Genomic DNA, 261,418 nt, shown 5'->3' with positions numbered 1-261,418 from the left:
CCAGCAAACTGCGACATTACCAGCTGTGGCAATTGGCGAGTCCAACAAGTTTGTAGGATTTGAATATCATAAATTGATAAATTATATTAAAAATAAATAGATTTGTGTTCCGCACTAGTTACAATGTTCAGGAAGGGCCACAAAATTCAGCTCGCACAAGCCTCGGGCTCATTCTGCAAGTGACATGTAGAACCAGGCTGTAATACTTTTAACATTTTTTCCCCCTGATTAACCAATAAACTGATAAAGAGGTGAAAAATACAGTCTGTTTTCTTACACTGGATTTCTGTGGTCTGCTTGCATAATAGTATAAAGAAGAAGGCAGCTGCTACGACTACTTTTATATTAATACCTAAAACGTTAATTGCTTTCACAGTTTGTACATGGCATAAAGGTCCCCGTGTGTGCTGTCTTTCAGACAGATCTACTTGTTTTCTTTCCAGCCAGGTGTCTTTGACGTCTCCGTGGAAGAAAAAGTGTGTCACCCAAAATATTTAACTCTCAAATAATAAAATTAAGATAATTTAAAGTATCATTTACAAGCGGTGCCAAGCTGACAGCCCTTCTCCAGTAGCCTTTTTGTTCAAGCAGACAAAATAAGAGAAAACTGCAATGCAAGTGTCCCCACAGTAGCGTTTTGTTTTGTGAGGCTTCAGCACTTTTTTCAGCATGTTGACCATGCATCGTAGATCTGAGGGAGAGTCCCCAGCTCACCTCAAGAACATGATGCCTCTGCAGGAAAAGCTTTTTCAGTTGGCTGTTGGGGACAGCGGGTGATTTTAGGTTACAGTGGCATTTCCAGAGGTGGTACCTGGAGCCCCTCTGTCCTGCCTCTGCAGCTGGTCTGTACAGGGACATAACCTGGGCAGAGAGGAGAGGCTCGGTTCCCCACTTTGCACAGTTCCTACCTTGAAGCTTCCACCCCAAAGTCCTTCCTCTCACTGCCCGTTATTATCCTGCAATGGTGCGGTGCCACAGTCCCTCTGCGGTGGGGAAGGAAGGAGAAGGCCCCCATCACGGCTCAGAGGAGGGAGAGGGGCTGCAAGAGCCCATGTCGTCAGTGGCGAGGGGCTCTGGCTGCAGGCAGCATTGACATCTAGATTAGAGTAAGACTTGATCTTCTGCTTCAGGTGATGAGTGTCTGGAGCAGAGGTCCTGTTCTCTTCCCCCACAGACACCATACCACAGAATCCTTGGAACCAGTGGTGGAAGAAATTCTATTTTCTCTTGATGCTGCAGTGAATGCTGACAGTGTGTGCAGTAACAACTTCTTTATTAACCAACTTTGTAAAGGTTGTAGGGCTCTTGAAATCCATAACTCCAAAACCTGGAGTATTATTTCCACTTTCTGTATTGGAAGCAGTTTTAATTTTATCAAATATAAATAGCATGAAGTATAGCTTTTGCAACTCACAAATGTAATGGGTCCAAAGATGATTTTGCAGGTGGATTTACACAATAAAGACAAAATCAATTTGCATTTTTTTAATGTCAGAATAAATGATGCCTTTTTCTTGTGCTCTCCCAGTTTTGTTTGTTATTTTAGTCAGTAACAAAACGTTTCCCTCCTGGCTAGTGAAACATTCTTACTTTAACCAAGAAGGGTAGAATATAAACTCCACATTTTCAATCCTAAATCCTAAATCCTAAATTTATTTTCTAATAGTTCTACAACATTTGGCAAAAACATAATACTATCTGTCACTTGAGTTGTTTCTTTAGGTTTTCAGCTTAAAGTTTCCTGTAGCATATTATCCCCAAGAGCACAGCAAAAATGTACATTTCTTGTTCTATGATACATAGATTTTCCTTTTGTCACTGCTTAGAATGCAATGGCACTACTTTTCATTAAGGACTGTACTTAAACATTTAGTATTGCAACTAAACTTTTTAATGTTGCAACTAAACTTTTCTTTTTCAGATGCTCATATTACAATTCTTTACATATTTTCTGGGCAAAGAATTCAATTTCATTCACTGCTTATTAAAATAAGTCTCCTGTTATGTTTTGGACTAAAAGGTCGAGGATTGCTTTTGGGAAGATCAGATTTATTAAAAGAAAGTGATCTCATACGATGTAAGATGAAGGACTTTGGAAAGGAGAAATCTATAGCCAGGCTCAAAATGCATCTTAGCTAATGCTGGAGTTAAGTAAAAATTAAAATCTAGGACGATTTTCAATGGAAAATGCCTCTCACTCTAATGAACAGACAATGCACAACAGACAGGCACAAACCTGCAGCCACATCTGTAGACTCTGGCACAGGCTGCCTGGGGCAGTGGTGGTGGCACCAAGCTGCCAGAGCTCCAGGAGCATTTGGACAGCGCTCTCAGACACAGGGTCTGTTTTTTGGGTGGTCCTGTGTGGAGCCAGGACTTGGGCTTGATGGTCCTTATGGGTCCCTTCTGACTTGGGATATTCTATGATTCTATGACTCTGGCTAGCTTCTGGCACCGTAAAAGCCAAAATTGCCATGTGCCACGTCTGTCGGGTGCCATGGCACCTGTCTGCCTCGGAGGCTCCTGCACTGATGCAGGGCTGAGGCTCAGCCTCACCTCGCCCTCCCTCCAGGCTCCTGGAGCTACCAGGAGGAGGCCACCGGCCAGCCCCGGGGCTCTTTTGAGTCCTGACCTGGTGCCCAGGCTGCCTCGTGTCTGCTGTCCAGTTCCAGGGCTGAAGTGGGTTTTATTCACAGCAAACATGAGCAGTTTTCCTGCAAATAGATGTGCCCTGTAGTGTGCAGTCTCAAGCATCTTCTCAGCCAGAAAAAAGGATTTTGCTCAAGATACACACATACCTAAGAACCCCTATTGCACATATACAGTGACCAAAAAACAAAACAAAACAAACAACAACAACAACAAACCCCAACAAAATAACAACAATAAAAAAAAAAACAGTCATTTAAGGGTAAAACATTACAGTGAAAGGGGTGGGGGTGCCTGTGTGTGTGCAGGGTGATCCAAGTGATTTGCCAGCAGCACAGGAGAGCACTGCAGAAGGCCAGGTCCGGGTTTTCCCAGCTATCGCCTCACAGACTCAATTCTCCACCTGTGTTACCAGCAAATTACACAACGGGACCACATGCAAATTACAAAATGCAAGACTAATGGATTTTCCCATGAGCACCATGGTTTTTTCCGCTTACTAACACCTTCCAAATGCTGGGCCAGAAACCCCTCAGTCAGCTTTCTCTTCAGGCATTAGCCACCTGCATGATTAACATCCAGTATAACGAAGCTCATCAGCATAGGACATTGAAAAATGTCTGTTTTGTTCCCTTAACGTGCCATATGTATTTTTTTTTCCTCCCTTCTCCTGATATTTATTCAAGTATACGAGGATTATTTCTGAATTATTCATCATACAATATCTGATTAGACTGTGGCTGTGCTGGCTCCCACTGCTTAATGAATGAGCCATTAGCCTTTTGCAGATGGTGCTATCAACAGCTATTTGAATGCTGTATGTTCACCTGCATTTACCCAGCCCTGCGAGGAAAAGGCTGGAGCTTAACACAGGGCAAGAGAGAGCGTTACTGTAGCAGTAGTAAAGTGTCAGGTACAGCACTCCCCCGCTCGCCCTCCTTGCTGTTGCCCTGCTAACAGCACGCTCAGGGGACCTGGCCGCTGTCCTGTGGGTCTGGGCAGGCTTAGCAGCGCTGGGTGTGTTCACCCCTGTGTCTAAGCCCTGCAGACGGCAACGCCACCACGGCTATGGCTGTTTCCAGCCTGCTCTCTACTGTCTTTGTGGACGAGGATGCCACCAGCTGCTTAGCCTGGCTGTGGTTGCTGATTTTGAGCAGCTTGTTATGTTCTTCCTACAACTGAAGCAAAAATAAAAGCAAAAATAAAGGAGGCTTGCTGATTTGCAGCCTGCACAGCCTGTGAGCCTTTCAAGCAACCCCAAACTCTCACTGCTGGTGCCTGCTATCTCCTGCTGGAGGAAGGACATCTGATTCATCTCCACCAAAGCCTACAGAAGATGAGTCAAGGTTATACAAATTCCATTTAGCTTGTATAATAACACTACTTGCTGTGCTGAAGACATCCTTTTCTGTTGCCATAAAGATCTCCACTGAACAAAACCCTAGCCACACAGCAACGAGCAGTCTATCACCCAGACTGGGGCTGCAGTGCTTGTGCAGCCTGTTTGTTGGTGTTCGGGGGGTCTCAGCCCTGGGGCAGCGTGCAGCAGAGGGAACAGGGCTGATGAGGAAACAGAACAGAAACACGTTGTCAGAAAAATGTCTTGGGCTTATCAGGATGTGTGAAAAGCCTTCCAAGAGCAGTGATGATGGACACCCAAACCCTATGATGAGTGAAATAAAAAGCAGAAATTTTTGAGAAACTGTTTAATTTACCACCCGTGGCACAAGGTTGGAAAATCATCCCTCCCTAGGAAAGATAGTTACTATTATCACCATTTCCATTTCCCTAATGTTCCAACTCTTGCTACCTCTTCTGTGAGTCTGCTACCTGACAGTACTGAGTAACTTGCACACATGGCAGCTGAGCTGACTCCTGTGCCAGATCTCATGGGAAACACATTGTGAGCAAGCGTAACCCTGGCAATTGCAATGACACCTGCTTTGTCCTGAGTTACGGACACCAGGAGGTTACAAGGAAGACTTACAGCCTCTCTGTAGGGTCACCCTCACACCACTGGTGAGCTCACTGTGGGAAATAATCCATGCGTCTGCACTGTGCACTGCTTAGTGTTTCTGTCACAGTGTGAGGTGGGAGATGAAGAATGCTCGTGGAGTGCCACAGGGCAATGCCAAGCCCGGTGTGTGTGCAAACAAACAGCAAAATATACACAGCTGAGAGGCAGCACCTCTGTACCGCCATCTGACTGCTTGCTCACTCGGGTGGCCTCTGGCCAGGGCACTTCCCTTGCCCTCGGTGCTTCCTTGGATGGTGCCAGCGCCCTGGGACCCCTCTGGCCTGTGGCACGGTGCAGGTGCCTGGTGCTGGTGACTGGGGACCGGGTCTCAAATCACCTTTGCAATCAGGCTTGAAAATAACCTGATAAGGGCAAGCACGTGCCAGCTGAGGGGATCAAAGAAAAAGAAACACCAAGGAAGCACACAGAAATGTGCTCATCAGGTTTCAGAATGTTCTTATTCACTTACGGGATAGAAAAGACATTTCTCCAATGGCATCCCAACTTCCCAACATGTCAGAGGAAGCCACACAATAGGTAACAGAGAAAAAAAGAAGCAGAGCACCATATGAGCACACTAAGGACACGCTGAGCCTGTGGCTGCCCAGAGGCAGGGGGCCAGACTCAGGACTGCACCGCTTCTGTGTTGTGCCTGAGCCAGCGTGGGGAAAACAGCAGCGACCTCGCAGCCATGGCACGAGCGGAGCTGAGTGGTGCTGAGCACGTGGGTGCTCAAGGAGAGAGCTGGGGCTGGCTGTGGGCGTCAAGCAGCCCAGCACCCTGGAAGGATGCGGCTGTTCTTGCATCCCTCATGAGCCTGGGGCCATGGGCACGGCATGGTCGTATTCCTGCCCCTCTGAGCTCCTCGTGGGTGCTCCCCAGCCCTGCCCAAGCCTGCCAGTGCACGCGTGATGCTGAGCTCATGCAAGCTCAGGCCATCAGCATCCCCGTGCGCAGGGACACACAGTGCACTGCGACATCCCGGCAGTGCTGCACAGCTGCCTGGGCTGCACGCTGACAACACGGGTGTGCAAGCTGCACACACACATAGGCACACACATGTATGTATGCACACTTATGTAGCGTGTCTCACGCTGCATGCTCACTAATAGGAACCTAAAATCTTAGGTTTGCTAGCTCTTACCACTACACTGTACATACCCATCTCAAGTTCCTGAGCCTTCTTCCAAGGAGTTTGCTGGAGCAGAAGGATGGGCCAGGGAGCAACCCTGTCCCAAAACACAGTCCTGTTGAGGGTTTTAGAAGTCCATCATTTAGTCAGAGCTAAATGGTCAGCTATGATTGAAAACAAGGCAAATTTGGTTTTGTAAAAATTTCCAAGGAAAATGAAAAGTCTGTAGCCATCATCTGGAGGGACATTAAGGAAGGTTGCAGGTTTGTACAATTAAACAACAGGAAACCAAGAGTATTAATAGCTCTTTGGCTTTCTTCCACCACCAAGAGTCCAAGGTCTGCTGCACACATTCCTCTAGCTCAAGCAACACCTGCTGTCTTAGCAGTTAACTCGTTGCTGGGCTTTGGCATTACCCACATGTGCACGCACTGTCCTAGGTAACTTTGCCTGTGTTAGCACGGTGAGAGGGAGGGAGGTTGTTCTCTGCCGGAAACGCCTGCTTCCTGCCTGAGTGGCGTGCAGTCCTACAGCAGTCTTAAAAATACCCAACAACCTAAATCACCAAAAATATTGTAAAACACATCTGGGGTAGGGAAACACTTCTGCTTTCATAACATGTCACCTCATAGCATGCCACACCACTAATTTATGTGCCCAGCACTGGAAATGCCCCTCTCTCATTTGACATAAACGGGGCAGAAGAGGCAGAGGGATCAAGGCCCACAGAAGAGGGAGGGGATGAGCCAGAGGACCCCAAACATAGACCCAGCCCGGAGGTTTTGGTACCCAGGGCAGCCCGTACTCATCACTTTATCAGCCTTCTTTGAGATGGATCAGCAGTCCCTGGTGGCTCTCCCTTCTTTGTGCGGAGTGGCAGGTGGTGAGGCCATTTCAGTTTGTTTCACACAAAAGAAACAAATGCAGGGCAGTTATCTCGCTGGAAGGGGTCCCCAGGTGACAGCACGTTCCCGTGGGATGGCGAGGGGGCCGGCTGCGTGCCCCCAGCCCAGCTGCCTCCCACTCGAATGAGCGTTTTTCCATGCAGCAGGACGGCCGAGCGTTATCCGTCGGTGAGGCATCCCTTGCTGTCACTGGTGACAATACTCGGTCTGACTGCACCTGCTGTGGCCCCGATTAGATTGTGTTTAATGTCAGGCTGTTTGGGGAGATTATGAGCAGTTTGTGGGCATCGGCTCCTCCAGCACGTGCACGCATTGTCTGCGGGCCTAATCCACCGCTTCAGACCTGGAGTATCTCGCCTCTTTGTCCGTTCTCTCAGAAACTGCTGCCTCAGAAGTTACGCTCCCACGCAGCCGCTGCTGCCACCAGCACCTGCCCACAGCCCAGGGCTTCGTTGTGCCTGGGGGAGCTGCTGCTGTCCCAGCATTGCCTCCTCGTCCCCCTCCGAGGTCCTGGTCCCACAGCAGGACCTCCTTTACACAGCTTCTGAGTGTAATCGACGTTTGCAGAAACGCTCCGTGCACAGCACAGCCTCACTAGCCCCACACTGGAAGTTTTGCATCCTCTCTCAGAGGAAGGAGCCCGCAGCCTGCCCGGCGGAGGGAGGCCAGGCCGGCTCAGCAGCAGAACGTTGACACCTGGTGGCTACCGCAGCCAACTGCTCAGGTGGCCACCGGGGGCCGGGGGGCCGCTCCCGGGCTGTGCCACGGGAACTTGAGCAATGCAACAAAATAATTACAGAAAATATCAAAGCTTTACTGGCATTAACCATGTGTTATCCTGCATGCTCATGTGCGAGAGAGGGACAGCAGAAACAGCTTCTGTCAGTGAGTCTTCATGGAGCTGTCCTCAGCCTCTGCACGCTGTGTTCAACAAGTTTGTGTGCAGGTTGGAGCCTCAGGCACCAAGAAACCCACACCTAGGAGTGAATAGCTAATGACTAAAATATCACTGTAGGCTTCCTTCATGACAAAAAGTATCATTTGTTCTTTTTGAGCTACTGTGCTACATTTTCCATGAATAATCTTACCTTAGGAAAAGGTAAACCAAACAGTCTCACAGGCAACAAACTGCATTAGCTAACTGAAGTCCTGAACCTGAGCCCAACTGCACAGCCTGGCCAAGGTCATGCCATTCAAGAATTTCATTTGCTTTCAGAACAGGGTGGGTGCAATGGTCCCTGGGAGGACAAAACACATGGATCATACTAGCACATTAAAAGCAAAGAAAAGAGAGTTATATGACTCCTTTGTCCTGTTAGGAATCCACGTGTATCCTCATCCACCTAGGGACAATGTGAAATTTCAGGATCTGTTTGTAGAAAATCCCTCTGACATGAGAAAGGATTTGAACTTGTTCTCTCATTTGTACCACACCTTCCTCCTCCTTCAAAGGCTCCAAGACAAACTTAACTTACTTCGTCAACAGGCACCCAGGCTGAAGGCTGTTGAATTCCAAAGACAGACAGAGAATGACCAGCATTAGAAATAGACCAGGTGAAAGGCATTGCTAATGAAGGGATTAGAGCTCAAATGGGGAGGTAGAGCACGAGCTTCCCAGGATCCCATCACCCTAGATGAGTCCTGCACCTCTGTGTTCAGGTTACATGTGCACAGGAATGCCCGTGTCACGAGACACCCTTGTGGGCCTCCTGGATGCCATCTGCAGGGCCTCAGGGGGAAGAGAAGATGTCCTTCGATGTCCCTGGCAAAATGGCCCGCAAGAGCTGGTGCCAGGTCAGAGCAACCCCTCCAGAAAAGGGGATGAGCCTCGCAGCCAAACGCCTGGCAGTGGATGAGATCTCTGTCACGTTGCACAGAGCAATGACTTTGAGTCTGGCTGATCCTTCAGGGGCAGCATGAAGCCAAAAAGTAACTTATTGAAATCATACTGAAAATTAAACAGCCAAATAAAAAATTGCTATGAAAACACAGACTGTGAGATGGTCTATTGAGTTCCTACCCCGAAGGTTCAACTCTCTGTCAGGCTTGCAGCACTTACCCTCACAGTAAAGCGGGGACAAAAACCATCTATGAGAGGCTTTGGAAGCAGGGGCCGTCCGGGAGAGCATGGCTGGGGACCACGCTGGGGGTTTACCCAAGCCAGGTGCTGCCTGCGCCCACAGGCGCCGACCCTCCAGCCCCACAGCAGCGGGAAGAGGCAGGGCTGGTGGCAGGGTTTGCTATGAACCTCTTGTCATTTTGGAAGAGAAAATAAACTCACCACCCTGCCCTTACCCTTTTGTCCACTAAAGATTAGTAGAAATTTTTCTGTTAGCAAGTTACTGACTTGTGATAATAATAGAAGGGTAAACAGCAAAACCTGATTTAAACTCTGCTTAGGCTGTCGCACTGACAAGACAAATGCAAATGCCTCGATATAATCTTTGCAAGCAGAGAAATTGGTTTGACCCATTCTGAAAGCCTCTCTCTGCCATCCTTTTATGGGAACAATACAAACAATTACACAGGCCTGGTATGCAAGAAATAGCTTGGTTTCAGATAAGGGAAAAATTTACATTTTGCACTACATGAATACAAATAATAATCCATGTAGCAAAGACAACTGCTCAGCAGCATCGCTCTGCTCACTACATTTTTTATTGCTTCTCTTCTTAGAGTTGTCCAAAAATGTCCATCTTACATAATTAAAATAAATTCCAACTTGTGATATATCAAAATTCTAATTATACCTTTTAAACCTTATAAATACCATAGCTTGGACATCTTTAGATCTAGGAGGCAGATGGAGTTTAACAGGAAATATTACATCAACAGATGCCACTACCTAGTTATCTTTGTTCAGTCTAGGAATAAATTGAAGGGTAAGGCATGGAAACATGTTTTCTTATAGGGCCACCATCTGCTAATTTGAGAAGTTGCTATCACTGATGACTCAGTATCATTTGTGTTTATAAAAGTATTACTGATATAATTCTCAAGATAGCTATTATTAAATATTAACTTTATCATAACAATTGACTAACACCAAGATGACTGCTGTAAGAAAGTATTGTAATAAGAAAAACTGATGAGTCTAAAAGGAAAATAACTTTGAGCAGAATTGAGAAAGGGCACTTATTTCTCATGGGGATCTTCAGAAAACAAACTTTTTTTTTTCCTTTTTTTTTTTTTTTTTCCTTTTCTGTCATATTCTGTTAGGAAAGGAAAATTTAGAACTTCCAGCCTGAGCTTCCAGGAAGGAACCCAAACACATATTTGATTTTGAGCTGGCAGACGGATAATGAAGTAGCTTTAAATCATCATCTTTGCTTTCCATTGCACTCTGTGTGCACCAAGTACATGCACCAGTCTTTCTGTCTTCAGGAATTCAGTTCAAAGAACAAAAGGAAAGAAAAAGAGATGCTCTGATAGTCTCAAGCTTTTTTTTAATTTTATTTTTATTATTTTTTTATTATTTTGTCAAAAAAACTTTTGAGTGTGGAATGTTGCTAAAGCTGACAGTGCTCTGCAAAGTTTTAGCTTCAGTGAATCTGTATTTTAGGGAGTCAGAGAAAGGGCTGACTGGAAAAAACAAACAAACAAACCAACCCTCCAACTCAGCATATAATGCTTGTATTTGGGAAACCAAGCATTGAATATTAACTTATTTTCAGCTTTAAAACATCCATTGAGGGTTGGACCCGATGATCTTTCGAGGTTCCTTCCAACCACTACAGTCCTGTGATTTCAAAATAAACATTAGTTTTTTCTTGGCAGACTCGTTTGTGATAACTTAAGCAGCCACCTCCTCAGATCTCTTCTTTGGACGGATGATGGTGTGTAGAAGTCTGCTGATGTCATGATGTACCTGGTAGAATTATTTCAGTACAGAGCAGAGTCTAAATAAGTGAATGTGACATTTCCTTCTGATTTCATTGCCAAGGGCGACAGGTGTGGCAGGACACAGCCCTGGCCTCACGTTGGGCAGGTGAGCTCCTGACAGGACTCTGCCCGCACCAGCAGCCGTAGGCACGTGTCTGCTCACCTGCCACAGAGCACGGGGCTGCAGTGGTTAACCAGTTGTGAATTCAGTCCAGTAACAGATTGTATGCTTGCAGGGACACAGCACTATGTGTTCTATGAAAAGAGAGGGCCTGTTGCAACCACACACAACAAAAGCGGCTCCTGCCTTGGAGGGCTCCAACGTTACACAGGCCACTTGGTCCTGGCACCCCGAGGCCCTGGCTGGCATTCTGAGACAGCACCGCATCCACAGACCTCTGCTCCATGGCACTTAGCAGAGCTAGAAAGAGAATTCTTGCTTTTGGTGTACAATTAGAATATCAGAATAATTTCACAACTGAAATTATTCCCCTGTGACACAAACTTTATTGCATGATCCAAATCTGGGGACCAAAATCTGCTCGAACAGTTTTGCAACACAGCGAAGCCAAGAGCGCTATCTTAAGGTAACACGTAGCAGTGTTTTATTTATCTACCACGCATGTTATCTGCATCTATTTGCATTTTAAGTTGTAGGAATATTTAGATGCCAATTACTCTTAAGAACGGTGTGATATTAAATTATATGTTCCCATAGATATACATATATACCTATAACTTTGGAATCAGCAAAGTAACTAGTTTCAACTTCAGTAAGAGTCTGAATCTGTCTGATTTACTGGTATGGTTTAGGGAAGTGTTTTAATGGCAATAACTTTCTCACATGAGAGCTAAAATGAAAAGGCTGTGTGCTAAGTAGAAATTGCACTCTGTATCTTACAAGTATTTTTTTTTTTTTTCCTCAACCCACAGAGTGACTGGCTTCACAAAGAGCTGCAAAGTTGAAGGGAAGCCAAAAAAGCAGAAATTCAGCTGAGAAACATCAGTCAAAAGCTAGAGGCCAAGTTTAGAAGACCACCAGGGAAAGGAAACTCACAGATCCAGACAAATCGCATAGCTTAATTTACTGTAGATTTTCTGCTGCTAAAGATCTGAGCTGAATATATTGAAATCAGAAGCCCCAAACACCTGATTATCTATTGTCTTCATGTGAAGCAGTGTTATGGTTGAGAGAAGATCTAAGGAATATGGTCCAAATGAGCTGTGACACCTGCCAGCCACCACGTGCTCCCCTTACACAGGGCTGAGGGACTGAAGGAAGACCAAAAGCACAACAAATGTCTTCAGCCCAAGCTTACGCAGCCAAGTCCCATGGGAAAATTAGAGTTCTGAATCACGTTCGCTGTCATTCATTGTGAAAATAAACGGCAACACAGAGTTCAATAAACACTAAACATTAAACAAACTGGGAAGTTTTGTAACTATTCAATAGTCACAGAGCAGTGTAGATAAAAAGCTTCTCCTCCAGATGAGCCCTAGAGCAGGGGCTGTGCTGCCAAGCACCCACGCTTACACCAGGACAGAGGATGACGTACGCACTCCCAGGCAGGAATCTGAATGTAGTTCCTGCAGTGCGAGCCCAGTGCGTTGTGTTCACAGAGTCTTGGATGGAGAAATAATTTCAAAAGGAACTTGAAAACTCGCAGGGTAACCAGATCCACTGGGGCTTCTCAAGAGGAACTGTGCTGGTTCTTGCTAAAACCAATGAATGCAGGCAGCAGTGACAGGCATGATTGCACAGATTTGGGTCCTGTAAAAGGATATCGACTCCAAATCACTTTGACTCATTGAGTGCAAGGGTTCATGACTCAATTAGCTCCATGCACTTGAATGAGCACTTATTTCACTCACGTTCTTCCATAATTTATGCATTTCTGCTGGCATTTTTCTCCCACTTTGACAAAAGCTAGAGCCTTGCAAGCGTGTGAGTTACAGCACTTGTAATTTTTGTGCTTCTGATGTCCTGTAGCACATGACAGCATTACGGAGGAGAACGCATTTACACAGGAGAACCACTGAGTACCTGTTTCCCCACCATTCCTGCAGGCCTCCTTTGGAGAGGCACAGTGTGGCCACCTGCTGCAGCTCGCTGATAAGGCCGCTGCTTTTCAACAGCATTAGTAGCATTCATACCTTTAACATCATTCATCGGTTTGATTCCTTCCGAGCAGTTTGTGTCAATAAGTAAAGTTTGGTTTAAAATATTTAGGAGACTATAAAAAGGATTTCTTTTCAATTCGCCAGTTCAGCACAGATTTCTTGTGGTTTCGGTATTGCTCTGTCAGAACAAGCAGTGCTTCAAAAAGAGGTAGTAAATAACTTTGTAATTCAACCATTGTTTATTTATTTATTTACTTATTGCCAGTTCCCATGCCTGACAATCTTCCAGTACAGCACTGTGGCAGTTTTTCTTTTCCTTCAGGTATTTGACAAAGCCAATGTTGCAGCTCTGCATTCCCAAAAGAAGGAATTCTCTTTACCTTACCCCTGCACAATAACGGTTTTGCCCAGGAGGGGCACTGTCACACAACCTTTATGCAGGTTACTTGTATCACAGGAGTTCCTAAGAGATATATATATATTTTTTTTTCTAGAGAGTATCACTGACAAAAGCATTTGCAAGCAGCACTCTCATTGCCAAGACATTAACAGCACGTGGTTGAATGTGGCCCAGATTCCACTTCAAAAATGTACTCGACTCCAGATGCATTGATCCGCTTTGTTGTGTGTGTGATACATACCGCACAGAGATGAACACAAGTACACACGAGCATTTATTTTGTGGTGGGACAACAGGAGGGACCAGGCTGCCATCAGCAAGCCCAGGAGCTGCGCTGGGCCATGCACACACCTGAACTGGGAACACGTGTTGAACAGCCACGGTTCTCAACCCAAGCTGTACAGATCCATACCTACTTGTAAGGACTCTGCAGAAGGTCTGCCAGAAATCCTGCACTCTATACGACACCTTACCTCCCTGCAAGACTTTAGGTGAACGTAATTGTGTAAGAGCTTGTTTGGCTGACAGTGTACATCAGGGCACACGGCAGACATACAAGAAATACTGATTCACATTTCCTAGATATACTGGCAAAAAGACAGTTTCATCTTCCTGTAAGTGTCAGAAACACACTGTGGCAACAATCACAGAAGAACAACGTGCACTGTAACACTAAGTTGTACCACAGATGTACAGTGCAATGACCATGCATTTTTAACAACACCCTCTCAGAGTATGGCAAAGATTATGCCACAGCAAAATCCAGTGCTACGGATTTAGAAACAGAGCAAGCAAATTGCCTGCTCCCATACATCTCATCAGAGGAAAGTGTGTTTTAACACCAGAGGGGGATGCTGCATTACAACCAGAATCATGCCAGAGGACAGCATGACAGAAATTAGCAGGGGGGCTTCCACTGCAGCGTGCAGTCAGTCCTACCTCTGTTTTAAACCCACTCCACCTTTAGCCAGCAAATTACCAATGTGATTGCAATGTAGTGTACAAACAGATGCAGTACTGTACCTGTTAGGACAGGTAAACTGCTTGCCATAAAGCGCAGCTATTTTCTGATTAAAATGAGGCCATTATTTCCATTACAACCAGAGCTGATAATCTAATGGATGTTCCAAATAAAATGATTTCTTCTTTGCAGCTGCAGTGTTGAAACAGCCTGTAGTGTATGCAGAGTCTGCATATCACTAAGACAGGCATAAAGCAAAACCCACAAACCTTTGAGAATCTGCAAGTCGACATCTTATGGTTACTTTGCACTTCCTTGAAAGACAGCAATGGTTCTGAGAGGACAAAAAGCACAAAACATATTTGGCACTTTTTATGACATTCTCAAAACAGTTCTTAAAAATTACTGGACCAATCTCCCAGTCAGCCCTGCAAGGCAGGTACTGTGGATACTGCTGGCATTAAACAGGAGGGAAGGGAAAGGAGAACAGCAAAGACATTAAGATAAGAAATGAACAGAGAAGAATCCTGCAATCAGTTTAAATATCTAGAGTGCTGAAAAATAGCACGTTTAGAGAGGAATTCACCTGAGCAGTGTTAGCCCCCTAGAGGTTAGGCATCTCTAGGCTGCCTGGTCATAATAGGAGGCGCCTGCCTCTGCAGGACAAGGTGTGCTGCCCTACAGCACACACCCAATATGCATCTATTACAGGATGGCAGGACAGAATACAAGAAACTAGAGCTGCCTAACATTTGGAGAGGTGAAATAAGTCCTAACCATCAAGCTACATGATTAGAGAGCCTACGAACCATATCTGAGCTGTTTTAACCTCTGTTCTTCTGTATAGCGAAATTGCTTGCACAACAGGTTGAAGACTTTTCATTCTAATTTCAATTGACTCCAAAAAATGAAAGCAGAGTGCTGGAAAAATGGATTTCTATCTAAAAAAAAAAAAAAGATGAGGAAGTCCTAGTCATTTCCTCCTGCACTTGCAGTAGCACTTTGAGTGATGAAAATATGTGCGGAGGCTGGTTGATGTGGGAACACACAGCCCACGTGCACCACGTGCTCATGCTCATCGTGCATGCCAGCAGAAATGATGGGAGACAGCATTTCTAATTAGCTTTTAAAATAAGCCTGCTATGACTAAATTGCAGCAGTGGTACCTTAGAAATTTAGTAACTGCTTAATTTCCATAACATTAAGGTGTTCTTATTACTCCATTCCTAGATAATTGCAATTACTAAACTAAAAGATGAGCAAACCAAAAAAAAAAAAAAGAAAAAAAAAAGGAAAAGAAGACACCTCCAAACCCTCCTCCCACACCCTAAAACCTCTAATTCATAGCAAACACCTTGTATATCAAAAGGTAACATGCCATAAAGTGAACAGATCTTACTCTGAATTAAAATTCTGTGCAAGGAGGGAGTAATAATGAAAAGTATTATACTTATGGAAGTCAGGAACATACGTCAAGATGAACACAGCCCTGATGATTAATGGATGACAGAGTGGCCAAAGCCACTAATTAGCTGACACAGAACGGGGGAAAAGAGTTGATGCATGAACAAAAGCAACATCTACAGAGACAGAGAAACTGCCTTGAAAACTGCTGGTGAGGAGCTACATGGTGCAGACGATCTTCTGTGGCCAATGGGACAATTTAAGGACACACAAGGTACAAAGTTGTTTTACTGAGGTGGTAACTTGCAGAGCTTTATGTAGATATAGAAGGCAAATTCACTCACACCATTTATGTGGAAGGTCAAGACAGTCTCCATTTCAATATGAAGAGTGCCTTGATTAGACTACAACAGGCAGTGCCTACAGCAGTTCAAAAGGTGGCCTTGTTCCAACACCTCCTGCCATTAAAGCAGTTGCCTTTTGAGAGGAATAACTGTGAGAAATAACTGGCAAAGAGGACATGAAAAATTCCATTAGGTCAACACTCTATGTGATGTAAACTGAAGATAACATTTTACCCACTGTATTCAGCTATTTTCTTCCCCCAGTCCCAACATCAGGTATGAAGTTAACTGGTTGCCCTGGGCTCTGGTGTCAAGTGGTGCAATCCAGGAACACCAGCTGACGACCTCTGCCACCAGAAGGCTTCAGATCTCAGCTGTGCCAAAATGAGATCCCAGCATTACTTCAGTCAGTACTTCTGACCAGGGGCAACCTGAGTTCCCAAGGGTATTCTGCTCATCTGGTGCCGTCACGGTGCAACCACTGCTCTGGCAGTCTCACTGCGTGCGATAAATGGGTAAGAGTACCCTAGGAGAGGTTTATGTGGAAGCATAAAACCCTTCCTACTAAACCTATCAGCAGCACCACGATTTCAGAGTGCTATTCAGAAACACTTTAGAGGAGAAATCTTCCATCCTACAGACCTCATACAAAGTGGAGAAAACAGGCTGACAGAGAAAGATGCTCGTACAGGTCGGTACAAAATATCTTACTGCCTGTGTGGTACGGATCTCCTCTGGCAATTTGCCACCACACAGAAACACACGAGAGGCTGCTTAACCAAGGGCAGTGGCAGCTGGTGCAGCGTTACGTCCCAGCTCTGCCTTCTGGGCTCACAGACGAGCACAGCCAGCATAGTAAGCAAAGGCCAAGGACGTGAAACTCAGAATGCCAGACCAAATGAATCCTAAGCCGTCACTGCTGGAGAGCTCTTTATAAGCCTCTCATGTTCCCCTACTTCCATCACTTGCTAAAAACAGGATCACTCTCTGAAGTTCAGTGGTGCATTAACAATAACTTCTTGCATTCATATTGGCCTCTCAGTGCAGAGTGGGGAGGGAACAGAAAAAGAGCATTGGCCTTTCTGAAGGTGTGAACTTCTCCTTTGCCAGACAAGCCTGAGCTTATTTAGACTGCCTTCAAGCCTGCCTTCCAAACCTATTCAACTCTGAAAAAGAGAAACCAACATCAGTAAGTCACACAAAAATCTATAGATAAAGCAGCTGGCAAATTAACACAGCCTAGCAGAAAATTCAAGATAAAAATAAGTACTATCCTCACAAAATCACCCTTCAGGAAAAAAAGCAAGGCAGTTAGCTCAGACAGGGCATCACAACCAGAGACAGCTTTAACAAATGCCTAGGTAGGTTTAGTAATCTATTTTAATCCTACTGACTTCACTGAGATTTAAACATTGGCTCATTTATGCATGCTTAACTTTTAAAGTGCTTTGCTGGATAGGGGCCAAAAGGAAACACATGCCTCTTACAGCTCATCCGTAAGCAGTGGAATGTTTCACCCTTAACACCAACGATCAGAACAGTTAAAGCAGGTCCAAAAGGCAGCAACACCTCGAGAAAATGCATTTCCATCACCACCCCCTTTTGAAGTAGGACTCAGACAATAAAGACCTTCCCCACAGACCCTACTGTCGCAGGTCCTTCGTCAGACGACGTGCAGAGGTCTCCTCCCAACCTCTACAGTCCCATGACCTTTTCTTTTCCACGTTCAAACACAGTTACATTTCGAGCATCTCAGGTATTGATCTCCAAAGGTTGGAGCTGGCCCACTGCCAGCTTTAAGCCGTGCCCCGAGACAGCTCCTCGTGCCCAGCACTGCTGCTCCTGGGAGCCCATCCCAGGTCACCAAGGTCAGAGCACACCTGCAAATGAGCACACAAATACAGCCAGCGAGTCCTTTGCCTTCTAGACAGCTTTTAAGGTTTCAAAACAACTTTATCTGCATTTCTCATGAAAATGGACAAAATACTGCTGAAACTAGCTGGGATGTCTCTGTGAGGTGATGGAAAAACATCACCTCATCTTAACCAGCAGGCAGGTTGAGACAGCAGAAGCTAGAAAGCATAGAAAAGTGCAAAAAAAAAAATCCTCTACTACTAAGTGCATAGTTTGAGAAACCTGTACAGGACCAGGGTGCAGGTGTGCTCAACCTGAATTGAAGCTCACAAATCAGATTTGCCCTTCTCGTTAAGAAACAAACTTTTTCTACAAAATGCATTTTTAATGGAGTTTTGTTGACTTTTTTTTGTTGTTGTTTTTAAATTGGAAGAAGTAGGACAATACAGCATCTACATATGCACAGATACATCTTGTGGACAACAGTTTATTTCAAGAATAAGAAATAAAATAAGTTTTCATAGTAATTAGAAAATTGTGACAACACATTGACTAAATATTACAGTACCGGAACATTTCTCAAGCTATACTTTCAATTTATACGTCATTTACACAGGATAATTAACACACAGGTACATCTCAATCCTCAGTAAATAGGTCACTATTTAATACCCTCCAAAAGAGATATCAGAAACTCAAGCTCATTTGCAGATTACCTCAAGCATGGCTGTCATTTTGGAAATAACTACATTAATTTCCACATATATATATCCACTTTTCAGTGCAAATTAATTTGAAGATCAGCAGATCTAGTTAACAATGCTGTTAATAGCCCAAGCAGAGCCCTCCCTGAGCATCCAGCCAACACGCCAGAGGATTGCAGCAGAAGGTGCCGTTCTCAACTGAAGATTTAAGCTGGTTTGTCCATCACATCAGTAGAACAAAATTTTCAACTTTTTTTGCTACCTACTTAATTTTTCTAAAGTAAAGTATTATTTCATGATGAGGGTCCTAATTAAAGCAATGCTGCTTATCAGTGTTATCAAGGCAGGAGAGATTACTGCCTGTATCTGAAACCTCTCTTTAACAGAGGTTTTCTCTCTGTAACCTCACACCCTCATATTTTCATGATTTCAAAGTATCAAGTCTTTTAAAAAACTAAACAAACAAACAAACACGTCAAAACCTTTTAAAAAACAACAACAAAAAACTTTTAAAAACATCAATTTTCTCACAGTCTTCCCCAAATACACATAGGCAGGTAACAGATTTCTAAGTATTCTAAAACAAAACATTAGAAAAAAAGTGTCTTTTTGATTAAACTATTCAACCTGAACAAGCAAAAACAGTTCACTAAGCAAAACTGTCCTTTCCTGGACACAGACCAAAAGAATCTGTGTTATCTAAAAAGATAACAGCTAGTCCAGACAAGTTCCATCTGTTCCCTTTGGTCAACGACGTAGTAAAGCACCATATGGAAGTAGCTCATTTGCCTCTTAGTACAGGATCACCTGCCTTCCGAAGGTGCCTATACCTCTGCATTGCATAGGAAAATTACAGGTTTTAAAAGCTCAAGGCCCTGGAAGCCTAGCTTGCTTTTGGCATCTAGCCCATGGAGAGATTAACTCCACCTTTAAGCTCCAAAGCAAATGCACACACATAGAGGCTGCAGGGAAACAGGCAAGATCTCGGGCCCTGACTTGAAGGCATTGGCTCTCACCTTCTGCTTTACACGTTTTATGTTTGTGTATGCTGGAGTCGTTATCTTGGGCTTTCATAGTTATTGGTTAGACTTTTCCTTTAACCTTTTTATTTGAAAGAACATGAATTCATTTGGCTCAGAAAACATTTGAGTAGTTCTTTGGTTGTTTGTTCTTTTAAAATCACCACAAGAAAAACACCGGCTGATATCCAGAAACACCATCCCGCTACTTCAGCCTGAAGAACCTCAAAATTTTCACTCATCTTGCCCGTTCCCTTTCAGCCTTCAGTATATTTTACTGCAGGACTACCTATGCAATACTTTGTTTGCAACAAACAGGTACTTTTCTCCCTGACATTTCCATTTAGTGTTCCAGAACAGAAAAGACCACCTTTCCAGCAACTAGCTCAGTAAAAATCTTGTGTGTGATATGAGACAAAAATTATCTTGAGAACAATCCACCACAGTAAGAACCTGATTTTGCATCCTCTGGTTATTTGTAAGCTAGTATTCTCTCTCTGAAAGCAATGTTAGTTTATTAGGTCAATTCCTCTTCTCATCCTTACCTTTTGCTTTCCTTGCACAGTTCAGCATCTGTCAGTTTCTGCCAAACACTGGCAGAAGCGTACATGCAAAATGCAGTAAATGCTGATTATTAGCTAGATCCAAAGGACAGGAATGTCAGTGATTGATCTTAATATATACATGAGGAAGAAAAGAAACTGGAGTCTTCAAGGAGACATTCTTAACACTGCATATTAAAACACCACATCTTCACTTCTGTAAAAGCTCCCCCTTCGTTCAGTTCATTTACTTCATGTGTCACCTTATATACTCAACAGCAGGTTGTTACAACATACTAACACATAAAACTTCACTGTAATGCAGTATGTAAAAAGAAATCCCTGGATCCTAGACAACTGAAAGGTGGAAGAGAGAAAAATATTATTTATCATTTGGGGGGGAATGGATTTTTAAAAATCACATTAAATGATAGAGAACATGGAAATTCATTTTCCTACTTAAGTCTATCAACATTTTTCCCACTAACAGCTAGGCATGGGTTGTTTCTTTTCTTTTTTTTTTTTTTTTTGTATAGGATGAGCAGCTCCTCTCTAAAAAACAGAGTATTTATGAAGCATATGTTTACAGTAAATCTTGTAACTCCAGAAGGTACTGGAGGAGAAGCAGCTGGGAAGTTCCAAGGCCCTACTATCAAGAGAAACTCTGACATGATAACCAGGATTATATGTATTCTGCATCTGAAACAGTAAGTTTCCTGCCAGAGATGTATGGTTGCCTGTGTTCATTAGTTGCCTGACAGCCATATCATGGAATATGATACTTGAGTTTGTGTTTTTGCATGTATCAAGCTTCTAACGGTAGGACAAAAAAAAACAACATGCCTTTTCATTCCTAAATCTATCAGTCCAGTTTTGTTTCCTTAGATCTGAGAAGTTTTCCCTGAGAGCAGTATGAACCAACACACATCATATCCTCATTCCCAATACCACCTCTAGACTCTCCGGTCCCTTTGACTCAAAGTCCCCAAAATCCAGAAGATGGATAGGCAGCGTGGAAAGTCTCCTATCCAAAGATGATATCTGGTCTGTTCTGAAGACATCACAGCTACTGCTGCTTAGAGAACCTAAGGCTGTCAGAAAGGAGGAATTCCAGTTCAACAGTATCATCTGTAGTCTCTACTGGCACATTACATTTTTGTGCAGGGGATTGGTAATTCTGTACTTCATGTCTTGAAGCTAATATTCTTGAAGTCCCATTGCAAGAACATGCCTCCGGTTGTCTAACGCTGTCTGAGCAAGTACGGTTTCCATGGTAAACGCCTGGGCAGGAGTTTGGTTGGCAGTGACTAGGGAAGTAGTAGTTAGTTGCCACTGGACTTGATTCTACTTGATTGTGAAAAGGATTATTAGTCACACAACAGGTCTGGAGGCAGTTATTTTTGAATCCATGATGGAGGCCTAATTTAGCAATAAGGGGCTTCCCAACATTAACTTCCTTTCTTTCATCCATTGTATCTTCTATTCCTGGATATTCATAGTGCAAACAAACCGTGAAGATCAAGTGTTCCTACAAAACAGAATGGGGGGGGAAGGTTATACTTCTCTAAATAAGCCAAATAGGAAAAATTTCAAGAAGCATAATCTACTAATGGAGGAGGAGACCAATCTATTTTAGGAGCCAAAGCCACGTATGAGTCAAGTCTTAACCACGTTAGTTACATGCATGCTGCTTGAAAGATGGAGGTTCTCGACTGATGTGTTAATATTCTTAAGAACTCTGTGGGACTGCAAAAAGCAATCTACTCATCATAAAGTTTTTTCTGCAAACTCATATTTCATGCTAATTCAAGGTTCAGTTTCCCTCTACTGGTTAAAATGTAGGTAAACCACATCAGATGTCCCTGTACATGACATGCAGACAGGATTTCTCAATTATGTTGCAGGCTGGATGCCCAAGATATGCTGCAGGCCAGAAAGTTTTATTTTCTGTTGTTGCAGGTAACACGACAACAAAAAACCTCCCCTGTTGCCCACTCCTCCGAACATTTTAGAGAACAGAGTAAAATTAAACTTTGTCCCCTTTACTGGCTAAGGACACCTCAGAACTTTACTGAAGACCTCCTGATCTGCTTAATACTTGTCCACCTGACAGTCTTTATTTCTAGAAGCATTTTTATTACAACACCTGCCAGAAGCATTTAAGAAAAGATACCTAGCCATGTCCAGATAAGATGTTCATAAATAAAAGATACAAAAGATAAACTTAACAGTGCCACAGCATGCTGAAGTGAGAACCTTTCAAAAGCCTCATCCAAGAACACAACTTGGAATAGAAATATGTAACATTTTTATCTCCTTCTCATAACTGTAAGATGCAGCTATGTTTCAGGTCACACTCTTACTGTACTACAAGGCACAGGAACATTTCCACAATGTGCACAAGATGATGATCATAAAAATAATCATCTTGTCAAAGTTCAGCACAATCCTAGAAAATACAAAGTGCCTTGCACAATGGCATTGGGATTGCACATGCATTGATTCTCTGGCTTTTATTTTACAGTGGAGGAACTAGTTATAGTCACTAAGTGTTGCTGTTAGTCATTCTCCCTTCTAAGTAGCTAGGATTTAAATCTGGTATGTTGCGTATGTCTCCAGAACCTGTTACCTACCATGCAAACAATACACAGCCAACCCAATAGAACTGCAAAGCAACATGATTAATCTATGCTATCTGAACAAACTTGCGAGGAACAATTTATATTAACCCTTAGTTTTTGGAGTGAACTTAGCCTGGTGTAGAGGCAGTGTTTGGGAAGGTCCTTTGATACTAAATAGCTTCCAGTTTCCTCAGGAGTTCCTTTATTGGCCTCTTTAGGATCCACATCCAGGTCCTATTGCAAGAAAGAAATGATAACTCATCTAAAGGTACAGAACTTGTAGTTCATAGAACAGTTAGGAGCATTTATTTTTATGAAGTCAACATTTGCTTCTTCTTAAAAGGAAAGAACACCCATCTTGGATTACTTGCAAAAGCTGCTGAAGCCACTATTAGTCACAGGCAGAAGAGGTTATTTATTTAGGTTACCCTCTTCTGCTGGTGATTCCTTTGAAATCAGCTGAAGTACAGTACCGTAACAGCAATTCTGTGGGCTACAGACACATCTTTATTATGCACATTAACTGAAATGTTTTCTTCACCAAGCATCAAAAGTGTTCTGTTTATTAAACACCAGAAAAGGTTTCCTGCACCTAAGGAACTTTCAGTTTTACTCTTATCCTTCACCTTACTGCACTGAGCTGAGTAACATCAATGGAACCAGAAAGATCACCCAGCTGTAAAGAAAACACTAAATTCTAAGAAACCTTGTATTGCAAGGTAGATGTGCCGTAGGCCCAAAAAGAAGCTATTGACATTTAACTCACTCAATTAAATGTAACTACCTAATGTTATAATGACAATAAAAAGGTGACTTTGAAAAAGATGACCACATATAAAAATATATAAAAATGTGTTGCTGTATATGTACAGAGACAGTCATGTAAGCACCTGGTTTCAATATTTTAGATTCACTTTATTACAAAAGGTGCAGCTTGACATGGACAGACCTGACAATTTTCAGCTTCAGAGGAGGGAGATCACACCAAGACACCTACAGAAAGCACTTACAAGTGCGAAGTCTGTAACGTAGGCTCTGCAAACTACTATTTCAGGTGGCTTCTTTACTATTCGCGTGTAGATTATCATGACATTGGAAAACTCGGCTGCAAACCCCAACTGAATCTGAACACCACATTTGAATTCGAGATACATACTTTCTGGAAGCTCTGCAAGTAAACAACACATCATTACATTCTAAATAGAAATATGTATTTTCTATTATTACTCTTTGGGAATATTAAAGAACTTTAGAAGATACAGACCTTTTCCTTGTGTACTCCCTCTACCTATTGCTTACATAGTCACGCAGAAGCAACTCTTAGAAGCTAACCTGGCAGCAATATTGTTTACTAGATGCAGTATCAGAAGGTAACTGACTAACATTGCCATAGAGCTGACTTTTCAACTTCTTTCCAATCTTTCAATTCCAAGCTTTCTTTCCAAACACCATGCAACTAGCAAGGCAACATCTAATGCTACATACATAGAATACTGACCCAAGAATATGTTTATGTATCTGTAATCAAATCAGTAAGGTTAATACAGTATCCTATATTCAGGAGACACAGAGATAGCTTTATAATAAACTTTGAATGTGACAGCACGAAAAACTTCAGGTTCACAACACAAAAAATTCTAACATCTGAACACACTAATGAAAATCAAGATATGAACTTGAATTTCTTCAATTTCTATTCAGAATTATGGCTTATGGACTAGAGATTATAAAGAATGTACATCCTCTTATTTTCGAGGGAACTATTTTAGTTCTAGTGATGTAACATCCTAATACGACATTCCCACCATTCAAGTAGTATCACCTAAAGGTAGATCATACCATACCATGAGCTTTAGCCCACTGTAGGTTCCGTGCCATAGACTCTGCAGAAGATATGGTTTGTTGAATGGGATCAGTTAATGCCCTTTTCTCAGACAAACTGCTGCGGATCTCCAAAGCTTGTTTGCCTTTGGTAAGGTGACACTTGCCCATATCTAAAAACAAGATGCATAGTTTCTCTCAAGATCATTGCTGCTGAAATTCTAAATAAATTGACTATACAATGTAGCAGTGGCATAGCTGCTATGGTTATGACATTATGAACACTTTGATACCAACTTGTAGTTTCAGAAGTATTCCTTTCAGTTATTTAGTCATAAGATGTTGTGGATTAGCCCTGGTAGATGGCCAAGCACCACACAACTGCTTGCTTACTCCCTCCCTCACCCACTTCCAGTGGGACAAGGGAGAAGGAAAAGAAGCACAAAAGCAAGAAAGCTTGAGATAAAAAATAAAACATGTTTGATAAGGGAAGGAGAAGTGGAAAGAGGAAAAAAAAAAAAAAAAAAAAGAAGCGATACAAAGGCACTCACTTACCACCACCCCTGTGTAGACCAATGCCCAGCCAGTTCCCAAGCAAAAGATAGCTAACTTTCCTAAACCTCTTCCTCCCTCTTATTGCTAAGCGTCACTGCATATGGTATGGAATATCTCTTTGGTTAGCTCAGGTCATCTGCCCAGTTGTGTCCGCTCCCCACCTCTTGCACACCCCTGAACCTATTCACTGCAGAGCAGAGTCAGGAACAGAGAAGGCCTTGATGCTGTGCAAACACTGTTCCTCATTTACATACAGCACTTTTAATGTGAGTATCACCAGTGTACCACTGCACTCACTAATACCCAGCATCTGGTAATACTCACAGCAGTTGTCTCATTGCCTGACGTGATTTTTCCTCATGCTACCAGATGCACACACACAAGCTGACTGAAACAACCAGTGCAGACACACTTCTTCTGAGCAGCTGGAACTCTCAAGCAGTGGGAACACTATGTACTGCGTTTGTATTTTGTTTAGTGCAGTCCTCAGATCTTTTAGAGGTTGCCAGTTCTATTTCTTAACACAGGACTTATCTGCCTTCTATATTATCTCCCTCCTCACCCTCCTGTTTACTTGCTGGGAGAAGGACTTCCACTCCAAATTCCAACAGAAGCTGCCATCATGCTCTCCTCTGTGAAATCAGTCTTTGCACTCTAAGCTCAAGCATAAGATAATGTCACACATCAGGATATTTACAGCATGGGACATTAATCTGAAAGCACAGACTAAGCAGTAAGAGACACAACATCTGGAGAAGCACAGGGAAAACGGATGCAGGCAGAGCTAAAGTAGTGTAACATTTGCCATGAGAAGAATGACAGTTAAGCAAATAAGTTTTTAGTAAGAATTGACTAGTGTAGTAAGCTGCAATTCACCTTCTGCAACCTCATCAAGCAGTACAGTAATCTTTTTGTCTTCTAACAGACGCTCCTTCAAGAACTTCATGAAAATTCCATTGGCCAGCCCTGACTGCTGAATCTCAAAAGCTTCTGCTCCCTGGCACCTACAAGATAACCAGTGACAAGGGGAAAACAAAACAAAACACAACACACTGCAACAGCTGTGTGACTAAGATCGACATGAAGGCAAAAGGAATAACATTTGGGAGTGGGAGAAAGAAGCCCTTATACAGCAGGTTTATGGTCAACCTGCTCTTCATTTGCAAGCAACTCATCCTGGGAAGATTTCACTTACAACCAAGCCATAGACCAGAGGCAATATTAGCTGTTTATGTGAGAGGCTTGAAATGCTCATGGAAGACTTCACTAAAGCTCTTGACTATTTCTGTTCAATAGGTATTTCACACCATTTGAAAACTAATAGCAAGAGGTTATACAGATATCTGCAAAGTAACCTCTTCAAGTAGCTTCATTTGCAGGTGTAACTATGTGTTACACCTAGATGAAGCAAAAAAAGCAGGAACAGTCTATATGCCACTCTTCTAAAAACTGATTAATTTGTCTTATATATACGTATACATTTTTTAATATAAATTTAACTTGCATTTGCAGAGGAGACATAACTGCAGAGGGTACAGTAAGTAGGTTAAAGTTAATCAGTCCCTCAACAGTACGTGACTTCCTATACAAGTGCACAGACTGGTAAGCACCATTAGGAACACACAAGACAAAACTCCCACTTCCCCATCAGCACAAACATTATAGGCTTGAGGGTAAAATTTGCTTTTTCATTCTGTGTGCTTTTAAAATCTCTAATAAATAGTATTCAGATAATTAGAGAATTCCTACAAGTAGCCATTAAAAATAATCAGAAAAATTGTCCAGTAGTTTCTGATTTGCTGAATGCAGTTCTCTCACTGGCACTCCCTTACACCTGAATAGGAACATTAAATACCAGGAATACGTATGGATATCCATGATCAGTAGACCATGGAATCATTCAAAGAATGAAGTCAAAAAGGTAGTCTGAGGATACAGATACCAATACAAGTTATCAGTCCCTTAACAGAACAGTTGGTATTTTCTGTAAAAGATTAGCTACACAATCTCAGTGATATCTTCTGGCTTCAAAATATCTGCAGCACAGCAGGAGAAAAGTTTCCTTACGTGGCGTATCCAAAAACAATGTTGGCTGTAACCTTCAGAGCATCTAAGATAAGGATAGTATCATCATATTCATTTCTGCAATAAGAGGAAACAAAATAATATTTTGAGAAATAATAATAGTAACCAACTCCATAGTTGTTCAAAATACCAAACCAGCATAGTTTAGAAACATTATTTTTCTCCCACAGTTCTAGTCACTCCTTCTAGACAAAAGCAGCACCATCAACACTCTCCATGGAGAGAATTCAAAGAGTCAGTCAAACATCACGTTAACTATACGAGGGAATGATATATTAAGCAATACAGTGCTAGTTTGGCTAAAATCTCTGCAAAAACGTCTTGTAACTAGCCACTTCAGGTTATAACATAAACTATATTAATTCTGTCTTTCAAAACATGGTGGTGTCCGCACAGTTAACATGAGGCTTATGTAGCTAATCGCACAGCAGATTGTGAAGCTGAATTGGGTCACTGCCATTTCATTAGCAGTGAAGTTTAAAAGCTCCACAAACATTAAAGCACTAGCAATTTTCCGTTATGAAACATTCCATAGCGACCAAATTCAGAGGTGCTGACTGAAGAGCTAATTTCAAGTGCAAGTTTAATAGGGCATAGTATTCTCTGAACATGTCAAGAAAACAGTACTTTGTTTAGAAAAAATTGATGAGCCAGTTGATTTTTAATTTCTAAATAAAGATACAACATCCCCAGCATAAAAGCAGTCCACCAAATTCATGCCTCTTAAGAGTTCTAAAATAAGTAGTTCACTTGAGCCCTTCTGTCAAATTAACATGCCTTTGATCATATGGATTCTCCTTCCTTCCTGTAATGATAAAGATGGTTAATGATGCAAGGGGAGAAGGGTCATTCTTCTTCTTTAAGATGCCTAATTTCACTTTTATCTAGTCACACTGATGCTTTATAATTTTTAAACCACCACCAAAAAAAAAAAAGGGAAGAAAAAGATGTAATTTAAATCAAGAGGCAAGCATCTGCACATGGAAATGGAAAGTCTAGTCCCCAGCTTCATATATCCATCCAAGGCCAAAGACAAAATAAGCCTATGAATAAATTCTATTGACTTTAAAAAAAAAAGCTCAGGTGCACACCACAGATTTTCAGAACCAGGAACGTTTGAGAACAGTGTATACTCAGCCCAGATTAAAGATTTCTCTTAAGCTTGAAGTCCAGCTTTCCCTCAAGATCCTTTGCTATTTTCCCAAAGCAAATGTTCAGTTTCATTCATTCATTTTAAAAGTAAGCTGCATTTTAATCTCTTACTGCAGTGAATAAACTGAACTTCACAGCTGGTTCCTGAAACTACTATCATTATACTCTCTCCCCATCTATCACAAACCAGAAACACCCCTCAAACGTTTAACAACACTTCTCAGTATTCATGAACTATTAGATTAAACTATACCTTTTCCGACACATATCCAACAGGAATACGTTGAGCCCCGTCTCTTTTTCCTGCATTAATTTGAGGATGTTTTGTACACACAGACAGTTTGCAGATCGGTAGGGATTTGGAGCATCAATAGGAACCATGAAACTGTTTCCATAGTTTTCATAGCCATGGCCAGCATAGTACAACAAACCTGAGAGATCAAACAGATTTAACTGAAAACACAGCTCAAGAGTACACTGCAACATTCCCATCAATTTTAACATGTTAAAAAACTTCATGCACACTATGCGTCTGAGGGACATTAAGATCCTTCAAGATACTCCAAGTAGGTTTTTTGGTATCACTATGCCTTTGTTAAAACAGGAAGGAAGAGGAGGAGATAAAAAAAAAAAAAAAAAAGTAACATCAATTTCACAATGTGCAGAGAAGTTAAAAAAAAAAAAACACAGCAATTTTCAACTCATGAAACAGAATCGATTAGATATTTATATCAATCACACAAATAAAGATAGCTAAATACTCTTAAAGTGTTTTAAGTAGAGTTATGACCTCTAACAGAAATAATCTGTTATCTACTATATATAACTCACAGACATAAGCAAGGAACTGCGCCAACTGTAAAACAGCTTCTCCACATGTGCAACTACAAAGCTTTGTGTAGCTAAGAGTCAGTGCAGATTTTACAGACGGAAAAGATAACCCTGAACAGTTTGGTTGGACTTTTTTTTTTTTGTAGAAGAAAAAAACTGCCACCTTTAAAACTATTCTCTTTTCTTTTTAAGCTTACTATTATCATTGGCAAGTCTTAAAATTAGTTTAACAAGAAAGAAAGAAAGAAATATATGTTTTACACTATGACAGATTTTTTATTTTTTTTTAATATTTATAGGGAAAGAAGTATTACTCCATGGTTATACTTGATAGGATTCCAGAGCACATCTGTATTACCAAATTACCAACAGCTCTTTTATTTGATGACATTTATATCTCTTCACAGTTGCATGAACCCATAACTCCTGTTATACAAAGAAATTATTTCCTAGACACAGCAAATTATCCTCCAATCATCTTCACGTGTCAATACATAAGGCTACAGTAGTTTTGAAGATTTAAAAATCTTCAAAAAGCACACAACAATTTTATATAAAGAAAATAAACCATGTAATTAAAAAAGCTTTTTGTAATTCTGAAGCAGGAACTACAATCTATAAATTAGATTTAATCCATATATGAATTAAAACATGAAACATTAAGGTCACATCAGTTTGCAGTAAAATTAGGCTATCTTGGAATTAATGACTTCTGCCAAAACATGCCAGAAGCTTGTATTGTTCAATGAAATTTTCCTGTTGTCTGTTTCCAGTGCTGTTTTTGTTTATCAACAAGTTTCATTTTTTAAGAGGAGTTTTTATTTATCTATACAAAGCAGTCCATGGGTCAGATATTCAATTAGTACATAGCACTGCAACTAAATCAAAGTCAGCGCAGACATGACAATTTTTGCTAACTGTAGACATGGTCTTGTTATGCCTTTATTCTTACTAAAAGCAGCTGTGAAATTTGTATCACAATAGAACTTGAATATTTACTAAAAACGAGCCTCACCTTAACATACTAAAAGATCAATATTCAAGTCAGCTTGCGTAGGTAGGCATGCCACATGCTCTCCCTTTTCATTACTGATAGCTACAGCAACTGAAAATACTTCTCTTGCACAGCCCTGCACGTCCTGTAAAGGAATACCACGATATAACTATATCCCTTCAAACTAAGCCTTGCGTTTTCTTTTACTTTTAAGCTCTCAAGTCATTAGCACCTATGCCAAGACCTTGCTAACTGCTCCATTCAATCAGCAGTGCTCAATTTCTTTTTATGGGAAACTTGCATAGGCAAGATAAGCAGCAAGCAAGTGCATACAAGGTAAACTCCAGGACTTAAGGCTTCACTTCAAGAGCTTAATGGCTATTCACCTGCCAGCATCTTGGAAAATGACCTTTTAATTAACTCAAACTGTTATAAATGTCTAAAGGGCACAGAATTTTAAATGTGTCATTAAAACATTAGTTTCAAACAAGTTAAAAATGAAGCGCCACCATCAATGATCTCGTGTCACACCTTAAGTGAAAGGGACTCCTATATTTCTTTTCCACAGAGTTTGGATCTGGACCTAAATTGAGGATATATTTGAGATTATATATCTGAGCATGTGTTAGTTAAGTAATTGGACTGACTGAAAGAAACAAGTGTCTTAAATTTAAGAACATATCAGTAAACCTTGCAAAAACTGAAGATAAACCATGTTAAATCAAGAAAAAAATGCAGAAAAAACACAAAGCTAACATCTTTGAAATACTTCGATTTAAGTTTTTCAAGCCCAAATTAATCAGTTGGGGCTATGTTAAAACAGAATATTTACTTATGTTCCCATTGCTTCCTCTTTGGATTGTTTTGCTTCCTAACAATGAAGTTAATAACTTGCTTTCTTTAATTAAAAAAACAGTTAGAAAGGAACAGCGGATATGGACCAGTGGAATATATTATAGATGAAGCAATAAAATCCCAACAGTACAATTCCCCGCACCTAAAAGTTACCTTTTTCCAACATGTCCCACAGATTACGTTCAATGAGGGCAAATCAAAGTCCGCTGTGGGATGGCTTCCTGACAACAGGACTTGCCATCCCTTTGAATGCAGACGGTAAGTAACAACATACACATGCACCTGTCCTACGAAACAAGGAAATAATTGCTAAAGGACTATGGAAACCCAGCACCAGATCTGCCCAACTCAATCGATGGCACGTGGACTTGGCTCACCTCATGGGAGCAGTGGCCAAGACGCCTGCACCAGACAGCACCAACCCAGTCACCGCTCTAGCTGCTGACCTCCAGCTTTCCTCAGCTTTTTGCCTGCTGCCGGTGGAGTTTGTGCTGCAGCAGTCACAGCTCCATTCTCACAGGACCCTATGCTAAGAATACCATGTTGTCTTTACAATACCAGAGAGAGAAAAAAATTGATGCCAACTTGAAGTTTTTACTCTATGTGACTGCAAGCACCCTGAGGGCTGTTTCCTTCACATCAGCTCGGCGAGGCTCCTGTAGCACACTCTGAATGGCAGCTGCAAATAAGCACCCGTCAGCCAGCAAAAAAGCTCAGGAGCAAAGACAAGCACCCAGAGCTACAAAATACCTGGATAACGCACCACAGATTCGTGCCATTTCCATTCTCAGCTTTGGGACAGCTGTCCTCAACACCATCTGTGCAGGAGGAATTTTTTGTTGTTATAGAGCACTCGGAACACGAAGTCAAGCAAGCAGAAGTGCCTTGACCTTCATCCTACTGAAACAAACTGAATATAGAGACACATGCCGTCTTTTTGCAGTAGAAAAAGTATTGGAAAGGGCAGGAACCCAATGTATCAGAGCCTTTTCCCAATGAATAGGAATATTTCAGAAATAACTACGTTTCTTTTTTTTTATTATTTTTATTTTTCCCTTGAGGGGATAAATGCAGCATGTTTTTTTTTTTTTTTTTTTTTTTTGCTAAGTACCTTCAACAGTTAATCTGTTGAGCTCAAGATCAGAAATAAACCTCTGCATACCCAGAGTAAGCAAACATGTTTGGAGGGCCTCATTAGACACTTTGGCGCAACAATTTTAAGTAGGCTCAAGTTCCTCACAGACGTCAGCGTTTAAGTGATATCAGCAGCTTTTTTTTTTTTTTTTTTTAAAGAAAAAAGCCAAACTATTTTTAGTCTTTAAAATATATAGGTTCATGCTTTTGTCCTTCATAGGATAGAATACTAATTGCACATTACATTTAATACAACATAAACTAAGGCATTAGAGGAGACCATCATCATCATGTTGTTTACTAGTCTTGCTCTTAAGGAACAATATCTGAAATGCCAGTTTCCTGGCACTAAGCAGCAATTACCCAATGTCATACTAGGCATCACGAGTATGTGTAACAAGGACTGAGCAGGAGTATCTGCTATGCTTCTGTTTGGAGCTATGCCCACTAAAAATGCAATAAATCATCATCTATTTGTGCCCTGACAGCATCTTTTCTATGCTTTAAGACATTAGTAGACACTATCCAGAAAGAACAAAGCGATCACAACGTAGTTATTGTCAAACACTACTGAAAGTACACTCTGCTTTTCTTTCAGAAATATCAACTTGCTGGGAAAATATAACTGCCAAAACATGGCTTATAAGAGCTTTCATATGTTGCTGGTGAGAAACTTGTTAATGCCTTTCAGTACTTTATTTTCTAAATTCTTGTCAACAATTACAGAAAAAAAAAAGAAGGTGCAAGAATCTAAAAGCTCACTCAAATGCATGAGCCCCTCTGTCCCCCAGGGTACAAAACCAAAAACAGCTACCAGAAAGTCTACTAAACTTTACTGCCATAATTAGTCCCCATATCATACGAGTTTTGGCTCCGATGTAAATGCCCAAATGTCAGATCATCCAGTTCTGCACAGAGCATCAGGTAACACACCATTTAAAAAGTCATACTAAGAAATAACTTGACCTTGTGTTACAAAAAAGAATTGAACAATGTTTTCTTGTCTGGATATTACTATAAAAATTCTGCAATTTAAACAGTACAATTGGATGAGCTTTCTGATCTCTGTTCTAAAGGATTTCTACAGTTATTTATGCAAACAGCATTTAGAAAAAATGACAAAGATAGGGAGATTCAGCAGCACACTCCTCAGAGCCCACCAAAACAATTTTTTTTTTTTTTCCCAATTCAAGTTGTGTCATTCTAGGCCTTTTCCACCTAAGGCATCAAGGTTTTTTGCTGAGTGGATCAATTCCATCATGTCCCAGCCAGCACAGCCACTGGTTCCAACCTTGTGCTTTCTCTCTCAAAGTTTATTCATAAATTCTTTGTCTTGCCTAATCATCTAAGAATCAGTGCATACCAGCACAACATGTATCAGACTTGATTGGTTAGTCTTCATCCAAGAAGAAAGCAACTGCTACACAATATGTAGAGGACAGCTTAAAATTCTTATTAATATTATGTTACAGGTATCTTATAAATAAATGTGACTCCAATTAACAAGAACATAGGGGAAAAAAAGAGAGATGTGTTAAACACACACCTTTCAGTATGCTTAATTTTTACTCCTGTAACTTAAACCAATATTGATAAGATGTTGCAGAACAATTATTAAAGTGATGGTGCAATTTAGAGGGCTGTTGCCTGGTTAAGCAGTGTAACTGCATGTTAAGTTTCCCACATAACGTGCACAGAAAACACTCTGCATTCAGACTATCCACAAAGATGTGAAACAATAGCTGTATCTGAGTTTGGAGTAGAAATACAGGTTTGGAGAACTTTTTCACTCCCTCTTTAAGACTTTATGAAAAAGTCTGTGCTTGCCAGGCCAGTATCATGACAACTGAAAGAAACCTGCAATCCAAAAAATAAGGATTTCTACTTAACCTGAAAACTTGGCAGAAAGAACAAAACATGATTTCCCCCCCGACTCCCAACACACCTGGTATCAGAGTGCAGCTTACTGTCTGTCAAGGCAGAGAAAAGCACATCTCTTCCTCTGTTCTTTAAAGATCTGGTGAGCAAGGACTAAGAGAGCACAGCAGCCCCTCCCAAAGAGCTCCAGAAGGATGGAAGTCCAGAAGTAAAGAGCAGTCTGTAGACAGCCAGTAGAAAGACAGAGTATGAACAGAAAGGTCCCAGTCCCATGAGCAAGCTCAGAACATACTGCATGCTGTACTGCTGGCTGTTCCCCACTTCCTCAGCAGAAATGCAAACTAGGAGCCTGAACACACCAAGGGGCTGGTCAACCTTAACCAACAGTAACTTGTAGGCACAGGAAAGGGGGAAGGAGGACAGAGAAGGTGTTTAAGAAGAAGGTATTTAAAAGATCTCTTTGGAGCAGCACGGACTGCTGTTCAGGACTACACGTAGTCTTGCATATTGCAGTTACACATTTTTGACTACTCTGCTACAAGCTCTTAGCTGTAACACAATAAAACGGAAGACACAACACTTGCTCTTGCTTATAAGATTAGCAGAAATGCGTATTTTCTGCAGAGTACATTGTCAAACACACTACACAGATGCAGCAGCTGTTGGCAGACAAACACACTGATAGTATCGAACACAGAAGTACACTGCAGTTTTAGGTGTGGTTAAAGAAAAAAGTTCAAAGATTTTATCTGTTCCAATAATAAAGTAACAGTAATGTTTTTAAACTAAAGTCTAAGGATGCTGGTGGGTGTGTTTAACTTTTCCCACTCTACATACATACTATTTGCAATGAAGTTTGTTTTACTGTCACATACAGGGAACTGGTAGAGGTAGATACAAGATGTTTGTGGGTTTCACGTCATGAAACTGACCTACTTCAGAACGGATCCCACTTGTTCTTACCATATACTCCTCTGTCAAGGAGAAGCAAAAATTCATCCACAGCATTTCGCATCTCAGACTCAGTAAGATCCAGCAAAGAAACAACTTTGAAATCCATCTGTCTTAGCAAGTTGGTCAATTCATAGACATCCACCATTGGAGCCTTGAGTCGGGGGTGATTCCAGTAGTTCATATTTCCAATTAAGAGAGCTACTTTGTCTGTTGCTGCAAAGACAAAGGAAAAACAAAACAGCAGCACATTTGTTGTATTCCCTAGATTCAATACCTAAAATTTAATTTATTCCAAAGCAACAATAGTATCCAACCTCACTTCAGGCACAATACTTGCAAGTCATTCTGTATCAGCGATACAGCTAACTCAATTCTCATTCAAAGAACAAACATTTCAGCATGTTCTGACAGTCAACATATTTGAACCATGAGGCATTTAAGACTGGATAATTTATCAAGAAGTGAGTCACTAAGGCTATATGTCATTTCTTTAACTTTTCCTGAAAGCACCATTACTGAATTCCTCCATACAGAAGGAAATTTAATAAACATGGAAATTCTTACGCCAAGTTGCTAAAGGTATGGCCGGTTATATTCCACCTCTCCCACCCCTCAGGCCAGCATTATGACAACTGAAAGGAACCTGCAGATTCACAAAATCTTGTGCTTCTTAAGAATAAAACAAAGCAAACAAAAAACCACCACACACAAAAGACCACTTTCATATCCCCAATTCCTACGTTCACATCTTGCTAAAACATAGTATGTTTGAAGTAGAAGCTTTTACTTAAATAACAGAAAACTTTATTTAGGTCAGAAGTAAAAAGTCATTTTTTTCTGTTTGTTAAGGTTTCTTTGGTTGCTAAACAAAAGGTCCCGTTTCTCTGGGCCTCTTCTTCTGTTGCTGTAGTTAAAAACTGAGAGAAGATGAATTTACAAAACTGGGAGGGAAGTCTAACGATGTTCTTATATCCTGAGATATATTCATGCTGATTTTAACACAGCTGTATTTCTGTCCCGAGTAAACAGAGCAGCTATGAAACTAAAGAAAAAAAATTGACATTGACAGAAGTGCTGGTAGGTAGTCTCATTTTTATCCAAAAATTGTACACCAAGGTACAGAAAGGCATTTATTCAAAGTAAGGCACTTCTCCTCTGGCTTATTTGTTACTTCTCCTCTCCAAAAGGAATTATTGTCCTACTGCTCTGGTTGCAAATAGGATCATATGACTGCCCCAAATCTGCTTCAGAGTCAGTAACCCCACTAACCAGGAGACAGCCTTTGTCTACAGCCTCAGCATCTAACGTTTCAATTCCTGTAGCAAGATTCCCAACTCGCTTTTAACATTCTTACAGCTGAAAAACCTTCAAGGTCTTGAACAGCATGGACTATTTTAATGGCAGAGAAAGATGTATAGTGACAGTAGAAGACTGATGTTGAAAAATACTTTTAAAAGCGTGAGTTTGCTATACAATTTAGAAAAGATGAGCCAGAACTGCACTTACATTCCCCCTCATGCTGATGAGCCTGAGAGAAGTAAGATTTTGACATAGTCTGGCAACCCTTCCACCTGGTTTGGCACTGACGAAGTCAACTCACCTGACCACAGTCAAATCTATGATGCAACGTGAAGAGTGTGATTAAAAAAACCCCACCAACTGTTCTTCAAAACACATATCCTATCCACCTACCTCAGCAAGCTGCAGCTCAGGATCAATGCCTCCAAGCACTGTGCACAGTTGAAGCTGAGTTTGCAGGCACAACATACTCTCTTAGCAGACAACACCAATCCCTTTACTCACTTCACCCTAATGCCATGATCTCCAACCACAGAAGTATTCAAAATAATGGTGTAACACACCTGTTAAGGTCACAGCCAGAGGAATTTGTAACCATAAACTGAAACAGGTGAGAAGTCATAGACACTCCACCAAGTCACTGAAAATCTGGTGCCTTCATCACAGCATACTGCTTAAAGGGCAACCAAACATTATAAAGGGCTACAGAAATGCAGGCGTCTTCCTCCCTGCAGCTATTTCACAAGTTATTTCATAAGCAATGACAGAAGAAGCAAAATTCAGAAGCAACATTACCTCCTAGGTAAGAAATAAAAGTGTTCATTACAACCACAAAACTACTCACCAAAAGGTCTGTCATTTGATTGTTCCTGTAGGTCTGCAAGAAATCAATTACAAGAACAGATGATCAGTAAGTACAATCATAGTTGTCAGCATCAGAAAATGATCTGCATGTTCCATACAGCAACAGTCTACTAGTAAGGCTTTAATAACTTAATTTCTTCACTGGTTTTAAGAAAATAAAAATGCTTTTTTGTTGCTGTTATTTACCTGATTTCTTTGACCTATAGCAAACATACCCCAGTAGGATATGAATAGCTAGTCCTATTTATTAAGAAATATTAGAAACTTGTGGTATTATTTTAAATTTTACAAACTGTATGTCAGCATTTTCAGTAATGTCTGAAAGAGTTCATATTCTCCAAATGAAATGCAGATATATAAGACGGAGATAGTAGCAGAGATGACAATTGGATACGTGCAAAATCTTTTATTTCGTACTTCACAGAGGAATGGTAAAGCCAATGCCCTGCAAAGCCTAACTCTGGATAAATGTCACAACAACACTACTGAACTATCTTTCAGTGACTAAGCCTTAGCAGAAGTAAACGTATCTTTGATGTCTAACCCAGGAAATTATGACTTCTGTGATTTGATATTTTAGGAACACTATCAGAGACAATCCCTGATAGGGTATTATTTCAGAATTTGTTTCTATAATAAATATCAAACAGGCTTCAAGTCACATGAGCTCACTCCAACATTGAGTTGGTCTATTTCATAAATCCATCTATCATTGGTGACAGCCAGACATCTTATACTTCATTCACTGTAATCGTCTGAAAAAGCAGCAACAGAGTAAAACTTACAGCCCAACAAAGCCACAGACAAGAAAACAAAACACAATTTCTTCTGTATTTACATAAGTACATATGCAGTATAAAAGAGCAGCTTTGTGTGATTTTGAAAAGATAACAGCAACTCTATGGTTCATTGCATATCTACAAGTTTGTTTATTGGGACCAGAAAGTGGTACTGCCCCTACCTGTCACTAATAAATCCCCGGTTATAAACACATCCAAATAATGTAAACTAAATATTGTAACCGAGCTAGGCTTCAGTGAATTGTAACATGAAATGAAGATGTGAAATCAAAGCTTTTCAAAACATAACACTTACCTGTTTTTTGAAGATCACTTAGATCTTCTGTGAAGAAATGCACCAATTCATAGTTTAAACAAGATGCGAAAATACATATGCTATTAATACATATATAATTAATATATCTATGTCATGCCATTATTAATTAAAGTCAAAAACTAGAAGACAAGCTATCTTTCTAAAATATTTTTGGCTTTGTATTTCTGTAAATCTAACTTTCTTATGTTTATTGCACATGCACAGAAGAGAAAATCATGCATCAAAATACTAGAATCATAGAAGCATACTAAGGCATACTAGACACGGTATTACAATACAGCTGAAAACAGAGGTAGAAACATACTACGTCTCAGGCCCACATGCATGCAAGCAGCTTGAATGAATAAGGAACAAGACGTCAGAATATGCCATGCGAAAAATAGATGTTTTAAGGACTGCTTAAAAAGCAACATGCTGAGCAAGAAGTCTTACTTTGTAAGGCCATGTACATTTAGAAAGATATAATTTTCAGATATATTTTTCAAACACTCTAAATTATCACAGGTTTCACCTATCTATTCTCAGAATACTGGAAACTATGGAAAAGAAAAATCATTTACACGAAGCACCAGAGGTCTCTTGGAACAGGCCTGCTCCACGCAGCAGAGCACTAGGCAGATCTTTCAAGCCCCAAGAGCAGGCTCACATATCCACATGGGAAACTCTAGTTAACTAAAGTGAAACTCGCACGTGTTTTAATGTAGCTTAGTGGCAGAACAAACTTAAAATCACACAATGGTTTGGGTTGGAAGGGACCTTAAAGATCATCTAATTCCATCCCCCCTGCCTCAGGTAGGGACCCCTCCCACTAGATGGGGTTGCACAAAGCTCCATCCAACCCGGCCTTCAAACTTGCATCCAAGCAAACTGTAATTTGAGTGCAGACCCCAGCAGTTAATACAGTGATTATCTTCTTCTTCAAAGGCTTGTTGAATTACAGACAAGTAGTAGGCTTCTGCACAGCGCTCCATCATGTAATGTAGACACCTCTCCAAGCCAGAAAGGATGTTAAGGCTCAAAGAGATGTCACAGAAGCTATGCTGTGGAAGTGGCCGACCCTGAAATTTGTGTTACTCATACGTTCTAGTACACAACACCCTCACAATGTCAAACCTTTAACAAAGGAGCTAAAGGGGAACATCAGCTCCAGTTAAAGATTGAACAAGAAACATTGCACAGCAGCTTAATTCCAAGAAAAAGAGTAAAGAGATGTTTATAGTGCCTTGCAAAACAAATGTATTTGTTTCCTTCAGTGCTGGTAGGTCAACTTGGGGCAGGGCAGGGGGGCTTCTGTAAGCAGCCTTACATCTTTATGTACAATACCCCACTATGTAAATTTTACAGGCTTTAAGAGTCTCAGTAGTTAATGGATGGCATCAACACAAAGGTCACTATACAACTTTCCCCGTGGTAGCAGTTTAAAGGAGAAAGGAAATCAACCATTAGGCTGCTGGCAACACATCTTGCCGACACAGACCTGACAGTGGAACTAGCTCTATTCAGCTCTTTAAGGTTATCCAGGTCCCTAAACATACCAAGTTTTTCTTGCTAGGATGTTGCTTCCTGGAGCCCAACTAAAGAGATCTCAACACCTTTTGTGTTTTAAAAGAAATTGTAAGTGCAGGGCACAAAAACAGTACAAAAATGAATATTGCAGAAGAAATCTTGCTTTCCCTCCTCCCCCACCCCCCAAGCTTTAGATCATGCTATCAAGGCAAAGAAGAGAGAAGCACGTGCAGAAGGAATGTTACATCAAGCATCAGTGTTTTAAAGCACACTGAAGCTCTTAACCCACACATGCTTTTCAACAATGCACTTAGTAATACATCATCCCAATAATTAATCTTTAAAAGTTGATTGACAACTAAAGAGTTACTTTACCTTCTGTGCACTCCACTGCCATAGATTTCCTTCCTTGTGTTTTAAGCGGGGGGAAATTGGAAGACAATTGCTCTCAGTTATGAGAGTTTGCACATAAAATGGAAGAAAAAAGTCACTTCCAAGCTTCTCTGTAATCTGGCTCATTTTACAGCAGTAAAAATCTTTCAGCACTGACTGTGATACTGTATAGTAATTATTACTAAAATTCAGCAGTACTAGAATGTTCTTAGGATAGGAAAGAACTTTTCATATGAATTATGCAATAGTAGTCCCAGATAAATCTAGAAGCTATATAAACAGATCTTCTCTTCTTTAGTTTACTGCAAATACATGCACACGCCCTAAACAGTGTTATATCCATTTATTCCACTTGCTGTGAATAATCTCACCTGCCCCAATTGCTAAAGAGCTCAGCGTAACACAGTTCAAATCACTAACAAGATGTTAATGAAATCAAGGTTTAAACTGTTGTCAGAAACAAAAATATAAAGAAAACAGCTCACCATCTGTTGACAAGCTACATTCATACTAGCAATGCCAAAAAGCGGTAACATTTCTACGCTAGCTACCTTAAAAACCCAAAGCACTTTATAACTTACAGAACTTTAAAACTGCCTTTGCTGTCAGTAAGCAACACTATTTTAACAAAGAGATACACTAAAAATATAGAAGATTATGTGCTTGGCTTAATACTAGAAGTCTGAAAAGCAAATTCTGGTGATAGCGAAGAAATTGGTAAATCAACTGACCTCTATCAAACTGAAAAACTCCTTACCTACAACAACTTCTATCTTCTTGCTGTCTTGGTCTTCCTGGTCATTGAACACGTGACACCAATATGTTCCCCCATGCTCCATGTCCACACAAGTTACCTATGTGAGCACAATCATAGTCATCTTGCCAGGCCCCAGGCCCCCAGATAAAACAGTAAAAATTAAAAGCAAAACCTAAACAAATCCGCAATTTTCTGATACCCTCATTCTACAGAAAGCTGAACAGCATGCATTCTAGAAATGCTTTCAGGAATTGAAGAAAGAGTGCAAATCCACCTAACAGGCCTGAGATACTATAAGCATTAACTCTAGCAGCTCTTACAAATCACAGAGCTTTGCAGTCTGGGATAGAAATACAAGGTTTCACTTTTACTGGTACTTAATCTTTGTTATGTAAATAAATCTCTCTAATTCAAAATACAATGTAGCTGTCCACCCCATGACCACCACCTGAAACACCTTCAGGATTACAATTCTGCACCCTGGAGCCTCAGAGCCATATTGGCATTTGAGTAACAAAACAGGATGGCTACTTAGAAACTGTATTTGCATAAAAGGTTATCAAGGCTATGAAGAAGTTATTTTCTTCAAGGAAGCTTTATGTGATAAGCTAAAGGTGATTACATATTAACCCCCCAAGAGCACTCTGCAGTAACTTACCATGTAGACATTTTTGCTCCCATTTGCCAAGGGAAATCCATTCCTGAACCACTGATATTGAGGAATTGGGTTTCCAACAGCTCTGCATTCTAATACCAAAGCATCTCCCACTGTCAAGTTTTGTGGCTGAGGCTGAATACAAATGCATATCTTCTTATCAGGCAAACTAATTAAGCTCCCTTCAAAAAACAAAGGAAACAATGAAAGGAAAGAAACTTTTCCATCTGTCAGTGTGCTTGTCTTGTTTGCTTGTAGTGCAGTTAACCCCTCACTCCATTTCCACAGAATCTAGGTTTTCTTATGTGTCCAGGCTTTAAGCATACAAGTGCTATGAGCTTCTGTATAAGGTAGGACTTTTTTCTAGTGGCCAGGAAAGCACTGAAACTCATTAGGTTCTTCTTTACCCAGTATCTTTACTGGCAGACTGGCAGCAAACAGATAGGCGGTGGACAAAAATTCCTGATTATCAGACCAGAACCCATAGGACAAACATGCATAAAAGACTGCGTGTGTAAACACACTAACAGGTTACAGGGCTCAGGTTAAAAAAAAAAATAAATTGATTTTTCTGGTACGAGAATCCTTTAGGAATTCAAAGGATTCCAAGACACTGTTTTCCATCTATTCTTATCCGCTATTCATAAAATCATAGAATGGCTTGGGTTGGAAGGGGCCTTAAAGTTCACCCAGTTCCAACACCCCTGCCATTTCTTCCTAATGTCTAATCTAAATCTATCCTCTATTAGTTTAAGACCATTCCCATTTATCCTAACATTATCTACCCAGTAGAGTCCCTCTCTCTCCTTTTTATAAGACTCCTCGAAAGGCCCCTATTGTGGAACTTTGTTTCTTTTCTGCTTTTATAGCCAGTACAAGAGCACAATAATTGAGTATCATCTTTTAATCATCCTTCTCTCATGTCTGCGCAAGACAGTGACGGAGACCTGAGTTTCTCTAACAAACAGGAAGGCAGACTTTCAGAAGACCACATTTGTCCAATAAATGCTCACTCGAATGCAAAAAAAAAGACTTCAGCTTCAAGGTACAATCCACATGGAGATGTCCCGCTATAAAAAGCTTCTGCCACTCACTGTGAGATGCACCCTGGAGATCGCAAACTTCCAGTCGTGCCCACTGACTGAACGCAAACGAAGATTCACTGTTCACTCGACAGATGTAGAAGCCAGCATCGTTTACTTTCACTGGATTCAAAACCAGTTCTGGAGAATTACCATAGGGAACCTGAATCACACACGAACCAAGAAATACTTTGATTTAGTTTCATTTAAGCTAAACTAGGATCAAACATTAGAATATTTATTCATCAACTCCTCAGTATTAGAATATTTATTAACAGCAGCCTCAACTTCCGTACTTGTTTAAAAATTTTGAATGAGAAAATCTTGCTCTACACGCTTGGTAGCTTAGAGAGGGACTTTCTTCTAGGCATTATTCATGTGCGCCTATTTAAGAGGATTCTGAGCTTTTAAGCTGGTTAAATAACCCTTCCTGATATTATTTATTTTGTAGGAAGATAATCAGGACAAGAAATATGGGCATTACTGCTGCCGTTCACACTCCAGAGATACTGGCTCACATACACTCTGGTATTTTACCCAAGTCTGTGACACACTTGTGTTCAGGCCTTCAATTGCTCAGTCTTTGGAACCAGCTTCCATCTGTCTAAAGCCAATGGTGACTGACTTTTATTCCACTGCATCAGTTTCTCCTCAGGGTGTGAAATTTCTTGGTAGGGTCATTAGAGCATTTATTCAACTTTTATTTTTATTAGTAGGTGAAGCAAACATCTCCCCTTATAATTAAGGGTGACAGCCTTCAAAAATTTTTGGAGAGAAATTCCCATCTAACACCAGGAATATCATAAACTAGTTTATGTAGTCATTACCTATTCTTTTCACCAATTTTTATATACATACACACACACACATATTTATTTATTTATTTTCCCTATTACCTCTTTTTCCTGTTTGAACCACTGGTAATGTACAAATGGGTGTCCTGTTGCCCAGCAACACAGCTTGACAATCTGGCCAGAGAGCACTGCTTGAGAGTCTGGCTGTATAACAATCTTTATACCTTTAAAAAAGAATTTAGACATAGAAAAGTGATTGCATTTTGCTCACACCAAATGATTTCTTTGAGTTGTTAAACTTCAGACATGAGACAAGGCACAGCCTGAGGGAGCGTTCAAAATAGCAAAACCTTGTTTAACTACAACATACTGAGTTCTTCAGGTATTGCTCATGCAACTTAATAGCCAACGTTAGTTTCTTTAATGGCTTCTGCTCCTGTAGAGCACAGGGCTGGGGCTTTCTTTTTACTAGGCTGCAAGGTAAAATTTTCCACTTCAGATTTTAACTGCCAGGAAATAGTGTGAGTGAAATTCTGACACCAGTCTGATATGATCCAGTTGTTTTCTTAACTTAGGCCATTCCAGAGATCTAATTACAGTACAACCCCCAAAGCAGATCCACTGTTACAACCAAGGTCACGGGAAGAAGAGGGGAAAAAAAAAGTTATTTGCAGAACAGAAGGTTTAACCTCAAGGTGCTGACAAAGAATATACGCACCTCTGGCCAAAGTGTTCAGCAATGTTGAGTTGATAAGGCAAAAAGATCACTAGATTGAAGTGCCATTTGCTATGGATTGCAAATGCACGTAACAAACCCAGTGAGACCACAAGCAACAGTACATGCTAACGACTAGATGCTACAACACTGGTCACAGAAAAAGTACAGAAACAGTGAACGGCACAGAGGTACTTCATTACCTTTTCATTATTCTCTGAAATTAACAATCAGATACAAAATAGGTATTCATATTTAATATTTCATTTTGATTAGAGTCAGTCTATTTCCTTGTATTGGGAGAAAGCAGGTTCCTTATTACTATTTAAAAGGAACACACTTTGCAGAAGCTGAAAGCGCAGTTTGGTACAGAAGCAGCATCCTAGACTGGGTGGGGAATAATTTTAGAGAGCAATATAAACTAAACAGAAGCAAAAATAGCTGCAAAGAGATTGCAAACATCCCAGTACAAGGCTCAAGATTATAATTTGCTCCAAGCCTTCTTACTACACTCTATCAGGAGTTTTCTTTTTGTCTGCTTCCCCTCCCAACTCTCCGCTTGTGTTCAACAGCTTAGTCACACATGGGGACTTTTTCCTAACAGAGAATGCTTGAGGAAAGAAACTGTAATGATTTGATCAACAGGCTGAAACTTGAGCAGAAACACATGTGGTTAGACTGAAACAGAGATTCTGTGTAATATGGAAATCACAGGGTCTTTGTCTAGCAGGGAAGCAGGCTACGTTAGCTTCCTCCATACAGAATCTTATTCTAAAATAGTTGAGCGCACAGGGGTCTACTCCAAACTAGCTACAGGACTTGAAAGCTCCTTGTCTATCTTTCCGTAAAAGATTTTCCCTCTAGAGCTTAGCTCCAGAGATGGATACTTCAGTTTTTCATTTAATACTTCCTCTGCTGTTTTTCTGAGTTAAAGGAAGCATTTTAAGTCGTTCACAATCACCTAATATTAAACAATATTATCACAATAACCTCATATTAAACAAGACAAGTAGGATGTTTACAATGTCAATTTAAAGGGCTTTGCACTTTCCAAAGACTTCCATTTCTATTTTTTTAATCTCTCCTGATTTGCATCACTAACATCTCTTAAGAAAGTAGCTGAGAAAAGCAAGTCATCTGAAAGATCAGTATCTTGCACTCCTTAGAGTTGTTACAAACAAGTTCTAAGAAAACTGATTCATAATTTCTTCAGTTTCGGTTATTTTCCTGTCATTCACTCAGCATTATATAGCTACTTCCTGCAAGCATCACAGAATTTAATGTGTTAAAAAACAAAACATCTGGCTTAATTTTCTGACTGATTACAAAGATACACCAACACTTCTTTGTTCATTCAACGAACCATGGTGCTCCTAGTACAGTAAAAATCAGCCGCCTTAACTAGATGAAATGGCTGCAAAGCATTGCTATTACTAGTTAACCTGAAAAATTCCACTGTTGTCTTAATAGTAGTTCTAAGTCCATTGCTTCTGTTCTCATGCTATCCAAAGAAAAGAAGAACAACTATCAGTATGGCAAAGAGCTTGCTAGTCTCATTCCCAATCCCCACTTTCATGAGGGGCTTTTGTAACTTCCTAGTAGACCGAATTTTACCACATCCTGAAGGACTGTACTTGTACTCTACAAGAAGCATTTGGTCTACATGGTCTTACCCATGCATGCCCTTGCATTGTCCACACTTCTGCAATTTTTGAGAAGCAGCAAACTGAATGCGTTAGCAGAAAATAATCTAGTTCCCTGCTAGGTTAGCCTCTCTGCCCAATTAGCTAGTTGGAATGGATCCAATACACAACAGAACTGGTGCTAATTGAACAATTCCCTTTCAATCAGGGTAAGCTATGAACTGAAGTTCTCAAAACCTGTAGCCTAAACAGATGGCTGGCAACGCTAGTTGCCTTTCTAACTCAACCACTGCAGTTCTATAAGCATCTCCCAAAGCCCCAGTTTAATACAAGTTAGCAGAGCAAATGATAGCACCTGTCACATCGATGCAGCCAAGTCCAAGCTTACAAGACTGCATTAAGCCTGCTTACCTACTTAGCCTACTTTTAATCTCACAATCATATAAATGATACCAGTTACTAGAATTCAACAAAAAACAATGTTTTTATTTATTATAGAAAACAAATACTTCAGTGTTTCCAGTGGAAAATGCCTAGTTTCACTGAAAGCACGAACCAGAACTGACCTGAATAGCTGAGGCACTGGAGAGCCTCTGTATGCTCCAGGGCCTGCAGGAACTCCACCAGTTCCACCACTGTGCAACCCCTATCACCCAGCAGCTTCAGGAGACTCCAGCTTGGACTTCCTTCTGGCTCCAGGACTTTGAGGGAACATTGTTCTAAATCGAGAGGGCTACAAAATAATAAGACAAAGACATGGCTTAGACCTTCTTAATACTCTTTCTCAAAGAGGACCTAGATTAAGAAAAATCAGTTTGAGACCAAAACAAACAAACAAGATGGGAAAATCGTAGCTGATCTGGGCTTTTTTGGAGTATTTCCTTCAGGTTTCAGGAGTCCAGAGGTTATATAGCAGCACTTCCACAGACAGAAATTAGTAAGTTGTATGCTGTAAAACAAGAGATGTTTGTACCTAATAATTCTAACCAAACATATTGAGAAATCTTCCATTTTTTTTTTTTTTATTTTCTAAGTCTCAGCAGAAAAACAAGTACAGCACCTTTCGTTTTCATGTGCCTAATTCAGAAGCGGTAAAAACTGAGTCAGACTCTAACTTGAAAGCCCAGGAAGACTTCAATCTGCAGAGTAGCTGTTAAAACAGGCAACCGCGGCAGCTTCGCTACTGCACGCACGGCTGCAGCCACAGCTGACAGCTCCAATAAATTTATGGCCAGCTAGAAACTTTCCCGCTTTTAAACTTCAGTTTTATGACTTCACGTGCTTTTGTTCTCAGCAGACTGGAACAACACAGATAATGGAATGAGGAATTATGGAAAGGGAACACAAGTTTATGTATTACCGCTAAAAAGCCTCGTCCCCTTTTCCTTCATTAACTCACAGTGCCACACAGAGCTGGAGGCAGGACGCCCTCCCTGACCAAGAACCTCGTTGCATTTCGCTGGGTAACACGGGCACAGACACGCAGCACCGGGCCTCGAGGGCGTCGTGCTGCTGCTCCCGGGGTGTTTCCCTGTACCAATGCTCGCCCCAGGGAAAGGAAACGTCCTCGCAGCGCCCCTTCAGCGCGGCGCTTGTGGCGCCTTTCCGCTATTTCCCCCTCGAGGCTCTCCCCTCTGTACGAGACCCGGGAAGGCGCAGAGCGAGCAGGAAGCGCCGCGCCGAACGTGACCCGGGCAGGAAGCGCCGCTCAACGCCCCCAGACAGCGGAGCCGCCCCGCAGCCAGCAGCGGCCGCGCACCTGCGGCGGGGGCGCGGGGCCCTCGGTGCTGGCTGCTGCCGGGGCTCGGGGCCCGCCGCCCGCCGCCGCCCTGCCCCGGGAGGCTCGTCCATGCACCGGGCAGCAGGGCGAGCCCCGCCCGCTTCGCCCCCTCGCCAGCGGCCCCGGCCCCTGCCCCGTGCCCGCGCCCGGCTCCCCGCAGCGGGCAGCGCCCTCACCTCAGGCGGACCCTGCCGCGGCTCCCCGCTCGCTGCGCCAGGTCCCGCCAGCCCTTGCCGGGCGCCGCCCGGTCCAGCAGCTCGCTGAGCCGCCGCAGCACCGGCTCGGCCAGGCGGCTGAGGGGAAGGGAGCCCGGCGGGCTGCGCGGCGGCTCCGACATCGCCCCGCTGCTGCCTCCGCCGGGGCGGTGCTCCCGCCCGGAAGGACGCGCCCAACGCAGCCGCACGGCCCGGCCCGGCCCGGCCCCCGCCGCCGCCGGCGTCCCGGTACCGCCCGGCCCCGTCCCGGTACCGCCCGGCCCCGCCGCAGCCCCCCGCAGGGCGCCGCCTGCCCCGGGCGCGGTTCGCTGCCGGCGGCCCGCGGGGAGCGGTGGGGCGTTGGCGCCCCGCCGTGAGGCAGAGCGATGCCGCGGCCAAAAACCACCGCGTGCAGCCGGGAGGGCTGGGGTCGGCCGGGGAGCAGCTCCCCTGTGGAGGGAGCGCGGCCGGGCAGGGCGCTGGGGCGAGCCGAAGCGGGGAGCTGGCAGCAGGCAGAGGGCGTTGGGCCCGGCCGCAGCGCTCCCCGCCTCACGCTCCGGCCCCGGGAGCCGGGTCCCGGCGGGGGCAGGAGCTGCCGCTGAGGGGAGGCCCCCGAGTCCCTGCTCCAGCGCCGTGAGGCGAGCGCGGGCACGGTGTGAGGTGAATTCGCATCTAACCGGAGCTACAGGTTGCTCAAAGTGGGCTGAAAGTGTCTTAGAAATTACTCCTACTACCATTTTTAATCAGTGACCGAGCACTCAGGTGTGACCGCCCATACTCCGCAGTGTTTCCTTGCGTAGCTGCAAGCCTGCCCCGATGTCCCTGTGCGCAAACTGGAGGCCGGTGGCTGCAGTAGCGCAATGTGGAGACCAAATCCATCAGCTGTGCGTGTAGCTGGTTGTCTCGTGCCTGGCACTAGTCAGAGCTGCACAGAGACGCACACCTGCCTGCAGAGCTGCTAACAGCACAGCATCTCCCCTTGGTTTCTGTGGGGTCCAGCACCTCTGAAAAACAAGCTATTTATTTAGACCTGAATTTGCATGGAGTGCCTTCTTCACGCACTGTTAATCAAGAATGTATTCCTCCCAAGTTATGTGCGAAACCAATCTGCATGGCAGCATGGATACAGGTAAGAGTGCATTTGGCTTCCTGAGGACATTCGTGTACCCACAGCTGTGTACGATACCAGGCTGGTGTCTTTCACCCGCCTTGGGCTGTGGACGATGCTTGTTGGGACGCCCCACGGTGTCAAACAGTCAAATTAGAGCACGTTGAAAATGGCTTCAGATCCTGGTCTCTCAGTTCTTTGGGGTTTATTTTGGCTATTAAGCTATTGTATGAATCATAGATATCCCTGCTGCTCTGTTTGTTGCTAAACACTTGGTTTTTTTAGCCTGTGGCCTAGGTCTCGGGAACATTGGGTATCTGAAGTATTTAGCACCTCAGTATCTGATAACGAGCATTTTAGCTGCACTTTCTGCAAAACAGTCAAGAAAAAAACATGGCGCTAAACCGGCTTTTCAGCCTTTTCTGAGCTCCTTGAGCTGAGGGCATTTTGTGTAATTCAGACAAGTTCCCTGTGTGAGAATTGGCTTCTTGGGTAGCAGGCAGAGGAATACTTTTTCAGGATACATTTAGATGTGTGTTTGATAATCATTGCCTTTGAGAAATGCGAATTGTTAGGTGATTTTTTGTGTGTAGCGATTGTTAAAAGTTCACTGTTCACCTTTGGCTTCCTCAGTCTACTTGTTAAGGAGAGTTGCGCAGATTTTTTTGCATTTTTAACTTCAAGCAAGTCAGAAATTCCAGCCGTGCCTAGCAAAGCAGTTAAGCACACTAAAGCATGTGCTTTAAAAGTGAGCCCAGTGCCTTATTATGAAAACCTAAGGCCAACACTTCCTCTCTCTTAAGGCCACGAGGAAATGCCCGTGGACTTCTATGGAAGTAGGATCTACCCTCTCATCACTGCCAGCTCTCTCACTCTCGCCCTCTCTGGCTGAGGTTTTCCTAGGAAGAGCCATCTGCTGCGTGTAATGAAATAGTCTCTCTTGGAAGACAAACTGCTGTGATCAGACTCACTATACTAAGGTCACACTAGCAAAACAACACTGAAGAGCTTCTCAGCTTTGAAGCAAAATGCATAAACTAAATGTCTTCTCTCTTGTAATGCAGAGTCAAACCGCAGGCCTGGTCCACAACTAGAACTTAAAGAGTGAGCACAGAAGGGTAAGTGCACATGTTTATGGTTTGAGAGGTCAAATTGTTTACAGTTTTAAAATGACTCGGCTACTTATTTCTCCTATGTTCAAATAGGAAAAGAAATATTGTAGAAAATAGAAAAGTGATCGTTAAAGATAAATAAATGAAGAAGAGCCAGTTACTTTATTCTTAGTGTATGACATGAATATAGTGATTTATACTGTTTATGTAACAGTATCATTTGTTATTTGCTTATTGTAAAGCAACTCTTGATAGATTCTAGATATTTAGATTCTGATAAATATTTCTGAAATTACAGTCTGGTAATATCTACTGAGTTTGAGCAAGAGAAACAAAATTGCAAAAGCCGCACAAAAGCGAACTTTATTCTGTAAGGAATGTGTAAATGACATTAGGTGTCCTGAAATATACATTTGATTCTTTCCAAAGGTTTATTACATGGCCTAGTACTCCTGAGTTTAAAATTTCCTCCGTTTCTCCAAAAAATCTGGTCACTTACTAGCATGATAGATGGTTATTGGTCACGAATTGCTCATGCGACACTGTCAGATGCTTGACAAATGTTAAAAATAGATTAAGACAGATCAGTGTTAAGAGTTGTGCTGTGATTGCTTATTTTAATTAGTCTATATTAAGCTCTTCGTTAGAGATACGCAGAACGGTCACTTACTCTTCTTTGGTTTAGCCAATGGATTATACATGTAGCTGTGGCATCTCCTTTATACTGTGTTGCTGTTTACAATAGGTAGTGCACTAGTGTAAGAAATTTTCAAATCACCTCCTATGTGAGAAGTTTAAGAAGCACGGCATGTTTGCCAAGGTCACATTTTCCAGACATCTGCTTTTTGCACAGCCCAAACTTCACTGCTGTTTTTCTTATCCAAACCTTGTTAATGCAACAGATATACAATAATTGGATTAGATAATACAGTGTTTTGCTGGTTTGGTTTCTGACATTATAGGCATTTTGACAACTTTGCCGCTCTAAATGTTTGATTTGATCACAGTGTCTTGAAGTATTTGTAAAAGAATAACATGATTATAGTTATTATTTATATTCTAGCATTAGAGATTCTGGTTAGAACTGAGTCAGAATTTCATCACTGCGAGATACAGAAATGCACAGAAAGCGCAGTCATTGTGGATCATTTTGTGCACGGGTTCTCACTACTCTTACCCCATCAAATATTAGACTGCAGTAAGCAAAGTGCTGTATAAATATTTAACCATACTAATGTGAGTAGAGTTAGCAGAGTTATAACTGAATTTTAGAATTTCAGGTTTTGTTGACTCAGAGATTTTAACTTTTTAAAAGTAACAACATTGAAGACTGAATGCGTGATCACAACGTTTTTGGAAAGGAACACAACTTTTTCTCGAAGTGTTTCTACTGCTGTCTGGAACAATCACTTTGGAAAGCTTGTGTAGACAAGGAGTAGAGGAAAGCGGATCAGAAATTTCAGGTGGAATTTGATTCAATCAGTACTGATGGATGCACTGAAAAATTGCCTCACAGAAACAGGCAAACATTGATGAAACTTTTAAAAGAAAAGTTTATTACAAGATTTGACTTATGTTAAAGGAAAAGTTTTTAAAGAGCACGTGAAAATTAGCATTTAAGCAGGGTAAACCATGCATGGCAACCTTTTTGGAAAAGAAGGTTATATCTTTCTAATCATAAATACAAATATCTTCTATGAATTTCCATTCAGGGAATATAACAACTCATTTGAAAGATTTAAATAGGAATTTGTGTCTGTGTTTATAGCAGCTATTTTGTTGAACGGGGAAAGTCTGTTTTGTTTCATTTTGTCTTGTAAGCAGAAATGTGCTAAATTTGGAGAACACAAAGTGTGCATGGAATTTTGGGTAGTACAGGAATGTTGTAGTTGTGCAAACTGTATGCAGGCTCTGTGCAAGATTGTTAAGACGTATTTGAGAAATATTTCCGGGGAGAAGGTGAAGTCAGTTAGCATTAACCTTGGAACATGGCTGCAATTAAGCAGCAGACTTGGATTTCACAGATGACTGGGTGGCAGGTTGTGTACCGTACGCACGGTGCTATAGTAGTGGAAAGGGCTTGTAAGGTTATTTGAGTTATTTGCATACGAGATCTTTGTGTCTCTGCAAACCAAGAGTCACAGTGATAAAATTGCAAGCAATCCAAGAATCAGGGTCGTAAAAACTCAAGTTTTGTTAGCAGTGATATCTAATTTTACTCTGCTTTTGCTACTGCAAGTTAATTGCTATTGCAAGCTATTGCAGTGACCATTCAAGTTACTCTTGTGGTTCTTAACCCTGGAAGTAATTGTTCAAGACCAGGGTGGACGAGGCTCTGGCAGCCTGATTTAGGGGGTGGCAGATCCGAGTGCTGGGAAGATGTGCCTAGTCCCACGGTATGGTACTGCCCATCCTAGGTTTTTCTTGGGATTATGTTTTTAATGGAGGTTCCTTACCACTTTTATTCTTGTTTCTGTTCTGTTTTTGCTGCTGTCTCACGCTTTAATCAATATAATATTTCTAAAATCCTGCTGCCCACACCATCTAGATTTCTGATTGGACCTGCATAGTACACAACTGTTCCTATTCATCAGAAAGGAAGGTTTCGTGGATGTTAGTGTTTTGGTTTGGAGTTTTGTCGTGTTCATCTTACCTGAGGTCTGGTTATGTCAGCCACCTTTCTTTGTGGCTAAGCTACCCGTCAGCATCTCTAAAAGGGGATGTATGCGTCGGTTTATAGTGCGCCCCAGCAGGAGGAGGAGGAGCTGTTGATACATCTAAAGTTCATCTGGATAGTCTAGGGGATTGTATTTGTTTTTTCAAAAGAGCAAGTACAGTTCCCAAATTTTAGCCTATAGAGTAGAGCTAATACTAGGAAACTCTGCTGGCATTTGGAGAATTTGTTGTTTCAAACCAAGTGTCTCAGGATGAATGGTGAAGCAGATAAAAAATGTTCCACTGACTTTCTAAACACGGTCTATCAGATACGGAAGTGTTAACAGAGCAGGCAAGCAGACTGTGTTAGCCATGTACCTATATCCTCCTCATATACACATACGTACATAGGAGAAAGATTATGCTTCCTGTTTATTCAAGTCTCTCTCCAAGCTCATTTGAAGTGGTGTAGTTCTGTTTTCCCACCACAGTGATGACATTTAGCACAGCTGTCTCTTTCTAGCTGTAAGCTCCTACCAAAACAGCCAAACAAAACCAAAAATCAACAGTGAGAACAAAGTGAAGAGCTTAATTCTGATGTTGGAGAAGCTCCCTCTGCTTCATGGAGACAGATTCTAGTTCATAACTAGTTCCCATATGTCCTGTCACTCCTGGTTTTAAAGCATACTTCTTTTATCAGGTCTATCTGATTTAAATTAGTCTTTGTTACATAAAGAGAAATAAGAACATCCAACAGTCTGTGGGGGCTGATGTGCTCCAGTCTCCATGCTCTGCAGGAGGTTTTGAACCAGAACCTACAATGGAACTAACTTCACCAGGAAAATCCTTTATCTGTGGTCAGTTTGGCATGCTTTTATCATTATACCCCAGTTTCTGTAAAACATGCAAATCTGAATGGCTTCTTTGAAGCCAGGAGAATTTCATGCAGGGCAGAGGTTAAGTATCTGCTTTGGGACCTTGGCCTGAAACCAAGTTTCTCAGAAGAGTGACTGTAGAATGACCTGCTGCCTGCCTGCCTTTTTTTTGTTTTTTATTTGATAGTAAACTGCTGACGTATGTACTGGCAATTTGCATCTACTCTACTAGTTATTAGGAAAATAACTGTAATTCAAATACAATTAAGTACATATACAAAAAAGGCTGCAAACCTTTGGGTCAACCCTTTGAACCAAGTGGTGTGATTACCATCAAGATGAAACCGATTTACTCAGTTTTGCAGATTGAACTTTTCTCCCAGAGACAGACCGTGCGATAAGTCATATTTTCATTTGAGAGAGAATATAAATGTAGTTAGCTAAATGTAATATAATTACACTTGGATATACCCAAATAAATATAATTATAGAAATAATGCTCAGTTATGGTTCAGCTCTGCAATGGCGTTGTGCGCTGCCTAAGTACATCTTTATTATATACAATATAAAAGAACTTTGTCCATGACATTTTATGTAATGTTCATGTGTTGCTTAATTCTGCATGCAAATTCATTTCATCAAATTTTAGTAGAAACTGTATGAAATGATTTTTTTTCGCACATTGTGACAGTCACCATTTTTTGTCTGTTATTTGTGTCCTCAGGAGAAAGATCTTTATAGAGTTTTAGGTGGTAAGCTGAGAATCATTGAAGAGTTTTGTTTTGGAACTCTGATACCAATTTCTGATACACGCAGGGAGAAATCACATTGTGCCTTGATTCCTTGTCCGTAAAACTGAAAACCCCAAACTTCTCTCTTCAATTTGTATGTGGTTCTCTCCTACTTTTGCAGGAGTGATCCAAGTGTGACCGCATTGTTTTGCACCAGGAGGTGCTGGTTCATTGCAATTTCTGAAAGAAACACTTGCAGACTGTGTGAAGCATCGCTTAGAATGCCACCTGCAGGGGTGCCTGTAAAAAGAGAGCAGTAGAGAGAATCTCACGTCCCTTCAGAAGCTGGGTTCCCTACACTGCATGGCAGGGCGTGGGCCTCCGGTCAGGGTGCAGTGTGCCACACAGTCCCCATCTGGAACGGTTACGCTACGTGGGGCGTTCGTGCTTCTGTGGTGTGTGCCTAAAGCACAGCAACTCCATTCATTGCTGAGATGGCCACACAGAACTGAAGAAAAAAGGGTAGTGACAGAGTGAACGAGAAGTGGGAAGCTGGGAATTTCAGAGGTTTGTTGAGAAGCTGTGCAGAAGTCCTCCCTTGAAAGCTGCACAGGAAGTCTGTAAGAGCACAAATCTGCGCTGAACTGCACTGCCTGCATTGCTGGACGGATTCTGATGTGTGAGAAAGAGAGCACTTCGCCTGTCAGCAAGCAGTGTGCAAGCACCACAGCAGGACTTCAGAAATTTATGAGCTCTGGCTTGAAAAGCATGTCGTTTACAAAAACAGAAATAGATAAGCCTCTTTCGATTCATCTTTTGATTTTAGTGCACTTATGGTTCATGTTTTCAAGGTTTGTCCTTTATAGTGGTGGACAGTGGGTTAGTGATTCATTTTTCTGGAAAATGAAAACTATGGTGTTCATATTTTTGGCCAATGCACAGAACCTTCAAAAATATGTTTGTGATTTTTGATTCAGAGAATTAAGGGGGGAAGACTAATGGTTTAGTCGTGTAAACTTAGACATGGTCTAAGGAAGTTACAAGCACAGATTATTTATGGAACTATCCATTTCTCTTGAGTTTTCAGGTGTTGCAGACCTGGTGTCAGCTTGGTATAGGGAAGCCAAAATACTGGCAGCAGGATCTCTTAACGTGAGACACAGGAGGGTTATCAGTTGTGTTCCTGCATGTGTTGAGCTCAGATAACGTCTGTGTGGGCCGGTGCAGGTTCTTCTCTGCCACCCTGGTGTGCTGGTGTGGGCGTAAAGCCAGGCACGGGCAGAACACGCGCGGCAGGCGGGGGCATTGGTGCTCTCACGTGGAGGTTTTCAGCGTGCCCAGGCAGCGCTCCGGTTGTCAAAGCATGCTTACACCTATTACATCTACAATATCTAGGCCTGGGTGAGGTGCTCCTTGTGCCAGGCAGCATGTGAATGCACAGCGTGGTCCCCAACCCAAAAAGCTGTCGCCTTGATGATAAGAGAAGAGACAATAGGTGGGTGTGGGTGGATGGGTCTGCCCAACAAGGGCAGCAGCAAGTGCATCTGAACGATAGGAGGGTCAAGTTTGGGGGTGGGCTGAGCAGGGCTGTGCAGGGAACAGAGATTACGGGATGAACAGGTAGAAAATAAGCAGAAAAAACTTTAGAGAGGTTTTAAAGGGATTTTTTTTTTTTCCCATTGGCTTTGGAGGAAATGAACAGGAAGACAGAAAGTCCCTCCTAAAACGCACAAGCTTTCTGTAGGAATATCTTCCGCGAGTGTAAAACTGCTTACAGAGGAAGATTACAATTTTTGTTATAACTAAATAAAGTAGAAAAATATGATGCAAGAGAGGAAATTAGCTGCCATTTAGAGAGGAAATTAACTGCCATTTTTTAAGTTTAACCAGATTTATATATTTTTGTCAGTTAAAAAAAACATGCCAACATTAGGATTAAGACCACAGTTTCTTATAAAATCAATAGAAGCAACTTTGGGTCCAAAATAACCTCCCAAAATGGCTGTATTTAAAAAATTAAAGATAATTTCATCTTTTTCATCGTTCCTTTCATCTTAAAATGTAATTTTCCAAAAATATTTTAGTTGCATTGTTAGAGCTTTCCACCAATCTACATTTGCCCTAACTCATACCTGGGCACAGTTCTTGAGCTGCCGTGCTCATGCCGCTGCTTCCTCGTCCCTTGCCCTCGGTTCCCGGGGCACTAAGCTCAGGCAGCGTTGTGACTCTGGTGAAGAGGAGCCCACCAAACACGTCTTTCCTAGGTCCCAGCTGTTGGAGCTGTCAGGGAGAGGCAGGTTCTCTGTGCTGGCTTCGCCCCTTTGTTGTCTGTGTCCTTTTTATGGGAGATTGCGAGTGGCCGTAGGGCGCTACGTAAGGCACGGTATGTGTGCAGTGCAGACGGGCCTGTGATGGATTGTCATGATCTCCAGTTCATCTTTCCTCGGTGAATTTCTGTATATATTTTCTGTTATATTTTATAAGTTTTCCTGAGGAGCCAGGAGGGTAATGTAGTACCAATCTTTTCCCTGTTTCTATCTAAATTCAGTAGTTGACATTATGGTTATATCTCACATCTTCTATTTTCTCTCCAAAATTTAAAAAAATAATCATGTTTCCATCTTATGTGGAAAAACATAATTTATGGCGATTTTCCTCATGCAACATTATTTTGCTCTAATTTCCATTGCTGGATCTGACTAAACGCACAGCAATCTAATCTAATTTTCACATCAAGAAATCTGACAGCTCTTTTCCCCTTGATGTCAAAATGCAGCTGAACTAAGAAAATGATAACTGTGTAGTACAACTGCTTTGGTAAAGAGTATTCATGAGTTGGTCTGCATGAAAAATTGTTGCCAAGGCTCTTTTCAGCTGGGAAAATTACCACACTTTTAAAATAACTTATACCCTCCAAAAAGAGGAAAGAGGCATCTGGTCTTCTGAAAAGCAAAGATGAAAGCAGGTTTGAAAGAAAGCAACAGGGAACATTAGGCAAATGCGTATTTCAGAGGCGATGCGTGAATGCTGGGGGTTAATTCCATGGCGCTGTAATCAAATGGATGAGGGAAAAATTAATCTCTGCTGCTCCATTTTTTCCTGTTAAATATTTATATTTCTTAGAGCTGAAATGGAAAGCAAAACGTGATCATCGATCTGAAAGGCTGAAGATAATGGGATCTGATGCCTTTTTTCTCCAGGCTCTTGTTGCACACGCGGTCCAGATTGATGTTCAAAGCCCTGCATGAAGCACAAGTGTAGAGTATTGGCCCAGGGCCCAGTCAACAGGTGTCCACATTATCTAAAACCAGCACAATATGCATGATTTGTCCTCTTCTTGTCCTCTGTGGCAGGGAAGCCCTTGTTACTATGGATTTTGAACTAGACTTCTCAGGCTCTGAGGTGGCAGTGTGAGGAAGCCTGCCCTCCGGCTTCCTGCCCCCTTCCTCCTGCGTGCAGCAGCGCACCTTTCCCCCACCAGCTCTCAAGCTCAGAGCATCGCTGGCCAAGGCACTGTGACCAGGCTGACCTGCACGGCTTTCGGGTGGTTTTGTCACCGTCTGTGCCTTCTGGCAACTCCCTGGCTACACTTCCAAGCTGACAATACACCTTTGTGGCACATCAGGCTTGCTCTTCAGGCCATTCTCTCCTGTTGGTCTTTGCTTCCTTGCATACTGGACCTTTGCCAGTTTATTCCAAGGCTAAATTGCCAAACATGTTCCTTTTCTGCTACCTCCTTCCGCTCCTCCTTCTGCAACCAGTATTCAGGCTGTACCAGGAGGCATGTACACGTGTGTGTATGGCACACACATGTGGTATACTGGCAGAGGGTGCTGCTCTGCTCCTCTCACCTGCCATTGTTCCTCCACACTCCTTTGTGTGTGTGGGGACCAACTGTTCATCACACAACCTAATGTTGCCCCTTCTGCTATCTTTCCCTTCAACCTTTTTCTTGTCCAGCCTTTCCCCTCCCAGGTAAGCCTGTGAAAAAGGTGTCCGTGACAGGGAATGCATGAAGGAAATGAAAATATACCCAGCTGCTTTGTGCTGTTTGCATGAGGGGCAGATTCCAAGCAAGCCTTGCAAGCACCTCTCTGTTGGGCCATCGAGCTCTAATCTAGCTCCCCACATGTTTTCTTACTGACTGTGATTAGTGTCAGCAGCGAGCTGTGACACAAAGCTGGGTGCTGACAGGTCCAGTGGCTGCTCTGCCTGTGGCCCTGCAGGGAGCAGATGGCGCCTCAGAGCGCTTGAAAGGGCATCAGGAAGGGCCACAGCCAGCTCAGGAGGTCTCGCAGCCAGGACAGAGTTTACCGAGAAGGGTCCCCATGGGAGAAGCAGAGGAGGAAAGAGAGAATGAACATCATCAGATTAGCAGGCTGGCAAGAAAGGTTTTCCTGCTGTTCTTTGTGTCACACCAGTTCTATGAATTATTTTTCAGTGTTTAGTTTGGCTTCCTTTGTGAGATTGAGTACTTTTCTGTGATGAGGGAATCCATGGACTGTGGAAAAGATCATGGGTTAGCAGGGATACTCTAGTGAAGAATCAGCCAGAGTGATTTTTTTTAATGTCCCTGTGATGCCAATGTGACTATCAGAATGCTTGGTAGCTGTAGAAGTCGTGTACATGTAACTACTTGCATTGGTCTGTATATTTCTGTTAGCAGTTAGAAACGCCTAAGTGACGTGCACTAAAGCATGTTTTGTGCTGCTGCTGGGTGTATTTGCAGACATGCTTAGGAATTTGTCTTCCTAACACGAATCACTTTGGACAGCTACAGTGTGTTCCCCTGAAGTGGTTCTGCATAGATAACTGGATTATAGTTCCTGCTGTTAATGTTTGATCTTGATTTTTAGATCGTTATGTTTCCTTTTTTGGAAATGCTTGAAACTGTGTGGTGGTTTACCATCTGTTAGAAAATATGTATACCCATTTTCAAAATCATGTTAAACTTCAGATTTATTTTATTTGCAGGTGCACACAGCAAGATGCTGCACTTCACTGGACGATATCTGGAAACTGGCAGCTAGAATGACCTGCTACTCAACCCTTGTTGAGAGGGAATCTCACACAAAAATTGAAACTTCCCCAGAATCGGTTGCTGACCTAAATGACAGTGGGAAGCTTCAGAGTAAAATGAGGAACATATTTTACAATACAAGTGTTACTCTTAAGAGGGTGACCCCATGTTAATTTCAACAAATTCCAACTCACCAAGAGTCAGTGTTTTATTGCATGAGAAGCCCAAAAGTATCATTCCCATGTGAGAAATCCCGCAGACGCTTGCCTAACATGGAAGACAACATGGATGCAAAAAATGTATTTGAAACACAGGAAAATATATGCTGCCTTAGGGGTGCATCAGAGAATGGTGATGACCTAATTAATTTTAACAGTATGGTCTGCGTCGCTGCTGGAGAAGCAGAGAAATACTGCATCAGTCAGGTGCATTCCCACCCTACAGATCTAATCACTGATCACACAGACAATTGTTGCCTTAAAGTGGAAGACTCGATTTCTTGTCCACCTCCAGCTGAAGTCCAGACACATGGAAAGACTGGGTTCAGTAGACCTCTAACCATGAATGCAGTGTTGAGTGAGCAGGCAGATACTCCCATAGTAAATCAGAATTATTTTACAAAACATGATTCTGAAAATTCTGGAGGCATTTTGGAGGCTTGTGCAAGTGTAAGTGATGACTTTTCTGATGATGTCCTAGAGTATTTTGAATGTTCAGATGTGCTGACAGCACATGAAAATGAAATCTGGGAAAAGAAATTAGAGTTTTTATTAGAAAGCGGTGATGAAGATGATTTAAAACTGAGTAAGGATTGTGATGGGTGTGCTTACTTCCTCAGTGAGATGCCGTGTCTGTTCCGAGTGTCAGATAACACTACGCCTATGGATACTACCATTGGCTTCTGTGGTCATCACTCAAAATTCAAAGGAGTAAATGTAAGGAGAGACCCCTCTACATACAGCCAGTCAACTTTGCAGGCAGAGATGACTCTAGCTGTTGGACAACACCGAGATAAAACTACCAGTGTGAAAGACGAAGAGAAGGGTAAAGTGCCTGTTGCATCTGCTGTCATTGAAAATGAGTGTCTCCGAACTGAAGAAGAAAATAATGGAATTGGCCAGACAGATTTCTCAACCAGCAAACCTCAGAATGTGGATAATGTACATGCAAAGGCGGACTCCTCTACTGGTGGCATAGGTACTGCTTTGACAAATCAGGCTTCAGAGACAATGACAGAAAACAAGGTGGACGAGAACTTGCTAGGTGAAAACTCATTGCTGCTAGAGGAGGGGAGAAGAAATTCGTCAGAGGAAAATGCAAGGCATGCTGTCTCTACCTTAACAGAAACTCTAACAAGAAACCTTTTAAAGTTGCTAAACCCTATAGAGCTCTGCAGATATGTTGGTAATATAGGGCAATCTTTTCAGGCTGCTACAGAGGTGAGGGAATCCAGTGCTTTGTTTCCCAGTCAGGAAGGAGTCTTTTCAGCACAAATGTGTGAGGAGACAGAAAGCTTGCAAATGCAGGCTGGTTTGTGTCGTACAGAAGAGGCGGATAAAGACTGTCATTGGGAACAGAAAAAGACTCGGGGCCCGTCTGAGCAAAATCAGGTGCCAGATGACAACGTCTCACCCAGGGTAAGTAAAGTGCTTATCATTTAACAGAAAGAGTGGTTTGACTGATTTTGTTCCTGTTTGTCACAAAATAATGCAAATTTAAATTACTTTGAAAGACACTATTCATGCACTTCTGAATGACAGCTACGTCTGGGAAGGAAATCTGGTTTTGAAAAAGGCCCAAATAAACCATAAGCTGTTCTAATTATAGAGTGAGACTGATAATAGTAAGAGGCACTAATGGGACTCTGGACAGCTGGATAGAGAAATCTGATATTTAGGCTATTGCATAGGTCTTATCAAAGCAATGTTTCTTTCAACTCAGAAGTTTTCTCACATCCCTGTTGTGAGCAGAGAACATTTTGATTTACTTTCTTTTCAGTTTATACTCAAAGAACAAAATTGTGTACAGTTACGGAGCTGGAAATTTAAAACAAGTAAACAGAGCTTTGCTCTGAATTCTATCAAGGGGGGAGAATTTAATCCAGAGAATTATTGTTACAGAAGAGTATGGACCTTTTCTTTTTAAAAGTAAATCAATGAAAGATTTAGGTATTCTGTGGAAATGTAAAGAGCAATTACAAATCAAAAACCCAAGCTGATACTCTCCAAGTACTTAAATATTTTATGCTGTTGGGTAGGAAATTGACCAGGGAAATCAGTACAGATGTGCTGACTGATATGATGCCCCACCAGTTTTCATAACCAGGAGAATTGGATCATACTTTTTATTTCACATAGTAAAGTCTGAAGATATATATTTATGAGTATTAAATCATGAATAATCTTATTATCACCCACTTCGCTGATTTTAAAGTGCATAGCCAAGTGCACAGAAAAACAGTTATGACAAATAAGCACAAGCTTTTTTTCACATGCTCTACTTCATCTGTATTCTTTAAGCAAAGATCTCTCCCAGTTCTGAATCACAGATTGACTTTAATCTGACCGCTGGGGTGTCTTAAGCAATGAAAAATCACTGATTTCTTCTGCCTGAAAAGCATCCATAAGTTTCTCTGTTTTTATGGTACATAAAATTCCAATCACAGTTTAGCAGCACTTAATGTTCTTATGATGGAGAATAGCCCCTTATTGGAATTAACCTACTGAGATTTTCTTGACAGTGTGTGTTGCCATGGTTTGCATGAGGCATTTTTTTCATTTTTTTCAACTTGCGGTATAACCATTTAAATCCCAGAACCCTACTAGCACAGAGCAGCTGTTATGTTACTGTAAGTGCTGTGGCCAGGTTTCAGATTGGCGAGTTCAGATTAGACTCCTGCTACCTGCAGCCAAGAGGTATTAGTTCTTTGAGCATCCATGACCAAAACTCTGTATTAGTTAAAAATTAAGTAGGAAAGAAATATCAGCGTACAGAAAAGGGCTAGAGATGAGCAGAAGCCAAACCCTGTGTTTTAGACAGTCCTTGGGTACAGGATAACTCTGTCAAGTGGTTAGCATACTCTTGTTCTGAGTATTACATTTATACCATGTGCCACAGATCCAACAGGCGAGTCTGGCAGGCTAGACCTGTAATTTGTACAAGTTTAAATACAGAACTATGATTTCTTCTTTCTGTCAGGGTAGGGTGATAGCTACAAACCAGAAACCTCAGATGTTGACAAATACTTTAAAAAAACAAACAACAACAATAACAACAAAAACTTTCATTTCAATTTAGGTCTACAGTTCAGGCCTGTGTCAAGCAGCAGTCCCATTTTTTAATTCTATCACTTTTTTTTTTTTTTTTTTGTAGAATCAAGGTGCCAGTCTTAAAATCTCTATCCAGAATTGTGATAGAGAATGTATGGAGCCTGAAATAGCAAAGGAAGGCATCCTCATAACCTGCCAGAATGCAAAAAACATCCATTCAGCTTCAGAATGTACTGAAAAGCCACTACAAGCAAAAAATGGAAGTTTACAAACCTATTCTCAACACTGTGCTCCTTGTGATAAGAGAGAAAGTTGTCACCAGCAAGTCTTCTGGGAACAAGGGAAGGATATTAGTAGTAATGGCAACAAATCAAAGAAAGACATTTCACCTTTTCCCTTATGGGACGCAGACTCTGTTCCTGATAAACAAGAAAGTTTATGTGCTGTTCTCTCTTCTGCAAAGCTGTGTGATGAGCCAAAGGAGGGAGGGCGAAGGTATGGTTTTGATTCGCATGATGGCAATGACAGAGATACTCTCTGCAGTGTATCATGTGATGAGTCTCTGTTTGAAGCTAATCCCAAGTCAGTTCTGGAATCTGGAGAACCTGGGTGCAAAGGAGATGCCGATTTATCTGCAGTGCATGACAAGCTCTGGAAACTTCTTCAAGAAGATGACTCAGACTATCAAATCCCATTTGAAAACTGGGGAATCACAAGTTTGGAGGTAAGGCTGACAGATACCAAAGTCACAGAACCGAACTCTGTGCAAGAGACCTGTTCTGATCATCCTTTGCCCTCAAATTTCATAGAACAGCAGGAACCTATTACACAGCCACCTACTAGACAAAGAACAGAGAAAGAAGACTGCAGTGTCTCTAACGTCCTACTGAAAACAGATGAAGCGTGTAACAGTGCATCCATAGAAAACTTTTCTCTTACACGAGTGGTAGAAGCAGATGGTTTATGTATAAGTTCTAGCACTGAAAATAAAACAGAAACACCATCCACTTGTATTTCAGAAAATAGTATATTAAATACAGAGGAGTGCTTCGAGCAGAAGCCAAATCAAACATTAATTGTCAATAATGGAGCTGTTCAAATGACTGTTTCTCGGGAAGGAAAGCTTACCGTTAATAACACTTTCCAAACATGTGATACAGATTCTCAAAGATTAAAAAATGCTCAGAGTAGTAACTTAGCATGTGATAAACAAAACCCAGCTTACATGTCAGATAAGTCACGTTGGACAACTGGACAATTACCTCATACTGAGCGGAACATATCCTTGATAAATGAGAATATGACTGAGACCACAGATGAAGATGCTGGTAAAGACTGTCATTTTAAAGACTGTTACCTAGAAAGAAAAAAACTGGCATATTTCCCTGAGGAGAAAGTTATTTTCCCCAGTAACTCCTCTGTTGAAAATAACCATCAGTTTACACATGAAAAACACTCTTCTGTTAACACCATACATAGAAGTTATGAAAATAATTTACCAGAAAAAAGAAATCACTCAGAGTTGAATGCACAAAATGGCACTAATTGTAGCAGTTATCATCCTTCAAAAAATTATGACTCTCAAGATTTTCAAGTTGCTTCTAATACACAGAAATATAGTTACCCAATGAAATTGCCTAATTTCATTAAGACTACTGAAACCATAACATGTAAGAATCTACCCCAAAATGTGCACCAAATGACAGAATTAGAAAAACAAGAAGTGATGTTCACTGCCTCTTCTGAGAATCCCCTTTTAACAGATTTCTTTGTAAAAGTGCCCAAATATGAACCAAGTAAACCAGGAGAAGAACAGAGAGCCATTTTCATAGGTGATGAACAAAGGGCTGAAGCATCCTGTGACTCTGGAGTTAGGCATGTTTCAGAGAGTCAGCCTGCAGTTTCCCCTCATAACGTGTCTGAACAACATTTATTTTTTGCTGACAACACCTTTAAGTTTGACGAAGAGTTAAAAACAGGTTATTTGAAAAGTCCCACGTATGCCTCTGGGAATGTAACGTCAGTGTCAGTAAGTACCCTGCTGCCTAGAAAGGTTCAGAATGAGTACTGCACAGTAGCGAAGGAAGATTGTAGAGACATCGGTAATCAGATGGATCTCCAGCAACAGAGTGTAAGAGAAACATCACCATTCATACCTGTAAGGCAGTCAGAGGGCTCTCTTAACAGTGTAGCAGCAGTGGGGTGTTCTGGCACAGGAAGTCGCGTACAAACAGAATGCACACAAACCGCTGTCAAAGGAGATGAAAAATTGACTGAGTTGGAAGCTTTCTGCGAAGCATTGCAGGATCACATCCATAGGGTACCAGAAGAAAATAAGGAGGAAGCAATCTTGCGTGGAAATAAACAAGAGATTCAAAGAACTACTGAATACAACCTGGATGCTGCTAAAATGAAGTCTCCTTTGCACGCTTTAATTAGCTCCAAGGCTCAGAGGCGGATTAGGAATAGTATCGCTAAGCAGTCCTCTCCTGACTTGATCACTTCCAGCAAGCCGGCTGAGGTTGATTGTTCAATTAAGTCTACTGAGCATGATAAAGACGAAGGAGTCATGACTTCAGAGACTGCACTAAGTGCTTTAGTTAACCTGCCAGCAGTTGATTCGGGGGACAGCTGCTCTCTTCAAAGGCAGCCACCCTACAGCAGGACTCAGCCACACTCCTTAGCATTGGCCACATATGATCCGTTCTCAGTCAGTGCGGAAAGGCCAGAAAATCAAGAAGGGTCAAAGTCCTGCCAGACATCACCAACTGTTGCTGAGTCTGAGCCCATCAAATGTAAACACACAGCAAAGAGTGAGAACTTAGCTACTGGAGCAAAGAAGAAATTACCACCAGCAACACTGTCGAAAAAACCCCGACTGGAGGAGAGAGGAAATGTCAGCAAGGATCCTAGCTGTGTTAGAAGTGAGGCAAACGTGATTCATAAAGAAAATAGAAAAGAGCAAAGGAAACTAATTTTGAAAAAGGATAGCAAAGGTAAGAGAAAACTGATTGTCATTTCTGTCCTTTCCCATCCTTCTGACTCCAGTAGGAAGTTCAAATTCGTTAAACCCACTGCAAGCCTCCCTCAGTTGAAATCTTAGCAGTCAAAAGTGTCCTGCCCTCACTGATGTTATTTACAGTTCTGTAACTTAATAACTATTGCTATCCTCATGCCACAGAGCTGGTACCTCCCTAGCATCCTTTTCCCTGCTGACAAATATATTTATTATTTTTTATCCTTTTTGAAAAGCCTACTTTTCACTTGTCTCTTCAAGTCAGTTTTCAGGGCTGTGTAGCAGGATGGTAGCACCTAACTGCACACAACACAGTGGCGGCAAGCCCAGTCCTAGCATGTCATTTCGTTCCTGCAGGGCGGTGTTCCCAGTTATGCTCCCACACTGCAGCTCCCAAATTCAATTACTCTCTCTTGGTTACCAAATGGTTTTACTGCTAGCAAAGTATTATTGTTACTTGTAGGGTGCCACTGATAAACAGAATGTTTTGCAGTCCTGCCTGATGACTGATGGCTGGTTCTGTATCCCTTTTCACCACGATTGGTCAGAAATGACACTGATGAAATTAGCATTATTAAACTGACATAAGAAGCACATAATTCAGATGAGAATTGGGTTGCTTGTCAGAGTCTCCAGGAGATTGCTAACGGATAAAATGCAGACAGGAGTAGTAGCAGCATAACAGCTCGACAGATGAGGTGTTTGTGGTTTCCATGGATACTTTGCAAGGGCCAAGGTCTTATCTTTGCCTTCTGACATTGTCTTTTATGTTCACATCATGAAATAATTTTAAAGATAAGAGCAAGACTGAATAGTGACTAATGGTAGGCTAAACAGCTCTGAAGCTCTTCAGAGATTCAAACTATAGTGAAGTCTGGTCAGAGTTCAGTTTTCCAATCACATAGAAAGAAAAAAAAACAACTTTATTCAAAAATGTGTCCTTTGCAAGCATGTTTGTCTACAAGAAATGACTGTGAAAGGGAATAATGGGAGACGAGCTATACTGAGCAAGAAAAAGGACTGGACATGGTGAGAATTTGCTGTAGGTGTCTGCTATACACCTGCAGGCCCACCAACGATAACTGAGAGCAGAGCTGAAGTGGCAATTACCAGAGAACCAAATGTGTGGGAGAAGGAGAGACACATTTCTTCAAAGTAGAACAAGCAAACTGCAACTACTGAGAAAAAACAGACCTTTTCCATGTATCTGAGCCTATACTTGAAAAATGTTGTCCATATTCAGGCTGAATTTTGTTCTCCTGCTTCTGTTCTGCTGCATTCTAGACTGAAGGGAATGTGTGTTTGTATTTTAGAGTGTTTGCATGGGCCTTTTCCCGACATTACGGGGAGGTTGCCGTGGTTAGCCCAGTATGCACTCAGAGTGTGCTCCTGTGTGTTTTTTTACCTCCAGGAGAAAGGGCTTTGTGGGTGAGGCAGGAAAACTGGAGCCTTTAGTTCTATTTCCAGTACTGTCGCATACCCGGTGCTGTTTTAGCCCTGATTCAGCAGGATTCTTAGGCCTAAGGACTTAAGTGGCTGCAAGTCAAACATAGCAACGAATTCCAGGTGCCTGACCCTTTGGGTCGGATTTAGCATTCCTTAGGCGTTAGGTGGGGAAAGTTAGACTGCTGGCAGGGGACCAGCGAGGAGATGTGTCATGCCAGCTCACTCAGAAGGGACTGGAGCGAGCCAACAAACAGCTTTAGCAGAGAGCCGGGTTATCAGGACCTTCCTGGACTGGGCAGGGTGCTTTATTTCTGGAACCTGAATAATTCTGCGATTTTCTCTGCACAGCGGTCAGCGTTTAGTAAAAGAACCATGTCCTGGGTCTGGAAAAGTAGGGACTTGCTTTAGAAGCAGGAAATTGATTCTTTGAAGTAAAGGCCACTGCCGTTACCAAATGCCATGTCATTGCTAGAGCAAATATCTAACCAGAGTGTGGGTTCTCCCTCCAGCTGTGTTTTAAAAGAAATGAAGCCATCCCTGCATCTTGAAAAACACCTGGTCCTGGCCGTGTGCATTAGGTGTGCTCGGAGCCTGGGCATCTCCCGGGACTTGGAGTCATTTCTCTCAAAGGCTGTGATTAGCTAAAAAAATGCACCACATACAAGGATTCAGTTGATATAAACTCTGATCATGTAACCATATGGTACGCTGTACCATTTTGGTGTCTCATTTTTAGCTTCAAAGCCAGCTGATTCTTCAGTCAGAGAGAATGTGTTCATAGTAAGAAACAATGTTATTCTGATGTATTTTCAGACTAGAAATTCCCTTTGGTCCTGTTCCATAAATTCAGAATGTCTTTGCATTGAAAACATTTCCATTGGCTGGGTGGGGCATTGAATCAGTCTTAAAACCTCCGTATTTTAAAACCTTGGTTTCTGCGTCAGAAAAAAAAGTAATATTTATCAGTAATGTCAGATTCATGTGAACAATATCTGCAAAATGTTCTGGGATTCCTTTAAACTGCCACAACACTGTAATTATCTTCTAATCCTAAACTGTGGCTCTTCTGTTTCAAGCTCCCAAGCTGCTGAAGAAAATCCAAGCAGAGTTGTTCCCTGACTGCTCTGGAAATGTTAAGCTGTGCTGCCAGTTTGGAGACATTCATGGGGACTCCACCATTACATGGACTAAAGACTCCAAGTTACTAGCTCGACTGCAGAGAAAGTGAGTAAATGTTTCTGATGGGCTGCTAATTTCTGAATAGCGGTTGAGAAAATACTAAATGTGCCAGTAATTCACTCTTTAATGTAACAACATTAGTATGATAGGTGCAAAAAATAAGTTAAAATAGGGTAATTAAGAAGTATTTTTCACACAGAGCATTAATATTTGTTACAGTTTGCATTCCATCACCTGCAATTCCTCTCAGCCCATTCATAACCAGTCTCATCCAACTTCCAAGTACAGTAAAAGATCATCTGAAGTTTCAACCTCAACACCCAGGCCAAATGATATAAACACGCCTGGTTAATATGTGGCGGGCTATCTGTCCTTGTGTGGTGGTAGTGAATTGCTGAAACAACTAACATGCAATGTAGAGCTTGATGTGATCACTCCTTTGAACTTTATATTCCGTATCAAATGGAGCTTGAAGCTGGTTGGACTAAAAGATGGAGTTGCATTTAAGGAAAAATGATCTCTTCCCTCTGCCCAGCCAGTTAACCTGACTCTGAGTGACTAGAGGCAGGGCAATGAGAAGACTGGAAAACAAAAGCTTCCTACAGCCTCTATCAGGGTCTTGTCCAGCTTCTCCTAAAACAACATCTTTATGGAACAAGTTATTTTCTTCCATTACAGTAATAACCTTCTTATAAAATAGCTCTTAAAATTTGTTTATAGTGCTTCAAAAATTAAGTTAACGGTTTCCAAAACAAAACAAAACAAAAATGTTTCTATCAGAAGGCACAATTTTGCAAAAATCAAAAATATTTATAGGAAGGCATCTGCCAAGATGCTATTTTAAGTTGAGAGGAAACATTGAATGAATTGGATAGACTACTCGTATTATTCTAATTCTTGTTTTAACTACACTGATTTTGATTATTGCATTACCATATTGGTAATGGATATTACCACAATTGTTTTATTGTTATATAATATTATCTGCTAAGTAATGTTGCAGTGTTTCAATAAGGAAACTGCATCGAAAACAAATTAATTGTTTTTGTAGTGACAAGTAAAGTATGTGGTAACAAAATATTTGAATTTTCACTTCATGGGATAACATGCCATTGCTAAGTGTTTTCAGATATTCCCATGCAGAGTTTTTTCAAATATTTTAAGTATCAATGAGAAGACACCCTTTATAACTTCTTGGAGATATACCCTATCTTACCATTACCATCACACTTTACATATTTGCCATGGCATGAATGGGAAATTTAGAATGCCTTTTGGTGTGATTCAATTCGTTTTATCTGGATTAAGCTGAAGTACTTTTCTCTCAGAATATAGTATGATCAGCTATTGTGAAACACTTAATAGGGTGAATGGTTCTAAATGGGGTGAAATGAAATATTTTCTCTACTTGCAGCATATTTGAATCGGTCTTGGCAATGACAGGCAGAAATTCCAGGAACAGATACATGGAAATATCTTTTAGAGGTATTAATGTGGAAAATTAATATATTCTGTTCCAGTGCCCAGGATGACTCTCCTGTCTCTTTGGCGATAGCTAAAGCCAGTGACAAAGACCAAGGAATGTATTATTGCTGCTTGAATAATATATATGGAAAGGTAACTGCGGAGTTTAATCTGACTTCTGAAGGTAAATCCTAGTTTATAATTTGAATTAATAACAACAATGGCAGTTCTCATTCATTCTTCTTGAAAATCTCTTTGTTTCCTTGTAGTCCTGGAACATCTTTCAAGTTTTCAGAATTTTGAAGGTAAGTACACACGTCTAGTTAATTGTGTGCTTAAATCTTTGTTCCTTCTTATTTTCAAATAGAACGAAAGATGGAAAAATATAACCAAAATAATTAGCAGTATTTTCACCCAAGATGTGTACCTTCTGATTTGGTGGTACAAACTGTTTTCAAATCTTTTTACCACCCAGGTAAACTGGGTCTACAGTTGCTTAACATTATCAGAAAGTTACTAAGAAGCTGCACTGTCTTTGTGAATTTGACCCAAGATATGATAGTGTGAGCTGTAAGGAGCACTTCTGAACCCTCTTAATAAGAAAATGAGCAGATATACATAAACAGTTATAACGAACTGTGTTTGATTAGGAAATGGCTAGGCTGTAGTAGTGCAATCAGTTTCAGTTGAGTCACCTAATTTGTACTAAATCATAATCCTTGTTTTTATCTCTTGTCCATTTATAGGATCATAACATAATTCAGGTTGGAAGGGACCCCAGAGGGTCATCTTCTGCTCAAAGCAGGGTTAACTGTGGGGTGAGACCAAGTGGCTTAAGGCTTTATACAACAAGATCTTGAAAACATCTAGGGATGGAGACTGCACGGTATCTCTGTGCCACTGCTTGACTGTTCTTGTGAAAAAGTTTCTTCTTATATCCAGACTGAACATCTCTTGTTTCAATTTACATCAGTTGTCTGTCATCCTCTCACTGTGCACCATTGTGCAGAGCTTCATGCCATCTTCTTGATAAACTTCATAGTTTTATGCACCAGCTGCTGTTAGGTTCCCTGAAGCCTTCTCTTTTCCAGGCTGAGCAAGCCCCATTCCCTCAGACTCTCTTCATATGCCAGGTGCTCCAGGCCCCTCATCATCTTGGTGGCCCACTGCTGAAAGTGGTTCAGTTGTTTGAATGTCTTTACTGTACTGGGGGCCCCAAACTAGATGCAGTGTTCCAGCTGTGGTCTAAGGAGGGCTGAGTAGAGGAGGATAATCACTTCTCTTGATCTGCTGGCTGTCTTACTGTTGACACAGCCCTGGTGCAATTGGCCTTTGCTGCCAGGGTGCACTAGCAGCTCATATTCATTTCTGTCCGTAAGACTCCCAGCAGTGCCCTTTCAGCAGACCTGTTCCCCAGCCAGGCTGTGCTGTTGCAAGAGGCTTTTCCTTCCCAGGTGCAGGACTTTCCATTTGCCCTAGTGGAATTTCATGAGGTTCCTGTTGGCCCAATCCTCCAGCCTATGCGGGTTCCCCTGAGCGACAGCCCTGCGCTAGAGCATGTTGTCTGTTCCCCCAGTTTGATGTCACCTGCAATTTTATGAGCAAACACTCCATTGCTTCTTCCAGGTCATTGGCAAAGATGTTAAAAGAGGACAAGGTGAAGATTGGACCCCTGTGGTACTCCGCTTGTTACATTAACCACTGCTTCCTGAGCCTGATGATCTCACCAGTTTTCTACTCATATGCATATTCACTTGTCTAAACTGGATACAAGAATATCGTGAGACAGCTTCAAAAGCCTTGCTAAAGTCAAGTTAAATGACAGCCACTCCTCTTCACATCTCAACAGATCCAGTTATTTTATAACAGAAGGTCTGGCAGGTTTTAACCCTTACCTTCCTCCTTCTCCTTCGTGGTTCATAAATATGTTCCAAGACAATTCACTCTGTGTTTTTTTCCAGGAACTGAAGTGAGGCCACCCAGCCTCACTTCCAGTTCTCTACATTGTTCTTTTGGCCTTTTTTGAGGATGAGTGCAATGCTTGCTTTCCTCCAGTCACTAGGGTCCTCTCCTGACATCCATGACTTTTCAAATATTCAGAGGGTGGTCTTGAAAGGACATCAGCCTGTTCTGTCAACACGTGTATGCAGCCTGCCTGGTCTAATCCCTGACGTGATCCTCACACACTGGTGGTAGTTCTTCTCTTCCTTGAACACTTTCACTAAGCAGAGAGCTCTGAGAGGCCTTACTGAGAATTCCAGCTGTATTTATGTCTCTGAATTACCCGTCCCATTCAGTAATACACCTTCAATTTACTTTTTCTGCCTTTTGTTACGGATGTAGCAGTTGCAGCTCTTTCCATTGCCCTTGATTATTCCTCAGAAGTGTCAACTACAGGTGCTGTTGAATGCGACACTGGCAACTCAAGGGCTAGCAGAAACAGTTTTGCAATACACTTTTTCAAAGACAGTCCCATGGCCCTGCAATGAAGGCCATGCATTCACAACAGCTGGCGCTGCATATTTAATACCCTGCATTTATCACTGTGTGCTCAACACACAGTTGGATGCAGCATTTCAGCAGCTGCTGCATTTTCAGCTAGTTCTGAACGCACAGGCCTTTTTCTCTGTCTACAAGAGGTGCATTACGTTTACACAAAATCTGTGTTTCAGGGGAGACAAAACAATTTAAGGAATATTTTGTTTGTTTGAGATACTCATGTCCTTAGTGATTTCCAAATCACACAACAAAGTCATCACAGTATAAATTCTAGTATGAGTTCAAAGAGGCCATACAGTTTGATTTCCACCAATACTGCTTGTTTTTGGGGAGTGGTGTGAATGCAGCTATTTACAACTCATGCTTGAATTCTCATGAGGATTAAGTACATTTACAAAGGTACAGGGCATGCACTGTGCAAATTGGAAAGTCTGTGCCTGATACTATCCAGGTGAAATTTCATTAAAGAACTGAGGAATACTCAAAATTCAGATGTGTGATTGGGTTTTTAATTTCTTTAAATCATAGAGAAGCTGAGCTCTGGGCTTCAGCTGTAGTACCTCACCCCTTTTAGATCTCAATCTGAAACGCAGTAACCAGAACACCTCAAACATTTCACTGGACTACAGAGTACAAGAGACATTTTGACAGTTACTCTGTCAGAAACTGTGGGAATCCCTCAAGCTGTTGAATCAACACTGTGTTTTTGCTACTTATTTTTCCTTTTTGTAGTCAACACTGCTATATCATCAAAGATAAAATCCACTTGAATTCTTGGGAGTTTCATTGGTGAAATACCTTCATGTAGGGTAGAATGCTTTGTGCAGGGGGGTGGAGTACACAATGACAGACTACTGATTTGAACTTGACTGACTGACTTCCCACTAATTTGATTCACTAGCACTTCGCACACAGTAAACAGTGAAGCAGCATTGCATCACAGTACACAGAGACAGAGACACACAGTGCACAGAAAGTTGCTTTGGCAGAAAAAACTTGCTAGTTGTGTTTGAACACATGGTCTTTGCAAGTCACCTGCTGTGTAACTTTACTCCAAGAGCCAGACAGGCATTAAGATTTGGAATGCTTTCCCCATATGTTATCTTGTGTTTGATCACACTTGGCATATGTCTTGCTGTGCTGCAGCTAAAGATAGACAGTGCATCACAAATTGGTTTATTTGAACCAATATCTGAACACACTGTATTAGTCAGGTTGTTCATTCAATCAATTGATTCTTGTTCTTGAAGAATAAAATTAAAAACAGATGTTCTCACATAGCAGTACTGTGTAACTTCTGATTTACAGAGAATTGTAGGTGGAGTTAAGGAGCTTTCTGATTTATGTTCTCTGTGGTACTGTTGAAGTCTATGGTTAGGAATAAAACAAGTATTACTGTACCAATTTCTCTTGAATATAAAGATCACTCAATTACTCTCTGAATGACATTGATGGGGTCATCTGTAGAAATTTTAGAAATAGAAAGAATAGAAATCTTATTCAATATCATGTAAGAAATAAAAATCCTGTTTTCTTCTGCCTTTGCTAATGAACCCATTTTTAATTTGGTGCTTGGTGTGCCAGATTGTAAATAAATAAATAGTTCAGCATGCTAGTCTTCAGCACTGGAGCTTCTGTAGAGAATGTGGTTAGTACTAGGAGAGGCAAGTTTTCATTATGGTCATACCAGAGAATGTCTGAGACCTCTTTCAGCTGAATGCCTGTATGAACAGGTTGACAGAATCTCTTCCTGAAAAGGTTCTAAGCTGAAAGTTAAAACAAGCTCTGGTTGTATCAGCAAAAGCCCCCCTCCCCCCCCCCCCAACTTCTTCTGGCTTTCCTGAAAAGAAAAGGAAGGCTAGCTTCAGGAGAATGTGATGTGCCTGGAACACAGTGGGCACAGAACTGTGTTCTACTTTTAAATTCATGTCTACATACACTGCTGCACATTAACTTTATAACTTTATTATGGTCTCTGTCTTCCCAAAACAGCAGAGTTGGACGGATCTCAGTATCCTCTCAATGCCTCTTTAGTTCTCAGCCAGCTTGACTTACTTCACATTCATTTGAAGCTCCAGTTTACAACTACCCTTACAATTTTTAAATATTTGTTATATTTTCCTCTAAGTTTTGTGATACTTTCTGTATTCTTGCCTTATGAAACTGAGCTGCCGCCTTTCTCTGTGTTAGCTTTGGACAATAGAGGCAACAAACTATGTTTAGAGGAGGGATGTTCCAGCCTCATATTAGCACAAGTGAGGACACGAGTTCTGCTTCCATAGAGCCTACTCTTTAATCCTCTATGGAGAGATACATTCATCCTCCCCTGTCCATCCCTTTCCCTGTGACTGCAGAAAGATGTGTTGAACAAAGTGGCATTGTGTTTTAGGTGTGGAAGAAATTGAATTCATGCAGCTCATGTTCAGAGAAGATTTCATCAGTGACAGTTATTTTGGTGGGAACCTGCATGGAATAATAGCTACAGAAGAATTTCACTTTGGTGAAGGCATGCATCGGAAAGCTTTCCGGAGTAAAGTAATGCAAGGCCTTGTACCAGTGTTCAGCCCTGGCCATCCCTGCGTTCTCAAAGTGCACAATGCTATCACGTATGGGACCAAGAGTAAGGATGATCTAGTTCAGAAGAACTACAAACTAGCACTGCAGGTAAGATTCCTCAGTCCTTTGCAAGCAAGAATTGTGGGGAAAAGCTGTCTTGGAAATATTCAAACAGCTGACCTATTAAGTGTTTTGAATAATATTCCATATGGATATCTCTTTGTAATATAGGAATGCTATGTCCAAAATACTGCAAGAGAGTATGCGAAGATATATGCAGCTGAAGCTGAACCTTTGGAAGGCTTTGGAGAAGTACCAGAGTGAGTACCACACATACACACACGTCTACGTGTGCCACACAGTCCTGTGCCTCACTTGCCCACCAATTGCTGGGGTTGATTTCTAAAGAAGAAAGAGGAGTCCTGTGAACATTTGGAATCATGACTCAGTAAATAATACTGTGTATCCAGGTGGCATGAGAGATTCCCGTTCCTTTAGAAAAAAGATAAGGAGTAGAGACAGTAAGTAGCAGAGATCTAGGAGTAAAAGGCCTGTTTATATTATAAATTTAGAGGAAATTAGAGTCATGTTGGTGGAGAATATAATGCTATTAATATCATCTAGTAAGAGCAGTAGGAAATAAGTCAGACCTTCCAACTTTCCCTTAAAAATGAAACCTTGAGAGAAATCATGATCACTCTGTAGCTGGTATGAAGTTACTTTTTTGGCAAGTTTCCTACGTAAAAGGATGCATGTCATGGAGTCATAGAATGGACGGGGTTGGAAGGGACCTCTAAAGATCATTTATCTCCAATCCCCCTGCTGAGGGCAGGGACACCTCCCACTAGATCAATTTGCCCAAAGCCCCATCCAACCTGGCCTTGAATTCTTCTGGGGATGGGGCACCCACAGCTGCTCTGGGCAAACTTTGCCAGTGCCTCACCACCCACATATTAAAAAATGTCTTCCTCATATCTAATCTAAATCTACCCTCTTCTAGTTAAGCCAGCAAAGCTCAAATCTGATTCTAGATTTTCCCACAGAATGGTCTATTTCATATCTGAAATTTTCCATTTCACAAATATGTGTACAGAATTATCTCTGCCCCTGAAGCTGGGAGATGACGCCTTGCAGATTTGGCAATAGAACTTTTTCAAAGGATTTGCTGTTCCAGTGTCAAACTACTGTGTAGAGTTGAAACTGCAATGGATGGTTGACATTCCATCTGCTTTGTTTCAAGGATAAGACCTACGTGCTTGACAGCAGGCTAGATCTGTATCTCCTTTTAGATGATACAAGGTCTGCTAAGCTGCAGTGATTTACTGAAGAAAAAAATAGAGTTGTGTTCTCAGCAGTGTCCATAAAAAATCAAGTCAATTGCCTTGAGGATCCTATCCACAGACAGTTAAATAAAACATTTTAATGCCCTGACTCAAGCTGCAAAATACGAAGCCTTTGCTAACCAGATACAGTGTGCAGTTTTCTTATTGCAAATTATTTTCCTGTCTTTACTAAGTAGGATAATTGATATCCATGCTATTCACAGTGGCAGCCATTTTACGCAGAACTGAAAGGGAAGAGGAAGGCTGGACCAACTCCATTTGGATGCTTTGTGTGCAGTGTGCATGCTCGGCATTGCTGTTTTATTTTCTTTGCAGCTCTTAGATAAAACTGTCAGTGTGATGTTGCTGGGTTTGTGAGGGAAAAAAGCAAAAAAATTAAGCTGTTACGTAAGCATTATAAAGGTAGCTATATTCTTAGAACTGTTTCGTAGCGTTTTTCAGTGAGTATTTTTGTAATTATACAATAAAGTTTGAGCAAAAACCTTGTGGCTGTGACTGCTTCTACACAAAGGTTTCTCAAAAAAATGTAATTTCAGCAGTACTAAAAATGCAACCTCTGGAAAGGTTCCTTAAAGCAACCTTTACAGCGTTAGAAATAGTATTGGAGATGGCAGTGAAATCTTTAAGTGAAAATGTTTGTGCAGGTCAGCCTCTTTTCTGGAAACATATTGTTCCTGGTAAAATTTCTTTTTTAGAGATTTCTCTAGGTGTGGGATATAACCATCTAATTTTAATACAAGAGAGAGAGCATGCACCCTACAAAAACGAACTCTGGTGTAAATAGCAAGCACACAGAAGGTTAGATCTGGTTGCTTTATTCTAAGTAATTGGCTGGAAGACAGCAGCTAGCAGAGAAAAGAGATGATGTGAGCATACATGTTTTGGTTTGCTTTTTGATTTCAAAATTTCGGGGCTTGATTACTTTCTTCTAGCCTGTCCTTGTCAGAGCAAACTTTTATTTAAAGGAGCATTTTATAAGGGAAATAGAGCAAGGGAAAAGTCATCTGCATTCTCCAGAGTTGGCTTTAAAGCTACAGCCTTAGCCTATCTATGAACATTTGACTATAAAACTGAGAAAAGGATAGAGAGAGCACTGCCGTATAATGAGCAGCAGGCTGGCAGCTAGATACTTATAAAGAGATAGGAAGGAGAGAGAAAGGGATTCTGTGGTCTTAATATTGCTTATGATACATGCACAGTGGAGTTCTGCTAACACTTCTATTAACCCCTGACCCATTTCTTTTCCTTTAGTCTGGCTTTAATAAAGCAAGCTGCTAGAAACCTGTTTCACGTAAAACTGGTCACAGTCATCCCCCCATCTGTTCTGAGATAATGGCAGGAACACGTGTCAGCTAGTTGATAAAGTATGTTCATAAAGTAGTTGATAAAGTGACGAACTCCAGCTGAATGGCTTTCCAAAATTACCTCACAGCAGTATTAAATTCCACTCTAATATACACTGATGATGCTTTTTTGCATACTTCTAAGGTTTTAATTTTGGAGATTTATACTGTAATATTAGAATGTTGCCTAGTAAAAATGCTGAGTTATCCCAGTGTAAGCACAAGCAGAAGTAGTCTATCTGTGAGGTAAGGTACCACACTGCTTCTCCAGATAGCATTAGCTCTGGCAACCAAGAAGTTCATGTTGCCAGTGAAGCAAATACTTCCTTCCAACCTATTGTCTTTCTCACCTTATATTCAGTCTTTCTCTCTGGGAAGACCCTGAAACTCCAAGCAACATTTTATTTGATTTTATTATTTTATTTGATTTATTTGATATTTTGTTATGATGCATCTTTAGATATAAATGGACCTAGCTTGGATTTCTTTGTCTTTCTGGCTAAACTAGGTCTCCTGGTTTGGTTGACTTGGTTGCTGTTCATTTACTCTCTGAGATCACTGGCTAATTTGTCTATTTCTTACTCTTTCCTTGCCAGAGCTCAGCGTGTTTTATTATTTTTCACCCTTTCATTTCAGGATTATCCCTATTTTTCTTGTTCATCGCCCCGCTAATAACATCCCCTATGCAACAGTGGAGGAGGAGCTGATTGGGGAATTTGTGAAATACTCTGTCAGGGATGGCAAGGAAGTCAATTTCCTGAGGAGAGACTCAGAGGCTGGCCAGAAGTGCTGCACCTTCCAGCACTGGGTGTATGAGAAAACCAATGGGAGCTTGCTTGTCACTGACCTGCAAGGTGAGTTGTCTGAGGGGGAACAGTAAAATGGCTGTGCTCATCGTCAGATCCCATAGCTTCAGGGCTTCCAGGGACTTACTTCTGAGCAATGTTATTCTTGGTACTCTGTGGCTCATTGACAATGCTGAAAGTGCTCCTCCTGTATCCTCGTAATGGGCAGTCTCCAGCTGGGGACAGTACCCTGGCCCACAGCTGATAATATGGTTAGGGCATCTTTGCACGTAGGTGTGCATACTGTGAATTGGTTTTGCTTAGGAGATTTTAGACTACACTACAGGGTTGCCTTATGCAGGATGTATGCAGAAGCAGTATTCCTGTGTTCATGTGGTTCATCTTGTGTCCTATCTGACAAATCTGCTTTCTGCTACTCAGGGTGTATTTATGGCTTGAGACTGTTGGTTTGGGAACTCTGGATCATGTTTCATGGAGCTGTGTATACATGCCATCACTCTCTCCATGAATAGATGTCTGATACTCTTAAATCCCATGTCTTGTTAATCCCATACATGATATATTGTTTACCCTGCACCCTGGAAGCTCCAGAAGTTTGTGTCTCTCAGCCTTTTGGTTTGGCCTTCTTGGATGGTCTTACCAGGAATTCAGGAGCCTTCCAAGTGCGCTAGAGAGCAGTCCGCAGTGTAGGGCTAAACTGTTAATGTATATCTCAACCATTCTGTGATTCTGTGATGAAAAAGTTGTGCCATAACCTCCCACAGCCCTTGTCATCCTACATTGTGCCTTACTGAAGAAGTAGTGTGCCACTCTGATTCCCTCTCCATCAGCATGTTGCTGTTTGAGCCATTTAGCAGCAAGAAGTTGGGAGCAATGCTCAATCTGAATCTGTTATGCAAACAAGAATGTCTCATAACTGGAATTTTCAGTGAATGTTTATGTAATGGCTGCCACAGTAATGATACAGAGCTGTGTGTGGACTCAGGCATCACAGCAATACAACTACATAACAATAACTCTACAAGATTAGTTTCATGAAAACCATCCCTCAAGATTAAAAACAAACTGCTATACAAAACTTTTTGTAATTCTTGAAATTGCAGTTTAAGCTACTATAGTGCCAGAGGAGGCAGACGAATTATTAAATGGGGACATCAGATGTATTTTCACTGAAATCTTTTTCAGTATAATTTAGGCACTGAGACTTACTCTTTGCAAGTGCCTTTGGCAAAGCAAACAGAGAAGTAATACAAGTGTAGATTTTTCAGACAGTTCAAATAGCATGTGCTCTTTTTATAAAGAATCTCATGCAGGTCAGAGTGAAAAATATGAGAGAGAGAAAGGATATTTACTTTTCTAGCCTCTTTTGAGTGCACTGTATTTATGTGTGTGTGTTACCCTAGGGAACAGAAAGAAATGCACGAGTTCCCTACTGTGGTAGCAGCAGCAAACACATAGTGACCTATGCAGTAGTATGACATTTAACTATTCAGCAGAGAAAGGGAATTTTTAACTAGCTTATATCGTTGTAAGAAAATAGTTTGGAAAAGGGAAAAATAAATCTTACACTCTTAATGGGAGAGTTGTCCTTCCACATGTCTTCTCAGTAAATCAGAACATTCAATATGAGTCATCTGGTTTATTATCTCACCTCCCAGATGTTAATGAAATGCCTTGTTGGTTAAAGATTTTCAGTTTTTAATAACATCCTACTCGTTCGCTTTTTCTTATACTTAAATACTTATCAGCTGCTCCACATTTGGGTCCTGGCTGGGTTTGAAGAAGCAGATTCCTTCCAAAAAAGAATGGTGAAGAAGAAGTACACTCCTCACATACACCAAATGCAGTCCTTATGCTCCTATGGGTGTGACTCCCTCTCCCTGCTCATATGCTGGGCCTGTACCCAACACAATATGCATACGTGTACTTGGAACAGAGAAAGGCAGATGCTGGCTAGAGAAATAGAGAAATACTTCCCGTATTGTTTAACATGAGAAAGCAGGAATCAGCAACATCGAAACGAGGCCCCTAAAATAATTAAAAGGGAAAAGAAAGAACAACAGCCTAGCCTGAGGGAAGGAAAATGACAGAAATGGTATCTGAACCTGTACAATGACTGTTTACAATGATTGTTGCCACAAAAGGACAACGTACCTGCTGCTGCTGAAGAGAAACAACCTTCCTCTATGATCATCCTGTCATTTGAATATTGGGCTGCATTTTTCAGTTGAGATTTGTGAGAGTGTTCTCCTAGGAAAATGGTCTTGAGACCATTGTTTTTCTGTACAGACAAAATGCATACTACAGAACTGTTTTTTGCCTATAAAGAAGTCAACAAAGGGACAGGATGAAAAAAAAAAAAGTTTTGGAAATACTGAAGTAGAAAAGGATTTGAGCTTTCTCATCCAAAAAGTAAAAACAAGGTTGACTGACCAGGTTGATTAGCAAAGCAAATACAAAATTCTTACTGATAAACATTGTGGTGCAAGTTTGCAAAGCACCAAAAACATAAACCTGCAAGTGAATATAGGCAGGTGCATAAGCGAAGACTTTAAATCTTTCTTAAAATGCAGTCATGAAAGTGTATCCCTCCTGCCAGTGACTATCCAGACAGGAAATAAGTTATGCTCTCTTTGTAACTTTGCTATCTGTAAATGACTGTAATGAGTTTGACTTCTAGTGATACAGAACACAAACATCTTGGTTCTAACTGGGGTACATTAAAATGTTCAAAAAATAGTGACAAATTGTTAAAATGAAAAAAAAAAAAGAATCAGTAAATAATACTTAAGGCTTCTATATATGGCTGTTTTGAATCTGAAAATATTGCAGAAATTCTACTGTAACACAAACTCTCTGTTTCCTTGATGTCTTGTAGGTGTAGGAATGAAGTTAACTGATGTTGGCATAGCAACACTGGCCAAAGGGTGAGTGAAAAATTGCTTCTCTACAGCTCGGTTTTGCTTTATGCATCAAACTCACAGTGTAAATATTTTGCGGGAGGTCCATTGGAAATTTATTCTTGCTTTAACTTTGCAAGAAAGCAATATGCATCAGACTCTTTTAAACTCCTCTTTTTGTTCATGTTTACGGGCACCCTTCTATAAGGGAAACACATTTGTTTTGTTTAAAGGGATGGATCTACACTGTAGATTGGGCTTTGCTTTTGCTTTATGCCTGCGTTAAAATAGGCTTCTTCACAGGGCTTCTCAAGAATGAAATCAAGGTCTCAGGTAACTTACAAACAGGCTACTTAGTATGTCAGCTGAAGGAAGGTAGGGCTGAAAAAGCAGGGCCAACACTGGCTCCAGCCTGGGGTACAGTAAAAGACCTGTTGTTGTCTGTGCTGTCCAGAGCTTCTGACCACAGGAAATATTTCTGATTCCAGCATGTTGGAGCCAGAGCTCGAGCTGAGCTTGCACTCTCTAGCACCTGCCCCAGCCAATACAAATAGAAGTGCTTATACATACCTAGCCCTACTACAAGATCCTGCTGCCAGTAGCTCAGATGACCCTTTTCCCTTTCTCTGTTCCACTGGAAGAAGAGAGAAAATCTGCCACTGTGGGATCTAGAGGAGTTGCCCTTTTTGCAAGGACTACGTGGGGGAACAAAGCTAAAATCCCTTTTGCAGCTAGCAAAAGTGTCAATGCTTTAGAATATGTATTTCCAAAATGAGCTTTTACAGAGGTTCTGCTTTCAACTTAGAACCCTGTGAGTTAGTTTTTCTGCCTGTGGCGAAACAGAAGAGAATATCCTGAGTTGCAAGGGACCCAAAAGGATTGTCGAGTCCATAGTAGGCAGTGACCATTAACTTTTCTTGAGCTTGTGTTCTTGTCAGATACATGGGTGGAAGGAAGATGTCTATTCAGATTTGTATAGACCGCTTACCTGATATAAAGAGGAAGTGTGTTAAGAGATTTTCTGGTATGTCTTGCCCTTCTCTCTCAAAGGCAATAATTCTGAGCTATAACAAAAGATCTTTTCGTAATACTTAAGGAGGTCCATTTCCTAGTAGTTTGTAATAGCTTTGGATCTTTTGGGAAGATTTAAGCATAGGTATAAAGATGTAGGCCATTAATGTTCTAACTTTCTTTCACTTCTCTTAAGTTTCTGTTAATTAAAGCTTCTGATCATGTCACAGATAAACAGAGCCACTGACAGAAATACGCAGTGAAGGCAGCCATCCGAATCAGCTGTCTGCTGGAAAGGGAAAGGGGCAGGGGGCAGCAAAATAGCCATGGTCCTACTGTAGTCCACTTTATCTGTACTATTGCTTGAAATTCTGGCCAGTGGCAGCTCTTTCCAGTACAGAGGGAAGAATCTAGGTGCAGCATTTACCACTGTAGGGAAAGATGGTCACCACTGTCTATCCCAGCTCTCGTATTGCAACAAGAGCACCATGACTGTTCCCCAAGCTTGCTCGCCCCACGGGTTTGCCTGTTTCCCAGATCTCCCTCTTGGGAGAAACAAAGATAAAGAGTATGAAAAGCACACTGGTTAATATTTTTTTATTCAGAGGCTCACCTCTTACCTTAAACATACTATATTGTTTTCCCCGGTAGTATCACATTGCAATGAGATCCAGAGATTTAATGCATACTGTAGTGATGTACTTTGTGTTACCAATTTGAAGTTATCCTGGAACATGCAGTGATTCAACCCTTTAGTCATTATGGCTACATAATTTTTCACCAGAAAAAGGTACTCCTTCCAGTATGGTTTTCTGTAAGCACATGCTTTCTCCAATGACTATATGTTATTCTTCCCTCCATGCACACACACTTGGCTGTGTTGTATTGTCACCATTCTGTTTCCTGGCATCCTACACAGCTTTCTGGGTAAATGCATGTGACAGGTGCTTTAATTCTTATTCTTCCTTGAGAAACTGATAGAAGAAAACAGATTTGATCACATGTACTCAGTCCTTATACTGAAACGGAACTTGTTTATATATGCATGGTACAGGAGAAAATCCCTCACAAAGTCTTATATTATTAAAAATTTGACCACAGAATATTCTGGGAAAATTCTTAATGCTTGCAGGCTGGCATCCCTTCAAAACTTACGTGGGTTTACTCTTTTAGCTGAAGGTCCAAAGTGAAATCAGTTGAAATATCATTTGAAATGAAATTGCATCATCCTGTTGTAAAACAAAGAAGTCATACAAATTTTATTTGGGCAACACTGTTCTCTGGAATCAGGAGATTTATAGAAGGACTTCAGCTGATGTCATCCAGTTCACTATGGGCAATTACTCATATAAAAACACATATTGGCCTAAGGAAGGGGAAGGTGAAGTGAGAAAACAAATTTACAATGCAAGCTGTAGTAAGGATCATCTCAGTCATATACAAGGGAATTCCCTTCATGTATAACCTCTTAAAAATATTGTCACTTAGTTTGACATATAGCTAATGATATTGCTACAAGACAAAAAATAATTTCTGGTTCTGTATCTTTCTTTCATGCTTCTTTCCCAGAAAGGACACTGCTGCATTAATAATCTGCCATTTGATTTTTAATTCAGTGAACCTGGATGGGAAAAACAAGTACAGGGAATTCATCTGTAGTACAGGTTATTGCTACCTTTGGTATTGTACGACCATGCTAGTGAGAGATTTTACATCTTATATGTCGGGGTGAACATACATAGTCATACTTAACCAGAACTTATAGTGCAATTCTGTTCTGTTTTTAACAGTATTGTTAGAGAAGACACAAAGCTGACTTCTAGTTACTATTGCCTATACAAATCCCCAGCAACCACTCCTTGCAGAGGTTATGACCTCACCAATCACAGTTAGGTCCTCCAGTTCTCTAAGCATAGACTGATTACATCAAGGCAAAACAAAAATATTCTTGGGAAATGCTTCTGTGATCCTTGGTGAACATAAACAAAATTGTATTGTTTCTTCTTGGGATGGAAATTAAATACAATTCTAATTTCACTCTAAAATTAAACCCATGATCCAGGGAAAAAAGAAACTGAAAAAAAATCGCCCCCCTTCCCGCCTCTGTGCTCATAGTGTAATCAAGCTGACAAATAATCTAATGCCATGATACAAACTGTTATTGATGGCTTTGCAAAAACAAATATGGCAACTGTCATGAATTATTCATGGTCATTATTTTTCCCCCAGTGCTTCTTGTAAACCAAGCATAATAAACAGCATATATTAAATTTTCATACCTATATTCAGCATTGCTCATTGCCATTAATTTTTTATTTTTATTTTTTTGGTTCAGACTCATATTCCAGGTCTGAACAAACATTTCAGAATGAGTATTTATGTATTCTTGGTCTTTTATCTTTCTCTTCTTTCATGTGGAGAGATGGTTGTTTTCAACAATTAACATCTTTCAACACAATTATGATCTTTTATCCTTTCTGTGGCTGTTTTACCAGTGAATAGGAAAGCAAAAGAACTGACAAGCAAAATGTAGTTTATCCAGTGCAGTGAAGTAGCCACAATACAGTTTCTGTCAATAAAAGGTGAAGCCTAACTAGAATCAGGAAAGCCTGGAAAGTATTTTTTTTTTGAAGTAGCCACTGGGGTGCACCAGAGTCAGGAAATGCTCCTTTAGATATGATATTTAGTACATTCGTTGAACACATACAAGAATAGTACAACCTGGTGACTGGATTTTAAGTGTGGGCAGTGAACCACTTTAGCAGCTGTGCAAATTGTCCAGGTATTTATCCAAAAATGGTGAACAAAAAGATGAAGGAAACAGAAAGAGAGTGACCCACAGACATGGTGATTAACAGGAGTGCTGTTTGCCAGAAGTGGATCTGAAAATCTGTCTGATTTCAAGACTGTGATGGATTTGGCTTGACCCAACATGGCAATGACAGGCACTGGGGAGTTTAAGCCTGGGGACAAATTCAGCACTCACCCTTCACATTTAAGGAGAATTTGGTCTGGGCTGGACCCCAGCTGCCAGCTTTGAGAGCTGGAATTCTGTCTGTGTTTTGCTCACCAGTCATCCAGTCAGTGAATTAAGAGAGAAAGTTGTGTAAAACAGAAGACCTATTTCTCATGGCTTGAAATAGTCAGTGGGCTGGTGTTACTGAATGCAGAACACGTGACAGCAATATGGACCATGCAATTTAGAAGACATTCGCTAATGCAGACCTTCTCCCTATTACACATACCAGAAGCTATAGCAGCACGGAATGGTTTGAATTAAGCTCACAAGTCCTGCCAAATTACAACAGGGCTGTGTTCATTATGCCTGTACAGAAAAATGATGCAGTCTGGAAGCATCCAGGGAGGGCTGTGTGGAATCGGTGACTAACAAGCAGCAAACAGCTGAGAGATCTCAGATGCAAAGCTTTGGTCTCACATCTCTAGATTAGTTTCCTATGGCGCACTGTAAGAACTGGAGCTGTGTGCATGTTGCAGAGCCAAGCTAGGCTCAGTCATGCCTCTCAGCTTCCAAAATGGACAAAGAATGTTACCTAGACCCCGTCTGTAGCCCCAAGATCAAATGCAAATCTGTTATTCGAAGAGAAGGGAAATGAAGATGACTATTTAGGAGTAACGCTAGTGAAATTATGTTTTTAATATAAATGTTGTCCCTTGTTCACAAGATATTTATGTTCTTACCTTCTTTACCAAAAATATTGGTAATATTTGTTGAATTCTGAAGCTGAAGTTAGAGAATTCAGTTGTTCATTTAAAGCATCTCTTATAGTATTGTATGAGCAAAAGCTACTGATACTGCTCTTTGTCTAGACATTCCTTCAAAGACATAGAGGAAGTGACAAATACTAAATACAGATGGGAAAGCAATTTGGACAGACCTTTATTTCATGAGAAAAGTGGGATAATTTTGCTCAACTTTTTCATGCCAAGATTATTTCCGCAAATAAATGAACATTGTCAGAATTTTATAGCTCTTGAGCTTTCTGTGAGGGAGAAAACCCCATGAAGAGATTTCCTTTAGCTGCAGTAAAATGTCCACCAAAGAAAATCAAATGAGAACAAGACAGTGTGTGGTGCAACCACAAATTAAAATAACCATTATCCACTGCAGAGAAACTTCTTACTGAACTGCTAGCCCTGAAGATTCTTTATCATTAATATTTCTGCCAGCTCAGCAGAAAACACCTACACAACCTGCAGGAGAAATGAAGGCTCTTAATCAGTCTTGCAGCAGAAATGGAGAACTTCAGATACCAGAGTAAGCAGATGCTACCCAAAGGCTGCACAGAGTTCCTTATTTGCTCAGATAGGTAATTGGCAGCTGCATCTGTGTTACACATGCTGCTGCAGCACCCAGCAGTGACACACCATGACTGTGCAAGGTGTTGTAACAACAGCTGCTTGAATTATTTGTTGCCACTGGCACTTACTGGAAAGATCCAATGGTTTGTTGAATATTCATGGTAAATTAATCAGAATATTTCAGTCTAAGTTATTGCCATTTGCTGGCAGTGTATTGTTCTGCTCTGAGTAGTTTCTGGAGTCACCATCAATGCTTGATAAGATTCTCTTCCTGAGCACAGTCAGGTTTGTCTGGGAAAATTATGTTCTGCTGATGGCTGTAGTAAAGGAGCTCCAGTATAAGGTCAGAAGTCTGTTACTTCCCCAGAGAAGCAAGAGAACACTTCCTTCTCTTACTGAGCCTCTGGTATAGTCATAGAATGGTTTGGGCTGGAAGGGACCTCAAAGACCAGCTAGGTCCAAGCCCCCTGCCATGGGCAGGGACACCTCCCACTAGATCAGCTTGCTCAAAGCCTCTTCCAGCCTGGCCTTGGGCACTTCCACAGATGGGGCATCAGGCAGCACTTCTGTGCTGGGCAGATGTGGAGACAGATATCATTCCCCCCTTGTTTTGTAAGGAATTTCGTTATATTTTCATCATTGGCACCATTCTTTTTTAGGAGAAAATTTGGCAAAACATGTTGCAATAAAGATGTTTATCCATCTAAGAGTTTGAATGTCTCAGAGCAATGGTATTTTCTTTAACACTGTGCAATCTGCATGAGAAAATAAGTTCTCTGGAATGCTGTGCAGGGATCATATGGTGTTAATTTCAGTGCTAAATCTTTTTGTTTGTTTTGTGCAGTGATAACTCACAATATACATCTGAGGACTTTGTATGTCCAGTGAACCAAGAGAATAGGGTAGAAGACGAGCTTATTAAGATTACCAGACAAGAAGAGCACCCTAGTGTTTCTTCTCCCCTTTCTGCCTTGTCAGTCTGGCCAAAAATGACTCCTTCCAAAAGCAGGTGCAGGTTTTAAAAAGCTGCTGCGCCCATTGAAATGCTGATGCAGCTTAAAAAGCAGGTACCAGAGGGAAAGACAGCAACCAGAAGAGGGAAGTATGTGCTCTGTCTTCTCCCTGGCTTTTCTAGCCTGCTGAAGAAGGGAGAGGTAGCAATGGGAGATAGTTGGTGGCTTGAGAACTGTGAAGGCTGGATGAGGCTGCTTTCTTGAGGAATCCTCCTTACATCCTTCTTCCCCAAGAGGCTTGGCTCCGGGAGATCTTGTAGTCAAATCCTGAGCGAGGGAAGAGCATAGCAGAGAAGTTATTTACATGCTTGGATGAAAACAGCCTCCAGTTCTGACAACACCTCCTGCTGCAACCTTGTCTCTTCCTGGTAGTCAAAAAACACTGTTTATAGAGAATGATGTATGATGGATTTCATTTGTATATTGCCAAGGAAAAGTTAGCCAGCAGACAATTATGTTACCAATGAAATAAAATGAAAAAGAATAGCCAGGCTGCAGAGCTAAGCCCTTTCAGCCCTTTTCTGTCTTCTGTCACTGCTTATTACCTGGTTTCTTTCACATCTTAATGGCTCACTTTGCATATCTGTGAGTTAGTGCTTCTCAAAACAGCATGGGTGGAAGAGACTTGCTTAATATTGTCAAGTTGCTTTTGAGTCAACAGTCATACTCTGCCTCCCCTGTGCTGAAAATTAATCTTGAAATCCCATTTGGCTTTGTTTTTTTCTTTGTTGCTACAGATACAAAGGTTTTAAAGGCAACTGCTCCATTTCCTTCATTGAGCAGTTCAGAGCCCTCCACCAGTGCAATAAGTACTGTGAGATGCTGGGGCTGAAATCTCTCCGATCCACTCATCAAAAACAGAGGAAACCAACATCCACGAAAAGCAAAACTCTACCAAACTCACCGACTATTAAGAAAACAGTGCCCAAGAAAGCAAGAGAACCTAGAGACTTCATATCTTCGGAGCATTAAGTAGCACTGTCCCATCTTGTGAAAACTTCTCTTGAGGATATGTAATAGTGATAGGCACCAAGGCTCTGATGGAAGGATAATGTTGGTCTTTTACTAATGACGTTATTTTGAAGTCATCCTGATGCTGATGCCAGCAACAAAAAAAGGAGCTGATTCTATGGCGTAGATACCTGAGATTTAACAATAGGGCAAGGTTTTGAAGATAAATTAAGCCATCTGCCTGGATTGTCTTACAACCCTTCTATGTATTGGTATCTGTATGCTTTGAGTCATGGCCTCTGAGTGCACCATGGGTTGCTGGAGAACATCTTCTTTTCCGTGTGTCTCTGCCTGTGAGACTGTGGGTTCAGCTGCAGTGTAAACATCAAAATATTTAAGATGCCACTTAGTAAAAGTTTTGCACAGTATTGTTGTTCAGGCTGCTCTGGAAAAGTTGTTTTCTCTCCCAGATCTTTGCATGTTGTAGTACTGCTATATTCCTATTCTGATAATATTTTTCCCTACTTACATGTCTTTCAATACAAGACAGAGTTATTCTCGATTGGACATTTGTGCCTTCTGTCCTACATAAAGATGGCTAGGATCTTTAAGTTTCTCACAAAGTGATGTCATCATCTTAAAAATGGACAATGTGTGATTCTCCATAGAATTCCTTGCTTCCCAGGAAAACTTCTTTGACTCTACAGTTAACCCTGTGGCACAGTCCTTTTGCACTTGCACCAAACCTATTGTAAGGTAGAGGTTTGAAGTCTGCATGTTGCCAAACAGCTAGCATCTGAAATAAGCCATTACAGATGGAGAGTATTTCAATACCTTGAAACATTTTCAACTCAAATAATACAAGGGCTTTTATGTGAGAGTTGTTTCTGAAGGAACATGAAAGGTACCTTGAGCCAGCGTGTGACTACTAAGGAGTCACAATATATCCAGAATCAGTACAGCTATCAGAATGTATCAGAAATCAGTACAGCTGTATTACAGAGCTAAACCTTATGCAGCTGAACAGGATTTGTGTAGTATCACAGCTAGTGCTGCTGCACTGTGTTCCCAGAACCTAGGGCACTGCTGGGTGTGACACTACAAAAATGGTTTTGGAGGAGTTACCTTGGCTCTAGCATGATTGATGCTGGACCAGGGTTAACAAAGTCTTTGTGTTCATTGGGTGTTTACATGTTCTCACTTGTGTTCTTGGCCTTACCTCTCAGCTTTAGCTGTCCCTCAATAAAGGTAATAAAGTCTCCTTCATATGGTACTGACCTAGCTCGGGTCTGAACCTCCACCTTCCTTTTCTACCTTTGAAGCACCTTGCTCCTCAAGCTTCATGTTTTCTGTGCTCCTCTGTCCACCATCTCACTCCCGCTTCTCCTTCATATTTTCTTTGCTCCTTCCATTGACTTTGCTCCTTCCCTTTCCTTGTCACTGTGCCTGATGTTTATTTTGGATTGGAAGGGGGAAAAAAAGCAACTCATCATAAATGGCTGTCAGCCCATCTGGGGTGATCTGTGCTTCTGGAATGCAGGATCTGGGGAACTGCAAGCTGAAACGACACTGGTAAGATCCAGAAGGCAAAAGGTGACAATGTCTGCACTGTGTTTGTCTCTAGCCTTGGCACTCTGTAGAACCTGTACCATCAGGACTATTCCTGAACAGAAGAGCTGTTTGTGCAGTCATTCCTGTGTATGGCTAATAATAAAGTATACTCCATGCACACAGGTGTGGGCCATCCCTGGTTTAAACTTCTCATTTTTGCCTAGTGTGTAACCACTTTGAAGCTACAAAACAACAGGCTTTGTATCTAGCTGTGTATTTTTTACTGCCTCAGAAACTCAGTTTTGAAGATGGGACTGAACTGCTGACAAGATCACCCTAGTTAAACTAGGCTACAAAGGAAATTTTTACACATTTTTATACATTCTGGAGTATATATTTTTATTTAAAAAAGTAAATGTTAACATCCTTGAAATAACTAGAAATGTACTGGACAAAACACTAAATAATACTCTGTGTGGAAGAGCTCAGGAGATAATGTCCATCTCTTAGTTCCTATGATTTAAATCACAAGAACTTTGACTTTTAAATTACCCTCACTTCTTCATTTTTTTCTTACAGTCTTCCTTCTCCCTGTAGGCAGTACGCTTTGTACATGTATTCTTCCCTACGCAAGAGTGTTCCTGCACTGGTTAGTCTGGAGGCCACAGGATTATTCTCCATTCAGATAACTTTTATTGCTCTATCAGGTACCTGTGCAGAGGGGCAGTGCAGGTTTCCAGAACAGATGAAAACAAAAGAAAAAGGAGACTACAAAGAGCAGTTAGGATATATATAAGGTGTAGGAAAACTGCTCTGTGTTTCTCTGTGAAGTCCAGAGGTTGTTATTATCATTTGAGGTGCTGAGAATTCTTTTTACAAAAGTCTGGACTAGAACTGAATTTTACTATACAATATTGTAGTTATTCTGTTAGTTTTCAGCAGTATGCATTGCTAATGACTATTGCACCGCAATAACTCCTGGAAGAAAACAAGGTTTAGAGAATAAAATTAAGTAACCTACTGAGCATATTCTGTTGGGAAAAACTGTAATGAAATTGGTTGCAAATGGAAATGCTGTATAATATATGAAGGATAAATATATCTTCCAACAGCACGCTACACATCACTTAAATACAGCCATAGGAAGCTTCCTATTCATTACGTATGCCTGGTTACTTAACAATCGAAATTTGGCACATGCTGATGAACCATGAACATGCTGAATTATGGTTACCACTCTTTGCAAATCAGAAAACAATATCCTGTGAACCTAAATCTTGGATTATTTAATGGAATTTAGGCCCCCTGTTACATTGTTTGTTCCTGGCTTTCATTAATCCCTTTGAAAGTTCCCACAGTTGATTCTTATTCTTCACAAAAGCTTTCAGGAGAACTTCTATGTGGAAATTATGTCCCTTCCCGAAACAGCAGGTTCAGAACATAAAATGGCGGACTTGAGCGTAGTGCTGAAATTGTATATACAGTTGTGATATGGAAGGGAACAAAGCTGCAAGCATTTGAAACGTGAATAATTGTTGTTTCCAGTTGGGTGTAATAGCTTTTTATCAACATTTTGAAAGGTGTTCTGTTTGAAAAGTGTTACAAGCATCTCAGTCAATTAATGTTCGAAACCTGTATGTTTGAATGGCGTGCCAAAATAAGAGCCAGGGTTTGACTACATCAGGTAACTGGCTTCAGTACTCTATTGTCATGGTCAATCCAACAGGCAAATGAAAATCCCAAGCCAGCCTTGTTTTGCAGAGGTAGAGTAATTACAGCTGCATCGACTGCAATGAAATCCACTTTGCCAACACTGGTGTTATGATCCCTTCAGAATTCTATGATTCTGTGATTCAGATGATTCTTGTGTGCTTTACAATGCGAATCTGGAAATGTACACTTATGTATTTCCCACGTATTATTGTGGGTTTACTTGTAAAAGGAGTCATCCTGACATGTAGAAAGCTTATTTATTCCACAGCACAGTAGGAGAATGTATTGCTACAGTTCATATACTTTTCTGAATTGATGTCTGATCTACCAGTAGCTATTTAGTGTGATAATGGCGTTTGATAGATTGGACACAAACACCATTGTCACACTCCACAGCTCTCCTAGTAGACTGTTAGTCCATGGAAGAAGTAATATGTACACATGCAGACTTCAGCATGGAGACTTCAAAGATCTGCAAAACACAGAGAAAAGACCATCAGTATGCATACTTAATGTGGCACATCAGGGTTCTCACCAAGGAAGTGGGAGATGATAGGATACAGCATTTTTGTCTCAGCTAGCTGTAGACATCTGAAAGCTAAGTAGCTTTAAATGTGCCTTTATAGGCAAAGGAAACTGACAGGCACTTTTAGAAAGTCATCAGTGCTGTCCTAAGAGACAAATTTATGGAGAGAGGGATGAAGCATTCTCTGCAGGGTCTTGCACCTTTCTCTTATTGATGGAGATAACTCAGAATAAGTGCTTGACTTCTATGGATGTACGTTAGATCAGAGTCATGATGCTAAAGACTATATTTGTTTTCCATATACTTGTTTTTGATAGTGTTTTAGAACCAGCCTACTTAGACAGCAAGTTGGTCTTCTCTTCCAACTGTTTCATTCAGTGCAAGATCTTCTGTGACACTTCACATCCAACAGTGAATTAAGCGGTGTAACTAAGGTACACGATTATTGTTTCTTCTTCACGTTTTTTTTGTGTTTGTTGTTGTTTGACAAGACAGAGTACATTTCTGTGTTTAACCTGCAAGTCGAGTAACTTTTCTGCACATCCTCAGCAAGTATTAAAAAAAATGAAACTAAAAGATTCTATTCATGAGGAGTGGTCTAAGAGCATACAAAAAGTTACTGGGTATCATCTTCTGCACGGTGATTTCTTAAACCATGGGTATTCAGTTGGATGTTATGATCACATCTGAATACTGCAAAGCAGCAGAGAAAATAGAGAAGGAGCCCAGAGAAGGGAGGACATTAGAATTAGAAACCATTAGGTATCCTGTGCAGATAGAAGGTAGCTTTGTGAAAGTGCAAGCCAGCTAGTGAACGTTCATTATTAGCAATAACAAAATAAATTACTAATTGATAACACTAATGAAGCCTACTAACTTCAAGAAAAAGGAGAACTATGGAATGTAAGTCCTATACTCCCCTAGAATTGGATTAAAAAAAAAAACTCTTTCAGGGAGAGCAGAGTACATTAAATATTAATTTTCAGTTTTTTAAGAATTTGGTAAGATTTTATATGTGCTTAGTTCAGCAATGGTTTCTTGTGGCTACTGAAGGCTTGAACTTTTTAACTCAGAAAAAATGCTGTATGGACTGGCTGGAAGCACCCTTCTGATGTGTTCCTGAGAGGGGAAGGAGTTGTCTTTTTGTGTCAGGAGAACAGAACATATTAGTATAATACTTTTAAAACATCCATCTAATTTTTTATGCTTAGTAAATGAATTCACATTTTTATGTATTTGGGATCATTTTCTGCCAATATATAAGAAAGCTACACCTTCTTATAGTCTTCTGGATCCGATAGCATTTTAGCAATAGAAAACGTTAAGCAAGTTAAATCATTCAATGGGTAGACTTCTCAGATCCTCAAAACTCCTCCCATGGGTTTAGCCTTCCTGTCAGTCTCGGTTTTTTAATGTTTCCTAATTCACTCCCCTGATGATGTGTCATTCTCACACAGTAACAGCCTTAGCACCTGTGCTTTATTCCCAGTCTGCTGTCAGCACTCCCATCGTACGTTCCAGCTGAGAAACAAAAGGGAGAGGCATAAATCTCTTATCATCAGCTGTTTGTAAAATATGTTTGACAGAACTGAGGCATATCAGCTGAACGTGGTACAGCTATGGAGGGAAATCACAGTTCTGTACTTGTTCAGACCAAGTGGTCATTACTTTAAGTATCAGCTTTAAGGAGAGGCATTCCCTAGCTCAAATCAGGGCATGCTGCAGTTTGTGAGAAGCAGAGGTCTGTGTGCCCCAAAATAAGAGCCTGTGTATGGGCGACTGCCACTAGGTCAGCTGAAGCATTGGAGGTAGAGGGGAGTAGGACATGGCTCTCTGCAGGAAAAGCTCCCGCACAGAAATCTGCTCTCCAGGTGACACACGGATTGAGGGGCACTACAAAAATAGCAGCCCTGGCTTGAGAAAGTGGAATGAACTGCAACAGAAAATGTTTAAGGATAAGGGCCTAGGCTTCCAAATATTGATTTTTATACGTAGATCATCAGGTAGGGAAATCCAGCTCACTGTAGTCCACAGCAATCAAAAGTTACAGTGTCAGCAGAGGAGAGACACTAACTCACACACTAGCTGGCTGCCTACATATATTGAATAAAACTGAACCACCAGCATACTTTGCACAGTGTAACAAAAGTATTTTTTGCAATCCTTACCTTTTGATGCAACTTTATCTCTTTTTTGGAAACTTCTTTGTAAATGTCATGTAGTTCAACTTGTGTTGATCGGTTGGTGCAGACTCATTGGAGCTCTGAACCAGTAAAACTACCGATTTACAAGTACGTGTAATCAAACCTCAGAGTAAGTGTGACTTGGCAGCATGAGCTGAGTTCTGAGCAGCCCTTGGCTGGTAAATAGCAGAGAAATGAACTGCCACTAGCTGCTTACCTTGTCAGATTGTTTTGTGTTTTGAACATGATTATTACAAATGCTCCATCATTCCCACCTTTGTCAAAGAAGCAAGCCTATAAATGCTTGGGCAGGGCCAAAACTTTTCCAAATATTTTTTATCTTTGATTGACTTTGTGTTTTGAGTCTGCATGTGCTGTGGGGAAATGCATATGCAGAGTGGTTGGACAGATTTGCAGATCCACAGACAGGTCAGGCCACTGTGAAATCACGGCTATGAAGGAGTCACCTCCAAAAGAAGGAAAGGATATGCAGCAGATCCTGTGCATCAAAATGGCACTGAGTTTTTTGAATTAATGACGGGACACACAGTCACACCCAGAACACATTATGTCTAGTCAGGATGTGGCTTGCTGAGGTCCAGAGACTATTTTTAATAAATGTGTCTATGCTTTAGCTGGTGATAATTAGAAATTAATGCCAAATAGACACACATACTTTACATTGTTTTCTAACTCATACCATAACCATATAAGTGGTTTCCCCCTTTCCCCATGCACATTTTACTTGGCATTATATCTGCATCAGAGAAGAAAGGTTACACAAGATCCTACTCTAAGTTCGCTAAGGTAAAGTTGGACAGTCACTGACATATACAGTGCCAAGAGCAGCAGCAGGGAACTGGCAGATGAGCCTTTAGGCTTTCTTGTGAAATGTTTATGTCAGTAGATAGCCAGATAACTACAAGCAGGCAGTTTTATAGTTCCACAACTACATGGAAGCTGCCAGCAATTCAACAGGAGTATTTCCATGGACAAAAGGTAATGAAAGAAAGAAATGGCCACCAGCTAAAAGTACTGCAACTCAGAACAACAGATTAGCACAGGGAGAAAGCAAAAAATAATCAGCACAGAAAAAGAAAAACCTACTTTTTGCTTTTCTTCTGCTAGATGTTCATATAAAGAATACTACTAGAATATTCCAGTTGAGAAGATCATTGTGAAGAACAAAAGAATTTTTAAAGAAGTATCTGAATATGGGTCACAAAAATTGTCCTTTTTATATATTCAGACTTGGAAGCATTCCTGTAACCCTGGTGAAGCCTAGGCGTGCTTACTACCAACTTAATTTTTTTCCTAAAGCTACCTAATCTCTTTAATAGAAAGTGCAGGCTGAGATCACCATGTACAAGACATTAATCCTGTTAAATTACACAAGCCACAGGCATTTGCAGACATCTTGATATGCTGAAGTGTTTATTATTCAAAACTCATTTACACTATTTACTTTTTGTTAGTACATGTTAGCATTTCATTTTCTTTACATGAAGCAAGCACAGGAAAGCACTTACCATCTCACACGACTAGCAAACGATCCCATGGTGTGTCGTTAGGATGTGTCAGAACTGAGATTCTGTTGTATGACATTTTGATGACTATCACTGTATTCTGATCATTGCAGATCTTGGTTTTCTTTTACGAGTCACAGCAGTGGTCAGCTGTTGAAAGCCTCTGTTTCCAGTGGACACCTTTGCCTTGCCCTTTATGGGATCCTGAGGTTTTAAAGTAAACAATTCATTCTCTTTCTGATAAGACATATTAAAATATTGATCTGGGGGTGGGAGATGGCCCTCACTGCACAGAGCCAGAGTCATCTTCAGTCAAACAGATTGAAGAACAGGGGAAAAAAATCCTTGAAAGCTCCATTTTCTCTCCCTTTAGAGATGGCATATGTGGGCAGGGAAAAATGAAAAATGCTTTTTTTTTTTTTCAGCTGCTTGTTCTCCTTAACCCCAGGATGAAGTGTTTACTAGGTCTTCATATTAATTACTTACTTGTAGCAAGAGTGAATTCATCAGTCTAATCTTAATGTTCACTGCCGGACTTTACCAATCTTTTTATTTTGATTTACTGACTTTTTGTGCAGGAATTTTCATAACTCTGCAAGAGTCCATTGCATTTGTAATTAGTTTCATTTTCCAACTCACCTATGAGATTGAGGAAAAGTCTGACTTCAGTTAAACCTATCTGAACACTAATGACAAAAATGCTGCCTAATCACAGTGTAGTTCCAGTCTCAGATACACTAATAATATAATAATGGCTACAGACATGAATAAAAGAGAAAGGTGCGTAACTGTGCTTTTTGTGCAATAAAGAAGCTATATTTAGAGCAGTCAAGAATAGTTTTTTTGCCTTATGAAAAAACTGCAGCATCATTATTAGGGATATAATGACATATTTTTCTCAACTTAGTTGTAAAAGCAATGTCACTGTACCATTTCCAGTTTTGTTAAAGTTTTTAATTAACACAAAGTACAAATGATAAGTGCTAACAGGTGACATGTAGTAGGGAAGTGGAGAATGAAATGAGACAGAAAAAGAAAAAAGCACATGCCTGAGTGTTGACTTTAATACTCTGCTCTATATGATAGAGTATTGAAGAAAGTTATTGAAATTAAGAATTTTGTAAGAACACAATCCTAGTCACTTACTCGTAGGTTAGAAGCACCTGTAATCTGTGCTGTCTAACTTCAGGTGTTCTATGAGAAGGGAAACCATGGCCACCTGCCAAGCTCAGCTGGCTGTGCAGCTACTTGCATGTACTGATACCATCTCATTTTCTATCCTTAAAAAGACATGAACTTGAGACAACTGGGAAAATTCTGGAGTGTATCACAGTCATCTGATCGCTTAATATCAACCAAAACAGGATATATTAAAGTCTTTAGAAGCATTCCCACTAACTTCCAAAAGATCAGGATATGATCTACAGCATTTGTATGTATGTATATTCTTTGTGTATGCAGACATCTTGTGCAGTGAGACCTGACTGTGACATGATTATTACTACTAACAGACTTGCGTTAAAATTAGGCAAAATATACCCCCATTTACAACTGTTGTCTTTTTTAAGGGTCACAGTGATTAGAGCTTTTTGATGGTGCTCTCAGCCTTTGTGTTACCTTCTGCCTTTGGTCTGTTCAGGAAACCTGCTGACACAGGGACTGCTTTTCATTTGGTACTGATAATGCTTGTTTTCAGTGAGAAGTGTCTTAACCAGGATATGTACATGCACACAGCATAAAGAAGATGGAATTAATAGTAGAAGCAGCAGCATTAGTAGTAGGTCATAGTCTGCTAATAGTACTAGAACAAGTCTAGGGAGAAAAATGTACTGAAAAATTACCTGTACAATTATACCAGAGTTCTGGGTGCAAACAACACATGCTGCTCTGAAAATATGAAGATACACCTACAGCAGGTATCTGGCAATAAACTTATAAATAAAAAGAGGACAAAACATCTCAAAAATAAAACAAAATGTCTTCCTGTTCTCCAAAAATAATAGAGAAAAACTAAAATGTGCTACATTTCTGTGCACAAAAGAAACACCACTTACCCAGTGTTTTGGGGGATGTGTTTCTGTATAAAAGCTCTTTTCTTCAAAATGGCAATCTGCAATTGTAAATGAAGTACACATGAAGCCACATATGAGAGTCTGAAACAGCATTGCAACATTCATTACTTTTGCAGACTGGTTTTGGTCCAATTCTGTGAAATTAAATGCCAAATTATTTGGAAATTCTGGAGAAAAAAAAAAAAGAAAAAAGAAAAAAAAAGAACTGGTTTGTTTAAATGTCAGCACAGGTGACACAAGGACAAATAATGCAATACACACTGCACATTCATCCAAGAGCCAAATTCTTCTCTTGAAAAAATGTAGGTATGACCCCAAGCAAAATTATCTAACTTCGAAGTTCATCCTAACTTTGAAGTTGGCACTGCTTAGAGCACAGAAGTACTCCCTGTGACCTCCAAAGGTCCTTTCCAACCTGAAGAATTCTGTGATTGTCTGACTCCATCTTATGTGCTTTGCTCCTGTTTACTAAGGGGTCACTGTACAAACACTGAAATTTGGTCCATGGAAGAATTCTTTCCTATCATTTTTCTTATATGTAATATGGAGGATATGAAGTGTGAAATAGATATCTGAGGAATGAAGTGCTTTCCATGTGAAAAGAATGAAGGAACAACTGCAAAATTGTGGGAATGATAACTTACCACAGAAATAAAAACTGGATTTTCCATGTGGGGAATTTTTCACAATGGGATGAAGGAGATGGGCAACTGGACCCTCAGCTGAGATTCTGGTCTGAAAAATGTGATGCCTAAAGATGTAGAGATTTAAAGGGAAATTACTGAGGCACCAGTCCAAGGAGATTCCCATCCTGCAGTCCTGTGGAATAGATATTTAAACATTTTATTTTACTTTGCTTACTTAGATTACCAGCCTCAGAATTTAACAGTTATACTGATGGTGTATACTGAGAATTTGAGCTATACATTTATGGCTTTACTCTGCCTCTATCTTTAATGAGCATACAGTGAATGCCTTTAGAATTAAACTGAGCTGGAGTTGGCTGTTTTATCTATGGAAAATTTTACAATTCCCCAGCTGTGGGCATGGTTTAAAACTTTCAGACTAATCTTGGTCAAAGTTTTAGGCCACATCATTTTATGGAAAAAAATGACATGAAACTAATGCTGTATATGAATTTGTCCCTTTGCTATAACATACTAATTTCTGTAGAGCTATTCAGATTTTTGTCAGTTTAGTGTATGACCATTACATTTGTGAGAGGAAATTGCTACAGGAATTACTGGGCTAGAAGTGGGCAAAATTGGTATTTGTTTATCATTTTATTACAAATTCCTACAATATCCCAGAGGCAACAACCTTCATGAACATTAAAGGAAGCACATTTTCCTGGCACTAATACTGCAATATAATAGGCAAAGGTAAGGCATATATAGCGCTAGGACAACTTAAATTACAGCAGTGAAAATGTTGTGACCCTTGTTAGTCAACTGCAAGGGGTTAAAGATTACCTATGCTGGTCATTCTGACTACTAGATAGGGAAAGATTAACTTAAAGCATTATAAAGTAGAGCAAAGGTATTTAACCTGGAAAACATGATCTCTCCTGATTACTTCTGGGGCTCAGTAAACGAAATTGATTTGAATTTCCCAATCATCAAACTCATTACATCAGTTCTAGATCATCCTGGCATTCCTCACGACAATTCACCATCTGACAGATCAGACACAAAGAATTCAGGTTGAGGATTATCTTCAGATTAAGTAAATTAGTACAAAGTCCAACTAACAATGTACCATCCATGAAATTTGTGTGTTCCCCCAGCAAAACAGCTGTGGATAGAATTTAAGTAATTTGTTGTAAGCAGATGGCTAACACAGAAAACCTGTGTTCATTTACCTAACCCTAGGAGCAACTCCTCACCCACCAAGAATACTGCTCCCTCAGAAAATGTTGTTACTTGCTTCTTAGCTTTAAGTCTTTTGCTGAGGTCAGTGATATTGCTTCCATTCATCTGAGAAATTAATTACCAATCAATTAATTACCATTCAGACAATCAGATACTATCAAAGACACAGAACTTAATTTTTCCTGCCAACCACTTCTGCAACCTATGCATTTCAGGCAAAGCATTAGCCCTATAAATCGTGAATCTCAGCAGATCAAATTATTTAGTAATGGACATTTACAAAGAATGTGAGATAAGTTTTTTGTAACCTATCTTTCTTCCTAGATGCTACCAGGAGGTCTGCAGACCTCCCCTCTATATACAGCCAGCTGCAAGCACTGAGTGGTAATGGCCCCAAAATTGCCCTGCCCCTGCCTTATACAAACTGGTACTCTGAATTTGGGTCAGTGAGTATCGGTTCACTGTGCTGCTGTATGATTTATTTTGGTCTGCCAGTCATTAAACACATAAAACTTAGTAGAACAAGTGTTTCTGTGATCAGAGAGATCTGTACCACCAATTCTCTCTTGCCCACAATTTCAACTCTTTCCGTACTGCGGTACATACTGACATGTTCCACACATGGGGTCCAGAAAGTGTAATCTTTGATCAGTAAGCATGGGCTAATCATTTCAAGACTACAGCTCTAAGTCATTTTGGAGTCTGAATCCCTCTGAATCCCAGTAGTGTTATTGCCTTCAGAATTTGCCACAATAAGTCAAATCTTTGCTCGGTAGTGGCCAATGCCACCTACGTCAGAAAAGAGAAGAAAACAAAAGTTAGCGCTTGTTCCACAGAGGAAAAGGTCTTAACATCTTACTAACTTTTGCTCGTGTGTGTTCAGTGTCGTTGTATCTGTGTGATACTTTTACACCCAGCAGAGGAATGATTCGGATTTTTACCTGCAGGCTTTACCCCCCACTCACACGCCTGAGAGGGAAAATAGCGTGGGCGCGACCCTCGCAGGCAGCGGAACCTTCCGGAAGGCGCCCTCCCGACACAGGGCCTGCGCTGGGGGCAGTTGGCGGCTGTGTTCTGCAGGGAGGAGATGCACGTTTTCTGCCTGTGTTTTCTGCTCCCTTCGGAGCCATCTCACTGCAGCTGTCTTTGGCCTGCTTGGACCTGCTTGCAGAGGACACGGTGAGTGTTGGTGGCCTGCGAGGCAGCGCTCTGCAGCCCGGCGGGGCTGTGGCTTGGTGGCCCGGGCAGCTGAGCCCAGAACGTCCCTTTCTGGAGGGAACGGTCTGACCACCCACGGGAGGGAAAAGCACCCTGCAGGTGAATTCAGCTCCGGTTGTCTGCACCAGAGCAGATAATGAAAATGTTGTAGAGTAGGCTGGAAAGGGTGCCTGGCACTGATTGCTTGCTATAATCGGTTCTAATTAATCATTGTTTTAACTTTTCTGTGAGTGGTGAAGTTCATTCTGGATATGAGTGGTCACCATGTGCTTTGCCTCTGTTTCCCACTGTACTTCAGGTGAAGCATTTCAGCCAGTACAGCTCAGCATAGGCTTGGCCTGCTTTTTATTATTTTTGTCTTTTGATAAAAATTGCAGGCTCGGAAATTGGTTGAAAAATCATGACACTGTTTTCATAATTCTGTGTTGAAAATTTAACCCATCCTTTTGCTACCAGTTTGAACTTGTTCTGGCCACATGGTGACTGGAAAAAGAACTCTCTAGAATTGACCTATATAGCAGGAGTGCATTGAGCCAAGAAGTAGCCAAGTTAAGGGTACATAAATGCAGCTTAGCAGGGCTTTTTCCCCTCTTTGTTATTCCTCGACGTCTGTTATAATAAGCAAAAATAACGTGGCTGTAATATCAATGTTTTGGAGACAAAAAGCGGGGACAAAATCAAAAAATGTTAGTTGTTATATGACATTGGAGACATTTCACTTGCTAAATGTAATCTTTACATAGATCTCATGTTTAGTCTCCTCAGGTAGTAGTGTTCCTTAGTTGACTTACTCACTGTCCTATGCAGCATGAAGTTGAATTTCATGTGGCTATTCTAGTCCTGGATGCCATAGCTCTGCTGAACTGAGATACTTGTCACAAAACCTCGATTTCAAGGCCACAGAAAAACAATCTGCTGTTTCTTTTTCTAGTCTGTCTGAGTAGTCATGTTTCTGCCACAAAGGGTGTGTGTAAGGGAAGGGGATAAGCATCGAGCACAGCTGTCCCTCTTTGCTCAGATTAATGCAGGTGGCTAGAGTCAGGCATCATAATTTCTCTTCATGTGTTGCAAGACATTTCTACGGGGAAAAGAGAACAAGGACTAAAGCAGGAAGAAAAAGAAAGCAGCTGCTTCTATGAAAATAGATCTTTTTCAAAAAGAAAATTTTGATATATTGGTAATTGGAGAACGCTATGGAAGGGATATTGTTTCGGGAAGCAGAAGCTGGTTTTCAGTTTGAAGCCTGAATGGCATCCTTTAACCTGGCCAGTGAGATCTATGCAGTTTGCGTGTTGTGGATAACTTCGCATGTAGAAACAACAGGTGAGTAAAATATGGATTTTGAGCTCAAATTAAAATGAAGTATTGGCAATTCTGGGCAACATTGCAGCATCGTTTAACAAAAATATTGGAAGAGGAATTGTTAATGTGCTGGCTGCTGAAGTAGGGTTTAGGAGTTCTACTGTTGTTGAGACAAAGAGAAATGAGTAAGTCTTCAGTAAAAGTGTGTGCGATGGTGGCTTGGAGACTTTTCTAGAGACTTCTGAATCCTTGGATTCAAAGCAGATAGGTCATCAGAACAGTCTCTGTTAAATTGTAACAGATTACCTATGCACTGGGTATTAAATTTACTGGATAGTAATGGCACTAGAATTATTGCAACTGCTCATCTGGACTGACTTGGCTGGAGTAAGTTTCCAATTGACAATTAAAGCAGGAAAGATTTGTTCTAAGATTCTAATCATCTTTGTAATATGGTCACTCTGAAGTGTTAATATTCAGCAATTAAAACTTCAGGAGTCATTGTTCCCTTGGCATATATCAGATTCTACTTTTTTTTTTTTTTTTTTTTTTTTTTAAGAATGTGTATCCATAGATTGTAGAAAGACAGCTGGATTTGAAGTTAATCACCAGTAAACTTGTGTTTCCCCCCTCCCCTCTCAATCTCTATGCCTGACAATTGACTTAAAATTTCCAAGGGTGGATAAATAAGGTTTGTGGTTAATAGAATAAGAAGTGATCCTATGTTCAGATGGTCTGGGTAGGTGTGATAACCTGGGTCTATGCTACATGTGCAGTTTCTGTGTTGTGTATTGGAGAAAGGAGACTGTTCAGGACAGAGTAACACAAACTTTTTCACATTGGCTTCTGGAAATGCTCTGTATTTGCGGTCTTCTAACTGAGCAGCATGGCACAGAGTTCCCAAAAACACTTGTCTGAGGTGTAATTCCAAAATCAATGTTGATCAATGAGGCTTAGCTATTCATGTCCCAGCAATGTGTTGGGTAAAGTGCTTGACTTCCAAAAGTGAAGCTACGTAATTTCCAAAGACATACATGAATGAAATGCTGGAAAACTTACTGATATGTATGTAAGTATGCTGGTAACTGATCTATTCTGGGTTTAACAAGGGCAGATTCCACTGGTATCAGGTTCCCAAGAAATGATAACACTTTCCTACCCCATGGACCATGCTTAACCAATGTTCACCTCAGGGACTTGTTACCCTGCAACAGATGGTAGCACACATAAATGCTTCTTGGTATCTTACAGAAATCTGGTGTAGCATACCATAACTTTGGAGTCTAAGAAACCACCTTTTTAAAAATCGTTTTTTTAATATTCAATGTTAACAGGCATGCTTTTGATGGTGTTTGAGAACATGCTATCCTGTACCTTGTCAGGAAATGTTTGCTATAAGAAAGGAAATGTGCAGTATTGTGGTCCTTCCTCATGTATATTCATATACTCTGTTGGCCTGCGTGCAAATGTAGGCTTGTTTTTGAAAGGAAGAACTCAGTGTAAAATGGGAAGAGTTTCTTACTGCCTCCTTGATCCTAGATAGGGTGGTAAATGGCTGAGTGTATGAGCTTTTAAAGACACCTGGCAGTTTTGGTGTTAATAGGACTTAAGTGCAAATAGTGGGAATTGGCTGCCTCTAACCGCATAGCAATTCAGATGTCCAGAACTTTAAATTTATTGCCATGGCCGCAGCAGTTTCTCAGGTTATACAGCGTTGTGCTCAGAATGCATTTGAAAGGCAAATTAATTTGAAACATCTTCCTTTTTTCTGTGCTTCTCTCCTTACTATCTCATTGCTTTGTTATTAGTGTTAGAAAAGGAAATGAATTTGACCAGCAAACTAGTTCCTAAAACACCAATGTGGAGGAGTGGGGAGGAAAATTGCAAGTTCAGTTTGCAACAGATGGCCATTTGAAATATTTATATCTTGAAACAAAAATATTTTTATTTGGAAGTGCAACTGAGATGTTTCAGTAATTTTTTTGGAAACAGGATTAGCCTGCAATAGTGCGTATAGGGACTATACTTCAGAGCCCCATAATGCAATATGACATTCGTCTTTTGGAGAATCACTGATAACTTCTTGTTGTTTCTCAGAAAACAAACAAACAAATAAAAAAAAAACCCCACACATATCTAAGCTACAATTTTTTTTAAAGTCATGCAAACTTATTGAAATATGTGTTTAGTCTCAGAGGAGTTGTCTTGAGATGAAGAAGTTTGAATTTTCTGGCCTTTATTTTTAAAAGCTTAAAAGTTTCTACTGAAAATAAAATAAAACATCACTTTCCACGTTTGTTGTTTTTCTGTTGTATTGGAAATCAATTCAACATGTTCAATTGCTGTTTTAGTAATATAAGTAGATTAAACTCTTTTCCTACGTAGAAGATAGGCTTGAGTTTATATAAAGAATAAGTAGAAAATAGTTATTTTCTTGTTGAAGTGAAGGTTCTTAAACTATGCAATTTGTAGTCATTTCAACACTTTACTTTCATGGCTTATTCAGGGATTCAGAAATTATATATTTTTAACCGGTAAGCAGAATATATTCTTAAATTTTTGTTTGCTGGATAAATTCTGTATGAAATGAAATTGGAACTCACCTGATGTTCCTAGAATACTCTTCAAAACTTGTTTTTCTTCTGCGGAAATTTATTATGACTGGAAGAAAACAAAACAAGAAACCCACCACATATGCAAAGCTTAGTCTTTATCCCCAGTGGAGAGTGGGTTATTTTCTGCTGACTTTAGCTGATGTTTTTCCAGCTTACTTTCAAACAATATCCTACTGCAGCTATCTTTGAAACTGCATGCTGAGTATGGCAGTGTACAAAGGTGGCATTTGTATCCACTCTGCCAAAACAACAGGCTCTATGTGCTGCTCTGGGGTCAGAATAGACCCTTTCTGTGGAGTTTGTTAAAGATTACTCAGTCTGAAATGTATCAAGAGCAAGTCTTCTCTTTGATTTGATTGTTACTGTGGGTATTATTTCTCCAGGACTTGTCAGCTCTGGTCTTCTGTTTACGCTTGTGATAGGACTTAATTTTTCATGGTGGTATTTGGCAGTGTCTGTTTGCTAGAAAAATTATTGCAGCTTCAACACCTGTGAGTAGTTCCAATCACTAGATCACTAGTAGTGCTCTCTCCTGTTACAGCTGTTAGGCTGCTCAGTTTTGTGAGCACAGTGCTGTTCTTGGAGTGAAAGAGCTTGTAACTGCAGTGCTTTGACTCTCCTGGCAGCCTGATGGCATGCTAAATTGAGGTATGCTTTAATAAGACATGATCACTGATGCAGGGAGAACGTGTATTTTAACATTGTGAAATATGCCTTCTGGTGGGGAAAATGTGCATGCATTTCCAGTGTCACTGGTGATTTAAGCTACGATATTCTCATTGATAGCTTGTTTGAGCCATTTCACATACATGAACTTGAGAATGTTAAATATTAATCATTCTTATCAGCCCTCTGTAAGCAGTAAGTCAGAGCCCTGTTTTAACTTCAGGTAAATGAACAAACGAACTGGGGCGATTCGTGAAACTAAGTGATATATGTAGCAAGATTAAGTTTGTTTCACAACTCCTAAATGCTGGTGGAACATAAAGTTCCATTTTAATTTAGGATTGGTGAGTAACTCAGCCAGACACAAGTAAAAGGTCTGTGTGCAAGCTACCTCGGTTGTGTATTACAATAGATTTTAAGTGAAAGTAAGGGAAAAAATGGGATGGACTGTGTTAATGTGATCTCAAGAATACAAGCTGTGTCCAGAACTGCACTGAAAAACCTGAGCAGGATTAGTTATCTGTCTTCTAACTGTGTCTGGTTTCTTCCTAAAGAAGCAATGAGAAAATAGCGTTGTTCCCTGAGATGATAAGACTGCTGAGGAGTAGCTGCAACAGTAAGATCCTAAGATCCTGATTTAATTCAGGTAGCGAGGGATGACAGGAGGTCTCTGGTCCAACCTCCTGCTCAAAGCAGGGTTAGCTGTAGGGTCAGACCAAGCTGGTCAGGGCTTTATCCAATTGGGTCTTGAAATCCTCCCCAGGGAGAGACTGCACAGCTTCTCAGCTTGGCCAGATGTGATCTGGTGCATCAGCTGTGGAAGTACCAGGTACTGAGCAAGGTAACAGCAGCTGAAACAGCTGCTCTTTGGCCCGAAGCTTCCCATGGGAAATCTTAACACAGCTGCCTGTTTTTGGACCTACAAACAGAATATAAGTTCTTTCTTTCAAGTGTTTGTATGCTAAAACATTTCAGAGGTGCTGTGTTGTTGGAACAACAACCTACTGAAATCAGGGGAGCTTCCTACGGAGCGGGACAGGTGCAGACAGCTCTGTTCTGGAAGTCTGCAGGAAGCAGCGGGTGAAGGGGCTGGGTGTGCAGCACGTGCTCGTCCACATGCTTATCGCTGGGGCTGGTAGCACTGCCCGATGCGCTCTCACTCGGAGGGTGGTGAGGCACAGGAACAGGCTGCCCAGGGCGGTTGTGGATGCCCCATCCCTGCAGGCAGTCAGGGCCAGGCTGGATGCGGCTGTGGGCATCCTGCTCTAGTGGCTGGCAACCCTGCCCGGAGCAGGGGGGTTGGAACTAGGTGATCTTGAAGGGCCTTTTCAACCCAGGCCGTGCTATGATCCTGCTGCCTGCTGATTGAATGGAAACAGAACGTCTGAAGTGCTGTGTGGAACAGTGAAAATGAGGGTTTCTTCCATACGGATTTTATAGTTCCAATAAAAGCAAACAAGAGCTTGATGAGGGAGCACAAGGAAACAGTGGGAATTTCATTCTTTAAATGTGCTAGTAGCTGATCTGCCATAGCATGTAGTGGGGTTTTAGTGCTTTTTAGTGAGGGTTTTTTTTTTTTTTTTTTTCCTTCTCTATGTGTGTGGTGGTTGTTGTTGGTGGCTTTTTTTTGTTTGCTTGTTTTTGGGGCAGCTGATGCTGCTGGATCAGGGACCTGTGCAGGGAGCTGCAGGCAGTCATCATGGCCTCGGTTGTGACAGGCACTGGTGAATGTCTGGGGGAAAGCCCTGGGGTAGCGCTGCTGGCAGAATTCCTGCTGGCTGCCGTGGGGCCAGAATTCCCCCCACTGCATAGAATCACCCGCTTGGGCTGGAAGGGACCTTAACGAAGAAAAGGGCAGGGACAGTTCTCACCAGATCAGGTGGCTCGACGCCCTGTCTGACCTGGCCTCAAACAGTTCCAGGGATGGGACATCTGTTCTGCCACAATTGTTTTCTGCCACAACAGACAGTTATTGTATGGTTTAAAGGATTTTACTGGAAAGTGTGAAGATGAGGGACTCTCTCTGTTAGAAGGAGCATGTGGTACAGTATCTGTCGGTGTCCACAGGTTCGTGAGAACTGCCTGAAGCACCTCAGTTCAACACAGAGAGGTTTTTACAAACACATTTTTTTCCTGAAGCATATCATTTGGCAAAATACTTTGGCTCAAGTGGAAATTGCAAACCTAAATAAGTTTCTATTTCATCTCTAACTGCATTTTTATTTAATTCTTGAAAGCTGACATGAATGTTGTGATTGAATTAAAATATGTTGCTTTTCAAGTGTTATTTAGAATTACTATGCTTCTGTTTTTATTTCATTGGCATGAAGGTGTGTTTTTCTTCAAATCCAGCTTTCGGATATGGTTGTGAACATGAGGGGAACAGAGAATATTGAGCACAGACCAGGGGAAGGTACTATGCATTGTTTGAGTTCTCTAGTCCAGCACCTATTGATAGAATACTAATTGGAAAGGATGAATATTGGATTATGTCCTTAGTTTTTAATGCAAATTGGTATTTCTGTTTCTTTAATTCAGCTATTTTTTAGAACAAATTTTTCCACGTGTTTCATGTATAACCCTTGTAACAAGTTTATTTGATTGATCTACTAAAACCAGTGATGTGAAAATCCAGGTTTCAAGACTTGAGGGTGGGCATAGGTTTATTTATTTTTTATTTATAGTCTTGCTAGCTATAGCTTCTGGGAAATCTTCACTTGGGTGATGGTGCCCTAACTCAGGGTAGAGCAAAAGATTATCAGAGAAACCTAGATTTGCTGATTCTTTCTTTCACAACCAAATAACCTGATTCTTCTCTTTTGTTACATAAACACCATTGTATGCTTTATGAATGCTCAGAATACTTGGAGATAAAACATTGTCTCATCCTTGCACTTGATCTACTTTAGATCTATGAGTCTTGGTGCCTGACTTGCTGACTATTGAGCTAAACTTTTTTTTTGGTGGTGTCTATTAATAGCTTTTGGGAACACAAAAGATATGTAAACTGCATTGAAATGGTTTCTGAGCAATATACTTACAGGCAAGGGTGTTTTGTTAGCCATAGCAGCTGCTTAGTAGTTGCTGTAATAAGCTGAAACCTCAAAGGGGGATGATACACGTGGAACTCAAGGTAGCTCCATGTCTGCTTGAACTTCTGCTGAGAGGTTGTCCTTGTCCAGGTATATTATTCCAGCAAATTAGGAATCCATTTTCTGGGTATTGTATTCTTGCACATGCCAAGTCGCATCTGATTTTGTGATTATCCCAACAAAGCTGGTGGGGGTTCCTGAGGATCTTTTTGTGGAAAAATCAGACCTGTGATTTTTGCATTTCATTGATCGTGCTGATTACTTACTTGTTACAGTTTTAGACGGACTAGAAACAGTGGGGAGGAAGGCGATCCACTTTGCTTCTAGGAACATGTGTACATGTGTAGTCTGAGATGTCTGACAATATAATAAATTACAGAAGTTTGGCGGTGAGGGATAAGCTGATGCTGGGAAGGAGTTGGAATGCTTTCTGCTCTTGTAAAGAAGAAAACCATGCACCTCAAATGTAAGAGATGCCACGGCATGTAGGGAAGGGAAGGTTGCTTGATACTTTTTTTTTTTTTTTTTTTTTGGATTTGCAAGACATTTAACAAACTTTTAGAAAACTGAGGCTGACATGAGACACAGGGGAAAGTCTTCATATAACAAAATGTCAACCTATAGGAGAGGAAACAAAATGGGGAGTGGAAACAGTTGTCGTCAGTTCAGTCTCTGGAGTTCCTCAAAGGTACACAGGAAGCTTTCAGTAGATTCCAGGATATCATTGCAGGATGCAACAGGATTTTACTGATTGCCCGGTTTGAGGTTCTTGGGTGTTTTTAGCCCCACCAATAGAGATCAGTAACCAGGACAAACAAGCTACTCAGCGGATGACCAGGTGGGCTGACTGACTGGTCATTGGACTCTTGTCCTTTGGTGTATGGACAGATCGGCTCAAACAAAGATATTTAAACAGATGCTTATGGCACAGATAAGAGGTGGTATGGATATATATGTGTATATACACTGGCCTTAGAAGAAAAAAAAAGGCATTTTTTTTCTTACTGACAATCCAACACGAAAACATGACGACAGTTACTTTAGCAGAATAATTTGAAGTTTCTGTGGCAGTCAAATGAGCCTTAGTTTTCTCTGTTAAATGTCACTCATGCTGATGTTGTTGCTAGATAGTGTTAAGATTGAACATGCTTTGGATTTTCCAAGGTAACTCTCATTTGTGCTTGCAGTAGGCATAAAGACCTCCGAATACTGTATTTGCTTCCCTTCTAAGTGCAGCTTGATGTGAAGTACTGCTTATTCTAGCAATCCTGAGTGTTTTTTTTGTGTGTGTGTGTGTGTGTTTTAAAGCTCCTTATGTAGCCTCATTTCTTTTCCTGGGAGACAGATGTGTGCACTTGTACCAGAAATACTTGTGTAAAAGTTGCTGTAGATTGAACTAGCACTGGATACAAAATGTAAGAAACTGTCACTTCCTCAACTGCAATGAATATATCACAAATACCCTCTGAAGTGCTTTTAATTGCTTCCATCTATTCTTTTTCTTTCCGCTGAGGTTAGATATTAGTGATAAACTTTGTTTTGGTACTGTGAACAAAGGGGCAGGAGCAGGGATGCAGTATCTTCAGACTTTCAATGTGGGCTAAAAGAAGCTCAGGAGTGGTTGTGGCACTGTTTCTTCATCCCTTCCTCGTCGTGTAGAGCCAAGTGAGAGCTGTGGAAGTGTAAGGTAACGTTAAGAAAACACGTTTTTTGGAATGAAATTGGAGGGAATGTTCCTATCAGTATTGCTCAGAGCAAAGTCTGGCTCTGTGCTTACAACTGCAGGGGATGGAAAGTCATGTTTTTATCACCAGAAGTCAGAAAATACTAAGCTAGATTTGCTGATGCTGTTGGAAGACTGTTTTTGCCACATAACAGATTTTTTCTTTCTGGGGTTCTTTACGCCAGTTCTGGTTGTTCTTTATGCCAGTACACTGCCAAACTGCAGCTAGCAGCAGCTACTGTACAGCACCTCTGCACCTCTTGTAGTGCATGTGCTTCTGCTACATAGAGACTGAAAATGCAAGAGAGCACTTGTCAAATCCAGGTCTGAGGAACGGTTTGATTTGTGTTGGGCTGCTTCCCTGTAATGGAGCAGTACCTGCCTCTTTCTTGGACTAATCCTCACCGAATACTGAGTGACTGGCAAACACTTCTCATTGCTCGTTAGGGATGGTACAGTTGTTAACAGATAAAAGGCAGAAAGGAGCAAAAGGAAGATGTTTCCCAACTCACAGTCAAATAGTCAAGTCTGTTATAAAAGAAGAAAAAAACCCATGATTTGGACTGTGTGATTTTTTTTTTTTTTTTTTTTAAACATGGAGGCACAGTTGAGAAATACGGTCTGAGATGTGTATGTTGTAACAAGTCGTTGAGATAACAAAATGTTACTGTGATTTCTATTTAAATCATTATTAAATAATCGCAGGGAACTATCTGCATGTTTGAGTAGGAATCAGAGCTGTTTAAAACTTGGTAATATTCTTAACAGCTGTTTTTCATGGAAATAAAGCACTGGGACATAAGAAGTGACTGAGATGGTAGAAGCCAGAAAATGTTGTTAGTGGTCAGGTAACACTCAGTTCTATGCTCCAGATGGACTGCAGAGGAAAGAGAGCACTAGGTTAGCACCAACTATTAGTCCCTAGTTGCTTCAGAATGTTTTTTTAAATTTTTCTTTGTGTAAAGAAACCCTTAAACCTAAGGGTGCGTTCTGCATTAGCATACCGAAATAGTGAGAAGTACAGCAGAGAGGCACCTGTCCACTGCATGCAACTAATATTTGCCAGGTATTGATCTAGTGTCCAGCACTGTTATTCTTTAACTTTAGCCCAAGGTTCAAAGTTTTGCCTTTTGTTTAAAAACTGATTTCAAAGGGAGGTCATGTACTCTAGCTAATCCAGACGTGATAGATATCTGTGGAATAGAAATAGTTTACTGCAATCTGGAGAAAAGCTCGGAAGCCTGTACAGAACCCCCTATGGCACTGAGACATGTATGTTTCCACCCGTGCTGCAGCACATAGCCTGAAAAAGTGACAAAATGGGGCAAGTAATTAGTGCAAATTTGCAGAACAAGCAGAAGCCCCAGGTTTTTCCCACTGTTTATGCACACGCACAGAAAAAGTGAAATTGTGGTTATAACTTCTGCAGTTGTATCTGTACTAGCTTCGTCTGGTAAGATTAGGTAGTACAATATTGCTGGAAACCGGAGTACAACTGTTACGGTGGTACCTGGTCTACGTGCAATGTTACTGTGTCTTTGCTGACACTGGGTTGCTTGCACTAGCTTGAGGCAATGGTGATTGCCCACATGCCTGTATAAATGGGCATTACAGCTGAATTTCTCGTAACTCTGAGTGCATTCAGCACTCCATGAGGTCAAGCTCACTGTATTCAGGTTCAAAGGAGATTTTCAAATTTATCAGGTTCAAGCTGGACAAAAATTAAATTTAAACTTGCATGGTTAACCTGATTGTTCTCTGTTAGTATACATCCTTGCCCATTTGATAGTCACAGTCTTGTTTTGGGGATCTAACTCAGAAACCAGTTTTGGTTTCCACAAAGCCAGTGGCAGTGCAGATGCTCCTCTGCATGCTGGTCAAGGGCAACTGGGTTGCAGAGCAGCCATCGAGAGAGCCTTCTCCCGCACTGTGCTTAGGAAAATGAGGTACGTTTGTCACTTACAGCCACTGTGTGTTACGCAGTAACTTCTTTGCAAGGTCCTCAGCTTACTGTTTGGTTGTAAAGTAGTCTATCAAGGCACAACATTGAATGTCCTGCAGATCAAACACAGGTCTGTCTCCTGTTCAGGTCTTGTAGCTCATGGAGCGAGCATACTGCGTACCCCAATGGATCTGGACTTAGCTAGTGGAAAATCCAGCTGCTAGAAAGGTGGCTGTCATCTTCCTCTTCGCTTTCATAGTGCAACTTGCTGGAAATCGTAGATGTTTGAACCAGCTTCCAAATTATTTAGCAAAGCATTGTGCAAGTGATAAGAATACTTAGAAATTTGAAGATATATATAATAACTAGAGGCACAGAATTTTAACGTGGTCGCATTGTTATACACTACTGCTAGAGAATTGTCAAAGAGGAAAATGCTCTGAAACTTAATGTAAAAAGCATTGATAGTGTATTTGTAGTGTTAAGGTACAATGTACAGAGTAGAAGTGAGTAGATACAGAGCAGTATATTTTTGATGATTATATCTTAATTTTATATTCCACTGCACTTCAAACTAAAGTCTAATCAGTCAAGCTAGTGAAACCCAGAGCAAATAGCAGAAAGTAAGTTGGGTGAAAATAGCAGGTGCATTTAAGCAAGAATAAGTTTAATTTGGTCAAGGCTCTGTAATCAAAGGGGAAAATAGCCAAGAGTAATTGTCAAGAGATTATTTATCATTGTGATCCTTGTATCAGAGAGGTTTGATACAGGGGCATTTCCTGTTGGGTTACCATAGTGAACCCTGGGTTTCTTTCTCATGATATTATTATGTATGAATATAAATGATAGTGGGTTTATGTAGAGACAATCCTGGAATGAAAGAAAAGCATCAAATTCAGCTCAATTTAAAACACTCAAGATTGCTGAAACAGTAAAGAGGCTAGCTTTGAGAAGAGAGCACAGGACAGATTTTTAAAAAGAAATTTCTGCCTTTTGTGACTGCCAGAATGTTTTGAATGCCCAAATACTCATTAAATACAACTCTTAACTGCAAGTCTTAGACAGCAACTGTAACTTCCACGTTGAGAATTGCTCCGTTATGTTATCCCTACCTAATTAATGTTTCCATAGCCATAATGTATTTCTGGGCCTTAACACAGGGTCTGTCCCTCCAGCCATGCTGCAGAGCAGATGAAGTGGCCGAGCATAGTAAGATGGAGTTAATGCCATTGTGGCAGTGGGTGCCTGGTGCTGTCATCTGGCACTCACATGCCCTCTTTTTCCTCTAGTTTCCCTGGAAGCTGAGGTGTGCTGTTTAATTCCACATGCACAGTTGTTTCTATCAGACGGCCTACGTTTGCACCCGTAGGTAGCTCTAAATGTTACCAGAAGTTATGTGCCAGCCTGCGGAGGTGATGGATTTTGCTCAGATTGTCACCAGTGACATAAATATGACCATGCTTCTTGTTGCTTCTCTTCCCTCGGCTGGATCCAGAACTAGGGCTGGCTTCCACTCGAGGGAACCACCTCCAGAGGCTGTTTGCATCCATGTTTTCTTGCCATAAATGTTTTCTAAACCACAAAAAAAGAACCATTTCTGCTGTGGTAGGTCCTTGAGCTGTATGTTACTCGTGTTTTGAAAGTAAATTAGCTGGAAGCACTGCTGTTTGTCCTGCATTTCTATTGTTTGGGCAGGCTGTTAACAAAGTCTAACTTGATCTGGTAGGATTGTTTTTATTATGACAGAAAGTGTTGTTGGTTTGTATTTGTTAAAGGAATTAAGTTTGCTAGTTCAGGAATTTGCTGTTAGGATAGGCAGTGTCAGGGTAGCAAAGCAGCAGGTGTCAGGGCTAGATATGAGCGTGTCCTCGCTGCTGATACAGCGACTGCAGCGTCTCCTAGGGGTGGCTGTGGCGCATTGGTCGTACGTGGGCACGGCTTTCAGGTGCTAATGCAGTAACATGCTGTTGTGCTTTGCTTGTTTTTAAAGAATAGTAAAACCTTGCTAGAAGTATGGAAATGCCATAGACTAAGGATTTGCACAGACATCGTCAGCCACTGAGAAAGCTCCACCACAGAATGGTCTGGGGGGAACAGCTGGGGTCTCAAAAGAGCAGGGCAGAGCGGGAGAATCCCCTCCCTTGTCCTGCTGGCCGTGCTGTTTCGGATGCAGCCCAGGATATGGTTGGCTTTCTGGGCTGCAAGCACACGTTGCTGGCTCATGCTGAGTTTTTCATCAACCAACACCCCCAGGTCCTTCTCATCGGAAGGCTTCCACAGATGAATTTTCATTTCCAATTAGAAACAAATGGAGTCTTGTTATCTCGTTTTTTTAAACCTCCTGGATGTAACTGTGCCAAAACATTAACACAAGTAGGTATCGCTGGAAAAGATGTGTATGTTGTGGTGGTCTTTGTTCGGTTATTTTTAAATCTTTGTTGTAAAGAGCCCCGGTTAGTCCTGTGTTTCAGCATTACGTGTAGGTCTTCAGTGCTAAGGTGTGTGCTCCTGCTACAGCTGAGTTGGGAGGATGCGCTGTTAGTCGATGGCATGCACTTTGAAACATGCCACCTGGCTGCTCTAGCCCAGGAAGAAGTGGAGGCTGGAACAAAGGGGAGGAGATGGGGAAATCTTTGAGAAACCACTGCCCAAGGGAGGAGAAGACAGACGGGCACAAGCAGTGTTTATACAAAGTGAATTAGTTGCTGCTCTAGGATCAGGAACATGTTGTGCACAGTCCAAGTTATGAAACCAGAGAATTAGTGTAAAGCAATTTGCACTCTTAGCATGAAGGAGTCAGTAATCAACGCCGTCAGCCTGTAAGCAGAAGCTTGTCTGTTTTGGCTTTGGCTTTCTGAACTGCATTGTTGGCACAGCTCAGAGATTACTGCATTAATTATTAAAGCGGACTAAGTCATGCTACGATTGTGAGTTGAGATGGTGTATCCAATACCACACATGTGCATATGCAAGGAATAGCTCAGCTACAAAACTTAATAGGCTGAATCATCTAGGGGTTTGGTGTCTTTTCAGTAGTCATATGGCGACACTGGTGAGCTCTGAGTAACTTGATTCGTTACAGGCATTGCCATCTGTTGGCAAGATGACCACGATTTCTGATGACATGGTGTTTCTGGGTCATATTGAGATTTACTTGTTTGCCTAGTCACCTTGCTTGCCCTCATTCCTCTCCCAGTTCCTGGACACTTGCTGAAGCCGATGGGGTGGTTGTAGTGGTGGTGGTTTGTTGTTTAGCAAATGGCATCCAAGGGTAGCTGCATGAAAATGCTCATGACGCTTGAGGTGCATTAGGCACATCACATCTGTATCTCTTGTAGGCTGTTCTTAATGCATAGAAATCCGTGAGTGTTAATTTATGTTCTGGTTCTGTATTTAAGACTAATAGACACCTTAGTGCAGCCACATCTCTCTCGAGTTCTGATAGCAGAAAGACAAGCAAGCTGAGGAGGAAAATTCTGTATACCTAAGGTGAACTGTTAAGTCAAACCATGCCTTGGTTACAAACAAGACGGTCACCCTGAGTAGCAAAAAAGGCAACGTGGGTTCCATCGCTGTTGGCGAGGGCACTGAAATGTGAAGACTTGCATTGTAAAACTCAGCTTCTGTCAGTCTGTGAGGTTGTTCGTCTGTACTGTGTTTTACAGATATTATAGTGGGGTGCAGAAAGTTCTGTTGTAAGCATATGAATATGCAGCAGAAATAATAGCATCTGTGTTTTTATTTTGTATGTGGCTTAAACAGGAAAAGCTTGCAGGCATGCTGCTTGCCTGGTCTCTGCAGAATTAGATAATTTGAGAACAGACTTCTTGGTTGTGGTGTTTCGATGGAGGGTTTCTGTTCCTGTAACATAAATGGTGACGCAACAGAGGGGATACCAATAAAAAGTTGGGAAAGATGCCAGTTTTGTATTTAGTCTTTAAAGAACACTACATAATCACTGGCTTGTACTAGTTGTTCAAATCCTTATAGATAGAGAAATTCCCTTGGATGGTGCCTTCTGAAGGTGGTTGTGTGCCAGTGACTGACCACTAGCCACTGTAAACATTTCTCAGTCTCACCTTACACACCTGAAAACCCTATATGCATCTGTTTCGTGGGAACATTGAGGATCACAGAAAAATTTGGGAACCACTTTTACAGAAGCTGAAATAAATGGATGGTGCTTTTAACCATTCAGGAATTAAATCAGGTACAGATGTGACTACAGATAGGCTCCCTGAACCATCTCCCAGGGTGAGAATGTCTTCCAGCAGGCAATTTTTTAAAATAAAACAAAGCTTCAATTAGACAAAAATATATTTGAAGTATAAAATGTTGTAACTTCCATAGTTCTTTATTAAATATTTAATTAAGTTGCATCATTTCATTACAACAACTTCATTTTGTCACATTGAGCTTCTGCTGTCAGGAAAAACAAACTACAATTTCATTCATTTCTTTTCAGAAAATAAATGGAAAAAATGTTTTTCTTTTTTTTTTTTTGTCCTTAAACAAAACCTTTCTCCACAGTGTATCAAATCCAACCACAGTTTAAAGCTGTATTAATTATGAAAATTAGCATTATTTATAAGTAGCATTTTAAAATCAATTTTATGTAGTCTGGTGTTATTTTGAATAGCCTTCTAGTGTGAGGCAATTCTTACAAAAATATTAAACAGTGTGAATTTAATCTGGAATGTTTGACGCTTTCTGCATGTTTGGAGATATAAATTATCTCAGTTTTAAGTCTGAATTTTAGGTTCACATATGTGGAACATAGCAACATCATTTTCTGGAGTTTTGCATTTGGGTTTTGAGAATCATAACCCGTTCACTTCTATGTGGTTGCGCTACCGCTGTAGCGGAGAGGGTGTTCACGAGCTGCTTTCAATTCAACCGAACAGATTAAAGTACAAAAACGCAACGCATATGTACTGTTGTATGTGGCTACATACTGTGCATATTTTTACATACATATATACAAAATTGTTAAGAAAAAAAGAGCAAAGTAGGTGAAAATTGTACGGAAAAGGGGGGAACCAAGAACATGTAAGAGGCAGCTCATGTGGACGAACAGAACGTGCGAGGTGTGTACATAAACAGACGTATGAGTAACTACAGCTTGCATTGATGACAGTGTTATGTATCTAAGGAGGTTCTATGTGCAGTAGGACAGACCTGCTAGGTATGTAACATTAATATGGTTAGATTCCAGTTCTGTAAGTTTCCTGTGCATTGTAACTATGCATTACTTCTTAGTGCAACATCATAAGAGATGCCTGAAGACTGCAGGCTTTTCTTTGTTGTAGTTTTAGATACAAAAGGAAAAGCTTTTTTATACAAAAGAAGGAAATTAATGTTCATTTAAGAAAGATGTCCAATGTGGTAGTCTACCTCTTTTCTACTACACATATTGATGATTAGCCCTTGCCCTCAGATAGGTATGATGACTTCTTTTAACTCTGACAAACGCAGTCCAACTATCCAGCTTTCCCTCGCTAGCTTTCCCAATTCCTGGCCCACTGGTGGCACGTGCAGTGCTCCAGCCAAGCACCTAGAGGGGCTGGGCACACGCAGTGAGTGCTGCCCTTCTGGGCTGCAGTGCAGGGCTAGTGCTCGTGGCAGCGTTTATCTGCACGTGTGCTCCTTGCACTCAGAAATCAGCGAGGGGTCTGAGTGAGAGAGATGGAAATGAGATGATAAAAGCTCCCACTCCAAGTTTTATCTATCTTAGGACTGAAAAACAGAAAGCAACTTCCAGCACTGAGGTCTTGAAGCTGGAGTTACTGTGATAGTACAGTGTATGTTAAGTACAGTCTTTCAAGGCTCAAAACTATAAGCCTTGATGAGAAGAGGAGGTGACAGCTACAGACCCTATACTCTAGATAGTGACCAAATTGACTTTGGGCTAAACTGAATACTGTGTTAAGAAAGGCACAAAACTATGGTAGTTACTTTGTGTTTTAGATGTGTTTTACTTCAAATTGTAACCAACCGACATTTCGCTACCTTTTTTCCTAGAAAGATTCCTTCAAATGCTACTTCAGGAGCTCCAGAAGGATTGCTAGGTGGCTAGAGTGTCAGAAGATAAAAGCTCAAATCCTGCTCAGGACCTCAGAAAGAGTGGTAAGTCCTTATGTTAAAGGGTTGGGGGCAATTTCTTCTGCAGCTGCTGCCTTGTACAGCTCATGCCAGTTACTTAGCCTCATGTAGTCTGTTGCAAAACTAGAGATAATTTCCTGGGTTTTGTCCTAGTATAGAAGATCTTAGCTTTTTGACTGATGTGAAGGGCATATCTGGCCTTTGGGTTAGCCATCAAGATAGCCATTGATAACCAAATCTGAGTTGTGTGGCTATAGTACGTTTCAGTAGGGGTTATATCTCTTAACTTCCCTGATACATGAAAACCAGGCGAAGTCAAGAGTGGCATTCTTATAACCTGTCAATAACAGCAGTTGCTGTAGCTAACAGGGAGGCTTCTGCTGTCCAACACAAAAGCTTTATGCAGCAAGGGACCGGGCTGAGCAATTCCCTTCAGATTTTCTAACAAGTAGTTATGCTCATTAGTGAATGCCAAATCTGGATTACTCGGGCATCCCAACAAGAAAAGGACAGGGTTGTTACTGCAGTGACAGAAGCTGCATTATATAAAGCTGCTTCTGTACAGGCAAAACGTGGTGGTGTGTGGTAATAGCACAGCTAACTTGGACACCCAAAAGTAATGAGCTGGCTTACTGTTAAGTTCACCTGGACTAGGTAACTATTGTTTGGAAGGACTTTTAAGTATTAGAAAACCTCTCATAGAAGATGACCTCCAACCATACAAAATCCTCCAGGTAAACACAGAAAGAAAAATGATTTTGGAGTGTGACATTTCCCTTAAGGGCATCTGTGTTATAACTAGTAGTGCTTAGCATATAGAAGATCACTTTACCCCATTCTCTCAATCTTCCCCACAGTAAATGATCAGTATAGTGTTTCTCTGTCTACTCAGATGCAGTACGTTTCTGTCTCATTCAAGGTTTTCTGCTCATTAAAATGTAACAAGTCAGAAAGGAATGTCAGAAAACATTTAATACAAAATTAATCTTGTGTTCAATAATAATAAAAAATCACGCATCTATTAGCTTTTCAAAATTTTTGCTAGTATGTACAGATTTGCTGAATGTTAATTACTGTTGTCTTCTTTCCAGTAGCCTTTTTAGCCAAAGTGTTAACATGCTGAAGTTTCTGGACTGTGGCTACTTATTGTCAGCGCTGGACTGTACTTGCCAGTGGGAGCTGTGAAGCAGGTAAGGCCACCACTGTTGGCAACAAGGTGAAGATTTGTTTTTTACATTGTGGTATCTTGTCTCATAAAGCATTAGATGGGCTCTTGGGGAAAAATCCTATGAGTAGTAAGTATGTGGACTAAACTTAGAAAACTGAAGATCATCAAATTGATGAAGCCATCCCTTCAAACCTACTGTAGTAATACTGTAACCATTTAACTACAGTGGATCAAATACAAATCTTTCACTTTTAATCCATCACACAAGAGATGCAACTCAGACATTATAGTTTAAGCATGCAACATGTCATAGGTAACAAAACTGATTAGATAGATAGTGTATATTAAATAAATCTTTGTGATTAAGTAAAAAATAAATCACAAAAACAATTGCTGAGGAACATGTCTGCAGGCTCAGCTCTATATCTGTTTTTTTCTTTTATACATCAGCAGCAGCCAGATTCACAATTGATAGATATTGCACCAGAAAGACATGTGCAGTGAGAAGGAATATAATCACATTAATGTTTATGATAAAAAACAGATATGACTTCCATGTGTTACATAAAGTGCCTTTAGAGTTGGTGCAGTTAGAAACAAACAAAAAAAATTGTTATTTAGATATCATTAGCAAATGCTTACAAACAGGAGACAAAACAGATCTGTTTTCCGTAGTGCCAAATCACATAGTGCCAGGTTTCTTTCAAAATGCCTCCATTGCAAACAGTAAAGAGGAAAAAATAATAAAAGAATCACTATACAAAGATAATGACAGGGTTAAGCATATTTTCCTAAAATGATTAATGCCAACCCTACCCCAAAATGTTTTATAGTACATGTAAATATTATCAAGGAATAATGAGGCAATTTTTTCATTGAACATGAGATTTGGCATGCTATGTTATGATTCTCTCTTGACTCATAACTATTCTATTATTTATACAAAAATGCAACATTGAATCCATACATTTTCTGGATACGGAAAAATATTTATATGCTCAATGAAAACAGTTACTCTTGATGTAGCCAATATAGAGAAAATTCCCAACATAGCTTTCTCCTATTTTCTTAATGGTTTGGGAACACAAGGCTCAACATGTGCTTTGAAAAAAGGACACTGGCATCAAGTCTTGTATGAAATTAAGAAAAATGCTCATTTTTTTCCAAGTACATGATATTTAATTGTAATGAAATATAATCTGAAAATGTCTAAATGAATTAAAAAGTAAACATGAGTTGTAATACTATACCTGTAAAATGATTAATTCCATTCATTGTCATTAGAAATTATGTAAAATATTTATTAAGGGCTTTGCCTACAGAGGCACAACATAAATAGAGTAAGTCCTGCTGAAATGTAATCAGAGTACAAGTTAACCAGTTGGTAATCTGCTGTGGAAACATCAAAAAGCCATCCACAGGTTATAGTTCAAAATTCTGGATTTAGGCAACTGCACTGTCGAAGGGTTTGCTCCATGAACCAACGTTGTGCAACTGTTCTGCCATAGTCACTCAAGAGTCCGTTAGGCAAATGCAAAAGTGCAGCAGAACTTGCTTGAATGGGGGGAAAAAAGTGTTTGTTTTAATCCACTCCTTCAAATCCTTGAGCATTTTCAACTGCCATAAGTAGCTTCTCTCGCAAATCTTCAAAAGATTCATAAAGAGGTAAGTCAAGGCGATTAAAGCTGAAATTCAGAAGGAAAAAAAAATCCATTGAAAAACATACGAGATTTTGAAGAAATAGAAAAGGCCACATAACTTGGGGGCCTTAGTAATGGACCATATGTTTTTGACCAAACACACACAATCTCTGCAGTATCCTCTGCAAATATAACTGATGCTTGGTGTTCCCTGATTATAGCATCTGAAGACAATTGTGCCTGTACTGTGGTGAGTTTTCAGAAATAACTACATTTCTTCTTTCCAGAACTGAAAATGGGAAGTTGTTAATGCCCTCCCTATCTTCCCCCATAAAAAAAGATTAAAAAATGATAATTGTTAGATTGAAAATATTTCAGCTTTTGTCAACCTGTCAAAAGTCTGTTTTCCTAGGGATTAGCAAAGATGTTCTGAAAAATAATATTAAAAACTCCAAAGAAGCTCCTTAAAAAGTCATGTACAATTTAACAGGTAATTGAGATGAGAGTTGATTTTTTGGAATGTATTTTTTCTTAATAATATTTTTTATTCTATAACTCTCTCTTAACTGAAAGAGTGCCATGTTCTAAACACTAGCTTTTCTATGCAGCACAAGTAAATTTACCTTAGAAAGCCTATGGGGAAAAGCTAGCTCTTCTAACATGCATTTTAGTGCAAAAGCAGTTATCAGAAGAAATGTCCAGAGTTGCAAGGGTTACTTAGAGTAAATTAAAATACCATTTAAAAATTGTTATCAAAAAGGCTAAGCTGTAATGAGTTTCTTGTGGATTCCTTTACCTACATTTATTGCAGAACACCTACAGCTACTTTATTAACAGAGGCTTTTATCTTTCATGTGTGCACGTGAAGGCTAAACCAAGCATTCTTCAGAGACTGTCAGAAGCAATGGCAAGCTACTGAAGTTGAACCTTGCTACTTCCTGGAACACATTCTGCAACTGTGTCAGCAGATAAGTACTAACTTTTCTTTGCCTTTTAATAAATACATGCACACACACACGGTATTGTCCCAAGCTAAAATGTATTTGAAATAGGCACAGACATCACTCTCTCCCCTTTCCTGGCCCTATAACAATACAGAAAAGCAATAATTTTATGCTTTTATGACTTACCATGTGTGAGCTCTGGGCAGTTTATCAGGAGTTCCCCATTGCTCTATTGTAAACAGCTGAGGACCATTTGAACCTGGATGAAAATGAAAAATAGGAAATTTTAAATTACTGGACATTACAGAAACTACCTAAATGCTATTTTAAAAATTATATGTTTGCACAAATTAAGTTTTCCTTAAGGCTAAGTTTTCAACTGGTATAGAATACCTGGTACAAATTCCCTCAATCAAAATTACATTAAAGTAAATAGGAATGCAGATACTTATTTGCAAATAAATAGTTAGCTTAAGTTTACCTTGCTACCTTTGCATAGAGTATGTATAATGCCAATGAAATAAGCTCAAATATTAACACTGGAAAAAAATAGCATTCTTGGATAAACTTGCAGTCTCCTCTTCTTCATGTGCTGTGAATATTATTGTTGTTGATAGCTGAACTCTTCTTTGGGGAGTTGATTCATTCCTTAGCAAGGAGAATGTCTACACAACGCCCACTGTGCACAAAAACTTTTACTTCTCAAGGTGCCCCCCAAGTACTCCAGGGCTGGTGGAATCTAGAAGAAATCTTATGTGGGAGTAAAGGTTGACTATACCTATATTTCATTAATGCCCAGGCTTTCCTGTGGAAGTTCAGAAGCGGTCTGTATAGTCATTCTAAAGGTGAGCATAATGGGTGGGCAGCTGAAAGGAAGCTTACCATAAAGTTCAGCAAATCCATTCATAGGCACGCGTGACGTCCCAGTAACAAACTGCAGTAATCGAATCCGTTTTTCAGCATCCATCAGTAAAACAGCCTATTGAGAAAGAAGGAGTCATTTTCACAGCTGTACATGTTGCTGTTAAGCAAAAACCAACCCAAACCTGAGTACATTATCTATTTGTATTAGACTGTAATAAACAGACATGTAACTTTGAAGGGGGGCATAGAGGTAGCAGGCCATTTCTCTGGTTAAACCAGAGGCATCCTTTTCCAACTGTCCTCAGGCCACAACAAAGAGACGATACCCTGGCAGCAGCTGGAAGCTACAACTGCTGTTCACCTTTGAGGTGACTTGCTTTTTCATACCATCTATGACCTGTACCTGCCTGGTGGCATGTGATAATTTATAAATATACCTAGCAGGGAGAATAGAGAAACAGAGATGGCAGAAAAACCTTAAACATCAGGCAGAGGAATGCAGTTTCAAAGAAGAATCAGTGTTGCACTACGACAGGATCTCTTAGGACCATAACACTGTTTGGGTTAGTGAAACATCACTATATCATAATGATTGTTGGTACAATTACATAGTCTTACATCATCATGACAATGATTTTAAAAAGGCAGAAACAAACAAACTGCAACACAGTAAGGTAGCTTTGACTTTTAGGAATAGCCACAGAAGTGAAATGTGATAAGAGTATTACCTTCCAGAACCACTGGATAACAGGATGATTTGGGCAGTAACCATTTTTGTAGATTGTGTGTTGCCTCCAGTCATTAACATCAACATCGCCAAGGCCACACATCAGTAACTGTATACAGAAGTAATCATTAGGGTGTTAACTGAAGATGGTATTAGTATTATCCTGTGCACTTTAACAGAAAAACAAGATTAAGCTCTCCCTCTGTTATTTGACCTCTTAAACAGCTAAGTGGTGCAAATATAAATGCAGACATAAAGGAGAGCTGAGCTCCTCTTCAAGAGAGTTCTCAAAGAATATCTCACTTTCCTGAAGAAACACTGTACAATATGAAGCACATGTGCTTCACGTGACAGCATCTTTTATAGTATTTTGCTCAAAATATGACGGGTATAAGCATAACAACATTAACTCAGTAAGTTACTTGCATGCTTTACATATCAACATACTCAACCACCTCATTGAGTAAATAATATTTTTGTACTTTATCAATAGGTTTATTTTTTTTAGGGAAAAAGTTCTCATTTCCCACTATAAGTAAAGCATCTTTGTCTCCTAATTCACTGAAGATCTAGTGACTTCAGGATATAACATATCTTTTGCAATGAGATTGATCTGGTTTATTGTCTCTGGACATCAGTTACACAAACTCACCTCTAGTTCATTTTCATCAAAAATTTTAATCAGGTCAATAGGAAGAAGTTCTGTGAATCCCTAAGAGAAAGCAAAATAAGGGTGATATTTGCACAATATGTAACACTAAGTTTTTTATCTACGGGTCTTGGCTTCAGGGAAAGCCACTAGTTAATTAAATGACAGACAACAAAGAAGGATTTTGAAAATGAAATACATGGTTCCTGAGTATTAATGAATCTCTAATTTAAAAATTAATCACTAGATTATTTCAAACTCAAGTAATTTAAACTTGAAAGAGAATAATCTTATAAAAGGAGAACTGTGAAACCATTATATGTAAGCATTCCAGAACTTGTGCAGTCATGCAAAGCTTCTCACTCCCTTAATGAGATACAGATATATGAGAAGTCTACATAAAAATATATATGTATTATGTGGGTAGAACGGAAAAAAAGTACTTTACCTCCAAAAAAGCATTCATTTGTTTTTGAACTCTGTTGACAAACCTCCACTGGATGACCAGACTATAGTAGTTAAATAAAAACATGAACACATTCATTAGAAGACTTTAGACTTAATTAGCAACCTTAACAGTTTCCGTTTCTCTTCAAGCATCTCCCAACAATACTTTGATGCTAAGGAAACTAAATTAGACAGACATCCTATTTGCATTCTTTTCTCCAGAATTAGTTTGCTGTTCAGATCTGCCTTTACTCTTGTTTTGTATTCTGTGACAGCAGTTCATCAGGAAAAACAAAATTCCAGGGTAGAAACTCACTCCCATTAGGAGCTCTGCGAAGCTGACATAGTTAACCCTAGGCACTTCGGTGTAGTCAACGCACAGAAGCAGGCCAAATTCATATGCCTGCTTTAACATGATAATTACTATATCCAAGAAGTGCCATTTTTTTCACAATTTCATCAATTGTGAAGGGTGAAGTTTCAGCTTAGAGTAATTGGTGAGTAATTTAGATGTAGATGTCTGCAATAATAATAATTCAGAGAAATGCCATCTCTTCTTGAATATTCCTCATGCCTACACATCATCAAGAAGATACTGTTTCCTGTTACATCATAGACTACCTTGATTAGTTAAATCATACAACAATAAAGGTTAAAATCTAAACTTTCTAAGGATCAAGTGTAAACAAACTATGTTAACAAAAGGATTTTCTTTTAGAAGGGATGTCTGATGATTTACTGCACTACAATAATTACACTAGGGTGAATTTCAAACCAGTACTACTGTGTATTGTTACACTCCAGATAAATTCCATAAATATATACTTACTCAATGTATTCCCTTTTGTTTTCATTTGTTACCATGATTTCTGACCCATTTGGCTTCAGGTCAACTTGATACGTCTATATTTTAAAGAAGAAAAAAAAAAACACAACAACAAAAGATGACATTATTTCAGGACACATTTCTCATGAAATCCACTGCCCTTGAGCTACATTTTACAAGTAGTACTAGAAAACTATTATACTGTAATAGCTAATGAGCCATCATAGTATTTCACATCTAAAGATGGAATCATTATGAACAAATTATTCTATGATCACTCTTAAGAATGAATTATTTTCAAAATTCTAGTCCTGAACAGCAGGTTCATTTGGGTAAAGAAAACACATACTTCATTTTCATAAGGATAGAAAAATGTCTTCTAACTCTTCAAAATGTTTGAAAAAAAAATACCATTTAAAATCCAGAGAGAAATTCTTCTGTTAAAAGGACAAATAAGCAAAGTAGAAAAATGCATTACAGAAATGTTTAAACGCAGATTTGTTGAGAATGGTGAGCACAACCATCATATGAGCATAAGATGGAAACAAACAGATTCATTACAGTTCACAAGAAACTACAAGACCAAATAATACATTCAATTTTTGGTGAAAGTAATTTATCAGCAGAAATTCAACAGAATTAATGCAGACTTAGGTTCCATGAAAGCCAGAAGTTGCTAACTTTTTTTACCAGTTAATGCTTACACAAAAGAGCTACCAAACCATGTGCTCAGTAGTGCAGCTATGGGGAAGGATATTTCTGAATGCAGATCCCGGTGTTTACATACATTGTAGGCACAAGATTTCATTTTTTAAAAAGAATGGGCACTTGGGAGCATTTTTCATTAAAGGAAAAGAGAGAAGGAAAGTCAAATATTCTGGCTATTGTCGGGAACTTCCCCAACAACCCCACACATACTATGAAAACATGGAAAAATGTTATATTCAAGACAAAAGAAATCATAAATGCCATTACTTAATCTGCAACCCCTGATACATAGAAACAACATGCAGAGAGATATAATAAGGTAAGCTAAGAAACAAATCTATGAGCCTCAACCTGCAGCTATTTATAAAAGCAGTTTGTAAAGTTTCCCCAAAAGCATAAACACTTATGTACATTTTTTTTTTAAAATTAATGCGTCACTCGTCATGCACTTCACTGATTATCATTCTACTATTTATTTTGTCTTTTGAGAACATCTTCACCTATACCTATAGGCCCCAAACAGTCCTAAGCTGAGACAATTTTCCAATAAAGATTCTGTAACACCTTTATTACTCCTTATTTCAGTCCCGATTAGGTCCACAAGCACGTGATGCTGGCTTTTGGCAATAACCAGTAGGATGGATGTACAGACTTTTGGGTTAATCTTTACATACCTGTCCGAAGTTTTCCTCATCTATGCAAAACATGAGATCCAGCTCTGTAGGGTCATTTTCCAGGATCCACTTCAAAGAGTTGTAGTATTCACTATCCTACAGGAGATTGAAATTAAGCAAAGTTGGAATATATAAACATTAAATATGCAATTTAATTTTAAAATAAACAAATAAAAACATCTAAAATTAGAACTCCAAAGGGGTTGGAAGGATGGGAACCTTTTTATTTGTATAGCTACTATAAAGCAGCGTAAAGATGAATTACCTTATTCATTTGCATTTTTTAGATGCTATATTTTTAGGTATGTGTAACTCTCCTTAATTGACTTGTAACTTTATTATACAATACAATAGATTGACTGTACTAATTGGCTAGAGAATGTCTTCTAGATAAAGCTGTTCTTCTCAACACTATTTATGTACTGCTTCATTACATCAACAATATATTATACAATTACTGATTATATTGTTGTTATTAAAACCTCTTGAAATTTGCTGAATAAAAAATCCCCTCTAAATTCCTGAACAGGTTGTATCTTTATTATGTAGAAAACATTAAGAAGACAAGAAGGGTATCATCCTACTAACTTCAAGGAAACCTTTTACATTTAGCTATTGTATACATCTGAAGTGTACTGTATTTCAGTACTGGTGCAGTGGACACGTCTCGATTGGGCATCTACACAATCCTGTTTGCTGTGCTCCTTCATTTAAAAATGCAAAGTTAGAGATTACTAACACATAAAGCAGTTATTTTTTCTCCCAGGAAGAAATGAACACAAAAGTACTCGATTGCAATTCATGTTGAAGAAGTGGAAGTAGACGAAGTGCAGAGAACAAAACCAAAGCCTACATGTATACCAGGGCATAAGTACTGCTGCATTCATTGTCTCTTTGCGGGAAAACCGTTGATCATTTGGCAACCCCTTCTTCCGCTACTGTGGACAACTTCCCACGCTACCAGGTCAGAACTATGTCCTTTCATCCACCTCATCCTGCTCCACAGTATGAAAAGAAGGGAAAAAAGAAGGGAAAAACAGGGACTCTTGCTAGTGTTGCTCACAACAGGGAGACAGCTGACTCAGTGGAAAATGCAAAAACACAACTGCGAATCATTCTGTATTGCGTCTCTTACTGGCCTATTCATGCCTCTTCTCCCTCAATCCTAACTGCTCTAAATGCACTGGTCCTGAAACTGCTGATGTGGCAGGGAAAATTTGTTTTATTAAAAAAATAAGTACATACCATTCTCAAGTTCTTAAAACCATAACCTCGTGTTTTCCACCATGCACTTTACTGGAACTATTAGTTCTTATAATGTTTCCCAGACGAAAAAAAAAAATCAAATAATTACTAATGCTGATAAGTTTCAAATGTTATCTTACCACTGATTCCATGTCTTTTAGAGTTATTGGTTTCCCCAACATCATCTTGTAAAAAGGTCTGATGAAGAAGCCTAAAACAGAGGGAAAAGCGTTACCTCTGCTATTCTGCATTTTCACCTTACATAAAGATATGACTGCTAAAGGATGAAACACCATGCTATTTCTCACTGTGTCTGTGGGAAAGAAATATCCTGCAAGGAACAGTGCTGTAACTGTTCAAGTTAACACAGCAGACCCATTTTTTATTTAGATTTGGCAAGCCCAATTTTTCAATTACAAGAATTATGCCAATGTTAGTTACATGGTAGAGACCCTGAAGATAGAGAATTGCGCTCAAGATACTCTAATCCACTTAAAATCGCCATTCTTCTCTCAAAGGAGATACTAGAAAAACAGGACCATGAGCTTCATCTGTTGTTGGGCTGCACTGTCTTTAAATAACATATAGGCAGTTTATAATGGTTGCTTGCTTGGATATTCTGGGATTCCAAAGTTGAGCAAAAAAATTATTTACTCATTCAATCAATCGTTTTATTTACTCGTTCAATCAACGAGAAATAATTTTATAGAAAAATTCATGCTGCAATTGACAAGCAACTGCTTTGGCTTCAGCTGGTTTGCATGTAAGTTGCTGATACAAACTTAGTGATTTTTCTTCAGGATAGAGATTATTTGAAAATGGAGATTCTCTAGGGTTAACAGGAGTGGACAGAGGAACAAAACTTTATATGAAACATATTTGTTGAGCAAGACACTATCATTTTACCAAAACCACCATTCAAAACAGGAATGCAATTTCCAAAGCTTCCAGTTCCATTACTTTAATCTCTTAGACTTTGTTTCAAGATATACTACATTCTAAAGCATATGAATTATTGAAGTGATTCATTTCATTAAAAAAAAAATCCAGTAAGAGTAGCTTAGCAATACAGTATAGTAACTCACCATCTAATAGCTTCCCATGATATACTGCCAGACCAGCAACCCGTCCAATAAATGTAAAATATGAAAGATGATCTTCATTACAAAGACCTGAATTAGGATTAATCTGAAGTGTATAGTTGTCCCTATTTTGGGGAAAGAAAAAAGCAGATTGAAACCATCGGTGCGTTATCAGTACTATTCTCATCCTAAATCCAAAACACAGATTGTTCAGAATATTTTCTTTGAATAAACCAGGTTCAACCGCTAAGATACGAACAGTGCGCAAAGTCCAAGCTGGTAACTTCCAGTTTCCCAAGACATTTCTATTTCAAACTTTCTAGTACACTAATAGATTCCTAAAAATCCCAACTAAATCCTATTTTATATTCTGATTATCTAAATAAAATCAATGGGACTTAAAACTATAAAATGTTGTATTAACGAGTTAATGAATAACCATGAGTGGTAATGTTTAATTTTCAGATGTGTATGTATTTCCCAGAATTAATTAAATACTACTCCCAGAAACATCAGCTATAAACAGGCTGTCTCTAGTAAAGTTTTATTTGTCTTTGCCGTTGATAGGAAGTCTCACTCTAGAGTGAATGCTTACAATTTAAAATATACCTTTCCATCAAATTGAACCTCGAATGAAAATAATGTTGTTTTTAAAGTGATTGTAGTGATATTTTTATCACATAAGCAGTAGTAATATTTCAAAACAAACGTTTATCCAGTGAATTCTACTAACACAAAGGCATTCTGAACTAGTCAATATTCTGAAAGCTATATTTTCCTCCAAAAACAAAACGTGTATTTTCTGAGAAACAAATGCAACAAAACCCTCATTATACAGCCTTTGTTCATCTACTTTACTATTTATTCAATGCTCATTAAAGAAAGGAGCATGTTTGATATTGGCATGAAAACATAAAAACTGCTGCTCGCAATTAAGAAATCCATCCTTACTGTGGCTAAGTGCACAATGTGGAATTACATAAGTAGACCAAAACAGATGTAATTTAAGCAAGAGACTTGCTCTCTCGTTTACTAATGCAACACTCAGGGGGTTTAAAATTGGACAAAAATACATTTAAATTCACGCAAAGCCAGTGCTGTATGACTACTGAAATGTAAATGAGAAGCTGTTTTATGAACTAATTACAAAGAACACTAATTCCGGAAGGCAGGTGCTTTACAATGCACTGGGAGGACATTAAAACGTCTTGTCTAGCATCAATCCTCTTACTATTGCTAGCCTCAAAAATGGAATCTACTATTGTTGCAAGCAAGGCAACATCAAATACTATTTTAGCAATAAGAATGTTTTATGAGATTTCAACAACAAATTTAAAGTTTCTTGGAAAAGGAAATGATAAATGATAATGCAGAACAGAGAGATGTGACTGATAGGAGTACAAATTCATGTATCATGAAGGATGATCTAACTACTCTCCAATGTAACTTTCCATTTTACTCAAAATCTAACATATATTGCTTACGAATGAGAATATTATAATGGATACTTACGTTGCTGAATATTCAAAAAGACCATAATAAGGGTTGAACATCTCCTTGGACAAGAGAAAAAACCATTCTCTGGCCACGCCTCCATAGTCAAGTCCTTTTTCTGACTCAAATTCAATCCAGAGCCTGGCTTTTAGTACATCAGGTCTCTTCACAGACATGATTCTTCTGTAGGACTCCTCAAAAATATTATTTCTGTGTAGCTTCATCTCAAATCTATTTGGTATATCGGCCTGTGTGAAAGGAGATCAATTAGTCTCAATAAATAGTCTTCAGGGAAATTACTGATCGTACGCTTAAAACTAAAGGACAGATTAGACATCTGAGTGTACCAAGTTTCCTTTATTCTTGTTTTCCAATGCTCTCTAAGTCCACAGGTTGATACATTATGGTGAACTGGGTAAGTTCCACTAGTGGGGTTCAGAGATTTCTATGATATTTGATAAAATAATGAAAACAACAAGAAAAGCAACAACAACAACAAAAGTAAGAATTGTTGATATTACCACGCTCTATTTAAAGGTCATTTTAGCTTAACATGTTAAAAAACACACAAGCTTTATGCAACCCTTTCACTCAAATATCTGTAAAGGCCAGAACTGTTTCACCGTTAAGAACACCAACAGTACTACACATAAAACAGTATTGAATTACCAAGATGTAAGCAGAACAGGGCTGCCAAAATATTTAAGAATTTCTGTCCGAAAAAAGAGAACACTAACACCCATTATGAAAGCCCAGGGAGACAAATTCAGAAAAGACAGAAGAGAATTGTGTAAAGTATTTGAAGAAGCAGAAGATGAACAGATAAATATGACCCTTACAGTCAGGTACAGTTTTCCTGATAAAATTGACTTGAAACAAGCATTTCAGGAGGTTTGCTTTTTCCTGACAATTAAAGTACTTATTGTGTACAGTCACAAGTCAAGCTCAAGGTGCAAATTCAAGGAACTATAACAATCCCATAAAGACATTGGTGAGTCCCTCTTCATATTAGAGTTGATGCTGCCAAGGCTGTTTGCTGTCAATTACAAGTCAATATCACATGCATGCTAATAACTTGCATTCTCTTAAGTTAAAGAAGTTATTTTTACAGAACATGAATGTGAGAAGCTTGTGCCAGATGCAGTAATACTGTGGGCTCTGCTCTGCCAGTTTGTTCCAGCTCTGTCTTTCCAAACCTACTGTTGAAGACAAAGGGAAATACCAATCCTCTAGCCTATTTTCAATCTAAAGTCTCTTAAACTAACATAAAAATTAGACTCAGTTAGAATGGAAAACAGTGAATCACCGCTTGTTATCTCATCACTCTGACTTTCCATTCATATTAGAAAGTGCAAATCTTAAAGATCTGTAAATGCTGTTGTTGAGAAATCCATCGATCAAATTCAAACTTTTCTTCATTTTCTGGGTTTCTACTTAACTCTTTTAAGGAACAAGACAAACAAGAAAAAACAACAAATTTGTTATAGCATGAAACACCATTCTGTATCTACCCCTGGGATATTTAATTTTTTCTCCCCAGACATAACATAACTGGCTTCAACACAAAGCAGCATGGCTATTATACTCACGGGTTTCTTTAACTTCTTCCGGAAATAGTCATATTTCTGTTTGAACTCCCTAGAATATGGAACTGCCTATCAGAGAGAGAATCATAAACACAGATTATTCCAGGTATTTAACAAATTGATATTCCAATATTATTTAAACAAATGAAAACTAAATTTGAAGACTACCTAGATACGTATGCCATAGGTTCATGTAAAAAAAACCCCAACAGTATGCATGAAATACAGAACCCAAAATCTTCCCGTTTCTCAGTGTGTAAGTTCAGTTAAAAGGTATCAAAACGTTTAGCCATTTTTTTAAACAAGTACTTACCCTCATTTTTTTTCTTATTTTAGGAGCAGAAAAAACAAAAACATTTTTTAACACAGAGAAAAAGAGATTAGAATGCAGTGCTGCCAACTATGCTTTTCACTAGGAAATGATAAGCATGCCACATTATATTTTTTAAAATTACTTTTTGCAGAATCATAGAATGGCCTGGGTTGGAAGGGACCTCAAAGATGATCTAGTTCCAACCCCCCTGCCACGGGCAGGGATGCCGCCCACTCGATCATGTTGCTTAGGGCCTCATCTAACCTGGTCGTGAAACTGTTGTTACCAAAGAATATGGATTTATGGATTTAAAAATTACATTTTCTATTCCTTGAAAGATGAATCACAAACTGCAAAGCTCTGGTTCAAGTTCAGATCTTAGGGAAGAGTGGGTTTTCATGAGAGGGCTGGTCTTGAAGTAAACTCATGTATGTGAGAGCGTAAGACAGAAATATTTCTATATAATCTTTCTCTTGTGAAAGATAAGACATGAAAAGTTAAAAAAAAAACACACATATTAAATCATTTTACTCTGATGATAATATGACTTTACCACAGCCATTAAAGAATCTTTTGACATGTTATCATTGTTTGAACACAATGTGAAATGCAATTTACGTACTTCTTTGTTTTTGTCATAGCACCAAAAATACTGTTAAAGGCACTAAGATGAATGCTTAATGGGTATATGACTGCAAAACGGATCTAATCTTGCTTTTTCTTAAAAATAAAATAATACTGTTGTTTCCTTAATTTGGTCAGGATTGACCCTGATTATCTTGAAACAAATATCCCCCAAACAGACTCTCTCATCTATGCTCATGGTTTCTGGGAACGTAAGTAGAAGAATTTGTGTAACATTGCATACTAGTATCTCAAGCATTATGTGCATGTTAAATGGGTACATCAGTACAACAGCAATTACGTTCAAACACGTGACTATTATCAACCTTGTTCATAAACACAAGGAACTGGAATTAAACACTAGCAACTAGGATTACAACATCCAGTAGTTCATCTGCTGTGGCCTGTCTGAGATCCTTGAGCATTTACGCCAAATTAAAAAGTATTATTGGCAGATTTCTACCTGGAAACATCTTTAGGTTGGAAATCCAATCACTTGAAATACCACAAAGTAGCCTAAAGCAGCATAAAAAGGTCAAAGAACCATTCCATATATTTAATGTTTTAAAAAACTGTTACTGAATTAAACACATTCGTTTTTTCTAAAGTTGTTTTTCTGAAAGCTTAGTTCATATGCAGGATTTTTTATGACTCTTAAATTTGATAGGCCTGATTATTGTCTTTATTGCATTCAGAATCCACAAAGTAGTCACATCTTTTCCATATCGAGTGGTAACAGCTTTTTATTTTCCAGAAATGCAAAATGAACAGCTCAGTGTCTCAGCTCAATAGAATTGTCTTGATGGTAATGACACAGGTAATGGTAAATATGAACAGTTCTCCTATATACGTTCCTAAAACCTTACAATCTAGAATTCAGCACGGAGTATTTGGTCTGAAACTGACAAAATCTTCCAACCAAAGAATCAGAGCAGACACCCCTCATGCCCAGCTTAATAAAAAATATACTATTTGAACACAATGGAGCAATAAAGATGGTCCACAGAGGGGCATCAGTTTGGGGGAACCTTGTCAGGGTGGCGCATGACAGCAACTTCCCCTGCCCTTGGAGTCTTACAAAAGCAGATACTTTAGCCTCCCGTGTCCCTCAGGAAAAGGCAGAGGTTGGTCCCTTGGTTGTTCAACAAACAGTCTGAGCTCATCTGGAGAACAGGCATGACCTGTTGCTTAACAGTACCTGAGTCACAGCATTTCATGCAAAAAGAACCATAGCAGTACTTACTGGACCCGTAATCGCTGGGTTCTGCAGTCTGGGGTCTTCCCACTGGGTAATTTTGTTATCTGTAAATAAAAGAAGAAATTATATCATTACTTCTCGATTATCACACCATGAATTTATGGTGTTGTTTTTTTTTTTGTTTTGTTTTCCCTACAGATGTTTTCCCTACCATTTCCACAACTTAGTATTTCAGGGTTAGAAAAGACTGCATTCACGCATCTCCATCAAAACCCCACCACACCGTTTAGTTAAAACACTCATACAAAAATGCAAAACTACAACATAATCCAGTGTAACTACACTGGTTTTATTTCAACACCCATAGTAGTAAACATGTTCTATTCAAACATGGTCTTGGATTCAACACATATTAGGAATACACAGATTTCATGCCTGAAAGGTAAAGGAACCCAAAAACTTTGTCAAATGACAAACTAAGTTTACTTATTTCAAATTCTGCAAGGTTTAATAATTTTAAAACAGTCTGAATTTAAATTTGGAGGGGAAGGAATAACGACTATTTTTGGGAAAAAAAGTCCTAGACACTTATTTTAATGAAAAGGTTATAGGATTGGTAAAGGGAGGAAAAATTACACAGTTACGGTATAAGAAATTGTTCAGTTTTGGCAAGGCAGATTTTGGCAACAAGGCAACAGAATTCAGTTCTTTTCATCTACAGTTTTTAAGAGCACCAGCAGCGTTATATGGTTATACAGTGAGTTATACAGGACCACGGTGAAACTCTCCCTGCCTCCAGACAACTGTTTCTCACAAGATTCTGAACACAACAGAATCACAACAAAATGATGATGTTGCAACAATAAGACAATGCTCCAAAAACCAAACTAAATGCCATCTCCAATGGCAAGGTTCAAATCATCTATTTCCTACACTGGAATAGTAATAATAATACACCTGTTAGTTACATGCACTGCTTTGATTTATGAACTGCATATTAAAAGGGTAGTCAAGATTTTAAGTTTTGTAATTACTGTATGTTTGGGAATGAAACCACTAAATTTCAAGAAAATTGTTTTTAAGGACACAATGGGTAAAAGCAAACAACCAATCCCACTTATTTTAAAACAGGAATTTTCCATGGTTCTACAGTTGGAAAAAAAAACAAAAACAAAAAACATCAGTTTTGAGCATCCCAAATTAATTTTAACATGGACTAGATTTTGAAAGCTGACATTCATTAAATGTTACTAAAGAAAATTCAAAAAGATGACAAGCACATTTCAAGAAATTTTGATCAGTTAATTTAATATTAAATTACTCTTTTATTTTCCTTTACATGTTAAGTCTATTTAGTGCTCATGGCAATTATGGAGGAAATTTGTTAGACTCACAGCTCCATGTACTTCACAGCCTGCCCTAAAAGCGTGACTCCTAAGCTGGCCCTTGTCATCTCGTTTCAACCTGTGCAGTCAAATTGCGTTCTATAATGTTTGCCAGTTCATTTCTTATACCTTCTTGAAACTGACAGCTGCAAATTATAGTGGTAATTTTCTATGAAATCAGACAGAACTGGAAATGACTTAGAGAGTTTGTCAGTTCTCTCTTACTACCGTGGCATATGTTTAAGAGCATATGCTGTTACTGGTAAGTCTTTGTCTAAGTTGTTTTTCAGAATATTACAGTGATAGAGACTTCATATCATAAACACTATTCCAGGGCTTAAATGCCCTTAAATAATATCCATTCCTCTGTCAGTGAACCACTGGTAACTGTTCTGAATATGGTTGGAAAGCCTTTGTGTTTTTCTTTAGGATACCTTCTGACAGGTTGATCGTAATTTCCTATAAGGCTCCTAGGAAATGCAGAAGTTTAAACATGCTATGTGAATAGAGAATATTACTTTGTTTATGGATGGCAAGTAATGTTGACTCAGCTGGCTAAGGCCAATTGCAGAGAACTAGAGACCATATATATATATGTATAAAGATAAATATACATATAAAGGAATTTACTATTGGACAAATTAGGACTGTGTACACTTAAAATCTGAAAAGTATCATGTTTTCACATTAGCATGTTACAAGTACTACCTAAATTATTTTATCTGTATTTTGATAGGACAAAAGTATTAAATAATTATGCATAAGAATTACAAAATATATCTGGAGAACCAAGACATTAATAGTAGCTGAATCAGTTCATACTTTCAACATTCTTATTGTATTCTAACAGTGAAATTGAGTACACTGGTTGCATCTTAACTAATCACTTCAGTTAAGAATGACTAAAATGATGGCCAGTTTGTCACAGTAATGGGCTACTGAGACTTGCGTGTTTAGAGGGAGCACAGTTATCATACGCATGGCTGATTTCAGTGTATGTTCTCAAGTTCTCATCAAACAATTACGAGCCAGCAGGCTCTGTCATAAACCTATCATTATGGTCAAATGTCATTGTACTTCCTTACCAAAACTGTGGAAACAAATGCTACTATTGAGATTGTTCAAGCCAAATGACTGAACACCAAATGCTGATTGCAGTCATTTACTCAATACTGAGCACGATGTTATCACAATGGAGCTGCAACATGTCCACTGTAATATCACTGGCATCACCTCTGCTTCTAGAGTCCCCTGGCAATTGTAGTAGTTTGGTACCACAATGAGACAAAAAGGATTTTTGCTGGAAGCAAGTAGCATCATCAGGGGAAAAAAAAACAACAAACTTTTCTAAAGTTTGCTATCTAAAAAGGTGAAAGAAAAATTAAATCAACAGAGGGAATAGAAAGAGATTTCAGGTGCAAATAAATGTATTTTTATCTAAAAATTAAACTAGTTTGGAAAATATATTTATTCGACACTCCATTTACTTTTAGAGACAAAATAAATAAACCTTTTCAAAGCTAGGAAGATTCAACAATTATACAGAAATGTTTAAAATAACAGTTCTATTCTGTGACTGTTCAGTGGCAGCAGTTTACCATAATTTGCCAGATTTAAGTTTCCAAATAACTCTTGGCAGAAACAATAACAGAAGATACAAAGAATAATTCTATAATAATATTTGAAAAAGGCTAATCTTGTTGTTGATGAGTGTACTATTTCTGTTTTTTATTTACAAGTATGTATGCGATTTTGAAATAGGTATTACTTTTGGAGACAGTGATTTAGAAATAGGGATTTAATAATGTACTATATATATACAACTACAGATTTGCACATCATTTATTGTTACTGATACTGAAAGAAAAACAAACTATAAGGCATATTTGGCAGTATTAAGATTTTAATTCTGGAAGTTTTATGTAGCAAATATACCCTCTTCCAATTGTTTTGTGAATTATCTATTTCTGTGAAGCTTATACAGTCTGTAGTAATACCTCATTAGAAAGTTCAGATTAAGTCTTTAAAAAAAGGGGGTGAGGGAATAAAACCCTTTCTGGGCTGCTTTATTTTCAAACAATGACAAAAACTAACACAGTAGTTCTGAGATGCTGTAATAAGACAAATCTACAATGAAACATCACTTACACTAGAACTTCACTAACAAAACTGAATAGATATTAATGGGCTGGGTGCAATATAACATGCTATAAATAGGAAATAAGATCAGAATCAGCACTGCCACAAGACCTTCTCAAGGGAGAGGAAAGAGTATTATCAGTGCTAATTTCTCCACTGCCTATATATGGAGTTGTGGCTATATGATTTTTTCTCATCTTATTTTCTATTCCTAGTGTGTATTTTAATTTATTAAAGTGCAAAAAAGCCATGGGATCATCAACAACAACAACAAAGAATCCAAAATATCAACAAGAACAAAAGAAACCACAAAGAAGAAATGTTAATGCTTCACAAGTCAGAGAGGGACAAAGCTTGATGAGCCAATTAAAAGCAAGCTTTCAGTGAATATACAGTACCGTATGAGGGCACTAAGTCTCTGGTATCAATGTCTCCACATATCAACACCTGGCTTCCTAAATGAAGAGTAAAATTATAAAGCTTTCACTTCAATATTTATTACCTCCCTTTGTCTAATTGCTGTAGTACCTGAGTGCTTACTTACTATGATCTATGTAAAATGTTCTTCCGTCCAAATGTATTCTTTCCTCCCAGCCAGGCTGGAATTGGGAAAAAAAAAAAGAGAAAATACATGAAATAATACCACTCTCAAACAGCACAAAGCAATACATTATCCATGCCTGCTTAAATTGTCTGAAAGGTGCTTGCCAAGTAGAACACACAAAACCAGATGCATTGTGCCAAGGACAAAAACCTAGCAAGATTCAAAGAACTGGCTGTTTACCCAGGTGACTGCATCTAATACAGTAAATATTTTTTTAAGCTTTGAAGTGGAAACATCTTGCATCAGGGTTTATACCTGTTTCCTACTATGAGGAAATGATCACAGTGAATAGATTATCCATAATCTGTTAGATTTGAGAATTTCTGGTTCTACTTCTGAAACACCTGTGGGTTACTCACTGTAGTTATATAAATCCTAATAGCATGGGATAAGAACGTCTAATCTAGTCCTCAATTCTTGCCTTTTTTTCCATTCTCTTTTTCACATTTTCCATACAATTATTGTATAGAAAGGAGAACAAATTGCACAGTGCTAGCACATGCAAGAATGTCCAATCTAGTACTCACTTCATCTGTCTGCCATACACTAGCTTCAGCCTTCTATACAATATAGAAAATAAATGATTTCATTTCAATATGTTTTAAGTAACTCCTTCTAAATTCTGCAGCCATTACGCTGGGAGGATACTCTTTATCAGGGAGTGTAGCAATAGGATGAGAAGTAATCATTTCAAACTAAAAGAGGGTAGATTCAGATTAGACGTTGGGAAGAAGTTCTTAACTATGAGGGTGGTGAGGCAGTGGAACAGGTTGCCCAGAGGAGCTGTGGATGCTTCATCCCTGGAGGTGTTCAAGGCCAGGTTGGATGGGGCTTTGAGAGACCTGGTCTGGTGGGAGGCTTCCCTACTCATTGCAGGGGGGTTGGAAGTGGGTGGTCTTTCAAGTCTCTTCCAACTCAAAGCGTTCAATGATTCTGTGATTTTTACCTCAGTCAAAAATGGCTTGTTTAATTGAGTTTAAATCTGTGACTAGTTATACACTTCCACTGATGTATGTCAGGCTACCCTGACTTCATTGCACATTTTACCTCTTGCAATTAAAAGGCTAAGTTTTTCCTGTTCAGCACCTCCTTATCTAAGGAGCATGTCCTTGGACATTAATGCATGCTCAATGTATCTGAAAAATTACAAAGGAACAACTGCTTCCACAGCTGTTTTCTTCAAGAAAAATCACATTACTTCTGTGTTGTAATCAGAACATTCAACATAATAAATACATTCAACTGAACATAGCTTTTGATGTAATCAGTGTTTTGAGATACTGGGCCTGAAAAGTTGCCTAGCTTGATTTAAATACAAGGCAAAACTTTTTGCCAATCAAGACCAGGGCAGGGAGATTTCAGGATGTTTAAGAGGTGGATGTCTGATCATAGGCAGTAACAGGCTATTGTCCCCAGATTAAAGGCAGAATTTGTTACCAGTTGCCCAAAAGCAGCACTCATTCTGGTCTGCTGACAGAGCAGTTCTTCTAAGTAAACTGCAACTCATTTCAATGAAAATCAGTAGGATCAAAGACACATTATTCAATTTGTTTAAGATAATATAACCAGCCGCGTCCTATACAGTGGGACAGTCACCTTTTCTAATGGCACAGCTGTCTGCAAAGTCCATAATACATGCTGAGACTACTGGTGACAACTAGTAGCTGAGTTGTAAATAAAATTTCAATGACCGTTTCTCAAAAGCATATTTAATATATATAAGGCAATGGGATGAACCACCACTATGCTGTAAAAATTTGCACTTTATAAAAAGTTTCAGATTTCATGCATTATCCTCTGACATTAAGAACACAGCTGTTTAAAAACAAAGCAAAACTCTGTATTTGACATGCATGTAAATCAGTATTACATATCAGTCACAAATATGACAAAACTTTCGAGGTTAGTACCATGGTTTTCCCTACAGAATACGGGAGTTTCATTCAAAAACAAAATTTATTTAGATTTCTGAATGCCAGTATACACTGGTACAATAACAAAGTTCACTTTGAACTATCTGTTTCTTTTTTTCTAAAGCAACTGTTAATTACCTAAAATCACACAGATGGAGGTAAAACCAAGGTAAGTTTCTTCAAAGCTCCAAGCTTTAGATAAGCAAATAAATGTTCAATCACTTCAGAATACTATGGACTGGCTTCAAAAAGCCTGACTGATTCACAGATAACAACAAAGTTTTTGGTGCTATCCGTAAACATTGCTTTAATAAGTCCATAAAAGCAATGAGATCAACATATGTGTCTATATACAATATATGACTACAGTAATAGATCAGTTTTTATAAGATAGCAGGTATATACTCAAATACATACACATTGTCACTTACAGGAAGGGGGCCCAAATCATTAGGGTTCAAAGAAGCTTTTGATCTCAAATGCACTGGAAATTTCAGTCGTGGATCTTCCTGTAACAGATATATGGAACTGTAAATCCAACAGATCAAGTTGTGACAGATAAAAGTGACAACACATTTAGCATTTGCATGTATCACATATTTTATTAAGATTCAAATTTTTTAATTTGAATTTTTTAAATATTAAGAGGTAGTTAGGGTAAGTCCTTAACTCCATTAAGTGTGTTATTTGCAGAGATATGGTTAAAAATTAAAGCCCTCTTCCTACGAACGCATGCATTCCCCTAAGTGGTATTTAGATTCATATGCACATTTTTGGCTCTTAAAACTTAATGAGAAATAAGCCTATTATAAAAAGGCTGGGAAATTATGCAAATGAGCTTCTTACATTTTGATTAATGCACAGATACGACACTTATGAATGAATGAGGTAAAAAGGGGCAAGCAAAATACGTCACGAAAGACTGATATGCAATAGTTTGTCAAGTATAAAAAGGTCAAATACAAAATGCAAAACACTATTGCATTGTGCATGATATGTAAATCCTCCAAAATCTATTTTCAGTGGATATGTACGAGTAAGTTTCCTTTCTCTGAAATGAGCACCACTACAAGCATGACATGAAATTGGATACTTAAAAACTATTGCTACTGTACATCATTGCATGGAGGACTCAAGTCAGATCCCCACATCAGTTTTATGAAATATTAGGCTAACAAATCCCATGGAACTTGAACCTTAAAGACAAGACAAATGCCAGACAAAGAAAAAGACTGGTCAAGATGAAAACATTTAAAAGATGGCAAACAATTTAAAATTCATTACCTAGAATTCTCCTTACCCATGTAGTAGTTTTAGTATTATGATCAATGAAGAAGGGCCTGCCGTTGGGTGCTATTCGCATCTCCCAGCCAGGAGGAAGGAAGCTTTGTGCAACTTTGTGTTGTGGTTTAGGAGAGTTGTAGGGCGAGGGCTGTGGAGACTGGGGATTGGAAAGGGTGTCCTTCACTGCTCTGCGCACAGGGGAGTCCTTCATACCCTGAAGAAAATGAAAGATAAAAAGATTTGCAAAATATCACTTAATACAGGAAACTGAGTAAAACGTATTTCACAGCACAATTTTTTTTCATTCCAGATGTAATTCATTCTAGAATTAAGTGCTGGAATTGATTTCCTAGAACTTAGCTAAATTCCTCTTAATTAGCTACTTCTAACTTACTATGCTTTTTGTTTTAAAGGACACAATGTTTTATCACTTCTCTTGGCAATGATAATGTCCGCAGTATTTACATTTGTTTGTATCTTTTACTGAAGCTGTCCTGTACATGTCAATGTTTCATTTTACAGAGAAAAAAATTGCAAACATTGCCTTGTGTTTCCCGGTGCAATGTATCTCATTTTTAAACAGGAAAGTATCCTAAATTTAAGGTGACATTATCCACTTTTTAATGGATCTCTCCATTAAAATTTCAGACAAAACATTTAAACATGACCTTAAAACAAGTTCCTAAAATAAATGGAGGTTTACTCTCCTTATATCATTTTGAAATTACAGATTTTCAACATTTTGACCAGGTCAGAAAGAGACAGAATTAGGAATGAGATGGTGAGAAAGAACAAATAAAGTGCTACACTTTCAGTTCAAAGAAGAAATTTTTAAGAACTTGCTCTCCTCAACACTGCCACGTTTAATAGATTTGTGAGGTTTAACCATACGTTCAGAAGTAAAAAACACACCATCTTTGATTGCTTAGCCATGTAAGTTCTACTTCTGATATGTTGCAATGAACAACATATAACAGTATTCTAAATTATTTGTAAAGACTCATACATTGAATACCCTTTTGAAAGGCAAGGAATACAAAATTGAATCAGTATCTTAATTACAAAATTATCCAAACTAAATTGCATGTATTATTTTCAAAGGTAACACCATCAAAATAAATGTTGACTCAAAAAAATGTTTCTGATCTTATACAACTGTAGCACTTGAGAGGAGTCATAGCAGCCCATGTTTCAGAAATGCACAGAATTAGTTTTAGCTGACCAACTCAAATTATCATATGTAAGACAGACTATTCATTCATATCATTCAATAATAATAGAAGTTAAGTAATACCATTGTATAATACAAAGATCCAGATGGAAAACTGCAAGAAAACAGCAACATATTATGATAAAATTAACAATAGGGGAAAATCGCTATTAGTAACTAAAAAGGAAAGTTATAAAGACACAGAGAGAGAAATCACACAGAAGTGATATTCGTTGATAAGTCTGTTTCTCACCTCAAGTGGAGCAGATAAAGTTACTGTGGGTGAACTAAGGCTGCGAGGCCGTCTGATCTGAGGTTCGCTTAAGTGGTTGTTGCTGCTTGCTGCTGACCCAACCATGCCATCTTCAGCAAGCTAGTTCAGATGGAAAACTGAGTTAGTTAGTTGTCAGGATCATGGTTCACCCAGAGTTAGGACATTTAAAATATAGTATCAATATTTATTATTATTATTATTATTAAATACTGAGTATGCTATTTTAAAGAGCAAGTACATTATTTAATTTTAATTCCATTGGAAAGGCAAACAATATACAGTATTATTAATCAAGCAACCAAACTTCCAATTTCAATCCTAAGAATGCGTTTGCCTCTATTTATTAGTACTATGTAACTCTCTGTAAATTCCTTCCATTGTAGCCATCGACTTAATCTGTACCTTAATAAAGTTAAGAAAAGTAACAAAAAAAAATCCCAGGCATTGCAATTTTTTTTTATGATTATCCTGAGTTGTCATGACAATGCATAGATTTTTATTTATTTTTTAAAGTTCTGAAGAGAGTCTTCAACTGAAATTATACTCAATACATGCTAAGCGTTTGCTATCTAAATTGAGCAATATAACAGATTCTCATACCTGCATAATGGGACGTGTCCATGTTGTGGTTCGATTGTTATGATTGACATAATAAGTACGGCCCTTTGCATCCTTTCTTTCTTCCCAGCCTGAAGGTAAGCCTGGTGTAGTATGTACATAGGCCACTGAAGGCTGTTCAAGCAAGAAATAACCGTATTGTTACTCAGTAACAACAACAACAAAAATGTCTGCTCTTTAAAGCGAACTTTTTAACTTACACCATTCTAAAAAAACAACAAATGAAAAAACATGACCTCAGATTTAATGTAGTATAAGCTCTTCTTCATGCCCCTTTGACACAAATCATCTTTTCTCACAATAGATCTTTTGATTCACTTTTGCAAAAGTATAAGAAGTATCTTGTTCTAAAGCCAGCTAAGCTTATATGCCCTCAAACATTTTAATTTGTACATTATACATATTGACGAAAAGGAACTTTGCATTTTAATGATTCCTCCTTAGAAAGGTTGTATTTTTCTCCTGTATTAGTGTGGATAAGTAAGAATTGAAGTGACCACGCTGTCTAGTCAAATCTCTCAAGTTCTGATCTTGTCTCTATCACAGGCTGTCCTGAGTTGGTTGCAGCAAACTACTATACCTATAAAAACTAAAGTCCAAATATTTTGTTAGGTACAAATGTTGCATTCAGGGTCAGGTGTCCTGAAGACTCAGGATATACCCTAAAATAGAGTCCAAATTTTAGAGTGAGATGTTGCTTTCTGTAATTAAAACGTTGCACCACAAATACATAGTTTTAAAGAAAACATACATATAATGGTGCCAAAGGCACCAATTGTTATAAAACAAGTTGCGTAAAAAGTTAAAGCCAAAAACTTTTTTACAAAAGGTAAAGCAGCTGAGGAGGCAAATGTTAGAACAAATCACCATTGCAGAAGAGGTCTTAAAAACACTGAGCTCTCTCAAAGGAAAAAAAAAAGACGTTGGAATATGAGTCAGTGCATGCTATTAAGAGATGGAAGATGTTTAAAAAAAGACTCTTCAAAATTTTTTGACATGATCTTAAAATAAAACCAAGGGAAGAATCAGCCTTTGAGATTACCAAATACCTCCACATAGGTTAGAAAACAACTGCTAGACTTTCTAGTTTTAGAAAGGGGTCTTCCTGATAAAGTGACAACTGTGCTGATGCCCATTATTTTGATGGAAAAATAACTGAGTATTTTTGACATAAACATTTCTAGTCCTTGTAATTAAACTAAAAATCCAACACATGATGAGGTAGTGTTACTCCTACCTTACCGTTCTACTGCCCTGAACATTTAAAGAAACATTGAGATCAGTCTCCTGAAAATTCAGGATACGTTTTTGCTCTTGCTCTTATCTGACATGACTATCTATAATATTGGATACTTTAAAAACAATAATAATAAAAAAATACTGTGATGGGTAGCTTGTTAACATTCATTTTTATTCTATGTCTTTATACATTTGATATTTAATTCATTTTAAACCTGAAGTAGTCACTATCAAATTATATATGGCAGTATTGTTAAAGAAATACATGGAAAGTGGTGAGCTAGAAAATTGTAACAAAGTGAAATTGCAAAGCAAATTGCTTTAACTCAGAGTTTGATGCACTAGAAGATATGTGTTTTTTAGCCATGAAACAGTAAAAGGAAGATGAATAAATGGTTAAAAGGACTGAAATTAAAAGTCATAAGAAATACCACAAATACATTTTTAATTGTTGAATTTATATTCATTTAAAAGAAAAAATTTTGCCAGATTTAAAAAATATATATATACAAAAATCACTAACAACTGCACTACTAGAATAGATGCAACATCAACCTGTAAAACTGACAGCTAAGTATGATTCCAGGTTTCAGTTCAATACAAAAACACAAAATGGGTAAGGTTGGAAGGGACCTCTGGAGGTCATACGATCCAACTCCTCTGCTTAAGCATGGACACTTCAAGCAAGTTGCTCAGAACCAAGTCCAGGCAGCCTCTGAAGATCTACAGTACTTAATATCTATTCATGAATATCTTAAATTCTGTAAGAGTTTCACTGTTTTTTTCCTTATTTTACTTAGATTTGTAAATGTATGCATTCTGCAACTTCTTTTCTTTTCTTAAACTATCATCCATGTTTCGAGTTACTATGAAAACTTATAAGACCATAGGATGCATTAAGACACAACTAACTTTACATGGATAGCTACCTCTGTCTCTCTAGGTTTTTAGGTTTATTCACCATGCTAATCACAAAGTAGCCAAAGAAATTACTCTTTCAATGTCCTAATAAACAGTGGCTTCTGCTGTATGATCTTTCTATTTAAAATATTAATACAGTGGAAAACTACTACCTAGAGATCAAAGAAGCGAATGGCACTGCACAGAAGGATTTGGTAACTCTTCAGGCTTCTAATGGCTCCTGTTGAAACTCAGGATACATTCTTTTTCTACAGTCTACATTCTTTGCTCCAGTAAAGTAATTTACTGTAATTCTTGTTCTTGCTTCTGATTCTTAAGACCTCTTCCCAAGACTTTTGCTAAGTTAATCAATATATTTGCTTTTTAACAGAAGAGCATAATAGACACAATGAGCTGGAGAACTGTCTAGATAATCAAGAATGGAAATTAGAAAAGATAATGGATGGATCAGAAAGCTGATGGAGCACATCAGGAAATAGGAAGCAAAGGAAAACAGATGAGAAAACAAAGTAATACTCATTGAAACGAACTATGAGACTGATTTATTAATTTCCTGAGTAGTCAAGTGCTGGAAATACTGCTGTTTTTCCACTTAGTTCAAAGAGCTGACAGGAGACTGACTACCCTTCCCAAGACTGTTCTAACAGTTTCAAAGCTAGTAATTAACGAGTGATCAACAAGGTAACAGGTATTGGTCTGAATACAGTCCACAGATCATGTTTTAGTTTAAAATTATTTAATTAAGGTAACTGATAGCCTGGGTTCTAACATTAAACATTCTATGTGCTGTATGATGGCATGCTGCAAATGATCAACTTTGACTTACTAGAATACAGAAATACTAGAAAGATGCGCTAGCTGTACCACCTGATCTTCCCTTTCTCTTTAACACTCTATCAAAAATAAATCCAGCTGTCAGCAGTCTTTCCCCTTACTAGTCATTGTGGGTTAATGAAACCAGAATGCAATCTGCAAAACAGAAAGTTTGCCCTTCAAACTCCTTTCCATACATTAGATACCAATGTAAAAGATATTCTACATGGTAGAATGGCAACTTAGGAGATTTATCAAGACCGTTTTACCCAAAACAAGAGTGCTTTTTAACAGGTGCCTTCAATAAACAACATGGGGAGACTGCCTCTGAAGTTAAAGCCAAAATGTCATGAGAACAGAGATGCTGGGATATATGATGCATTACCTAATGTTTTGCTCAGCCTATTTTTACAATGCACCTTTCACAGAGGAATGTGGTAAGGAGACAAAAAACAAACAAACAAACATTAAAAAGTAAATCCATGGTGCTTTTATAACCCTAGTTATATTTACCCAAACCTGCAATTTATCTACAAACATCAACATCTACTTCATTGCAGACACTCAAGAAACAAATTTACTCATCCTCTGTCACTGACCTAAATAAAAAGTCCTCTATGCAGATGGAACATTTTTACATTGTTAAAAAAAATACATTTAGATTACTGATATCTTATGAGCTATCTAAATGCTTAGACTCGGACCCACAAGTGGACAAAATCAAGTACTTGAAGCTAGTTTGCCTGAATATGCCCTTTAATAGCCACCTCAGGCCCCAGAGTTTGCTTTGACAATTCAAATCAACAGACTCTTTCCTATCTCCATCACCCTCCGAGAAAGACCAGAGGCCATGCCTGAAATCTGGGACACAAGGCTATCTGGGACACACAGGCTTGATGGTAATAACTCACACAAAATAACACTAATTGAGAACAATCATGCTGGTTATGCCCAATAGTAAGTTGCAACAAATTTACATAAAAAAATATGATATAATCATATTAATTGGGAGTCAGTGTAGTTTGAACTTAGCTATTAGCAGAAAATACTAATATTTTGTTCTAAAACATATAATTAACACAAGATCATCTGTCAAAAGAAGACTCTTTACATTACAATTCAATATAGCGTACATTTTAACTAATGATGAGCTAGTCAAGCAGATTCTGCAAGGACACTAAAAAAATCTGCTGTTTGCAGGAACAAAATAAAAGTATGCTCCTTTGATTCTGAAATTCAAAAAACAGTAAATACATACAGTATTGCAGAATGATACATCAACGCCCAAATTAAGGTCTGACATTACTATATAGAAACAGGAAACATGCCAAGTCTGAATTACATATCTTTCCCTGAAGCAAATTATCTAGGAATGCAAATGTTCATGAAAGCCAAGTATTACAGTCACTATAAAATGATTTCTATGAAACAAATTTGCTTCAGATCAACATTTTAAAATATCAGCAAAGTCCAATATAAACTGAATCTGTTTTCCTTTTATTATGTGGAAAAATTATTTCAGAAAAACATTTCAATAATTTTATTGGATGAGCAAAATAAAAATTCAGACTTGGACTGAAGAATGAATACTGGAAAATGAAAACTGGCAGTAAATAAGACCATTAAGAGCTGTAATGATATACCATTGTACCTCCACCGTTCTCACATTAAGATCAACTTTAAGAATAAAAATGAATTAGTCTAATGGAGAGTAAGGAAACGAAGCAAGTTAAAAACAAAGCTACATATATATTGATTTGATGTCTCTAATCAATTATTTCAACATCAGCTTTTAAAGAATTAGGTATTGTCTCTCATTTTTTAGAAATTTCTGGTATTTTCTTAGTGCACTCTGTTAATACTCTGGCATCTATTCATAATAGACAAGTATTGAATTAGAGTGAAATTGCAGTATTATTTGAGAAAATCTGAAACAAAAAATATATATAACTATTGATTCAGGCTGTATTTAACACATTGCATCTCTGTGAAAAAATGTTCATTACGGTACAAGACCTAAATCTACCCACATTTTATTTACAGATAGTGTTTGATAAAGAGTATTATTACCGTTGGTTCCTCACCACCTGTGACAGTTGAAGAACGAGCTCTCCTAGATGGGCCACTCTGCTGTTAAATGATAATTAATGTTACACATAAGTATACTTTGTGATGAAGGTCACAGATTACTCTTACATCTTTAGGAAAAAGGAATCATCCATACTCCCATATTTATTAAAAGAGAGCAAGTAGATTGAAATAATGTTTCAGATAATAGCGAAAAAATGAACCCATCAATCACTGGTAACCAAGTCAGAATCTCATACCAAAAGAACTAATTTCAAGTATCCAATTCTGTTTTTTCAATATTTCTATCAATAATTAGACCACTTAGTTTAAGTTTAACATGATTAATTTTCGTCTTTCTTATTTGAGATACAAATTTTATATGTTACACCCAAAAATATGGTATTTAAAAAGAAAATAGTACATCTGGTCATCAGTGAGTGCACAGAAAAACTCAGGCTGATAATATGAAACTGGCGTTTCACATTTTCAGTAAAAATTAATGCAGTCAATTCAAGAACAGCACTTTACTTAGAAATAAATTATAGATTCAGTTGCTAGAAGATAAATTATCATTAGTTCAGTAAAGATTAAGGTCAGGAAACATCCTTCTTATAGAGCAATGATTTCAGTTCTGCTGTTTTGAACATCTGCTAGAGAAATGAGTGTTCTACAATAGTAAACTGAAAGATACATCATGACAAGGCCCAATCTGACTACACCAATTAAAGAAATCCAGACTCCATAGGGCAATAGTAAATTAAGAAGTAGACCACCTCTGGAACAGACTTCATTAGGAATCAACTTCTAGAAAGGAGAGAAGACAGATAAGAAGGAATTATACTGGAAACCACACCATTGCTGGTCCGGAGGAGAAAGTAGAGAGGTGGATAATACTTCAGAAACGCTTCTTTGAATAATAGCTATGACATGCAAATATAAGCAGCAAATGTAGATATACTAAAAATCTTTGAGAACACATGAAAAATTAAAGAGAAAAATACTGTGGTTACTCTAAGTGTCTGCCCAATAGCAACAGGAAAAAAACAACAACAAAGGAGTGACGTCAGCTTTAAAAATGAACATACTAATAACGCTCTACTTACTCAATATTTCCACAGCAAATTTGTGTAATCTTTTTTATGTGTGGATTCATATGTAATATATTCCTAATAAAAATTGTAAAAAAAAAAAAAAAAAAAAAAAAAAAAAAAATCCTGGAACATGTAACTCCAGAAAAAATAAAATGTTTAAAGTATTATATTGTTTTGAAATAATTGGAGCAGTTTTATTCACACGCATAATTTGCACAATCCTAGTTTAAGTTGTTTCTCTACAGCTTACCACCTTTGCTAACCTCATACTTCTGTTGTAGTATAAAATAGGTAGAACTATGAATTAGAGGGAAGGTGTGCATAGTTATAGAGTGAAGGAGAATCTTACTCTTTTCAAAACTATCTTTGCTTTTTTTTTTTTTTTTTCCTGTTTGAAGGACTTGCTTAAACAAAATTGCAGAAGCTGATGCTTAAATCACTTGGATGAAAAAATTCCAACACGCAATTCTATTCAGTTCTATTGTACAAGGACTATCACTAAAAGGCTTGTTTTAACTACAGCTAGGCAAACACTAAGCCTGTTAAATGTTATACGTATTTCTATATTCCAAGTAAAAACAATTTACAGGACACATTTTTTTTTTCCTCTTTTTCAGACACTTTTTTCCCTCTCTTATGGCCTTTCTCATTTTACTTTCTAATTGTGATGATATTAATTTGGTTTTCATTATGATTTGGGATGGTCATTTGTCCATATTGGTAACTGAACTAGATCTGACTAGAACTCATCTAGGAAAAGATACTATTTACAATCAGATAATGTTGAAACAAGAAGAAAGAAATAAAACTTATTTTTTGCTTACCAAAGATAATTGAGACTGTTCAGCGACTGTATCTGTTACGCTGCAAGATCTTAATCTTGAAGAAGGATCTCTTTGCTGAAGAAAAGAAAAAAAGATGTCTGTAAGTTAAGATGTCTTAAAACATGGGGGTTTGTTTTTCTCACATTGAATTACTATGAATAGTAGCCCAAAGTCTTAAAGTCTTCCTCTTCCCAAAGAGGGAAAGAAAGCGAAAGGGGAAGGGAGAAAAAGCAAAACAAGCTCATGAAGCGTTTTACCAGAACTGCCTACTTTCAATTGTAATCCTTTGTTAGTGTTATAACAGCTGATCCAGTAAACTATGAAGGGTTTGTAAAATCCTAATGTAAGAAGAGACACCCTTTAACATAAAGATGTACAGCAAACTTTTGAAAAAATATCATATAATAACGTGGACAATGATTGAAACAGCATTAGCAGTCTTTCCTTTTTCCTTTGTAAATGCCTAGTCTGATACTCTCTAGTATTATTTGATGTATTTTGCTTCACTAAAGAAACAGGATAGAAACACTAAAGCTAAACACTAAAGAAACACTAAGGATAACAGAAGCAGGCTCTTAAATTAAGCTCATACAGAAAAAAATATTGAACCTAAATTGAGAAAATCTCTTCTTCAAGGCAGTTTGTTCCATGATGTAACTAAGATGCTGTTTTGAAGATACTTTTACCGGTGTGCTCAGTTTTTCCTAAGACCATCAATTACTACTCATCCATATAAATGAGTCAGATTACTTTGAACTAACAAAAGATTACAGTAATAGAGATGTATTCAGAAAGAACAGCGTGTCACGTACAATCAAAGAACTCAGTTGTTCCCCATTAGAATCAGGAGTGACCTGAAGTCTTCTGCTCAGTTCCTCAGAAAGCTCCTGAGGACTGGTACGGGATACTGGTGATGCAGGAGGTGGTGGCAATGACAAGCTTAAGGAATCTCCACTTGCGCTTGCCTCCTCTGAAATGGTTTCCCAAGGCTGACAAAAGAAAAGGAACTAAGTTAAGTGTTTGTAAAGACAGACCAAGTGTCTCCTTTGCCTTCCAGATGACTACCTGATTGTGACAAACACAGGTGTGATAATCAGCCTTAATATTTAATTAAATAAACCAATCCATAGAACATACATACAAACATCTTCAGTATAAAGGGAAAAGATTTTCTTCTTGTCTTCAATGTGGTGATGAAACAATGCTTTATGATTCAATACAGATGCAAATGAAAAGATGTATAAAAATCAGCTATCACTAAATAAAATCTATTAGAAATTTTTGTTCAAAATTTAACTAATTCTGCACTCTTACTAAAAACCTGTAAGAAACGACTCTCAATTTTAATTTAGAATAAAATGCATAATAATACTCATAACTACCTGCAAGTAAAATATTAATGGATGATGAGCACAGTAAGAGCTTCCACAATCTTTTTATTGCTCTGAAGAGCATTCAGTGAATCAAAACTTTCACAAAGAATTTTGCCTGTGATTCTCATAATAAAATATTCCTCAAGGTTGAATGGGATTATAAGCTTTGCACAAAAAGCTCACCTAGGTGTACAAATATTTATGAAACTTCATTTAGTTAGTCTAGCTGTAAATTAAACAAACATGCTGATTACTAAGATCTCAGAGTTTCAAACAGAACAAAGCACTTAGGGTAGAAAAAACAGCTTCACTTTCTTCTAAATCAAGATGCTAAAGAACACTGAAGCAAACATCTATTCTGTTCAGCACATTTCACTTCTTTTTACGACTCATTTCATTGTTATTCAAAGCAGAATATTGAAAGTGTTTTTATCAACTTATATACAACAAGCAATGCTTGGCATTATAAATGATTGTCCTTGCACTTACATGGTATTTATAGTGCATACACTACCAGTCACCCACAAACGCATATGGCCTTGAAAGTATAGCTCTGTCTAGGATTTTTGCTGTGTCACTAATATTTAATTCAGGCAATTTCCATAAAATATTATGCATGTTGTATATTAATTAGCTTACAAAGGAGAAACACTCTGGCTTGAAGTTTAGTTAAATTCTTAAAAGCAAGACCTTTATGTACCTCAGGAATGTCTCCGCTCTCCATAGGTTCTGGTTCCAAATCCTCACTAATGTGTCTCCGAGAGCGAAACCGTCTATGGGCTGCTTCTTGGTTTATTTGTCTGATGTTGTTATCTGAATCAGATCCCACATCACTGGATAGTGGGGAAAAGAAAGAAGGAAGGGGAAAAGTACAAGAAAACAATGAATATTAAACTAAAACACCTACTTCTTCATCCATTGCTTCCAAAACCTCATTAATGCTTTTGATTATAGTATAAAATCCATTACTCTTGCATATGTCTGGCTTCATAAATAGGAAACAGTTTAATCCTTTAGTTTAAATAAAATAAAACTGGAAGCACTTCACAAATGTCATGTGATACTGGAAATTAACATTCTTTGCACATCAAAGTTGGCACAACAGAAAAATTAAGTCCCCACTCTAACATACTAACCCATTATTTCTCATTGTGACCCAGGATAACCAGACTCAAAATACAAATGCATGTGACCTTGAAAGTATAGTAGCAGACACTGAGGCCTCCACTTTATATACACATCTGATGATGCTTTCTAGCCATGACTAATTGGTTATCTGTCAGTTAAAAAGTTGTGAAGCCATGTACTCCTTGTTTCATTTAACATAATCAGAACACAAGGAGGTCCTAAATTAAATAATTTATAAAATTAAATTTTTATAGATGCTTACGGACTGTTACCAACCAGAACAGTGGTAGTTGATGAAAAAGTAAAAGCTGCGTAGTAAATAGCTCAGCATTTACAAAAATATTTCAAAACCTTCAGAATGAAATTTAATTAAATTCTAAGATAAACACATCAGACAAAAAGAACAAACAGTGCCATAAATACAGACAACACACATTTGCGTAATTTAACTATGAATATGAACATTCAAGAAGGAACAAACATCACTTATTAGAAGCAATAGTGTAAGAATAGTAGCTACTCTAAAATAATGCAAGATGTTTGAATAATGCATGATTTCAGTATAACTCTTAACATTTTTGATTAAAACATACTATTTAAAATGTAAACTTGCTACACTACTGTAACTCTAATTATAAGCAATGTGTAATGAAAGTTTGAACAGGAGCTGCACATTAGCACAAGCGTACATAAGCAAAGTCTACACACTGAATAGTAAAGAGGATCTCTTCAAAATCAATCAGTTTAACTTAATCAAAACTTAATAGACTTGAAATGCTTGTGTGTTGTTTTTTGTTTGTTTGTTTGTTTGTTTTTAATACCCTTTCAACAGTCCCTGCAGAGGAATTTATTCCTTTTAAATTACTTACTGAAAAATTCCTCATCTATCTCCCAATATATGAAGGTACATATTAATTTCTCTTCCACCTTCAGATTCCCTAGATTTTCCCAGAATACTTACGTGTATATCTGGTTTGCTTGGTGTGGGGAAGTCTCTTTATATTCTTTAAAAAAGATGTTTCATTTTTAACTGAAGCTCTGCAAACTTTGGCTCTCAATTTACCAGAATACCTGAAAATTTTCTCATAGTTTCAGATAGGTAGCAGTTAGCACCAGAATCAAAATTAGTTTGTTACTCAAAAGAAAAGCATGCCTTTACAAACAGCTTTGTAAAAAATGTGCTTAAACTTTTTCCAACCTGGAATTCAAATCCAAAACAATAATGTTTGTTGGAAAAAAATCACTATCCTGACAGATAATTTTTCACTCACCCGTAAAACATTTATCTACACTGCCACTTACATTAAACTTGGTCGATGCCACTGAGTAGTTCTGTTGTTATGGTTGACATAGTAAGTCCGCCCCAGGTTGTCAACCTTTTCTTCCCATCCAGGAGGCAGTGGAGGAGGTGGTAACTCCTCCTGACGCTGAGATGCAGAGTCATTGGAATCAACCACGTCCCATCCATGCTTAGGAATTAAAATAAAAAAAAAAGATTATAAACTTTGAGTTAAAGAGAAGTTGTATTACTGTTGCTTACATTACTGCATGGGTGCAGATTCAGATTTTTTTTCCAAAGAGAAGTTAAAAATTACTTAAATCTCAACCATACACACATAAACTCCATGGTTATAGTGCGCACTACATTTCTATGATTAAAAAAACAACAACAACAACCACTAAAATTCTACCAGTTTATTAAAACAGGGATTCCTAAACTTATTTGGGCAGGCACTCTGCCTGGTGGTGGCCAGGTGCAGATTTTCAGTCATGAAGCCAAACGGAACCAACTGCTAACTTTTGAACTCAAGCTGTGACCTTTTCTTCATGAAGCATAATCCTTCATTTTTCCTTTCTCTTTCCCAGCTGCTATTTTCTTAAAGCATATGGGAACTTCTATTCACCACATCTATTCTATCCTTTTGTCAAATTCAGCTGCAGCTTGCCAAATGGTCTAAAAGTTATTGACAGCAGCAAAAAAGCTATGCAAAAGCAGGACACCATACAGATGTGCAGATCATTCAACCATACCTCTTTTGGGAAAATAAACAAACCTAAAATCAATATTATTTCTAAACATATTCAATAACTTCACTTACACCACCACCACCACCCTATATTTTACTCCTGTTTCATAAGCATATCCCAAAAGACTTTAATATGTAAATCTACTTGAATTCAAACTGAAATCTAATTGCCTTTGTGGATTCTTTCTAGGTAAAATATCCTCACTTATGTAAGATTCAACAGGCATAAAATGCTACCTTACTGTAATTCAATTATAGTTAAAAAATATTCCTTCCCCATTAGTCCTCAAAAACTGAAGTATAAAATTAAGGAATAGTTGTAAGTGTGTTGATAAAACAAAGCCTAAAAGAATTTCTTTACTATTGACTTATTTGAAATGCTGTTTTCACAGGACACTACTAGAGCCTTGTGGCGTTACCTTATGTATATAAGTCAGGAGGATCTTGACTTAAGATTCTTTTTATTTGAAGTATCAATGAAAATTCAGATTACATTTAGAATTTGGCAATTTCTAGGATATACAGATTATATACGGAATATAATTCAGTTATACGGATTATTGATTATTTTATATAAATACTATATATTTATGTGACACATAAAACTTTTTGGATTCATATATGAATTCATATACGAAATTAAAATACAATACGTACAAAGTATAGACAAAATACAAAAGTACTTATACATGAACACACTCACTTTTTCATATGAGAGAGAGAAAAAAAATGGTTTTGAACCTGTAAACTGCCTTCATAGTAATAAGAGACTCAACACCCTGCCATAAGGTCCAGACAAAGCATGGTTTTGGCTGGATATGCTGATAGGCTGGATAGCCTGATAGGCTGCTTTAACATGTGCAGATCAATGACTGCTAAGAAACAGCTCTGCTGCCTCTGTACCATGACCAAGGCAGACCCTCTGAAAAGCAACCTCCAGAGAAGAAAAATATAGCTTGGGATGAGAGCCCTTATTCTCAAGTTACAGGCAACTGTTGTGCATTATTAGTAAAGCAAACTTGGGCTAACATCCACTTGGTCAACTCTAAACGCAGTAATTCTTAAGATGCATGATGGCTGATAAGAGTGCTGAGAAATCTTTAAACCTGCTGTGCCTCCATGAGCTCTATTCTCTGTAAAGCCAGTGCTGCCAAGAAATGAAGAAAAGCGTTTTGACGGCTACCTTGAAATGGCTTCTCAGGAAGAGGTACTTATATATTTAATACAGACCATCATGTTTATGTCACATATAAATTACCTGGATAGACTTCTGAATTCTTCTGCCCTCTTTGCATGACTTATAAGGTCTTGAGAATGTTCATAAAAATGAAAAAAATACCACCATAACTGAGTAAGACAAACTTTAGAATTCATTGTGCCACTTGAAATACTTTGATGTACTTGAGATAGTAGAGAAAACATCACCCTACAGCTAAAAAAAAAAAAAAAACCACACCTGTGTGCATGTGTTTGGGAGTAAGTTGCTACCAACATTGTTATCAGCATTTTATATTTCAAAAATGTAACTTTTTCTATAATTATATTTTTAGATCTCTAATAATTTGAATACCTCAACATGTATAAAAATGACAAAAAGAGGTTATCAACTAGTGAACTCTTGATTAAGTGTCTTACCTCAGATTCATCCCTTTGATCATTTTCTTCATCTTGACCACCATTTTTAGGCATATAAGCCATCTTCAGTCTCAAGAAACCCTTTACACGAGATTTGTGGCTACAAAACAAAGAAAAGCATTTCATTCAATAGCCCTTAAATAGTTGCAAATAATAAATCTCGAGGTAAGAAATGTTTTAAAACACAAAGGTCTTCCCCCTCACCTTCTTGGTCTGAGAAGAAAATCCTTAAACGTGTATGGCCTTTCCATGGTTGGGTCTTCAGTCTACAAGTATTTAAGAAAATAGCACATTACAGGGCTTTCCAAGTACAGAGATCTATAAAGAACATTCACATCACAGACCAACTAAAACTGCTAGGGAGGATTTGTTCCAGTGACAAAGTTAGAGCAGGCAGACCTGCTACAGTATAATTACAGTGGGTGGATGTTTAATATATAGCTGCAGAAGAGGTCCACTAGATGTCACTGCAAATACCAGTAACGGGCTGAACCAAGCCTTGTTTGTAAGTGCACAGAAACGTTTGTAAATGCACAGAAACGTTCGTAACTCAGTGAAAGCTGGGAAAGACCCAGTAAACAACCCCTCTCCAACTTGATGCAGTCACCCAACAGCATCGTCAGAGAAGGCTGCATCCACTTGAAGCAGTATTTTGACTGCACTTTAGAAAGCTGTTAAATAAAATATTCTTCTCATTTTTTTTTATTTCAAAACTGTTGAAACTTTCAAAACCTTCAGTTAAGACTATATGAATTATGAAATTCTGTATGAAGCAGATTTGTAATACTATCAGGCCGACAGATCACATTTTCTGATTTCCACTTAATTATGTTTCACAAAGCCTTAAATCTTAAAAACTTTCTATTGCATAAGAATTTCAGCTTCTTTATCAAGGTAAGTTACATCCATCAAGTCTGTGAGATCAGGCACTTTATAGGTACAAAACTAGAGATTTAAAAATGAGAAGGTAAATAAAAGAACCAGAGGCCCATATACAAGTCTAATCTTTGGACTGCTTGGGGCACATTAACCTGTTGTACCATTGGGGCTGACAGATTGGAAGCATGAGCTGTGTTACACTGAAAAAGTAAGCACGTTACCACACATGCTCCAATAGAGACCTGAGATCTAGTACCTTGGATTACCATGAAACTTTCTCAAAATGAGCACCAAGGTAGCAGGAATGTTGCTCCTTTCTGCCACCTACTAAAAAGAAATGGTGGTACATCTAGAAATCCCTTTCCAGCCCCATCCTTAAAAACAACAATACTTTTTGTGCCCCATTCCTCTACTAAGCCTTTATAAACACAGAATAACCTGCCTCCCGGATTACTAATCAGTAAAAGCTTTATTGTCTGTGGTATTTCAAAGTCAGTAAGTAATAACTTCAAAATGAAGCCTAACTCCTGATCTCAGATTTTATATCAAATAACATACAGTCTTTCACGGAATGAACTCTTATCCTGCAAGGCATTTCCTGCATTAGGTTTCCACTCAATCTGTGCAAGACAGACTTCCCATTTTCTCGGTGAGATAGTAGATTATAATCAAATCAAGGACTTTAAAAAACGCACGATTGAGAAGTATTGCTTTTTAGTACTCTCATCTGTATGCAACGTGCATTAAAAAAGAAGTTGTTTATTTTAACCAAATATTGCAGATAGCAATTAGATAGTGCCAGAGAAAGCCAGGATTTTGCCAAACAAATCAGCAACACAGTTAGAATGAGAAAGAAAATATTTTAAATAATTGCTCCATGATCTCTCATGGAGCATACTGGAAGGATGAATGAGGATAACATTGATTAGAACGTAAAGAATTATAGCATGTTTCCCTGAACACCAAATGAGTACACACACCTCGATGAGCATGATGTAAGGAACTGACGCAGAGCGTGAGAACAGCCCATGGGAGACACTGCTATGTTAGAGCCAGAAACAGAACGAATGACAGCTCTGAGATGTGTATTGCAAGTTTTCCAGGAGAAATTTTGGAGAAAAAAAAAAAAGTTGCTTCTGGAGCTAAACAAATTATCTGCAAATATGGAGAGTGAGGAAGGATTTTGTACAGGACTCACATTTACTTTGTAGTGAGCCTCAATGGAAGGAAGCGGGGAGTTCTGGACTACATTTTCTCATTTTAGATAATGGAATTTATTCTTCAATGGCAGCAAAGGAGCTCAACCAGACAATTTGCATTTTCTATTTAAAGACAGCAGAAGACTTAAAAATAATTTGAAAGAGTCAGTTTAGCGTTCCACTGTTTAAACAAGAGCTAGAATGTGAGATGCACGCTGAAGTGTGAGGCAAGTCCCTGGGGAGAGGACAGTAGGGCTGTCATCTGCCTACAGAATGCTGACGGAAAGCAGAAAGCTGCCAATTCCTCCAAAGAGCTCACAGCCTGTGACATGCCTCTAGCTCTACCTCAACTCTTGCTGATGATTTTTAATTATTAAAATAACGTTTACTAAAAAGGAACTGTAAAATGCTACCTGACTGCAAAACAGACATGCACTAATACGTCCCTCATCATTTTCTCCTTTGGAGCACCGTGTCTGCAGTACACGTGCAGCTTCACACTGGGGAATCTCTCTACAGTTGTGTATCTGCTGCTTTGAGAGAGAGAATGTCTGCACACATGCATGTGTGTAAATGGAAGTATACACACAAATACGGACACAATAATACTAAAAAATGTTGCTATTATGCTAGGGAATGGAATAATGCTTTTTTCATCAGAATACATTTTTGATCCTTCCATCGTATTCTTCAACTATTGCAGTTTATAAGCCAACAACAACAGTGTTATGACTCAAGATCAACCATAACAGACATATCCAAATAAGCATCACTGTGAAAGTCACTGCAAAGCCATTTTCCTCACGTAATAACATCCATCAATAGCAAGGGGTCAAATTCAGGCAAAAATAACAATGCTCATGCTCCATGAGTACTCAATGCTCATGACACTTTCATTTGATGTAAATGTTTTTCAATAACTTCCAACATTCCTGTGTTAACCCATTCAACTATAAAAATAAAAACAAATTCAAGTTCACATATCTGGTGATGACAAAGAGAGCACACAGAGACAAAAGCACTGCTTACCGGGAGGTGACTAAGTGGCACATCCACCTGACCCAGGAAGTCGTCTCTAGTCTGTCAAATAGAAAAAAAAAAAGAGAGAAGTCTTTTTACTCCTAAAATTTTTACATCAGTAAAGCAAAAATTTATAAACAGTAATCCAAGGACAAGGAAGCAAGAATAAAGATGGTTTGGTACCATTATTTTTGCAATTACTGGTTTCTACCCCTTTATTGTTGCGCATTATCAGTGGTTACAATTAAGCTATTTCAGCAGAGCATTTATGTGACACTCCAAAATGCCTTCTTAGTCCACAGCATCTATGTTAAGCACTGATGAAATTCAAATGTTTCCTGTGCCAACTCATGTATAATTCAAAGCACAAAATAATAATAATCCACTCTTTGCATGAATTATAGTCTCCATCCACATTTGAAAAAGCAGAGTGAAATTACAGTTCACCACGTAGTTGAAACGTTCATGTCAAAGCTTGGTGACTTTTTGACTTGTACGGTAAGGAAAACGTTATATGCACATGTAACGGGTACGGGAGGGGGAGCCTGACATCCAATCGGTGAAGAGAGAACTGCATGAATTGTAAACATTTTTCCCCAAATAAAAAATTATCATTTTATCAAAGAGAAAACAAAGTATTAGAACGTATTAAAAAAAAAAAAAAAAAAAAAAAAGTAGAAACTGCTGTTCCAGTGACTAAGCACGCTGACTTTGCAAGGAACAGTTAGGAACATCTCCTAGAGGCAGCCCTTAGGGAACTCCCACCGCTCCCACTCGCCGAGCTGACCACTCGTGCAGCACTTCAGGCTTGGCTCGTGGATGTGGCTACGCCAGCGTTCAGGCCACACCGTGCCACCACAAGATACTCATGCACATGTATGCAGACCATGACTGCTACTTTTCCATATTTACTTAAATAGAAGTCAAAAACCGCCCAAAACGTGACAATGTTCTTTGCTGCAAGCTCGACCGGTGCCGTGTCTCGGAGCGAGCAGCCCAAAGGCGCTGCTGGGAGGCAGCGGTGGGAGCCGGCCTCCAGGGAAGGCAAGGAAGGCCTCCCGGCTGCCTCCCGGCTGCCTCCCGGCCCGCCACGGCACAGGTTGGCTTTGGAGCAAGCACCGCCAGCAACCACCTGAAAACTTCCAGGTCTCAAGGTTCATGTTAGCTATCTCATCTTTCAATGCTCAGCGGTGCTTAAGGTGCTCAGACTGGACCATATGCAGTGGCCAAGTCACCCATTCACACCCACCGCTTCAGACGGCGCAGAAATTCCCACAAGGTTTCTCAGCGCCCTTCCGGCAACACCCTTACACAAGGGCTGACAGAGGGAAAGGAACGTGACAGAGCAGCAGAGATGCACAAACTAAGGATAAACTTTGAGAGGGAGAACATGCTCCGTTATCATTCACTTCACGCTTCAGTAAAACCTAGAAAGAAATAGCTCTCAATGATTTTCTCACAAAACAGTAACGTCTGTTCTTGAGATGTCTGTCCAATCAATACATTCAAGAGCAGTAGATATATTTTCAGTAGAAAATATTTGCATGCTGACTGGACTGGGATTTCTTTAAAAACTTTGTATCCTTAAAGCACTGCTCAGGCATTGTCTTTATCGTTTAGAGACACCTCAAAGCTAATTCAGCATTTTTTCACAAATCACTAGTTTTTACAATTAACAGTTTCACCGAAAGAGCAGACAAAGCTGCAAATTCAACTAAACCTCAAGGGCCATTTTTCTTTAAAAACTGTCGGGTAAGTTCCATCCGATTTAACACATCCCATACGCAAAGCAGAAATGCAGAGCACCTCCCTGCTTGAATCACATACAGGTGGATCTGATGATCTTCCCTGCTGGTAAGTAACAGAGGGCAACACAGGAATAAAACCAAGGAGAACACAGGCGGCACAGTTCGGCACCGCACGGAGAGATTCCCTCCTGCCCCTTGGTGCTGCACCTCCTCAAAGAGCCACGTGTCCCAGGAGCTCGCTGGCAGCGCCAAGTCCCCGGAACGTGCTGGAGCGCTGTCCCACATGGCGCTGAACGAAGCACACGCTCCGAGCAGACAGGTGATGAGACGGGAGAACCGGGGGCAAGGTCCCCGCCATGGGGAGGCCGAGCCCTACAACAAGGACACTGCATGTAAGGTAACAATAAGTTCGTAAAACAGTAGCAATGAAGCAGAAAACATCAATTCTTGCAGCTTATTAACAACTTGGACAACGAAGAGAATACTTTCTTATAGACTGAAAAAGTGTACTTAATACAAATACGTAATGTTTCCAGTGCTATGCACTCATGCACAAATGAAAAATAATTCCCTTTCAAATTAATTAATTTTAAAGCCAGAATTAAACCCTGTATTTGCAACCCATGCCTAGCACCATTTTTTTGTCCTATTTTAAAATGATTTAAATTTGACTGTGATGCTTCTATGATGCTTCCAAAGGAATAAAATTTTGGCAAGAGATAAGATAGAAAGTAATTAAATAGCATATACGTATTTGCTTTATGAGCCAGTCACCATGCTGGATTTATGCTTGGTATTCATTAATCTTCTAAGATACTGGTTTTCATAACAAAGCATATTGCATTAATCAAAAATCAACTGTCTGTCAGGGAAAACAATTTCTGCCAGATACTGTTAACGATACCAGATATCAGCCCTAGTGAATCCCAAATAACCTGCTGCTTATTTATAACCACGCTATGCACAGAATTCCAGGAAGTGCATGCTGCTCCTTTGAAGCCAAGTTTACATATTTCTCATAGCAAAGCATTACATTTAGTATTAAAATTCATATTTTATATGATAGCATAACAAAAATGCTGTTTCTGCCACCATGAGCATCAAGTGCTACTGTCCCCAAAGCACGGACACACGCTGCTGTGCTATAAGCTCACGTAGCAATGCAAAAAGAGTGCCTGCACCAAGGAGCCTGTCTTTTCCCAATTTAAGTCAAAACAGCTAACGTATTTTTAATTATGGAGTTTTGATTATTACCCTTCTTATCAGCTACCAGAAATAACTGGTAACGGGTATTGCTCTTCGGGAATTAACATGTTTCTCCCTTACTACTGCCAAATAGCAAGTACGTTCAACATCCCACTTCAATACAATTACCCCAATATCAACTAATCAGAAAAAAACTACGCATACCTATTCCTAGATCTATTTATGCAGCTTTTCATTCAAGAAAAATGCAGCTCGTGCACATGGAAAACGCTCTTCACAGTCCAAATACGAAGCAGGTAAGTATTTAACGCTAGTAAAAAGATAACTGCATGGAAATTCTCTTTGAAACACCACCTGAGCTACCATAAAGATGCTTTTATCACCGGGTCAGAGAATGCATCAAGTGGAAGATGCCTGGCCTTGAGGACAATTTCTTCAGCCAGGTGACAGACGCTCCAACCAGAGGAGGCTCTCTACAGGACCTGCTGCTCACTAACACAGATGATCTCATCAGGGAGGGCAGGGCAGAACATTAATTGCCTGATCTAGTTCGCTATGTGACTCTATAAATAATTTAACTGGAATGACTGAGGAGAATGGATGGCACAGCAAGGAGGTAGGAACTCGAGCGAGAGGGCCAGGACAGGCGTGTGTTGGGAAAGCTCACCAAGAGGTTCCCACTGAATGCTCTTGTGAAACTGTGCCGTTCATTGCCTCTGCCTGGGAACTAGCAACACCTGCACACCACTACAGAGATCTCATCATCTGTACGAGAAATTTCAATAATGGACAGAAATGGGGAAAAGATGAATAAAAAATAAAATTGAAAGATACAGCAGAATTCATGTTGCTTCATGTTGATGCTCATCCGTGATGTGGAGGTGAGTCCTGATCAGCTGTGGTTATCACCAGTCCCTCAGAAGTTCAGAGATGTTCTGGTTCCCTAGCCAAAGCCCACACTGGATAGAAGCACTCCACCCACCTACAATTCCCTTGGCATTTTCAGTTAATCATGGTGCTCCCAGCTTCCCCCCCTTAAAAATTGTTGTGTACTATTTCTGTGCGCTGTTTCAGCAGATGCTGCATTCCAGTCCTGGTATTGCTTGATTTCAGAGCCGGGTGACACAACCCCTGTAGTAACTTTGATGGCACAAACAGAGTGAGGATGTGCAGAGCCCATGTTATCTTTGAATTCTATTCTAAATAGATGAAAGGTATGTTATTTCCAGTCTTTTCAAATCCCTGACAGACTAGCAGGGTGACACCTCACATGACAAGAACAGCCGTGTGAAGGATGCTCACATGAACATAATTCAGTGATGAGGGACCACAACATGGGCAGGAATGGGACACCTGTGCAGGCACTGATGTGATGGACACGCTTCCAGGGCCAGGCCATGAGAAAGGCTGAGTGGCACTGATGTTCTGAGACCAAACTCTCCCTTAGAAGTGCACAGGCTGGACCAGTGCGTGCAGGGACAAGAAGGCAGAATGGTGTATTTGCACTTCTGCACAGTACTCATCCACCTTAACAGGGTGGCAGAGACCTGCCAGCTGCAAACAGAGGGCTACGTGAAAAGCTAAGAGAGGAGTTGCATTGTTCAATCAGTTCTCACGTGTTTGGTGAAACAAGGGGTCAGATCTTTATCTTCTGTTGTTATTTTCCCATCTTTCTTTCATGCCTAAGAACAGGAGCTCCTGTTGGGGGACTGGGAAATGCAGTGCACTGCTGTGACATGCCCTGGTGTGTAACCAAAGAGGGCTGAGGGGCTATAATCATTAGGGGACAATTTTAACACTGGCAGCCTTAGTCACGAAGAACGATCAGTATGTCAGCATCCATCATCCCCTCACTGTGCAGGAGTACACGAGGCTTTGGGGAGATACAGTCAAGCTTTAAGCTGATGTTTTCTACAAGTCAGCAGCTAATGAGGTGGTATAAGCCTGGAGAAACTGGCAAAATAAACTAAACCAATGACAAAAAAAGGGAGGTCGTGAAGAGGTGATTATCACAATTGAGCAAACTCAGCTGCTGTATTATTATAAAATGGTATAAAATTAAGCAAATTTTGCTTATGCATTACTTGGGCCCTGCACTTGAGAAATGATATATCACTGCCAAGTGTCACTGAAGCCCTTCCCAGAGTTTTAAAGACTTGCACCTCTACAGCACTACATCTTCACAGCATAAATACAATAGAGTTGCACATACAAAAAGTGAAAAAACAACTCAAGAGAAGAAAATACCTAGTAGCTTTAGATAAAACTACACAAGATCAGATATTTTACCTGGACAGAGAGCTCTTTTCACCTCAATTAACAAACTAAATATATTACACAGTGTTGTAACAATGGAGTGAAATCCTGCTTTTGTCACTTCATGAACAAAAACAGTACTGGTTTTCTAATTTTTTGTAGAAAAGTGTTACATTTTTGCAGGAGACACAGGTCAGTCAGGCTTGACTTGCCTTTGGTAACTTCTCCTGGCTTTTCCCAGTTTCCAGCTTCATTTGGCTTGGAACACTTTCCAGGCAGACTCACTCCTGTGCTTTCCCAGGACTGAGGCCCTGTAGTTTCCAGGTCCTGTTTCTATCCATTTGATGGAACTTGTGGTCTCCATCGCTGACCTTCACATGCTCAAACATCTCTCATACATGAAGTGCGACTCCAGCTCCTCTTCTTCCCTTCCATTTTTCGGAGAGAGTCTGTAGCCATCCACTGTTTTCCCACCGCACCACTGTGACTCCCACAACATCATACCTGTGCCTGGGCACGCAGCTCCCTTTTCCTCCCCCAGATGATGTGGGCTGGCATAGACACACTTGAGGTGGCAAGGCTCAGGGTTGTTGCCTTTGGAGAGGGCTGGGGAGCAGGAGCAGTCCTGCTGGCAGAGCCTCAGCTCGGCTGTAAGCACAGTATGCACGTGCAGTGCAGAATTGTAAACTGTGGTTTCGATTAAGGAGGAAAACTCATGTACCAGTCAAATGAGATGATTTGTCTAACTATTTTCAATCTCTCCTTGCTACCACAATAATGATTAAAAAAAAAAAGCCTAAAAGAAAACCAGTCACTGACTCTACATTTTGTAGGAAATGGAAGACTTTACTTGTAAAAATTGTTCCTGTACCAAGCATTTATTAAAAATACATTACAAAACTAAGTCCACACTTTTTACATACAGATGCAGCTCATGCTTTATTTCTAGAGTTTAAAACACGACAAAGGAAGAACTAAAATTAAAAGATGGGATATTTAATGCTGAAATAATTAGATTAGAATTATAATCTATTACTGAAATTATTAGAACTTCTGATTTAGAAGGTGTCATTTTCAATTGTATTCAAATGCTGACAAAATAGGCATTCGGAAATCTGAACTTAGTGTTCCTAAAAGCACAAGCACCACAGAGCAGTAGGCACATCACTTCTAATGAACTGCTTTCACACGTGGAAAGGCATTTAGTTGCATCTGTTAGGTTCTTTAAATATGCAATACTATCCTATTTTTCACCTAACATCTGAAAGGTGCATTTTTTGTTTTTAATCTAGCTCTTTTTTGCACTATATCTTTTGTAGCATAAATCATTCAGCGTTTTTAAAAATTTGAAGACATTTCAGTAGTGCTTTGTACATAGCAAAGTGGCTCAGGAAACAATATTTTACATCGCAGACTTAAGTTTTGTTGTTAAACGGGAATGCACTGTTTATTTATTTTTAAATAGCTCTGTTGAAGAAGGGTCTACATGAAATTTTGATTTGGAATCAGAATTTACTACCTAACAATAATATAAAGTTAGTTCAGTGTTTGTGTTCAAGGCATACAATACTGCAATGCATAAAATGAACCACAGAAAAAAACAGAAGGCATTCTAGTGGCTATGCTTTTTCCTATTCCAAACCTGTCTTAAAGGGAAGGTCCTACAGAAAGACCAGAACTTCATGCATTTCCTAAACAATTATCTTGACACTCATTTGTGCAGTAATGAAAGAATATTCACTGTTCCTCTAACAGCCCTCACACAAATTTAATACTAGAACAGCCATTTCGGTTAGTTATATTTTAGTTTCCAGAATATTTTCTTTCTCACTGCAAACTCCTGTCTGTTGTGGCGACACGTTGACCTGAATCATGCCTTTAAATTGCAGGTTGGGTTTTTAAGGAGTTACTGGGAAACAGTAAATTAAAAAACACAGGGCGAACCAGTAGGTTTCTATGTATTATTCTGTATGCACTAACGATACCCCCTGGAATACTGCTGCACATCAGAATGAATTTATTCTCATTCAGCCCGATCTATCACATTACGACTTCATTACTGTAACCCCTCTGGTATCGTTTCCACCCATTAGGAATAGTTAATGAGAAGACACCGCACAATCGGTTCCCAGGATATTACACACACTTGGGCACGCCTGCTCAAGGCTAAGTCTTATCTCTGGCAAGATGATAATGCGTAACACCCAGACAGAGGCCCTTCACAGATTAAACTAGAAATAAAAGACACAGAGTCGCAGTTTCAGAGAGGAGGCAGCAGTGCTCCCTAACAGTCACAGCTGAGCGAGAAAAGTCTATTTCCTAGTGAGCACGGACAACCCTGACAACTAGATCCTTAATGAAATGGATTAAGTAAGCTGCAGTACATAAGCATAAAATATTTAAATTTTAAAATATTTGTCTTCTGTTGCCACTGCTTATTTAAACCCACTCAAAGCCATCAAGCACTTACACCAAAATCTGATACATTACTGAAATACGAGTAACACCCACCCCAGAACTCTGGACAATGCCAGAGAAAAGACAGCAAGTTGAAGATGTATTCTACATTACACTGAAACAGCTTCCTTGTTAGATCCCTCCTGTAGTTAAGCGTATGACAGAGGAGTGCTAAAACAGGCTCCTGTTGCCTCCCTCTACGAGGGCTCCCAGAGCTCTCTCTACCTGTGGCACGCGAGCCGAGGGGAACCTGCTGGTACCCGGTGCTCGCAGCCTCTGGGAAGAGGCAGCTCTGCATGGGGACAGGCAGCTCTGTGGGTTGGCGCGAGCAGAGCCCGTGCCTGAGAGATGCTCAGCACAGGCCTGAGCCAGGTGAGGGTTGGGGAAAGAGGAACAGAGTTGCTGTGCTTAAGGGGAAGGATGGGCAGAAAGTCTCAAAGAAACTGAATGCAATAGGACAGACCCTGTCCCTTGTTCCATAAAAAAATGAAGGAACAGATGAAAAAAAAAAAAAAAAAAAAGAAGTCATCTTACTACGAAGCTTCACTATAACTCAGCAATTTACCACCATCCTATCCATTAGTACTCTAAGACCAAAAAGGATTAGGTCACTCAGGACAATTTTTTAGAGCCACTAAAGTTGAATGTCTGTTGTGCTCTTGAAATTAAATACGTGTTGCCACTGGTACAAAAAAGGGACCAAAACATTTTTCACACTATGCATGTTTGAGACTGCACAGGATTCAGTAGGGAATCACAATCCCTCATATCCAACAGAGAAAAAATTATTCAAATTCTATATTCTTGGGTATTAAAAAAAAAAAAAAAAAAAGTACTGAATTTAGAAAACAGTTAAGTTTTAGATAGGAAGCTAACTTTGGTAAAGTCAGAGCAAAATCCAGCCAGGTTTACAGCAGAAGGGTTGTTACAAGGAAGAGATGCCGGTCTCTCTCCAAAGCCCAAACAACTGGACTTCACTGCTTGGAGCTTTCTCAGAGGCTCCAAAATTCTTCATTTGCTCAGACTCATATATATATATATTTTTTTTTTAATTGTTTCTTGCCAGGGAGAGGATGCATGGAAGCATACCTCAAGCACACAGCTCTCGTGCAGCAGACCCCACACACGACTGACCAATAGGTATTCCTCACCTTACACCTAGTAATGTACATGCAGCGGGACTCTGATGTTCCAAGCTATGTTGCTGAAAAGTGATGGTGAACAAATGCAGCACAGGACAGAGAAAACACCAACAACTTCTGCTGAGATTGTGTGAAGAAAAAAGACTAAACAGTTATGACATTTCACAAAAATGTGTAAAATAAAATAAAATACAAAGTATCAGATTCCACAACTGGGGATTGCAATGTGCTCCAATTAAGGGCCAGGGAAATGCTTTTTTTCTTTCAGATATGCAGACTGCCAAAGATCTAGAAGAATGAGAACCCAGGTCAAGTTTCATTCCAGCTGATGGATGTCCAGCACAGAAGGGCAGCTGCCTTCAGCTCCCTCTGTCAGCAAGGAGAAGCAGCTCAGTTGGATTAATGAACTTTTTCATCTGGGCAGACCTCTAACGATGACAAACAAAAGCCTCCAAGGACTGCGTTTCTGTCAGCTAGGTGCCTAAAGTTAGCTGGCATAAATGCAGGACTTGGCACTCTCAAGACAAGAATTCTGTGATGGTCCCCACAGAACTGCCTATTTTATTTAAACTCAGCCCTTGCGTTCTAGCAAGCGTTTGTATTTTTTCCTTTCAAAATTATTCACTGTGCAGGACTGCTGCTCAGATAACTCCCCTTCAGAAACCAGTAATTCACAGAGCCATGGTGAGGGGATTTCTGAAATGAAGCACAACTGTAGCTGGGAACTGCTAATAATGGTAATCACGAGAGGCAGGCTTGGGGAACTCTGCAGTGGTGCACAGATTAAGCCGATTATAAAGAGTATAATTAGCTGGCAAATTGTTCATTAATACTGCCTTGTGTTGCAGACAATACGAACCGTTCAAATGGCACAGATCTTTTACCTTCTTTCTCTATTACCACTCCTTTTCCCCTCTTCGCTAATCTCCTTATTCTACCTTTTGCTTAAGAAGTCCTACTTTTCCCTTCCTGTTTCTTTTCCTTACCAATAGCAGTCTTGCCTTCTATCCAGCCTTTTGGGTTTCAGTATACACCTGTCCTTCCATGACCAATTTTTTTTTGGCATGCATGTTCTTTCTTGGCAGAAAGCACTTAAGAAATATAACCCACAGAAAAGCCAAACATTGTACGCGTATAAATGCTCCAGTGTGCTGGAAGGATTCATGTTCTCACTGCAACAAACTCCACTGTTTATAACCCTATAACATCCTGGACAACTGCAGCAATTGAGATACAAGAGCTCAGGAAGCAACATGCAAGTATAACTCTTGCAACCATGCTGAAAAATTACCGAGAGGGTAGCAAATAAAGTTAAAAATTGATACAGCCTCCTCCTAAAATTTTAGCTTTTTCTGCTTATTCTTGGAAAAAACAGCTGAAAAATATGACAGCAGTCTTTTTTTCCTATGTTGTCTTGACTGTATGCTAAGATTTAACTGGAGGAAGTCGATGATAGGTTTAGAGCATGTTGGAATGCAGCTGCCTTTGAAAAACACCAAGAATACTTTACTTCTATGGGAACTGAATGTGGACAAACCTGAGAAAATCCTTAAGTCATAATTAATTATTTCAAATATTTTCTCTTCTGTTTTAGAAATATTTTGCTCAAAAATCTATCAAGAATAGAGCTGCTATTTTAATAAGGAGCTCAGAAAATAGAAGGATTAGTTGGACATCGTTATCATAAGGCATAATGTGTATATATATATATATATATATATATTCTGCATGCATACACGCAAGCAAACAAGATGGCATTCTTTGTACATTTTCTAACCACTGATTTTTCACTCTGCAGCTCTTCCTCCTTCACTTGCTGACTTTCTACTTGTTAATAAAAAGTAATGTGCAAGTAGGGATCTGTGGCTAAAGAATCATTTCAGTAGTGAAAAACCAGCCCTTCACAAATAAGCATGCCTTCAGTCACCCGTCACACACAGAGCTCCTTTCGTTGTGCTGATGTAGGATTCCTTTATCCCTGAGTACCATTCCTCAACTTGTTCTCCTGAATACGTGCGCCACCGTGTACCAACGTCAGAGTAGCAGTAAAATATAACAATAGAACTCAAGGAGATAGAAAAGTCCCCAGTTTTCCATTCTACAGACAGACTCATTCCTGCTCTTTGGTACTCTCTTTAAGCATGCTATAGACCTGGGCATAAAGCCACTATAAACAGTTCAAGGCAGTATGAAAGACCAGTAATCCCCACAGGGCTTTGAAATTCGCTGTAACCTGACCACATAACACAACATACTCAAATGACCAGAGACAGGTTTTGAAAGCCACTAAATGTTTATCTGACCCCTTGTGAACTCTTAAAAAACACTTAGCTGTAGGGGCAAACAGCTAACATTTATACAAGCCACGACTCCCACTGAGAGCAGATCTGTTGTGTCCAGCTACCAGAGCCACGGCTCCTCCACCACAAAGCTTAGTCACCTTTCTTTCTGGAGAAGCTGAAGGTGCATCTTCCGTAGCAACGTTCTAGAAAACTGCAATTTAAACAAGCCCCATTAAAATCGTAGAGTCAAGCTTTTGTTTAAAGACTGCATACCAGAGCTCCAGCGACATTTTCAAAACCCTGTTCCTCCTGAATGATGTGTGAGTGTCCTATAAATTGCCAGGGATGAAAGGGATCAGAAGTCACATTAAGCACCTTCCCCAAGTATTCAGTTATATTACATTAGTAGCCATCAACATGTTTATCTTGGACCATGATGCAGTCCTTTAGGTATGCAGCTGATGGAAGAACCGTAGACCGAGGTTAAACAAAAGAGAACAGCGACAACGAAAAGAATGGGGAAAGTATCAGGAGGCAGAGAAATGAGATAGCAGTAACGGCAGCACAGAAAGCATGCTGACATTTATTCAGGCAAAATTTTCCAAAGCTACTAAGTAAGTTCTTTCAACAGTCTGATCCCAGTAGTGCTTATGTTCGAGAAGGCATTACACTTGGCAGTATTCGAAGTAATATTTTTGCTTTAATGATTTTCCTAACGGTAAGAGAAAATGCAGCAAATACCTTGTAAGAATTCTGAATGCCACGTGTATCTGACCCGAGAACACAATACCTGCTATTTCTTCGGGCACTGAGGAGAAACTGTCAGGCACTGACCAGAGAGAAATTAGAAGTGCCCTGGGATGAGGTGACTTTGGTTTATTTAATTCTTTAAGAAAAAGATAGTTACAAGTCCATTTTTACAAGTCCATTTAGCTCAGTCAAAAATATTTCCTGTAAGGTCTTTTCGGTGGGTAATTACTCACTTAGGTTGCGGTCAAACAACCATGTATTTGGTGATACAATTTCTCTGTGTGAAAATTAAAGAACATAAGTAAGAGTTTGTACGGTGTATTACTTTTTTAAACCAGTGACCAATCTATTTTGTTTGTATCCTGCACAGTGAGTTGATGCTTACATATTTACTTTTGATTATAACAAAACAAAATAAAAACAAACAGGAAGGGCAGAGACTGCAAAAATATTTGCTGCAAATGTTTGGTCAGAAAGCTAATTCCCGTAAAATTCAGGGACCTAACAAAAGGCAGCAAAGAGTGCTCTCCAGCTCCGAGCTCTCAGAAACTTGAGAGAAGGAGACAGCATTGGCTGTGGAAAGGCACACAGCACAAGGAAAACACACACATCAGCTCCATGGAGAATGGAGCTGGCGCTGCAAACTGAAGACTCCAAATTCTTTTCTCCCTCCTCTTCCCGCATCTGTTTTGGCTGGCATCCGGCACAAGAAATCCAACTGATGTCACCTGCCCAGGCGAGCACTGCTGTGATTCACTGCTCAAGACAAAAACAAATCTGAAAAGCAGGCAGACAGCTCAGCAATCTGGGGACAGGAGAGGGAGATCATGCTGAACTGCTGCCTGGAACAGCGGCGCTTCGACTTGCCAGTTACTGCTTCCTCCACCCCAGATTGCTGCCCTGTCACCTCCCAGATTCCCAACTGGTTTTGAGCTTTTTTGTGAGCAGCATCAGGGCAGAGCAACAGGTCACAGTACAAACACACACTGACCAAAACAGATGTAAAAAATAAAGCAGCAAGCGTTTTAAGCTCCTTTGCAGAGAGCAGAGCACGCCAACTCCCAGCGACTGAGCACACTTTGTGAAGCCGATGCAGCGCCTCGGGACCTCCTGCACCTCAGGAGCCGAGGTTCTCCCTCCCTCACACCTCTGGAAACGGAGAACTGCCTGGCTGCAAACCCCAACAGTTAAACTGCCTCCCCTTTCCATAGGCTACCATGGGTATGAGAGACAAAGTGCTTAAGGTAAGGCTATGAAGTTTTCCCTGCCGCAATTCTAAGTAACAAACTGTGTATTGAAATAACACCAGTTTTTTAGTATCAGGAAAAACATAGCTGTATTGCTAAACTCCAAAGCTATCTGGTCCTACTGCGGGATAAAGATACATCTATTTAACAGGAAATTCTTCTGTGTACAGATATAGCCTGAAAATGTGGGCAATTAATTGATCCAAATTCACAGTATTTACAGGTTTATACAGGGAAAACAAGAAACTTCTCTATGTAAAGCTTTCTCTACCCCATTGGTTTTTATTTCTCTTAAGAGAAAACTAAATATGAAAACTAGCATAACACAACGCTAATTCATTAAGATAAAACCACTACAAGGTTTTCTGTGGGGACGGCAGTAGTAAGACACTGCACACGTACAGGTTTTGTTTTTCATTTTTCCCAATGAGTATAAAGTACGGTTTGCATTTACTTGAGGCTGGATGTGAATGGGGAAAGCCGATAATGTCACAAGTACTGTAAAATATATATATATATATATATACACGTCTATATAAAACAAACCTTCCAGAGTTACCCTATGGCTTGATTAGCATGCCTTGTAGAGCATCTATTGCAATCCTACACCTTGTAACTGATGATTTTATTATTATTTATTATTTATTATTTATTTATTATTTATTATTATTTATATTATTATATATCACTAAGTCCAACATAACAGCATAGAACTGTTGGCTGGCCACACGACATTGTGACAAAACAAGGAGCCCTCAGATCTGTCTGACCTCCTCTGCCTCCCACCCATTTCGCTGGCATTCGTCAGTTCTGCAGCACTAGCGCTCTCAAGCTAGTTAATTGGATGTTCCTCATCCAACACAAAAGGCCTAAAATCACTGAACTGCAGGCAAACCTTTCTTCTATCCATAAAGAAATGATGAATCCCATTTCTGGGATGTGGATTCAAGCAGATTTTGGCTTTTCAGAGGTGCTTGAGAAGACTTGTGAAGCAATGCAAGGCCCCTAACACTCCTCTGTGTTCCCCAACCTGCCCAAGTCACAAGTCAGGAAATTTCAAGACAGAAAATCCTCTTGCTTGCTTAAACCAGAGCTACTCTTGACAACAATGACAGACTAACTTCATAGGTTTGATAAAAGCACAAATCATATTGCAAATCATGCAGATCACATTCTAGCAAATAGTTTATAAATCCCCATTTTTCTATGATAGAATATATATGGATAAATCCATTAGCCCCATTCATCAGACTTCATTTTTGCAAATTACACAGATTGCTTACATTTGGACAACAGACAGCTTCTGTAAGACATGCTAATGCATTAGGCCAGAAATTCACCACATAACAGCATATTTACTGCTTAAGGGAGAAATATGTTAAAAAAAAAAATCTCCTTTGTTGTAAAATAAAAGAATACCAACAACCTGTGCTTAACCAGATATATCAAATAGATACACAGCTAATGCAAATAATTCATGTCCAAGGACATTTTAGTGTTGTGCTTCATATCATTCATTTAAAAAAATCATTAAAAGGTCACCACTTGCCATCTGAAGCTTTCTGAACCGCAAAAGAAATGCTGTCTTTCTGGATTAAGGCGGCGATCTACAACTTTCAGCAATGCTTTTGGGCATTAGCATATTTATTTCTTTTTATTATTATTTTTAAGAGAGAGAAAAATATGAAAACCGTGTGAATCTCACAATTCAAACATTCAAAAAGACGTTCTGTCCAGGATCAGAAACCTGCATTACGGATTACTGAATTCTGGAAAGATGTATGTTAGTAAACACCGCTACATAACTGCAAGCTGCATCACCAAATATATTGCAATCATTTCCCAACAAGTATAGTTCACTTGTGTTTATAATAATTCAGTGTGCTGGCAGGCACGCTCTGATAGAGTTTCTAAAAATACTGAAGTGTTAGTAATACAGCAACTACAGCAGCCTCCACTTCCAGATCTTTGGAGAGAGCGCAAGATTCTGTGCACGTAAAGGGAAGGAGATTCTGCTAACTTTTCAACAATAACGTTTATTTCCACTTTTATAGAATTTGAAGCAAATAATTGTCTTCTGGTAATATAACACCCTGCTTGAAGCAGATTTCAAATAACTAAATGATTAGCATATTTGTAAGCCAAAGTCTTACAGTGCAGATGTACTAAAACATAATTATATTACTGTTAAAATGCACAAAGCTTACACTGGAAGCAGGGAGATGTGTAGAATGTAACAAATAGAATTCTAAGCTTTAATAATAATGCTTCAAATTTTATTTAGCAATAGGAAAATGCTTTAAATAATTGTGATTTGACATAATCCCTTTAAAATAATATTGCTATCCACACGTGTGGATATGCTATGCTCTTTACTGACAGGACATTAAGTAGAAATAAAATTAAAAGCAGCTCAAAGCAGAAAATTTATTTTTGGAACAAAATACGCCAACTGTTTTAAATGTTAACGTGGTAAAACTTAGGCTCTAACTTTGTCAAGGAGGATACTAGTCAGCCTCCAATAGCTTGTTTTAAAGGATTTTCACTGCTTGATGAATAACTGTTTAGTTTTGAAGTGGCTTGCTTTCTGTAATAAAAGAATTCCAAATAACTTACTCCAGAGTTTTATTTCTGTCTTTCCAGCAATCTGCTGAATGCTAAAACTGATGTTTAAAAGTAGGCTCCTGTTGCCTTGCTTCTCTTCATTATAAACACTGCTTAAATAATCTTTACCACTAAAAATTTCTTTTAGTAGTAGGATTAAGGATGTAAGACTTCAACAAGTAACTGCAAAGAAGGCTAGCGAGCTCGTACAAGCTCACTGCTTGAGGACAGAACTCCCACCTTACCGCCTCTCGTTCTTCTCCAGCCTACACAAACTGCCGCCTGGGAACGCGGCTGACCAGGGAGGATAATTCTTGCCAACCAAGGCTGAAAGGGAAGACGAAGCTTTTACCAAAGCAATTGAAAAACCATCTGAATTCACACCACAGTACACTTTGCAGTACATGTTTCATTTGCACAACTGATCTAATTAGAAACAGATTTTCCTTCTGCCTTTTGCTTCCCAAATAGCGCACGTGTCGGCCCCTCCCCGCCCCAGGCCCGAGCAGTGGGCACATCACGAACCTGGAAACAGGAATAGTGCTTTGGTAATATGCCTGAGCCTTTAACTTCAGAATCAGCTTCTTCCACACTCACGACACAGCCCCGCGTTTGGCTGGGTAGATGGTATCAGAGGATTTAAAGACAGCGACGGTGATTTTTTTCCTCTTTTTGGCAACAGAAACCAGCCCAGTCATACTGCTGATATTATTAACGTCTTTTTCTGTACATAATTGCTGTATTTGGAAGCTACCAATGCCATCTTGCTAAATGAAAAACAACAAAAGCACCAGATTTTAGACGAATGTATGCAGCAGTACATTTTACAATGGGATGTGATCCAGAAACTAAGTTAACAGGATATATTTGGATTTAGAAGAGCTTTTTTGAACAAGAATGGTCACAAAACATACATGTTCCTAAGTTCTTCGCTACTTGATCACCTTTCTCAAACAGCTGAATAGTGCAAGAAGCCATGAACGCTTTGTATCTGTTTTATTACGTGCAGTTCTCTGTGGCTAGTGCTCTACTGAAGCTGCTCTGGCTGGCACCTTCGGTGTTAAGACTGTGTCAGCATTTCCATTGTAAATCGAGGGCCTTATAAACTCAGATTTAAAGAGATCACCGTGCACCGAGACTCAGCACACAATTTTTCCATGTAGGAGCAAATAGTTTATTACTGCTTTTAAATCAAAATGTTATTTCCAATTCTTTTGTTCAAGGTTTTATTTTGGTTTCCTTACAGAGAAATACCAAGATTCAGCTTCCAGCAAGAAAAATGCCCAACAACAAAGTCTAATAAAATCAGAATACTTTACCAGGAAACTCTGGGGATGGACAGGGATAAGGTAAAGACAGTATTGCCAATTCTTCACTCTGAAAACTTGACAAAGAGAGATACCTAGATATCTATATGTGAATAAATCCACGCTTGAAGTAGTTTTCAACTAACTAAATTATTAGGATATTTGTGACCATCAAGGGATAGCATCCTCCACCCCTCCAGGCAGATGTGAGCCAAGTCCCCACCTGCACAGCACTGAGGCCATTAGACAGCCATCTGCACCCCTTGTGCAGCATGCAGAGAAACACAAATTTCACAGCACTCTTCCTTTGAGGTATTTTAAGCACCTAGCTATGGGCAGCATGAATTTTGCTCTAGAGATGCCTATTAGAGTCCAGATAGCAGTCCCTGAAGTAGGTCTCCAACCTTGGACAAGTGCAATATAAAAGATACTAACTGCTGGGTGCAGTATTAGCTCTGTGTAGCACTGGAAGGCAAGGCAGCCTCTCAAGGTGCACAACACTTCTCACGGCACTTCTCTACCGATGTCTTCTCTCTAAAGAAGCTTGGAAAGAAATACCGCTGATCCAGCCTTCACCTTTCTGTTTTAGAAAAATCTCTAAGCCCTCAATATGCAACTAGTATAACCAAGAATAGCACATAAGAAAAGACAAATTGTTAGCGGCTTGCTTTGTAGCATTGAAAGCAGAGGTGCACTCAGTAAGTGCTGCAGGAGCGGCAGGGAGAGCCCTGTAAGGCTCACCGGGCACAGGGGTGGGCACAGGGGCAGACGGACCCCAAGACCAAGCGCTTGCCTGCTCCTCACATCCCGTCCTGGATTAGAGTGCCGGCTCCGTTGTACTTCACCACCCAGGTGAAAACAGGAGAGGCAGGTCAGCAGTTACAGACATGTTCTTAGGAACAGGATCTGTCCCATTTTTATCTGTTTATTCTTTGGATTTTTTGGGCAGACTTGGCTCAACAATTGCAAGAAGCAACTAAACCTCTTCTCCAAACCAAAAGCACCACTCTACTCAGGTCCTGAAAAAGCATCCGAGGGGGGCTAGTTAAAGACGACAAATGTTGAATGTGCTGAAAACCACATTAAGGACAGGCTGGTGAATGGCCTCAAGAACTGGCAAGAAGTGCCATGCTAAAAGGAAAATCAGGATTTCCCCCTCTCTCAGCAGACTGGCTTAGCTAGCCTAAAACAAAATCTCTTGCAATGGTTATTTGAATGAGGGTAGAGGAGTGGGAGGGTGGAAATGCTTTTTTCATTTTATCTTTAAATAATCCCCACCAGTTTTTCACGTGAGGATCACCAGTATATAATCCATTTATTGGCTCAATACCATCTCAGGAAAGAGACTTGCAGACCTGACCATAGTTTACACCAATGAGGCAACGATATATAAGAATGTAAAGACAGGACAAAAGCACTAAAGCAGAACCTTGCTACTGAAAACTACATAGCTTTTGAGACTGACTGCAGAGCAAATGTTCAAGCTAAAAAAGCACAGGTTTGTTTCCCTTTAAGAGTCTAGTTTTTATTTAAAGGTTCTGTTAAAATGTGTAAAAGTAAATAAAAACTGCATTTCCCCTATTTGCTTTTGAGCCAAATTAAAACATCCCAAGACTTCCATATCATGGGCTATAAACATCTTAGAGCACGGTGCGTCAAGAGCAAGACCAAGAGTAGGGTAATAATAAACATCAAATCCATAAACTTAATTGGCATTTCCCCCTCCCTTTTATTTGATAATACATGATATACTGCATCATGATTGCAATCCCTTTTCCAACAAACTGCTGTCAATCCATGCTTCTGAGGGGTCATCTGTTCATACTTTGCATGAGGAACTTGTATGCATTTCTGAGCATAAGTTCTTATATATCTGATATTAATTTCAAGCCCATCTAAGGCAGAAATATTTTTGCAGGACTTCGCTGTGAGAAAGGTTACTACAAGTGTTGCATTCTTTTGATATACATTTCTAATCCTAGGTAGAGCAGAAATGTGCTTCTTTTTTACATCCTTAATTTAGCATTAGATACTGTTCTAGTAACAGAGCTGAACACCAGCAGATTTTCACTGGGAGCGTGGAGACCAATTACTACTTCACTCTGCAATCCCATTGACATATTTCCTGTAATGTCAAACACAAATAAGCAATCCCCAATACGATTAATTAAAGAGACTTGACTCAGCTCTACTAGTGGGATAGAAATTAAATGAAGATGGTACAAGGTTCTAAGCTTGAGTAATAGTAGCAATTTATTGCATGGATTGCTATCTTTGCAAAAATTTTGCCCTCTTATAACTGTATTTAAATTCACAGAAGATCTCTCTGGTAAGAGGAGGTTACCAGCAAGCACTTACACTGAAAGTAAGAAAAATGGCCAGCAGAACAAAACAGCTCAGAGATGCTCACATCCCCTCTGTGGAGGAAACTACTGTCAAAAGCCATTGTGCTAGGTCATAGTATAATAATGCATTAAAATACAGCGTAAAACAATTCTGTGTAAGTCTGTCCTCACCTGCACCAGCACTGCAGTCATGCAATTGTTAATTGCTAATTACTAATTTTGTAGAAGGGTTCTAGTAACTAGCCCTGCCTTCCCCCATACAGCTTTACACACAGGAGCTGGCTCTGCTCTAGGTGATGAGAATTACACCTGATCCAGCACAGAACTCACCACTGACATGTCTGAAATCCGCTGTCCCAACGATGGGCAGAGGCCTCACACAAAAATATTTTCATTAAACCAATCACCAGCATCCAGGGTATCAACAGAAGCACGAGGTTTTGAACAGCCAAGGAGCACGTGCAGAACAAGGCAGGGAAGTGGATGCTCCGAGCCTCTGGAGAGGCATCAGCAGAGGAGCAGCAGTCCCAGCTCCTTGACTCCATCGTGTCCCACATACCGAACATGAACTTTTTAGCCATTTCACACAGAGCCTGTATGAAAGCCACCACGTGCACTGCGTATATTCACCCAACACTGCTTCCACTTTCTAGAAAGGAAATCCTGCCAAAGACCATCTCAGCTAGACTTTAGGCACTTAACCGCCAGATTGCCACGCAGCATCAGCCCGAGCGGGACCAGTGTCTTCAGCTGCCCACGTCCAAGTCTTCTGGGCACTCTGCAGAATTTCAGCCCCTTGTGTTGGCTGAGCTGTGTTTATTCTAAGCTGCTCTTTTAGGTTTAGATGCCGCAGTTCCAGCTGATCTCTTAGGAGCATAATTAGATTCTCTGTACTTTCACAACAAAATTTACTCTCAAATTATTTTTAAGGAAGGTAGGAAGGAAAATAAAAAGCTGACTTGTGAAACGCAGACCAGCAGAGCCAAGAGTTGCCATTTCTGTTTGTCAGCTAAGTATAATTCAATACTACAACTACAACATTTTGCCAGGGAGCTTTGCATTTTTTCATCACAACAAAGACGCCTTTGTCGGAGCTCTAACACAGTTGTCCAATATATGGGACTTTTGAAGATACAAATATGCACTCAGACCCCAAATTAAAAACAACGTTAGTATTTGTTACATGCCATGGCATATAGACACGCTTAGCAGTAGTCTATTGTATTACATATAAAATACCACAGTAGCCAGAAGAGTTTCCAACTATGCCTCCAAATAAAAATGTTCACAGTTGGGCACAAGCTCATATTTTAGTTAATATTTTATAACAACTTGTAATGAAATACATCCTGCTTGCCCAAAAACACTTCTGTCTAAAACAAGATATTTGAAAGGTCATAAACACTTGGTAGCAGTAGGACTGCAGACGCCCGCATGAATGTTTTCACTCAAGATAAATAAGGCTGTAGCAGCTGCTGCGTACAGCCCCAGGCCCAGGCCCTATATCAATCAAATACACACAAACTTGTTTAACTGGAAGAGTCCAGATTTTTTTTTTTTCCTTCTGTAACAACCATAGGACATGGCAGCTTTTCCCCTCAGCTTCACGGAACAAACACTTCAGGCACACCCTTCCTTAGCATCAGAGATCCCCAAACTTCTGTGGGATAGCTCAGAGATCGCACCATACCGAAGAACGTTTTATACCTAGACAAACTAAAGCAAGACTTTCAGCAAGACGTTTTCATTGCCCACACTTCCTATGGCAACCTGCCTGGCCAATCACCTCGACCCACAACACTTCTGGGCTTACTCGAAATATGAGAAAACACCACAAAGAAGCTTTATGTTTCAATTAATTCTTCATTTTTGAAATGTTTTGCGCTAAAGAATGCACGCTCTGTTTGGACCGAGTGCCTCCGTGACTGCCACGCTTCATGGCAGGCTAAATTGATTTCACATGGTAACTAAAGCTAAGAGCATGCAGGAACAAATTTCTTAATTCTCTTCTGGAAACACTGAAGTACATCTTTGGTATGTGAATTGCTACGACAGTGAGGATCAAAGAAGTGACTGTGGGGGTATGTCCTTTAGGAAAATGAGAAGCACAGCAGAGGCACGGGCTGAAGACACAGGGCACATCTCTGCGAGTTGCACAAATCTGTAAATCTCTGACACTTTTGTACCAGGTTGGACCTACTACAGCTACTTATATCATTGGTTACGGTGGTTCTCTGTGAACAGCTATTGTTGGATAATAGGAAATGGAAAATCAGGCATACATTTCTAGGATGAGACAGAACTCTTGATGTATTGCATACATGAAATTCAAATGAAGAAAAACCAGCAGAGATCATGCATTCCAAATTTTCCTGCTGAAACATTCTCAGGCTGGCAGAAAAGACACTATGCACTACTTAACAACACTGCTAGCTAACAAACTGAAATGAAACCTGTATTTCTTTGGCAAGAGAATTTTTAACATTTATTTTTAATGAATGCTTAGGAATATTCTGTGCATAAATATGAATAATAGTGAATTTCTACGCATAATAGTGACTGAAGAGCTAAAAAAGGTTACACTGGAATAGCTTTGAGATGATCAGCTTTTTTATAAGAAAGCTGCAGAGTCATCATATGGCCTCTCTGCAGTGAGCAGCTGTCTTTCTGTACTACATTTCACTGAAAGAAAGCGCAGGAGAATGAGAACACACAAGCAGTGAAGACCAAAATCTCTTCTAGTGAATCTGTTTTCACAGCTGGAGATAGAGTACTTACTATTCTATATACAGCATCACTGAGCTTAGGAACTCAAGTGGGCAGTGTTAAATTGCACAGTAAGGCAATTTAAGCAAATGACTAATCTAAACCCTTGAATTTCATTCCTGCCTTGGTCTTTTAAGAACGGCTTAAAACCACAAAACTTCAGTTTTTGTCCATTATAACCAAAAAAAATAAAAAAGCAGCGGATGAATTTTGACATCTTAAAGCAAAATAAAGCAAATACAAATGAAAGTACAGTTCCTGAGTTGTGCCAAGCTACTTGTATAGTACTTTGAGCAGGACTTGTGGCATACCATAAACAGGACACGTTTGTAATTTGCAGAAGGCCAAAAGCAAGAAAAAAAAGATATATTTTTTTTTCTAACCTCTAAGTCATTATTGTTATCGGAATTATAAAATTTCTAGTCTTAGTTCCTATAGCGTTACATGGCACATTTTTAAGTCAAACAGAGATACACATGGGTACGCTATCCTTAGAAGTTATCCAAGTATTTGTTTTTTAAAGCAAAGCACATGAAGAATTCTTTATGCGTCAGGGTCTCAGACAGCGAAATTAACACAAACAATTTGCCATTTGAATGTCCTGATTTTAAAAATCTTTCAATTGATGTAACACTGACCTGAGTAATGTGTGACATTAGAATCTCAAAATATTACATGGGATGCAATCGTAACTGAGAGCAAAGTTAAGTTGGATTAGAAAGAGAGATGATTTGCAGCTCGTTCCAGAGAAACGCAGAACGTTCTAGCACTAGCAACAGAAGCCCTTCAGTTGCTTCAATTTCAGAAACCTTTGTATGGCAATTCTGTATTTTACCAGCACAGTACATTCAGCATCATACTTACCGTGGTGCTTGCTGGTGTAGGGCCAGGGGTGCCACGACCATCTTTACCAACAACCTGATTTTGTTCTTCAGGATTACGGGTGACAAGGATTCTGAAGTGCTGTTGCCTCGTATTTTGATCTGGTCTGATTTTAAACAAACATCCCTGCCCTTGAGGAATCCTCTCTACTGAATTGCTTCTAGATATTTCTGACCCGTTCCTTCCATTTCCGTTCAGTTCTGAATTCACTCCATCATCTGTGGTGCTAATTTCTTCTGGTCGTGGCTGGACAGGGTAGGAGGTACTCCTTTCTAGCCGTATCCGAGGATACCTGACCAACCTGTCCCCTTTTGTCCCAGTAAAACCAAAGTTATATTCGCCACCGGTCCCACTTGCCTGCGGTTGCTGTAACTGGAGAACAAAGAACTTTTTCCCTGAATTTGCTGACATATCTGGCACATGTTGCAGAGACCAACGCCGGGGCTCAGGGGTGGGGGCATTATTTTGAGCCTCAGATCCAAAGGGTAATAGAGTAACCTGAGGCACATCTACACTGGAAGCACGATGCTGAATCCTCACACCGCTTATGTTTAAACCTGAAGCTGCTTCATTTGTCTCATCCTCTTGGGCAGTAGATGGAGCATCTTCGCTCTGGTTATTGGAGGGAATAGTACAGAATATCCTCTGATTACAGCAAAGAGTTCCATTAAGCTGTCGCCCTAACTCTTCCGTCAGCCTGGGTGGAGAATTCTCAGGAGTCACCTCTGGACTGCCCAGAGAGGAAGACTGGTTTTCAAGAGGGGGTGCAAAATGCTCCCTGAAGTCTGGGAACTTACAGGGAAGCGTCTCCTCGGGAGATTCCAGGGTTGCACTCTCATCCGCACAGTCGCTCGCAGCTTTGCGCTGAAGAGAGATCTGCATCGACGAGCTTCTCGTCGGACGCACGTCAATACTGTTCAGCAGCTGGGGAATAAACATGGATGTGCTCCTTTTTAAGGAGCCCACTTCCTGAAAATCGCTGCCCCCACCATAATCTGCTCCGTGTCGGGAGAAAGCGTGAGGACTGTTTCTTCTTGGCAAAGTGTGGAATGCCATGAAAAAGTCATCTTCTCTTTCCCGGTCGAGGATCTCCGATTCAGGGGCTGTGTTGCTTCGCCCAGAGCCAAAATGAAACCGCAGCCGATGGGCCATGGTTTTACAGAAAGAAGAAAAGGAGAGGGAGAACAGCAACAATTCAGGCACTGCCAGAAGTTAAAAACCAAAGACATAAACTCCAAGAAAAAGTGTCCCATCTGCCAAACTGTTAGCACTGCAGCACTGATAGCGACAGATAGCAGAAATAGCCCAAGTGGCAAGCAGCATTCCAGGCATGATTGGGTAAGAGCAATCAGCGCTCCTACACACTGTGACATAGGGTAGGATGGTGGGAGTCACGTGGCCTGGTTCCCCCTCTCCAATCTAAGCTAGTGGGGGTTTTGTTTTTTGTTTTTTTGTTTTTTAATGCCAGCAAGAGCCTGAAACAGCACCTTCACAGCTGCTCCTTTTCCATCAGAGAGGAGCGGCCCCGGCCCCAGCGGGAGAGCTCTCACAGCTGACTAAGGCAGCAAACACACTCGGCACTGCTATAAATCTAAACCACATCGTATTCATACAGCACATTTGTATAAAGCACACGAAAAGTTAACTGCAACAGAAACACTTGGATTTAGTGTTAAAAGCAAGTCAACTCCACATGCAAATAAGAAAAAATATTTCAAGCTTAACATTTGGGTGTGTGTTACAGCATTCGGCTATCATGGCAGAACGTGAATAAATATAGCACGGTTATGCTTTCAATTTTAACTGTGCTCATAACATGATTAGTAACAAACTTCTTGCCTTTAAAAAGCCACGGCTTTTGCATTGTCCCTGTGGACGTCATATAGCCTATACTAGCCTGCTCAGTCCCTTTTAATAATTAAAAATCCACAACAAACAAAGCAACCCTACATACCCAAAGACTTCTCACACATTAAAAACAGCAGAAATGTGCAAAGTGACAGAAAATAAAGTTTCTTTTTAGTTTTACCAGGCAGTAAAGACGAGTGAAAACCGGAGACGGGTGTTGCATGTCGTTTTGTACTGATTTCTCTTAAACACCGTACAGAAACTCTGCCCATTGCTGGCCAGCCTCCAGTGAGAAAGTTAGCAATATTACCACGAGTGTGACTGCCAGCATGGAATACAGTTACGCTCTCTGAGAGCCAAAAGACCTCAGAAGAACAACAGACAGACAGGATACACCAAAACGCAAAACAAACACCCTACATGCAGAAAATCAGTGATCTGAGGATACTCACATTTGATGCACACGGCACAGCACTTGTTAGCACATACTAGAAAAGAAAGTGTTTAGCAAAAAGCCTACCTACAAAAAAGAGACAGTGTATCTTCAATTAAATACATGGACATCTGCTCCCTGGGAGAACTCGAAAGCTTTACAGTTTTGTCAACAGCTCTGAAAATTTGTAGGTGGCGGGTCAATACTCTCTCTAGACATTTAAACCTCTGTACGCGAGCAGCTTGCTTTCAAAAGACAGAAAACGACCAATCACAAGAGAAATGGAAGCTTAGAATGATTTAACTGCCAAGAGACAGCACAATCCACTATTGTTTTAAGCAGACTACGAGCCAATAAGAAGAAAACCATGAATAGCTTGTACACAGCAACAGTTCTGCGGAATTGCCTTGTGCAAGCACAGGTGTTGACTTCTTTCTATTATTATTTTCCAGGTAAAACGTTACACAAGGACAGTGTCTCTTTGCACTGAAGATGAAGCTTGCATCATATGTTCTTTGTCTTGACTGGGGAAAAGAAAGGAAAGGACATACTGCAAAGACAAAGTGCTTTGATAATTTAGGGACATGAAGAAAGTTCTTATGGGGGCCAAAACCATGCAAGTATTCACAACGAGTATTTCACACAAAAGCCAAAATAATCTGTTCAATGCTTCTCATTCTGTAAACATAAGATGGAAAATTGCTACTCTAAAAATCCCACTGTACTTGCTTTCCTTTGCCAACTGTTCAGAACACCTGAAAGGCAAGCAATGGCTCCTAAACCCAGGGCTACTGCCTAAGGGAAGGCTGTCTACAGAAGCAAGATCACAGAAAGAGCCAGAAAATGGTTTAAGTATAAAATAGTACTGAAAGTACCAGTATAAGGCCAGTACCACATACAAGAAACTTGGAAATCCTAAGCAACGTGTATCTGAAATGAGTATACCAGAACTGTTATTTGTCAGCTGTCACTGTGCAGCCACACTGGAATTTCTTCTGAACTGTCACCCCTTTACTGTCACACATGGACATCCCCACACATGCCACTGCCCTCTGCAGGCTAGAACGAAGCCTCTTCCACGAGTTTCAGGTTTGCCCTCTACGCCAACACAAACTTATTCCAACCATCCTCCAGGGCACACGCAAGCCACGCGGGAATGTCAGCGCAGTCCTGAGCCCAGGCTTACATACCCTGCGCGCAGTTACGGTTACAGGATTGCTGCTTCAGTGTTGTTTGCATCCGCTGGCAGCACGGTGCCTTAAAGCCACGAAGAACTGACCGGTGATCTCCTTTAACTTCAAAAGGCATAGGAGTTTTGATAGTGCAAATGTTCATTATGATCATCATTGCAGAAATACACTCAGTAAGCCCAGTCTACATACATGCTGTCACAGATTTATTATTACATTTTGTCAGTTTACTTCACCCTAAAGGGGTGAAAATACAAAATAGTATTGTTTCACTGTGTCCTTTTTTCCCCCAGAATATTTTAACATTTATTTTTCTTTGCTCTATATTTAATAGGAATACAGAGAAAAAGAACATATTTTTGGAGATTGATATTTCCATATTATGTTTGTTTAGAGTAAAAAGAGCTTCACAACACTGATCCTTATCTTCATAAGGCAAGCAATTTTAGTAGAGATCGTACTGCTCCCAACCAAGAAATGTAATACCTCATCTCATAAACAAAAACAATTGTGCTACAATTTTCAGAAGACAAAGCTAGCAGAAGGAACAAGAAGTAACATTTGGGGAGACTTCTCTAGAACAACTATTGCATCAGCAAAATGAATTTCAAGGCTAAAAACCCTGAAAATATGTCAGGTGTCATTGAGGACAGAACTGAATGCAAAATTCAGAGCATTCATTATTTTACCAGTTCCTAGAGCCTTCATGCACCCGCTTCTTGAGTCTTAAGTGGTGCTCTGGTTACCACATCCCAAAAAAGGATTAAGAAGTATTAAAAGGTACAAGAAATAGACACTAAAATGATCAGAGGATGAAGCAGCTGCTTTGTAAGTGACTAAAAGAGCTGGGACTGCTTATCAGTTTACATCAGAGAAGCCTAGGGAAGAATCCGATGTGGCTTCCACTGTCAGAATATGGCTTAAGAGTGTTCTGAGCCAGCAGAGTACTCCTGTGTGTAATGTTCCATTTGTCCATAAAACAGACATTTTTTATGCTTTAACCTGTATTGCCCAGCACACCAATGTACAGACAAAAATAACCCATTAGGATGTGCTGTGTTCTTGCCATTCACGTTACACAGCTGTGATCAGTGAAACAATGAAGGAGCACTCACCAGTCTGTTTTCATCGAACACTTCAAACAGGAGACGATGATTGGTTGGGTTTACCTGTGAGAAAATTAAAATATCACTTTAGGTTTATTCACTTGATAGCAACACTATATGGGTGCTAGTTCATACAACGATTAAACCAAAGCAAACAGAACAGGACTAACAGGTCTTAGGGAATTTTTTAGTTTTACTTAAACTGGAGCACTCAAACAATTTGTTTCTAAACCCTACGGCAATTAGACCCAGCCTACCAGGGAATATTCAAGGCTCTTATCTACTGTGCTCAGTGCAGGACAGCTACCACGCCTCTCTGTCTACAGACAGCTCTGAAGAGAGGCCAAGCTGCACGCAGGCTGACAGCAGCCTGGAGATGTCCCAGGGCAGCACCCCAGCAGCTTCCCCCTCAGGTAAGCCTCCGTCTGTGCCACATGCAGGGACCTTGGTGGTGAGCACAGTGGCACAGCTCGCCTCATCCACAACACCTGCAGAGCTTCCTTTCTCTCCCCTTCCCTGTGCAATCGCCATAATAGTCATCTCTATGTAATTTGTCCTCTATGCTATGGGCAATGCATTTGAACCCTGCCATAAAAGGCTCTCTTAAGGTAGCAACTTTGTTGTAAAATGACAGTATTGAAGCTGAGCTGCACTGCGGGCAGCTGCTGGGGTCACCTCCGCAACGAGGGGATGCAACTATCAAGGACCACCGGGATGAAGATGGAAAGCCTCCAGGCAGTCAAAATGAACTTAGTGTCAAGACAGTTCCTATTGACTCTGCACAGCTTAAAGAAGCAACTCTGAGTCTGTATTTCCCACTCATGAGTTATTACACAAATGGAAACATTAGATAAAGACAATTTTCAGAGATTTAAATATTTATTGACCAGTTACAATCTAGAAAAACTACTCGGTACATGTTTAAAAGTCAAAATTCTGTTCAAACCTCAAAAAAATGTGTATTAGCAATAATATTGGTGGGAACTATTTAAATGATCTTATTGGCAGGACAGTCAAGTGCTAGGGCTATAAACAAAGTTTGACAGGATACCCATTTCTAACAATCTACAATGACAACATCTGTTCTCAAGCAGCTGTTTAAGATTAGATGTTAAACCACTGAAATTTTACCTAACCTCCTTTTGTGAAAGCTACAGCTGCAGTAAAATTAAGCCATTCTTCCTCAGAAAAATACTTTCAGCAAGTAAATAAAGTTATCATCCTTCTCATTTATACTATGTTGGTTCTGATAATAACAATTTTAACCCCCTCCTTTCTCATTTTCAAATATGAAGTTGTTTTTTCTTCTGATGAGAAGTCACCTACTAAGGAAAACAGTTTTTGGTGAAACAAACTTAACTCATTTTAAGAAAGATCTAAATAGATAGAAGTAAACTACAAGAAAAAAGCATATTTTGATTTATTTTGGCAAGTAATATGAAGGTCACGATAAATTACTTTTTCAGTATTGCTTCTCTACATTTGTATTTCATTATTTTTTGCCATGATAGCTTGAATTTCCTACAGTTCCCTAAAATATTTCTGATAATTTGCCACCACACTAACATTTTAAGACCACAGCAAACATCAGGACAAGCATTTTTTTTTTTTTTTTTTTTTTTTAAGAAAACATGCACAACGACAACAAGCTTCTTCACAACCTTATAAAACACCATGTGATAAATCATACACGTTATAAATGACTGCAAGTAAAGGGAAACTTACTCTAAAATAAAATTCTTCATTCCATTTTGGATTCAGTGTCTGTAAAAGAAATTAACATTAACACACTAAGATCTCCTAAGGTTTGCACTTTAGCAATTATTGAAATGTGCATGCAAATCACAATTTTCTAGGAAAAAAACAAGGAGAGAAAATAGCATGTCATAACAAAATAATGCAAATAAAAATATTGCTGTCAAATGATTTAGAACTTCTCTACTGAGTAAACCACATGTGGGAGGATATTTGAGTCAGATGATCCGAAAATAGATATTAAGCATAAATGCTGTTCTGTGAGTAAAAGGGAAATCACTGGAAATCTACAGAAACAAAACCTTCAGATATTTCATTCTCCACATTTATTTACATCAAGACAAAAAAATACGCATTTTTTAAACACAAGGTCAACATTAGTATTGCAAAGATAAGGGCAGTCACATTATATAGATTAAAAAGAAAGAGAACAAAAGGAAAGGTTGTGTCCTTTGAACAGGTACTGTACTCTTCTTAATCTCCTCCAAGACTGGAGGATTATAGTTTCAATTTAATCATTTGAATAAGACATTCAGAATACAATGTGTTTCATTTGCAATCTGAACGGAGCTCAAGCATGAAATCATAAATTGAAGTTTAAAAATCTAGAACTACAAACATTAACAATTTGTGCACTTCAGATTTGGATAAATTTAAAATCTAGTACGATATGTCCAATGGCTTTGTTTTCTTGCCAAACCATTCCCTCATTCTCTCACACAGCAGAGATTTACCAGAAGAGCTGATGGTAGGAGTTGGCTCTACACCCACCAAAATTTTATTAGAGCAGAAGGACAATCTTGGTTGTTTCTCTCGAACTGCTCGATATAGACGCAATAGATCTATCACGTCCAGGACACAGTGGCTCACGCACTTCTGTGCGCTATGGAAACGTGAGTCAGTGCACAGCTCAGCATGCGCTCGGGTGCCACGCAATGCTGACTCTCATAAAGCCCCTTCCCCTGTCAGCGTGGGCTGGATCTCAACCCGACACACATATACACATATTGTACAACTGATAATCAAATACTGAAGCTTAAAAACCTTGTTCCAGAAGATTTAAGAACTATAGAAAGAGAAAGTGAAATAACTCTACAAAAAGAAAGATGTAATAAAAATTTTCAACCTCTAAACCTTTATAAGTGGTTATGCAGGTGGTTAAGGTTTGTACTCACGTTAGATGTGGATCCTGAACAACTCTCTGATTTGGGGCAGGAAAACATTTCACAAAAGAAACAACCAGCAATCACAGTGGTGGAATAGGGGGCAGAGACACTTTCAGCTTTTTATTTTTCTTTTTTGTACTATATGGGCAAAGATGTATTCACTCAAACGATGAAGCAATATAGGAAAATGTTATGTTTCAAATATTTGTATTCATTCACTGTGGCTGCTCTTGGCAACAGAGCCTTTGCATGTAATTTAGCAACTAAATTTGAGGGCACTACTACCGATCAATAATGCAATGATTTTGAATGCCACTTAACCACAATTACAAATTTCAGGGAACGTGTGATGTATTAGGAAGCACAAGCTTTAGTAAATGAACTGGTGACTGTTACCACCTTTACAAATACAACAACTGATAGGTCAAGTCAGAAAGCGCAAACACTAGAATCACAGCAAAGGAGAAAACCACTTGTAAAGAAAGTCTCCAGAAATAAATGGATGAATAACCACTTCAGAAAGGATATTAGCAGGGAAACAACAACAAAAAGACTCATCAGCAAAAAGAGCTATATCCTAAAAAGGGCAAGTATTGTGGAGATAAAGAACTGCCAAGAGTCAAGCTGAGTTAGATCTTCCACAGGATATTAGAACAAACACAAAGAAAGTTCTTCAACCATATAAATAAAAAGAGAACAAGAAAAGAAAGAAGAGATGCTACTAAGCAATGAAGCTCTCAGGGGAGACCCAACACTTTTAGATGTAGGAAATTGTGTGTTTAACACTATGGTAAAGGCAGAAAGCTAACAGGGCTCAGTAGGAAGACACAGGTGTCACAAGTGAAGTAGAATTGGAGTCTTCAAAGCTCAACACAGTCAAATCAAGGAAACTGAATAGTCTTCATCTGGACTTTTGAAAGGACTGACATGTGAAATCACATGCTGAGTAGTAGCAAAAATTTTGAAGAGGTCATACTGAGCAGCTTAAAAATGGCAAAGAGTTCTTTTACTACAGAAAGCGAGCAAAAGAGCACTTCTAGAGAGTCATTCAAAACAAAGCTCCAAAAGGAAACGCAAGGCTTTCAAACGCCACAGCTGGACTAACTAGATGTGTGGAGGGAGGTAAACCAAAACAAACAGCCTCAGAAATTCAACATCCCTAAATCACGACAGATGCATCCAAAACTCTTCCCTGGTAACTTTATTTCTGCGGAGTAAGGAAACATTGTAGGTTTAATCCTGCTTCGCTGTAACTAAGCACTTCAGGAGGCTAGGCCCAGCTGTACAGCAGGACACCTATCAGATAACTGTGCTGGTAATTTAAAAGAAGAATAAAAAGGGGAAACTGCAGTCCCTTACGCCTTCTTATAAGCACTCCTGCAAGCCAGTGCACACAGAAATTTACCCGTTCGAGTGAGGAAGACAACAATGAGTAGAAAAATAAGTAAGAGGTGAAGGGTTAGATGCCATCACATTAAAAGCTGCAGACTAGGAGATAATCAGCAGTGTCTTTCAAAATCACTCCTGGGAGTGACTTTGCTCAATATTTTTTCCTTAATAAACGCAACTCAAAATGAAGACGACCTACACGTTTGCTATTCATGAAATAAACACACAAGTTGTATGTTGCATAGGAAGAAAACTGCTCAGAGGGCAGACAAGATGAAATTCAACAATTCAATAATGAAATGACTGACGAGAAGTTTCCAAGGATGAGTTAACATTACTATTACGGAAACAACCAGGAGAGTCCAGACTAAGTGACAGTTACAAGAAACAGTGAAAGAAGGCAGATGCAATCCCAAGAGTACATCATCATCATCTCGCCCTCAGCCTTCTGCACAGAAGTCCAAGTGCAGACAAACACTGTCCTTTTTCTCCTTCCTAGGGCAGCACAAGGATCCCTGAGTTTACCACCTTCCCTCAGAGAAACAACACAATGCTTTTGCAACTTCACTACAGCTTTTATTTATGGTAGCCTTCTCAGAAGCTCGTACTCTCCTACCTGTCACACACATCCAAAGGTGGTAATTATCATTTCAGCAATAACATTATAACCTTATTTCCAAGCCAATGCTCTCATTTCAACTGCTTGTAACTTTTGCACTACACTTCTATAGCCACCACTTTTCAGGCATTTAGGAGCCAAATATGCCATCTCTTTAGTACTCATGCTTTTACACTAGCAACACCCTTCCAAATACAGGCAATGGTATCCGAGTAAGAAAAAAAAAATAGACATAAGGCAATCTGCTTTGACTGTAACAACCCAAGAAAAACTGCACTGCTACTGGAAGAAATGAGACATTTAATAAAGCTCTGGATGTGATCACCATATTTTCTTACAAAGCCAGGGGAAAAAAAAAAAGCCTTATCCATGCCACACTTCCTCACCTCCCCACCCCTATTGCACGGACTTGCTACAAAGCATCTCTCCCCCAAGCCAAAGGACCCTTGCACCTCCATGACCTGTCCCACATCCCCTCTGCCATCACAACAGTCCTGTGTTTCATCCAAAGTCACAAAACAGCTGAAGTCAGAAGGGACCTCTGGAGGTCATCCAGCCCATCACAATTCACACCACCTCGTGTTCAAAGTCTTTCCTTCCACTCAAGCGAAAGGTGAAAGATCAGAATCTTTCTCCCACCTACAGGCATTTGCCAGCTAGCAGAAGTTGCCATGCTATTTTAGGAGAACAAACAAGTGCTACAAGGACCGGACTTGGCTGTGACAGGATGAAAGCCATCATTTTTCAGGAATGCTGAAGCATCCATTTTCAAACAAGCCCCCAAAAGCTAATGCATAGGCTGTCAGTAGGGTGTAACCTTTGCAATGTAAGATTTTTCAGTACACAGATACTTATGTAATGGTTTCTTATGAATACTGATGTTCCATGATAAAACAAAATCAATCCCACACTTCAGAGAGGACACACCATTTGATATTATAGCACAATTATAGCCAGGTATTACACAGCCTGCAAGCGACCTATCTAGCCTACGTGTTTTCCATTGATATGACTCCAGGACCAGGAGGCAGGCCTGTGCAAACGTGTCCCACAAAAGGGCATGACAGCATGCCCTGCCTTCTACAAAAATGAGGTATGGGAATCATAAGAAAACCTCCCACATACTTACATAGAAGTGGCTATAAATCTTGAACCTATTTAAGGAAACAAAAAATGTCACAATCCATGTTGTTACTACACCAGCTAACTTGGTACTGCTTTTCAGAAAAATTAATGTTTTTCTCACAAACTTTACGCAAAACTAAGCTAGACAGGCTATAAAGAAGGTATTTTACAGAAAGAATATATGCAAAAATGCTATTATGAAACAACAACAGATCACACACACTGAACTCGCATGCCTTTTTCTCATTCTGGTTTGAAAGAAGAATGGGTTATTGGGTTTCTATACATGTACGTGACAAGTTAAGTGTTGTATCACATTACAGAAACAGGTTCAGGTGTTCTTAGTGTCTCCAAAACAATGAAATAAAGAAGTATATACATACCTTTTTAATAGTTTTTGTCTGCACCAGGGCAAGTTCTCTGTTCTCATCTGCTACATACAAGGAAAGTTTCACGTAGGGGTCACTGCAAAAGAAGAGGTCACATTTAATGGGAATTTCACAGCCAAATGTAATTTCAATGTAAGTTTGTCATTTAATGGGATAACAATAACAGCTAAATAGTTTGAGGAAGTGTTTTTACTGAAACCAATTTACTGTAACAAGCTACGGAAACACTTAAAAGATGTGTTTGAATATGCTGACTTCCATACTGACCACAGCATTAACTTGCAACTTTCTCCCATTGCTGTATGCAAGCACGTGCTGTTTGTCCACAAGTTCTGCCCACCAGCACTAGCAAATGATTCAGTCTCCCTTCAAATACTGTTTCTAAACACGATGAAGCATAGTGACCATCAAATTTGCAGCCATGGGGTATTCTAAGCTTTGCAGAGCAGCAAGCAGAACCACCGCTACAGCTAATCCCGTTGAAATTTATTTGGGGACGGGTCTTGTCCACAGCATTGTAGCAGCTAGCACAGATGAGTCTGGCTTCAGATTTTCTTCCCCCCCCCCCCCCCTTCCTCTTATCTGAAGGAGAAGGAATTAAGGAATTAGATGTGCATATTCCAGAGGCCATACAGCTCTGTATGTCAGATGTCTTTCAGACATAGGCCGTGGCACTAAAGGAGGTCACTGCCTTCACCAAGCTGCTCATCCCTGTCACTGTGCTGCAGGTTTGCTGTCCTCCAAATCTGCATTTCCTAATTTCTCTCAGCAGGGAGACAGTAGCTGCCAGTATAGGGTAGTAGCACTACTACCGCAGAGCAGTAACCTCTTGCACAGTACAGCCTCCTAGCACCTTCTCTTCCCGCAAGGAAGAGCGTTCTAGAAGAAGGGGGAGTTCAAGGATGCAGCAATCTAAAGCTTTTGAAGAAAGGATAGGCAGCAGACGCTGAGATTACCAACTAATTCATTCAGACTTGCAGAGACTCTCTCAAATACATCTCTGATACTTCATAAAACTGAAAAATAATTTTTTGTCAGTATTACTAAAGAATAATCAGCATTTGAGTGTTCATTATACTAGGAGTTCAATTTACTTGGAAAATAACACTGCAGAGTGAAAATAACATACGAATAAACAAGATGTTGTGCAGGATTATCGTATCTGTTGATGCACATAAATGCACCTACTTAAACTGCAATTAAATTCATCATTGAGCGCCAAGGTCTGACAGGAAACAAAGCATCACGGTGATTAAAAAGAAATGCTACCACCACTCGGAATTGCTTAATGTACCATGCCACCTATATTTACTGAAAAATACCCTATTACAAGAAGCAGCAGAAACCAGACATTCATCGAAGTAAATCATACGCTTTTCAGCTTTGATAGACCAGAGTTAACACCATTTCTTCAAAATATCCAACTTCTACTACAGATTTTTTTTTTGCAAGACTTTTGTTTGTTTGTTTAACAAGGGAAAAACAGGTTTCTTACAAAACTGAGTAAGAAAATTTAGCCTTTCCTGAACTATTGACCCCTCAGCCTGCTCTAAAACAGCCAATGAACTGTACAAGTTTCCACTCCTGAATGCGAGCTGGGAGTTTATCTGAACGCTTAGATCTTTACAGCTATTTACTCATGGGCAATCACTTCTTAAAAAAAGCACGTAGCCTGACAGATGCCGAAGTGCTGTGAGCCTGCCCAGCAGTGCACCCAGCTCTGCCCCAGCTCCTTGTTCTGGCCCTTGTGCTGCCCCCGTCTTCAGTGGGGAACACCTCCGGGTGGAGCTACCCACGGGTATAGGTGAGAGGAAGAATTCGAGTCAAAACGAGTCAAAAGCAGCTGTTGAGGGGAAAGGAGGTCACCTCTCAGCCCAGTCAGTACTGTGGCTCGGTCCAGTGGAGGCACGCTAGTATAGCTGCTGCTTCAGGAGAGACAATGCACAGCAGAGGTGGGAAAGAGCATCAAGAGGAAGAGCAGAGGAGTTTCTTCCCCTTTCCTTGCCCTTCCCTTTTCTAAAGTCATCTTAATGTTTTCTAAAGTCTACCTGACTGACTTTGTCAAATTAAACATTGCAAACAGATAGAAAACAGCCCTTGGTAGAGACATCTCTAAGCCACATGAAATGCAGAACCAGCTTGGTTTTGGTCTTTAAGCTTTTTCTTTTTTTTTAATAATAACAAGCGTTAAAAATAAACAAGCAAACTTAAAAAGAGCATAAGGACACAAATAAAAAGTAAAGGATGAAAGAGCTGAGATCCACCACAAGTTTCTTATCCAGAGGCTGTGACTGATGGGATTTGCTGACAGCTTACAGAGGAAGCGGCCTCAGTCACGCTGCCTGCGTTACCTGCTGCTAAATCGAGCGCTTCATTCACAGCCCGGGAAGCTGCAGCTGCCTCAACAGATCTGAGGGTTGACATTTTTTTCCTCTCCTTTGAACCCATCATCTGTCCTAAAGAACCACGAAGCTTCCTGTGTAAGGAAAGCTTTTTGTGGCACTGGAAGTGAGGATAAGAGCACCAAACTCACCGAGCAACAGCGGCACGGACAGCATCCCAGGCACAGACTGCAGCTTCCCAGCCAAAGTCTTCCAGAAGGATTTAGCTACCCACATAACTGCCACGCTCACTTCTGCTTGCTCCATCAAAAAATAAGAGGACGTAAGTAAGAGATACCAAAGAGCACTGAGTTTATAACCACTTCATTTCTCCACTTAGAAGTAGCTGCCGATAAGAAACGTTGCAGCCTATTCTGCTTCTCCCACCACGTGGCAGCTCCAGCTAACTCAGCCCCAGCGTGCAGCAGATCACCTCAACCCTGCCTGCTGCCGCTACACCGGGGCGGTCACGCTGAGCCGGGAGCTCACCGAACAGACGTACCTCCCAAACCATGGCCGTGGGTGTCTTCTGCATCCACAGAAAACAAGGATCAAGACTCCTGTGCATTAACTTTTTTCAATATTCAATATCAACATGTTGGTGTACTCCTATAACATACCATTTAAACTCCTGTTCATCATAAATGAAGGCTCTTTCTATTGAACTCTAAGGCTGCCTGCCAAAACTAGGGAAAAAAGAAAAAAAAAAGAAGTATTTCTGGGCAGAGGATATCAGGGGTACTTAAACGACTCCATAATGAAAACACACGAGGCCGTGGCACTATTTTCAAAAAGTAACTGCTGGCAAAACCTATGCAAATACTCTGGTCGTGAAAACACAACCATATGGACTCAGCGCTAGAACACCTGTTCTCAGATACTGAACAAGATGAAAAGCAAACTAAACCAAAATCTTTTATAAGCAAAAAAAAAAAAAAAAAAGCAGCCCCCAGCCCCTCTCTGGGCAGCCTGGGCCAGGGCTGCGGCACCCGCATGTAATTGCCCAGCTTCATATGAAGATTTGGAGCTGCCTCAGATTCCTACAGATTCCACTGAAACAGAATTGCCCCCAAACCCAATGTGATGTTCACATCTCTGTCCCAACTAAAAACTCTTTGTTTTGCAATTTCAGTTTATCCATTCAGTTCTGGTTGGTAGAGATCCTGAATACACCTGGACGGGGCATGCACTTGAGACGAGAACGTGAATCCCAAGCTGCTGAGAACACTGCACGTTGGTCATTTCCATGTCATTAAGCCCGCAGTGCATCGTTCTGGCCCTTTTCCCTGTGACTTTACCAGGCCCACTTTTCATGCCAACAGGCAGCACGGACACAAAGCAACCCATGCAGGCTTTCCAAGGCAGTCACCATGACCAGGATTAAGCCAACTCAAGTGGTCAAGCACACACAATAAAAGCTTGTCATTTATTGTTTCCCACACACTTGTAATTCTCCACAGTGATCTGCTAATGCTTTTAGGCAGCAGGCCTCTCGACACAAAGCCCTGAAACACGCTTTTGTGCGCACATCAGCTGGCACGTTCGTGCGCACAATGTGACAGTGGGTCAAGCAAACAAGGCGCACTGCTCACTCTGCAGGGCACTGCTCCCTCGAGCTCCCACGGCACCGCACTGTTCAAGCAGCCCACGTGCCAGTACCCAAAGCAGGGGGCAGACCTTTTGCTGAAGCACGGGGCTGCTATCCAGGGGGCACCAACGCAGAGAGATGCAGGCTGGATATACGGGGACACTACTTCACAGAGAGGACTCGAGCAGTGTCACGGGGGCTCAGGGCAACTGTAAAGCCTGCGTCTTTGGAGGTCTCGACTAGAGAAAGCCCTGAGCGACCTGGTGTGATCCCAGAGCTAACCCTGCTCCGGGGGCAAGGCTGGACCAGAGACCTTCTAAGGTTCCCTCCGGTCCTACAGTCATACCCAAATAAAAGCATCAGGACTCGCCGATCCCAGCCAGTTTTTAAAAACACATGTGCACAGTTCATGCTTGTTCCCTCCCACCAATGGTTTAAGGGCTCTCTACCCAGCCTATTTCAGCCAGAGCTGAAATTAGCAAAGTCCCTGCCCCAGCTGTAAAATTCCAGATCAGACTGCACGCTGCTCGTTAATTTAGATCAACATCTACACAGAAAATGTTAAAACACTTCAATATTCAATATTTTAAAGGGTACAGGTGCTAAATGGACTAGCTTTGTTTTTAAAATTGAAAAAATATTATTGTGTAGTCTGAGTAATTATACTGCAATTTATTCCTTAATCCAGCAGATTTAACCCCTTTCTTCTCCTCCTTGCCGTGTTGGTGCCACTCCCCGGTTTCCAAGCACTTTATTACATTTGGCTCCTCAGCAGCACGTGTTTCAGCAAGCCAACCGTGCGGCACTGGGAGCATTCTTCGACAAATTTCCCAAGTAACACGACAGAGTTTCCAACAGTCATAAATATAATCAGGCAATTCTTTACATCGCAGTTACATAAACTCTTGTTGACTAGAATATATCTGACTAATATTAAACTTCTGGTGTTTGGAAGTCTATAAATAAGTTACAAAGTCAAGCTTTTAAGAAACTTGTTACCTAGAGTCTGGCTCAGATTGCAACAAACAAATAAGCAGTCTAATTTTTAACTGCCTGTAATTCAGATGATCCTGATGAAATACACGGGTTTCACATCCACAAACTAAACGCCTCATTTGTCTGAAATGCCTGCAGAATTAGAGCTCTGTTATCAGAGCAAGGACACTAACACCGCCCTATAGGATTCAACATTAATCATACCCAAAGGGTTACAGAAAACTAGAGACGACCTGCCAGGAAACCTGTGCTTGTATAACATTCAAATAAAATCCATCAAAAGTAATTTATATTATAATCTGCCTTTTCATTGTCAATCACCCGATTCCATCTTGAAAAATTAAATTCCAGGGAAAAAACACACATTTTTAAATGTTTGACAAACACACTACTTTTCTATTCTCGTGGCCAAGAAAAGTGCTTATTATTCAACAACATGTCTTGTTAAATTTCTAATAACTCTGCATTTGTTATACAACAAAACCGTTACTAGCGAGCACTTACTGTATTCAGCTACAGTGGGAAAGGAGGAAACCATTCATTCCACTACCTTCAAGCGTTCCGCGGGGTTTGCTGCATAATAATGTTAAACGTAGTCCCTGCCAATAAGTTGTAGTTTGCATCTCTTCCTGGCATTAGAATCTGTTCAACCAGGAAAAGTCAGAAGTGACTCAAATCGTTAATGTTCATTAGGAAGACCTCCACTTAGTAAAACAAACAAACAAAAACCCTAAAAAAAAAACACACAACACACACCCCGAGCTTCTGTTGCATAATTAATCCATTGCATAATTAAACCTCAGAGCTGTCTTTTCTACAATAATCTGTGCTCACGCACCAGAAGCTTCTGGTACTCAGTAAGGAAGTGATGATGTGCCCACATGTGCTCTGCACGCATGCCTGGGCTGTGTCCAGCCCCAAAAACAGGGATGTGGAAAAGACACTGACTAGACCAGTAGCGGCCCTGTAATAAGGGTGCCTGCCCAAGATTTTGTAACTCACCCTGAGTCTGCTTTACCTCACCTCTTGCATGCCTCTTTTCCCTGCGCTTCTCAGCACTCGTGGCCCTTGGTGACAAAGACACGCCTGGAACCAGATGGAATTTGGCAGGGTGTCAAGCAAAACCAAACCAACTGTCTGCATCAGTAACATGCAGTCTGCTGCTCCTTATCTCTACAGCTGCCAGGTAGTAGCAGCAGGTTTCCTCAGCCACCACGAGCACATTCAGCCACACCAGGCCTCAGGCAGCTAAAAACAGTGTGTCCCAAATAGAGGGACACAGGTTAATACCTACAGAATGATGTTGGTCTCTCATTCCTGATTATTAATAAATCTTATCACAGAGCAGATGAGAGACGTGCATGGAAGTAGCACAACAGAACTTCCTGAGAGCAGTACCTCTACCAGGAAACACTAAACACGCAAAGTAAAAGGAGACAGACTGGTTGAGACTTCTCGGAGAGCCGGCATAATAGAAGTACACACTGAGCAAACAGGTGATGATATCGAAGGATGGGAGGACAAGGAAAGAAGCAGATCCATAATTAGTAACACAACTACAATAACAAAATGAAATATGAAAACGTATCCCAGAGAACAGACACTACATGTCAAAGGCGTAGTAGAAGCAAGCACTGAAGGAGCTTTACAATGGCAAAGCGCAAGGCAAACCAATGGATTTATTAGGTAATAGCATGAAGATCTATAAAACTGTTCAAGGAAAATCTGCACAAGGACAAATACTTTTCACAGCACCTTTGTACAGATCAGATACTGTATCAATGAAGTGGAATGAAATATATGTGAAGACAAGAGGAAATACCAGACATCTGTTTAACAGCAGAATTTGTAGAAGTGTTAAAGAAGGGAAATCCTGACGATCCAGATCACAGAAGAGTCAAAAATAAAGACACCTGCTAAGATTACTGAGGAAAACCAACAAAGTAGGTTATAGGAAGCTTCTGTGCACAGAAAGCAGACTCTGATCAGTTTCAAGTTGTCCTCAGCAGATCTTTTCACCCTGAAACTGATGGATAAAAAGCAGGGGAGGTAGGGGCATTAAGATAGAGTGTTATTTTCTTGACTTTTATAAGGGAGAAAAGTTCATTCCTGAAGAAAGCATTATGTAAAAAACCTATATGGCACTCCTGGTAACCACAGTTATAAGAAGTGATTTATGAGTACTTTTATTGTGCTCTAAAAATAAGTAGCAAATGAGGCAAGTCATTCCACAGTTCCTTGTCAGCATCAGTCTCCGGCTTGAATCACTGCTGATTTGCATCAGGTTTTAAAACTGAGTGCTAGATAAATTTAAGAGCATGACACTGGGTGAGTAGAATTAAGCCCTTTAAATCGTGCAGATGACATCATGTACCTGACAAATGTTTGAACTAATAATAGTTTTGCAATTTGCTTAGAAAACTTGCCATAGAAATAGTTTTCAGCCAAAGTACTGGTTTTGTGTTGAGAAGAGGGCAGAACATCAAATGCAGAAGCTCAGCAAAATAATTCAGGTAGAAAACTACAAGCCGAGAACTTCACCTGCATGAGTTTTTATCTAAAGCAGTGCTGGTATTAAGAAGGCAATCGTAACGAAGCCTGCCATGTGATAAATAGAAAAAAATCATGGACTTCTGGAAAGCTGTTAAAGCAGTTGATATGTAAGTGAAAACGTACAGCAGCATTCTAGTAGCATTACTGTAATAACCGAAAGTGGATATAGGAACCAGGACAGAAGCCTGGAGCCCAGGGACGACGCAGATGGCAGTTCCTCACGGCCTGCCCCTGCTGCCCCGATACTGGCTGGCTGTCAGACAGGAGCGCAACGCCAGGGACGCCAACAAAGGAAGGTGGCAGGCTGACACAGAAAGCCACACAATGCAAGCAAGGTCACTGTGACCAGGAGGCTGCCATCAGAGAGATGACCCGATTGTAGCAGCTGGGCATAATAAAGCTACGATTAACGGAACAAAGTAGTGCTGTGATACCCTCTGTGTCCGCGAGGATGCTTCTTGACATGGGAGAAGCAATTTTTTGCTGAAGATTAATGGAGATGGTAGGAAGTACATAGAAGTTTGACCCTTTCACCTGCTATAGGACTCCTCCTTCCTAAATATTGCTGGAGAAATTATACCAAAAGAGCCAACCCCAGCTCCATCCATAGCACAGCACAACAACATAAAATGGAAGGGGAACCCCCCCAGGTGCAGTGAAGGAGGTCAGCACAGCCATTCTCACAATCAGAAAGATTACAGGGTTATTAGTGCTTTGAATTTCTTATACAACGTCATCGCCCACTGCTGTCAGAAGTCAGCAGATCATTCCGCATGTGTTATTAGGCATTCAAGGGACTACGCAGGGATTTCAAGTCAGGTCTTCATAAATAAAGAGAAATGAGCCCAGTCATTATCTCACTAGTGACGGGAGATGAATGGGAGTTGATTTCTTGAACACCTATCTATAACGCTCCTCCTTACAAAATCCCAAACTCATTAATTACAATCTTAGCCATCTTGTCATGATTTGCCCAAACCTACAGAAAACATCAATACCTGCCCAGATTAGCAGCACTGTGGAGCTGATCACAGTTCTTTGGAGAATAAACTGGAATCCTAAGAGAGTTCTGTTAATAAGAAACATTCCGCTGATCATAATCACAAGGCAGCGCAAAGTGGGTTTGGCAGAACAACAGCCATAAAAACTTTGAGGTCTTAATAAATCCTTTTCCTGACCTTCTGAAATGCCCCACATATTCAGAATTACCCACTTGTCATCTTTTTACCAACTCAGTATTTATTATTTTCTTAAAGCTTAAGCAATTCTAGAGCCTTCATTAGGTCTGCAGCTTCAAAAGGCAACCTTACAGCTCTTCTTATTGGGGAGGACAACAAAGCACTGATTTGTTAAAAATAAATAAATAAATAAATAAATCTCTGCAATAAAAGAGCAAACAGACCAACACCTTTTTAAAAACTATGTTATTTCAGAGTACTGTAATACTGGAGCCCATAAACAGTTTCTTATTTGTTTACTTGAGTCTGGAATTATATTTACTATATATTCTTGAACCAGATTTGAAAGCAGGTCTTAAAGCATCCTTTGACAATGATCCAATTTATTATTTATTTATTTTAAGCCATAAAAGAAGGGGGTGGAGTGGAAGAACAATGAAACAACTAAGCCCTGCACTGCTCCATTTTTATTTTTACATATGAAAACGCCTCCCAAAGTACAAGATTTAGTACCACTTGTTATGCAAGTGCATGCACGCCAAGCTTCTCACATGAAGGCAAACTTCAAATTTCAGAACAGCTGTATTACTTCAAAGGAGACAAGTCTTGCCTGAAATGACAATTTTGCTTCTGTGAGAAATGCATATGCATTCCTACTGGGGCAACCCTTTCCCACCTCTGTTTCACACACACGAAAGGAACTAATCAACAGCTGACATGATTCTGTCTAGAAAAGTACTAACATCTTCAAACATGAAGGCAGAGAAGGCTTTTTCTTGAAGCCATATCCAAATTCAATTATTTCCATAATTTTAAGGGAACCTCCACCTGGCTATTGGCCAGCTTTCATCCAACATTTCCTCCTCCCCATTTACCCAATCTAACCTACCTGTACTGTCCCTAGTGCCCCGTGGTGGGGGATACCATAAAACCCTTTGTGAGCCACTCTGGCACATGCCACTCTGTTCCTGTCTAATGTCAAGCTGAATGTTTTAACATTCCCAAAACTATTGACTTTAGATTTATACTGAGTACATCTGCGGGCTTCAGCTCATCACCTTCCCATAGCACAAGGTCTAACAATTGACATGCAGGAGGCAGATCTGCTTCCACCGTTTAGCTTTAACTTCGAGACTCTACAGAAGAATCACTCGCACCCCTTCTGCAGGGAGAAGGAAGCGGCCATCACCCTGCCTGCAGCCTCAAAAGCCCTCGGGCAGCCTCTCTGCTGCAGCAGGGCAGCCACCGCAACCTCTGGCTCCACAAAGCACGCCTGACCATACCCCACCTGAGGGACACTGGGGACAGAAGCCCAATTTAACTTGACCTCTGCCAAATTTGAAAGAAAAAGCAAAAGCAGAATGCATTTGAAACGGTTAATATCCTATACTATTGCACCACAACTGGAGAGCTCTGCACAGTCTGCTGTGCTTATCCCCTCCCTAAGTGGAGCAACAGAGCCAGTCTGCCACTTTCCAGGCATGATGGAGTAAAGACAGGCCAGGCCAAACGTCCAGGTATGGGGAAGGGACGCCAGCACAACTAAACCTGCACGAACTCACCTGTCAGGTTCTGCTGTTGTTTTCATTTGGTTTTACATACTTATCTGTCTGCCCAGTCTTCAAAAAGGGGTGATATTCATTTTCACCGGGATTTTGTAAACTCTAGAAAATGTGAGTACCAGCATAAAAACAATCTGCCCAGTTACTCAGGGGAAAGCAAACTTTGGACTGAGTTTCATACTGAGATTTTTTTTGTAGACTGCAGTCTACATGTACTATTAGAGATACACTTGTACAGCCAATGTACCTTCAGAAATAATTTACAAATTCAGGTCAGTAAAATACACTCTTCAAAACTATCCATCTCAGCGAGTCTCCATAAGTTTATGGGAGTAATGAACAGTAATTAACAGCAGGACAGAATGCAGATTGTATTTGGCAAGAGGAAGTTCCTTGAAAAATGTTTTACAAAATCATTAAAAATACTTAGAGACAACTCTGTGTACACAAGCACTTAGTGCAGGTTAGAAAGTAATCACTGATTTTAAAAGATTAAAGTTTTGCCTGGTGCTTCAAAGGGATGATGGAAACAAATTTCAAAATATGCATTATTAAGATTAAGATAGGAAATAAATACTTCTAACAAAGTTTTATGAAGAGTAGCAAAAACTGAATGTTACAAGACAAATAACTTTTACAGTCTCTATTATTTTTATCTCAATAACCATTGACAAGTTTCCCTATTCTTGTCACTTTAAGTGAGAAATACAATAAAACCATACAGAAAATAACTAGAATGTTTCAGAGTGTATTGTCTGTTTTTTTTTTTTTTTTTTCCTTTAGGATGAGCTTCTAGGGGTTTGTCTTCCTGTCCATACCATTTAAAATGTATTAAGAGTTCTTCTAAAAGAGAAATGAAGCAGCTTTTCCTCCTCACAGTCACACAAGGTTCACATGTACTGTGACTAAAGCAAAGCCAGAAGTGACTACTTGCACTAAAATAATGTTTTTCAGAAGGAACAGAAATCCTTACCTTATCTTTCACCAAAGAGACAAACTTGCAATCCATTGTGTCCAAACATCCTAAAAATCTCACCTCTTCGTACTAAATCCCAGAGTCATTTTATAGGCCTCACATCTTTCCTTTTTTATGTTATTATTATTATTTTCCAAAGAAAGGCTGACACCTCATCTGGCACTACAAGAAATTTAGCAAGGCTTTATTCAAAGAGCTGCTAGAGATAATGATGACTCACATCATAGACAGCTGCAAAGAAGTGCCTGTGGGTGAAAAAGGGAGTTAAAACTGTATAGCAAACTCCACCTACAGTGTCTCCACCTTCCCTGGACGTTACTTGAGAATGCTGTGTTCTGGTAAACAGTAACAAGACCAGATTCATTTTGCATTTTTCCTGAACTGAAAAACTCCCAGAGCATGAGTTGAGTTTTCTAAACACATCTCAAAAAATGTATCTTTTGGCCTTGTAAAAAGATAGAAGCGTAAACACACGTATTTCTTCCTTTTCCTTGAGGCCATTTTTCATAATTGCAAGCCAAAGGTAAATGAATGCTCTAAGGGAGAGCCTGCATACCTCAGTCTTGATCTGAATTCTTCCTATGATGTTCCACCCCACCAAAACATCTCACTAAGTCCAAAAATCCAGCAGAAAAAAATAAATTCAGTAGCACCCGGCTTTGGAAAAGAGAAGTTCACAGGAATTCTAGGCAGCATCTGTAGCAGTGAATAGCACATGCTGGTAGTGCTGAGGAACAGGCTTTTCTGGCTTTACACAACCGGACAAGAGAGGCCACAATTTCGGAGCCACTTTAAATGACCTAATTGAGTGCTGCTGCTAGAGGAGGCTGGCTCCTCCCATGGCATGTTCCCAGCCCTGTGCCATCTCCTCTTCTGTCAACAAACAGGAACATCACAGAGATGGAACAGACAGGGAGAGAAATGTGGGTTAAAGCTTTCTGTCCCTCAGTCCAGGCTGTTGTAAACCCAGATTAGGTCCTTCATGCAGTTCACCACAGAGACTCAGAAATACCTGTGCTGGCCAGCAGAAAGGAGCAAGCAGCAAGCTAGGGCAGAGGAAGGCTGGACGTGTATCCTCAGCGTGATGTGCAGGGCTCAGAACTGCTGGTCTCGCCTTACCAGCCCATGCAATCCCACTGCCACCACCCCATTGTGTTGGATGGGACAAGTTTTGCAGGACCAAACTGAAAAGGACTGTTCGCTGTCTTCACCAGGCTTTCTGCTCAGCAGAAGAAAGACTGGTATGAGCAAGAACAGGACACCTTTGAAGATTCAAGTCTTCAAATAGGTCAGAAAAACTGCATACGTCATGCCATATACAACAGTGAACACTCTTCAAGAGAAGCAACTGTAAATGTAAATCGTCATCTCATGTAAACATAAATTGGCTTCTAACAACCAGAAAGCCAGGCTCACCCACGAGGTCGTCAGCTCTTCCATCAGCCTCACAAGCCCCGTGCCCTTGGCTGCTGCAAGCAGATCTCGTGAACCAGACATGGAGCAGAATGACGTTGGATGAAAGTAAAAGCCAGAAAGCACAGGAAGCACGTAATTAGCCTGTGGGATTCGCTGCGGGTTAGGGAATTAGACAGGTTCAAAAGGGACCAAGTTGGTCATGTGGATAATAACAGTAATCGGCTAATTACTTCAAAAACTTCGGAATCCTCTCGCCTGAAGTCTGATGTTAATCTCTAGTTAGAGATAAAATTGCAACCTCTGAGAAGCACGTTATTTTCTTGCTAACGCAGGTTGAATTAGCTCAGAGACACCACTGTAAAAGCCAGACTTTCAACCACCTCAGATGAAAAAACAAAATTCACAGACTTAACATAATAATCGGAATCTCAGGATAGGCTGTTAGCATGAGGTTTCCAGGGAAAAATATGGAGCTGGCTTTTATCTAAGTACATTCAGTGAGCCTTATCCTGCAACACGCCACTAGGAAAGAAGCAATGCCTTCACAGGCATGGAGGAAGACATGCAGTGAAGGTGACAGGGCTCTCTTCCAGCTTTTTTTTTTGTTGTTGTTCTCCATCCCCTTCCCATACAAAGGCTTTGCCAAGAGCAAACAGGTTTCAGTGACTGTTCCTCTTTTTCAGCACCATTCAAACCTAGTACACTGTCTGGGAAACAGTATCAGAGGTTAAAGAAAGAAGAAAACAACACGGGAAATTGCTTATCCAGACGATGTGCCACAGTCCCATCTCAGTGCACCACATGCTTCTGCCTGGAGAGCCCTACTTAACTCTCAGATGTTTTTTGTTTTGTGTAGATGGAAGCAATATGAAGCTCGCTGATGAAGAAAGCCACTTTTTGAATGCCCCACAGCAGGCTATGTTTAGTGAGAACAGGATACAGTTAACAGTCTAGAAAAGTAAAAGCACCACGCACTGCCACAATGTCCTACACTGTCTCAAAGTACTACCACATGCTTGCTACAGGCCAGACATGCTTGCCAGCTTCTTTCCTAAAAGATCTCTGATCAGAAGGTGCAGGGGCCAGCAGGCTGCTGAGCTACCCTAATGCTACAACAGACTTAAGGGACCAGCAACACGCCGCACTTCACACCCCGACTGGTGCCTGCCAGCACAGCCACCATAGCTACAAACATTTACCACAGAAGTTACAGAAAGGGGTGAGCTCCTCTGAATTCCAAAGGGAGAGGTCTGCTAGTCTCTCGCACAAACACATACGTTTACAAACCTGTAATTCTTCTATGCTGCCTCAGGTATCTTGGTACACCTCACCGTGCCTGTTCATCATCACCTCCACGGTGCCACCTCTGCGGTGAATCCTCCTGCTGTCACGTTTCCAGGACACTCCCAGCGCCAAGCAGCTACTTGAATATGTGCGGAATTTACCCAACAACAATAAACAATGGGCTCACATCGCCCGTCCTCAGACAGATCCATTACTCTCCCCTTCAGCCCACTCCCAGCTGACACAACTAATACATTTCTTGGTTAATAAAAGAAAATAAGAGGTTGGAGAAGCAATTATTTTCCTTCCACAACACAGTTCTCTTTGTAGAATAGTGTCAATGAAAAGATCAACTGTGCTGAAACTGCTAATCAGCCTGGAGTTGCTGTCCCTCGCAGTGTTAAACAAAACAGTATTACTCTACAGAATCGTGGTATAAGCCAAATCATTAGAATGTGAAATAAGATAAAACATTCAAGACAATCAAAGGAGGCAAATTACTAACAAACCAGAGCTGTCAGATGTAGCATGCTGAATGATTCTATGAATACTGGACAAACGACAGTGTAATACAGGAAAAAAAAAAAAAAAAGAAAAATGAGTTCTCTACACTATACAACACACAATATACTCTAAACCTTGACTTTCAACAGCCACAGAGGTCATAGATGGAGATGTAAGCTAAGAATTCACAAAATAAATGACATTTCCATTATAGTTAAATTGTAAGGAAAGTGGCAGAGGTAAAAGTTTCTCACTATTTATCCCACGTACAGGAGATGGCAAGCTCTGTACAAAAGCACTAACATTAACAGTCTTGAACCATTGACCTTTACAACAGGAGGGGGACTTGGCGACAAGGGTTGGGTTTAATGAATCAAATTCCCCGATGATTACTCTGTCAACAATTGCATGAAAAATGCAGGCAATGCTAACTCAGAGCAGGCAACTTGCCTCCATTGTTTCCAGTGAGCTGTGGTCACCGACACCCTACAGGTTAGGCAGTGACATGCAGGCACAGCCTCTGCTGGCACTGGCCAGCCTTGCTCAGTCACACCATACGTTCATTGAACACCACAAACTTCTAAAGCTGTTTGTAAGCAGAAGGCCAGATCTACACACCATGAACGTTATCCAAAAGGGCTCCCTCCACATCCCTTCTCTCAGCTGATATGTAGATGTCTAACTCTGTTGTTTCTCCTTGAAACACCTGAATTCATTTTCTTCCATGTGACATTTCAAGACTTGGTCATCACCAGGGTCAGCACGTTCTCCTGGTCACTACTGTAGGCTCGCCTACAATGAGTTTTGAAGGATGTGTCTCTACGATGGCATAAAAGCCCCCACCCACCTGAAGACACATGTCACGTGCTAATTGTCGAGCAACAAAATTTCATTCATTACTGCTAAGAAATGCCACATTACTCCTCACCCAACAGTATGAGATAAGTCTGAACTTCTGACTGACTGAGCAGCTGCTTCCTAAGGGCTTTCTCTCTGTAATACAGGAGACAAACGCTCTTGAACAGAACTTATCCCTATCTGAAGATTATTTATTTTTGTCCTGGTGTAGACACAGCTATGACTTGAAGACAGCATGCATTTGCTATCTATCTGATGCATTTGCTCAGAAGATGGCTCGCAAGACTGCAGTTTAATTAAATTGCCTTTCAGACTGCAGTTCAATTAAATTGTTTTCTACATCTAGAGTGGACAGGATCCATAAGTTGCCAAAAGTTCCCAGAAACCAGTATTTGTGGGCGCCAAAGGCAATCTACTTAATTAAAAAGGAATTAACTGCTAAACAACTGAGTGCAACCCTGACTACCATGCCTGTGGAACTCAGTACAACCCAGCCCTAACAACTGCATTAGGACCATCCTTCCCTCAAACCCACACCACAAGCCTGCCTCACTTTCCACAGCCTCCCTCAAGACTCAGAGGAGGGTAGCCAGCTCCAGTCCACCACACGAAGCTGCATTTCCACCACAGAGCAAGCCCTACACAGACCACAGCACAGGTCAGCCAGGAAGGGGCACCCAGTAACTGACATCACATGCATAAATGAGAAATTCCTTATTCAAATGAGCGGCTTTGATTGCAGTTCCAGTTGCCCTTGCATTACACCTGCCAGCCAAACTGCAAGGTCTTGTGACCAGGAGCTCTGCCAGGCGAGATGCCCAACCACTGGTATCCTTACCACAGCCACGTGCATTGCTTTTCTCAAACCTGAGCCCGAGACCTTCAGCTTCAGCAAGGGACACCTGTACTAGAGCAAGTCGGGTCGACAACCTCAGCCTGTAAGAAAAGCATTTCCAAAGTCTTTCCCAAGCACTAGCCTACTTCTGCTTCAACTAAAATCAGGGCTGCACATCTCCAACCCTCAAGTCAATTTTAAAATAAAAGAAAAAAATCACACACTGTAGAAAAGTAGTAAGAATGGGGAGTGCAAAACACTAACAGTGCCTTCCCAGCAGCCTGCAAGGTCTGCCTGTCCCAGGTGGGCCCGGTTTAGGCTGCAAACCCTCACCTTCATTTTCAGATATGCATTTCCGACGAGCAGTCCAGTTAAAAACAGATCAGAACTCTCTTCCTTTTACCACAGAAAGGAACCAGAAGCTGCAGTAAACGTGCTGCTATGCCCACAAAGCAGCTGAACCCCAACTGCTGCCCGCGCAGCTCCGCGCTCCCTCACGCCTCAGCACGGCCAGGCCGCGTGGCTCCTGCGCCTTTGTGTGCGACATGAAGCCACGTTTTCTATCTCACCCCAGCAGCTCATTTTATGTGATGTTTAGCCCTGTTCTGGAGGCTAGACAATTAATTTCCCCGTAGCCTTTTCTCAGGCTCCAATTTCCATGGTATCCGAGTATTTCACAAGCATTAATCCTGCCCTCCCCCAACACCCATGGAAACCGAAGGCTGGTATTTTTCCACATTTTGCAATTAGCTAACCAAGACACTGATAGAAAACAGTGATTTTCTGTGCTTCTCCTCTGACCTTGGTACTTGCAGACCTCTCTCTCACACTTTTCTCCTCAGCCTTCTGCCCATCCAGCATTTCTGCCCCTCAGACCCAGCGGCCTGGCTGCCGGGCTCAGCTCTGCGGCGCTGGGGGGGCCAGAACAGGCCCGGGGCAGGCCCGGCCTCCCTCACGCAGGCCCCTGCAGCCCCGCTGCCCATGCACGGGCACCAATGTACGGACATGTTCAAAATACAGCTTTTGTAGAGTACTTTGTATTCCACAGCATTTTATGGCTATATTCATGTTGCTTTTGCAGACAGATGTAAACTGATTCTGCACCCTGAGCTGCACAGATGCAAACTCTAGTTTGTGTCAGCTCCGGCAGCTGGCAGACGCCACCACGAGCTGGCCCCATCTGCCACACTCAACAGAAAAAGTCTTCTTGCCTATCTAGCACCCCAAAAGCACGCAGGTAGCTTTCTGCCAGTTAGTGACCTAGTCACGGCTCCTGAAAACCAGCCTTGGCCCTGGGTTGTAAAATAGGAAGTGGGTTCTTCAAAACCAAAGTTAAGGGAAACAAGCTTCTAACTGAAATTGAAGCCCAGTTAAACTCTAAGGAAATTCTTTGTGCTTTAGCCTATGCTCATTTCTTTGGTGAAATATACAAGCACAGATATAAGATATGAAGTGTTACCAGAAATGCCAGCAACACTTTAATACTACCACTGACTTAAAGAAAAAAAAAGTAATGCTTAATTGCATTGTATTATTTATTGATCTATTTCCACAACAGTTTATTTATTCATTTTCAATTAAAATAGAATATTATATATCTATTCACAAAATAATAGTTCTAGAGCAACGCTTTTTATGTATCTGTTTCAAGGCTCTTTACTGAGGAGCCCAAAATTGCAAACGTCTTCATACAGTTTGGAGAGGTACCAAACAGCATAGGAAAACCAAACCTCCCTCACCCACTCAGGATCTTTTACTTCTGCTATACAGCTGAAAATTTAGTGCTAAGTTTCTTGACCGATATTATTGAATCATCTTCTAATTTACCTTTTAATGGTAAAACAGCTCAAGGGCATTTTCTATCTACTTCCCAGAACAAGAACACCAGCATATTGCTTTTCTGTGGCCCAGAAAGCAGTAATCCCATAGAACAGCCACTTAGAAAAGACAACCAACATCTAACCCAGGATAGTTTTATTTTAGCTAGGGTAGGGAAAAGAAAAAGGAAGCTGTACTTTTCCCATGCTTTCCCACCCCCTCCTTAGGTATGAGTGCTATACCCAGTCACGAGGGCTCTGCGCAGGCACACTCACACACTTTGTGGCTCTAATAAGAACTAAAAAAGGGAACTGAAAGTTACGGCTGCCACCCTGTCCCTAACTTACCCAACAATGATTTCATAGCAAAGCCCTAAGAATACAGACAGACTGACTGTTTCTTGGCAGTGTGTCCAAAATAAAGCTTCTGGCTGAGAGAGCACATCTCTTTCTTCCCCCCCTAGTACTGGAACAGTATCTACAGAGTAAGTAATAATACATGATTGCCCTAAGGAAAAAAAAATAAATGAACAGGCTTCAAAGCAAGATGGAGCAGCAGCTGTGCCACTCAAGCAACACCCAAAAGCAAACACACAAGCAGCAACCACGCACGCTCACTGGCATTAGGAAACACGGCACGGGCTAAGGGAGGGCTGGGCCCACAGCCTCTCACAGAGCCGCAAGCCAGGGCTCATCTTCATGAAAGCAGGCAGCTACAGCTAGCTGCAGTTTCCCTGCTGGTCTGTGTGCTGGCACCCACTGCCCTCAGTACCTCCAGCCCCTGCCTGTGCAAAGAGAGCAGCAAGGGGCTGCCTTCTGTGCCCCAACACCAAAGCTGCAGCCCAGGAGCCTTCCGAGGCAGAAACAGTGAAATGAGTAAGTAGTAACAGCATCCTGGCTAAACCTTCAGCAAATAAATCAATGCAGAAGACTAGTCCATGATTTATTACCTCCTAACATGTGGACAGAGGCTTTTCCGTGTCTCAGGTAGCACTGGCAGGCATGAAACAATGAATTGCATGTCACGCGTACATAAGCTCATTAAGGTATTATTTTAAAAACTAGTCCAAAAACAGAGCTCACAAGTTAGCACAGGCTGAGATGCATTTACATCCTTTTTTTATTATTTTTTTTTATGTCTAAAAAGAAACTGGGATACATGAAGCTTTCTGTATAAAGTTGTCTTGACTGAAGTCCATCCTCTGCAAATCTTAAGCCTGCATCAGGACTTCCAATGTGGAAGTGCAGAGGGAAACTCCTCAGTTCTTTAGTTCACTAACAAGGACAAATGCATGTAGAATTTGCTGTATTTTAACGTGCACCAGAAGCACTTACAGCAACAGAAACTGTGTTAGCCAGCAGCAAAATTGCATAATACAAACAAACCACCAAGTTATACCTGCTCCAGTTACTTACAAAGAAATCTGAAAAAATGCTAGTGCTATTTTTGCAAGCGCCTGTATTCCTCTGCTTTCTTCTCTCCACATCAGCCTACATTGCAAGGGCCCACGCTGCCCCTAACATCTTAGGCACTTCTACCTGAGCAGTTCCCCTGCCTTTAGCACAGCCCCAACCCTGGCCAAGCCGTGTTCCCCAGGGGCTGCCTGCCCCCAGCCCACTCTCCTGACTCCAGCAGTCACTGCCTGGCCCCGGGCAGGGTGCTATGAGTCTGCCATGCAGTGGGTGCAGGAAGGCAGCGGCTGCCCCACCAAGGGGCACTCTGACAGCCAGCACAATACTGCAGGATGTCTCCAATTGTCCATCTGTGGGAGATGCCAGTTCCCAATAACCAGCAACAGCTCACCTCCTCACCCACAGCTACACATCTCCACACGCAGCTGCAGGCCATGGTTCTCCTCTTCTTCCTGCAGCCACAGCATGTTCTGTATCTGCAAGCTACCACACAGCTTTAATCATAGGCTCATTTTCAACCAAACTGCCTCCCCGAACCAAGACACAGTGCTGTGGCCCTTCCACAAGCGAGCAGATGCTGTCACCATGAGGGCACAACCATCAGGAAATGGGGCCACTACTGAAACTGTCCTGAGTTTGCACTCAGTGACACTCCACAGGCTTAGGCACAGACAGATGGCAATTATTGGACAAAGAGCAAAGAGGCAAAATTGCAGCATTTACCTGTTCTCTAGTAACTCTTTTCATGCACAAAGAGCTTACGCCAAGCTTAATCAAAGTGAGGTCTAAACACCTCACACAAAGATAGAGCATCTAAGTGGAACAGTTATCAGCTTACACTGTAATTTCTCAGCCAAAGCTTACTGCCAAGTAATGTCCACCTATTGACAATCTGTCTACTGAAAGTGATGTCACTCCCATTTCCTATTACACATTTTACTCGATACATGATGTGATGCAGACACGACAGTGATTATATCTGTACCTGCCCAAAGCTGCAACCATCTTCAGAGGCACTTGCAGAATCAAGTGGAAAATAAGCCATGAGAATCGACTTGTAAGAACTTTACAAATGATTATTTATGCTTGTTTTAATAAGCCTTCCAAAAAACTGGAATCAGTAATGCTATTTTTATTTTACAATTCCGATGTTCTTAATGAGTTACTGCATCCATAATCTATTTCTGTCCAGCACACATTCCTGCTGAAGACAGTGCTAAAAGAAAAACAAGTTGCTCTGTAAACAAATAGAATTTGCCACCCACAAATAAAGGGTGTTTTATAACAGTTCACACAAGTCATGTTTTCTACTTTATAAACAGCAACAAAAACTCTGCGGAATAAATCCTCTTTGCTACTTCTCTCACGTGGTGCATCTTTAGCGCACACTGCCCCCAGCAATTTCCAAGGACCCAGAGTTAGGTGTCACAAGGAATTGTTGGACCAAATACTGGCAGGAGTGCCAGTAAATCCAAGAGCTGATGTGGGTGAAAAAACAGGGAAGCCTAATTTCCGCTAAACCCAGAGTACCAGCTAGTGGTAAAAGTTGAGGAAATTCTCTGGTGCCCTCTGCTGCCAGCTAGCAAGAAATCAGCCAGATGCGACGTGGCCTGCTCCTCGCACGCTTTTCTCAACCTTCACACAGAGGCCAGCTACAGCACAGCACCCACCTGCCCTGGCACACCGCACATCCCTGCTGTGGGAAGCCTCCCTGTGTAAACCAAAAGCCACTGAGCCGATTTAATAAATACACCGATAAACCACGTGCCCCCACTCCCAACCTTAATTCTTTTGTTGGACTTTGCCACCTCCTCTGATGGAAAATAGAGAAGACTCAGACAATTCTTCAAGTTTTAGCCTGCTTTTCACACATATTCTAACAAGTTTAATAATTTACCTCTTCCCCAACAATCATTACTGTTCTGCTTGGCACCTGGAGCAGTCGTCCTGCTTTCAAGAGGTGTCAGACAGCAGCCTCAGACTATCAGCACTGCAGACATCAGCTCTGCTGAACGTCCACCTACACACCCCTAGGAAAAAACGTTTCTGTGCAGCTTTGTTTAAGAAATAAAAATTGGTGACCAAATCTTACTTCAGTTAATTAGTACAGATGCTATCTTGTCAAAGGTGCTTCTTCCTTCAGGACACCCTCACCATCTAGTGCTTTACCGTCAGCCTCTGAATTAACTTATTCGGTTTTATTCCTTTGCGCTCCAAAGCACAGCTTGGCCTAGATTTGGTGAGGCTCTCAACTGCTTTCTTTCCCTTCCCCTGCCTGGTAAATAACATGTTTGTTTCCACGACACTAGAAGTGCTTACAGTTTTTCTGAGTGACAGCTCCATACCAATGAAAGTAATGCCAGCAAACTCTTCCTCCCTCCTTGCCCCACACAATACCCTAGCAGGCACAGTGATTCAGAAGTGTTGAATCATTTGTCATTAAAAAAAAAAATAAGAAAAGACAGTGCTGACAGGAAATCATCAGTTTCATCCCCATGCCTGCTGAAGCACTCATTTTGAGTTCACAACAATAAGAAGTCTCATTTGATGCTTATTTTCGTTAAGTACCAAAACACGGAGATTTTCCAGTGAAATTCAACCTGAATTGCCTGGTGCTCCATTGAAATGTAGCAAGTGAGAAAATTAAATAGCTGCACTGTGCACAAAGCAATGGTACAGAGCAAGCATAGCACTCGTTGGGTAAGACTAAAGACTTTTACTGATAAATGGCATTGCACAAAACTCAAGTGGAAGACTTGCGCTGCTCTGAACATCACATTTCTCAGTGCATTACACCAGCAGAAGGAAAGTGGTTTTCTGTACTTTTTTTCTTTTCCCCCAATTAGAAAAAGGAAAGAAATGCACTCTGAACTCTATCCTACTTGAGCAACTGCCACCTAGTCAAGCGGCTTTGTTGAATTCAGGCATTTGAAAAGTTTGCAGCACAAAACTCCTTTGCTTTGCTTCATCCCCAGGAACGCCTTGAGAGCACATACCCCGTACTTTCACTTTGGCACATGCCATCTTGTGCTTCTGAAACATTCCTCCAAAAGCTACTTCTATGAATCTGGCTAATTTCACATTTTACTGGGTAAAATTTCTGACTAATGGTTGATGCCAAAATAATATTTTAAGCCCTACACAAAATCAATTTAAGAGTTCAAATTTCATCTATTTTTACATAGAGTAGATCACTTTAAAGAAAATAAGTTACTGATAATAGATCTCTTTTTAAGCTGTTTATTAAACTAGCCACCAGAGGGAGCTTTGCTGCGTACTAGGATAATAGCTGGGAAGGGCTGTATGACTGTGCACTAAGGAGTCAGCTCAAGAGGAGCCAGGTTATTTAAAAAAAAAAAGCTTGGTTAATTTTTGAGAGCAACTCACTTCAATTGATTTATCTCCTGCTAGAGTAGAAATAAGAGGCAGAAAACAGGCTGTTTTTAAAACTCAATCCAATGTAGCAGACTTGCTAGGACCTCCAGGGGCATACCTGTAACAGGAATTTTCCCATTAGCTAGAAGAGCATAACCTCAGTTGGACTGGAAATAGCGGTAGCGGACAGGCTAGAAGGTAGCCATCTGCTGGCTGTATCATCTGCAAGGCACAGGCACGTGTGCTCCACATTCATCGCAAACCCCAGTAACAGCACGCACACGAACTAGAGTTCAGCCCCATTTCAGGTAGACTTCTCAATAGGGACACACGATGTGATTTAACACAGCTCACCAGGTGCCTGGAGCCTGCGGGGCCTAGCGCTAACGCTGTTAGTTAAATCACTGACCCTAGGCCCAGGTAAAATGAAAAGGAAGAAGGCTTGCATCTTGCCTGTGTTTTCCAGGCTGCAGGCTTTTCAGAGAAGAGCAGGTAAAAGCAATAAACCCAGAGGGACTCTTAACAGGCTATCACGTCATTAGAAGTGCAGCTTCCTCTTAATGAAAAATGTTCTTAATTTTATCGGAGAAGCACTTTACTTTCCTCAACTTCCCGACAGCCCCAGTTCTCATTTACTTCATGATTCAGAAGGCAGCAGCAAGTAACACATTCAGATATACCCTTTCCCATATACACACAACCCTTTTTACTTCCAAACCTTTTAGTTGAATAAGAACATCCACACCATGGGGTCTTACTTCACACAACCAACAACCACAGAATCATATAAATTCTATAATTATTAATAATAATCAGAAGATATTTTTTTCTTATTTATACATATGCATTCACCTTTATTACCTATGAAAGCATTTGTGTGTGTATATGAAGAAACTGCATTTATAAAAAGCATGCCACAACTGTGCCAAATAACCCAGTGCTGCTTTCAATACTACTGTGTTTCTTCTTTGTTTATTTTGGAGTGGATGAATTCTAAATTTAAGATATATAGTACATAGTGATGCGATAATTTATCTCATGTTGTTTCAACATGGTGTAAAAACAATGCTAAAAAGTAATTATATTCAGTAGATTGGTCAAACCCTGGTGATAATGAATAGCCATGATCTATTCCACCACCTAACACAAAGTTATTTACTCAATACAGTGACATGAGGGGCTGCTCTCCAGACCTTCTAGGAATCCATAAATCCATGCTAAAAGCAGAAAAAGACCACCTCCTTGCCTATAATTAATAGTATTCCTCTCCTATAATTCTGAGTAAACCCCACAATCAAAACCCAAGCCCACACTGGAAGGACCTTCAGATGAGATGTATATTGTCCACTCGGGCAGACTGTGCTCAGCAGTCAGCCTGAGTCACTCAAGAATGTGCTAGATTCCAGAAAAATGTGAACATATGCAGCATTCAGGAGAGGAAATTTCATTTTATTTTACAAATTTCTCTAGGCAGTAACTGTAGTTGTGTGCAGTGAAATGCACAGAGCAGCCTCAGTCACAATAGTACTCAAGGCATCATTCTAGTATGCAAGTAAAAAGAAAATAATCTGTTAAGCATGTTCTGTAATTAAGATTAATTACATTATAATTTGTGTTACTTAATTGCATACAAGAATACAAATACTAGCTGAATTCATTAAGACATAGCATTTAAGAAGTTTAGAGAGGGAATTAAGAGGAAATAAATATAAAATTACGTAATACAGTCATGACAGGTGGTAAATACGTATACATACTTACAAATGCACTAGAGAACAACACAGAGCATAGTGTTTTTTTCAGAGTTAAGCATGCAAAGCATTCACAAAATTCCAGTTTGTAATTCCTATAGCCATTGGCATATATCAAAGACTAAGTCTTACAATTTTGCAGGGCAAAATGCAAACGGGTTATAAAACAAGCCAGTTATAAACAAGCCACACCAACTAGCCACTTATGCCTACATCAACTAGATCTCTAGATAAAATTCATCTCATTTAACCACCACCTTGGGTTACTCAGCAGCTATTTCATTCAACATTTACTATATATTGTGAACGATAATCATGGTTCTATGAATTTCTGAACTTTCATGTATCATTATTTACTATCAAAATGATTTCATAAGCCAAGAACAGTTTCAGAAGAAAAACACTTTCCCCTAGCACTCTACACTGGTAAGACTTTCCTTGGATTTAATCAGGCAAGAAATGGCTTTCAGACTGCAAGCCTACAGCTGGCATTTTCTAATGGTAAAGTTGATTAAAAACTGTAAGGAAAGCCTACTGAAAGGCAGAGCACAGCGTATGCCTTGTGGTTCATCTTTCACAGCTATGCGGTAACTCATCATTCTGCCCCAGTGCAAACCACTGCACAACTCAACTACACGGAGGCAACTGACTGCTGCGGCTGCACCTTTGCAATTTTAACACATTTTCAAATGATTTTAGGATAAACTCATTCTGAAGTTTGCAACTATCCAAAATATTTAGCACAGGCACTTGGCCTTCTTTCTCCCCAAAAGAGTGTTTACCAGGACCAGGAATTTGTCCTTAAAGCTTGGTGTCACGTATGAGAAGAGCCCAATAAAACAAACCCATGTTTGTCCATGACCCAGAACGTGCCTGCAGGCAGACGTGCTGGTCAGGAACAGCACAGAAACCCAGCGTCTCCCACCACAGGGCACAGCACAGGCTGCAATGTGCATGCGCTGAAGTCCTCGAGCAGCCATGGTGCTGTGTGTTTTGGTGCTGACAACTTTTCCCTTTGCTAAGTCAATGACAAATGCATAATGCAACCCCATCCAAACCTGCAGCTGGAGGAACCACAAGGCATTTTCCTCTCCCCGTAAGGGTTCTGTGTTCCCCAAGGAAGGTCAATTTACCTCCTCATTTTCAAGTGCCCAGCCTGTTCATCCACGCGGAGCTGCCTCTGAACTTCATTCCCGCACCTCCCCGGCTCCCTCTGCACAGCCCAGGGCCCTGGGAGGCCTTCCAGGAGGGAAAGTGACAAACCCTCTCCCTGCTCCACCCCGCTGCACAACTGGTCCCCAAGGCTCTTCGCACCCAACAAGAGCAGCCCCAAGCACATCCCTCTCGGTTATTTCATCCTTCGCCAAGTCTGCTAACAGAGGCCTCAGTGACAGCAAGCAGCACGCTCTGCCCTTCCGAATTCACGAGGCTTGCTTTCCCCTAAGATACCAGCTAGCCAGTGGCTGTGTCCAGGAGTTGCACTGTCACACATTGCCTTCAAACTGACTTTTGGTACTCATGAAAATTACTGATGGGAGAGGGTTGCATCTGCAGCAACAAAGAAAACCCAGCTAGCACCAGTCGCTGCTGTTTTCCAGGGATCCCGAACAGACAGTACACAGGAAATAAATATTTGGTGAGGCTGCAACGTCTGTTAATTTCCTACATCCTCCTGCTGAGTTTAAACGTTTATGTATGCTTCTGCAGCTCCCCCAAACAAAAAGTCAACCAGCAACTCCAGGTGATTCCCAGCAAACCCGTTACTGGGCCAGTTAGCCACAGCATGCTCCTGACAGCCACATTAGAATGATACTACCTGGAGAAACTTACACCGTACTTAAGATTCAAGCAGCATGAAACGTTAGTATCTCAGCAAGGTATGCAAGGCCAGTAAAACAAACAGAAAAGTCAAACTGAAACGCTAGCCGAGAACAAAGCTTCCTGAACACTTGTCAGCACAGCAGTGCGAGCATTTCACCAAGCTTACGGCTGTGACGCCGTTAGTTTCACTTTTACTAGAGAACTGATTAAACAAAGCTAAAAATATATTCCCAACTTACGTTTTTAACTCCTCACTTTTATGGAAATGCTACTGGCTTGAGACTAATCTACTTAAATATTTAAGGGCCACATAAACAGGACTCGGTTCACATTTCACTTAGTTTTAAGGTTTTGCATTTTGAAAGATATTAGTTCAATTTATCAGTACCTAAGCAAATATTAGGAGTTCTTTTGAATGGCACCTGACAATAGTATGAACAATCTGTAACAGTATTATTAGGCCAAATTACACGAGGTAAAGAAAAAGCAAAGTTAGTATGCACACAAGGCAATTGCAGGATTAGTATTGATAATAAAAACCCTGCTTTTTCTGTGCCTTAGCCTTATCTCTTCTCTGGAATTTGCTCCTCCTCTCCTTCCCTTTGGTACTGCAGCATCTCAATGCCAACTGCGGGCGTAGGTGGCAAACGGGAATTGCACAAGGGATACACTAACGCCGTGAGCAAGCAGCAGTACTCTGATAGTGCGACCCAGCCCCGCTATCAGCAGGACTACCTAGGCTCTGCTTAGCAAGCACTGCGTGCCCAAGTACATCTACACACGAGCTGCCTCTCTCGTTGCTTGTGGTCACCGTATCAATGTGATCTTCTAAACAGCACATTTAGGGGAAGAAATAAAGCTTTGTCTTACCATATTCTGCACACAGCTACCAATGGAACGTTTGTTGGAAATTTCACAAAAAATTAAAGTTGATTAAACTTTTAATTGCTGCTTTCACGTAGTTTCAAGCTAGATATGCAAGCTAATGAACAATTTGTAAGCATCATTCAAGAGATACAGGAAAGTCCACAGGGAGGCTTGTTTATACATTAAGAAATTAGAGTAATTTCAATAAGAGCTAAATTGGATACCATTGATTTCAAACCAATTTAAAAAAAATGTAAATAGGTTGGAGCATTTGCATTAAAGAATTTCCTCACAGCTAGGGGAGACAGAATGTCAAACCTCTATTAGCCTTCAGAAAACAAATGTTTACTGATCATTTCTGGCTTCAGAACCAGCTTCTCTCTCAATTACTACTACCTGATTGGATTCTTTAGATCATTATTTGTACAACAAGCCTAGACTTGGAAAAAGCTTATTTTTAAACCTGTGACCAATTCTTTTAAAATAAAAGTCTTGAAAACACACACAGTGTCTGTATTTGTATCTTTCCACACTACCATTTAAAGCCAGTTTTCTTGTTTGACAGCGGTTATTTTGGCCGAAGACCACTGTTTGCTCCATCTTTGGATACAAAGATGAACAGGGAAACGATCATATGAGCCTGCCTTATGTACTCCAAAAGCTTACCTTGTCCCTGAAGTCCCCAGTTTAAAACTCAAGATGATTCAAGACTCAACTGGAAATAAAACCCAGGCCTGCCATAGCCTAACAGAAAAGCACCAGGTCAGCACAGTTCATGCTGAACTCTTTTCTAAATTAGCACTTACTACTAGCCTTCTTGTGGCATAGGCTCAACAGGTGAATATGTTTTTATTGCCTTTTTCTTTTAAGGTACCATACTTAAGAACGGCAGCAGTGGCACCTGAACACATCTAAGAGTTCAAGAAAATTCACAGTCTGTCTGTTCAGTCGAACTTCAACACTTGGCACCAGAGTCCTAAAAACCAGTAGGGAAAGTGGAGCTCTCACAAAGCAGGACAGAGGGTGCTGCTGGCTTTTGGTCTTTCCTACGTTACGTGGGGCGTATGGGGAGATAGTTGGGAGTAACGTTAAATATTGCCACATACTGCCTGAGTCTGAGCTGCTCCTCACACACAGAGAGCAAAGGCAGCTGGTGAGCTAAGGAGCTAAGCTGGTGGATCTCCAGGGGCACAGGAGGGCACAGAGTCACTGCTGTGATTAATAGCTGTCTTGCCAGCAGACATCACGCAGTTTGCGCTGGTTGTAAGCAAGTAATAGGATTTCTCATCACGTTTATTAACAATGAATGATAAAGTATCCTTGTGCTGCTACACTTACTCTGTTTAAAAGCATAAAATAGTCAAAGCAGAACACTTACCTGGCTCCAAAGATGTCTTTTTTTGCTAGGTCAATGCCAGAAACCACCTTTACCCTGAGGATACGAGACTCCTCCTGTTAACAAAAAAAAAAAAAAAAAAAGAAAACAGGTTTAATATGTATTCTGTAATTGATTTTGAAGATCACCAGTTCACAAGAGGTTAACCTGTGAATGAACGCTCACAACCTTTAGACAATATGAGTCTTCCTTACGTAGGATTTTGGAAAAAAAGCCTCTCCTCGGAGGGAGATACACATCTTATCTGCCGAAGAATAACAAACATGAAGAGCATCCAACTACAGCAGTTCTTAGGAGTTAAATAAAAGCAGAATAACAGTAGATTCTAATAACAACATAGTAGTAATAATGCTATAAAATATTAATAGCAAAGGTAGAAGATAACTTGCTGAGCAGTGCCATTTCAAACCTTAATCAATCCATACTCCACAGAAATTCATTCTGCATAGACTCTAAATCTCTCTCTTCAAAATGAGGGGGTATTTGAAATGAGAGAAAGTATTTGTAAAGGTTTTGTCCAATAATGCTAATAATCCCAGCTGAAAGATGTCCAGGGTTTAAAAAAGATACAAGATTAAAATTAAATTCTTAATATGGAGTTGTTCAAGCCTGTGTCATCACCTCAGTAAAAAAATAGCTTTTAGAGACAAGCTGCAGTTTCAGAAGATGCATGTTGTCTATTGTTTTGCTTATATATGCATACATTGTAGGACAGCTGATGTCCTGGTGGGCATCGACCTGACACTCAGTTTATCACCTTGTTACGTTCAGCTCCTGAGGAACGCTGGTATCAACAGCATCTTTTTTTTCACCCAGTTTGGCCCATTTACTTTTGTTACACAAAGGCCACTAGAATTAAATCTGGAAAAGATCCTATGGAAACAGGTTTTGCAGCCACACGTATCAGCTATCCACCTTTTTCTCCACTGATAAGCATTCCAGAGCTGCAAGATACCAGATTCAGTTACAGTAATCTGAGACTCCGTTCCTTGAAGCTTGTTCAGGAAACAATGCCGTTTTCCCACAGGTTTATCCTGGCATGACCATGCTACACCTACTCTATTTGCCTTAGATAGCAAAAAGACATGGACTCGTTAGCCATACCTGAGATTTTGGAGATTATTAGGGAGGTCAGAAACACCCCAGGAGCAAATGAAAGAAACACCGAGGCTGGTCCTGTTCAACCCATCAGCAGAGAGTCCCATCCTAACACTCACCCTGCCACGTCACTCTGTTGCCTTGAAACATGAATTCAAGGCTTTAAATCTTTTCTGCAAATTTGTTTGCTGGTATCTTTTCTGGAAGGACTTACACTGTCCGGCTTCCAAATTGGGAAAATAGGTTCTTTTGGGCCCAAAACAGCCCTACGACTTACCAGATAGGTAAACAAAACAGGATGTGAAAAGCAACATTCAGTGGAGTTCTGTTAGCGGATAGCAAAATGAATGCACTTTTTCATAATTTCAGTAGTGCCACTGATGGGTTGTACAAAGTTATCTTCGAGGCATTACAGAACATACATGATTTTATGATCTTCAGGAGTGGTTTTAATAGACAAAAAGCAATGAACTTGAAAATTAGGATCAAGAAAATTCCTTAAGAGAAAGCAGGATAGAAAAACTGTCAGAAATGCAGACAAGTCTGAACTTACTGAAGAAATGAAGGATAAGAATTTGTAATATTAAGTGAAGAGGGACCAAAAGAGGGATTTCTAGCAGTAACTATGTCACAAATGCTACTCAGATTTCCTCCCATGAAGTCTACCATCAACTCTGCTGGAGTGGCATCTTATTGCTGCACTAACATCACCTCAGCGTATTAATTGAATCAAACGCTGTATGATTAAATAATAATAATACAATCACAGAACCAGAGGATGGCCAAATAGTGGAGAATCCCTAATTCAGGGTCCACAAGACACAAAAGATGATCCTCCAGACAACTGAAACAGATTTTCAAAAACATCTCCTAAGTCTCACTTCATGCTTAAAATAAAGTGCACAAAGGTATGACCCTGCTCCCACCCCACATGCATGCTCTCAGCCTCTGCTAAATATTCCGTTTTTCCAAGCAGGAAAGACAGTGCTTCTGCACGTGTATGTTCAAGTTTTCATATGCATGAAATAAACGTAATACTTCAACCATAATTAAAACATCTCAAGTGGTAACAAGGCTTCATCTACCTACACTCAGTTTTTTCCTTTGGTCAGCACAATACTCTCCTAACAGCTATTGTATGCAATGAGCAAGGTATATTTTGGATGGCAGCAGATTGTTCTGCATTAGCACGATGCTAATTATGCACTGGTCTGAAGCACACGAGGAGCTGTTCAGATAGCTCGTCTGCTAAACGATTCTCTTGTAATGCACTGAACTTCTATCAGTTTTTGTTAAAGTACTCCCAAAAGCAGTGTACCAACACCAGCACGTGCACATGGATGCATACACCAGAAATACAACAGACTATTCCGTGTCACTTGACTGCCCAAAGCCTCGAATTACACAGCTGAGAGGTGCCCACATTGAGCTTGCTCAGCCTTCGCTGCTGGTAGCAGTGGGTACCAGCAGCAGGAGCATCTCCCAGCTTCCCAGGTGGACACCTCCAGTTTCTGTCTCCACTGATCTCCACTTTCTCAGCTGGCAATGCTGGGGGGGAATAGTAAGACTGAAAGGCAGGAAAAGTAAGCTTTTCATAATCTTCTGTTTGATTCTTGTGTCCCTTTTATTTATCTGCAAGTACCCTGCGTCTAGGTAGAGGAAGGAGTTAAATTTTCACAGCCATAGAGAGCGTCCATCACAAGTCAGATAAAGGATTGCTTAGCTAGGCACAACAGGAGACTTGAAACATCGTCAGCTACCTGACAGGTTTCCACTCCCCCTTCTCTGAAAGGCTGGGCAAGAAAAAGAAAACTGGGGTTTTGGTTTGGTTTCTTGCAAATCCAGGGAACACTGAATGCCACAGCAGCCAGGACAAGATCGCTGCACATGGAAAAATTCTGAGACAGAAAGTCCGGGATGTGAAGCCCAGATGAAGTGATCCCTCCTCAGCTTTGAGCCTGGGCTAATCTTTAGCTAAGGAGCACTTTGGCTTGTTGATATTACCTGCATGTTTACACATACATTTCTTTCAGTGGAAAGTGCCAACTTAAACAGCTCTCCCTCCAGTTCACTCCATTCCTGCCGAGGTTTTTCTGAACCTAGGTCAACACCTTGTGGCAGTGCAGCCCACAAGCAGCGTGCCAACAAACCAAGCACCAAGACCAGAAATGTGAGACTTCTGCCTACAGCACCCAGCCATACTCAGTAAACCCAGAAAACACTGACTACCCTTTTGAGTCCTTGTGCAGAAGGATGTTTGAAGCGAGTTAGATGTCATCTGAATACAATCTCCAGATTAATATTTAGAAACAAAGACAATTAACGCTGACTCCACAACTAGGTAACTACAAACCAAGACCACTTCTCAGTGAAGCCAAGACCTCTTGGGCTCACTGTTTATGCTCTGCATGGTGTGACTGATATCTCTGAAAGTACAAACCCTGAGTCAGGAACCCAGTGCAGCAAAGTCCAGGGCTACCTGGAAATAGTTTTGTACACAAACACCAGCACCCAGCCTGACGTATCCCGCAGAGGCCGGGTTGACTGTGTTCAGTGTGCAGGAAAACCCCAGATACAAGTACAGAACTGGGTGAGGACACAGATGTGGAGGGGTAAGGAGAAGCGATATACCTACTGGGGAGCTATGGTTCTTCTTGGGATCCTATGCACGAGAAAGTAGGTGCGCAGCGAGGCTGATGGACACTTGGAGGGACTTACAGGTGGTGCCCTGGTTTGCAAGTTGGGTACACGAACAGGACCATGCAGAGTGGGGTTAACAAAGTTGATCTGAAAAGAGGTACCTATGCCCAAAAGCTTGTCTACCTGCAACCAGAGTAATGGAATATATTCTAATAAAAAGGGCCTAATAAAACATACTGACTCCACTTACAAATCTTAACTTGCTGAGAACGATCAACCTTACAAAGAACTTCATGTGAAGCGATATGCCAACGAGCAGAAAGATGACCTTAGACAGTGTAGGCATCACTGACAGACACAAAGCCAGCAGATTTTATTGGCAGTTAACTATCTTGATTGAAAGACTTTCATAGATAATCAATCATCTGACACATTCTCATAGCAGTTTTGCCCAACACAAACTTCCACCTTCTGGCAACTCTGACGTCCCTCTGAGTCAGTAGAGGAGGCAATCACCACCAAACCCAGGGGTCAGGCCCAAGGACAAACCTTGGGACGCTCCCTCCATCCCTCCCCACACACCCAAGCAGCCAGCAGCTGGCTCACTTAGGACCTTGCCCCGTCGTTCCACCAGCATCCCCAGGACCAGGAGACAGGAACCATGGAGGTGGGGTACAGTAAAGGACAGAAGACAGCAGCAAAGCTGAGACCACCCAACAGGAACCCTGTCCTTACTGGAGGTCTTGAGTGATTTAGAAGCCATTTGCTGCTCAAGTTGACATTCCCTGCCAGGAACAGGCAGCAGTCCACAAAAGCACTCTAGAAATGGTACATGGTCCACATTTCCCCATGGGGTCACCCTAAAAATCTATCCAAAGTGAGCTAAGATCTGGCATTCCGAGGTTACTTCGCATTTTCATAGCTCTGCTCCAAGGCAGCAGGAAGCAACCCCAACACTGGCTGCCCGCTCACACTGCTTCCAGCGGCATCTGCCCTGAAACAGACAGGAACGTGGGAGCACCTGAGATCTGCCTTCCTCTCCCCACTTCTCCATTGCCATGGATGGGAGCTTTTGACTTGGATTCCTTCCTCTTCATTTTGTATTCAGTAATCACACAGAACTGGTCCTTGGATGATTTAAAAGCTATGACACTGACAGTGATTAATAGCAGCAACTCATCTACCGTACCCGTCTTTAAATCACTTCTGGTAGTCTTGCTAAGTGGGCATTTTAAGAGGCACTCTTCTGATGCTGCTCACAGTTCTAAACATTTATCAAAGAAATGCCTGTCTGGTGATAAGATTAAAGTGTATTCCCCTTCTGTACAATTGCCATGTTGTCCAGAGGAAATAGCATTAGCCACTGACAAACAGCCAGCTAGATGAGACGGACACCTCACTCGCAACTTTTCCTCTGAACTGGATTCAGTGGTATACATTTTCAGACGAATATATCCTAAGCTTCTTTTTAAAATTCACTGTTTAGGAGAGGAGTTCAGCCCACCCCAGCAAGGAGTGTTTCTATTGCTGTACCCCTGCCCAGTGTGGCATCCCCACTGGAACTGCTTTCCTCCTGGCTTGGCTCTTCAGCTGCGACACAGACGACCTCAGTACGAGGCTGTTCATGGTACATTGACTACAATACATTTTTCCCTTCTTGTTCCTAGAATTCCCCATGCCTCAGGACTGGGGTTGTTAGCAGCTAAGCAGTAACATGCTAATGCTTTTGAAGCCTCACTTGTCAAAGCTCTTTATGCCTATGCTCTTTCCACCCTCACCCCTCTAACCTTAGCCTCGCAACCTGCTTCAGCAGGGACACCATAAAGTGCTTGGTTAGGTATTAATGTGGAATTCCACAGGTAACCACATTCATGCTTATTTCTGCTCTGTCCAATGATTAACATGAAGTTTATGTATTCTCGCCTCCCTGAAAATGTCAGAGGTTACATACTTTTATTCTTTGCTGAAGGATACTCTTTGCACAGACTGGGTTCTCAGCTGTAATTCACTTTGCCATTTCAGGGAAGCTGACTTAGATTGGACCAAATCAGCCAATAAACAGCCACCTGTGACGAAAACCAAAGCCAACCACACAGCAAAAACTACAAACAGACCCCAGCACAGCTCGCACACCTCCCAGAACAGGCAGGAATACAGGTATGCTTAGAGAATCATGAGATTTTGTGTACATACATTTACATATGCAATTCATATTTTAAAATTTGCATTAAATGCACTTCCTCCAGGTGCTCTGAAAAGCAAAGTCATTTGTAAGACCAATTGAAATTGTAATGTAAAAAAGAAAAGCAAAATCCCTCCAGCTGTTAGATTAATGAAATACGCCAGAGCTGGGAAGTTCAGGGAGAAGTCAGCGGCACCGAGGGAAGAATGCAGGTACACGGCGCCCTGGCCTGCCCGCTCCTTCCCCACCCCTGCAGACAATAACCAAGCAGAGGTAACTCAGTCCACACCAACTAAAGCAAGATGGCTGTGCTATGAAAACCAACCCGAACACATTTTGGAAAATGCATTCGTACGTTCTGAACACACAGACAGGAATCCACAGCAATCCAGCCCGGTAAAAGAAAAACTAGAGTTCAGCTTCCTGTAGGACAGAAAATCCCACAGGATTAGAACACACACTAAGAGAACAGCACTGAAATAATAATCAATACGGGTATAAAATTAGAAGCCTGGCCTTTTCCTTTTTTTTTTTTTTTTCTTTAAATGAACAGACAAGTGTGAAAGGCAGACAAAGTTTGGATCAATGCAAGCCAGTATTTGAACAGATGCCACGCAGACCAGAGAAGTGACGCACTGAAGGTTTAATGTGTTCCTCCACAATTACCTAGTGAAAGGCACATAAAATCAAGTCAAATCTCTCAGGCCGGACAAGTTTCTTTCAGAAACACGCCACGAATGCCTGAGGTGCAGCAGGTATTTCCTCAGCAGCCCCAGCCTCGGGCAGCCCAGCCCTCCTCACGTCTACTCCGAGGCCTCACAAGCAGCTGGGGAGCACAGTTGAGACCTCACCCCGACACAGTGCCGGAGCAGGGAACAAAAGGCAAACTCACCAGGCACTTCAGCGTCTCCTTGGTGCGGGATCTCTGCGTGCAGGGGGACGGCGTTCCTCACAGCACAGCGAGGCCCAGCTGGCTCCGAGCGCCCTGAGCAGCGGCGATCGGTACACGGAAGTTTCTCCGGTGGAGGCAATAAATTGCCGTCACCAAGGCAACAAGGTGAAAGGACAGCAATCTAGTGTTTCACCTGAAGAAAGCTTAAGGTGAAATGCTGTTTGTTTTTTTTTTCCCCCTCTGTATACAGACATTTTTGATTTCAAACCAAGATAGGAGTCAGCGAGGTAAATTTCCACTGAGTGGGATGAAAGAAACCAGATAATACTGGAAATGTACCTGCACGCCAGAGACTGTGAATTCAGTTCCATCCACTGAGCACGTCCTCTTTATTTTTATTGCACTTAAAGGGTTGCAAAATATAACAGAATGGAAAAGACAACAAATCTTTAACTTGTTTTTAAACTCTTGGCCCTTTTGTTATTCTGAATAATAATAAAAAACAACACACACAAAGCCCCCGCTGTGCTGGACATAACAAAAATATACAAATACCCAAACAAACTGCTCTTTAGTTTTCTGCATTACTGTGAAAAGTCAACTAGGACTTGCAGTTTCAAAACAAAACAGAATATTTTCAACCTACTTTAAAAAAAAAAAAAAGGAATATTTTCTTTAGCAAAACTAACAGCATTAGAATAATCCTAAATCTTTCAGCAACTGAATATGTAGAAGACAAATTAGATCATAGGAGAGCCGTGCTGATTTTTACTTTGATTTGTTGGTGGATTAAACCAACCCATATTACAGCCGATTGCCCGAAAAGGCAGTCCTGCTTTTTCTTCCCTGCAGAATTCTTAACACACATTGCATGAGGCAACACACCCAAAAACAGATCAACATATTTTGTCTACGGCAGATCTTGAAATCGGAGGGATTGAACAGCAGCTTTCAGAGGCAGGAATGCTGTGTGACTGGGCTTCTCCGGAGGAAGCCACCAGGCTGAGGGGAGGGCTGCCTGTGCAGCAGGCAGCGAAGCCCGAGCCAAGCTCCTGTCCCGCAGAAAGCAGGACTACACTGCTGAGCAGCACCTGCCTGCTTGTCCTCACACCACAAAGCCCCGAGCCTAGGGGGACCTGCTCTTTTCCAGACCAGAACAAGGTGCACAGCGACCTCCCCGCACTGCTGTGCCATGAGCCCGCAGGGCCGGCAGGAAGGAAGGGGCGTTCAGCTCGGGGAAAGCTTGCACAAAGCCAAGGTTGTGCAGCGTAACCGCAGGCTGTGTCAGGCTACACTTACAAGGCCCTGGATATCCCAGAGCACTACAAAGTTATTGAATTAGGTTTTACTGAATACCTTGTCGAGGCCCACCTGATGAAGCCAACACCGGTAGGCAGGACGAGAGCAGCAGAGCTTGTGGAACTGTGGGAACCTTAACGCTTACGCAACACAAAAACATCGGATGTTTCACAACAACAGTTACAGCATTACTCTTAGGCCTTAGGACTCTCAGAGGCAAAATATATTCCCATATTCCTTGGTTAGACTGATACAGCTGGGGAAAAACACCAGGCAAATTTTCAGGAAGGCGCGAGTTGGTCTTAACAGGGAAGCATCACCGTGCTGCCCTTACGCGTGGACAAAACAACTGATGAAACTGAAGCGAGCAAGTTAAAAATACACATGTTGGGAGCAAGGTATTCAGATCAAAGCGTATCAGTGGCAGAATTAGCAAACAGAACTCAAATCTCCCAGCCTAATGCTCTGACAGCAACAACACAAGCAGGCTAAAACCACAGAGCACTGAGCTCATGAAAATTTGTTCGCGGGGTATTTTACCACATTAAAAAACAAACAAAAAAACAAAACAAAAAACCACGCTCCAGGTGATCTATTTTTATAAAAATCAGTTTAACTCCATGCAGCCAGATAGACTTGAGCAATTTCAGCAAGCACGTTGAACTGGGTCACCTGTAGTCTTTGGAAATGCCTACATGAATGCAGAACTGGAAATGAATGGCCTTGCTGCACTGCAGTATGAGACCTGATTTTCCTTATTTAACGCTTAGATCTATTTATGTCACTCACTAGAGGAATTCTTCTAACCAACACAGTGTTTTCCACACCAGGTAATTCAGCAAACTCTCCAGCAGGCTCACACAGGCTGTGCAGACGTCTTCTAAGCCCAGCTGTGCCAGCAAAGGGAAACAATTCCTACCCAACAGCTTTCTTCCCAGTTTTTACCACCACCAGAGGCTACTGCCCCCCACCCCCCCCTTTCCCAGCTCAGGGAGCACCCAGAGGAGCAGATTTTCAGCACGGGAATTTCTCTTCCTGAAAGCAGCCTCCATCTGCTTTTCTCTGGACAAGCCAAGAGACCTATTTAATTGGTGGTAGCAAAGAAACCTAAAAAGCAGTTGTGACACGTTGCTATTAAAAACCACATACAAAGCAGTGACTAGGAGCCAGCAGGACATCTGCAGAAGTTGGTGACCTGAAAGTGACCCCCCCCCTAAATGGACTTCAGTTTTAAGAGGGAAAAAAAAATTAAAAATCTTGCATCAGATATCAGCACCAACATGTTCTGCATCCAGATAGAATATTTACTGCAAGAATAAACAGCAGTTTCCTACAGTAAAATCTGTCAGTAAGGCTTTATTGCTGGTGGTGGTGGTTTTCCTTGGGGGATACAGAAATTCAGCTGATTCTTTAAAACTTTAAGCTTTTATCCAACAAACATCTATTTCTGGCATGCAAAAATAGCCCTTTAAGCATGAACTACCATAAAATAAAGGAATGGTGCTTTTTACAAGTAGGATGATTGCATTACACCGGCCCTGACACTCGTAAAAGCTTTGTCAACCATGGTGAGTAAAACAAGGCCAGCTGCTTTAATTTCAGATATTCATTATCCTCGGGTCAATGTCCGGACAGATCTAGTACTTACAGCATACAGAGAGCAGTACTTCAAAACTTACTAGTCAAAAGAGGAACACAAAAATCCAAGGCGCTGCTGAACGCCCACCAATTTCACCCAGCAATGAAGGACAGCCCCGACCCCCAGCTAACAGCTCACACTAAGAAGTTGCTGCCAGATGCAAACCAACGGGGGCTAACAAGCCATGGCACTGAGATGGCTTCAGAACTGCTCCTCCAGGATAATCCTTTTACAGTTCTACTTGGTAACCATCATTGAGACACCGTGACCCAACTGCACACGGGCAGTCCCGGGGGGAGGCTCTGGCAGAAAGCAACACCTCTGCACACAAAGCTGAAGGAAGGTTTTTTAGGAAGTCCAGCACGACCTTGAGCAGCCATTCTCTAATCAAATGCTGTCTTAAAAAAACAAGTCCAGCCCTCACTCTCATGCCACCCACGAATTTACAGAGGGCTTGCTCTGCCCTACCGTCCAGGCGGTTAGTGGTGGTGCTGGACAGGACTGGGCCCTGGGGCGCTCCACTGGTTGCCACCTCCAGTAGCCTTGGTGCCGCTGCCCGCCGGCCCCAACAGACTGCTCAGAGCTGAGCTAACGCCTGAAGAAGCTGGGGCCGTGCTCATTATGGGCCTGTCTTTTATTCCTGCCACTTCACACACTTCAAAGGGCACCTTTACAGCTTTTATTGTTTCCTATGATAGCACGAAAATAATTCTTAGCAGCTCCCCAAACACAGGGCGAGTGCCCAGCCTCAAACTGGCCGGCCGCCATCCCGCAGGGTGGCAGGAGGGAAAGCACCAGGCCTTCCTCCCGCTCCGCGCACGTGCTGGCCTCACACACGCAAAGAACTTCAAGGTCTTTGTTTCAGAGTGGCAACTGCTTCCTACATATATAGTCTAAAAAACATTTGTTTAAAGCAAGTTTTATCAAAATTCTGATACCTTCTTTCTTTAAATACTGAGGGCATTGCCAGCTGTAATTAAAAAAGCCAGCACTGATCATCATCGTGACCTAGATTAATACTCGCACTTCCTCGGTGAAAAGCTAAGGAAGTGGTTCTAGGTAACAAACACTGCCGTCTTAGTTCTGTGCACAGCAAACACACATTGAGAAGCATAGCATTGGTCAGTTTAGATTTTTAAAGGCACAAATCTCTAAAGCAGGTTCCAAAGGCTGGCTATGCACACCAAGTGCACAAGAGAAGATCCCGTACCAAACGGGGGAGGTTTAGATGTACTTCATTCCAGTAGCCCAACTGGTTGCTGACTGCTCATGCAAGCATGTTTGTGTAACCACAATCTATATTCTTGTTAGATATTTAAAGATTTTAGACCATAAACAGTCAGCTTTATTGCTGCTGCATTGTTTAATGACAGGACATGCGTTCAATAAAAATGTAATTCCAACAATAAACTGTAATTGGAGGCTTATTTCTAACCAAGATAACGTCAGTGATCTATTTAACCGTATGTGCCCACAGACCAAAGCTGCCACAGGACTGTCTGTTTCATGCAGACAACGAACTGCAGGGCAGATGAGGAACAGGACAAGGAATTTCTTAAATAGGCTTTGCTGAAAGCATTGATAACAGAAAGATCTACACACAGTGACAAGAAAATACCAGTGACATTGCCAAAACCTTAAATATCCCTAAAAGGACACCTTTGTACTGCAGCACTTCAACCTCAAAAAAAGATTTTATCAAGCACATTTTCAAAATAGTTGAAGGGGTATTAGTCACTTTTAGGATCTGTTGTTCTGAAGATCTAACACTGCTTTAGCACACAACACATTTCATCTTGGTACAGCGGAATGCAAAAATTAAAAGCATTGCTTTCAAAAGACTTCTGTAGAGATGCACAAGAGAAATACTGCAGATGAAATACATCAGCTGGACTGATTCCACACACAGTTTACACCAAGAGGAAGGAAAAAACTATTGCGAACAAAGAAAGTAAAGACAAAGAACTCTAAGTTTTGAAGGAGTTTGATTTCTCTCTTCTGCTCAAACCAAAAATCAAGTACGATTGCAATGTTAATAATTGCACCTTCCAATTATAAAGTATTAATGCTGGATTATTACATCTCTTGTAATTCAAACACATCACGCAGTAGCGATTTTAGGAATATTAAGAGAACAAAACCATAAAAGATTGTTGCTTAACAAACAGGATGGTAAATTCAGTTAGGTCTAACATGATGTAATCTTAATTCATCCTGGTTTGAGCTGCAGAAGAGAAACAAGTCAAAATGTTAAAGAGCAACATACAGTGCTACCATATCCAAAATGCTCTAAGAGCAGTTCTGGAAAAATTAGTGAACTTGGCTGGCACTAAACCTTATTCTACAATTTCAGTGCTCAGTGCATTCATTTACTACAAAAAGATCTTGTTTGAAACTTGGTTTGTAGCAAGTCTGATAAACTGTAGAAGAAAAAAGGATGAAACATAGGCTATAATCCCAGAATTTGATTGAGAGCTAGCTTCATGCATCTCAGAGCTCCACCAGTTTCTTTGCTGTTCAATGACTGGAGCGTTGCAGGTATTCTCTACATTTACATGGCTAAATGAACATGATGCTAATTACTGTATATTCTACCACAATAGAAAGACAACAATTCATTTTCTAGGGAGGAGGGATAAGAACATCAGAAGGAATCTGGTAATTAACAGAGGCATATATATGTATAACATTAAAAAAACTGATAAGCATTTGCATTTATTTTAGAGCTTTTATCCAACTTCCATTCAGTCACTGCATTAATATAAAAACATGAGAAAAAAATATGGGCTTGCTGGGGTTTTTAAAAGATTTCTGTTGGAAAACAAATATTCTGCCCTTCATGTTGAATATGGTTTGTCCAAGTGCACTGGTTTAACATAATGTTATCAGGATCTGTTTTAAGGTCTTGCTCATCAAATCTTGGTGTAGTTTGCAAAAGCGTTTTTTATAATTCATTACAGCCTGCATCCATTGAAATGGTTCCAAATTCTGTTACTTAAGAAAGCCTTCTAGCTAAAACATTTTTAAAACACTTTGAAGGAACAACAACAAGAACTTGAAAAAGTAAAGCCACAGATGACCCCAAGATTTACCTCTCAGTGCACGTATTGTGGTTTTTGTTTTTAAATAAACACCCCATAACTTCTGCACAAAAGCAAAACAACAGACACGAAGATGTCTGATGCGATGTGGTTACTCTCACTATAAGAATGAAACCCACAGTTTGCTTAGGTGGCAGCAATAGCAGCTTCCACAGGCTTCCCTGGCAAACAATTCCTTTTTCAAGCCCATTAACATTAGCTACTGATCTGACTAAAATACTCACAAGCACTCCTCTATTCTGTATCCTCCTCCTTAATCAAGTTTTCCTCTTGCGTTTCTTCTTAATGTTTTTGCACAGCATTAAACCATCTTCTTCCACATTCTTGCAAAAGCTGTTATGAAGATTAAAAACAGACCAGATTCAAGCTTCTGGTCTCAACATTTTGAGAGCCCTGCACCAAGAGCTGAAGCCAACTCTCAAACACAGCTGCCAGTCCATGCCCCCACTCCAGAGCTAAGGGGTGGAGACAACAACCCCAGGGGCAGGAGAAGGGGAAGAGGCCACCTCGTCAGGCCCGTAATTAAAAAAGGCAGGTGTGAGGCCTCACCTTTCCAGTCACACACAGGTGATGACACTTAGGACTCTTTAAAAATCAATGGATTACCAAGCACACACCTTACTTTCATCTTCTGCACAACGATGACCCAAGCTTATTGTGCACTTTAAGTTTAACCTTCAAAGCCATCTTAAAATGTGCATTAGAAGGGGTCCCAAGGATTTCTGAGAGGTGTGATCACTACCGAAATACCAGTTGATTCCCTGTGAGCAGATCTGCACTGTTCTGTCATACATATTAAAAAATCAATGGTAAATTAAAAATAAACCTTGTAGCAGACAGGCACACAAACCTATTTCATCAGCCTAAGAGCCCCTGGCACCTGTGATGCAGGTGACGCACAGCACACCACATCCACACACCCGGGGAGCCCTGCAGGGCAGGCTCTGTGCAGGACCTCGTCCCCAGGGCCAGGAGCCCCCCGCTGATGGCAAGGCCAGCGGCAGCCCTGGCTGCAGGATGGTGGAGGTTTATCCTGAAAGGACGTGGGGAAAGTGATCAACTGCGAGGAGTCCCTGCGCTTCCCAGCTTGCTTGCAGAAACTGGGGGCAGGACCCGACTGGAGGCTGCCCCGATGGCGCAGGGTCTGGAGTGAGGAGCACCCAGGAGGGGCTGCGCTGGGCTCGCTCAGCCTGCAGCAGGCCAGGGGGGGGCAACTGCTGCCCACCCCACAGCCCCCACAGGGACAGCACAGCCGGCCCCTTCTCAGAGCGGGCAGCAAAAGGCCAAGGAGCGACCATCTCAAGTTAACACCAGAGAAGTTCCTGCTGAACAGGACAGGCTTTCCATGCCACCAGGTGGTTAAGGACTGGAGAGAGGCTTGGAGGGGCTGCAGGGCCTTCAGCACAGGAGATGGGCAGAGCCGGGCTGGAGACGGCCCCGAACGACCTGTGCTGATGCTGCCCAGCCGCTCCCCAGGCACCCCTTGCCTCCAGCACGGGGCTCTCACCACCACTGATTCTGGCAGCAGCTCCTGCAGAGGGTCTGTGGAACAGCCCACAGTGTCCTAGACAGGAGGACTGGAACAGATTGCTTCAAGATGGTGTGCAGCGACAGCAAGAACTGGCTGTGATCCCTGCCGAACACACGCATGCCGCGAGCAGGGTGGACCAGCACAGACGTTTCTGCTCTCTGCGAGGCCTGAGGCAGGACCAGGAGCTGCTGCAGCGACACCACGAGCTTCAGCACCCCCAGACTGAACCTGGTCAGTGGCCAGCACGTATCCGTGCCCCTTGAGTGGCTGACACATTCAGTACAGCTATATCACAGCCCTGGCCCCATCACCTGCTCACCGTGCTGCTGCTCATCCTGCTGCTCTGCTTTCTGGGGGTAAAGCGAGGCAGCATGGCTGGGTGTCCACTGGGGGATACAGAGAGAGACAGAGGGCACGGATGGACCCCAGGCCCTGGGAGACATCGACAGCCTGATGTCTGAGCGCAGCCTGATCCTTTCCCGTCACTTTTTTGAAGCACTGCAATAGCTCAACTGAAGCAGACTTCAGCCTAGAGCAGAGAGCAGGAATGCCAATTTTCACAGAAAGACTCCATTTTCTAACAGTTTGTTGCCTTGCATGAATCATCCTATTATCCAGCAAGAAATGAAATTAGATCTTGCAGCTCTCAACTGAAGTTAATAATTAATGTTACTGTAAGAGTTTCCAGTCTTCCCTGGTGAAGGAACTCTTTCAAACACATTAACATTTCAATGAGCGCTGCTGTCAGTCAACCCAGCAGCTCATTCCTTTGGCCTCTCTTCTCCATCTTCAAGATTTTTGTTGCTATTGTTTTTGTTTTAAATACCAAGTTTTATCCCCCAGCAGTACCTCCGCCTTGTCCTTAAGGGCAAATGCAGCTGTTAGCTCTGCTCCCCAGGCATTTCTGGGCTTGGGGGACGAATTCCTCTTTACAGTCTCTGTCCAGATTAGCAGAAGAGAAGCCAGTACCTACACCAGGCTGGTGGATCCACTGAAGGGATCCACACTAACCATGGAAGTCTAATGCTCAGGCTTTTGTATCCTGGTTTTATTCTTCCAAGATGTTTGCACTGCATTTGGGAAGAGCAGCAAACTGAAATCTCCACCTACAGCTCCCTTCAGGAGAGGTTCAGGTTGGAAACGAGGAGACATTTCTTCTCGGAAAGAGCAGTCAGGCATTGGGATGGGTTGCCAGGGAGGTGAAGTCACCGTCCCTGGGGGTGTTCAAGGAAAGGTTGGACATGGTGCTTAGGGACATGGGTGATGGTAGTGGGTGATGGTAGGGGAATGGTTGGACCGGATGATTTTGGAGGTTTTTTCCAGCCTCAGTGATTCTCTGAGATGCTGTTCCCATTCAGCACGCAGGTGTGGCTGAAAGCAGGGAGCTGCGCACAGCCAGCTCCTTGGTGACTGGGGGCATGGGAAAGCTCACTCTGGAGAACTTCAGCCATCTGCTTTGTCATCTTCACTGCAGCGTGTGCTCCTTCTGAAACTGCTTTAACCACCAGCTTTCTCCTCAGGCCATTATAAAAATGCATTTCTTGGCACCCGGAGCCTAGGAGGATGGGAAAAAGGAGGGTGCCTCCAAAAGAGCATCTCATCTGGCAGCCGAGGTCCAAATCGCAGGAAGGGTCTGCTGCCAACTCACGAATTGCTCACTTTTTAGCTCCTTGGCTGCTACGACCTGTACCTATGAAGGCAGATGTAACTGCACGCTTAGTCATGACTACAAAAATTCACCCCTCTGAAGATCAGAACAAAGCTCTCCACAGCCTCTGCAAAGACAAAGACACGCGGTGTGCGGGTGCACAGAGAGTGCGCCGGCTCACTCAGGATTACACCTCCTCCCCAGAAGGCTTATTCTGACTGAAGATCTACAGCAATCAGATTTGGGGTGATGTCCACTCCAAACGTGGAGGCACTGTCCACTCACCCACCATTTGGAGCACTGTATCCAGGAAGCAGGGATCGTAAGAGAATTTGGGAACATGCTGTGCAATGAACCACGCTGTGCACGAAACACCTTGCTCATCCCGCAGGAGATGCTCTTCTCCTGATAGCTCCTCCACCTCTCCCACTCCTCTCCTACTCACTTGGAAAAACACGGCAGCCCTCTGACAAGGATTTTTTAACTTTTGGTGGTGGCAAAGAATATTTGCAATTCAAAGCTGTACTCCAGGGCTAGAAAGCTCTCAGTTAGACTGCCATCTCCTCGAAGATGAGAAAACCGTGCGGTTATCAGTGCAGGTGTAATGGGCTGGGCTCGGGAAGCTGGCAGCGAGCAGCCACAGGCTCTGAGACAGAAAGGACAGCGAAGCTCTCCAAGGAAGCTTCCCCAGGATGCCCCTGGCATGCCCTGTGAGCAGCTGGAGGCACGGACCAGAATTAAGATAATGTGCAAAACCCACGGTAGTCAAAAACCGTACTAGCACAAACATGATGGATGCAGGGAAATAAATTTAAGTAATTTAGCTGGACAAGTTATTTCCTATGCATACGTGAATTTAAGCTACTTTACAGAAAGAACAGCAGTTACCACCTTCCTTACTGAAAGGACATAGGATCACTGCTAAAAAAACTGGCAAGGCAGGTTGATTTTTTTCCTTTTAATGAGATATGATTTATTTTTTTTCCCCCCTTTGACACAGAGATTTTTAGTTTTCCGTAAATAATTTCTACATACGTGTTGGGGGTGGAAGGTTTGGTGAGGGGCCTTATTTTCAACTGTGTTACTGGCTGATAGGGAACTCCATAAGAGTTTGTGAAATCCTATAAATAAATGGATTGTTGCTGGACAAAGCTCAGAGGTTAGCTCAGTCACTTGCTCCTAAAATGGTACTTGACACTGACTAGACTAAGAAACACTCATTAAAACATTCAACACTCATTATCCCAAACAAAGGCCGGACTTTGTGTTCTGCCAGGCATTCTGGATGCAGAATGCAGCTCAACGCACCGAACAAAAGCCACATTGAAACCGATGTATTGCAGAAGACGTGTAATAAGGTCAGTCATTCATCATATCAGAGCAGGACCCGGTCCCAGAGAAACACAGATGCATGTTCTTGGATGAAGCAGAAAAAGGAGGGAGCAGAGGGCACAACAATTCAAAATTTCATCGCCAAGTCACAAAGCCCAGGAACAGCTCCTACCCCATTTTCTGTGGCGTTAGCAATGCAATACAGAGAGGTGACGAGCAGGTAGAAGCAGTAATTCCTTCACCACAACCAAATCAAGTCCCAAAAGTATGCAATTGGCCCTGCCTCTGCGCCAGCCATGGGCACCACCACAAAGAGCCTGGATCTGTCCTCTCCGCACCTCCCCGCAGGTGTTTAGGGACACAGACAAGATCCCCGAGCCACTCCTCCCGCAGGCTGACGGCTCCAGGCCCTCCAGCATCCCCGCGGCCCCAAGCCCCATGCTGGGCTCCCTCCCCATCTCCACGTCTCCTGTACCAGGGTGCCCAGAAGTGGGCCCAGCTTCCAGGTGCACCCGCAGCAGCACCGGGCAGGGGAAGGATCACGTCCCCTCACCTGCTGGCTGATTTTTGTCTTAACTGTTCCTCCACGACGACAAATTAATTTTATATGAACTACGTACAATGGTGAAGGTTACTCAGGATAATACAAATTAACAGAAGCAGCCTGAAGAACACAGGTTAAATAAAGTTACATCCCCTTGCAGAAGTAACAAGATCTACAAAAAAGAAATTTTTGCTTTGGGTTTTTGTTTGCTTTTGTAATTACTGTGGCTGCACCAAGCAAAGGGAGGAGACTAGCGAGGAACTGCTGCAGAGATACCAAAATCCAACCCCACAGAGAACTGTGTCCTTTAACAGGCTTCTGCTCCAATAGATGTTGAGTTTTAAAACAATATCTAGGCTTCGGCATATTACACAATGCTACTGGCCAGCACGCTATGTTATATTGCAGTTGCTCGTACTAAATATAGGAGAACCTGCCCACAAGGCTAGGTAACAGCTTCAGAAAATGCAGCTGCTGGTAAGGAACTTCCACCACCAGAAGTGTTAGGAGAGGAGGCAAGCGGAGCTGCCAAGCCCCAGCAGTGCCAGGAGGTGAACAAAACAAGGCGACTCCTTCAGCTCTGCTCTCCGCACTGCCACACTTGCTCAAAGCTCACTAAAAGCAGCTTAAAGTGGTTGCTCAAAGGAACCCCAAAACCCAGGAATGTGCAAGTTACCCACAAAAATACCCCACACCACCCTAGATCAGAACCAGAGCCATAAATTTGAGTACAGCTCAAATACTGTCAGAGATGCCATCACGAAACACAAGGAGCTAAAAGGATTTCTTAAAAGTGTTCTGACAGCGGCTAGTGTGCAATACCAGGGTAAACCATTTCGTTTAAGACCTCAGACAGCCCATTAAATCACCAAAACACAAAATAAAAAAGAGGGTTGCCATGCTGAGATCAATTTATCAAGCAGAAAGGGAGAAGCCTCCCAGAACTGCTGTACAATCCCGGGAGGTTCCCTGTTTTCCACCAATACAGCCTGGACAACAAAAACTCCAAAGCCAAAGCTTTCTCGCAGGGGCAGAGCATTTAGTGGGGAGCACCGAGAGCTGCACAGCCACACCACAGCTGCCCCCGGAGCCGCCCGGGCTCTGCCTTCTTCCCAGACTCTGCAGGGAGCTCCAGCAGGAGCGCTGCTGCTCACTTGAAAACTCTCTCCCTCTGCGTGCAAGTTACCCAGTGAATATCGGGTACAACTCAAAAGCCATGACCAAGAAAATTCAATTAAGTATCCGAACTCCCTCAAATTCTTGGCTTTTGCACAAAACCCACAAAGCATCACGCAGAAATTCAGCTGATGTTGTCCTTTTGCAGGCCAAGACTGACAGAAGTATTCCTCTGCCTAGGGGATGAGCTGCAGGGAGCACCGACGTTTCACACAACCACAGAGCGGGCTGGGTCGGACGGAGCTCACGGCTCCACGCATTCCCACTGTCGTCCTTACGTCTGGTCTACCACCCGCACCGCCACACAGCAAGTCCGATCAGCGGGCAGATTTCCCAGACAAGCCCAATAGGAGATTCATTTGATGTCAGTTCAATTCTCTGAGCTGACGGGGGTTTGCTCCTCATGGTCACTACACCTGATGGAAGGGAAGGGGTCGGGTCAGATCAGATTAATCTACTGCAGTCTGAAAAGACACCGCCGTAACGTGATCCTTCTGCTTCTCAGTACAAAGCTGCACCACACATTCTTACTGCACATGGAAGAAGAAGAAATTTGTTTTAAAGGTTTGTTGAACACAAACTAGCAAGTGTTTTGTAAATAGGTAAGCTTCACCTATCCAGAAATCTACAGTCTTCACCCCACTGTTGCATCATGGCAGTGGGGAGGAGGAGGTTGCAGCTACACCAGAGCCGCGCTCTCCAGCAGAGGTTTGCAGGTGCCCAGCGGTAATTCCTCCCCCGAGGTACCAGCCTGGTGCCCACGACTGCCTGATCTCTGCTGGATCTGGATTCGCTTTCCAACACATGCTGCAGAGAGCAGGAACAGCCCCAGCCCTGGGCAGGGAACGGCTGATTGCATGGCACAGATCACGGCCAGCTTCATCAACAGGCTCAGCTACAAGGGGGAGCCTAAAAGTCGCTGGCCTAGAGAGGCAGACTGCCTAACAGCAGCTCTTTGAAGCAGGGATCATTCAGAGATATTTATTCTCTATTCCTAATAATTTTCATAGGAAAAAAAAAAACAAAACTTCTCGATACCTAGTCAAGCTGCTGAACTCAGGGTGACGCTGCAGGGCAGGACAGAACCAGCAGGCTGGAGAAAACAGTGCTGGAGAGGAAACGTACGGGTTCCTCCCCCAGAGCAAGAAACCAACATGGGATGGGAAGGTGACTAACACAGAAGAGGCACAGCACAACAGGCAGGCTGCCAAAGATGCAAGGTAGTAAATAAGAGTGAGAAATTAACGTTAATCACTAAGTCTGCAACCTTTTGCAACAACCTTGTCTTGTTTCGTTTTAATTATCTCTAATGAAGACGCATGGCAGCTTTTTAGCCAGCCCAGTAATTTTCCAACTAGATCAAGCTCTGTTCCAGGAGTAGCATGGCCAAAAGAACTCTCACTAAGCGTAAATCAGCTGAAATACATGGGAGAATCTCACAGGCAGTCTTCCCCAAGTCATTGCTTGAATGCAAAAGGGTGTGTGCTTTTTGGTTTTCCTAGATCCAGAGAATGGCTCGTGCTGGGAAGGACCTTACAGACCACCCCGCTCCAACCCTGCCACGGGCAGGGACACCTCCCAGCAGCCCAGGCTGCCCAAAGCCCCATCCAACCCTGTCAGGGATGGGGCACCCACAGCTGCTCTGGGCAGCCTGTTCAGCGCCTCTCCACCCTCTGAGTGATGAATTTCCTTCTAACATCTAGCTAAATCTGCCCTCTTTCAGTTTAAGACTGTTTTACTGGCATGCAAAGCCTACTACTTCATTAGCTATTACCAGATGAGAACACCTGAATGAGTATTTTCAGCTGATGGATGCAGAAATATCTCCTCAAGATTTTTAGCTCTCAGAAATAGTGCCATGCCCATCCCATTCTTCCCTCATGCAGCCTTCCCCAAAACCTACGAGTGACGACAGAAAACTGAAAAACAAACAAAAAGCCATGATGTACCCTGTCTGTGCTTTCACATACTTCCTGCTTTTAACGCACCTTTCAGCTGAAATGTGAAATACTGAATATTTATGAAATATTAAGGGAAGGAAGGGGGAGATCTCTCAATGTAAAAAAAGCTTTTCTAAGGCAATCACATACCGCAGCTCATTTCCTGCACCCACTTACCAATGACCACGTCTTTCCTGGAAAATTCTTCGTTTTTCTAAATCAGTAATCTCTTTAGCATCAATAAAACGGGAAGCATGTTCCAGTCTTTAAGCTACATAAGACTGGAGGCTAACATGACATTAATAGCCAGTTTAACTGCAGAGAGGGGCTGAAACCTCTGCTGAAAAGGATGCTGAATACTGCCTTTGTCTAAGACAGAAAGAGCAGAGGCTACAACCAGAGATCAGACATGAAAACCAGAAGTCAAGAACTGCCCTCATGTACATGCACCAAACCTTAACCGGAAAGGCCAGGTAAGACTCAAGTCTTCCATAACAACTCAGCATTTAATAACTAGATGTTCTTTATTTTAAATATATAATTGTTGTTTATTCTTTTGCTTTACAGAAACCTTCCCTCTATAGTCATATTTTTTAGCTTATTATTTCTTAGTTAAGAATCTTGGCGGATTCACACCGATTTATTGCCCTTGTATATCAATGCAATAGTACCAAGCAATAAAACCCTCAATACCCATGATCTAGCAAGAAGTCTAAACAAACGGGAATCATATTAGCCCACACGGCTCCTACAAAGACATCACTAGAATCAGAAAAAAATTAGAAGGGGATACCTTGATATTATCAGTCAAACCCCAGCTCTACACCAGGCAGCATCAACACAGGTTGCTTAGGGCCGTCTCCAGCCCAGCTCTGCCCTCCTCCTGTGCTGAAGGCTCTGCAGCCACTCCAAGCCTCTCTCCTGTCCTTAACCACCTGGTGGCGGGGGCAGCCCGTCCTTCTATTGAGCTGGAATTCCTCTTGCTGCTCTCTTGTCCTGCTGGCTGCAGGGTGGGCAGCAGTCACACCCCCTCAGCCTTCTCCTCCCCATGCTGAGCAAACCCACCAGGGTCGCCCCTCCTGCATGCCCAGCACTCCTTCCCCCAGCCTTCTTGATGACCCATGCGACTTGCTCTGTTTCATCAGCATCTGCCCTGAGCATGGGGGGCTCGAGCTGGACACAGACAAGATCCCAGAAGTGCTGCCCAGAGAGGAACCGCCGCTTCCCCAGCGATGCTCCGGCTGAAGCACTCCAGCCTGCCTGTCACCACACGGATCAGCAGGGCTCACGGTCACTGAACTGCAGCTACAAACCATCCATCTGAGACGTTAAGGAAAATGCATCAAACATCCGGCACAGAGAAACACAACTAAAGGTGTGAGAAGATTAGAGAGGAGACATTTCATCTCCAAAGCCAAGACTTCACCCAAAAACATCTGCCAAAACAAACACAGGCACATACCAGGGTGTCAACACAGTATCTCACAGGGCTGGGTGAGAAAGGGAGTGAGAGGGCACAGTTAAGGTGAGAGAGCATTAATCACCAGGTGTAAAGCACTGCTTTCATTTACACAGTTCCTTGGCACATCACAGCAACTTCTGCTTCCCACAAAACGGAGAGGAGTTTCTGCAACCTCCGAGCAAATTCTGGTCCTAGAAGTGAGGAACAAGACAAGCTGAGCTGGTCCCAGGAACGTGAATGATTTAACAGGCAGCTGCCAGAAAACAAGGACGAGATCATGACATCCAGCAAGAAAAAAAAAAAAAAACAGAAAGCATCTCAAACCAAAAAAAAAAAAAAAACAAGCTGTTGCTAGGCGAGCATATGACTTATGTGAATGTCAAAGCAAGAAAAATTCAGGAAGTCCAGATAAGAACTGGAGAAGGCTTTTCCCACAAAAAGGCCCTGGATTTTCAGAGATATCGAGGCTACAGGGAGGAGAACAAAAAGTTCACAAGACCAGTTCATAACAATCACTTCTTCCCCAAACGATCCGTCCTTACCACTGGAGATAACCACACTGCTGTCTCGGGAAGGCTCCCGTGAGGGAAGCACCGAGGTGTCGCCAGCTCGGCTCTCAGGTGCAGCCCCATGGAGAGGGCAGGGCTGAGGGGGAGCACCCAGTGGTGGCTCCAGGCCCCGTCCCATTCTTCAACAACCCAGGGGAATTAAGTTACCAGAGGGCACCCTGGAAAGCAAAACTAACCCCAGGACACACCTGGAGAACACCTGACCCTCGGGAGTTACCTCAGGCCAGACATCCAGCGCCGGTGCGTCACTGGGTCCAGGCCGCGGGGCCAGCAGTGTGACAGCCCCGGCCAGCTGGACTCACTCTCCAGCCACAGCAGTGTCTCAGCTCTTCCATAAACATCAGGATGCTGAGCGTTAAACACTGAAACCAGCCGGTGCTAAAATGCAGGTTTCCACAGCAACGCCAACAGTGCCACGCAGGGCCTTTGGAACATGTCCCTGTGTTATCGAACGCTACCTGCGTACGTGTTGCAGCTTACAGAGTTGCACGGGTTTGAAAACCTTGATTTTATTTCCCAAAGGCTGGGATTTTGGTCTTTGAAGTATACATCGTAAAATACCAAAAAAGAAAAGCGATCACAATGTGCAGTGACACCCATTGCAGACTGCAGCTCTCAGACTCCCTTCACATCAGCTTTCCTGCACGGGCTAGCGGCTCAGCCTCTTGTGCAAGTTTTAGGAATCCAAAACAAAACCTTTGTCACTCATAGGGTACAGACGAGCAAGAACACGCAGCACCCAGTCATTGAGTCACTTCATGGTTGGCTGCGAGGCAGGGAACATGCTCACACGGGTTACTTGTGCCGAATTACATCGAATAATCCCTTACTAGAATGAAATGCAGCAAGATGAACGCAGCTACAAGCGGTTCAGAACTGAATAGGCCAGCCTTAAAAAAAGTAATAGTCAGACTGCATGGCAGTAACACAGCAGATTAAAGGCAAATTTACATGGTCAGCAGGATGAGAGAACAATACAGGTTTTTGCTAAATCAATTCAAACAATCGTAGAGGCATTTCCTTTTTTAATAGGGATGTTAATCAATCAAAATGCAAAGACTTGAAATCAGGACCGAAAGCCTTAAAAAGATGAGCCAGTTCCAACACATATTCTGGACATACTCTAAAGAAAAAGTGAATTTCTTCCACATGTAGTCAAAAGATACGGGAAGAGCTCCACAAAACATGAAAAAATATTAACTACAAATTTTGCTTTTAAATTCTGAGGATTTTGAGGCTGCTCATTAACAGTTAAGAAAGACCCATGGCTTTGACAGCCCCCAAGAGGGGCTCTCCAGGATCTCGCATTAAGAGCAATGCATGCAGAGGGTGACAAATGGCTTCCTAGGTAATTAACACCTGGTTAGTAACTGCTTATCTGTGACCTGCTCAAACCTGGTCTCGTCTTTCAAACCACAACAGAAACTAGTAAAACAAAATCAAAACTTTACAGCACCGCTGCATGTGCCATCTGGTACTACTGCAGGACGCAGACACACCCCAGAAAACAGGGAAACAGGGCTCGAATGTGGAGCCCCGCGGGACAAGGAGTTGCTGGGTGGTACTCGCTGCACCCACTTCTCCCCTTCTCCACATTCAGGAGAGGCAGAGCCAACACCCTGGTGGCTGCAGCCCAGCCTTACGCTGAATTAGGCATCAATGAAGTCACGTCCTCAAATCGGGGGAGAAAAATGTCTGAGTTTCTTCAGCATGCTAATGAGATCACAGGACAAGAAGGTATCTCCAAGATAGGAGAAGGAACAGGGCAGCACTATCAGGATAACGCCCTTTGTGAAAGGTTTGGTTACTCAATACAAGGCTGTCTCCTAATCTGTGGAATAAACCAAGTGAGGCTCACAACAGGCTTCCAAAATACAGTGAATTCTAAAAAGGGGAAAAAATGTACTCTGAGGAACTGGGGGCCTGCTACACTACTTCACCAGCTCTGGAGACTTCAGTTACCAAATAGTTTGGACTAGATATCTCTGTCAAAACTCCTGTTCAAAGCAGGGGCAACACTGACCAGCTGTCCTGGGACTTTGTCCTGTTGGGTCTAGAAGAGCTCTAGGGATGCTCCAACCTCTCTGCTCCAGTGCTGAACTGCACCACAAACGGAGGAACAGATGCACAGAGACATAAGTGGCAGGTAAAATACAGAACATTTCTTTGGCAAGGTGAAAAAAATGCTGCACGAAGCGTGTGCTGCAGCTCTTACTCATCAGTGAGGCTACAATGACACAGCACGGAAAGCCGACTTTGAGCTAGCAGCAGGTTACAGGCAGGACCAGAAGGAAGCTCGTTAATGAGAGAAGCACCTGCGGTATTCTCAGCCTGCTAATGCCATAATAATGTCCGGGTTTGTTTCATACCAAGCCTCTTACCTACCATTACTGTTAGAAGAGGATTAGTGTCACAACTGTGGGAAAAAGCCTGTACAAAGCCTAGCAAAGGAAGTGACAGTGCATCAGATGGAAGTCCTCCTGCTGCATGAGACCAGGAGGTTTGGGTAGGGAAGGATTACTAATGGAGAACACGGGAAACAAGAGGCATGCTGCTTTCTGGGGTTATCTCATCAGCCTCTGCTCAGGGACTGCAGGTGAATCACCACTACGGATCCCAGCAGGACACAGGTGTGTCACAGTGCTGTTCAGACCAACCTACCCTGCAAGGTAAAAGGAAACCACAAAGCTCCTTCACACAAGAAACAGAAACAAGAAGTGCCTCCTCGGGCCAAAGCTGCCGGAACAGGGATTATTCACCCATCCCTTTCTGGCTGAACTTCCACGTGAACTTTCAGCATCGCATCTGGTATTTCCTACTTGACTTCGAGAAGCCAACTTTTTTATAGAGACGCTGGAAAGACAAGGCACCCATCCTTTCCATTCAAGCAGCAATGAGATATTAATAATTGCTCCTTTAATATAAAATAATAATAATAATAATTCACATCTCAAGAGCAACTATTTTTGTCATAGTTGGTCAGCCTCTCCTAACAATAAGGAAAATGCTACCGTTCATTAAAGTTGATGACAGCAAAGAATTTTCCACCAGTTTAGGTAAGTAACTGTACCTCCACAATCCTGAGGCTGTTTATGCCTGGTTTAAATATATTCATAGTCATTAAAAATAGTAAAAGTTTCCTACTCAGAAGTGCAATGCATTGCACTGTGACACTTCTTAAAAGCATAAAGACTTCATTTCTGGTATTCAGTGGAACGAAAAGCAATCGGAAAACCACCCCAGAAGGTCTAGATACTTAGCACTGAGTATTTCTAAGTTAACCAAATGCTGCTGTATAGCATTCAAGCAACTTTGGGCGGAGAAGTAACACAGTCCAACAGATCTGAAGCTGCCTTCCATTTTCTAGCAACCCCGGAGCACCATTACCTACACGCACCAAAACCAAATCATGCCTGAGGACACATGAATGTGAGCAGGGAAGCAGCCGCTTTTCAGCTTCCCTCCCTGTTCTCCTGAGTCAGCTGTCTCGGGCAAATGCAGGGAAGTTTGCTGTCTCCCCAAGTGTCTACCTACTGATCTACCTATGTGATTGCTTGAGCACTAAGACCAGGTTTAAAAAAAAAAAAAAAAGAAGGAAAAAGGCATGTACTCAAAGTCAGGGAGGGGGAGGAGTGTCCTGTAGTATTGAGACTTTAAACAACTGCACCTTTACCACCACTATAAAATGAAGTTGCGTACACACCACTCACGCATTTCATACAGTCGGCAGCTATCACCCAGTTCACTAAAGCAACACGTGTCCAAACCAAGCATTTTTGAGTTCTTTTGGTCTGATAGTTACAGCCAACGGCTGTGCTACCATTTTATAACACATAAAACATTAACTCACTAAGAAGAGCAGAGGTTAAGCAAAGTATGCTGCTGCTTGCTGCTTCCAAAGCCGCAGTCCTATGGCTTTGTTAATCAGGCGAACCCACCCCAGGCAGCAAGCAGGCGCGTGGTTTTGTCCGCACATCACGCGTCCCTCCCATCACTCCCATCACCACAAACATCGTTAACAGGCAATCTCAAGAAGCCCTTATTTTCTCCTTGTTTGCTAAGTGGAGAAAAACTTTGCCAAGTGGCTTGTCTATTAACACTTCCAGAAGGCAGCAGATGAGACGTCTTTAAACAAACCTACCGCAGGCTTCACAGCCATGATTCCAGCCAAAGCCTGGATTCATGAGACCCAGAGAGCCAGCTCGGTACCTCACAGCCACCAAACTGCAGATGTTTTGCTACCTCTTCACACACACCCTCCGTCCCCACCTACCTCTCTCATCATCTCTGGCAGCCGCCACAGGTCACCAGCCCAGCAGGGAGATGGGCAGCTGACTGCAAATTAGCAGTTTGTATTGGAGCATGGAAGGGCCTGAGGCAAAAACAAGAAAGCAGGGCCTCCCTCTCTCTCAGCAGTGGAAATCCAGTAGGTTCATATCAGCTGCTCCATACAGCATTGCTTAACACCAGAAGAGACAGAAGCAGATCAGAGCCTCTTACAGGAGCAGCCAATTCAGCTTCATTTCCAGGTACCCGGGTTTGTCCATCGCGGATGCCCTCAGCCTGGTCTCTTCCTTCCCATCACAAAACCTGACACTTCCCTTCCATGCTAAACCCCGTGGACACTATCTTCTTCCACTTGGCACCCAGCACGTTGGGATCACCTGGTCACCTCCCTGCCACCAAGCAGGGAGCCTCCTGGCTTCCAGGGACTTGAGGCTCAAGGACCTTTCAGACACAGGATCTGCCTCTCTGGGGTCAAAACCAAGAAAGTGAAGCCACCCATTTATAGAGGGAAGTCAGCTTTATTCATCTTTATGCAGATTTTTTTTTTAATCGGTCAATAAATTTTGGGGAAAAAGATGGCAATTGTTCAAATAGACAGAAAGTTTGAGTGAAATGTCTCTACTTCTGCTTAACAGAAGAAATAATGCCAGATTTCACATCGACACACCAAAACCGAGGAAGAAATACAGCCTGGCTAGCGTTCAGCAGAAAAGAATAGGGAGAATGGGAAGAAGTGTCCCCATTCTGATTTCTTAATGATGAGAAAGTTAAACATCTTTACTCCAAAAGCTGACAACAGAGGAACCAAATAGACAGACAGCGGAGAACTGCAAGCAGAGCACAGAAATAAATCCTTTGGCTCTCCTTCCCTGAATGTACCCCAGAAATCTTGCTCCTTGCTGTTAGTTTATCTTCCAGGTCACCTCATCGCTGGAAGGTAAAATGCTGCTTCTCCCTCTGCGAAGCTTCACCACCACCACAGTCCTTCCCCCGAGGGGTAGGGGAACAGAACAGAGCAGTGCTATTGAAATTGTGATGGCCGCCTGACGTGCATGTGGGCATCAAAACCTCCGAAGCAGCGCTCCCAGGATCTCAGGCCTGGTGTCCCTGGGCAGAGGCCAGACCCCGAGCTGTTCCCAGCTAAGGCAGTTACTGCAGACACATGCAGTATAACTGTCTGCACAAAGATGCTTAGAAAGAGTATGACTTTGAACTATTTTCAATTAAACCCAAACACATTAAAGCACAAATTATATTACCGTACTTCCAGCCTCAAGCCAGGATTATTCAAAACTGGAAACCACCAAAGAAGAGATGACAGCGTGGTTGTGCACCATTCTGCACAGTTCTGGTATTCTGCAGTGGATAAACAGCATTAGAAAAAGAAAACCTATCCCAAGTTGGCACGACACCAATACAACAACCCTAAGCCAAGCAGTTAGGCACAAAAATAAGGTACTATAGCGTAATAGCTAAGCACAACTCATTCACGGAGCCATTCCTGCCAGCATTCTCAGAACTGTAGATATTTCTTCTGATTATGCAAGGTTGCTAATTCCTGGAAATCAGGATTCTGACAAATACCTACATCCTGCCAGCACACAGGAATTGAAGTTAAAGGAAAGGAGGGAGGAAAAAAAAAATGCAATTACAAATATACAGTTTGTTGCCCAGTCAAGACATCATCTAGAGGACACAGAGAGATTTTTAAAATACATTTAAAGAGTCAAGTTTCTGGACTGTTTTTTAAACTATTTTAGCTGCAGTTGGATTTAAGGCCTGTGCAATTTAACCACATCTCTTATTTTATAATGAATTACTAGAAAATCCCTGATCTTTTGTGCAAAAACAAACTCTTTCATAAGGTTTTCTTCCTTCTTTTTGGGAGAGGACAGGAAAAGACAGGGGAGCGGGAGACAAGAGCGCTCCAGCATTTGGAGCTCAGCAGTTATTTCTAAGAACCCCATGCTGGAAAAAGTTGGCGTGACAGCGGGTTAAGCACTTCTGAAAGCTGCAGATCTAAACCCAGCTGAAGGTGTAACCCCGTGCAGACTTTAATAATGAAATGGCAGCAGCTCCAATGCTGAACGGAGCCGCGCACACCAGCAGTAGAACTGCATTCCTTTCTCCTGGGGCGCAGGAGGAGTCATTCAGCCTGCCATTCACACGCTTACCCAGCTTAACTGAAAGTCAGTGTGCACAAGATTACACTTAAATTCTTTTAAAAAGGGATGGAGCTGCCTAGTAGCATTTCTTTTTCTGCTACAGAAATCCCCTCTTATTCAACACAATGAAAATGAACATTTTAAGGGGAAGTAGCAAAGAATGTAAAAGATGAAGGCATTCAGCAAAATTAGTGAGATTTTCTCTGTTCACTGACACCAGCATTTACAAAACTGAATAAATCAAGACACTGCTGCACTGAGACTGCATCTGGCTTTTTATTGACCTAAGCTGTTAGGAGTAATCCAGCCCTCACTGTTACTAAAAGGCCTAGAGATTTCCAGCTTCCAGAAAAGCCCCAGTTCGTATGCCACAGAGTTTAATTAAGCAAGAGGTCTTGGCCCCATATAATCTCCTAGGACTAAAAAAGGCTGTCGGTTCAGGCTGACTCAGCCAAATCATACTGAATCCTGCTAGTTAGCCACCAAAGAGGCTGCACCTACCGTAGCTCTTGCAGCACCAGCGCACAGCTGCTTCACACAGCCCCCATGGCAGACACCTCACTCTGCTTCACGCAGCATTACCCACAAGTGCGAATGAATAACGATAATGGCACCAAGTCCCACAGTCGCTGACAAGGCCTCTGGGATCACACAGCACCTGTGGAGGTGGCCTGCCTGGCATAACAAGCTGCGTTTGGCTTCGGAAGGGTATTATGCCCATTGAACTCCCATCATCTGAAGATGCAGCCGCAACCCAGAGGCTGCAGCAGTGCACTCTTACAGCCCGTAACATCCTAAAATATTCAGTTTCGTCCCTCCTGACAGCTAAGTTCACTTGGCACTCACATTACGCCTGGCTGTATTTTCAAAACAGAAAGGAATCCCATTAGCTATTCACCAGACACAGCTCCCAGCAAAGCCGTGCCTGTAGGACTGAGCGGGCTGCTGCAGCAGGCAGGCCTCCCGCTGCCCAGCGAGCCCCAACAGCTGCGGGCTCCCAGCCCCTCTTTGCTCCCCAGCAAAATGGCAGCAAGCTGTCCATGAGCCCATGGCAGCGCTGGGTTTACATTCAGCACGACACAGTGCCCTCCAACGGCCGGCCCCACCGCCGGGAAGGAAAACAAGGGCAGCCACCAGCTCCTCGGCCCTCCCTGCCAACAGGGCTCGCCGGCAGGGTGAGGTGCGGTGGGGTGTGATGGGTGCAGTACGGTGTGATGGGGCTCAGTGTAGTGGGGTGGCTTGACCGCACATGCTAACATTGCTCCGCACCCCCAGACCCTGGTGTGAGCACAAACCACCTGGAACATCTGTACATCAATCTTGCGTTATTAAAGCCAGGAATGTACTTAGCTTCAGTAATAATGGCCAAAATATGCTAAAAAGTCCCTAAAAGCAAGCTTAAAATGCAAGCTTTTATAAAATCCCAAATCTATTGACCTACCACGGAGAACCACAACCTATTAATTTTGTTGTTATGCTGCTGCGAGTACACATGCAAGGCCTTTCAATTATGAAATGCTACCTCATCTGGACTTTTTAATCATCATTTAAAGTTTTACATGCTATCTCTGGGAAGCCAATGCACTTAGAATCTATAAAACCAATTCAGGAGTTTTTTCCATTTACAAAGTCAATAAAAAAAAGTTCCTGTTCTGAATCGCTTATTGCTTAGATGCTGCGCCTCTGCTGCAACCAAAAGAGGTCCTTCCTCACGCTGCTGAAAAAGTTATGCTTTTATATAACCAGAATATTCAGAGCAGAAACAACAGGCCTCTATTTTTAAGAAGTCTGTGTTCCCAGACAGAACAGTTCGGTTGGAAGGGAGCTGCACGGATCACCCAGTCCGGCTGCCTGAGCACTTGAGGGCTACCCAAACACTACAGCGTGTTAATGGGGGCACCGTCCAAATGCCTCGAACACTGACAGCCTTGGGGCACCAAGCACCTTGCTGGGAAGCCAGTGCCAGTGTCTGAACCCCTCATGGTAAGGAAATTTCCCTAACGCCCAGTCCAAACCTCCCCCGGCAGTTTGGTGCCATTCCCATGGTTGGCACCTGCCTCTGTGCTTCCCTCCTTGGGGTCACCTCGGGGTCCCGCTTCTCCAGCCCAGGGGACTTCTGCCTCTCCTCAGGTGTGCCCTCCAGCCCTGCTGCCAGCCTTGTTGCCCTCCTCTGGGTGCTTTCCAGGTCCTTAACAGCCCTTTTGTACTGTGGAGCCCAGACGCGCACAGAAAACCCACAGCAGTGTTAACTACAAGCGTGCCTCGGGAGCTCCCTCTGATCCCGCTCTGGGCCTGAGCTGAGGGAGCTGGAAGATGCTGCACAGGGCAGGGGCAGCCCTGGTGCTGCTCACTCACCTCCTAGGTTCACTCTGGGGTTCAGCAGCCCCGGACAATGCCCCGCTGCCACCCACACACCACTTCCCCCGGGCCTCAGCAACGCGTGCTGCCATCCCACAGAACGACAGCCATCAGACCAAACCAAACCGCGCTGCTGCTCCTGCTGCTGCCCCCCAGGGCTGGGCACTGCCCCGCCAAGCAACACAGCCTGAAGCCATGCTCCTGCCCCTCCAGGGGCCTGCTGCTGACAGCCCAAGCTCGAAAAAGCTCCAGCTGCACAACCGCAGAGCTGAAGCAGGGTGAGCAGCGGGAGCATCCTCAGCCAGTTGTAGCACACACCAGGAAACATTACCTTAAGTCTAATTACAACCTTCTAGGATGCCGACGCTTCCCCCCAGCAACTCACCATCGCGCTTATTTCAAAACTGTGTGGCTTGCTTAGAGCACAACATGGAGAAGTGCACCACTGAACCCCGCTATGTCATTGAGTCAAGTGGGGGAAGACACTGAGCCTTCTTCCTCGGTAATAAATCAAGTTAATTGGTAACCAGCACAGTAACCCCCTCCTTCTGAAGCCTTCGTAGCCCCATTGCAGGGGCAGGGCTGCAATACACGTGGATGAGCGTCACTAACAGGACACTCAAGTATGGGGGGAAAGCCAATCCCCAAGGGAGATCTCTGCAGAGCAACAAACCCACCAGGAACACAAAGACCAGACAAAACCCAGCTTCCCGCGTGCCTCATTCTGGAGCAGTGTGCACCAGGAGGCTGCTTCTGCATTGTGCTGCAGCCATGCTCGCTGCTCACCTCGTGGCCCAAACTGTACTTCACCATGGCATCATTTTGGCCCACCTTAGTTTTATCTTTTACCCTGATATTAGATAGTACAGGCAAACCTAGACTTTAAAGAAACTCATCTCGTGTAGAGGCAGCGCTTCCTTCACAGCTGAAAGCTGTGTTTATGTGAATGTGCTACAACAATGCCTCATTGGTTTTAGTCTCAACAGAGGGCCAAGGAGGCTCCTGAGATCCTGAAAATCTTCAGGCTTCATTCCTCAGTGTGCCCAATACAACACAGGAGAACAAGGATGAGAAGAGAGCAGCATTGCCTATAATCAGACCTACTTATTGTAAGGCATATGCAACCACCTCATGCATCGGGATAATTTTCACACAAGCAAGCTCCTCTTCCACAACTTCTAACGCATGACAAAACAAATTATCTATACAGGAAGTTTTTAATTTCAGTTTATTCAACCAAAAGTCATAGAAGTTAAACTGAACTCGAAAGCAGAGCAATGTTGGAATTGGAGAGAGCAGAGTCACACGTGAACTCTTTGCCTTAGTTTGAAATAGACACAGGCAGGAAGAGGGCAGATAAACACATACTTAACAAGTGCAACAGTTGCAATGCAGAAATACTGTTTTTTTCAAGGGTCTCTTTCTAAGGACACAATGTTTCTTCACCTAAACATGGTACAAGAAGCTGGGAATTTTTCCTTTTCCCACTGTGAGCAGCGGGAAGGGAACACTTGGACAAGCCCCAGGTTACCTTGGGCCACGTTCTGTTCAGTGACTCCAGAAATTTCCCTAAGGGACACATTATCTCCTTTCTCCTTTACAGATAAAAGACTACAAAGTGAATTAAGTTCATGGGATTAATCTTGTGTTCAATGTTTTGGGAGCTCCCTTAGTTGAAGCTGGGGAGAACGGCTGCAGTGCCTTGTGCTGCTGCACGCCCTGCTCCCCGCAGCCCAGCTCCCACGCGGCTCTGCAGCCCTGCCATTGCCCACACCAGGAGCACTCGGGTAGCGGCAGCCTCACACGCCGGGCGTGTGCGATGCACGCACAGCTCAGGTTAAAGGCGGCAGTGCCCTACGCAGAAACAAAAACATTTTTGGCTCCTAAGCAGCACAACTTTCAAACATGCTGGTGTTTAAAGACTGCGTGAGAGCGCCTAAGCTTCCAGCGGATCACGTGAATGCTGCTTCACAGAGCCACAGAGGCTGAGGTTGGCAGCAGGACCTCTGGGGGGCATCTTGCCCAAACGGCCGGCCCAGCAGCCCCCCGAGCAGGGTGCCCAGCCCCACGGCCCGGCGGCTGCTGGAGACCTCCCCGAGGAGCCCCCAGCCCCTCTCTGGGCAGCCTGGGCCAGGGCCATGGCACCCACAGAATGAAAAATTTGGAGAAGCAAATCTGATTTACAGGGAATTTTAACCACTGAGACAATCTAAAATTGTGTACAGTTCACATTTCCAGGGACGCAGCTTTAGGAAGACACCATTTAAAGAAAAGTGGAGTCTGTCAGGAGACAAATGCAACGGTCAGCTTGTCATTTGTAATTCAGTAAGTCCCTAAACCTCTGAGTGTCTAAACACCTAGCAATAAAGAAAAATTAATAGCCTCTGTGTCTCTACACATGATCTGGCCTCCAAGACTAGCAAAGAGACTTTACTTGTCAAAACCAGACACGAGTCCAAGCCAACATTATGGGAAGCTGTGGTCCCCTGAAGCCAACACACAGCTGAACTGAGAGCATTCCTGCCTTTCTCAACCACTCCAGGTTTAATTTACGAAGCTTATGGCTGGTCCCCAGGGAGACTCTCCTCCCTCGGTGCTTTCCTTTCCCCTCGTGCTTACCCAAGCCCTGACAATGCTTTAGCCAGGTGGGGTATTCAAGCCACTGCCTATCAGGCTGCACAGCGCTGCCTCTGTTCTCTGTGCATTTCCTCACCCTGTCCCTCTTTCCCTTTCTTCCACCTATTTCCATTTGCAGTCTCTTCTCGTATTTTCAGATTACCGCTGCTCTATTCTGTCCAGCACGGTCACGATTCTACAGCAGCACGGAAAACTTACAGTCAGCCCACTGCCCCTAAGAGACAGGTGACCTCTGTGGTCACCGCTACCTTCGTGATGTGGGACCACCGAGGGACATGGCAGGGAGCCCAGAGGCTGCCTCATGTAAGCTGCTGTTTTCCAGACGAGGGCCTGACGCCTCCCCCCACCTGGACGGCCGTACCGCAGCACCACGCGGCAGCCCAGGCCCCGACCCCAGGGACACAGGGCGCTCAGCAGTGGCTCCCACCCACCCCCTTCAGATCCCAAACGCCTGGGTGGTGGGGGCTGCAGAGGCTGCACACCTCCACGCAGCGCCCTTCTCCCCCGGTGCATTTCTCCTTAGCATTCTGCACAAGCACTAGCACATGCCAGGGAAGGAGGCAGGGACAAAAGGTATCAGCGAGCACACACACAACAAAAGCAGCCGCCAGACTCAAGCGCTCTGTTCGCAGCCACCTATTTGGAACACGGCAGCTTTGCCCACGGGTTTCCATTTTCCTGATGGATAAAACCTGTGAATACACCCCGAAGCATAAATGCGTACAACCCCTACAAATTGCTTGGGGATTCCGCATCAGCGCAGCCAGCCCAGCTTGGCTCTCCGAAGCCCCCCAGCAGGCCGGCAGCACGCCGCAGAGCACACCAAGCACACCGCGGCGGGTCCCTGTTATCTGGGGGATCGGTGACACCGATTCGGTGGCTCTGGGAAACAGGGGCCAAGAGAGGGAGGAAACCAGACAGAATGAGCTGCTCTGGGGATTCCTGGAGCCACGGCCGTGCTGAAGCAGACTTGTTCTTGCATGAAGGCTTACAAAAACAAACTGGGGAGGGAAGAGATTGTCCTCCAGTTCCGTGCTCGCTGTCTCAAGCACCAGAGCCTCTTGTGATGCCTCCTCTCCTCCCTACCTTCGCACACACACACGTTTAAATCAGGTTGCTCTCACAGCTTTATAAACCAACAACGGCCGCACTAACCAGCCCCCTCCCTGCACGAAACACCCACTCGAGGCAAGGAGCCTTCCTTCCCATCGGGATGAAGCGCTACAACCACCCAGCCTCGGAGCAGCTCGGACGGACTAGGAAACGAAACAGCCCGGCAGCTCCTGCACGCCCCGGGCCCCCCGCAGCACAAAGGCCGGGCGGGGAGCCCCCCGTGCTGGGTGGCACCGTGACAGCTCCCGGTGTCGCCTCCTGGAGAGGCACGAGCTGGCCGCGGGATGCCCGGCGGGCACAGGGCACCAGCGGGGCTCCCGGCTCGGGCCCGCACCGCTGCCGAGCACGGAGCCCCCGGCCCCGGCCCCGGCCCCGGCCCTTTGTTCCCCACGCACCTGCCGGGGGGCGCCGCCCGGGGGTGCTGCCGGCGGCGGGGCCGGGCCGAGCCGAGCTGTGCGGTGCCGTACCGAGCTGTACCGAGCTGTACCGAGCTGTGCCGAGCTGTACCGAGCTGTGCCGTGCTGTACCGAGCTGTACCGAGCCGTGCCGTGCCGTACCGAGCTGTACCGAGCCGATCCGTGCTGTACCGAGCTGTACCGATCCGATCCGTGCCGTGCCGCCCTCCCGGCCGCTCCCGGGGCGCCCTCCCGGACCGACCCTCGACCTTCGCCCGGGGCCCGCGCGGCCGGGCCGTGCCCGCAGGTGGGGCTGGGGGCGGCCGCCCCCGGGGCACAGCGGCACCCCCCGGCCCCGTCCCTGCTCGGCCCCGTCCCCGCGGCCGTGCCGGACCCACCTCCTCCTCGGACAGCCCGTACACCGGCTCCACCGCCGCGGTCGCCATGGAGCCGCCGCGGGGGGAGCGCCCCGCTCGGCCGCAGCTCCGCGCACTCCGTGCCCCGGGGCTCCGCCGGCCCGGCCCAGGTGAGGAGGAGCCGGAGCCGCCGCCTTCCTCCTCCTCCTCCTCCTCCTCCTCCTGCTCCTGCCCCCGCTGCTGCTGCTCGCCCGCGGGCGGCGGAAGGCGGCAGCGGAGCCGAGCGCCGGCGGGAAGGGGCCGGGGGCGGTGCCGGGAGACGCCGCTCGGGGGAGGCGCTGGGGCCGCCCGCACCGCGCCGCCACCGCCCGGGCTGGGGCTGGGGCCGCAGGGACCCCCCCCCGCTCCGCCCCGCGCCGGGCAGCCCCGGCGGCGGCCCAGTGGGGCGGGGACACGGCCGCGCGGGCCCAATGGCGGCGGCGGGGGGGGGGCGGCGGGGCCGGGCCGGGCCGGGGCCGATTCGCGGCGGGGCGGGGCGGGGGGGGCGGGGGCCGGGGCCGCACAAAGGCGCGGGGGCGGCGCGGGCCGCGGGGGGCTCCCGGCAGCGCCCCCCCCCCCCCCCGAGCCCCCCCCCAACGAGCCCCGGAGCGGGGAGCGGGCGCCCCCCGGCGGCGGCCGGGGCGGAGGGGCCGGGCCTGGGGGGGCCTCCCCTGGATCCCGGGGGGGTCCCTGGTTCCTGGGGGGGGTCCCTGGCTCTCGGGGGGCTCCATGCAGCCGGGCCGGGTGGGGCCCGCTGTGCAGGCGGGGGGCTCCCTGAGGGGCTGGGGGTTTGGTGGGACTTGGCGGGCCCTGGGCTCTGGGCTCTCGCCCGCAGCTTTGATTTATTTGTTTTTTCCCTAATAAATGACGAGCACCGCGGGATCAGGCAAAAGGCGTCCGCAGGCCCCTCACTGCCGTTCCCTGTCCGCTTTCCATCCACGTCCTCTCAGCAAGCCAAACACTGGGCATTGGGAGCTGGGTTACTTCTGAGCAAAATCAAGGCACGCTTCGGCTCTAAATTACTTCCTTATTTGATTTCTGCTCCTTCCTTAATTGTCTGTAGTCCCCTGCCAGCCATGCCCCACCCGTGCTACTCTCACCTTTATTATCCGTCTGTTATCTTTTGGCAAGATGCTAGCACTTAAGTAGAGCCTAATGAGCTATGGTTTACGTGGAGGCTGTTCTCAGAACATTTATGCTTGCACAAGGCAACAACCAATTTCTGCTACGATTTCTGATTTCTGTACCTCAGAGTACACAGCACGGGAAGAAAGCTGTGTGGAGCAAGCAGCTCGGGGGGAATCTCAAGCCGCTGCCCAAGACGAGAGGCCTGCAGCAGCCCCCAGCAGCACGGGGCACGGCTGGCCGCAGCGGGGGCTGTCACCCGGCCCGGTGCGGTACCACGACCTAAAACCCTCAGCCCTCGTGTGAATGTGTCAGATCCCAGCTGTGCCAGCACGGCAGCCTGGCTTACCTCCCGTCACTCGCCTCTCCTGTTCAGCAAACTCGAGCGTGGTGCTGGGGACATCCAGCGGGAGGGATGTGGCAAATAACTGGGGGACAGCAGTCTCTGAAACTGGCCGTCACTCACACAAAGAGATGGCGTTCAGCCCATAACTGTTCTCCCTTTAGTGTTCTCACAGCGAAGGGCAGGAGGGCCACAGGCAAGCAAAACCTCTGGAGCAGCTTTCAGCTAACTGCCTCTGTGTGCTCAGCCATCGTCTCGCACCTGTGTTCTGCTCCAGGGAGCCGAGGGGAAGGGGAAACGGGAGATACTTTTTTTGGAGAGATTCCACAAGCAGTCCGTCAGCCAGAAATTTTCCTCCAGCCTTTACAAAAGCTCTTCCTGGGGAAGGAAGGGTTTGACCTATGCCCAGACAACAGTGCACACGAGCAAAATCGGCAGGCTGTTAAAGTACGGCCTGCGAAGTCATTAGCCTTTGTACTCGCACAAATGTCTGCTGCCCATAAACTCCATCTCATGCAGCTCATGCTGACACCTCTGGGCAGGGTCTTCCTCGGCATCGTGCTCCAAAAGGGCTTTGGTTTCCCCTTTCCAGGAGGATCTGTGAAGGAGTCCCCTCAAATTGTCAGGTCCACAGGAACACCCGGGCAGCTGATTCATTCAACAGTTCTGATGCCGAGATAAATCCTCCACAAATTTCAGGTTTATTACTCTGACATTTATTGTGTCCTTCTCGTCGGCTACCTTGTTTTAGCTCTTTGTATTACAGCTTCGGGGCTCTGAGCAGGAGCATGAGTCACT

The 261,418-nt window shown here is 41.4% G+C and overlaps 3 protein-coding genes and 1 long non-coding RNA gene across 27 annotated transcripts; 2 read left to right on the top strand and 2 right to left on the bottom strand.

Moving 5' to 3' along the window:
* Nucleotides 1-18,140: 18,140 nt before the first annotated feature.
* On the bottom strand, nucleotides 18,141-48,349 carry MALT1 (MALT1 paracaspase). Of its 6 annotated transcripts, none has more exons than XM_068665162.1 (17): nucleotides 47,595-48,349; nucleotides 46,205-46,371; nucleotides 43,383-43,504; nucleotides 42,499-42,649; nucleotides 41,408-41,586; nucleotides 40,750-40,846; nucleotides 39,975-40,046; nucleotides 38,073-38,099; nucleotides 36,958-36,990; nucleotides 34,824-35,027; nucleotides 28,422-28,599; nucleotides 26,999-27,073; nucleotides 25,808-25,935; nucleotides 24,400-24,549; nucleotides 23,566-23,723; nucleotides 22,664-22,789; nucleotides 18,141-21,462 (listed from the first exon to the last, which is right to left on the bottom strand). In XM_068665162.1, exons 1-17 carry the CDS (start codon nucleotides 48,347-48,349, stop codon nucleotides 21,001-21,003), a joined length of 3,084 nt encoding a protein of 1,027 aa, XP_068521263.1. In that variant the 3' UTR covers nucleotides 18,141-21,000. The 6 variants fall into 6 exon arrangements, with proteins under 6 accessions (XP_068521263.1, XP_068521266.1, XP_068521265.1 ...); XM_068665165.1 differs by having other exon boundaries at nucleotides 39,975-40,007; XM_068665164.1 differs by lacking the exon at nucleotides 38,073-38,099.
* Nucleotides 48,350-48,463: 114 nt separating this feature from the next.
* On the top strand, nucleotides 48,464-127,504 carry ALPK2 (alpha kinase 2). Of its 10 annotated transcripts, none has more exons than XR_011090697.1 (15): nucleotides 48,464-48,741; nucleotides 49,785-49,838; nucleotides 59,068-60,750; nucleotides 62,486-65,378; nucleotides 67,921-68,068; nucleotides 69,544-69,671; nucleotides 69,757-69,792; nucleotides 74,376-74,650; nucleotides 74,774-74,862; nucleotides 77,865-78,082; nucleotides 80,913-80,961; nucleotides 100,619-100,850; nucleotides 118,251-118,355; nucleotides 119,423-119,521; nucleotides 122,008-127,504. XR_011090697.1 is itself a non-coding variant. In XM_068665146.1 (12 exons), exons 2-11 carry the CDS (start codon nucleotides 59,329-59,331, stop codon nucleotides 92,437-92,439), a joined length of 5,361 nt encoding a protein of 1,786 aa, XP_068521247.1. In that variant the 5' UTR covers nucleotides 49,613-49,838; nucleotides 59,068-59,328; the 3' UTR covers nucleotides 92,440-92,453; nucleotides 100,619-100,758. The 10 variants fall into 10 exon arrangements, 5 of the variants coding, with proteins under 5 accessions (XP_068521248.1, XP_068521250.1, XP_068521249.1 ...); XR_011090698.1 differs by lacking the exon at nucleotides 48,464-48,741 and adding an exon at nucleotides 49,589-49,700; XR_011090699.1 differs by lacking the exon at nucleotides 48,464-48,741 and adding an exon at nucleotides 71,114-71,144 and having other exon boundaries at nucleotides 49,605-49,838; nucleotides 69,544-69,640.
* On the bottom strand, nucleotides 119,730-259,538 carry NEDD4L (NEDD4 like E3 ubiquitin protein ligase). 10 transcript variants are annotated; one of them, XM_068665155.1, is made up of 32 exons: nucleotides 259,156-259,538; nucleotides 222,732-222,805; nucleotides 194,173-194,254; nucleotides 189,461-189,499; nucleotides 187,745-187,798; nucleotides 160,176-160,226; nucleotides 157,273-157,334; nucleotides 157,069-157,168; nucleotides 154,709-154,875; nucleotides 152,979-153,111; nucleotides 151,718-151,894; nucleotides 150,906-150,980; nucleotides 148,991-149,050; nucleotides 143,930-144,061; nucleotides 143,309-143,428; nucleotides 141,862-142,059; nucleotides 140,993-141,070; nucleotides 138,589-138,643; nucleotides 138,443-138,499; nucleotides 134,566-134,624; nucleotides 132,389-132,454; nucleotides 130,818-131,047; nucleotides 129,309-129,430; nucleotides 128,364-128,434; nucleotides 126,979-127,074; nucleotides 125,600-125,673; nucleotides 124,772-124,832; nucleotides 124,327-124,386; nucleotides 123,676-123,783; nucleotides 122,966-123,062; nucleotides 122,270-122,342; nucleotides 119,730-121,184 (listed from the first exon to the last, which is right to left on the bottom strand). In XM_068665155.1, the coding sequence occupies exons 1-32, from the start codon at nucleotides 259,201-259,203 to the stop codon at nucleotides 121,082-121,084; spliced, it is 2,982 nt and encodes a 993-aa protein (XP_068521256.1). In that variant the 5' UTR covers nucleotides 259,204-259,538; the 3' UTR covers nucleotides 119,730-121,081. The 10 variants fall into 10 exon arrangements, with proteins under 10 accessions (XP_068521256.1, XP_068521262.1, XP_068521257.1 ...); XM_068665161.1 differs by lacking the exon at nucleotides 259,156-259,538 and adding an exon at nucleotides 258,758-258,780; XM_068665156.1 differs by lacking the exon at nucleotides 138,443-138,499 and having other exon boundaries at nucleotides 259,156-259,535.
* LOC137846988 (uncharacterized) lies at nucleotides 134,003-163,953 on the top strand. The gene is made up of 2 exons (XR_011090701.1): nucleotides 134,003-134,139; nucleotides 162,044-163,953. It is a non-coding gene; the product is annotated as an uncharacterized lncRNA (long non-coding RNA).
* Nucleotides 259,539-261,418: the final 1,880 nt, after the last annotated feature.

This window comes from Anas acuta, chromosome W, assembly GCF_963932015.1.
Source record: "Anas acuta chromosome W, bAnaAcu1.1, whole genome shotgun sequence".
NCBI lineage: Eukaryota > Metazoa > Chordata > Aves > Anseriformes > Anatidae > Anas > Anas acuta.
The sequence above is the reverse complement of the archived record's forward strand: the minus strand, read 5'-3'. Positions and strand labels throughout refer to the sequence as shown.

Coding starts and splice junctions, on each gene's coding strand:
- NEDD4L (XM_068665150.1), bottom strand. CDS start 185,278: ATGGGCAGAGTTTCTGTACGGTGTTTAAGAGAAATCAGTACAAAACGA. Junction 134,625..138,442: donor AGACTTAGTGCCCTCATACG/GTACTGTATATT, acceptor TTTTATTTACAG/ATAACAAAATTACCCAGTGG. Junction 122,343..122,965: donor TGGATTTGCTGAACTTTATG/GTAAGCTTCCTT, acceptor ATTTTCATCCAG/GTTCAAATGGTCCTCAGCTG.
- MALT1 (XM_068665162.1), bottom strand. CDS start 48,349: ATGGTAGTAGGAGTAATTTCTAAGACACTTTCAGCCCACTTTGAGCAA. Junction 27,074..28,421: donor TTGGATATGTGTCGGAAAAG/GTATAGTTTAAT, acceptor CTCTTATTGCAG/AAATGAATATGATGATACTA. Junction 22,790..23,565: donor ACGTTACAGACTTCGCACTT/GTAAGTGCTTTC, acceptor TTCTTGCAATAG/GACCTGGATGTGGATCCTAA.
- ALPK2 (XM_068665145.1), top strand. CDS start 59,329: ATGAGAAGCCCAAAAGTATCATTCCCATGTGAGAAATCCCGCAGACGC. Junction 69,672..69,756: donor GTTTAATCTGACTTCTGAAG/GTAAATCCTAGT, acceptor GTTTCCTTGTAG/TCCTGGAACATCTTTCAAGT. Junction 69,793..74,375: donor AAGTTTTCAGAATTTTGAAG/GTAAGTACACAC, acceptor ATTGTGTTTTAG/GTGTGGAAGAAATTGAATTC.